This window comes from Schistocerca gregaria, chromosome 4, assembly GCF_023897955.1.
Source record: "Schistocerca gregaria isolate iqSchGreg1 chromosome 4, iqSchGreg1.2, whole genome shotgun sequence".
NCBI lineage: Eukaryota > Metazoa > Arthropoda > Insecta > Orthoptera > Acrididae > Schistocerca > Schistocerca gregaria.
The window spans coordinates 367,326,611-367,582,653 of NC_064923.1; the positions used below are offsets into that span (position 1 = coordinate 367,326,611).

General features: G+C 40.2%; 1 protein-coding gene across 2 annotated transcripts; it reads left to right on the forward strand.

The window, feature by feature from the left end:
- The first annotated feature begins 82,155 nt into the window (after positions 1–82,155).
- Positions 82,156–220,753, forward strand: LOC126267296 (glutamyl-tRNA(Gln) amidotransferase subunit B, mitochondrial). Of its 2 annotated transcripts, XM_049972373.1 has the most exons (11): positions 82,308–82,376; positions 97,854–97,995; positions 132,552–132,699; positions 132,761–132,893; positions 141,829–142,001; positions 161,016–161,164; positions 162,492–162,727; positions 175,302–175,502; positions 191,493–191,629; positions 191,790–191,913; positions 219,826–220,753. In XM_049972373.1, exons 3-11 carry the CDS (start codon positions 132,587–132,589, stop codon positions 220,045–220,047), a joined length of 1,488 nt encoding a protein of 495 aa, XP_049828330.1. In that variant the 5' UTR covers positions 82,308–82,376; positions 97,854–97,995; positions 132,552–132,586; the 3' UTR covers positions 220,048–220,753. The 2 variants fall into 2 exon arrangements, with proteins under 2 accessions (XP_049828329.1, XP_049828330.1); XM_049972372.1 differs by lacking the exon at positions 97,854–97,995 and having other exon boundaries at positions 82,156–82,376; positions 132,780–132,893.
- Positions 220,754–256,043: the final 35,290 nt, after the last annotated feature.

Sequence of the window (256,043 nt, forward strand, 5' to 3'; positions counted from 1 at the left end):
CACGCCTTCTCATACAGGAGCAAAAACCCATCTGCATGAATGTGTGTCAGGACTTGAAAACAGAGATTGCTTGTGATCCAAACTTCTTGAACAAAGTCATTACAGGGGATGAGAGTTGGTGTTACGGGTATGACCCAGAAACCAAACAAGCATCAAGCCAGTGGAGTACTCCCAACTCTCCCAGACCATAAAAAAGCAAGGCAAGTGAGGTCAAATGTGAAGACAATGATCTTTGTCTTTTTTGATGTTGGTGGCATTGTGTGTCAGGAATTCGTACCCCCTGGCCAGACTGTTAACCAGCACTTTTACTTGGATGTTTTACGGCATCTGCAAGAGGATGTGAGGAGGAAACGCCTGGAACTTTGGTGATCAGGTGACTGGTTTCTGCATCACGACAATGCTCCAGCACACACAGCCTTACGAGTGACCCACTATTTGTAATCTCAGAGGTGGTCTGTCGTTCTCCACACTCCATATTCGCCAGACCGGTGATCAGGTGACTGGTTTCTGCATCACGACAATGCTCCAGCACACACAGCCTTACGAGTGACCCACTATTTGTCATCTCAGAGGTGGTCTGTCGTTCTCCACACTCCATATTCGCCAGACCTAGCCCCATGCGACTTTTTCCTATTTCCACGAATGAAAAAAACGCTAAAAGGGGAGCGTTATGACGATGTAGAGGCAGTAAAAACAGCTTCGCAAAGGGCACTGGACAATATCAAACTTGAAGAGTTCCAAACAAGCTTCCAACAGTGGGAAAAGAGACTTGACAAGTGCATCGCATGTAATGGAGAGTATTTTGAAGGTGACTGAAGCAATTTTGTAAAAAGGTTCATCAATAAATTTTTTATGACAACAATCTGGTTTCTTTTGGGTCCCCCCTCATAGAAGCTTTAAGCAATTGATAATGGGATAACATAGTCATAAAACATGTTGTGATCAATATATAACATGTTGGAAAAATGGTGCATAACATTTTCATTACTTACTCGACCAGTTTCAGTTAGTGAGACATTAATATTTTAGCATTACTGAGAATGGAGGAACCGTGTTGACCATCATCAGCCTAGCTAGTACAATTACAAACTCTGTGAATGGTAGTGGTGCAACCATCCATAGTTTCGAAGGATGTTTTATACATATTGAAGAAAGTTCTCTGCAGCAGAGGAATAGTGACTCAAAGTGTTCTTTCCAGTTCCTCATGATGTTTTGCTGTCAGTGAGATCAGTTATTTTATCTTTGTCTCTCAGGGGCACTATGAAATTCAGATAGCTCCATGGACCTCTTCACTCCTACATAAAAATTTCACAGTTTTCTGGACTGGATAACTCATAGATGTCTGTTGTGACAATTTGATCTTGATTTCTAGCATTTCAATCTTACATTTATGTTTCAGCTATTGAAAATGTATGTACTTGACTGTATAAGATGGATCCAGGAGATAGGTAGGTTTCTCTTTTGGGATTATATGTGTTAGATTTTCTTCATTGCTTCTATATACCATTCTTGTCTTTTTCTTTTCTTTTTTGCTGATTCCACACTGATATTTAGATATGTAGTTCATTTCAGCTCTACTTTTTTTTGTTGACAAGGTTATGAGTCATTAAAACAAAGTGTCAGTAGTCTGAGATGACAGTTTCATTGTGCAGATTTAATGTGTCAAATTTCCACCTAGAGGAGTTATTCAAGACTTTCAATATGTACTGCTGTCCATAAGCTTTCATTTACCCAATACTCTGTTTTTGTACAAAGTTTGCATCAGTATTAGAGTGAGCCAACTTGTGTCCTACTGAAGTTGTTTTATGTGGAGTGTTGTTTTGCCCACCATAACCAAATAATGTTCTTATGTGTTACATGGTCCAATTTTCCTTATTATTCGATTATTTTGTTTTTGACAGTAAAGAGGCACACCCGTTGGACACAACCCCAAACAGACTTAAATGTGACTGCTGGTGTTTAGCCCATCATTATTAGAGACTTCCACATGTCAAATGGGTAGCAGTATTCCTAGATGAACCTGACCACATAGAGATGCAGGGCCAGATATTCAGTTTTCATCCTATAGACCTAAAAAATGAGATGATTCTCTTCGGTGTGGAAAAGGTCAGAAAGTATAACACAAAAAACATAAAACATTTGAATATAATACTCAGTGCCCTGATCATTTGTCAGGAGATGGTCACAATAGGTGATTACATTACAGAAAACTGGAATTATGGAACTGCCAATATCTACAGAATTGATACACTGTCAGAATGAAACACAGTTATGTACCACTTTTAATAAAGTACACGAAATAACTAATCTTGATTGTTGTGACCAAGTGCTGTCATAACTGAAATCTAACTGATATTTTTATTTAAACTGGTCTAACAGTTCCTGTTAAGATTTTCATCTATAGGGTAGAAGAAATTGCCTACCAAAAAGTCTTTCAAACTCTGTTTAAACTATACTTTATCTCAGAGTAAAGTATTTCAGAAACTATAAGTTATGATTTTAAAGGCATCCCAGTTTCACAGACAAAAATATACATACATAAAACAGTGACTCTGAATAGGGAATCAAACTATGGAGTTCCATACAGTTTGGTACTGGGCTTTTCTCCATTTTTTAACCTACAGTCATGACTATTCAGTGTCTCTGAAGGCCAGTACTGAGGGACTGTAGTGTTTGTTCACTGCACAAGCAATCTGAGATCCAAAACTCCAGTTAAGATTATAGCTGAAAAGACATATTACTGAGTCACAACTAATTAATCTCTCAAATAGTAATGCAATTTCAAAGAAGTGGAATTCATTAACTCGTTCATTCTTTTTGGCAAATCTGATGTTACTGAACACAGCCTAAAAACAAACATATAATTATGGCTCACGAAACAAAAATCTTAAACCATGCCTTTACCTTCTGAGACTGTGTTGTTAAATAAGCCATAGAAACTAGAATGGTCAACAACTTTAACAGGGGGGGGGGGGGGGGGGGTAGCTGTATCCATAGTGGGGCATGAAAAAGATTACTCAATCCTGAAGAGCTAAAGAGAAATAACAACAAAATCAACACCAGTATTAATGTACCTACACCACAGACATCAAAATAATCTCTGGTAACACAAGGAAATTCCAAGACTTCATGATGTCTCCATCATGTAACTCAGCCAACCACACATGAAAATACCACATGACCTATAAGTATGACAGTAAATTCCTGACAATAATGGCAGATGAGATCATTGAAAGCTTGAGTGTCTAAAAAAATCTATTACAGCACGAAAACTGAGAAACATATATCCAAATATGAGAAAAAGAACTGAAAAGTTCTCGGCCTTGCCCAGAGATTGCAGCACTACTCAGATGAATTTTTCCCATTTTGTTGGTACACATTTTAGTAGCCACCACATAAAACTGCAAGCCATTCCAGGCAGTTGTTGACTGTAGGCAGTAGTTTTCAACAGTTGTGGTGTGCGTGATGTTGAAAATGGAAAAAAATCAAGTATCATGCAGTAAAGAAATTCTTTGTAAAAGAATATTTAACACTGGCTGAAATTCATTTATAGCTTGTAAATGTGTGTGTCAGCTCTTCACCTTTGATTTACACCATGAAGAAATGGGCAACCAAGTTTAAATGTGGCCATAAAAGAGTCCAAGATGATCCACACAAAGAACATCCAAAAAGAGAAAGCTCACTAGAAATGATATGATTTTAGAAGATCAGCATATAAAGATGCATGAAACTGAAAATGCTCTAGGGATATCAAAGATACATGTTTGTCACATCTCACACCAGGGATTGGAAAAAAACAACCATAAGTGACTTTTTGCATCAATAGATGACAGTGGCTGAAGCATGGAATCCAAACAGTAGTTCGTGCAGTTGATAGAAGCCCGTTCTTCACCTCTAAAGAAGGCAAGGAAGGGGCCATCGGTGGGAAAGGTCGTGGCATTAGGGTTTCAGGATGCGAAAGGAATTTTGTTGATTGAGTATCTTGAAAATGGTAAATCCACAATTGTAGAACACTACTTTCAACTTCTAATGAAACTGTGTGCAAGCTTTCATGAAACAAACCCAGCTTAAAGAAAAAAAAATCTTCCATTAGGAAATTGCACAAAAGTGTCTTGGCAAGGGGGAAATCGAAGAATTTTGCACTGTGAAGTGCTGGAACATCCATTCTAGATTTTGCTCCCTTGGACTTCCACCTGTTCTCATAACTAAAGAAATTCCTCATTGGTCAGTGCTTTTTTCCCAGTCAAGAAGCCACTTTGGCTGTAGATGGATATTCTGCAGCGCTTCCAGAGGAACACTACAGAGAGGTGATAATGTGTTGATGTTAGATGAGATTATGTTGAAAAATGAAACTCTTTGAAGGCATAAACTATCATTTTCACTATCAGGCTGAGAAATTTTCAGACCATCTTCATGAATAAATAAATAAATCATCAAGCTAACTAATTTCCTGTGGACAAAAATATCATGAGCAGACAATCTGAGTGTATTGGTTTTTATGTCTCATAAAATTCTTAGTGAACATTGAGAACATAAGTAGTCTTGTTTCAGCATACCTGATGTTATTTTAAACTCTATCAATCTATATCCAGATCCTGCTCCAGCTACTGTCGGGTCTGGCTGCTGACAAGTCTTCTCCATTTGGCTCGGTCTTCACACCGCTTTTCTTTTTCCACTTGCTGCCAGGTCACACCTCTCCTTTCCACAGATATTCTCTGTTATAACCTTTAATAACCAATATTGCATGGGTATTCAAACACTCTCACTTAGGAACAATAGCTGGTTACATGATAACAACTCAGTATCTCGTATTCGACTGCCGTGCCGTGACATGCGGCTGGTGCCGTTTGTAGCTAGGTGGCGCTCCCATGCTCAGCCGAGTTGCGGAGCGCCTCTATTGCCATTGTCATGGCAGCACTGTTAAATGTGGTGCCTCTGTCACAACACTTTTCCCCCCGTGAAAAAGAATCACTTCCTTGGAGACATGAACAGTGCGGAGACATCCATGGCCTCTTGTGAGGCCCCGAGGCGTGAATGGAGGGACGAATGGAGACGTGTCGTCTTCAGCGATGAGAGTCGCTTCTGCCTTGGTGCCAATGATGGTCGTATGCGTGTTTGGCGCTGTGCAGGTGAGTGCCACAATCAGGACTGCATACGACCGAGGCACACAGGGCCAACACCCGGCATCATGGTGTGGGGAGTGATCTCCTACACTGGCCGTACACCTCTGGTGATCGTCAAGGGGACACTGAATACTGCACGGTACAACCAAACCGTCATCGAACCCATCGTTCTACCATTCCTAGACCGGCAAGGGAACTTGCTGTTCCAACAGGACAATGCACGTCTGCATGTATCCCGTGCCACCCAACGTGCTCTAGAAGGTGTAAGTCAACTACCATGGCCAGCAAGATCTCCGGATCTGTCCCCCATTGAGCATGTTTGGGACTGGATGAAGTGTCGTCTCACGCGGTCTGCACGTCCAGCATGAACGCTGGTCCAACTGAGGCGCCAGGTGGAAATGGCATGGCAATCCGTTCCACAGGACTACATCCATCATCTCTACGATCGTCTCCATAGGAGAATAGCAGCCTGCATTGCTGCGAAAGGTGGATATACACTGTACTAGTGCCGACATTGTGCATGCTCTGTTGCCTGTGTCTATGTGCCTGTGGTTCTGTCAGTGTGATCATGTGATGTATCTGACCCCAGGAATGTGTCAATAAAGTTTCCCCTTCCTGGGACAATGAATTCACGGTGTTCTTATTTCAATTTCCTGGAGTGTAGTTTATACAGCAGGGAACGGAAGTCGAGAGCTGTTCCAAAAACCGCTGAAAACTGGCCGGCGCGCAATCTACGCAAAATGGTAACCGCTGGTACTGATACAACTCACAAGTAGTGTTGATGACGAGAAATTCCTTGGAAGAAGCATACAACGGCAACTGATGGTATGCTTCCGATAAGTCAAGTTTGGAAAAGAACTGGCCCCCAGCGAGCTTGGTAAATAACTCCTCAGGACAAGGAAGAGGATAAGTGTCAATGAGGCTCTGAGCATTGACAGTGGCTTTAAAATCACCACACAATCGCAGACTCCCATTTGGTTTAGAAACCACCACGATTGGCGATGCCCATTCGCTGGAGGTAACAGGAAGGAGAATCCCTGAAGCTGTTAACCTGTCTATCTCAGCCTTGGCAGATGCACGCAACGCCACCGGAATAGGGCGTGCCCAGAAAAACTTATGGCGAGCTGTAGGTTTAAGACTAATGTGGGCTTCAAAATCCTTGGCACGACCCAGACCAGCAAAGAACACGGACGAAAATTCAGAACACAATCCATCCAGCTGTTGATACGGAATATCCTCAGATATGAGGTGCACATCATCATCAATGGAGAACCCGAACAACTGGAAAGCATCATAACCGAACAGGTTTTCAGTGCCCACATGATCCACCACATAAAACATGAGGGGCCTAACAACAGACTTGTAGGCAGTGGAAGCATCAAACTGGCCAATATAGGAACTTTCTGTTTATTATAAGTTCTCAGATTTCGCGTATCTGGGGACAAAGGAGGGGAGCCCAACTCCAAATACGTGCGAGAATTAATGAGACTTACTGCAGAGGCAGTGTCCACTTGCATGCAGATGTCTTTATCCAGAACACGAACAGTAAAAAATAACTTATTTGTTTGAGAAAGCACACAGTGAACGTCCATGTCCAATGCCTCGTCCTCATCGACAGGAACTTTAGGGGACTGACACACGGAAGCAATGTGGCCTTTTTTCCTACATGAATTACACATGGCCCAACGTTTTGGACACGCGGCCCTGTCACGCTGTACGAAACAACGTGGACAAGAAGGAAGTGCAGAACGAACCTGGTTCTGTGGTTGCTGTTTTTGCTGTGAGCATTGCGGCCCAACGCAACATTGTTTATGTGAGTAAACTGCCGCCCCATCTTTGTTCTCCTGTGAAACAGGCAAATTGTCCGTGTCGAAAGTTGACTGTACAGCGCCTACATCACACCACGCATCTATTTGCGCGCCAGCAGCACAAGACACTTCAAAGGATTGAGCGATGCTTAGAACTTTCGACAACGATGGATTTAGCAGTTGTAGGGCACATTGTCGAACTTATTTATCAGGAGCAAGCCGTAGGATAGCATCCCTAACCATTGAATCAGCATAAGACTCATATTGAGTGTCTGTGAAAAACTGACATTTCCTACTCAGACCGTGTAGTTCCGCCGCTCAAGCCCGGTAAGATTGATGGGGCTGTTTACGACACCGGTAGAACGCCTCGCGGGTGGCAATGACATGGGTGTTTTTCAGTAATAGTTAGACAATAAGTCACACATTTCTTGGAAGGACAGAGAGGCAGGTTCCCACAGAGGGGCTAACTGAGATAGCAGCTGATAGATCCGTGGGGAAATCTAAGATAGAAATAACAACTTACACATAGGAGCGTCGACAATGCTGAAAGCCAAGAAGTGTTGCCGCAAACACTTCTCATAATCCTCCCAGTCTTCAGCGGCCTCATCATAAGGAGGGAATGGAGGCAGAGAAGAGGAAGACAGATGATGAGTAAGCGACGTCGACAACGCCTGAATCGCAGCCGTCAGCTGTGTTTGTTGAGCCGTCAGCTGCGTTTGTTGTGCCTGAATAGCAGCCGTCAGCTGTGTTTGTTGTTCAATGAGCACTTGCATAAGCTGTTCCATGTCTGGCCCGTCACGAACACACAAATCCACAACGCAGTGAAAATATCCGACCTCGTCGCCAATAGTGTTATAACCTTTAATAACCAATATTGCGTGGATATTCAAACACTCTCACTTAGGAACAATAGCTGGTTACATGATAACAACTCAGTATCTTGTATTTGACTGCCTTGCCGTGACATGCAGCTGGGGCCGTTCGTAGCTAGGTGGCGCTCCCACGCTCAGCCGAGCTGCGGAGCACCTCTATCGCCGTTTGCGCGTACTGTTGTGGCGGCACTGTTAAATGTGGTGGCACTGTCACAACATTCTCACTCCCATTTTCCACTGTGTTCTTGGGTGCCCTCTAGGTCTTTTTCCATCCATCATTAGATCTTCCATAATTTGGGGGAGTCTCTGCCCACACATCCTCTTAACAAGCCCGTACCATCTTAATCTCTTTTTATCAATTTCTTCTCTCTTACTTTCTTGTTTAAGGTACTTTCTGATATCTATGTTCCTTACTTTGTCCATTCTTGTTTTTCCCTTAACTGCTCTATTGTCACCTATGGAGGAGAAACATGGACAATGACAGAAAGGGACTGGAGCACACTGCAAGCAGGGAAAATGAAATTTCTCAGAGCAGTTAAGGAAAAAACAAGAATGGACAGACTAAGGAACATAGAAATCAGAAAGGACCTTAAACAAGAAAGTATGAGAGAACAAATTATAAAAAAGATAATAAGATGGCACGTGAATGTTAAGAGCACCACACACAATCATTAACACGGCTCCAGGGAGGTAGGGTTCCATTCCCTATGCCTCCACTGTGGTAATTCCAGTCCGGCATGTCCACGTTGCTGGGGTGTGCATCCTACACTTCAGCAGACTGGAGTAATAGGATGGCTGAGTTCAGGCAGGAGCCCAATCCCGCGTAGTATAACACGGAACCCATGCCCATGGTTATGGGTGAAGACCTTAATGACAGCAACAGCAGAGAAGAAAGACTTCGAAATGGCGTAGCTGGCAGATGAGGCAACCCCCCTTTCTGGGGATTAAAAGAGATGGGAAGCACTGCCTTGTAATGGAGGAGAAACTCCAAAGGCTAAGGGAGATGACCCCAACAGAAAATTCTTTCTTGTGTTAGGCCTAGCAAGCCAGTAGGAAAGTCTTCTTGTATTGCTTTCACAAAACACAGACGATTTTTAACTCTATTGAATATTTTTGTCCAGTATAAAATACAGGGTTTCATTAGTAGAAAACCTCTTGGCCAGCCACAAATTTCTGAAGATATTTATTATGTTCTTATCTTGGTTACCCATCAAAAATGTGGTACAGTCTTGTATGTTTGAGGGAATATAAAAAAAAATTGATCTACCTGAGGAATAGTGATTGTCATATCTGGTATTTTATAAGCCCTATTTCTCCAGCAACATGCCAAGTAGCAGACACTTCAGGGGTTCTGGTCTCCACTGACTGAGTTTGAACTTGGTAAACTTGAAGTTTCCAAGCTGAGAACTGGTGAGAATCACTAGCCCTCTGTAACTGCAGGATCTGTGCAACCTTCAGTGACCACCATGTGGCACAGTGATGGAAGATCGTGTACTGCAGAGAGCAGGAATCTGGGCTTAATCACCTATATTCTGAGAATGATGCAAATCTTTATGGAAGTCATTCTACTGTAAGGGATGCTATGTGATGTTGGGGTAGCTAGTTTTGAGGCAAAAATAGCTGTTAACAGACAAACTCTGGGGCATATGCTGCATCCCATTTATACAAATGGGGGAGGTGGAGATTTGTCTGGGTAGACCCTTGTTTACCTAGCTACTTCTGGGACACAGATGAATCCTACATAAGCTACAGTATAAACAGTCCAAATGATTTGGATGATCCATTGGGCAATGTTAACATCCAAAACCAAAGTCCACCAAGAAGTTTGCGAATACTACGGAAACTACAGGCACTAATAGGCCATTTCCTTGGGTAAAGAACATTTCCGTTATTATCAACGATGTAACAGGGAAATTGTAACCTTCCTACATACATAAAGTATTGGAGGGACTTGCAGGGACACTTAAACACCTCAACAGGCTGTGGAATGTTAAGCTTGCTGGGTAAGACAGCTAAATCACACAAATAATCAAAGTGTTAAATGCCAAATTGCTTGGAGAAAATGCCATAGATAGTGAGATGCACACAACCTTAAATTACTTGAAAGACATTATAAGCTGCTGGCACAGCATGAACATCAACACACTAGAACTCTACTATCAAGAAGATGACGGTGCCAGAAAGTAAAAAAACATTGTGAAGTGAATAAATGACAAACTTGAAAAGGCAGCAACTTTTACTCTGGGAGGACAACATATCAGAGTTGCCCATGTATATTAAAAATGGCTTTATCTACTTTCAAATGAATCCTAACATACATTAACACGGTGTGCTACTTTAAGAAGCAAAGCCACAGCCACACTGCAGTTGTGCACAAAGAGCTGCCTATGTGTGAAGATGTGGTTTATTTGTTCATGAATCAAGTATTCAATGCACTGTGCCACGTTTGTGTGACAAGTGCTTCCAAAACTATCCATTTTAAAGCATAGGATGTCTGCTTTCATAGAAGAGAAGATGTTCTTGGAGGTAATGATTATGCAACATGTCACATGCTCTGAGGCAGAGAATGAATGCATTTAAGTCCATGCAACCACCAGCTTTCATAAACAGAGAACAAGCAAGCAAGATAGAGAGAGGGAGAGAGAATATTGTAATTTGTATAGTAACTGTGACTGACCTCAGAAAGTTCATTGCAATTGATTCCTGTATCCACTTTTGGAATCTGCACATTTAATTAAAGGTTTGCAAAGTTTCAAGTCCTTCTGCAGTGGTTTTATTCCATGCAAGAGGAAAACTCTTCCAACATCTTTAATAGTCATGATTTTTTATCTCATCTTTCTTCACTGTGTCATGTAGATATTGAAACGATGAACTTTTCTTCTCAGAATTGCTTAATGAGAAGGGTGAAACATAATTTTCTTTATTTTGCAGCTATATTCTTGATATACACGCAGCAGCAGTACATTACAATTCATATTCTTTTAAACATTCATGCTGAATTAACTTCTATTTATTATTCAGGAAATAGCTTTTATATAGATACTTCCATAATGTTCATGAGAAGAAGCTCAAATCATTAAATATGAAGATTATAAAACATCATATGATACAATGTCTTTTAATGTGGAATTCTGTGTCATGGAACAATTATTATTAGAATTAGATTAATCTAACTCTAATAATAATTATTCTGTGACACAGAATGTTTATGATCAAAGCACTTATAATATTTTTCAGATTTAATAAAAGTAAAGTTCAAAATATTATTATTTGTTTCTTTTCTTGAACACTTATTACTGACTGACTTTTTAGTATTCATCAAAAATAATCATATAATTTTGGATGTTAGCCTTCAGCAAGCATTGCACAACTGAATAACACACTATAGCTCACATATGCACACATCAGATTTTCATTCTTCTGAAATTTTTTATTGTTTTATCACTTCTAACCCCACTCATCTCATAAGAGATTTTAGTGCAGAACCAAAATATCATCAATGACATGTTCCACATCATTACGAAGTGTCGTATTCATGATCTATGGAACAAGTACTAATCTAATCTAATCTACCTGTTCACTTCCATCTGCTATTCAGAAGATACTGTATGTGATAAATTGTGAGTGTCAAACAGTGGAAAGTCCAGGTTGAAATATCAAAAATATTATGAAAAGGATAGTTTGCTACTCATCATAAAGATGACATGTTGAGTTACAGACTGGCTCAATGCAAAGATTGCTATACATTGAGCTATCAGTCAACACCTTCTTCAGAAAAGAAAACATGCAAACATTCACACAAGAAAGCATGCCTCACAAGCATACCTCTGGCCACTGCTGCAGCATGAAAGAATTGCAGTCATTCTTGGGTAGACCAGTTACTATCAGAAATTTGTCAAAGATTATGCTACAGTGACCAAACTCTTGACTACGCTATTGAAAAAAGGGGTACCTTTTGAATGGGCCACAGAATATAAGACAGCATTGCAATAGATTAAAAATATTTTCATGAGAACTTCCTTGCTGATTCACCTTGACTTTGAAAAGTCATTTATTTTATTTTGTTATGCTAGCAACATTGCTGTGGGAACTGCAGCACAACAGGAGAAGAGTTGTTAGTTTTGGTGTTTAGAGTGAACTACTTTAAATGATAACTGTTAACAGCAGTTACTGATCATCAAGCTTTACTGTGACTACTGAATTTAAAGAATCCAGGTAGCCAGATGGCATAATGAGCTATGAAACTAAGTGAATGTGATTACTATGCATATCATAACCAGGGAAAATACACCCAAACACTGATGCACTGAGAAAAAAAGGTTTGAATATTGCAGGCAGATGAGGTGCTTACTGCAGAACTGCAAGAGGCATAAGAAGAGGTTGCAGAGTGCCAACAACATGCTACTTTTTGAGATTTCACATCTGAAGATGGTATTTTATACTGTATAACACCCAAGAGAACCAACTGGTGATACCAAAGTTGCCGCAATGCTGTATCTTCTTTCAGTGTCACATAATAATAATAATAATAATAATAATTTTATTTTGATTCTGCCATTACAGCAACAGACAATGTCATATACATACTAAAATACAATTAATAGTTTGAAAGAAACAACAGGTTTGTTGTTAACATTATAATATTATACTATAGTTGATAAATTCTCTTATATCATAGAATGGGTGGAGGACTAGTCAGTCATGAATTGTTTGTTTGAATAATTGTTCAGGTAATTCTTGAACAGATTGAAGAAGATTATTAAGTAATTTGTATCCCATGATTTCATAGCTATTGAGTGACTTTGACAATCTGTGGTAAGGAATACAGAGGCACCTATTCCTTCTTGTATTTTGGCTATGTACGTTTTCTCTGGTTTTTGTTTCTGTTAATTTCTTCTTCGTATAAATTATAACATAGTATATGTACAGTCATGATTTTTTGTTCACAGAACAACAGTTTACAGTGTGCCTTATATGCAGAACCAGTAATTATCCTAATAGCCTTTTTTTCAGTATTAATATGTCATGTACACAGCTAGAGTTCCCCCACAAAATAATTCCATATGTTATTATACTTTGAAAGAATGAAAAATAGCATATTCTGGCATATTTTTCAGGAACACAATCCATAAGCCGCCTTAACAGGTAAATAACTCATGACAACTTATCACTAATATATTGTACATGTTGACCCCAAGATAATTTATCATCTATGTATACCCCAAAAATTTGACATAACTTGGATCATCTGACAGAAGCTTATCTCTAAAACTACAAACTATTTGCTGTGTTTTGTTTTCATTCAGCAGGAATCCATTTGCCTTGAACCAATAGGGTGCTTCGTCAATTGTCTTTGCTGCACAAGTTTTAAGGCTATTGAAATCATCACTAGCATGAAGAAATGTTGTGTCATTTGCATACAACACAGTGGTGGACTTGGAAAATGGTGGCAGATCATTTATCATAATTAGGAACAAAAAAGGGGCCCAGTACAGATCCCTGCGGAACACCTACCTTGACTTGTTCTATACTCGACATTTCTTTCCCTACACAAACAACTTGCTTACTATTCTGAAGATATTATTTTATTAATTTAAGGCTGTTATGTCTAATGCATAGAATTCCAGTTTTTCTAGGAGTGGCTTATGCTTTACACAGTCAAAAACTTTTCTCAGATCACAAAATGTGAGTTGAGCATAGCCCTTATCCTCAAACACCTGATGTAAGTATTTGACTACAAAGTCTATAGCATCCACAGTAGACAACTTTTTCCTAAAACCATATTGGGATTCACTAATTATTCCTAATTTTCCAAAATAAACAGATAGCTGTTGGTAAATTACACATTCCAGTATTTTAGAAAAAGCTGGGAGTATGGACATTGGTCTGCAACTGGAAGGTGAGTCTATATCTCCATTTTTATATATTGCAACTATGCTAGCTGCTTTGAGTTCTTCAGGAAAATATCCATCAGATATACATTTATTTATACAGAATGTTAAGGGGTACACAATATAGTCTATTACTTTCTTTAGTATATTACAGGATATGTCATATATATCTACACTGTCTGAAGATTTGAACCATTTTACAATGCTTGGGACAAGACTAGGTGAGACCTCGGAAAACATAAATGTGCCTGTGTGTGTTGGTGTTCTGCAAACATTTTTAGAAAGTAACTCTGATGAACTGATATCAGGTTTGATTATAGTATTTCCTACATCTTCAACAGATTTAATAAAGAAATCATTGAAATTTTGGGGACTTATATTAATTTTTTTGCTTCTTACATATGAAGCAACACCATTTATTAATTTCCATGCAGCTTTGCACTTATTTGTGTAATTATCAATGGTATTGAAATTATGTGCTTTTTTGGCTTCCACAATGGCTTTTTTATACTCATTCCTGCATTTTATATAGGCTAATCTGGCATGTTCTGTTTTCTGATTGCTACATATATTGTGCAACACAATAACTTGGTTTTTCATATTTGATACTTTTAGTGTACCATGGATTTTGTCTGTTTGTAGCCCTCTCTGTAAAGCCTTTATCAGTTAATTTGCATTTCGTTATGGGGATGTTGTCATTAAATTGCATTAGAAATGTTTTAAAAAATCTCTCAAATAATAGTTTCCCTGACAAATCAGCACTAAGTCTATAACATGTGTCACCACATTGGTTGAACCAGTCTCTCTCAGCAAGGGACTTACAGAGCTGAACAATTTTGTCATCTGTGACAGGTCTGGTGATTACAATTTTTGGGGCAGGCTTAGGAAAATTACTCTTATCAATACAGAATCTACTTGTATAGTTTAAAGATACAGAGTCATGATTTGAAAATGGAAACGCTGTAACATCACATGATTCTTCTGTAGTTTTAAATTTGACAAAAATATTGTCAAGACATGCTTTATCTCTTGTAGGCCCGTTATTGACTGAGTGCAAATTGCACTGTCTTGGAAGGTTTTTCAACTCAGTCACAGTACGTTTATGTGTTGTTATATCAAAATCTGCTTTCAGATCCCCACCAATTACTATGTCATAATGAAACCATCTGGTCCCTCTTAGTACATCTAAGTGCATGTCAAATTTTCTAGAAATACATTGATGATACCCTTAGGTGACCAGTAAAGGGATACTATTACCAACTTAAAACTGTCCATAACTATACCAGTGGCTTCAATGTTCTGTTCCTCACACAAATAATCTAGGTCCAACTTAACAATGGATCAGCTGAATGACTGGTTAATATATATTGCCACACCACCTCTTGTATGCAATTTCCTACAGTAACTATTTGCTACATTATAGTTATCTAGTTTGACAACTGGAAGTACACTCTCAGTAACCCAATGTTCACTCAGACAGAAAATATCAAATTTGTTATTTAGTCCAAAATTGTTTACAATAAATTCTTTATCTATTAGTCCTTGAACATTCAGATAGCAAATTTTAAGATCATAATTGTTGTTTATTTTAGATTGAACGTTTTGGTGAGGTGTTATGAAATTTGTTACACTACTTATCTCCTGGGCACAATAGCATGCGAGCCTGTCACATCTGGAAGCATGCTGCTGGTGCACAAGTTGCGATGCTTTGCTGGTGAAAGGGCTGTCAGCATGATATTGAGGACAATATTTGAGCATGCATTCCAAGTGCACAAAGTGTTGAGATATGGTTGGCAGGTCACAATGTAGTCTTGCACTTTGGTAAGTTGAAACCCTATCATGGTGAAGCAGCACCACTCCTAGCCATGATTCTGAATGACAGGCCAAGAATCAGCAGTGGTTAAACCACATAAGAGAACTGTCTCTCTGGCACTCCATCAGTATACATTATGTTCTGGGCATTCCTATGCCCCTCTGTCGAGGGATTGAGTGAACCTCTCATTGACTGAGCTTACTCCCATTTATTTGTCCATTTGGAAACAGTAGATATGAAGGAGCAGAGTCCCCCAGTCTATTTTGTAAATCAGCATGAATGTCCTTTGCTTTCATACCTTTCTTTACGAAGTACCACAGAGAATCCAGGCCGAGGAGTACTGTGGGGACCACTAACCAGCATCTAGTCCATCTCTCACACATTCCTCTATGTAATAGCAGCACACAGGCTCATGTGGTCATATGGCCCAGTCATCTGTTATAAACACGACAGAGTGAAATACATGTGCCTGTACCTCCCCACATATCTATCCTAGGTCTCCTGATAGCAGTTCTGTGTAAAGTATACAGTCCAAAAATAGTGCATAAATTTTTGTTTCTTTAAGATAGAGTTGTGAATTACACAGGCAGTTGTGTGCTTCCAACTCCACTTCCCCTACACCTCTCCCCTCTCTCCCTATTTGAGTGTGTGTGCCATGCACTAAACACATGAACTGTACAACATGTAGAGCCCCTATGGGGCTGCTATCACTACTGTTTTTCCTCCTACTTTCCCCACATGCTTCCAAATAAGCAGCCATTATGTTTCCATGATGTCATGAGACCCCTCCCTCCATTACTCAGAAGCCAGGCCCTGCCATTCTGACATAACAGCAGATCTGCACATTTATCATGGGCTACCATGCTGGTGGAATGTCATCAATATGCCTCAACATTCATCTCCAAATGCCGCACTATTATCTCATGACCTATGCACACTACACCTTAAACTCTCTGCTAACTGAAATAAAGCTTTAACACAAGCTGACACTCCCTTTTTATACCTTCCAGATTTAGCATTTGAGATGAATGGCCAAGACAATTCAACACCACTGCCTAACTTCACTGGTATCCACCTGCTACAGGCAATGGATTAGCTCGTGCCTTCTGAGACTAAGCAGATCAGTTTGGACCATGCTGTTTCACATGATGCTAAATGGCAACACCCAGAAAAAAGAGAGGGGAAAGACTAATTGAGTTCTACAATAAATCTGAGCTAGTAATAGTGAATACTGTGTTCAAGAGTCACAAGAAGAGGAAGTATCTGTGGAAAAGGCCTGAATGTACAGGAAAATTACAGCCGAATTACATCATGGTCAGGCGGAGATTCCAAAACCAGATATTGGATTGTAGGACCTGCCCAGGAGTGGATATAGACTCAGAGCACAATTTCATAATGATGAAAAGTGCAGGGAAATCAAGGCAAAATGGATGCAGTAAAAATGTGAAGAAACCAAGAAAGAAATGATCATCAGACAGACTTACACAGCATATAGAAAAGTCAAAGCAACCTTTGGTGAAGCACAACAACATTAAGAGTGCAATGGGAATTCCTTTCTTAAATGTAGAGTAGACAGTGGACGGCTGGAAAAAGTACACTGAAGCCCCTATGAAGGGGAAGACTTATCTGATGACATGACAGAAGAAAACAGAAGAAGAAATCCCATACCCACCTCTCCCACAGATGAGTAAAGCGTCATACAGGGCACCACACATTCATCAGAATTTCTGGGAGTGATTTACTGTCAATTTATTGGAAATTAAAATTTTTCTTTCATGTTCAGAACTATCGCCCACTCATAGTATCATTACCATGGCTTATGTGCAGAACTGTCCTGCATTTCAAGCCAGAAGTGGTTTACACCAATTAAGAACATCTGGCAAGTCAAGCTTTGTGAGCAGTATCTGCAGTATCCAATAGGAAGTGTAGGAATGATGTCATGTGTAGCTCTAAGGTATATGAGCAGAGTTTGAGTGGATGAGGTTACTTGCTTTTTGCTCTCAGCTGCCAGATCAACAGCTTGTGTCTCGCTTATTTTTGGGACTTTTGTTTGTGTTTGGTTGGTACTAACTACTTTTCTCAATTTACTTTTGTGTTGCACATATTCCAGGTCACTTCTACCACTATTATCCCCATCTCAGAAAAAAATGTTTTCATCCATGCACTTTAGTTTCAGATAACAGGATAACATTCACCTCCCATGACTTTGAACAATTTTGTGTCTGTAACAAGATTCAACATGTCTGTATCACACCCACTGACCTGGACCACAGCAGCCATGTGGATGTGGAATGTTTTATCTACACTTTCGAGATCCAGGTGTGGAAGTAAATGGTGTCAAACACTGCACCTTCCATTCCCTGTGGTTTTCTAGCAACTTATAACATCACCACAACAGAAAGCGGTAGCTCATTGGAGAGGCTTCATGGCCACCCCCATCACACCCTCTTTGACACACTGCCCCTACTCCTGCTTGTCACTGAAAAGGCCTGTGACATCTCTGTGGGCACTTTGGTTTGGGCCTGCAAGTTTGGATGCCACCCACACTGGACATGCAAAAAAATCTTCACCTGGCATGGGTCCATGATGTATAATGTGGATTTCTGTGGTGCCTCTGAAGTCAACTTTTTCTCTGCCATTCTGGTCAGTAAGCATCTGCTTCTCCATGTCTGGGAGGTCCTCCAGTCTTGTGGCAGCTCATGTTAACTTCCACAGAGCCTCACCCTGCTCCACAGTGGAAGCCTCACTCAATGCTGCATGCAATGTCGTTGCACACTATGACTCCACACGCTATGGCCACACCCGCACTCACCCAGACAGAGGTTAGTATAGTATTCAGTACAGTGGGTGCCCCTGAACTGGTTGTGTGTGATGTTTCGCCACCCTCAAACCTGTTCCACTTTGCTGTTAATAATGGTACACTCCACTACGTCATAATCACTCTCAGGTCCCCTGCACAGCATAAAGCACATTGTTTGGCTCCTAATTGACTTAGGATCACATGAATGAAATGTTAGATGTTCAACTAGTCCACTCACCTGACAGCCCCTTCGTGCCTCTGATTCATCTCATAACTAAAAAGGGTAGTACTTTTCAGCTGTGTGGATATTATAAGCACCTTAACTTATGGATCATTCCAGACTCTTACTCAGACCCAACCAAAACTTCACACATATCCTGGCAGGTGCCACAGTCTTTAGTGTAATAAGCTATCAGATGGCATACCTACAGACACCCATGCACCCTGAGAACATTATCAGGACTGATATAATTACACCATTTGGGATCTTTGAATTCTTACAGATGTCATTTGGTTTAAAAAACGCTGCTCAGACCTGGCAGAATTCACTGATGGCATAGTTCATGATATTGATCTGTGTTACGTTCATTTGGATGATATACTAGTATTTTTGGCTTCTCCAGACAAACATAAACTGCACCTCAAATGAGTTTTTGAGGCTTTGAAACAGATGCAAGTAAATGTTAATGAAGAGAAGTGCACTCTTTACAAGCCTACAGAGACTTTCCTCAGACATTCCCTCAGTGCCAACAGTTACAAGCCAACTGATTACCACACTGCTCTTCTCAGTTCTCTGCCATCTCCTCAAATGTCACAAGAACTATTATTTATTTACTTGCTATTTTATTTTAGTCTGTTATCTAAATAAAAATTGACATAGAATATCTAACTAACAAGAAAAATAATAATAATTGCTAAAATAAAATAAAGTCTACATATTACCATTTGGCCATCTGGTGCACAGACATCTTTTCATCCGGAATCTAGAAGAGATACACTATCGGTCTATTAAACTATATGCAGCATTGGTGATCACAAATTTTGTAATTTATAATTCTTGACTACTCTACTCTACAACACTACAGTACATTACACTACACTACACTACTGTGGTACCAGAACCAAACTGGATTTCTCATTTGTCTGAATGTCTAGCCCCCAGTGTGCTGAGTTGCAACTTGGAACTCACAGGGCTGTGCTGCTGTGCCACCCAAGTTGTAGAGATTGGAAAATGGCTGTTAGGGTCTCAGGAAATCCTTCCTAGTACTTCCTGTGATTCATTTCCTCACTGGTTCCAGAAGGTTGTTGTAGGTGGAGGTTTTTGCCATGGCACATCTTGTTATGATGTATGGCCTCTTCTTCTTTGTTTCTCAGCCATTTAGGCTTGCAATTCATAAGTCGATATTTTAGCTGTCAGCAATTTCAGCTTATGTCATAGTTTCTCATTTCTTACTATATTGTAAACTATTGCATTTCCAAATGCATTCCTGTCCTGGTCTGTGCTGCTTGTCTAATTACACATTCCCAGATGATGTGATCTGGTACGCCATTTGCTCCACATTCACAAGTATCCATACCACACTGTCATATTTTTAGTAAGTAACTGGGATGTGGACTGTGTCCTGACAGGCACTATATACTTCCCTTGGTTGGAGGGAAGTTGTGACATTCACCTGCTTTATTTCTTCCTTGACGGTCTTCGGTGTCAATGTAATGCATTGCGATACTAGCTGAAAAAATAGGGGGTGGAAGTGCAATACTGACTACTGTAAATGATGAACCTGACAGGTGCACAGTTTCATTTCACAGTTCTTTACTTTCACTGTTCACCCCCCCCCCCCCCCCCCCTTCATATTACACATTTATATGGCCAATTAACAATTGTTTAACTTTCGATAAGACTCATTAATAGGTTGCAAGCAAACATCAACATACTGCTACAGTAGTTTAATGTTGAACATCTGTGACCAGTACAAGCCTAACCACACATTTCACAATTCTTGAAGAATAAAAATGTACATATGGAACAGACACTATCTTTGTTTTAACACATGGTCTAATTGTGTTACACTTATTTCACAGTTTAGTTGATGTATTGGTTTTGATCTAAGCAATACGGGTTCCTTGTCTGAAACTCAGATGTGGACTGACTGTCTTGATACCAAAAATTGGGCCCTTATATATACTCACAATAATAGGCACTGAAACTACACATTGTTTGATGTTTAAGTTACAGAAATTACAATTAAAACTTAACTTATTAAATTAACTGAAAATATGGAAAAATCCTTTCTTTTTAACAGTTTCTTCTACTACAAGTGTTAAGCTGAATTATTTGTTTAAATGATGAAATTAACATATATAATTATGCAATCAATACTTTTGACAAAACTATTAATTTCTTCAGAATTAATTAAAGGTTGGCTTTGCTAACATGTTTTCGAATAGAACCAAATACGCTCCTGGAAATTGAAATAAGAACACCGTGAATTCATTGTCCCAGGAAGGGGAAACTTTATTGACACATTCCTGGGGTCAGATACATCACATGATCACACTGACAGAACCACAGGCACATAGACACAGGCAACAGAGCATGCACAATGTCGGCACTAGTACAGTGTATATCCACCTTTCGCAGCAATGCAGGCTGCTATTCTCCCATGGAGACGATCGTAGAGATGCTGGATGTAGTGCTGTGGAACGGCTTGCCATGCCATTTCCACCTGGCGCCTCAGTTGGACCAGCGTTCGTGCTGGACGTGCAGACCGCGTGAGACGACGCTTCATCCAGTCCCAAACATGCTCAATGGGGGACAGATCCGGAGATCTTGCTGGCCAGGGTAGTTGACTTACACCTTCTAGAGCACGTTGGGTGGCACGGGATACATGCGGACGTGCATTGTCCTGTTGGAACAGCAAGTTCCCTTGCCGGTCTAGGAATGGTAGAACGATGGGTTCGATGACGGTTTGGATGTACTGTGCACTATTCAGTGTCTTCTCGACTATCACCAGAGGTGTACGGCCAGTGTAGGAGATCGCTCCCCACACCATGATGCCGGGTGCTGGCCCTGTGTGCCTCGGTCGTATGCAGTCCTGATTGTGGCGCTCACCTGCATGGCGCCAAACACGCATACGACCATCATTGGCACCAAGGCAGAAGCAACTCTCATCGCTGAAGACGACACGTCTCCATTCGTCCCTCCATTCACGCCTGTCGCGACAGTACTGGAGGCGGGCTGCATGATGTTGGGGCGTGAGCGGAAGACGGCCTAATGGTGTGCGGGACCGTAGCCCAGCTTCATGGAGACGGTTGCGAATGGTCCTCGCCGATACCCCAGGAGCAACAGTGTCCCTAATTTGCTGGGAAGTGGCGGTGTGGTCCCCTACGGCACTGCGTAGGATCCTACGGTCTTGGCGTGCATCCATGCGTCGCTGCGGTCTGGTCCTAGGTCGACGGGCACGTGCACCTTCCGCCGACCACTGGCGACAACATCGATGTGCTGTGGAGACCTCACGCCCCACGTGTTGAGCAATTCGGCGGTACGTTCACCCGGCCTCCCGCATGCCCACTATACGCCCTCGCTCAAAGTCCATCAACTGCACATACGGTTCACGTCCACACTGTCGCGGCATGCTTCCAGTGTTAAAGACTGCGATGGAGCTCCGTATGCCACGGCAAACTGGCTGACACTGACGGCGGCAGTGCACAAATGCTGCGCATTCGACGCGCCATTCGACGGCCAACACCGCGGTTCCTGGTGTGTCCGCTGTGCCGTGCGTGTGATCATTGCTTGTACAGTCCTCTCGCAGTATCCGGAGCAAGTATGGTGGGTCTGACACACTGGTGTCAATGTGTTTTTTTTCCATTTCCAGGAGTGTAGATCCTTTAAAAATACTAGTAGTTGTTCCCCCAAAGTCAATAATTATTATGGCATTTATATTTGTTTATATGTCAACAACATAATTTAAGTTATGAAACTATAACTGATTTCATGCTATAATGAAAGTATTAACTAGGAATAGTCAAAATAAGTTACAAAATCAATTGTGTACATAAAACTAAGCACAGAATTAGATCTGGTGTTATATTCTTTAAAACTGATGGCCAAGCTTTCTCTTTTATGAAAATGCAGATTATACTCATGTATGTTAATGGTAATTAGTTAAAAGTGAAAACATGAATTTTAAGGAGGCAGATGGCAAAACAAGAGGGGAAGTAAAAATATCCCAGCTTGCTTCGTCACAAAGTATGTCGTTCTTGTTCTTTCTTTTCTGTTAGGTAGGAGCTGGTAGGTTCTCCTCCTTGTCTCTGCCCTTTCCCAGATTTCTTGCCATTGCACCCAGCATCTCCTGTACCTTAACATATTTGGACTTTTTGAGCCAGTAATGAGAACCTCTCTTTCTTACTGTTAGGTCCAGAGGTAGGAAGATTAATATCACCAGCAGCACCTCAGTTGATGCTAGCAGATACTATAACTAGCAGATCATCAGCTAGATTGCATTGTGGCACATTCTTATTGCACTCAGTGGTAGCTGAAAACTTCTTTGGTTAATCGTTGCTATTTTATTTAGGATTTTATGATTTCTACATGTCCATGAAAGTTTTGCTTTTTGTTAATGTTAATTCCAAAGTACCTTCATATTTCTTTTCTTTTCACAGGATGGTCATTTATTGAGATTGTGGGATTTCTCGTTCCTGATAATGTTCCTTTTAGTAACATATAAACTGTTTTGTGCATTGCTATCATTAGTTTGTTTCCTATGTGTCAGTTGCTTAGTCTTTCAACGACTAGCCTGCTGTTTTCCTCTAATTTAGTCCTTGTGTTAGAAGATACTATAACTAGCAGATCATCTGCAAATGTGATGCACCCTCTAGTGTTTGTTATACTGTGAAACTGGTTGAGTAATGACTCTTTGCCAACACCTCCGAACTCTGGACCCCAAACAGAGCCCTTTGGGCAGCCTTTGGCAATGTCTTCGATATTTGTTTCGCCAGGACATTCAAACTGCACCCACCTGTCTGTGAAATACCCCCATAGACTGTTATAGAGATACTTTGGGCGGTTCATATGTTTCATTCTTTTGAACAGGGCAGGCCCCCACAAATTATGAAATGCCCCAGCTGTATCAGTCATTATGTTCTATACCACACTTGTCATCTGAGTGTTCACAATATTCATTGCATGATTTATTGCATCCACTGTGTATTTCCTTTTCCTGAAATCATACTGCTGGGGACTCATGCCTACTACCTGTTTGAGCCCCCTCTGCTGGCGGCAAAGGTGCTTTTCCTGTACTTTGGCTAGAGCATGTACCAAACAAATTGGCTTGTAAGATTTCCATTCTCTTGAGTTTTTTGTCTTCCTCTCTTTTTAGTATAATGATATTCGAGATTTTCAGATTCTGGGCACCCAACCCTGCAAAAGAAATTCGTTTTAATACACTGTGATATATGGCACAATTTGGTCCACTAGCTGATACAATACTTCTCCCAGTATTCTGTCAGGTCCTGGTGCTTTCTTCTTCTTTAACTTCATTATTGCCAGTCTTGCATTCTCCTGGACAAATGGAATCACAACACTGGAATTATTCACATGCTGCCCTAGTTTTTCAGAGTGAAGGTGCTGAGTAGTTTGTGTTGTCCATCATTGTGTCATCTGGCAACAAAGTTTTGAGTAGGCACTGCACTGATGTCTCCAATCTGTCATAATTGTGTTATCAGATCATCTCAGAGTTTATGATACAGTGGATGATCGAACCTTGTTTGCTGCAAACATCTGTCACCATTTGGTCCTTAACATATGCCTCCCATGTTTCTACTCTTGTTTGGTGTAGTAACCCTTTATACTGTTGTTTGACTGTTCAATAGGAACTCAGCCTTATTTGTCATTCTATCTGCCCTAAGGATCTTTGGTAATACCATCTCGTCTGTCTTACTCTGCATCTTAAGGACCTTAGGACAGGACACCCAGGCATTTTAAACCATTTTGACTTCCTAACAAATGTTGGGATTGCCTTGCCTTGCACGACCTGTAATACTTGCACCAATTCATCCCCTTTGCATCAACATCAAATACTCTTCCGTGCAGCAGTTGTATTTTGAATTCTGCCTTTAAAAGTTTCCAATTTGCATTGCATGTATTGTATTGTCACTCAGGTTGGCTGTTAGCATTAAATAATTATCCACATTTGTAATTGTGAAGTAAACAAGGTTATGGTCACTTGTTGTAAGTCCACCACAGACCTTCAAGTTGGCAATGTGGTCACTGACTTTCGAGTTTGCGAGGGTGGTACCTATATTTGTTGCCACACCTATACAATTCTGGAAAGTAGCTGGGTTTTTAAGGCCTATTCATGACATGAAGGCTGAGTTCTTATACAGCATCCTGAAGGCATAGTCCTTTTTCACCCATTACTCTGCAATACCACAATTTTAATTTCGTGTTTGTGTCCAATACAAAAATGTGTTGACCCAGTATTGGTGTTGTTTTTAAGTTTTCTGTATGTGGTTGTATTTCTTGACTATACTGAAAATTTTGATTAATTATATAAAATTTTCCCAAGGCAGTCGTTATTTTTATTGTCACAGAGTTGATGTATTTTTGAGACATTTCAGTCTTTTATCTGAAAACATAATTGTGCCCATTGGATGAAACCTGATGTTGTAATCTGTTCTGTAACTGGCCTGTGGGGTAATGGCCCATTTCTGTAATATGGCTCCTTATACATAGCACAGTGTGTATCAAAAAGAATCACCTAATTTGGCATGTCTATACTTCTGAAACTAATAAACATATACAATGAATTTTGTTTCTTGATCAATTGGTAACTCAAAAACTTTTTTTCATACCATTTCATAGACGTTCAATATGACCTCTTGAATTGCACAGCATATATCAATGCGTTGTTTAAATTGTTCTTATACTGCAGCAAGCATGTCTTGTGTTACAGCTACCACAGCTGCTGTTATGCAATGTTTCAGTTAATTCATTGTTGTTGGAAATGGAGGCACATAAACAGAGTCTTTTATAAATCCCTGCAAGAAATAATCACATACAGTCAGGTCCAGTGACCTTGGAAGCCAATACTGTAAGGCTGAATCATTTGGTCCAGTGTGACCAATCCATCATTCAGCAATCCTTTGATTTAAAAATTTCTGCACTTCCAGCCTGTTGGTAAATAAATTCATACAAATCAGTCTCCAACTGTGGTAAAAGAAAGTTCTCAAGCACATCGAGATATGTGCTTGCTGTAATAGTATTCTTGCCAAAGAAAAATGAATGACACACCTTTTCCCATGAAACTGCACAAAACACATTAAATTTTGGAGAGTCTCTCTCATGCTGTACAACTTCATGTGGTTGTTATGCACCCCATATTATCACGTTGTGATGGTTCACCTATCCATTTAAATTGAATGTTGCTTTGTCACTAAACACTAAGCATGGAAGAAAACAAAATTACAGAACTCCATACGTTGTTAACTGTCAAGTTCACAAAAGAGCTTGCAATAGCTGAATTTTGTATGATTTCATGTGTAACTGTTGACACAACACCACCAGATGGACAGCAAGAGTATGTTGAGCTGCCGAGCTGCAAAGCAAACAGATTTCTGCAGACTCCTTGTGAAACCATGATGGATGCATTCAACATCTGTGTCACTCTCTCAGGGACAGCCCGGTGATTTGCCTTTACACAAATAACCTGTTTCTCGGAATTGCTCATGCCATCACCTAATGCCTTGTGCTGCAGGAGATCCTCATCATACCTAGTATGAAAGTCATGCTGAACAGTTATTACCAATATGCACTGCACAAAACACAGAACACAAAATGCTTTCTGTTGTCCCAAAACACACCACTGCTACTTTGTGGGAACCATGTAAAACTTGCGAGTTTGCTCTTTCCAACAGTATATTTTTCACACGTCTCAAATAAAATAATAATTATGATTTTTTAACTGGACAATTCTTTTTGGTACACTCTGTATGTGTAGGTCCAACTTCTATAACATTTTCTCAAATTCTTGCATCACCATGACAGTGTGCATCATATTAATCTGAGTGATTTTAATCATTTGTCTTGGTTCCATTGCTGTTGAGGTGTGATTTGATTCCAAGTGAACACTATGGGAATCTGGTGAGCACGTAGCTATGGGGCCAGTCTAACCTGTAATCACATGTAATTCGGCCATGTCTTCTTGAAGTACCTTTGTCACCATTGTATCTTTATATGGTAATATAGCTGCAGCCATTGGGTGATGACCTGATGTTATAATCTGTGCTATAGCTGTAATTACCTGTGCAGATGCTCCTTATCAAGTGTCTTCTGATTCCTCTTTGTGTTTGTATGCAAGTTATTGACAATGACTTAAACATGGTCAACTTCATCCATGACAGGAAAGGTACAGCCTCATGTATGAATATGCCTAACCTGTGTATTACTGCTATGTTTAACACACGCATATCCTCCAATTTAGCTAATCTTATTGCATTTTCAAACATTGTGTAAACAGGCCACAGGTCCAGCCATAAATATCCTTCATTTTTCATGTCATGTCTATCATTGTATCCTTCTCATAATTCCCATTGCCATCTGTAGGTTCTATGATTTTATAACCTTCCTCTATTAGCTGTAGTGTGTTGTCACACTCCACTACCATAATGTGTTGCATGCTGTCACACCCTACATTCATTGCACTTTCAACTTTTTCTGGATTTCAGAGTATGTCTTTCTTTGTGTCTTCCATGTCTAGAGGTAATCATGCTGCCCATTCCTTGCCCCCCATTATTCTTATTATTGGCCTTTTTATTGACTATCTTGTTATCAGGCTTGTCTATATGGCCAATCACATTTTCAGTTTGTGTCACAATGTGTCTTCTCATTACACTCTCCACAGTGGACCAAAATATTTTGGCTCTTTCTGCATCTTGCTTTCTTTTTAATGGATGTTTCTGTTTCTTGCAATGATGACAGGTAATTTTATAATCTGTTTGATCAGTGGGTTCTTTGGTTGCATGATTTCTTCTTTTCTGCACATGGAAAGCATACTGGAGCTCGCTTGGCATTTTTAGAGTTCATTTTGAGATGGTCTTTTCTCTAAGTTGGAGCATATCAGTTTGTTTCCCTTACAGTATATTGCAATATTCCCATAATCGTGGCAGTTATAACATTTGGTGGCAGTGTATATTCTTTTCTGTGTAACTAATTGTGCTCTGACTTTTGGATTTACCTCCAGAAAATAATTTATTTTCAACTGCTTCTGTGTGTCTGTTTTAAACCTGACTTTTGTTTCTTCTAAGAACTGCTTCCTATCTGTTGTTTCCTTGAAATTCTGTACATATAATGACTCAATTAATTCACTTTCTGGCATGGTGGATGGGATGTCATATACTGTCACTTCCAGCTGGTGCTTCCTAGGTGGCTCATATTTATTTAGCTCCGAATTTTGTTACATCTTCCTGATTTCCTCTCTTTCAGTTATGACCACATTGTTCACTGTCTTCATTTTCTTCATTCTTATCTTTTGTTTCTTCATGTCAGTTACTCTGTCAGACATGTCTACATTCTTTGCATCTTTCCTGTCCTTGGATTTGTTGAATAGTGTGCTACATTGCTTGGCTTTTGTGGCCTCAGTCTTTGATTTTGTGGTGACTGTTTGAATGAGCACAGCAATGGCTGCCACATTAGAAAATGAACGGAAGTCTTGTTTTTTGTTTTCTGCCCTATGCCTGGAATTTTCTTTTTCAAATTTTTCTTTATGTCCAGTCAGTTAAGCAGGTGATTTTACCCAATGAGTGAGTTTGTATTTCAACTTTAACACTTCTGTGGCAGCACTCATGTATACATACAGATGCTGCTGTTACTGACGTCCTTGCTGTCTTCTCAGTCACTAATGTCACACACCTCCTCTGTGGCCAAAGCCAATGCCCCAGTGGCTGGCAGAACGACAACTGGTGCTGGTGTTGCTGCTGATGTAATTTTCACTTCACTTGACCTGAACACTGACACTTCACAATCAGTGTGGTGCAATGCACCACAGGCCAAAGAGAATGACTGTTATGCACAAACAAATATTTGAAGAGTACTGATATGTCTTTTTTTATTACAATAAAGTCCACAAGGACTACAGTCATTCACAGCAGAATTGATACCATCACGTGCACTCACTAACTGAACACGAACATTAGTGGATTTCGTTTTTCACCACAAATACGTAATATGAACGGATTAGACACTAACCCACAATGAAAATGTTGGCCATCTAGCATATTCAGGTTCTTGAGAATGGTAAAATTCTATCACAGACACCTACTGCATGCTGCAAACATTCAGCTTCTGGTAACTCAGTCCTTCACTGCCAAAGAAAAAACTGGAAAAAAGGCAGTCCCATGGACATCCCACATGCTGCATGCTTTTGATGATTTTAAACAGTGCTTCCAACAAGCTGTCACTCTCCTGCTACCATATCATCAGGCTCACCTTGTTATTACATCCAACATAAAAGGCACTGCCATCATAGCTGTTCTCCAGCAAGCTCATGTAGACCTCCACCCCTTCCACTTCTTCTCAAAAAATCTCTCAGGTTCTCAAAAAAAAAAAGTGATCAGCATATGATCAGTAGCTCTGGATGGCCCATGAGGCCATCAAGTTCTTCCCAGAAGACCTAGAAGGATGACAACTAACCTTATTTACCAATCACCATCTGCTGACAGAGTCAATTGCCAACCTGTCCTCCAACTGCTTGATGCACAGATTCAGACAATTGGGCTTTATTTCTCAGTTCACCACCAACATCTGCCTTGTGAACTGTGCTGACAACCTTGTCACAGACTAATAAAATTTTCTCAGCCTTCCAGCCACATCAGGTGGTTAAAATCCCATGAGCTTCTGACCGAGCTCTCCTCAGTCATTGTCAAGTGGTATGAATGACTGCTGTGTTGCCATGGCCACGTCGTTACATAGCCGCACTGCTGGCTGTGATGTCATTAGTGCTCTGTTCCTCACCATATATGGTAATGTTTTCATCCAGCATCCATCGCGCCCATTTTAACCTAGCAATGGCTGGATCCCAGGCTGTGCTGAGCTGCAAACCACCATCCTTGTTGATGGTGTTTTCAGAGATTTTTATTTCAATAGCTTCTTTTATGATGCTATCGTAAAATCCCTTCATCCTCATAATGACAGATGTTTCATTGAATAGAATTCCGTGTCCATTTTCTAAGGCATGTTCTGCCATGGCTGATTTTCTGGATAGCACTCCAGGTGTTCTAAGCCCTAGATCGTCCTTTACATGCTTCATGAGCTGTTGAATTTTTGCTGGGTGCCTGAACACCAATGAAATATTATATCTCTTCAGGAGCCAGCTAATCTTTCCCAACACTCTACCACAGAAAGGCAAAAACACAAGTTTCTTGCTTTTGTCTTCCGTACTGTTCTCTTCTCTGTTGCTGTGTTTCTTGAGTGTCACACCAGATACAGCCTGTGACACCTGTCCGTCGCTATACCTGTTTTCCCAGAAGACTTTTCACAAGTGGCTCAGTTCTAGTGGCAGACTTTCAGCGTCTGAGACAACTTTAGCATGATGGACAAGGGTATTCAGAATGGCACATTTTTGTGAAAGATGGTGGTGGCTGAGAGTGTGCAGATATCGATCTGCGTGTGCCAGTTTCCTGTAGACACTGTTGCTGAGGTGCCCATTGGTTTTCCATCGAATGAGGACATCAAGGAAGGGCAATGCACCATCTGTCTTGACTTCCATTGTAAACTTGATGTGGCCATGAATGCTGTTCAAGTGTTCTAAGAATTCTCCCAGTTTCTCACAACCATGGAGCCAAATAATAAAAGTGTCTTTGACATAATGATAAAAGCAACTTGGCTTAGCTCGAGCCATGTCCAAGGCGATGTCTTCAAATTTTTCCATAAAAAGGTTGACTATAGATGGAGCTAATGGGCTTCCCATAGCCACGCCATACAACTGGTCGAAATACTGACAACCATGTAGGAAATACAACAATGTCAATGTGTGCTTAAACAGTCCCACAACTGTGCTATCAAATAACTGGGAGAGGAGATCTATACAGTCTTTGACCAGAAGATGTGTAAACAGGGAAACCACATTGAAACTAGCCATTATATCTCCTTGACTAAGACAGAGTTGTTTAATTCTGTTGATAAAGTTGTTGGTGTATTTGATGTGATACAGACAATGACCCAGATGCGATGCAAGGAGGTTGGTCAGGTGTTTTGTCAATCTGTAAGTGGATGACCCAATGGTGTTCACAATGGGACAAAGAGGAGAACCCACTTTGTGGATTTTTTGTGGTCCATAAAGTGTAGGTGGTCTTGGTGCCTGAGGGAGGAGATTCTTAATAATGCCCTCTTCCAGTGTTGACTGTTTTAGAAGCTCTGATGTCTTCCTTATTATTCTTGATGTCATGTCCCGTGGCAGTTTCCAGTATGTATCCTCTTCAAGAATCAACTGAATTTTGGCATTGTAGTCAACTTTATTCAGAATGACGGATGTGTTGCCCTTGTCAACTGACAGAACCACGATGAGGGGGTCATTGCGGAGTGTGTGGAAACTATTGCATTCAGCCCTAGTCAAGTTAGACCTCAGTCGTTTAGATTTTGAAATGATACAACACATTTTGCCATAAATTTTGCCTACACTCTCACTAGGCATCTTGAAGATTGCTTGTTCAACCCCACTTATAATGTCACAGATAGGGATGCTCCGAGGCACTGGTGCGAAGTTAAAACCTGTCTTAAGTGCCGAAATGGCACCCGCATTGATCCCTTTCTCCATCATGTTGATGACAGTTTGTTCTGTTGATTTTTGTTCTGTACTGCATTGTTGTTGAGATAGCTGTGTGAACTTCCCATTTCTGTTTCTCTGTGGTCTTCTTTTGCGGTGACACCTGTTGTGCTGTGGTGGCCACATCGATCCACTCCCAATCTACTTCCAAGAGTACTTCTGTCAATTACAGATGGATAGCCAGCAGCTCACGACTGTTTAAATCCAGCTGCCTCTTAGTGAAGTGTAACATTTCCCGCAACAGGGCAGAGCTGGCATGGTGATAGATTTTTCTGGCTGCCGAGGTGCTGATGTGATAACTTACCACGGAAAATTGTGGAATCTTGTTCTCATTTCAACAGCATAGCAAGAAGGCTAGAGAGCTTAACAGTTTAGCCTTCTTAACATGCAGGTTCCCTAGGCATTTAATGCTGTGCCACGCTTCCTCCCCATAGAGGTAAGTCATGTATGAATGCAAGGTTCCATGGTGATATGAATTAATAAAATTTTCTTGGGCTTCCAGCCATGTCAGATGGTTAAAATCCTATGAGCTTTCGACCAAGATTTCCTCAATCATTCTCAAGTGGTAAGAATGACTGCTGTGTCACCATGGCAGCATCATTACATAGCTGCACTGCTGACTGTGATGTCACTAGTGCTCTCTTTCTTGCAATATATGGTAATGTTTTCATCCCACGTACGTCGCGCCTGTTTTAACCTCGAGAGGGCCAGGTCCCAGGCTGTGCTAAGCTGCAAACCACTGTCCTTGTTGATGGTGTCTTCAGAGGTTTTTATTTCAATAGCTTCTTTTATGACGCTATCTCAAAATCCCTTCATCCTCATAACGACAGGTGTTTCGTCGAATAGAATTCGATGTCCATTTTCTAAGGCGTGAACCTGGTGTATAGGCTGCCATGCTCGATAGGCATGTTGTGAGGGAACAGTATCAGCCTGACAAATCAATTCGCTTTGCATGGTGGCCTACATTTCAGCGGTAGAAAACAGTTTTCTGGGCTCCGACATGTAGGCTGCCCTGCATGACATGCATGTTGTGTTGGAGTAGTATCTGCCTGCTTTAATGACCTGCTTTACATTGGGCCTGTACATCAGGAGAAATAAATGATCTTCAAGTCCCTGATATGTAGTATGCTTTGCATACAGACATGTTATGACGGTAGTATCCACCTGCTTTACTGAAAAGTTCTGCATGGGTGTCATGTGCCAATGAGCATGACTGTGAACAAGTTGAGATGGATGGAGGAGGGGATGAACAGAGTGAGGGGAGAAGAAGATGGACAGAAAGAAGATGGAGGGGAAGGTGCATGAGGCACATTAAAGGTTTAGAGGGATGGTGGGCAGGTGAAAAAGGAAGAAGGAGAGGTGAGGATAGAAAGAGGGTGGGGGTAGAAGGATGTGGTCAGAGGGAGGGTGGAGGAAGATACAGTCAGAGACAGAGGGTGGAGGAAATGGACAAAGAGAGGGGAATGAGTAAATGAAGAGATGAAGAGGAAGAGATAGACAAATAGAGGTGGGAGGACGTGGTGGACAAAGGGAGGAAGAGGTGGACCCAAAAGGGGGGGGGGGGGGGGCAGAAGGAGGTGTGTCCAATTTGTGTGTCAAATATATATGTTGATGAAGCCACGGAGAAAAGTCTAGTATGAAATTAAAATACAAAACGCTTGATAATACAGTTTACAGCACCTTTATATTGTTCCAGCATGTTATATCACTACTTTATTTCTTCCACTGTCCTTTTTCTCCTGTTAATTCTGTGCTATAATCTGACAAAACATGAATTGTCTCATTCCAAGATTTCAATAAAGACATCACAATTTTGAAGTTCTCCAAAAGGATGTAGTGAATAGCTCTTTTCTTTTTTGTTGAAAAAATCTCCACTGTGGAATGATTTTTATCTTCCGACATGTTTCCATTTTTGGAATGAAGTGCTTATCATTCTGGCTATGAACTGCAGTTAACATTGCTCTTATGGAAGCTGTATGTTTTTCGATAATATCTAGTCAACTAGCTATACACGTCTGTAGGCTCAATCAAAGCCCAATAGTTCAGAAGCAATTGTGTTCTTTCATTCCTCCAAGGGCACTGGATCATTAGATGTGTGATGTTTACTGATTTGCATCAGTATTACTCCTTGTTGTTCAGGCCAGAAAGATCGTCACTGACTAGGATAATGTCATCATTTTTTGAGGAAGTCACAGGTTGAGAATGAGTGGCAGTCACTTGGCATACACTGTCTGCATACTTGCATATGTTCCATTTTAAACTTGAATTGGCACATGAGCACAAATAGCTGTAGATGCAAGTTTTGCAGTTGGGACACTTCAGTTTTCAAGTGCATTCCACTTGAGTGTCTTTGACCAAAGGATCTTCCATGACTTCTGAGTCAGATGGCACTTGCCAACCAGTGTTCTCTTCTACAATGAGGTCCTTGCTTGTTTCTGCAGTTGATTTTTTGCCTGACGATGAATATCTTCCATCTTGCTGGTGAGTTTTCCTTTTGTCATCACTATTATTTGGTCCTACAATTTGTCTTTGACAAAAGACACAAGTGCAAGAAAGAGCTCTCTCCATATGCATAACATACTTCATTTCCAACCAGACGTATTTCAAAGTATGATGCATTCTTTCTATATGCTTATTTGTGTTCAGCCTGGCATACAATCTGTAGGAAGATGTGTTATGAAAGTGTGTTATGAACATAGTTCATCTGAAAGTATGCCCTACACTCTGCTCTATGTAAATCACATTCTACATTTGCTATTACAGTAGGTAGCATAAATTGAAATGCAGCAATATTCATCTGCTGTAACAATGTCCTCAGGATCTTGTACACCCCAGCATGTTCCTCTCAACCTCTTACTTTAATGGTTATGTTTCACCTCCAGGCCTTGCCTACATGCCATGTACAATAGAACCTAATTTTCCAAGCTTCCATCAAAAGCTTCCATGCATTAAAGAAAGTTTCTGCCATCTCTGGCTTTCAATTAAATGCCTCCAGCCTTAGCTTTTGAATAGTCAAAAATAGGGACATTACCTGTGGATTGTTTCTGTTTGATATGAGTAATGTTGACAGCATGAAAACATAATTATTGAGTACATTTGTCCTATCTATACTAATTCAGCCATTCCCATACCTCAATATTTCTCCCTGATCATTGTTCATTATGTTGTTGTTGTTGTTGTGGTCTTCAGTCCAGGGACTGGTTTGATGCAGCTCTCCATGTTACTCTATCCTGTGCAAGCGTCTTCATCTCCCAGTACCTACTGCAACCTACATCCTTCTGAATCTGTTTAGTGTATTCATCTCTTGGTCTTCCTCTACAATTTTTACCCTCCACACTGCCCTCCAATACTAAACTGGTGATCCCATGATGCCTCAGAGTATGCCCTACCAACCGATCCCTTCTTCTAGTCAAGTTGTGCCACAAATTTCTCTTTTCTCCAATTCTATTCAATATCTCCTCATTAGTTATGTGATCTACCCATCTAATCTTCAGCATTCTTCTGCAGCACCACATTTCGAAAGCTTCTATTCTCTTCTTGTCTAAACTATTTATCATCCACGTTTCACTTCCATACATGGCTACACTCCATACAAATACTTTCAGAAACGGCTTCCTGACACTTAAATCTGTACTCGATGTTAACAAATTCCTCTTCTTCAGAAACGCTTTCCTCATCATTGCCAATCTGCATTTTATATCCTCTCTACTTCAACCATCGTCAGCTATTTTGCTCCCCAAATAGCAAAACTCATTTACTACTTTAAGATTCTCATTTCCTAATCTAATTCCCACAGCATCACCCGATTCAATTCGACTACATTCCATTATCCTCATTTTGCTTTTGTTGATGTTCATCTTATATCATCCTTTCAAGACACTGTCCATTCAATTCAGCTGTTCTTCCAGGTCTTCTGCTGTCTCTGACAAAATTAAAATGTCATCGGTGAACCTCAAAGGTTTTATTTATTCTCCATGGATTTTAATTCCTACTCTGAACTATTCTTTTGTTTCCTTTACTGCTTGCTCAATATACAGATTGAATAACATCAGCGATAGGCTACAACCCTGTCTCATTCCCTTCCCAACCACTGTTTCCCTTTCATGCCCCTCAACTCTTATAAGTGCCATCTGGTTTCTGTACAAATTGTAGATAGCCTTTTGCTCCCTGCATGTTACCCCTGTAACCTTCAGAATTTGAAAGAGAGTATTCCAGTCGACATTGTCAAAGGCTTTCTCTAAGTTTACAAATGCTAGAAAAGTGGGTTTGCCTTTCTTTAATCTATTTTCTAAGATAAGTCGTAGGGTCAGTATTGCCTCACGTGTTCCAATATTTCTATGGAATCCAAACTGATCTTCCCCAAGGTCAGCTTCTACCTGTTTTTCCATTCAACTGTAAAGAATTCATGTTAGTATTTTCCAGCTATGCCTTATTAAACTGATAGTTCAGTAATTTTCACATCTGTCAGCACCTGCTTTCTTTGGAATTGGAATTATTATATTTTTCTTGAAGTCTGAGGGTATTTCGCCTGTATCATACATCTTGCTTACCAGATGGTAGAGTTTTGTTAGGCCTGCCTCTCCCAAGGCTGTCAGTAGTTCTAATGGAATGTTGTCTACTCCCGGGGCCTTGTCTTGACTTAGGTCTTTCACTGCTCTGTCAAACTCTTCACGCAGTATCATACCCCCTATTTCATCTTCATCTACATTCTCTTCCATTTCCATAATATTGTCTTCAAGAATATCACCCTGGTATAGACCCTCTACATACTCCTTCCACCGTTCTCCTTTCCCTTCTTTGCTTAGAACTGGCTTTCCATCTGAGCTTTTGATATTCATGCAAGTGGTTCTCTTTTCTCCAAAGGTCTCTTTAATTTTCCTGTAGGCAGTATCTATTTTACCCCTAGTGATATGCACCTCTACATTGTTACATTTTTCCTATAGCCTTCCCTTCTTAGCCATTTTTCATTTCCTATCTATCTCATTTTTGAGACGTTTATATTCCTTTTTGCCTGATTCATTTACTGCATTTTTGTATTTTCTCCTTTCATCAATTAGATTCAACATCTCTTCTGTTACCCAAGGATTTCTACTAGCCCTCATCTTTTTACCTACTTGATCCTCTGCTGCCTTCACTATTTCATCTCTCAAAGCAATCCATTCTTCTTCTACTGTATTTCTTTCCCCCATTCTTGTCAATTGTTCCCTAATGCTCTTCTTGAAATTCTGTACAACCTCTGGTTCTTTCAGTTTATCCAGGTCCCATCTCCTTAAATTCCCACCTTTTTGCAGTTTCTTCAGTTTTAATCTACAGTTCGTAACCAGTAGATTGTGGTCAGAGTCCACATCTGCCGCTGGAAATGTCCTACAGTTTAAAACCTGGTTCCTAAATCTCTGTCTTACCATTATATAATCTATCTGATACCTTTTAGTATCTCAGGGTTCTTCCATGCATACAACCTCCTTTCATGATTCTGAAACCAAGTGTTAGCTATGATTAAGTTGTGCTCTGTGCAAAATTCTATGAGGCGGCTTCCTCTTTCATTTCTTAGCCCCAATCCATATTCACCTACTACATTTCCTTCACTCGAATTCCAGTCACCCATGACTATTAAATTTTCGTCTCCCTTCACTGTCTGAATAATTTCTTTTATCTCATCATACATTTCATCAATCTCTTTGTCATCTGTGGAGCTAGTTGGCATATAAACTTGTACTACTGTGGTAGGTGAGTTCACTGTGCTATTTGTAGTAGCTTACCCACATTACTATTTTCCTGTTCATTGTTAAATCTTCTCCTGCATTACCCCTATTTGATTTTGTATTTATAACCCAGTATTCACTGTGACCAGAAGTCTTGTTCCTCCTGCTACTGAACTTCACTAATTCCCACTATATCTAACTTTAACCTATCCATTTCCCTTTTTAAACTTTCTAACCTACCTGCCCAATTAAGGGATCTGACATTCCAAGCTCCGATCCGTAGAAGGCCACTTTTCTTTCTCCTGATAACGACGTCCTCATGAGTAGTCCCCGCCCGGAGATCCGATTGGGGGACTATTTTACCTTCGGAATATTTTACCCAAGAGGACACCATCATCATTTAATCATTCAGTATAGCTGCATGCCGTTGGGAAAAATTATGGCTGTAGTTTCCCCTTGCTTTCAGCCATTCACAGTACCTTCACAGCACGGCCGTTTTGGTTAGTGTTACAAGGCCAGATCAGTCAATCATCCATACTGTAGCCCCTGCAACTACTGAAAAGGCTGCTGCCCCTCTTCAGGAACCACACATTTGTCTAGACTCTTAACAGATACCCCTCCATTGTGGTTGCACCTATGGTACGGCTATCTATATCGCTGAGGAACGCAAGCCTCCCCACCAACGGCAAGGTCCATGGTTCATGGGGGGGTGTTCATTATGACTGACACAAAATCTGTGCTTTTCAGTTTCAGCTGTAATTGTGCACCCATCCATCTATGTTGGTAGTATTATGTTGATGCCTAGCCAATGCAGAGCATTGGTTGTAGCAACACTCAACGTTATAGAAATCTTACCTTGTTAACACTCGAATTCTTTCAGGCTGTGAGTCAGAAACTGAATCTCATATTTCACCTAGTGTAGCTCAGAAAGTGGGTTCACTGACGATATCCACATCCATACTTCTCTTTTCAGTCAGTTGCAAATGACATGTCTCATGTGTGTGACCAACGTGAGTAGATAAAAATTTGACATTTAACGATATACAGTATCTATGGCATGAGTGACCTTTATTTTTGCTGGACAGTTACGAATTTTATTGCTGCCTGTAATTTGATTAGTGTAATGCCTTTACTTTGAGACAGAAAATTTCTTGATTGATGACAGTTAGTTTGTTAGCTTCAGATTCCATGGATCACTTTACACAATACATCATAATGATGTTGAATAAGTCATTTTACATTCACATCCTAAATTAAATTGTAAAATGACTACATGCTGAACATTTATGTTTTTTTTTAAGTATACAGATGTGAGTTAATTTCTACCTACCACCTTTTACAAATTAAAATAACACAAATCCTGGTTTTCAAATATTACTTTGCTGTCTGTCAGACATTTTATATCACTGGGTAAGTGGACAAAAATTTTTGTTGCACCATTGTGCACCCCTTTTTGTGCTAAAGACAAACTTAGTTTGGAGTACTGAATGTCATTTTCCTTTTGGTTATGTATAGTATTATAATTATATACATCATTGTTCCTTTTCAGTCTCAGTTGATTATTTACTACAAATTGTATGAGGGAATGCATATACTGTGAAGCATTAGTCAAAATACCTGACTGCTTACACAGATGTCTACAAGATGATTGTCAGTGAGCACCACATATTATTTTTACAGAATGGTTTTCAGCAACAAAGACTTTCTTTCTTAAAGATGAGTAACCCCAAATCATTATATCACATGCATTACTGAATGAAAAATGCAAAATATGTCAACTTAGGGATTTGTCTCTGACCAAGATTTGAAATGACTCTAAGGGCAAATGTGGCTGAACTGAACTGGTTTAGTAGTTCCAAAATGTGATTTTTCCAATATAAATTCTCACTGGTAAGAATTTTAAAGGTTCCACCCTATTTATTATTTCCTCACTATGTGACGCACTTATCACTGTGTAACAATCCAGCCTATTCCGGATCACTATATGCCAGGGTGGGTGAAATAAATTATGACAGAACAGGTAGATTCACACTGAGATGTGCAGTGAAGCAGTAATAACATAGACAGATGTTTATTCAAGGAGCCTTATACAACATTCCAGCCCATCTTAGAGTCACACTGTGTGCATGCAAGTGCAGTTGACTGTGGAATGTACTGATGCCCCAATCACGCCTTTGACAACTTTGTCCTGCGTAATGATGGCTGCTGCTGCAGTGGCAGTGGGTTGCAAGCTGCAAAGAGATTTGTGGGCTGTCAAAGCCCTCTGGAGTCTTGTCAGTTAAGCACCCCAATGCATATTCACTTTCCCTATGTCACGTGCTTATGTGCATTAGCCAGTGATAAATGTCCTGATGCTGAGCAGCGATGTCCCAGTCACCTCCTAGGGGTAGGCCAGGATGGTGTCCAAAGTCATAACTCCCACAGATGCCACACTACAGGTATGGGATGCCTTGTGCTGGAAGTCAGTGAGTCAGCGGCAGGTAGTCAACCAAATTTCATCACCAATAGTGGGTCGTGGTTTCTCTGAAACTCAAAAGCCTGTCATTCACTCCAGTTCAAGTTTGTAGAGAGAATTATGGCACAGCTGAATTCTTTCAGTTTTTAAGACAGATTATTTGTACCCTTGCAGCTACACTTCTGACAAGGTCCTACTGAAGGAGGAGTAAGTTTGCTTCATTGTACATGTCCTATCAGATTTTCCTAGCTTGCTGTGCCCCGAGCGGATGTTGCTCAACCAAGTTGAATTTTCAATGGGTGAGTTTCTTGGTAACACTCAAGTGCCAAAGTTATAAAAAATTACTTCACTCTTGGTTACACTGTGTTAGCTGTTCCATGCACTCCACTGTTTACAGCTGTCACAAACTCTTGTCTGCCCCGAGTGTTTTGTCATAATGTCAACAACTGCATCCAGTGGTTTACCCAATTAGCATGTCAGCCAGCCTGTCCTCCATTGCCTGTCCATGGCTGTAATTAAACTTCAAAAAATATACAATTCATGTGCCATACTTTTTCAGAGTGCATCAATTGGTTTAGTACCTAGATATGCAGAAATGAATATACTGTGTCTTTCTAAAATTGAGGGTGACTCCATTTGCAGAGAACTAGTCAATAATACTGTTAAGAACATTGTTCACCATTTCTTTTGTTTCTGTAGGTACACTTAGAGTGATTACAATATTAGTGTCATTTATAAATTGAATTAATTCTGCTCGTTGTATGTTAGATGACAGATTGAGGAACAATAATGGACCTAAGATTGAGCATTGTGGAACTCCATGCGTGATACCTCCCCTGTCAGAATTTATGCCCCCGGACTACATTCATTTAATTACTAAGGACATAATCTGTATCACTTCAGGCAGTGGGGTTACCTACATAGTCTTGCATGTTATTGAATTTAGCATATGTTAAAATTCAGTAGTAAGTAGGAAACACATATTTTTATAAGGTTTATAATTTATATAAAACAGCTACTAGCCACATGTATGGTTTAAAAAGGTTTATTTTCTTGAGACCATGACCAGTTTCAGATTTTTCTTTACAAATCCATCTTCAGATGGCACTTACAAGCATTCTTAGTTGGACCTAGTTTCGTTTTTGTAATTCGTTGGCTGCACTGGGAAAGAAAAGAAATATTTTTGTTGTCATATCGGTAATGGTATTTTTACAAAAGATTTACTTCTTTTTCAATATCTAATTGCTCATGAGATAGTTTTTTAACCTTGGTAAACGTGCAGGTTAGTGTACTTACATGCTATGTAGTTCTGCCTGACGAAATATTTGTGCGTTTTTGTTTTCGAAAGCAAGTTTAATACACTTTTCAATTTTGTTTCCTCCAAAACAGTTTCTGCCACGAGAACAGGCCTCCAAAGATGACACTGTGAACACCATTCTGAAGATGCGAATTTTGCGAAAATTTTTAAAATGCTATATCTGTGTCACAGTTCTAGATATTTTGTTAGAGTTTTTTTATTTGAAAGACAGTTGCTTTATGATTACAATGGTATCCTCCATTTGGACATATCTGTCAAACTTATTTTACTGTCACCTTTAGAATTTTGTTTTATAATTTACAGAAAAAAATTTATTTTCCAAAAATGCAAATCCAGAAAAGTTAAATTTTTCTGTTGATTAGTACCATGTAGTTTTATGTAAACGAGAGCTTCCACTTTTAAGCTGGACAGGTTTTATTTTAAAAAAATCATTTTTTTTTTTTTACTTTCAAGGGTAATGTATGTCTTCATTGAAGTTGTTTCTTACTAATTTCTTTCTTACAATGGTTATTTCTGTTGTCTTTGTGGTACTTAATTCTTATCACTTTCTTCGTTGCAGTTATTTCTTTTCACTTTCATTGTTTCAGATGTTTCTTACACTTTATTGTAGTTTCTTGTCAGTTTCTTTGCTGTGGTTGTTCATTGCAGGTTTCTGTGGTGTAGTTGTTCAGTGCTTATTTGTTTACTGAAAAGCCTTATAAGAAATCTGAGACCATCCAGTGAGTTCTGTGTTTTTGTGAGGAATTTTCCAGTTGACACAGTTGAAAAGGACTGTTTGAAGTGTCTTCTGACTGGGGCCACACGAGAATGGAGTGTGCTTGCTATATGCATATCCATAAAAGAGTGATATATCTAAGACAAACCAAAAAAACAGACTTTGTTCAGGTTGGGAATAAGTGTTCTCATTTGAAGACTCTGTTTCAAAGAGAAGATGTTTCCAGTGATGACTTTTTTCATTCTAAATGTTTTGACAGAATAACAACTATGGTAGTATCTGAACAAGGTGAAGCCTCCCATGGTGCAGATGATGCAGATTTTGCATCAATAGAGGAAGAATTAAATACCCTGAGTCAGTCAACTACAGAGGAAGTGTTAGTCCTGTTAAGAAACTGTGGTCAGTGAAATTGAGTCATAAGCTCTATGCATCAAGAAAGTGTAGAGAAATTACTAAAGCTATGGATGAATACACTACAGCAAAACTGACCACACTCTTCATAGTAGAAATTCCATCTTCAAAAGAAAATGAACCAAAGCACTCTTGCACCTTTCACCAGGAATTTTTCACAAATTTCAAATCAGCTGTTGAATATTGTGCATCCTACAGTGAAGACGTGCAAGAGACATTTTCAAAGAAAGCAATTTTGAAACACACTCCATCAGTATCAAAGTACATGGCAGACAAATCAAGAAATGTGAGGTCTGTAAAAGGAACCTTTGGAAGACCAGATCCCTAGTATGATCATCCTGTAGAAACAGCTCAAGTTCAGATTGTGCAGTCATTTTATCTGGAAGATAAATGGGGCTGTTCTTGCCCAAGTGCCAACAAAAAAGACACTTTAACTGTAACAGTTGAATGTCAAAAAATTGTTAAAGTGAAGAGGTACATGACTTGCAGTTTAAAGAAACTTTTGCAATTTATAAGAGTACCTATACAACTTTACTTATTGGGAGATCAAAATTTTATGTACTACAGCCTTAGTGGGTAGTCTGTTTATGTGTGTACTGCGCGAATTTTGAACTTGGTGTGGTAACTTTGAAGAACTTACTGGAGCATGTGACATATGATGCCTTGTTTGGGCATGTGAAGTCATTAGTAGTCTGTGACATAAAGTGAGAGACTTGTTTCTTTCAAGATTGTGGTGATTGTCCTGTAAAGGGAGGACTATCTTTACAAACACTTATCCTGGAAGATGTAGCAGATAACTCTGCAAAAATTACATATGTGACATGGGAGGAAAATAAACTAATTAAGAAAACTGTTTCCTTTGACAGTTTCATTGATGAACTTGGTAAATGGTCAGTCAAAGCAGTAACACACCAGCATCTGAAGAAATTGCAACAACAACACATTGCAGAAGTGAAAGAGTGTGTACAGGCTGAAGAACTATGTGTAGTTCTTCACTGTGCTTTCGCTGAGAACTGGTCTGTATCCTCCCACAATAAATACAAGGGTATCATTGGAGTAATGACCAGATTTCGCTTTTTACAGGAGTGACATATTTTCAATACAAGACCACAAGTGTTGCAGTTATAAGTGATGGCACAGGACATGAGTCAGCACATATTTTGCTAGCAATGGAAAAACTCTTCAACTGCAAACAGGGGCAGAGAAGACCGTCATTTTTTTCTGATGGTGCTCCTCATCATTTTAAAAATCATTACCAATTGATTGAAGTGAGTAAGTCGCTTGTGCCAACTGACTGGGTATACAGTGTTACTGGTCACAGGAAGGGGCCTTGTGATGGTGTGAGAGGCCTGGTAAGGCATCATGCTACAAAACATAATCTTTACAGACCAAATCAGCTGCAATTCAAAATGCTGAGGATTTTATGAGAGTTGTGAAATCTTACACATACACAGCTCTCATTCTTCTGCCCAAAGAGGAAATCAAAGAATTCCATGAGCGGGAAAAAAGAAGAATGATCCAAACAAACTACACCTGTGAAAGGAATTCAGAAGACACATCTTTTGGACTGAAAGTGATGGGAAAACTCATATTGCATGCACTTTAAAGAGCAAGAAAGAATAAATTTTGTTCTTTTAGCCAACACCTCAGAAACAGCAGGATAATATTCACTTTAAAGAGCAAGAATGAATAAATTTTGTTCTTTGAGCCAACACCTCAGAAACAGCAGGATAATATTCAGATTCACAACCTGAGAAGGGGGATATTTGTGGTGTGTGTGTGTGTGTGTGTGTGCGTGTGTGTGTGTGTGTGTGTGTGTGTGTGTGTGTATGACTGTGACTGAGATTATGGACACCAGTTATGAGCTACACGAAATTGTAGTGAACTTTATGCTACTACATGGACTCGAGATGGCGCAGTCCAGGAAAATGCCGGGATGGTTCCTTTCAAAGGGCACGGCCATCTTCCTTCCCCATCCTTCCCCAATCCGATGAGACCGATGACCTAGCTGTCTGGTCTCCTTCCCCAAACCAACCAACCTGCTACATGGACCAGCTGCTGAAAATAGGTTTCCAGCTGAAGGACAGCAACAATGCCATCAGTGTTCACGTCTTGTTCACAATGTTTTGAAGACTGTAAGTGCTCTAGATCCTATTGTTTCAACAGTAAGGCATCAGTCTATATCAAAGGAAGATAATGAAGCAGTGGAAAACATTTTTAGTTCATTGACTGGTTAATTTCAGTACAAAACAAAGTTTACAGAAGTTGCATAAATTGAAACTTTTATGTCTTTGGACATTTCACATACATTTGGAACCATTTAAAATGCTTGCATGAAGACTCTCTTAATCATCTTTCAAAACTAAAATTATGTTAAACAAGGCTACGTTTTGATTTTTATGAGCCTGTTATGTGATAATGTGGTAATAAAACAGGTTTTATGTATGGCAAAAATTTCAATTGTTTATAAAACCTGTTCACCCTAAAAATGGAAGCTCTCCTTTTCAGGGAATGTAGAAATATATAGTACTAATTCATAGAAAAAAAAAACAGAAGTTTATGGATTGGCATTTTTGAAAAAAAGGAAAAAGAAGAAAGAAATCCGTAAATTATAAAAAAGTTCAGAATGCTACAGTAAAAGCTATGTCTGTGGTGCCTCTGGCATAAAGTGCCACATCTTTTGACTCTAGCATCTCTGTACTACCTCAGGGGACACTACCTTAATGAAGAATTGTCTGTGCGGGGGAGAAGGTTTGCGTGCTCTGGATCCAGAGGGTTATGCCAGCGGTAGCTTAGCTACCAGAAGGGTCACCCAAGCCAGACTGGCTGAAGGGGAGGAGACAGACAGTGCCCCACAACGTCCTATCTATCCCCATTTTCCTATCCTCGTCCTGCCCTAGCCTTGTCTTTTTTCCTACCATTCCTTGTCATAAGTCATCAGTGTAAGAGGCAGGTAACATCGATAGGCAAATACTCACAGCTCCTGTATTGATGAGGCAAGGCATCTGTGATATGATTCAAGGGTGTATGTCAGGATACTCCTACTGGCATCTGGTCATTCACTGCATCCTCTGAATCTCGGCAGTCGTATTGGCCTTGCGATTCACTGCCAACCAAGGTTGAGGATGAGATAGTGGATCTACACCTGTACAACTGCTTGTTCACTTAAATATATCCATGTGCAGATGACTCCAGCAAAGTTTCATAGGCCAAGAGCATTTTTTTTAAAAAAAAAAAGAAAAGGTCCTGCGGCAATGGAGTACTGACAGTGAGTCAAGAGTCTGGTGTGCCTGAACCTCAGTTGGTGCTCTGCACATTAGGTGGTCAGACAGTGATGGTCATTCTGGAACTTGACAGGGACAGTCATTCTGGAACTTGACAGGGAGAGAAGGACTGGTTTGGCAGCTCATCAGACTACAAAGAAGCCCTATTTAGGATAGCTCTGCTTTCCCTAATCCAGGGAGGGGCCAAGAAAAGGTGGCCTAAACATAGCCTGTTGCAGCTCTGAGCAACTGGCAAACTGCAGTCACTTATTCACCAAAATCTGCTGTCAAAAAAATAATTATTAAGCACTTTATGACTGATACATGGAAAGTCCGAGCTTTACTGGATAATGACCATAATCAATGTACTGAGAAAAAGACAGAACTTATTCTAGAGAGTTGGCTAGATATAATATCAACATCACTGCCCTAAGTGGAACACATCTTAGTGACTCCAGAGAGCTATGTGAACAGCTCAGAGGTTACACCTACTACTGGAGTGGAGCAGTCGAGATGACAGGCATCTTATGTGCATGGCTGTAATGGATCGTGCAGCCACGTCTTGATCCCTGAGTCAACAGATGGGGATATTTGCAAGACAAATAATGGTGGAAAGTGGCGTAGGCTTTGCCATATGCAATAAACTGGCATGTTCATTGATGGAACTTCCAAAAGGCATCAACAACAGAATCATAACACTCAGACTTCAACCAATAACTAAGAAATACATTCACCTGATCAGTGACTACCCACCTACACTGCCATCTCCTGATAAAGAGAAGTAGAACTTCTAACATCTCCAATACGTACTTCAGGGCATTCCTTCTGCGGATCAAGTCCTGTTGCTCGGAGATTTCAATGCTCGGGTTGGCAGTAATTTCAATGCCTGGAATGGAGTCACTGGTCACCATGGAATGCAACTCAATGGTCTTGATCTTTTAACTTTATGTGCTGAATTTGAACTCTGTTTGACAAATACATATTTTCAGATGCCCAATAAATATAAAGCAACGTGGATGCACCCAAGGTCTAAGCACTGGCACCTTGTAAATTACACTACTGGGCATTAAAATTGCTACACCATGAAGATGACATGCTACAGATGCAAAATTTAACCGATAGGAAGAAGATGCTGTGATATGCAAATGATTAGCTTTTCAGAGCATTCACACAAGATTGGCACTGATGGCAACACCTACAACATGCTGACATGAGGAAAGTTTCCAACCGATTTCTCATACACAAACACACCATTCCCTGGTAAAATGTTGTTGTGATGCCTTGTGTAAGGAGGAGAAATGCATACCATCACGTTTCTGACTTTGATAAGGATCGGATTGTAGCCTATCGCTATTCTGGTTTAACGTATTGTGACATTGCTACTTGCGTTGGTCCAGATCCAATGACTGTTAGCAGAATATGGAATCGGTGGGTTCAGGAAGGTAATATGGAACACCGTGCTGGATCCAAATGGCCTTGTATCACTAGCAGTCGAGATGACAGGCATCTTATCTGCATGTCTGTAATGGATCGTGTAGCCACGTCTTGATCCCTGAGTCAACAGATGGGGATATTTGCAAGACAACAACCATCTTCTTGAACAGTTTGACAATGTTTGCAGCAGCGTGGTCTATCAGCTGGGAGACCATGGCTGTGGTTTACCCTTGACACTCCGTCACAGACAGGAGCACCTGCGATGGTGTACTCAATGATTAACCTGGGTGCACGAATGGCAAAATGTCATTTTTTCGGATGAATCCAGGTTCTGTTTACAGCATCATGCTGGTTGCATCCATGTTTGGGGACATCGCGGTGAACACACATTGGAAGTGTGTATTTGTCATCACCATACTGGTGCATCACCCAGCGTGATGGCATGGGGTGCCATTGGTTACATGTCTTGGTCACCTCTTGTTCACACTGACAGCACTTTGAACAGTGGACATTACATTTCAGATGTGTTATGACCTCGTGGCTCTACCCTTCATTCGATCCCTGCGAAACCCTTCATTTCAGTAGGATAATGCATGACCGCATGTTGCACGTCCTGTACAGGCCTTTCTGGATACAGAAAATGTTCAGCTGGTGCCCTGGCCAGCACATTCTCCAGATCTCTCACTAACTGAAAACATCTGATCAATGGTGGCCGACCATCTGGCTCGTCACAACATGCCAGTCACTACTCTTGATGAACTGTGGTATTGTGTTGAAGCTGCATGGGCAGCTGTACCTGTACATGCCATCCAAGCTCTGTTTGACTCAATGCCCAGGCGTATCAAGGCTGTTATTATGGCCAGAGGTGGTTGTTCTGGGCACTGATCTCTCAGGATCTACGCAACCAAATAGCGTGAAAACGGAATCACATGTCAGTTCTAGTATAATATATTTGCCCAATGAATACCCATTTATCATCTGCATTTCTTCTTGGTGCAGCAATTTTAATGGCCAGTAGTGTATGTCATCGTAAGCATAAAAGATCTCGGTGAAGTACTGATCACATATGCTATGAGAGGTGTTTAGGTTTGGACAGACCATCGACTTGTGAGGTTCAAATTAAACATAGCTTTGAATGCACCACGCTGATCATCATACAAAATACCATCAAAATTATCCTGCAGAATCTTGGTCCACGATCAGACTATGAGAGCAAAACTGGACAATGCATTCAGTTCTGATGGACTTTCAATATCTGAGTCTGCCTCTGTAAATGAGCACTGGAATGTATATGCTACCAAACTGCACAAATGTGCCACAGAAGTCTTGGGAAAACCTCAGAAAAAGAACCAAGATTAGTTTGATGATTCAGATCAAAAAGCTTGTTAATGATTTCAGAGCATCTCTTCACAGTCCTGATCTTGACAATCATAAAGTAGCACACTACAACCTGAAAGTGAAGGTATGCACCCTCAAAGACGAATGTTGGCTGAATAAAGTCAATGAAATACAATCATAGGCTGACACAAACCATACATGCAGATTCTTCAAGTGCCTGAAAACTATCTTTGGTTCAAAATCAAGGAGGATAGCACCTGTTTATGACAAAGATAAAACCTGTCAGCTGACGCAAGAGAGTGATATCCTTGCTTGGTGCGCAGAACTTTTTGATGACATTCTTAATCCCAACCATCAAATGACTGATATTCCATATACAGAATAACTTTAAGGCCTGCCAGTCGACAAACAACTTGCTGATGCCCCTTCATTCAGTGAATTCATTTCAGCATTGGATAAGCTGAAAAATAACAAATCAGCAGGATTAGACAACTAACCATCAGATCTTTATAGATATGGTGGACCAAACATTATGAACCCACTGTTTGTTCTAATTTCAAAGATATGCGAGTGTGAAATAATCCCACAAGAATTCGAAAGATCCCTGCATTTGCAAGATTTACAAAGGCAATGGTGACATTTCTGACTGCAGTTCTCACAGGGGAATCTCTCTTCTCTCAGCAGCAGGGAAAGTCCTGGCTCACATACTCAACAACCGGCTAACACACCTTGCAGAAAAAGTGCTACCAGAGACCCAGTGTGCCTTTTGCCCAAACAGAGGCACAGCGGAAGCCATATTAGTTGCCAAACAAATGCAAGAGAAAAGCTTACAGCGACATCATACTCTGTTCATGTGCTTCGTAGACCTGGAAAAAGCATTTGACCAAGTCCCAAAGGAAGCTCTCTGGATTATACTAAAGAAAACCGGCTGCCCTGACAAAATTATTAACTTGATTAGACAGTTTCTTGAAAACATGATGGCAAAAATCCGCCATAAAAACGAGCTATCAGACCTGTTTCCTGTGTCATGCTGTGTAAAACAAGGCTGTGTACTGGCTCCCACTCTTCTCACTTTATTTCGCAGCTGTTATGAGAGATGCAACCAAAGCCTGCAGTGGTCAAATGGGTCTTGACTACAAAACAGACAAAAGTGTCTTCAACATCTCTTGCCTCAGAACAAAATGTCGCGTAAATAAAATATCTCTCTTAGAAATTCTTTATGCAGATGATGTATGCATGATAGCAAATTCTTCTGAATCTCTCCAAACACACATGAACCTGCTAAATGACTCCTGCAGAAGATTTGTTTAGTCATAAGCATCACCAAGAGGCAAGTCCTTCAACAACTACTTAGGGGTTCCAATACAGACGACTGCAGTATTAAGTTGGACAACAAACATTTGGGAAACATATCACACTTGAAATATTTAGGTAGCCAAATCAGAAGCGAAAACAGCCTGGTCCACAGCTCGTGGTTGTGTGGTAGCGTTCTCGCTTCCCATGGCCGAGTTCCTGGGTTCGATTCCTGGCGGGGTCAGGGATTTTCTTTGCCTCGTGATGACTGGGTGTTGTGTGCTGTCCTTAGGTTAGTTAGTTTTAAGTAGTTCTAAGTTCTAGGGGACTGATGGCCATAGATGTTAAGTCCCATAGTGCTCAGAGCCATTTGAACCATTTGAAAACAGCCTGACAAAAGAAATTGCAGCTCATATAGCCAATGCAGCCTCAGTTTTCGGCAAACTGAATCACCGAGTATGGAAATCTCATGATCTCAGACTACAAACTAAAACTGCAGTCTACAAAGCAATAATATTACCAACTTTACTCTACACCTCGGAAACCTGGTGCTGTTATAAAGCTGACATAAGGAGCTAGACACCTTTCATCACCGCTGTCTGAGATCAATTCTCCGCATGAAATGGGAAGACCCTGTTCCAAACATGGAGATTTTGTGTCACGTGAAACTGACATCGAAGCTCTCTTAATGAAACATCAACTGAGATGGAGTGGCCATATCATACGCATGGATGACAATAGACTTCCCAAAGTGGTGCTCTACTCAGAGCTCTCATGTGGAAAGTGGCAGCAAGTTGGCCAATGCCTGTGATATAAAGACACCATCAAATGCCACCTCACAGTCTGTGTCATTTGGAGTAAATGTTGGGAAGAGCTTGCATTGCAACTGATCATAGTGGCGCTCACCTGTACACAAGAGTGTGGAACAACTGGAGCATATCCGCCTAAAGAACCTGGATGATAAACGAAAGCTCCGCAAATCTAAGCCCAAGCCTAATTACATCTATACATATAACTTGACAGAGCAACTGTATTGCACTTCATGCAACCGGATCTTCAAAGCAAAGCTCAGTTTTGTAAGCCACATATAAGCCCACCACAATACGGATTAAATGACTGATGGAGTTTCTGTCGTGTGACACATTGAGGAGGACATGACTACTTTCGTTCGGTGCTGACCCGGCGCACAACTTTAGTACTGCCATGTTGTTCCACTTACCTCAGTGCTAAATAAATGTATATTCAACATCTAAAGTGTGTTATTACCGATATTGTGTTGGCATAGGAGCATTGCCTTAAGGGTACATTGTATGTCCTACACTGCCAATGTTAAATTATCGAATTTTGTGATCCATTATCATGGAAACTTTTTAAGACACCAACTTAAAATTTTCCATAATTATTGAATGCCCCTTTCTAGGTACGCTGAACTGGAATTATTACTAAAATTGTATTGTGGGGCATGTTGTTTTTTTTAACACTCAATTTTTTGACAGAATTTTGTAAGTTAATGAACATAAAAACAAAACAACTCAGGATATTTTAATTATCCTACTTCCACATGTGTTGAATCTTACACTTGGCATGCTGTGAACATTTCATGTCTCTACCAGCAGTACTTTTTAAGTAAACAGGTCTTTTATTTTTAAAAAAATGTAGTTCAGAGATATTGAGGTTTAAAACTTTTTTTATTACAAATTCTTATACAGGCTTACATTTCTACGTCTTTTATGCAGTAGAATTGCCCTGGCCCATAGTCTATGTCTTCTTCAGTGTCACAACAGCCCAGTGCTTGCCTCCTCCTTTTCTTTCTTGCTTTTTTTGTCATTTGCTGAGCAGCTAACTCTGCTTCATGTACACGAAGTCCATCCAGTTCCCACAGTACTTTAGCTGTGTTCTGTCCAAATCTTACCCCTAACTTCTCCAGAATGTAAAGTCTTTCATAGTTTCCACCATTAAAAGTTATTACAGCATCAGACACTGCTAACTTTAGAGTCATAAGGCCAACAAATACATTTTTAGGCACACGGCACCACACAACATTATTGAAGGACTCATTCACATTCTGGGTCTTCCCATGTAAACACTTCTTTAGTAGCTCAGGATTTGGCTAATCTCTGTAAATAGGTTTGATTGCCTTTGTTACTGCCAAATGAGGAGAATGTTTATGTGTAAATTCATGAAGGGTGCCAGAAAATTCAGCTTCCCTATATTTACACCAAGTGTTTGGTGGAAATGGAAACAAAGCATGACACGGCTTTCCATCGGTTGATATTCGATGCAAGAAAGTGCTCCACACAGTTCTTTTCACCTTCTCTAAATTGTCACAGTTATCTCTAATGGTCTTCCCATAATATTCCTGTAATTCATCAATTCCTTTGTATGTTAGTCTTCCAGCACATTTTATTGTCCTCCCATCAGACAGTTTTGTGTAATCCAGCTTGGTTTTCAGGTTACGCAGACGTTTTCCCATCCTTTTCTTGACATGTACTAAACATTCAAGTTTTTATATAGGAACATCATATGGCTTACTGTTTTGCACTGCAATGAAAGCCTTTCTGTCTCCATCACCTACGTAATTCACTTATCTGACACCTCTCTCCTTCTGTGAACACTGGAAAATGTTAACCTGCTCCTTTTACCTCCATTCCTCCACCTGTGCCATCATAACTTTTTATACACTGTTGCTTATGATGTAATTTGTTCTGGTTCACTGTACAACCTTGGCAGTACTTACTGAGAACTTCAAAATCCAAAAGGTTTCCAGCATTAGTACTTATTGCACATGTAAAACCATTTTCAGAAATAAACCCACACTTTTGCTAGGATCCATCCACAGCAATGCTGATGTCTGTGTCACCCTCATTTTGTTCATCAGCTTCTGATGTAGCAGCAACCATTGAATCTTCAGCCACAGAATATACAGAGTCCCCAATTGCTGTTACATATTTCATATACCTGGAAGGTGGTTTTGGCAAATTCAACACACTGCAGAGAACATTACCAGCCCTTGCACCTTTACCAATGCATCTAAGGCCATAGAACAGTCTCACATTAATTTCATACAATTCATTACCTGAATACTTTGATCAAGTTTTTGCACTTCTGACATTTAATAATTAACTCAGACACAACATATACTCTGGCTCAAGTATCCTCATAAAGTTTAACTTCACCACCACAAAGACAGCAAGAGACAGTTTCAAAAAGACCTTGTGCAAGGATTTGCAGATCACTAATGATGTAATCCATAATATCATTATTTTTACCACTATCGCCCATTTCTTAAGTTACTTTCCTTTTCGATGCACCAGGGGGTGTGGTCACTTCAGAAACATTATCTTGGTTTCCTTCACTGCTAGCACACGTGTTCTCAAGTACTTCAGAAGAAAATGCAGGTTTCACATATCTGTTGCCCACAAATTTGCATTTCTTGAAGTTACTTTTATGCTTAGTCATTTTATTTATGTATAAAAAGCAATAGAAGTTAGCTTACTACAAAAATAGCTGATAATCACACTACTTTCAACGACTAGTATGGGGAACAAAGGGCTGATCTGTTTATTCCAAATGCTAACTTCTGAGACACAGCAGTAGGCAGAAAACAAAGCAATTCACAGCTTTCTAGACTGTGTAATTCCCAAGATATGACTGCTCAAGTGTGGCAGTATATGCATAGCTGCGAAATTTGACAGTCACACATCAAAATTCAAAATATTATTTGAAGGTATCACAATTGTCTGATTTTAATGTATTATATACCAAAATGTACAGGAAAGTCCAAATTACAGTATGGAGTAAAAACAGAACATGTCAAACTTCAACGAATTTCATGTACAATATTCCCTTAAAAGTGAAGAACTATTTACGCCTGGCCATGCCGGCAGTCACATAACCTTAACCAGCTCAACATGGCCACCATCAAGTGCAACTACGCAGTAACGGCCACTACATGGACAGTGCATGCCGCCTAGTGACATTGTGAATAATAACTCAGTCAAGGACATTGTGGTATGCCCCTCAGCTATGCAGTCTCCTTTGGTTTGGTTTGATGTGCCAACGAAGTTCGAGAACTGTAATTTTAACTTTGCAATGCATGGGGTTGCACATTCTTATGTACCTAACATCGCAACACCCCATCCACACGCTGTCTAGGCGACGCTGGTCCCCTCGACCATGCCAATTTTCGTGACCATCGCTCTGTGGTTACACCATGATTGTCTTCTGTCTGCTTTCGGGCCATGACAATTACCGGATCAGCCCCTCCATGGCTCCACCACAACTGCCTTCCACCCGCTGTCGCAACGGCACCGGCCGTTACATCCATGCTGTGTACATTGTCAGGCCTGCAGTTGGGACACATTGTGCCATCAGTTGCACCTACTCACTCCATGCTGTGCTACATGCGGGTCACCCCCCCACCCCACCCCCATTCAGACCTCAGGCAATACACCGTCCACCACTACTACATACTACACTCCTGGTGTCTGGGGCTTTCTGACCCGCATTCACAGATCTTCGCCTGCCAGTGCTGCATCAAGATGTGTTACCCGGCAGGTTTCCTAAGCTGCCTGCTTTGCAACAGAACAACCCTAAGACTTGGTTCATATTCGTGGATCACCTACTGGATATCAACAGGATTTCAGATGACGACGCACATTTCATCTGCCTGGTGAGTCACCTCCACGCTCATCCAGACCTCATCAGTGATCTGCTCCTCTCATTGCCCGCCTCACCCAAGTTCTTAATGGTGAAAACTCAGCTCATCAAGAGCCTTTCTCGCCCACTGGCAGAAGCTATCCACCACATTATTCATGACAAGCACCTCAACAACCGCACACCTTCGCAGCTTTGGTGGCACCTTCATGCATTAACTGATGATCAACCTTTACCTGACACTGTGCTTTGGACTTTGTGGATGGTCAAATTGCCGTCAGACCTACAACTCCACCTGCTACCTCATTTCGCTGGCCCTCTTGCCTGTGCATGGTCAATCGAGCCTACACTGTCATTTGTCATCTACACCGCCTGTCACAGACGACATCTCCGTCACACTCAGTTGGCATGCCTGCTCCTCCGGTTCTGCACTCCACTGGGAGAGGTCAGTGTGCTTACCTCAGCAACTCAGTGGCCTGTCAGGAGCTGCCACCTAGCAGCCTACAGGAGGTACTGCCTGCGGTCTCTCAACAGCAGCCTACCCAGCCCGAGTAACAGCCCAAGTGGCCTCAAGCAGTGACGCAGTCAGCTGCATCCCCCTCCCACTCCACATTATCTCACCTCCAAGTTTACCCACTATGCTAGTACCATGCCACTTAAGGGGATGCCCCACACAACTGTCACGCATCTTGCGCCTACCGAAATGATTCCAGTGGGCATGTTTAGGTGCCACGTCCCACCGCGATCCCCCAAGGCACTTACTATCTGATGCCAAATGGCTTGCTCCAGCAGCATGACTCCTCTACGTCATGGACTTGTCATTGGGCACTCACTTTCTCATTGACACTGGCGCCAATGTCAGCATTATCCCAGCCAAGCACACAGGTAACATGCTTTCTCCTGCTAACCTTGCATGGATCGCTGCAAATCATTCTCCTATCACAGTCCTTGGCTCCATCCCAATGTTGCTTTTCCTGTCATCAGTCGCCACCTACCCTTGGACTTCCCACATCACCAATGTTGATAAACCTGTGATCAGGTTGGACTTTCTACACCATTACAAACTATCGCCAGACCTGGAGGCCACTACGCCCTCCCACGCATATGGTTCTACTGTTCCGTGGTCAAACAAGTTCAGCACGACTTTGCTCTTCACCTCCTTGGCTATGCTTTCCAGATGTGAACCTCTGCTTGAGTGTGTTGCTGCACAGTTCTCTAATTTGTCAGACGCGCGCACACAAATCGATGAGCTCCGCACCCAGAATGAAGCGTTATGCGCCCGCATTGTCAGCACCTCCACTGAATTGTCACATGCACAGAGTAAAATTTATGGTCTGTCTGCAGAGCTGCAACAAGGTGAACCAACACTCCCATCTATGGCGTCTTCTCACTGCACTTCTCCTGTGTTGAGCTTTCTTCCACCTGCTGCCATTTCCACGTCATCACAGATAAAGCTCCAGGGCGCACCTGTTCTCACTTAGTGGGATTCCTTGCATCACGAGGCTACTGCACTACGCCTTCCTTCGTCGTCTACAGTCTATGTCCTGCCCACTCCATCCCGGCCCAACAGGCCAGTAAGCCATCATTACAACTGCCGCTCGTCTCGCCCCCCCCCCCCCTCCCCCGTCCTCTGCAGGTATCGGCCATCGGTAATGTCATAGAATCTGCACCAGGGAAGGCCCATCTATACGTTATATGGCTTGGCATCTTAATGCTTCCAAACTTCTGTGCGCGAAAGAAAACATTCAGGATTTATTGGCTTCTGGCTTGTTCCAACCATCAGACAGTAACTGGTCTTCACCTATCCATCTTGTTCCTAAGGAGGGCGGTTCCTTAAGCATGTGCAGGGACTACAGGTCCCTTAATGCTAGTGCAGTTATCGATAACTATCCCATTCATCTTATCCAGGATTTCACGCAATTATTACATGGCTACAAGCCCCTATGCATCTGCCAGATAGTCCAAAGACGGCCATCATGACACCCTTTGGCCTATTTGAATACTGTTCCATGCCTTATGGCTTGAAAAATGCTGCACAGATGTGGCAGTGGTTCATTGATTTACTTTTGCTGCCTCTGCGATTTGCTTTTGCTTATTTGGACGGCATACTGATTTTTTCCTCCTCTGTCCAGGAGCACCAGGTTCACCTGAATGGAGTCCATTCGGCCCTCTCTGCCAATGGTGAGGTGATCAACCACAATAAGTCTCAACTCTGTTCCACATAAGTTACGTTCCTAGGCCATACTGTCTTGCCCAATGGCCTACGACCGACGGATTCTGTGGCAAAAGCATTCTTGCCCTGCCTCTTCCTGGAGATTATGCTCAACTGTGTCCTTTTCTGGGTATGGTAAACGTTTACTGCCGCCATATCCCTCAAGCTGCCTCTGTCCAATCAGCCCTCACTGACGCCCTCTCTAGCAAAAATACCATGGGGAAACAGCAATTGGACTGGACTGAACCCATCCTCGACAGATTTGGTAATCTCAAAACTGCACTCGCCAAAGCCATCACACTCGTCCACCCTGCTCCTAAGGGTCGTGTTTCAATCACTACAGATGCAAGTGATTCAGCTGTAAGTGCTGTTTCACAACAGCACATCACCAACTCCACCCAGCCCAGCCACTCCACTTCTTTTCAAAGAAACTCACCAAGAGCCAGTGTAAGTGGTCGGCTCTCGACAGAAAGCTTCTCATGGTGTATGAGGCAATTAAACACTTCTAGAGTGATCTTGAGGGGTGACATTTCACGATCTACTCAGATCAGAAGCCCCTCTTTGAAAAAAGCAACCCGGCTAAGGAATTTCCGCTAAGACGTTTCAGTCATATGGACTATGTTGTTGTTATTGTGGTCTTCAGTCCTGAGACTGGTTTGATGCAGCTCTCCATGCTGCTCTATCCTGTGCAAGCTTCTTCATCTCCCGGTACCTACTGCAACCTACATCCTTCTGAATCTGCTTATTGTATTCATCTCTTGGTTTCCCTCTACGGTTTTTACCTTCCACACTGCCCTCCAGTACTAAATTTGTGATCCCTTGATACCTCAGAACATGTCCGACCAACTGATCGCTTCTTCTAGTCAAGTTGTGCCACAAACTGATCTTCTTCCCAATTCTATTCAATACCTCCTCATTTAGTTATGTGATCTACCCATCTAATCTTCAGCATTCTTCTGTAGCACCACATTTCGAAAGCTTCTATTCTCTTCTTGTCCAAACTAGTTATCGTCCATGTTTCACTTCCGTACATGGCTACACTCCAAACAAATACTTTCAGAAAAGACTTCCTGATACATAAGTCTATATTCGATGTTAACAAATTTCTCTTCTTCAGAAACGCTTTCCTTCCCATTGCCAGTCTACATTTTATATCCTCTCTACTTCGACCATCATCAGTTATTTTACTTCCTAAATAGCAAAACTCCTTTACTACTTTAAGTGTCTCATTTCCTAATCTAATTCCCTCAGCATCACCCGATTTAATTTGACTACATTCCATTATCCTCGTTTTGCTTTTGTTGATGTTCATCTTATATCCTCCTTTCAAGACACTGTCCATTCCGTTCAACTGCTGTTCCAAGTCCTTTGCCGTCTCTAACAGAATTACAATATCATCGGCGAACCTCAAAGTTTTTATTTCTTCTCCATGGATTTTAATACCTACTCCGAATTTTTCTTTTGTTTCCTTTACTGCTTGCTCAATATACAGATTGAATAGCATCGGGGAGAGGTTACAACCCTGTCTCACTCCCTTCCCAACCACTGCTTCCCTTTGATGACCCTCGACTCTTATAACTGCCATCTGCTTTCTGTACAAATTGTAAATAGCCTTTCGCTCCCTGTATTTTACCCCTGCCACCTTATCTATCAGCATCTATCTGTCAGCATTCCAAAGATGCATGCTACATCGGCAGCATGGAGAATATTGTAGCTGACTATCTATCTCGTATCTCCGTGCTTTCTGCATCCTTGAAATTAGATAACCTCGTGTGACTCCAGTCTGAGGACATCGATACTCAGCGATTAGTTTTGGACAACGAGTCTTTGCTAGCTATCCAACCTCTTGTCCTGCACGGGTCGACGACTCCGGTCCTTTGTGACACTTCTACGGGCACTCCTCATCCCTTGGTACCACCTGCTCTGTAGTGCAGATACTTCAACACCTTAACAACTTGGCCCACTCTGGAACACAGGCAACAATGAGACTAATCACTGAATGCTTTGTCTGGCCTGGTGTGCGGCACGACCTCCGTATGTTGGCCCATCCGTGTGTCCCATGCCAGTGTTGTAAAGTCGGCAGACACACCCAGCCTCCATTAGGCAAGTTCGATGTTCGAAAAGGTCGCATTTGGCATGTCCACATTGATGTTGTTGGTCCACTCCCCCCTTCCAAGGAGCACAAATACATATTATCTATGATCATAATTCATTGGGTCGAGGTGGTTCCTCTTGTTGATGTCACAGTGGAGACCATCACTCACGCTTTCATATCTGCGTGGGTCATGAGTTTTGGCTCCCCTCTTTCCCTCACTACTGATCAGGGACGACAGTTCAAATCCACGCTTTTTGCTCGACTGTGCGAGGTGTGCGGTGTAACTAAATTCCACACCACAGCCTATCACCCCAAGTGAATGGCCTGGTCGAATGGTGGCACCAAATTCTCAAAGCCACACTCAAGTGCCATGGTGGGTTATGGTCTGAGGCCGTCCCTTGGGTCTTACTCAGCATCTGCTCTGCTCATAAGGAAGACTTGAATGCATTTCTGGCAGAGATTCTATACAGAGAGCCCCTCCTCCTGCAAGCAGAGTTCATGGAGGACACTCCGTCGGCTGATGCCATTGATATTCTAGCCCTTGTGGAATGGGCACGTGTTCACGTCATTCGCCTACGCTCCTCCCGTCTCTCCCACATTCCACGCCACCAGTGATCATCCACAAGGACCTGGCACCATGTGAATTTGTGATGCTGCATGATGACTTTGTGCGAGCGGCCTTGAAACCACCTTATTCAGGCCTGCACAGTATCTTACATCATGGAGTGAACACATTTGTAATTCTTCTAAATGGATGACCTCAAACAGTTTCCGGTAATTGCTTAAAACCCACGTGGTCCCTCTCTGACATGCATTCTGATGCTCCCTATCTGCCTGCTGCTGCTGCCACCACACCTCTGTATGCCGCTGACATGACTTCGAGCAGCATTCCGCTGCCTACGCAGCAGTCCAATGCACATGACGTTTGCAGCTTGGTTTCCGATGCACTTACTTCTTGCGCTGGACACCATTTTCAACTACCTTGATGGCACAACAATTATGAGTTTGTGTGAGGAAGCTTACCTCTGCTGTGCCCCACACTGCTTCTTGGGGACTCTGAGGCACCTCTGGCATAAAGTGCCATATCTTTGGACTCTAGCATCTTTGTACTACCTTTGTTCTATGCTGACTCGGCACACAACTTTTTTAATGCCATGTTGTTCTCGCTTACTTCAGTACTAAATAAATGTATATTCAACGTCTAAAGTGTGTTATTACCCCCCTACAATATGTGATAACCACAAGTTCCAGTGGGGAATTTCTTTGTAATCACAAAGTAATTATCTTTCAAATAAAAAAAAACCAACAAAATATCTAGAACTGCTCCTGAGATACAACATTTTAAAATTTTTTCCAAAATTCACATCTTCAAAATGGTATGCACAGTGTCATCTTCGGAGGGCTGTATCTTGGGGCAGAAATTTTTTGGGAGAAAACGAAAAAATATGTGTTCCTTACTTAGTCCTTCATTTTTAACATAATGCTAAATTTAATAACATCCAAGACTAAGAAGGTTAAGATTTTTCCTAGCTTGCCTGAATTGATATGGACTATGCCTAAGTATAACTTTCTGCATTCTTTAGTTCGATATGATTTTATCTATTGGTTAGCTATGCTGTCAATCCCATAAAACTTCAATTTATCTCAGAGAATCCTGTGATTTATGCAGTCAAATGCCTTAGATAAGTCACAGAAAATACCAACCATTGCTATTTTATTATTTAATGTTTGTAAAATTTGGTGAGTGAATATGTAAGTGGCATTCTCTGTAGAGAAGCCCTCCTGAAACTCAAACTGTGATTTGTTGAGAATGTTATTGTTGTTACGATTAGATACTACTCTAGAATGCATCAACTTCTTAAAAACGTTGGAAAATAATGTCAGTAATGAAACAGGTTGGTAGCTATTGACATCTCTCTAATCAGTCTCTCTGGAATAATGCCTACAGTTACGGATGCATTACATATTTCAGATAAGACCAGGCTTTTTATATGGGAACAAATCTTTTGTTCTCTATTGACAGTACCACCAAAATCAGATGAGCCTTTGTTTTTGAGAGACTCTATAATTTTCAGAAGGAGAAGTTGATGATATATTCACATGAATGAATTTTAGAAGAATTACTTTTCTCACAACACTGCTGTGATTTTCACTTGGACTGTTTGTCCATACTTTCTATTATATTTAAAAAAGGATTATTAATTATACTTGCTACCTGTGACTATCATTTATTGCCCTTCTATTCAGCACAATAGTGATGTTATTCTGTTCTGTGGCTGGTTGTCCTGTCTCTTGTTTCGCTACAGTCCATATAGGCTTAAGTCTGTTGTCCAACTTACATATTTCTGACATTAAGTGCATGTTCTTTTATTTTTTGATAACATTTCTTATTAATTCTGAGTAATTTTTGTATAAACTTCCTTACAAATTATTAGTAGTTTTTGACATGCATAACAATATCTTTCGCTCTTGTCAGCGGCATAATGAAAGAATGTGAACAGCAATATTTTACAATCATCACTTGCATACACTTCTCAGTTTCCAGTTTGCATTTTTTTAAAAGACTGCAGTGATAAAGAGTACAGCTCTTCAGACATTACTTGTCTATCATGTGCCAATTTTAAGTGTTCAAAATAATTATGCTCTGTAAGAACTTCATAACTACATATGCTACACTTCCCTGATATTGTCTCAGTCAGTGACTCACCATGATGATCTTGCTGATGCCATTTAATATTGGACTTGCAACTCAAATTCTTGACACAGACTTGACAGCTATGTGCAAAAGATTCCTAACACTTTAGACGTGGCATGGTGTCATTAAGGCTCTGAAAAATGCTTCTCCAGATTTTTTTGTGTTTTTTCCCATTCCCATATACTGGACACTCAAACTGAAATGACATAAAGCTACCAGAACTTCTTTCTTCGCTCTGTACAAGCTAAAGCAACTGGAAATGTGTGAAGACTAAAGCTTTGAACCACTGAAATACCCTGTTCAACCTGCATTTCCAGTGGAGCTCTGGAGCAGGTAGCAAGAGCCATAGCAGACTAGAAAGGCATGTCACTTCGTAAATCACAGCAGTTTAGCTCTTCCCACTAGCTTTCAGCCTGGAACTCCAGGACAATCTCTGTCTCTAATATTAACTCACATGTTCACTATGAAGGCAGAGTTCTAAGCCTGCTGTCGCAGTGGCACCACATCAGTGGGGTCAACCAACTACTGCCAACTACCAAAGATGGCTAATCTTTTCAAATAAGTGCCAGTATGCCACAACATACATAAACACAATGGGCTGTGAGAAAATGATATGGTAAGTAAGAATGAAAAATATTAACATCAGGAAATAGCTAGGAATTTATTGACTGAAATTGCAGGATTATGGACATTACAAATAGCCAAAATCTTTATCATGAATTATAGGTGTAAATTATAACCTCAAAAAATAATTTGTTCAAGTGAGAAGGGTAACATATCTTATGCTTGAAGTTACTGCAGTGTGTCTTTTTTTGAGTTGTGGTAGGCAGGCATTAGCTGCCTACAAATTATTATTACTGCTTACTTGCATTCTTATGCCAGTGGTTTGCAAATATTGTTTATGCAGTTCCACTTTGTAGTGCTTTAGGTATTCAGAGTATCTTATTCTAAAATTTGTGTTTGTCTTTGACACATATGCTAAATGACAGTCATTGAAGGTTAATGGATGGATGTCTGTTTTGATGAATCTGTTTGAAGTAGTGCAGAGTATTTATAATATTGCTTTTCAGTGTCATCACAAATCATCTTGAGTATGTAATAGAACATTTCTCTCTTCCTGTCATAAATTTCTGAGGCTAGCAGCATGGGTAACGCCTCTGACCAGAGAACTCATTGGGCTGAGTAGAATATGTGGTCAAGAGATTAAAATCATATATGGTCCATTGTGAAGGAAGTGTCAGGTCAGCAGCACAAAGTTGACGATAGAAAGTTGGTTCATAGTAAAAAATATTTCTGTTACTGATAAATCAGATATATGTACAATATTTAACAATCATTGCTGGTGAAAAATTTAGTTTCTACAGGAAATCATATAACTTTCCTCGCAATTGCCTTTCCAAGATTGATGTCTGAAATGCTCCTCTGTGAAACAGACAAGGGGGAGACTGAATCAATAATTAAATCACTGAAAACTAAGGACTCTCATGGTTATGATGGTGTGCCTAGCACAATATTAAAGTACTGTGCAGCACATGTTAGCCCTGTATTTAGCCATCTTTGTAATTTTTCCTTTCGGAATGGTCAGTTTCCTGAACAATTAAAGTACCCAATAGTAAAGCCGCTTTATAAAAAGGGAGAAAGGGATAATGTAGACAATTTTAGACCTATTTCTATGCCATTGGTGTTTGCTAAAGTTATTGAATGTGTGTGTAATGGTAATTGATCATTTTATACCACACAATTTGTTATCAAATGTACAATTTAGCTTTAGAATTCGTTCAACAACTGAAAATGCTATATTCCCTTTTCTCTATGATATACTGAATCAGATAAACAAAAGGTTTCAAAACTAGGCACATTTTTTTAATTAACAAAGGCGTTTGATAGTGTTGGTCACAATATAATGCTCCAGATGTTGGATCATTACGGAATACGGGGAATAGCTCACAATTGGTTCACCTCGTACTTTAGCAACAGACAGCAAAAGGTCATTATACACAAGGTTGAGAATGGCTGTGTTGTGGGGTCTGAGTAGGGTACACTTAAGTGGGTGTGCCTCAGGGATCATTGTTGGGGCCAGTCTTGTTCCTTATTTATATAAATGGCATGCCCTCTAGTATTACGGGTAACTCTAAAATATTTCTGTTTGCTGATGACACTAGCTTGGTAGTTAAGTATGTTGTATGCAACACTGACTGGGTTTCAAATAGTGCAGTTTGAGACCTAAGTTCATGGCTTGTAGGAAATAAACTAACGATAAATCACAGTAAGTTTTTACAGTTTCTAACACACAATTGAACAAAACCTGACATTGTAATTTCACAGAATGGGCATATGATTAATGAAACTGAATGGTTCAAATTTCTAGGTGTTTAGATAAATAGTAAACTGTGTTGGAAAACCCACATTCAGGATCTTGTTCAAAGACTTAATGCTGCCATTTTTACTATTCGAACGGTGCCTGAAATGAGTGATCATTCAACATGAAAATTAGTCTACTTTGCTTATTTTCATTTGTTTATGTTGTACGGTATTATATTTTGGGTTGACTCTTCCAATTCTAAAAGAATATTTTTGGCTCAGAAATGGGTAGTTCGGGCAATAAGTGGTGTAAGTTCATGAACCTCTTGTCAACTCCTGTTTACGAGTCTGGGTATTTTGACATTGGCCTCTCAGTATATATATTCCTTATTGTCGTTTCTTGTTAACAATATTAGCTTATTCCCGAGAATAAACAGCTTTCACTCAGTTAATACTCGGCAAAAATCAAACCTGCATTTGGATCGGACTTCCTTAACTCTTGTGCAGAAAAGTGTGCAGTATATTGCTGCATCCATTTTCAATAAGCTACCACTCGAATTCAAAAATCTTAGCAGTAATTCACGCACTTTCAAATAAAACTAAAAAGTTTCCTCATGGGTCACTCCTTCTATTCTGTCGAGGTGTTCCTTGAAAAATTAGGCTGATTCTTGTTGTCTTGTTGACTGTGTTTACCTAAACTTATGGACTGAGTTTTTACGGGTTCATACACATTTTATTTTTTATCTGTTATTACTTTTACGTTGTAATTTCATGTACTGACACGTTTCATGACCTTGGAGATTTGCTCCTCAATTTAGTCCTACGGAACTTGACGTGTAAATAAATAAGTAAAATAAGAAGTCAGTCCAGTTTAGAGCCCTGTACTGTCATGCCATGATATTGAAGCAGTACTCAACATGTCTTTTCCATTACCAGTGGTATTGCTGCATCTGGTATGAAAATGAACCTCGTTGGTCACCTGTGACAACAGTGTAATTTGACAGGGAGAAGGTTTGTTCTGTATCAGAATAATACACAGTAAAAATGTGGCCATGTTGCATTGGTTACACCAGGTCACTAGCTCCTCAAGTGTGCACCTTAAGGATTAACGTGACTGACGGACATTATAAGTGTAATAACTGTCACGTAGTGTGCAAATACGAACTAAATACAACTATAGGTGTTGTTTCTCAAAATGATGCATCCTTTGGTATGCCACAAAAACCACTGGCAGCAAACAGTCTACTTTGTACAAGATTTGGCATCAAGTGTGTAAGTACATGATTCAGCGAAATGGGTCAGCCTAAGTATGAACAATAATCTGACTCCCATGGCAACCACATCAACTGCATCATGAAGATATTAAGAAATATCACTGCCATGTATGGCAGAATACAACAGGCCATGTACTACCAGACACTACTACCAGATTCACATCCGTGCTGCTAGTGCTCCATGATACATTGTCAGTTATACTGTTTTGCATGACAGCATCAGTGCAACCATAGTTAGGTCATACTTCAGTTCAGAGGCTTGGCACACATCCTGAGCTGCGACTGTTCTGGTCAGAACAGTTGACACTGTGGTTCATGACAGTAGAATTTGTATTTACTTAATCAAACTAATTAATGGAAAGTCTCATATAAAGATGTGAAACAATTACTAACAAAGAGGTAGAGGGGCTGGCCAGTACTTACCTCAGCTCAGTACAGCCGATAGAAACACAAAAAACAACCGAAAATTTAAGTTCCTAGCTTTTGGAAACCTAGGAACTTAAATTTTCGGTTGTTTTTTGTGTTTCTATCGGCTGTACTGAGGTGAGGCAAGTACTGGCCAGCCCCTCTATCTCTTTGTTAGTAATTATTTACTTAATCAGGGATTTTGGATGATAACTCTCAATTTATCGCATTGCTTTGCCACTTAGCAAACCATGCTGACAAAGGTGTTAACTGTTATAAACACATACATTCTAAAAGCCATATTGCTTGTGAAAAGACTGCACCCAAACACTTATTCAGATTTCCACCAGTACAATACTAGAAATAAAGAAAGATTTTACATTGGCAGCCACAGAACAGCACTTTATGAAAGGGGGCCTCAGTACGCAGGTATAAAATTAGCTAATGCACTGCCTTGTGCAATCATGGCTCTTCCTACAATTAAACTGAAACATCAGCTTAAGAAATTTTTAGTAAAACACCCTTCTACTCATTAGAAGAGTACCATACTTATATGAAGAACAACAAATGCTTTGTGAAATTATGTGAATAGAAATCAGTAAACATCTTATTGTAATTTTGTTGTAAATTAATGACATATTCAGAAGAATGTGTCTTGTGTATTGTACAAACAACTTCAATCATTACTGTTTCTTTGTACATGTGTAGTGTACCATTCGATGTTGAATAAAGCTATTATTATTATTATTATCATCAGCGATGTCACCCTTTCACTGCCTGCATGAAACAAATATAAAAAGGCAAATTCCATGTTGCTCCAACGCTTGTCACATACACTAGAACAACGACTAAAACAGGCAATCTATGATGAACGATTCACCGACAAGATGGCATCCCACATACATTATGCAACACAAACCTTGGCACTACATACTATTTGGACCTTCAAGCTTCTTACAAAGCTACAACTCATCATGATTCCTTATGACAGAGAACTGCTAGAAAAGAAACTAAGTCTGAAGGACAGACTGTTCACTGCGCTATAGCACAGACAATGCATTACTATGGACGATGACATGTCATGCAATGCTAAAACTTAGGTGAATGCCATGCATGCCAAACTGTTTCAACCTATGTTGAAAGCAGATGACTGATGTTGCTGCCCCAAACAGGACACTGACCTGCAGGCATCACATACGGCTGGGGTGGCCGAGCGGTTCTAGGGGCTACAGTCGCAGGGGCTACGGTCGCAGGTTCGAATCCTGCCTCGGGCAGGGGTATGTGTGATGTCCTTAGGTTAGCTGGGTTTAAGTAGTTCTAAGTTCTAGGGGACTGATGATCTCAGAAGTTAAGTCCCATAGTGCTCAGAGCCATGAACATTCCCTGTGCTGCTCTCTCTGGCAGCTGGAAGGCTCTATATAACTGACGAAAGCATGCATAAATACTTCCTTGTCAATACAGTGTCAGACTTCAGTATAGTGCTGGAGGATACAAACGCATCACTATCAGGCACAACATCCGTACAACTCCACACTGCAAATGACTCGCATATCACCATGCACAGAACCACTAACTGGACCTTAGAACTGATCTCAGATTTGCCGTTTACATGGACCTTCTTCATTAAAGCTGTGAGTGTTGAACTTTGTGCAAGATTTGGTATCAAGTGCGTCAGTTCACGATTCAGCAGGATGGGTCAGACTAAATATGAACAATAATGTGACTCCCATGCCAACCACACCAATTGTGTCATGAATGCTATTGGGAAATATGACTGCCACGTATGACGGAGTGCAACAGGAATGTACTACCCAGACATTACTACCAGATTCACAGCCATGCCACAAGTGTTCCATGATACATCATCGGTTATATAATTTTGCACAACAGTGCCAGTTGTACGAATCAACATCCTATGTCATATTCACCTTTCACTGAATTTCAAAATGCAGTGCTACTACATCATGAGACAAGACGACTTATCCCGAGCTCTTCACCTCAGTGCCTCCTTATCCATTGGAATGTACCTCATGCCCTTTTGAGTATCGACATGACAGTGACACACACTCTAACACACTGCAGGAGTGGTTACAACAATGGAACACCTAATGATGACACACGAGCCTTATCTGGACACCAGCAAAGCATTTGATGCACTGTGCACAGTCAACACAGCACTACATCAGTGCATAAATGACATGTCCACTGCAGTCACACACATGAAGCAACAATGCTAGAGTCTTTTATTCACGCACCATCCAGCTGATGTCAGCACTACTTCTCCCATACTTACTCTGGCCGACCATGCCTCACTATTCACAACAGTGCCAGTTGTACGAATCAACATCCTATGTCATATTCACCTTTCACTGAATTTCAAAATGCAGTGCTACTACATCATGAGACAAGACGACTTATCCCGAGCTCTTCACCTCAGTGCCTCCTTATCCATTGGAATGTACCTCATGCCCTTTTGAGTATCGACATGACAGTGACACACACTCTAACACACTGCAGGAGTGGTTACAACAATGGAACACCTAATGATGACACACGAGCCTTATCTGGACACCAGCAAAGCATTTGATGCACTGTGCACAGTCAACACAGCACTACATCAGTGCATAAATGACATGTCCACTGCAGTCACACACATGAAGCAACAATGCTAGAGTCTTTTATTCACGCACCATCCAGCTGATGTCAGCACTACTTCTCCCATACTTACTCTGGCCGACCATGCCTCACTATTCACTACAACCCACAGCTATGCAGTCAATGGCCCCAAGCACACCGAGCCGAAACAAGGTCAGTACGGTGTACTCGGCCTCATCTCTCACATGTCAAACAAGTCTACTATGTCCCACCCAACTGCTAGTAAGTGGAAATTAAACAATGTGCCATCTGTAACACAGTACAGTGCACAGAATTCTCTCAAACCTCGGTCTGCCCATCTGCAATAAGCATGCTGGCTGCCATCACCATACTTATGGGCCACAAAAGCATTAATCTATGATCTATTAGTCTGGGATAATTCACTTTTCAGGCAGCCTGTTGGCTTCCCCAATAAAATTTGTACCGAGAAAGGACAGTTCCCTGAGACTATTTGGGAATTACAGTGCTCTCAATGCTCGAATGATCCACAACAGTTGTTCAGTTCCAAATATTCAAGTCTTCACACACTACCTCGTGGGTGCCACTATTTTCAGCATCATCAACTGCTGAAAATCTTATGTCCAAATACTTATTAGCCTGGACAACATCTGTAAGATCACAATAATCACACCATTCAGACGTTTTGAATTACTATTCATGCAGTTCAAACTTGACAGCAGATCACTGATGGTGTTCTCTTCAAATCTGACTTTCGTTATGCTCATCTAGATGATATTCTAATGTTTTCTTTAACTCCATTCAGCCATGAACAGCAGATTGAGTAAGTTATTACTGGCCTCCAGTATGGAGACATAGTCATAAACACATATAAATTATGACTGCAAAAGCCAAAGTGGCCTCTCTCGGGCACATATTAAATTCCATGGGGATCAAACGCACCCTAGAATGAACCGAACTAATTAAGCAGTTTCCAACTCCACAGAATTATAATGACCTACATTGCTTTCTAGGTACTGTAAATTTTTACTGGCATTACTGCCATAGGCAGTAGCAATACAAGTTGCCCTCATTGATGTTCTCACTGGGCTGAATGTGAAAGGAAAAAAAAAAAAAAAAAAATGCATGAACCATTCACATTAGCCAAAGATTGTCACACAAAAGCGACAACTTTGGCCCACCCAACACCCAAATGCACAACTCACTGTCACATCTGACGCTAGTGATTCAGTCATAGGTCTTACAACAAACAGTGGCAAGTGGAGCACAACCTTTTCACTGTTCATCTAAAAATTCATGGCCTCACAGTCAAAATGGTCCATGTTCAATAGTGAATTACTTTCTTTCAATGGAGCAGTCTAATACTTTAGAGAAGATATTAAATGAAGGCACACTATTATTTATACAGATCACAAGCCACAGGTAAAACACCATACAGCACTCCTCAAAAGGCGTTAGTCCTCGTCTCTTCTGTCATCTTGCAACATGTGGCAGATGTCCATCATCTACATGGTACTGATAACATAGTCACAGACCACCTGTCACAAGTTAGTGTTATTTTGCTACAACTAGATTATGATAAACTAGTGGAAGAGTTTGTGGCGACAGTCGACTGCCAGTAAATGGTCTTTGGAGACTCTAGCTTCTTTGGCAGTCCCGTCTGCGACTTGACTAGTGAATTATGCATTGTTTTTCTGGTGTTTCTGTAAATATACGAACTGTAAATAAAGTGTCTTATCGTAATAAGTTGAAGTTTTTGGTGCGTGGTCCCTCATCATAGCCATAAAACCCACTTTGGTGACGCCGAGTCGCGAAAATACGTTGCAGTCGCTCACTGTGTAATACCGGGTTGGCGCCAATAGACAATGTCGCAGCCTCCAGTTTTTACGGCAGTGCACGACATTGCGACCACTGAATGGACATTCGACTGTGAAGCACAATGCTTCACCCCGTGACCCGCTAATACACCGAGAATGTTCGTATCTCCCGTGTTTGCCTCGCCTGGCCGGACGACTCTAACCTCCGCCGGCATACCACTCCAGGTGCTGTACACATCGCCGCGGATACCTTCCACGGCATTCTACGCTCGACAGAATGCCCCTTCAGCACAGGATCCCGGAAACCCCGAGTTTCTACCGCACAACACGGACCACGCGGCAGGCCAGTTTCTGGGTCCACATGCACGGCTGCCGTTTAACGTATCCCCCTTCGCGCTGGTCGAAGGAACACTCGAGCCGGACCATTTATATACCTATCCTGCTACCCTGCGCACACCTTGGGCGACGCACCTGCTGTGGTTCCGCCCCGTCACTCGGCGCTCAATCGCGATCTCGTGCCTCTGCTCGAGATTCCGGCAGTTGAGCCGCTCACGCCTGCCGTGCCGTGCTTGTCGTGTGGCCGTACAGATTCTGTGCCTACAAGGACTGGATACCACGTCTCGCCTACAGAGCTAAGGGACGTTCAACACAACACAGCCCCGCAAACACTGGCCCCCGGCCGTTTTCCGAAGCTGCCGCCATTACAACCGCACAACCCAGTGACGTGGTTTACATTGGTGGACATGTTGGCATATACAGTATTGTGGACGACAGCACCCGTTTCGTGTGTTTAGTGACCCACCTGCACGACCACCCTGACATAATCAGTGACTTATTGCTGAACCCACCTAAGAGCGACAAGTATGCCTCTGCTTGGGCCTTACTTATCGAACGCCGATACTATTCACAACATAATTTACGACGAGACTTTAAGCGACAGAACACTCTCACAGCTGTGGCGACACTTGCGTGCACAGGTGGGTACCGAGATCCTGCCAAACTTAGCGCTCTGGGCATTGTGGTTGGTGAAGCTGCCGCAGCATCACTCAAGGATAAATTACGGCTGGCGGACCAGGCATACGCCATTATTCGACACAGCCACCTTCCCCTGCGCGGCACAGTCCCTAACATCGCCAAGGTTGGTAACCCGGGCGTGTGTGTATCATGGACAGCACACGGAACTGCAGCCACCTAGTGGCCAAGACCGGGAACCGCCAGCAGGTCGGCAACAGCCGATCCCCACCCCAACCGGGCTGGAGCCTGCCCGCCCTGCCTTCCCCTCGCCTTACGCTTCGGCTGGCGGGACGAGTACAGCCGACTCACGCGTATGCTGGTTTCACACCACTTTCAGGGACGCTGCTCGCAACTGCCGCCCACCCTGCGCATTCCCAAACGCCGCACGCGGGCTGCAGTAGGCGCAACGGCCCGCGGATACAGGCAGGGGCGCCCACAGACATTGCATTCTGTCAGATCCCACACCCCACGAGGACGCCTATACGCCTGGGATGTAGGTTCGCGCCGGTATTTCCTCGTCAATACCGGAGCAGACATTAGTGTCATACCTCCCACATTTCTGTAAAGGACACGACACCAACCAAACTGTCCCTTCGAGCAGCAAATAAGTCGACACTTCGTGTCGAGGGTTTGGCCAAGTTACCTATTGAACTCATACCTGGTGAACAGTTCACTTGGTTCTTCTACGTGGCTGATGTCGAAGAACCAGTATTAGGCATCGACTTCCTTTTCCACTTCGGACTGTCTCCAGATCTTCAGTCAGTTGCATTATTACACCACGCCTCGTCCACGCACATTGCATGTTCAGTCGCTCCTTTGGCCGCCCCTCCCCTTCAGCTGCCCAACGACCTGGACACAGCTACCATCAAGTGCTCTTCATTGGCGGACAGCCTCACAATTTCCACTGCCCATCTCCAGCCTGAACGCCCTGCAGTCGACGATCTCCGTGCCCACAACGCCGAATGGAACCGTACCAGATCATCGACTACGCAAACCCTCACCGAGGCGCGACGCCTCGTACAACGCCTGCCAACGCAGCCACCATCTGACGCCGGAGATGCACCTTGTGGAACTTTGTCGCCACCAAAGCAGACAGCTCCTCTGGCACATCAGGTTAGTGACTCTTGTGTGCTACCGATCCCTGTTCACGACGGCCCACAAATGAGTCTGCCAGCCAAGCTGAACGCTATCACGAATGGCACGACACACAAAATTGTCACGACAGATGGGCCTCCAGTGCGCCATAAAGCACACCGACTGCCACCACATAAACTACACCTTGGTAAAGCTGCAGTGGAGGAACTTCTAAGGACAGGCATTGCTCGCCCGTCAGACAGTAACTGGTCCTCCCCCATACATTTAGTTCCCAAAAATTACGGCACCGTGCGCCTCTGTGGCGACTATCGCTGCCTCAACGCGCGAATGGTATTAGACAATTACCCGATACCTCACATACAAGACTTTGCGAAAGTACTTAGCAGAGCACGCATCTTCAGTGTCTTGGACTGCCGCAAGGCATATTTACGGATACCAGTGGAACAGAGTGACATCCCCAAGACAGCAGTAATCACACCTTTTGGCCTGTACGAATTTTGTTACATGCCTTATGGTCTCGAAAACGCGGCCCAAACTTGGCAGCGTTTTATAGGCTCACTTCTTTTTAACTGCACATATTGCTATGCATACCTCGATGACATACTAATTTTCTCCCCCTCTGACAAGGAACACGAACTCCACCTGGCCACGATACAGGACTTATTGACACATAACAGAATCGAGATCAATAATGACAAGTCACAACTCTGCTGCACCGCTGTCACTTTTCTGGGGTACACCGTCTCCTCGGATGGTATACGCCCCCCACAGGAGCGGGTTGACTGCATTCGTGAGCTACCCCTCCCAGTGTCATTTCGTGAATTACGGCGGTTTTTAGGAAGTGTCAATTTCTACCGTCGTAATCTGCCGATGGCAGCAGCAATTCAAGCCCCTTTAACTGATGCATTGGCCGGGAAACAAACCTCAGGCAGTCGCCGAGTACCGTGGTCTGACAACATGGTGAGAGCTTTTGAAGGCCTTAAATCAGCGTTAGCACGTGGTGTCACCCTCGCCCATCCCTTACCAGATGCCTGCATCTTGATTACAGCGGATGCAAGTGATTTTGCAATCGGTGCAGTCCTACAACAGCATGTCAATGACACAACTCAAACACTCCGGTTTTTTTCCAAAAAATTATCTACAGCTCAACGTAAATGGTCAGCATTCAACAGAGAATTGCTTGCGGTTTATGAAGCTGTAAAATATTTCTGCACAGACATTGAAGGAAGGAATATAACAATTTTCACGGACCACTGCCCCCCGCGGAGGCTATCCATAACGCCGCTGCTGACCTTCCCTCACGTAGGTTCTGGCAAATGGACTTAATTTGCCAATATACAACATACATCCGTTACATTCGAAGGTCATTGTGGTGGCTGACTACCTTTCACGTATCACTGCAATTTCACCCCCATTAATTTCGATGAATTGGCCCACGTACAGGACAGTGGCACCGAATTGCACAACCTCCGACAGGACCCAGATACTTCTCTTCAGATCGTTTCGTGCAACCTACTGGGTTCGGCCAAGCCACTGTGGTGTGATACATCCACGGGCACCGCTCGGCCTATTGTTCCCCCTGCACTGAGTCGCCAAGTGTTCACTACTTTACATAACCTGGCACACCCTGGTGCTAAGGCTACTAAGCGCGTGGTTACAGAACGCTTTGTGTGGCCAGGTGTGAAGAGTGATTGTCGTACTTGGGCTCGTGCCTGTTTACAGTGCCAGCGCAGCAAAGTCGGCAGGCACACACAACCCAGTCTACGTAAATTCGACATCCCGAAAGGCCGCTTCCGTCATGTACATGTGGATTTCGTGGGACCATTACCTGTGTCGGATGGTTTTAGGGAAAACCTGTCCGGCACTGATCGCGTTACACGTTGGGTGGAGGCAATCCCCCTGCAGGACATCACAGCAGATTCCGTAGCATGCACATTTGTATCCTCCTGGATAGCTCGATTTGGCTGTCCTACATCCATCACCACCGACCAGGGAAGACAGTTTGAATCCCTGCTGTTTAACAAACTCTGCTTCCTCTGCGGGGTGGATAGATTCTGCACTACGGCTTACCACCCCCAGAGCAATGGACTGGTCGAGCGGTGGCACAGAACGCTGCAAGCGGCACTCATGTACCACGGTGGTGAGTGGTGCGATGCCCGTTCCTGGGTTATGCTAGGAATACGCACGGCTTACAAGCTTCACTCGCACAGCTCCTGTATGGGGAGCTCCTAGTCCTCCCTGCAGAGTTCGTCAACAACAAAGCAATCGCCGACATATCCAACCTACCCATTCTAGTTGAACGGGTTCGGACACACATAGCCGCGATCCGCACGCCTCCTCCATGGCCACATACCCGCCCTCGGGTGTTCAGGCACAAGGCACTGGACTCTTGTGAGTTCGTTATGTTACGGGATGACACTGTCAAACCTGCATTACAGCCACCCTACTCTGGCCCACATCGAGTAGTGGCCCGCACAAACAATACTATGGACATTCTCGACAGTGATCGCCAGCAGACAGCGTGGACGATCGAAGAATCTGTAACACCCCCCCCCCCCTCCCCAGAGTCAAGTGTTCTTCCATCAGATGGGGATGTCCCCGATCCCACACAGACCAACCACCCTCCTGCGCACCACCATGATTGTATGTACACCGAGCCTACACCTGAGGGCAACTCAGTGGCTGCGTACGATGATATTCTACCCTCGTTCCAAACAGGCACTGCCTGTGACAATGATGTTGCGTGTGACATTACACCGTCCCAAGTGTTGGTATCCAATACCCCCACAGAGTGTTCCAGTGTTTCTCCTGAACTATGTTACTTTTCACCCCGTGAACTCCTAGTGCACCCTACATCCACTGTCGACGAAATCTGCATCGCAATCAACGCCTCTGAGTGTCAACGTGATGAGCTTTCCTTGCAGCTCCACGAGGGATCCATCTTCGTCCTCTGCATAGGAGACACTTCACGTGGGTCCACACCCACGTCACATATCACCATCCTGTGCACAGTCCCTATCCCAAATGGGTAGATACGGCTGCCATAACTGCAACGTTCAGCACCGACGGGATGCTCAAGATTCACATCCCCATCACCGCCGGTACGGCAACGACATCTCCTGTGCCCGTCCAGTTCACGCGCGCAGGTCGACCAGTCCGCCGCCCCCCCCCCCCCCCCACTGGATGGCGTACTATATGAGCACTAGTCCACCCTGCACAGACAGTATGGACACTTAGCACATGCTGCTATCAACCAGCGAGTACCCCACAACACCACTACAGTGGCGACAGTCGACTGCCAGTAATTCACCGGCGAAGCGCGGAGTAAATGGTCTTTGGAGACTCTAGCTTCTTTGGCAGTTCCGTCTGCGACTTGAAGTGTGATACACGTGTCGTGAAATTGTGCATTGTTTTTCTGGTGTTTCTGTAAATATACGAACCGTAAATAAAGTGTCTTATCGTAATAAGTTGGAGTTTTGGTGCGTGGTCCCTCATCATAGCCATAAAACCCACAAGTTGTACCATGCTGTGACCATTATGGACTTACTTAACAGTCATTCCACCAATCTTCACATGCCAGTAGCTTGTGGCTAAGGTCCAAATACTAAGTGATGTATCTCAGATCATAACTCTGCTCTATGACCCAAATCCAATAAAGTAGTAAAAGTCACCTTCGTAGTTCATGCCAATTTTGCATGACTTTCAGATTTCTCTTTGAAATAAAATGTATTCTGTTTATAATTTCAACAATAAAATTTCATTCTCCTGTCATTCCCAAAAAAATCACCGAATAGCATCTTTGGCAACCGAATGTTTGTTTCGTAATTGGATCGATACGTTTGCAAAACCTGCTAACTACATAAATAGTGTGAAAAAACTTCTAAGTCAATATTTCACCATTTTAATGTATAAGACATAATCGCTGAACTCAGCCATGAACACCGAGTAATTAACTATTTGTACTGGCTTTTTAAAAAAGAAATGAGGTCTTAGACTTTAATATTTTGGCTGGGACGAGTTTTCCGCGATTATCTCAGGTTCTCTTATCATGTGGTTAGCGGCTTTCGCATCTGGGTTACACACATATCCCGTGCATAAATACTAGACACTAATACTGTGGCATTCTTGGCCTCATACATAGTATAATGACACAATATTATTGCAAAATAAATATCAAGCTTAAGGACCAATTCATTTTGCCATAACGCCACGTTATGCCACATGAAAACATTCGCAATATATTTCAAATGGCGTCATTCACACAGCCCGTCATTGTCAAGATTTATCAGGAAGAAAGCTTTGACGGTATCATCATCAGCTAAAATTGGAAGTTGACCATTTTTCGCATCTCTCACACCTATTATAGTAGTTTATTTTGTGCTTTTTGCCCTTCTTAATCTTTACTTTATTATTTTGCCTCTTTTTCGTGTCCAACTCCAAATGTTCCATGCTGATTTGGATATTTTTTTCCTTGAGTGCCCTTTCAATACCGAAGCCAAATATTTGAAAATGACAAAAGATGTAGCTTTTACAATAACTGGGCAGAGTTGATGCCTGCACTGTGTCAATAAGAATGTAAAGTGATGAAACCATTTTTATTTAATAATATTGTAAAGAAATATTCAGCTCTAATGAAGGAAAAAAACAAGGTTGTTTGTACTGTAATCTGTTAATAAGAAAAAACGTAATGAATGAGGTAAACAGGCTCTATTTATTCCCTTATAAATATTGTTTGGTGTGTTTGTATTTGTACATTTCACTAGCATATAAATGTCGGTGTTTTAAAATGCTTTTTACTTCTCAGCAGTTCCCATAAAAAAAACTGATCAATAACGTGTGCTATGTAACCAGCAGAATAGTTCATGATGGAAGGAATCCTCCATGATACACAGTCCCTCTAAAGAAACTTCTAAAGACGCAGCGAGAGCATTGAGAGATACTGAAAGAAACGCATTTGACAGTCAAGAGAGCAAAGTGTGACGCCTTCAATGGTTGCCATATAGAATACTGTCGAAAGATCTTATACAATGCCCAGGGAAATCCTGGTCGTATGTGAAGGCTTCAGTGGCACCAAACTTAGTGTCCAGTTCCTTGCAAACGAGACAGGAACTGAAACTGAGGGCAGCAAAGTGAAGACAGACATGCTAAACTCTGCATTTAAATGCCCCAATTTAATCCTCATACCGCTGCAAACATGACTGAAATCAGTGTTTGTGTCAGGGGTATTGAGAAACAACTAAAACCATTCACAGTAAATGCGAATGGAATCCCTATCAGGGTCTATACACAATTTGTGACAGATCTAAAATAGATTCCTCGAATAAAGCTCGGAAGCTGGAAGAATACAGAAGTCACACATGTTTACTTGAAGGGTGGCAGAAATGACGCACAAAACTGCAATTCAAATCTTTGACATCTATTTGATGTAGAATCTTAGAACATATTTTGAGCTCAAACATAATGAGATTTCTCAGATGGAATGACCTCCTCCATGCCAGCCAAGATGTGTTTCAATATATCGATCATGTGAAACCCAACTCGTACTTTTCTCAGATGACACCTTAAAAGCCGTGGATTAAGGCCATTAGGTACACTAAGTATTTCTTGATTTTAGAAAAGCATTTGACTCAGTACCACGCCTACACTTATTGTCAAAAGTACGATGCTATGTGGTATCAGACAATATTCGTGTCTGGATTGAGGATTTCTTGCTAGGGAGAACGTAGCCTGGATGGAGAGTGCTCGATATATATAGAAATAACTTCGTGTGTGCCACAGGGAAGTGTACCACAGGGACATATGTTTTGTCTCACGCTATTCATATTGAATGTTAATGTTGTGGATAATATTGATAACAACCTCGGAATTTTCGCAGATGGTGCAGTTATCTAAGGTGACATACAGTCTGAATGTACCTGAACAAATGTTTAGGCAGATCTGAAGAAGATTTCAAAGTGGTGTGAAGATTGGCCACTTGCTTTAAATGCTAAGAAACGTAAATTTGTGCGATTCATAAAATAAGAAAAATTTCTATCCTATGAATATAATATCAGTAAGTCACAGCAGGAATTGGTGAACTCATGCAAATGCCCGGGTGTAGCATTTAGTAAAGACATGAACTGGATTTATGACAGATGCTGAAAGAACTGAACTGAGAGACTCTTGAAGGTAGATGAAAACTATTCTGAAAAGTCTCAGAGTCAGCGTCTATATGATGACTCTAGAAATATATTTGAATCCCTTATCTACTGCTCTCATAGGGATCATGAGGAGAAGATTAGATTAATCATAGCATACACAGAGGCATTAAACAATCATTTTTACTGCCCTCTGTGGGTGAATGGAATAGGAAAAAGTGTTAATATCTGCTACAGTTGGATGTACCCTCCACCATGCACTTCATAGTCGTAGAGTATGTACATAGATGTAGACGATTTTTCCATGGATATTAATATTCTTTATCGTACTTAGTTCCACAATTCCGACACCGTAGGCCTTCTATCACTTGAGACTCATAGCATTACTTTCTGTTGAGTATGCAGAGCTGTACCATGCAAATTCAGATCACGACATTTACGTGTATGCTTCGCAGGCAATTTGTAAACCGCAGTGTGTACAATCAAGCAGCCACAGCGCCTGTGGGCATCCGTCTCGCCACTAAGTGGCGTGAAAGTTACAGCACACAGCGCTGCAGCCATGGATACTAATTTACGTCCACACCATCACATGCCTACCCCCATAAACTATGGACCTTGCCATAGGTGGGGAGGCTTGCGTGTCTCAGTGATACAGATCACCGTGCCGTAGATGCAACCACAATGGAGGGGTATCTGTTGAGAGGCCAGACAAACGTGTGGTTCCTGAAGAGGGGCAGCAGCCTTTTCAGTAGTTGCAGGGACAACAGTATGGATGATTGACTGATCTAGCCTTGAAACACTAACCAAAACGGCCTTGCTGTGCTGATACTGCGAATGGCTGAAAGCAAGGGGAAACTACAGCCGTAATTTTTCCCGAGAGCATGCAGCTTCACTGTATGGTTAAATGATGATGGCGTCCTCTTGGGTAAAATATTCCGGAGGTAAAACAGTCCCCCATTTGGATTTCCGGGCGGGGACTACTCAAGAGGATGCCGTTATCAGGAGAAAGAAAACTGGCGTTCTACGGATCGGAGCGTGGAATGTCAGATCCCTTAATCGGGCAGGTAGGTTAGAAAATTTAAAAAGGGAAATGGATCGGTTAAAGTCAGATATAGTGGGAATTAATGAAGTTCGGTGGCAGGAGGAACAAGACTTCTGTCAGGTGACTACAGGGTTATAAACACAAAATCAAATAGGGGTAATGCAGGAGTAGGTTTAATAATGAATAAACAAATAGGAGTATGGGTAAGCTACTAGAAACAGCATAGTGAACGCATTATTGTGGCCAAGATAGGCACGAAGCCCATGCCTACTACAGTAGTACAAGTTTATATCCCGACTAGCTCTGCAGATGATGAAGAAATTGATGAAATGTATGATGAGATAAAAGTAATTATTCAGGTAGTGAAGGGAGACAAAAATTAAATAGTCGTGGGTGACTGCAATTCGAGAGTAGCAAAAGGGAGAGAAGGAAACCTAGTGGGTGAATATGGATTGGGGGAGAGAAATGAAAGAGGAAGCCTTCTGGTAGAATTTTGCACAGAGAATAACTTAATCAAAGCTAACAGTTGGTTCAAGAATCATGAAAGAAGGTTGTATACATGGGAGAATCCTGGAGATACTAGAAGGTATCAGATAGATTATATAATGGTAAGACAGAGATTTAGGAAAAAGGTTTAAAATTATAAGACATTTCGAGGGGCAGATGTGGACTCTGACCACAATCTATTGGTTATGAACTGTAGATTACAACTGATGAAACTGCAAAAAGGTGGGAATTTAAGGAGATGGGACCTGGATAAACTGACTAAACCTGAGGCTGTAAGAGTTTCAGGGAGAGCATAAGGGAACACTTGACAGGAATGGGGGAAAGAAATACAGTAGAAGAAGAATGGGTAGCTCTGAGGGATGAAGTAGTGAAGGCAGCAGAGGATCAAGTAGGTAAAAAGACGAGGGCTAGTAGATATCCTTGGGTAACAGAAGAAATATTGAATTTAATTGATGAAAGGAGAAAATATAAAAATGCAGTAAATGAAGCAGGCAAAAAGGAATACAAACGTCTCAAAAATGACATCGACAGGAAGTGCAAAATGGCTAAGCAGGGATGGCTAGAAGACAAATGTAAGGATGTAGAGGCTTATCTCACTAGGGGTAAGATAGATACTGCCAACAGGAAAATTAAAGAGACCTTTGGAGAAAAGAGGACCACTTCTATGAATATTAAGAGCTCAGATGGAAACCCAGTTCTATCTAAAGAAGGGAAAGCAGAATAGTGGAAGGAGTATATAGAGGGTCTATACAAGGGCGATGTACTTGAGGACAATATTATGGAAATGGAAGAGGATGTAGATGAAGATGAAATGGGAGATACGATACTGTGTGAAGAGTCTGACAGAGCACTGAAACACCTGAGTTTAATAAGTCACAGATGCAAAATACTAACACTTATTCTTTACAGACAAATGGAAAAACTGGTAGAAGCCGACCTTGGGGAAGGTCACTTTGGATTCCATAGAAATGATGCAATACTGACCCTACGACTTATCTTAAGAAATAGATTAAGGAAAGGCAAACCTACGTTTCTAGCATTTGTAGACTTAGAGAAAGCTTTCGACAATGTTTACTGGAATACTCTCTTTCAAATCCTAAAGGTGGCAGGGGTAAAATACAGTGAGCGAAAGGCTATATACAATTTGTACAGAAAACAGATGGCGGTTATAAGAGTCGAGGGACATGAAAAGGAAGCAGCAGTTGGGAAGGGAGTGAGACAGGCTTGTAGCCTCTCCCCGATGCTATTCAATCTGTATATTGAGCAAGCAGTAAAGGAAACAAAAGAAAAATTCAGAGTAGGTATTAAAATCCATGGAGAAGAAATAAAAACTTTGAGATTCGCCGATGACATTGTAATTCTGTCAGAGACAGCAATGGACTGGGAAGAGCAGTTGAACCGTATGGACAGTGTCTTGAGAGGAGGATATAAGATGAACATCAACAAAAGCAAAACGAGGATAATGGAATGTAGTCGAATTAAGTCGAGTGATGCTGAGGGAATTAGATTAGAAAATGAGACACTTAAGGTAGTAAATGAGTTTTGCTATTTGGGGAGCAAAATAACTGATGATGTTCGAAGTAGAGAGGATATCAAATGTAGACTGGCAATGGCAAGGAGAGCGTTTCTGAAGAAGAGAAATTTGTTAACATCGAGTATAGATTTAAGTGTCAGGAAGTCGTTTCTGGAAGTATTTGTATGGAGTGTAGCCATGTATGGAAGTGAAAAGTGGATGATAAATTCTTTAGACAAGAAGAGAATAGAAGCTTTCGAAATGTGGTGCTCCAGAAGAATGCTGAAGATTAGATGGGTAGATCACATAACTAATGGGGAGGTATTGAATAGAATTGGGGAGAAGAAGAAGGGACCGGTTGGTAGGAGATGTTCTGAGGCATCAAGCGATCACAAATTTAGCATTGGACGGTGAAAATCGTAGAGGAAGGCCAAGAGATGAATACAATAACCAGATTCAGAAGGACGTAGGTAGCAGTAGGTACTGGGAGATGGATAATCTTGTACAAGATAGAGTAGCATGGAGAGCTGCATCAAACCAGTCTCAGGACTGAAGACAACAACAACAACAACAATCGTCACATGCTCAAGTTATACTACGCATATATCCTTCTGCAGGCGTGTACTTAAGCCGGCGCTCAGCCCAAGGAGAGGCAGTTACGTTCCGAGCTCCGAGCAACAAACAGCTGCGCCAAATCTCTGCTCCAGACACTGCCTGCTGTTGTCACTTTACTGCCCACCAGGATGCCATCTCACCCTCATCCTGAGCCTCGTCAAATCTCCGCTTCCATCAGCCACTCCTAGGGCATTGCTCCATAGTGTTTGTTATGACATGCTCATCGCATTGTACCGAGCGAGGTGGCGCAGTAGTAGCACACTGGACTCGCATTCGGGAGGATGACGGTTCAATCCCGTCTCCAGCCATCCTGATTTAGGTTTTCCGTGATTTTCCTAAATCGTTTCAGGCAAATGCCGGGATGGTTCCTTTGATAGGGCACGTCCGATTTCCTTCCCAATCCTTCCCGAACCCGAGCTTGCACTCCATCTCTAATGACCTCGTTGTCGACGGGACGTTAAACACTAACCTAATCTAACCTCATCGCATTGTGAAATTGTGACATTTCCAGTAGACTGCATAGGAGCTCATAACATCATAAAAGCGTGTCGGCAAAGCACCTACAGACTGCCTATGTGTTACAGGCCTCATGGGACTGAGTTGTTGTTAATCTTCCCTCGTCTTCAAATCGCGGCTACCTCAAGTTTCGCAGACATTATTCTCAGAAGTTGTATTAAGCTTAGTTCTTGTAATAAACAGTTGTTATTGCAACGTGTATGTCTCACTTCATCGTGTCTCGCTTCTCTAGGAGAGGATGGAACATCTCAGAGTTCGGTCCTAGACTTCAGCGTACTGAAGTGACGTAGCGTTACGTCAAGTGTGAATACACCCTGATGGGACGTGACATGACAGTCCGTTGACGCCTAGTGTGGATCGACCTCAATCCAAGAGCTGGTGTCTGTAATTAATTAAATTCTAATTTCAACTGGAACAATTGATGCCGGCATTAACCCTTTATCATTTTTGTATCAGTTACTATAACATGTTTTTATATGCAAGGTAACTGGCGTTAACAAACAAGTGCCAGTTTCAAGTGCACATGAGACCCTATGAAAGTTTCATCTTTGGGTTGGATGTCTCGACAATTTAATCTATGACTTCAACTGTGTAGATGTTTGTCAACAATTATATGTTTTTCTGTGCTTGTGTAGTTTGGATGTGTGTGGTGGTACAGTGTTGTTAGATTTAAGCATCTGATGTAAGGTCATTGAAGTAATGGCTGTATTTTTGGAGCGTCAAGCTTTCTCCAATGCATGGCACAAATTTTATACGAAAAAATGCCGTGTGATTTTGAAAAAGAAACTTTGTACAACGGCGACCCCTCTGTCCATGTAAGAAATGATATTTTCCCAGCATGAATAATTTGCTTATCATTGATATAACAACGTGAAAAGTTTAATGAAACCGTTGTAGTTGTGGCATCGTAATTACATGGTTCTGAAATTTTGGTGCTATAGTTAATAATCCTAATCCACAGCTAGTGATAAAACTATTGCGCATGCTTAGAGCCGTTATGGAAACAACATTTATGACATAAAAGTGCAAGACTTTCAATTGTATATAAAGTATCACAGGTCCCAATGAAAATCTGTTTTTAGATTTTATCGCTTTTTGACCATTAATTCGTAAGATAGTTTGTCCAGAGGTATAACTAATGTAATTGATAACATCGGTTCTCAACCTCCGTGATATGCTAATAGTCGCGTAATGTAGTCTCCCTATGAATAAGTAATCGGTATGAGTTTTGTTTTCTTTTTTTAGTCTCTTGTAAAATTATTTTAATGCCGTTTAATTTTCTGCTTATGTGGGTTCGCCGATGTGTTTGTTTGGGTTTTGGATACTTTTGATGTAGAACGGTAAGGAGGTCATATGGTTAGGACAGATGATGCGAGTTTGTTGCCAGCACATTTTCACTGTTGACAGTCTGTTGGGGACAAGAGGAACACTTGATACTAGTGACAAGTGACGTAATGTTAATAGGTGTCACGACGTCAGATATTGGTGCGTATGTTCACAGCTTTGTTTGGAGCTAAAGAAGTCGGCAAATGTGAAAGCAAAACAAAAGAAATACTCCTGGTTCTACTGACTTACTGATCTATAATGTAGCCCTAGGTCTGGTTTAGGATGGTAGGTGACAGTCTGGTTGTGAGTTACATAATCGTATGGTGACAGAGTGATCTGTAGCTTACCGTGTTTGAAAAAATCGCCACTGATGTTATGTTTCAGTTACCAGGTTGTTCATACCTGTTATGTCACAGATCATATTAAATATTTCACTTAATCCATTGGTTGCTACTTCTGCCTGCCTTAACAAAAGAACTTTTAGCAGTATATAACATTTCACTTGTACAGAATATAAGAAATTTCTTCATTACTTTTTAGAAAGATGAAACTTCAAACTGGCAGAAACTGGACTATCCTATTTACTATTTGATAGGATATCACAATGATAAGCATTGCAGTACAATTGCACAGTGTAGGTAAGAGTAATGCCATCTGCATTGTGTATACAGGGTGGAGAAAAATTGTGTCACAAAATTTTAACCCTGGATAGCTGATGCAACATTTTAAACTACAGAAATTTGCCGCCACACACACTGATTGGCCATGGGATTGCTCTGTGACCTATTCGACATATGTGCTTTTCACATTGGGGTAGTGAAGCGGCGAGGGACGTTTGTATGTGTGAACCATCCGCCATAGTGGTGCCCATCAACCGACGAACGACCACAGGTCAATCCCATGGCCAGTCGGAGTGCGTTGCCCCAAGTTTCTGTAGTTTAAAAATGATATGTTGTCAACGTACACAACATTAGTAATTTTGGTCCCTACTGGCATCAGCTATCCAGGGTTAAAATTTTGTGACACAATTTTTCCTCACCCTGTATAAGAACAATTATGCAGTGGGTTTCTCATTTAGAAATCTCATTTGAATGTTGTTTTGTTTGTGAGAAGATCTTATTACAACATCCGTAAGAAAGAAAAACTTCTACGAGCATACGTTGGACTTCTGCTGCAGCAGGCTTGAGACCTGTCAAGGGTGCGGTTTGTTGTTCCATGATACTGTAGGTCCCATTGAGCAGCTTCTTGCAACCACCATAAGAATATAGAATTCATGGGTTCAGAAGGGTTGTGTTCAACACCAACAAGATATTAATGGCTCCGAGCAACTAGTGCCCGAAAAGACAGGTACATTGTTGCTCAGCTGTGAAGGAGAGTACAGCTATGTCACGTACTTTGATTCAGGAAATGGACATATTTGTAGCTAGACAAGTATTCTTAGAAACAATGTGATAGCATCTGGGCCACTACGGTCTGTCAGCACTGTGACCATTGTATCAGGTTCCCTTCACATAGCAGCAGAGAGATACCTACAAACAGTAGTGCTCCCAGTAACGACATTGGGACACAGGAGTGGCACCGCATCATCATCTGAAATGAGTCCCAGTTCCTTGTACTGTATAATAATATCTGTATCTATGCATGAAGGCTCAGTGGGGATTGGACGTTAAGTCCCATAGTGCTCAGAGCCACCGGAGATTGGACGTTCCTAGATTGCATTCGCCATCAATGTGTGGCCCCAGCACATAGTGTCTTTGGACTCACAACACAATCACTTGTGGTTCACATAGCCGGTAATTTGGACAGTGACTGCTAAATTTCTGACTTGATAGGTCTGGTGGATGTGACCTAGGTTTGAGGTCTGTGACATTACGTTCAACAACATAACTGCACTTTCACCTGTTGGCTGTGCTTTCCTGAACAAACTTGTTACAGGGGGTGTTTAAATGTAGCATTAGCCAACCCTTTTTCCAGATCTCTAACCCACTGAAAACATTTCATCATTGGTTGTCTGCCACCACTTTCCAGCCACCAAGAGTGATGAACTCAGGTGGCATGAAATGATGTAACTGTAGCTGGCGCCCCAGCTCAGTTTGTCAGATGTTGTAGCATTTTGTGTTTTGTATTGCACCCTGTATGCCCACAAATCATCTAAAATTTTAATTGTATTCTTCCCACTATACTGTAATAATAAAATAAGTAAAATTTTTGAACAATGGAAAATCCACTATGGATTGTAACAATACCAGAGAAGGAAAGTTGCTACTCACCATATAGTGATGATACTGCGTGTGGTTTGAGTTCTCTGAGGCTGCAGACATTTGATGTATGGGCCAAAATTTTTGTGTCATTGTAATTCATGGAATGGTCTGTGGAAGTACAATGTTCGGCGATTGCGGACTTGGTGGGTTGGAGAAGGTGAGTATGCCGTTGGTGTTCAACAATGCATTCCTGCAGAGTTCGTGTTGTTTGCCCTATATATGATTTGCCGCATTCACACGGAATTTTGTAAACACCTGGTTTACGCAGGCCCAGATCGTCTTTAACGGATCCCACCAGTGATGAAATTTTGGAAGGAGGGCAAAAGATGACTCTCACGTGATACTTTCTCAATATTCTGCCTATTTGTGAAGAAATTTTCCCAATAAATGGTAGATTAACAGTTGACCTGAAAGCCTCTTCCTTGTTCCGCCATTTGTAGGTCTTCATCTCTCTGTTCACTTGCTTAGGTGAAAAGCCATTCTTCAAAAATACTTTTTGCAGGTGTTCCAGTTCCGCTTGGAGACTGTCAAAACCTTGGTCCACTGTGCCCATACTATCTCTGACGCCGACAGTCTTCAAGCGGAATTGGAACACCTGCAAAAAGTATTTTTGAAGAATGGCTTTTCACCTAAGCAAGTGAACAGAGAGATGAAGACCTACAAACGACGGAACAAGGAAGAGGCTTTCAGGTCGACTGTTTATCTACCATTTATTGGGAACATTTCTTCACAGATAGGCAGAAAATTGAGAAAGTATCAAGTAAGAGTCATCTTTTGCCCTCCTTCCAAAATTTCATCACTGGTGGGATCCGTTAAAGACAATCTGGGCCTGCGTAAACCAGGTGTTTACAAAATTCCGTGTGAATGCGGCATATCCTATATAGGGCAAACAACACGAACTGTGCAGGAATGCATTGTGGAACACCAATGGCATACTCGCCTTCTCCAACCCACCAAGTCCGCAGTCGCCGAACATTGTATTTCCACAGACCATTCCATGAATTACAATGACACAAAAATTTTGGCCCATACATCAAACTTTTGGAGCTCGATTATCAATGAATCCGTGGAAATAAGATTGTCTGACAATGAGACTCTCATCAGTCGAGATAGCAGTTATCAGCTGAACTCTGCTTGGAATCGTGTTATAGAGAAACTTCGTAGTCGACATAGTTATCTGCATAAAGATGAACTCTGCTTGGAATCCTGTTATAGAGAAACTTCGTAGTCGACGTAGTTATCTGCATAAAGATGAACATCGACCTGACACCGATAAGCCAGGCTTTCACAGTGGAGGGCGCGAGGCGCAGCGCACGGAGCCGTTATGAACGCGCACGCTGAGCAGCGCATGCGCAAGCGCAATGTCACCTCATAAGGCTATAAATAGTGTAGCTCAGCGCGTACTCGCCAGTACTACTACAGTGGCACTCACCTGAAGATGGCCAGAAGACTCTCCGCCGAAATATCGTGGCAGGAAGTTACTGATATCCGGCAGTTCTCTCGTGTTTTTATGGAACATAGTGCTTTCTTGTTTACTCATTAGGTACAGCATATAAAACAGAGAGAGTGATTTAAGTACTCATAGTGTTTTTGTGCGGTGGCACTGTTTCACTGTTTGTACTGAGAGATCATCGCCCTTCCACTGGTCGAGCGCATGTTTGTTTCGCGATTCAGCAGTGTCGATTCTTGTGTGTCAGCACAGCATGCCACACTATGTGCTATGGCCCCTCACCAACCCCACTGGAATTGGATGAGTCAGCAGCCATCAGTTGCTCCACACCCTACAATTTACAGCAGCAGCGGCCACCATCTGTGTTCCCTGCTGTTGATATACAACTGCCTCCTATGCTCGACCCCAGATTCCAGCAGATGAAGCAACACCACCACCACACCAGAGGCCAGCAGGAGGAGGAGGGCAGCATGGGGTAAGACGCTAGCTCAAGCCATCAACATCATACCCAGAATGGAACACATGATGGAAGAACTAGTGCTCATGTCCCCCAATCGAAAGATCACAGCCATAAGCAAAATACTGAGTGAAATAGGAGTGGTCTAAAAGCTAAGCATGCTTTATCTGTTTTGCTAACCATCATTAAAGGCAGAGTGTTTCCTTTGGCTTTCCAAATAAATACCCTTGAAACAATACTGGCCTGCCAAAAAGATGAAAACAGGCAGTTAAGATTTGAACTACAGAGAGCATCTAGTCCATTTAAACACATACAAATATAGACTCAGCAAGAGAAGGCTAAAAAATTAGAGGCTGAAAATTCAGTGTAGTGGACCAAGACTTGCAAAAACAAATTAGGGAATTAACTAATAAAGTCACAGAACAAATCCAAACACAAGCACATAAACTTCTGCCTTAACAATTGTGCCCAGAACAAAAGAGCTGCGAAGAATAAATGAGGGTAAAACAAAACAAGCCACAGTATTACATGTCAAATTGACAGAAAATCAAAACTGTATATAAATCCCAGGGAAGAGATTCTACATGTCAAATCAATCAGAACCACTCAGACTCCTGTCATAGTAGTAACGACAGCACAAGAGGTTTTTCAAAAAACAATAGAAAAAACAAAAGACCTGCACATCATTGCCTGTGAAGGGTTGACGAAAATGCAAGCCACTCGTGACAGTGTATCACATGGAGGAGGAGGAGGAGATTAGTGTTTAACATCCTGTCGACTACTAGGTCATTGGAGATGGAGCATGATCTCTGACTAGGGAAGGATGGGGAAGGAAATCAGCTGTGCCCTTTCAAAGGAACCGTCCCAGCATTTGTCTGAAGCAATTTAGGGAAGTCATGGAAAACCTAGATTAGGATGTCTGGACGTGGGTTTGAACCGCCATCGTCCCGTATACATGTCCAGTGTGCTAACCACTGTGCCACCTCGTCCGGCAGCATATCAACAGAATTTGAGTGGTGACATGTCGAAAGATGTGTCTACATAGGGCCTAAGGCAAAGAGTTTCAACCATCAGGTACTGGAGTTCAGCTCTAACTTGTACATACTCCTAACACAAAGGCAGAGAGTCTACATGGACTTCGAATCATTGTCTGTGAAAGACTAAACTGTAGTAAATCAGTGTTTTAAGTGTTGTGACATTTGACATACAGAAACCTACAGAAAGGCTGACATTGTGTGTGCTAAGTGTGGTAATCAAGGACACAACCACATTGAGTGCATGTCCATTGAGACTTGTGTTTGCACCCCTGCAAATGGAGTCCGCGTCTGCAACAAAACAAAAGGGTATACTTGTCAAACCTGTAAACAGTTTCATGAGCAGCTCTATGACAGCATAGACTATGGCAGCTAAGATCCACACACATGCAAAATGCATGAATATCTAAAGTCAGTCACCCAAAACACATAAATACAAGTTACCATCAACAATACAGAGAAGCTATAAAGATTTCCTGAAGAGAGATTTCCAAGAGAAGACAAATGAGTCGTCTTCGAGAGAACTATGACAGAAATGAACTCATCCCACCCCTAATATAGGCAATTATGTTACAGGATAGCTATATTAGTGTGATAGAATATGTAGATGACATTACAGTCAGTGGTTGTATCCAATAAAAGGTGGCAAAGTAAATCAAAAGATAAATACATCACTGGATGAACTTCCAGATAACATTAACACAGAGGATAAATGAGTTGCAAGATGAGCTTACATGTATTGAACACAAGAAAATGCGCACACACATACACAATTTAACCCAACTGAAGTACATCACATCACACATATGCAGGACACATACGAACCGAATCACTATCACATGGAAAGCCCTATGACATGTGTAAATGAGAATGCTACATTTAACCAGTCAAATTTGCCTCGGGAGACATTCTCAACCCCAGACAAAAGAAAGAAGGAATGGACAGTTACATAGTGCCTGAATCAATAGACGTTGAAACAATTAGAACACAAACCAATACAAAACCGAGACTAACCGAATCCAGGCTTATAATAGTAGATAAATTAGATGACAGTGAATCTGATCAATATCAGCATGTTTCTAGATACAAAAACCACCACCAATATCAACAAAGACGCCACAACACATGCAATCAGTCCAGCACAAATCGCCACCATTGCAAATACCACATCAGCAAGCACCACCAACGCCAGTGAAAGACTTGTGAAGACAAAAGGCATTGAAGAAGCATGTGAAGAAATGCAGCATAGTCGTGTGACATCTCAAAAAGATATTTTAATATCTCCCAATCAGTGGCCAGTGCCAAACTACAATCCATCTTGTACCACTGCAAAAACTGCAACAGAAACCAGCACCAGCAAGAAGCCAGCTACACCTAATTATAATGATTAAGAATTTCACTTAATTTTAAGTAGACTAAAGAAAAAAGATATATTGCAGGCAGTGCAGTGGATGCCATTTAAATTGCATCATCCAAAGGGTGATTTTGTCTGTTTTCTAGTAACTGAGCAGAGAGACAGAATCAACCTAAGGTCAGAAAATATTCCTACATCATGCAGAGCCACTGCCTGACCTTACACTCCAGGTCTGTCTGTGCGTGTCAAAATCATTTGACTTGGACAAAATGAATACAGATCCTGCAAGAGCACGTGGACAAACGTATTTCGATTACACACTGACAGGTAGTAAATACTTTGTACATGTAAAACACCCATAACACATGGACGCAAACATTATTACAGTTATTGTAGAAATCCTGAAAATAGCACAAGACCTGCAGGCAGACATCGTGCTTACAAGAGCCTTATAACAGAAATGCGCGACTGACATGTCTGCCAACGCATGCTATGCTAATAACAGGAAGCAATGACTGTAACAGTGCTAGAGTAATTTGAAATAGAGCTTATATTGTAAGTAAGGTAACACAGTTATACAGTTGACACTTGGTTACAATAAAGGTTACCATTGGGAATGTTACATGGTTGATTGCGTCCATGTACTCCCTATACAGCAGTCAAATAGTCCACCTCCGTAGTGTAGTGGTAGCATTACCGCCTACCACGCAGGGGGCCAGGGTTTGAATCCCGACAGGGGACTGGGTGTTGTGTGTCCTTCATCATCATTGACTCGCAAGTCGCCGATGTGGCGTCACCTAAAAAGGACTTGCAATACGGCGGCCGAACTCCCCCAAATGGGGCCTCCCAGCCAACAATGCCATACGATCATTTCATTTTTCAGCAGTCAAATAGCAGACCTCATCAGAGACCCAGGAATGTATGCCAAAGGCAAAAAAACTACTGATGAGTGCTGACATTAATTCAAGATCCAACCTCCAGAACTTAGACACAAGAGATGAGAGAGGGCGCATAATTGCTGACTTAATACAAGAAACACAATTACATGTAATGAACACAGAGGGACCTCTACTAACATATTCAGGGTTCAATGGTATGAGCATTAATATCAACTTTGCGCTAGCAAGTAATGCAGCAACAGCATTCGTAACAAACTGGACCGTACAGTACAGTATAACCACTAGTGACTCCAGTGTCCTAACATACACAGGTAACACACACTCAGAACACAACTGCCAAAACACATACCAGACAGTTATTGATCCACAGAGCAGACTGGAACAAACAACGGAAATTATCCAACAACACAACCTGGAAAAAGTCAATAGAGGAGTTGATTACAGAGCACACAGACTATTGCAGGTGATACAACATGCACAAAACACATCACTACTGATAGTAAAGAACACAAAAAGCTCACCAAAACTGTGGTCCAACAAACTCATGAGACTCAAATAGGATGCCAAATGCAAAAGAAAATTGCACTATAGAGCCGATACTAGATACAGACAGATGCATAAGACTTTAGGCATATAGACATGCACAAGATTTATACAGACAGTCCCTGCATAACAAGCATAAACAGCACTGAGAACAATTTGTAGCAACACAAACAGAGCAGAATATGTGAGGTGAACCATACAAAATACTGACAGAGAGTATAAAAACCTCACTAGTTATGGGAACAACCTAATCCATCTTGTCACATTATATGGCCTTCCGTGAACCATTCTGCACACACCTGTTGCACTGCCAAAAATCTTCGTCACATATGAGCAACAATTACTCAGATGGATGCAGCAGTTCTCTCATGACAATAATGCCAACCCTTTAAAACTCATTGATTCATGATGGTTCGTGCATATGTCTCCGAGGCACCCTGCACATCTGACACTGATCCATTACATTTGATTTGTGGTGAAATGAGAGCCGCGGGCACATTTAACTGGTAGGCACTGCTATGCTGTGATATCAATGTTGACTGTGAACCCACGGCAGACATGGTTCAAATGCTAATGATTTCTGCAGAACACATTTATGTACTGTGAATATGAATGTTCTATCTCTAGTTGTTTGAGGTGGTATGTTTTTTTTTTTTTTCTGAACATGAGTGTACGTATTAGTCAAATAATAGTTAAGGTCAGCAAATACTAGAGTAAAAGTAGTGTAAGGTGCTGACAGTGTAGCCTAGAAAGCACATAATGTTGTGCATGTATGAGTACCTGACGGAATGCATAGGATTATCAATATGATTTCTCTGCTACAAACCGAAAACTGCTTGTGACTGGTGGTCAACATCTCAGAGAAAACATTCCAATATACTAGTGCCATCAGTGATAGCACTAACAAATCTTTCCTCTATCTAATCATGTTTTTACATTCTTCTTAAAACCAAAAACAGTTATTTGAATTTCAACTTCAGATTATTGTTATTTGAAAAAGTATTATTCTTTGTCAAATGTTGCTGATGAAAACAAAACAAAAAAAGTGACAAACGAAAACTGTAATATGTATGACCTATTTTAAAAATCACATAACAGGTCTTTAAACTTGCAATAAATAAATATGGCACATCACCAGAAAAACTTACCTGTCATCCAGGTTTAGATGTCTTGTGGTTTCCGTAAACTATTTCAGGCAAATACTGGGATGATTCGTACTGTAAGGCCATAGCTAACTATTGTCCCATCCTTGTCATTCTACACCTAATAAGTTTGTAAATTCTGTATATATGAATTATTTTAGTTTTGTTATTCGTAAATTTTAATACTGAGACATGTACAATATCCCTGTAAAAGAGATCTAAGCATAAATAAAACTACTACTACTACTACTACTACTACTACTACTACTACTACTACTACTACATATGGCGTATTTCTTGCTCTTATACATGACCGAGGCATTCGGTTGGTAAGGGCTTTGCAGTTTGTTGTTATTTCTTTTGTTCTGCTGTTACTGCCATAAATGTACAATCACGAAGGAGTATGTTAACATTTTAGGTGTCCAGGTGTATGCATTTGTGTAGATGCTACGAAATGAAATGAAAATCGAGGACAAATATATTAAAAATAAAGATTCCAAGACTTACCAAGCGGGAAAGCGCCGGCAGACAGGCACATGAACAAAACACACAAACACACACACAGAATTACAAGCTTTCGCAGCTGGCAGTTGCTTCGTCAGGAAGGAAGGAAGGAGAGGGAAAAATGAAAGGGTGTGGGTTTTAAGGGAGAGGGTAAGGAGTCATTCCAATCCCGGGAGCGGAAAGACTTCCCTTAGGGGAAAAAAAAGGACAGGTGTACACTCGCACACACACACACACATATCCATCCGCACATGTGTATGTGCGGATGGATATGTGTGTGTGTGTGTGTGCGAGTGTACACCTGTCCTTTTTTTTCCCCTAAGGGAAGTCTTTCCGCTCCCGGGATTGGAATGACTCCTTACCCTCTCCCTTAAAACCCACACCCTTTCATTTTTCCCTCTCCTTCCTTCCTTCCTGACGAAGCAACTGCCAGCTGCGAAAGCTTGTAATTCTGTGTGTGTGTTTGTGTGTTTTGTTCATGTGCCTGTCTGCCGGCGCTTTCCCGCTTGGTAAGTCTTGGAATCTTTATTTTTAATATATTTTTCCCATGTGGAAGTTTCTTTCTGTTTTATTTACATCGAAAATCGAGGACAGTTACACTAGGCAGTTCACTGTAATTATTATTATTATTTTTTTTTTTTTCCTTTGAAGACGCACCATTTGAGACAAACTGAGTGCAGTGACAAAGTGATTAGCATACTTGAATTGCATTTAGGAAAAAAGCAGTTTAAATCCCCATCCTGCTAGTCAGGTTTTGGTTTCCTGGTGTTCTTCCTAAATCAATTAACATGACTGCCAGGTTCCAAGCAACAAGCTTCAAAATTTTGGCCATGTTCTAAACAACAAACTTCAAAATGTTGTGCTGTCTTCATATCAATAGGTAGATAACAACTTCAAAATAATATTTAAACATATATGGTTTGCCAAAAGAATAATGAAAATATGTTGTTGGATTCAAAAGAGATCAACTACTGAATAGTTGGCAAGGTTGGAGGATGGGCATAACACAGGTGATAATAACTGCAATCTACAAAAGTTCTATAGTTTTCATCACAATAGGAACAAGTTTCTCTTTTCTGTGCAATCTAAAGTTTCTCTTTCCTTATTCAGTGTGGTGGAGAAATAGTAAGACAATGAGGAAATTAAATTTTAGTGTGTCACTTAGAAGGTGTTGATACTCAGTAGTTTGTGCTGTATATCAGTGGTTTAGAGTTTTGAAACAGTTTTGTAACTATATGTCTGATGAAATGGCCAAAGGCATACAGCAAAAAGAAAATAAATGGAGAAAGTGATGATATTGCTCTAATAAATGCATCATCTTTGAGTGAGGGTATCATATTTTTCAAATTCAGATCTTCAAATTTGAACTGATTACATTTAACATCATAGAAAGATTGTTTAATGTGAGGCAGTGAGTCATCTTCCAATTTATTATTGTTGTTGTTGTTGGGGGGGGGGGGGGGGCAGAGGTGTATTGACATAATGCCTAAGCAAGATGAGGAAAAGAAGTAATTACAAGACCTAATGGCAGAATGTGATAAAAAAGCTCTCCTCCCCAACATCATTCACCAAGCCGTCATAATCGAGAGGAAGTTAAGTGTCACTAGTGAATAATTCTCACTCTTACAGCCTGCAACACAAATCTTACTCCATCTGTTAGTTCTCTAAAATATGTACACAGGAAAATCAGTATAATAATTTATATTTTGTGTGTGTAATACAAATAATGTGCTATGTAAAGACAACTATACTCTGATAGAAAACACTTATAAAGACACTTAACATGGGATGCTACAGCATTGCCAACTTGGCTGTCACATGATGTTCAGTTATAGACATCACCTTAAAAGTGTCGTTACATGTTTCCTAGAGCAATGATGGCAGCACCCACCACAAGGTGTAATGGACATGCAAATTGCTGCTTTGGCAGCATATTGTAAGTAACTAGCAAGAGAGCTGCAAGCAGTTGATATGTACTGAAGCTATTAGTTTAAGCTAACATCTTGTACCTCAACCTGTGCAATTCCTTCTCTGACTTTCTTTGTTATTACCTTTGGATCCCAAAATCTAAGCTTCAGATTGCAACACATATAATAATCACGCCAACAGAGCTACAGAAATAATGAAAATGGTTGTAAAAGACAAAAATGGCCCTTTATTGTGGTGTAGTGATAATGGTGGGGATTTATAGTATGGTGTTGGGAGTTCTGATATGAGGAAATCAGTTATTCTATGCCCAATACTTCCTCTACATGATAAGTGATTGCATTTGTTCATTACATTAGTAATATTCTGGAAGAGGTACATTTGAAAGCAACTAGAGGAAAACTAGAAGACATAATAATATACTCAAGAAAACATGCAAGATTAAACAGATAAATTCACACAGCTCTTTGAATCAGCTCAATTATATAATTATTGCAGGAGATTTTTAGTGCATGTATAGGTGAACGACTGGCGCCAGGCTCTGTAGGTTGCCGAGGGAACAAACATTACATGAAAACAGCAAAGCCTAGAAATTTTGTAGCATTAACACATTAAAAAATCATAATTATTTTCTTCACGGAGAAATACATAAATGCATGTGGACATCAAGATGATATAGAAGTGTAATAGACTATATCACTATCAGTAACAAGCTCTGTAACTGCGGACACGCACATGCACAGAGATGATATTGGATCAAATCATAATGTGATTACAAGCAAGACAACAGTCAATTTTCCTTGGGTAGAAGTGAGCAAAAACTTAAACATGAGCAGTATCAAGAATCTTTATGAGGAGAGGCATCTAGAAGAGTACAAAGAGAGCAACAGTGTTAATACTGAATGGAACAACTAAGCAGACTTGGTCCAGAGAGCAGTTTACAGTGGTCTTGGCAACAGGAAAAAAAGAAAGAATTACAGGATGAAGTAACTGAAACAACTTTAAAAGAGAAGCAGCAGGCATATAACACCAAGCTGAGAAACAAGTCAGTGCAAAATGAAGGCATGCCAGAGCAAAAAGAAACCAAGATAAAAACTTAACCAGAAAACCATACAGAGGAAGTGGAAAGTGTATGTTGCTGCTATTAAAATTATGCACATGGAAAGCAAGAATAAGTGCAGTGCAGCAAACACGAGAAAGAAAGGACTCATATCAATGTGATGGACAATAGTGAGTGAGTAATATGCTACAAAAACTTGTAGTATGATCACTGCGAGAAAGAAGTGTTCAAAGATATAACCAAAACTGAAGACAACAGCATTACATGGAAGAGTGTGACGATGTCCTAGCCCAACTGAAAAATATGAAGGCCATTGTCACAAACATTATTGATTTAGATATTGCTAAATGTGACAGTGAGCTCTTAAAAATCTAGACACCTGCATTTAACAAACATGTGCTAGAAACAGAAGGCAGTCCCCTTATTTAAGAAAGGAGAATAGTTCATTATGGTCAACTGCAGAAGTATTAGCGTATTGAATGCTGAGTGTAAAATATATTCAGAGACTATAACAACAAGAGTTCAACAGATTGCTGAACACCTTTTCGAAAAAGAAAGAAATGTTTTCCTTATAGGCCACACATGTGTAAATGCAGTCTTTATAAAAGATACAAACGTTTTTAATTCACATTGCATTCACTGACTAAACAGAGGCATTTGAGAGGGTGAAATGGAGTAGACTGTGGAAAATATATGCTATCCAAAACAATTGGACAATTTGTTAAAAAGCCTGTACAATTGCTCCATTTTTTTTTAGGTAGTTCCAAGGATGAGACCTTAAGGTCTCTGATAAGCAATCATGGTTTCAGATAAGGTTGCTTCCTGATCCCAGTATTACTCATCTTCCATTTAAATGACATAGTGAAGCAGTGGAAAGTAATACCTCCAGCAGACATTCAAATCGGACAACATAAAGCCATTAATACCCCACTGTTTGCTGATGACCAGACTTATCATCATGACTTCTGAAGATGACTTACTGACTGCCATCCATCTGCTGCATAGCATAGCTGAAATATGCAAATATCAACTCTCAAAAAGTGAAGTTGTAGCCCTTAAGGGAAAAAATTATAAAAATACACTTAAATAGCACCTGTCTTGAATAAGTATCAAACTTAATTACCTAGGCTGCAATATTACATGTGAACGTTACCAAACGGATGAGGTTAGCTAGCTTCTCACGGCTGAGCGGCATAATCAGGAGAAAAACTGCCACACAGAGACCCAGATGAAATTCATTAAGACAATGTCAGTCCCAACTCTTTTGTATTTCAGTGAAATATGGATCTTGAAGATCGAGAACAGGAGTGAAGTAAAGCCACAGAAATTTAAGTTTATGTGAGGAATGAAAAGTTAGAATTGATGGGACATTTACAAAGAGGACACTGGAAGAGAACTGAAGACCTCATTGCCAGAAAAATTAAAGAATACAGATGAAAATGGCTCACCCATGGGAGTTATCAAAAGCAAACCACTGAATAACAACTGACTAGAGAAAGATGTTTTAGAAGACCAAAGAAGAAGTGGATTGGAAAGCACCTGCTGTCCTAACCTGTGCAGTAGATGGTGATAGTGATAGGCAACTGGAAGTATTAACTGTGAAAGTGTAAGGTAGTTATATGCAGGTAGACTGCCAATGATGGAGCTGTAGATAAATGAAATATGTGAATAAAATCACCCATGAGAAAGGCAAAGTGTAGAAAGCAAACCCAGCAGATTTTTCAAGAACACTTGACAGTGACTAACATTAGAAGCCAGTGGAATTTTGTGTTGGGGGAAAAAACGTGAAACAAATATTTGTAAGAAGCTGATGCTAATTCTGGGTTTTAAATGTTCTTTGAAGAATGAAAAACTGTGTCTTTCAAGCCACTAATATGCAAATGGGGATGAAATTAGGCAACTTTTCTGAACAAGACACAAGAGTTGCTGAAACAGTACATTACTTGAAGAGTATAGGTGGCTCTCATAGCAAACTTAAAAAGTACTAGTAACAAGTGGGCACCCAAAATGTTACATTTTTTCTGTTTGGAGAATCAAACTATTAATGATCGACCAGAGTTGTTCAACATATGGAATAAACATTTGCTGTCAGTAGTTGACAAAACCACAGTAGTTGGCAAAATCAAAGTTTTATTTATTGTTACAGACATCTATGCAGAATTTTGAAAGCTTGTATTCTAAGGCAGGTATGTTACTTGCAGCTATAGGAAAAACACAATGAGAAATTAAATCACTGAACAGTTACGACACATATGAGTACAATGAAATATGAAATTCCTAGTGAAGAACAGTACACTTTATGTACAATTGGTCTTCTAACATAATGTATCTTTCAGGTGCTGTTGGTCCCATGTAGATTAAAATAGTTACTGGCAGAAACTCTTTGTAAAAAGAGGGAAAGAGATAATGAAGACAATTAGGGGACAATTTTGTTTCTACAATTGTTTTTGAAAATTTTTCGGGAATCATTGGATAAAAGTGAGTATTATCAGTACATACATGCCATAGTAAACATAATTGTTGCCAAAGTTCAGAGTTTTGAAACTGGAAGGGAATGTCTATAAAATATGCAAGTTATTTATGTACCAGGAACTTATAGAGGTAAATGATAAGTGAATACATTGGGATCATCTTTGATTTAACAAAAGAATTTGATTTTGTGGGCTGTGCTAGAGTTCTGCATAAGTCACAGCCTTATAGAATAAAGATAAACTTACTTATGGTAAATCAAATCTAGTTAACAGGAGTAGAAGGTTGTCTTCCACAGTAAACCGAGTATACATTTGAATCTGGCTAAGGGGGTGTAAAGTGGGGATACCACCATTTTCTGTCCTAGGCACACTGCTTTTCTTGATACATACAGCCTGACAAAAAAGTGAAGCATTTAGACAGGAAGAAGGAAACAAAATGAGATTTTGTGGGTTTAAAGGCTATGTGATGTTACTGCACTGATTACGAAGTTGAGTCAGATTTACAGAAACTTGGCAATATGGGTCCACCTTTCAGTGTGATGTAGTGTGCCCTCTGGCCAGGATCCATACACTGATTCAGTTTGAAAAAGGTGTGATAAATCTAGTGTATCCTCTCCTGAAGCAGTCTGGCCCACAACTGTTGTAACTGGTCCTTGATATCCGGGATACTCGCACTGGGCCAGAGTTAATGCCTGAAATGGCCCATACATGTTCTGTCAGAGACAGATCTAGGGATCTTAATGACCGTGGGAGTACCTCAACATCACACAGACAGTTCATAGGGACATGTGCCATGCATAGATGAACCTTGTCCTGTTGAAAAGTGGTGCCACAATATTGTTGCATGGAAGGTTACACATAAGGACGCAGGATGCCCGTGATGTACTGTTGTACAGTTCCCTCTGTCATGGCCTGAAGTCAAATTTGATGCCATGAGTAACACCGCTGTGTCCCCCCGAAAAATCAGAAGAATGGGTTCTCTTCCCAGACTGCCACCAGACTTGTGGACAAATGGTCTTCCATAGCAGTGCAGAACCCAACTTCATTGCTGAACACATTGCGAAGTCATTCACCAGAAGTCCATGGTTCCTGTCGAAGCATCATTCCAGACACTACCGTTTTTGTTCTGGTGTTTGGAGTGCGGGAAGAATTGCTGTTTAAAAGCCTCTATGTGTGCTGTAATAAGTCTACTCTTGCCATCATGGTCTGTGTTAGAATGATATGTAGATGGCTGTAACGTTTGAAAGAGACATCAGGATTTACTTAGTGAACACTCAACAGAAAAATAATTTGTAATTGGATAATGCAAAATAATTCGTGCTTTAATAAACATCTTTTAAGTGTTACACAAAAATGTTTATACTATTCTGTAGATTGCACCTGCAGTACTCTTACCAATAATTTAAAAAAAATAGAGATAAATTCCACATTGTTGTTGTTGTTGTTATTGTTGTTGTGGTCTTCAGTCCTGAGACTGGTTTGATGCAGCTCTCCACACTACACTATTCTGTGCAAGCTTTTTCATCTTCCAGTACTTACTGCAACCTACATCCTCCTGAATCTGCGTAGTGTATTCATCTCTTGGTCTCCCTCTATGATTTTTACCCTCCACATGGTGAGTAGCAACTATACTTTTCATAATATTGATATATTTCTATTTAATTTTTCTTAGGTTCTATGGAACTACATGAGCAAATGTTACTGATGCAGAATAAGTAATAACATGATTTATGGAACACTGATAGGATTTTTTTAAGAAACAGTAGTACATGCAAATGAATAACGTATTACAATGAAAGGCCCTAAACTATGTAAGGAACTCCTAGACAGAATAAAAGGCGTGTGCCACTAGGAAGTCTTCAAATTTAGATTCAGTAATGTGGAATTCCTCCCCATGAACCATGGACCTTGCCGTTGGTGGGGAGGCTTGCGTGCCTCAGCGATACAGATGGGCCTACCGTAGGTGCAACCACAACGGAGGGGTATCTGTTGAGAGGCCAGACAAATGTGTGTTTCCTGAAGAGAGACAGCAGCCTTTTCAGTAGTTTCAGGGGCAACAGTATGGATGGTTGACTGATCTGGCCTTGTAGCACTAACCAAAACGGTCTTGCTGTGCTGGTACTGCGAACGGCTGAAAGCAAGGGGAAACTACAGCTGTAATTTTTCCCAAGGGCATGCAGCTTTACTGTATGGTTAAATGATGATGGCGTCCTCTTGGGTAAAATATTCCAGAGGGAAAATATTCCCCTTTTCGGATCTCCGGGCAGGGACTACTCAAGAGGACATCGTCTTCAGGAGAAAGAAAACTGGCGTTCTACGGATCGGAGCGTGGAATTTCAGATCTCTTAATCAGGCAGGTAGGTTGTTGTTGTTGTCGTCTTCAGTCCTGAGACTGGTTTGATGCAGCTCTCCATGCTACCCTATCCTGTGCAAGCTGCTTCATCTCCCAGTACCTACTGCAACCTACATCCTTCTGAATCTGCTTAGTGTATTCATCTCTTGGTCTCCCTCTACGATTTTTACCCTCCACGCTGCCCTCCAGTACTAAATTGGTGATCCCTTGATGCCTCAGAACATGTCCTACCAACCGATCCCTTCTTCTGGTCAAGTTGTGCCACAAACTTCTCTTCTCCCCAATCCTATTCAATATTTCCTCATTAGTTATGTGATCTATCCATCTAATTTTCAGCATTCCTCTGTAGCACCACATTTTGAAAGCTTCTATTCTCTTCTTTTCCATACTATTTATCGTCCATGATTCACTTCCTGACACGTAAATCTATACTCGATTTTAACAAATTTCTCTTCTTCAGAAACGCTTTCCTAGCCATTGCCAGTCTACATTTTATATCCTCTCTACTTCGACCATTATCAGTTATTTTGCTCCCCAAATAGCAAAACTCCTTTACTACCTTAAGTGTCTCATTTCCTAATCTAATTCCCTCAGCATTAAACAACTTAATTCAACTACATTCCATTCTCCTCGTTTTGTTTTTGTTATATCCTCCTTTCAAGACACTGTCCATTCCGTTCAACTGCTCTTCTAAGTCCTTTGCTGTCTCTGACAGAATTACAATGTCATCGGCGAACCTCAAAGTTTTTATTTCTTCTCCATGGATTTTAATACCTACTCCGAACTTTTCTTTTGTTTCCTTTACTGCTTGCTCAATATACAGATTGAATAACATCAGGGAGAGGCTGCAACCCTGTCTATTCCCTTCCCAATCACTGCTTCCCTTTCATGTCCCTCGACTCTAGTAACTGCCATCTGGTTTCTGTACAAATTGTAAATAGCCTTTCGCTCCCTGTATTTTACCCCTGCCACCTTTAGAATTTGAAAGAGAGTATTCCAGTCAACATTGTCGAAAGCTTGCTCTAAGTCTACAAATGCTAGAAACGTAGGTTTGCCTTTCCTTAATCTTTCTTCTAAGATAAGTCGTAAGGTCAGTATTGCCTCACGTGTTCCAGTATTTCTACGGAATCCAAACTGATCTTCCTCGAGGTCGGCTTCGACTAGTTTTTCCATTCGTCTGTAAAGAATTCGTGTTACTATTTTGCAGCTGTGACTTATTAAACTGATAGTTTGGTAATTTTCACATCTGTCAACACCTGCTTTCTTTGGGGTTGGAATTATTATATTCTTCTTGAAGTCTGAGGGTATTTCGCCTGTTTCATACATCTTGCTCACCAGATGGTACAGTTTTGTCAGGACTGGCTCTCCCAAGGCCGTCAGTAGTTCCAATGGAATGTTGTCTACTCCAGGGGCCTTTCAGTGCTCTGTCATACTCTTCACGCAGTATCGTATCTCCCATTTCATCTTCATCTACATCCTCTTCCATTTCCATAATATTGTCCTCAAGTACATTGCCCTTGTGTAGACCCTCTATATATTCCTTCCACCTTTCTGCTTTCCCTTCTTTGCTTAGAACTGGCTTTCCATCTGAGCTCCTAATATCCCTACAAGTTGTTCTCTTTTCTCCAAAGGTCTCTTTAATTTTCCTGTAGGCAGTATCTATCTTACCCCTAGTGAGATAAACCTCTACATCCTTACATTTGTCCTCTAGCCATCCCTGCTTAGCCTTTTTGTACTTCCTGTCGATCTCATTTTTGAGACGTTTGTATTCCTTTTTCCCTGCTTCATTTACTGCATTTTTATATTTTCTCCTTTCATCAATTAAATTCAATATTTCTTCTGGTACCCAAGGATTTCTACTAGCCCTCATCTTTTTACCTACTTGATCCTCTGCTGCCTTCACTACTTCATCCCTCAAAGCTACCCATTCTTCTTCTACTGTATTTCTTTCCCCCATTTCTGTCAATTGTTCCCTTATGCTCTCCCTGAAACTCTGTACAACCTCTGGTTCTTTCAGTTTATCCAGCTCCCATCTCCTTAAATTCCCACCTTTTTGCAGTTTCTTCAGTTTTAATCTACAGGTCATAACCAACAGATTGTGGCCAGAGTCCACATCTGCCCCTGGAAATGTCTTACAATTTAAAACCTGGTTCCTAAATCTCTGTCGTACCATTATATAATCTATCTGAAACCTGTCAGTATCTCCAGGCTTCTGCCATGTATACAGCCTTCTTTTATGATTTTTGAACCAAGTGTTAGCTATGATTAAGTTGTGCTCTGTGCAAAATTCTACGAGGCAGCTTCCTCTTTCATTTCTTAGCCCCAATCCATATTCACCTACTACATTTCCTTCACTCGAATTCCAGTCACCCATGACTATTAAATTTTCATCTCCCTTCACTATCTGAATAATTTCTTTTATTTCATCATACATTTCTTCAATTTCTTTGTCATCTGCAGAGCTAGTTGGCATATAAACTTGTACTACTGTAGTAGGTGTGGGCTTCGTATCTATCTTGGCCACAATGCTGTTTGTAGTAGCTTACCCACATTCATATTTTCCTATTCATTATTAAACCTACTCCTGCATTACCCCTATTTGATTTTGTGTTTATAACCCTGTAGTCACCTGACCAGAAGTCTTGTTCCTCCTGCCACCGAACTTCATTAATTCCCACTATATCTGACTTTAACCGATCCATTTCCCTTTTTAAATTTTCTAACCTACCTGCCCGATTAAGGGATCTGACATTCCACGCTCCGATCCGTAGAACACCAGGTTTCTTTCTCCTGATAACGGCATCCTCTTGAATAGTCCCCGCCCGGAGATCCGAATGGGGCACTATTTTACCTCCGGAATATTTTACCCAAGAGGACGCCTTCATCATTTAATCATACAGTAAAGCTGCGTGCCTCGGGATAAATTACGGCCATAATATCCCCTTGCTTTCAGCCATTCGCAGTACCAGCACAGCAAGGCCGTTTTGGTTATTTTTACAAGGCCAGATCAGTCAATCAGCCAGTCTGTTGCCCTTGCAACTACTGAAAAGGCTGCTGCCCCTCTTCAGGAACCACACGTTTGTCTGGCCTCTCAACAGATACCCCTCTGTTGTGGTTGTACCTACGGTACGGCTATCTGTATCGCTGAGGCATGAAAGCCTCCCCACCAACGATAAGGTCCATGGTTCATGGGAGGGGGGGGGGGGGGGGGGGGCATGTAGGTTAGAAAATTTAAAAAGGGAAATGGATAGGTTAAAGTTAGATATTGTGGGAATTTGTGAAGTTTGGCGGCAGGAGGAACAAAACTTTTGGTCAGGCGAATACAGGTTTATAAACACAAAATCGAATAGGGGTAATGCAGGAGTAGGTTTAATAATGAATAAAAAAATAGGAGTGCAGGTAAGCTACTACAAACAGAATTGTGAAGATAGGCAAGAAGCCCACACCTACTACAGTAGTACAAGTTTAAATGCCAACTAGCTCTGCAGATGATGAAGAAATTGATGAAAGGTATGATGAGATAAAAGAAATTATTCGAGTAGTGAAGGGAGACAAAAATTTAATAGTCATGGGTGACTGGAATTCGAGAGTAGGAAAAGGAAGAGAAGGAAACCTAGTAGGTAAATATGGATTGGGGCTAAGAAATGAAAGAGGAAGCCACCTCGTGGAATTTTGCACAGAGCGTAACTTAATCATAGCTAACACTTGGTTCAAGAATCATGAAAGAAGGTTGTATACATGGAAGAATCCTGGAGATACTAGAAAGTATCAGATAGATTATATAATGGTAAGAAAGAGATTTAGGATCCAGGTTTTAAATTGTAAGGCATTTCTAGGGGCAGATGTTGACTCTGACCACAATCTATTGGTTATGAACTGTAGATTAAAACTGAAGAAACTGCAAAAAGGTGATAATTTAAGGAGATGGGACCTGGATAAACTGACTAAACCAGAGGTTGTAAGAGTTTCAGGGAGAGCATAAGGGAACGCTTGACAGGAATGAGGGAAAGAAATACAGTAGAAGAAGGGGTAGCTCTGCGGGAGGAAGTAGGTAGAAAGAAGAGGGCTAGTAGAAATCTTTGGGTAACAGAAGAAATATCGAATTTAATTGATGAAGGGAGAAAATATAAAAATGCAGTAAATGAAGCAGGGAAAAAGGAATACAAACGTCTCAAAAATGAGATCGACAGGAAGTGCAAAATGGCTAAGCAGGGATGGCTAGAGGACAAATGTAAGGATGTAGAGGCTTATCTCACTGGTGGTAAGATAGATGCTGGCTACAGGAAAATTAAAGAGACCTTTGGAGAAAAGAGAGCCATTTGTATGAATATCAAGAGCTCAGATGGGAAGCCAGTTCTAACCAAAGAAGGGAAAGCAGAACGGTGGAAGGAGTATATAGAGGGTCTAGACCAGGGTGATATTCTTGAAGACAATATTATGGAAATGGCAGAGAGTGTAGATGAAGATGAAATAGGAGGTATTATACTGCGTGAAGAGTTTGACAGACCACTGAAACACCTGAGTCAAAACAAGGGCCCGGGAGTAGACAACATTCCCTTAGAACTACTGATGGCTTTGGGAGAGCCACTCCTGACAAAACTCTACCATCTGGTGAGCAAGATGTATGAGACAGGCGAAATACCTTCAGACTGCAAGAAGAATATAATAATTCCAATCCCAAAGAAAGCAGGTGTTGACAGATGTGAAAATTACTGAACTATCAGTTTAATAAGTCACAGCTGCAAAATACTAACACTTATTCTTTACAGACAAATGGAAAAACTGGTAGAAGCCGACCTTGGGGAAGGTCAGTTTGGTTTCTTTAGAGGCCCTCATCAGAATCTCTCTCTCTCTCTCTCTCTCTCTCTCTCTCTCTCTCTCCTCTCTCTCTCACACACACACACGCACACACACACACACACACACACACACACACACACACACACACACACGGCCATGGCCTCTAGCTGCCAAGGCCAGAGTGTGGCAGCCAGAGATTGTGGTCAAGTGTGTGTGAGTTGTGTTTGCATGTGTTTGTGTATGTTGTGTAATTCTGATGAAGACATGTATGGCTGCAAGCTTTATTTGACAGTCCTTTTGTTGTGCCTCTCAGCACATTATCTTGACCAATGTGCGAGTGGGGAAGATGAGTTGGGTGTGAGGTGCAGCAAAGGCTGGATTGTGGCCTTGGATGCTGTTGGTGGTAGAGAAAAACTCGAAGTCCCGGGCTGGAGAGTCAGATGGTGATCATGGTTTGTACTTGTAGCTTGCTGCTGCTTCCAGAGAAGGCTTTGAGTCCTACATCAGACCTAATATGGACTATGGGCGGGGGGGGGGGGGGGGGGGGGGGGTTCTGTTTATTGCTATGGTTTGGATCCATAAGGCTGCCCCACTATGATGAATCCAGGGGGTAAAGCTTTCCCTGGATGGCACAAATGATACTGCTTGTGGTGCCAGTGAAGGATCACCTTGCGGCCTTTCTGGGTGATGATGCAGCCACTCATATAGCCAGGGGTGTGTCCAAACATGAATGCTCAGACAGCTGTGGCCACTTTAAAAAATGTGGCTGTTTCATCTTCTTGTAGATCTGAAAGCTGCATCAGATCTAACGAGGAAAGATGACGGTGTACATACGAATGTCCGCTGGGTTTCAGTCAGGGATTGTCAGCTTCCAGTAAGAGGACAAAAAAGAAAACAACACAGAATAGACAGGCTTCAACGTGTGCTCGAAACATTTGGCCATGCTATTAGATAGAATGAAATGGAGGTACAGTAGTATGCAAGACTCAAGCTGCAATTCATTATCAGTGGCAGCAGTTCATGGGGCTCCTTCAATAGGAGAAACAGAGACCAGAGCCTTAGAGCCCTGTGACAGTGTGGAATGCACTCACGAAGTTCACTTGCACCCAGTTCCATGGTGGCATAGACCACAGCTGGTAGGCCTTAGGCAGTGCAAGTTGCTGTGTCTGAGAAGCTTGGTATTGTTGAGCCATCACAGTATCCTCAATGCCCTGCAACCAAATACGCATTGCTGCCCGGATTCTCTTTTCTGTAAAAGCCCAAGTAGAACAGATGTAAGAATTGTGATATATGGAAGAACAGTACCTCCAGAATCAACACTTGACTCTGACGATCATCATGAGTCAATAATCGGACTCCTTTCAAAAGATGGAGTGTGTGGTGTCATGAAAAGAAACAATTAATTTCTGGGGAAGCTTCCAAAGAAGAAACTATGACAACATGTCTGCATTCACATGCTGGGCCAGTGTATGGTAATGTATGCAATATTGGTAATTTGATAAAAAGAGAGTCCAGTATTGTAATCTCTGAGATGTCTGTTCAGGTAACTTTGACTTAGGGCCAAATATGAACACAATGGAATATGATCTCCGAGCAGAACAAATTTGTTGCCATACAGAAAAATGCAGAACCTCGTGATACTAAAGATTATTGCCAGTGCCTTCTTATCTATCTGGAGCTCTGAATCTTTGGGTACTTAGTGATAGAACAGCCTGATGCCATAGGGCAACACATCAGTGGCCAGCACTGACATAAATTAGACTAATACAATGCCATGAAAGGAGCAATTTTGAGACATTTCTTCAGCTTAAGAAATGTTTGGTGACTATCTGCATACCGCTGGAAAGGGATCCCTTTGTATGCAATCAATTGAAAGGTTGGGCTGTTGCAATTTTGGGAATAATAGATAATCTGCATCATAAAAACCTGCAGGACCTTTACAGTCTTTGGTAATAGATTTGGGATGTGGATCTCACTTTCTCTGAAATAAGTTGAACAAGTTTCTGGCTAAGATGTATCCTTTATACACAATAGCAGACTGAAAGAATGAGCATTTTGACAACTTACACAATAACCCGGCTTTCAGGACGACTGAAAATCTTGCAGACATTCTATATATGTTCTTCTGACTTCTCCCTGTCACTGCTATATCATCCAGTTAATTGACACATTGTAGTATAAATATTAGAATGGCTTTGGAAAGTTTATGTGTAGGAAGTTGAAATTAAAATTCCAAACAGTTTATCTCAGAGAAATACTGCCCCTGTCACTTTTGAAAATAGTTTACCAGGGCATGGAAGGGGGTAAGAGTCTACAATTGGCTGAGTGTTTACTGTTTTTCTTAAGTCTGGGCATAACAAACCACCTGGTTAGTGAACAGTCACTAAAGGTGATGTCCAAACAATGGAAAGACCAGGTTGGTATATCAACAATATTTGGAAAAGGATAGATTGCCAGTGACCATAAAGATGACACATTGAGTTGCAGACAGACATAATGAAATTACTGTTACACATTTAGCTTTAAGCCACAGCCTTCATCAGAAAAGAAAACACACACACACATTCACTCAAGCAAGCACACCTCACACGCTACTGCAATCTGCGGCAGCACGGACCACACTGCAGCTGTCACATTGAACAAAAGCAGCAAACTGGAGTGGGGCAGGGAAGGGGAGAGAGAAGAGCACTCTCTGGTGGTGCATGCAGGAACCAGGCGCAACCTTGGGAGGCTGTGGTGCAGAGAAGAGGTAAAAGTAGATGGTGTGTTGGCAGAGAGTGACACACAGTAGAGTGGTGGACGTATTAAAAGGGAGGAGATGATAGGACGTAGGAGCAGAAACTGTTGGATGGAGGGTGTGGGGACAGGTAGGACATAGGGACAGAAACTGGTGGATGGGGACAGGTTGAGCTGGGGAGAATTTCAGACACAGGGAATGTGTTGTAAGGATAACTCACCTCACAGTTCAGAAAAACTGGAGGTGGAGGGGAAGATCCAGATTGTCTGGGTTATGAAGCAGCCATTGATATCAAGCATGTTATTTTCAGCTGCAGATTGTGCCATAAGATGGTCTACTTTGCTCTTAGCTGCAGTGTAATGGATCTTTACAGTAAGTACCAGTGTATCCTCCTCCTAACAGTGTCCTCCTAATATTGTTAAAGGCAATGTCCATCAGCTATAAGGTATCAGGGACAGCATTTTCACCTCCTCCAAATGATCCAGTTTTACTTTAACTTCACACTACAAGGCTAAAGGTATTGCACAGGATTTGAAATATGTCAGTGCTTCTAACTCATTTAATGCATTGTGGGTGTAAAAATTAGAAGTGATTGCCAGGCCTGAAAGTTGGAGCATGTTGAAGACACAAAGAATCCACTTCTGCACAGGGAACTGTATTCTAAGTTGCATGGTCTGGGTGCTGGATAGAAAACTCAGTAGCTTCATACACATCCAGCCCAATGATATTTTCCACTGAGGGCTCTGCTACCACAAGGAAAGGGAGGTTTCTGGTTACTTTCTTACACATTAATTCCAGAATTAATGGCCTAGTATTGGATCTCCAGGTTGAACATCAAGTCCACAGCTCTTAGCTGCTACTGATTTTAAGGTGACATGTAGGCTAATTAACAATCGATACCTAGGCTCCTGTATCAAAAAACAATAAAATGAGAATATGATGATTCATTACTGACAGTATGAGATGGCATGGTGCCACTTTATTGTTCATTTGCATTGGTGTACTTGACTGCTGATGGCACAGCCAGCTCTAATAATCACCGCTGTGTGACCATGTTGAAAACATTGCTGACAAACTTTATTATAATTTGGGCGACTGTGTCTACATGTGGAAAAAAAAGTATCAGGACAACTTGACAGTCTGCGAAAATTTTGGTGAGACTGTGTGAAAAAATCTGTTATGGTGCTGGATTTGTTTCCTGATCACTCAAATGGGAGCTTCTCCACTGCCACCTGGACTGCATGACATTTTGTAGTTTCACCATCATACAGACATGGTAGCCCCAAAGTTGCCAACCAAGATGACAGTTCTGATATCTCACAGTGTGTGGAAATGGTAGCCGGAGCTGCTTGAGAAATCTCAAAAGTTGTAATAGTATGCAAAACTTCAGCTAAAGAAATATATGACTGCCATGACCTTGAGCACACGCTTCATCATTTGATGCTACTGTCCTACATTAGTAAGTAATAATGCTGCCATATGATATTGAAGGACTTGTAAATGAGTGGCCACCACTTGCATTATTGTACCAAACGTTTGCATAAGAGTGACTGAATAGTGATGAGGGGCAGCACTGATGGCTCAGATAATGAGGCCAACTTTTCCAGAAGATAATACAGCCATGGGTTTGTTGATAATAGAAAGCCTCTGGGTACTTAATATCACTTGCCTGGAAAAAAGAAAAAAGAAACACTGTGCGAACAGGCCTTGAATGCCCAATGGCACTGACTGGCCGGCATGTCATTCTCAGTCATTAGGGGTCACCGGATGCAGATACAGAGGGGCATGTGGTCAGCCGGACAGTGACCCATCCGAGTGCTAGCCAAGTCCGACAGCACTTAACTGCGGTGATTTGATGGAAACCAGTGTTACCATGTGGCAAGGCTGTTGACCACTTGCCTGGAAATGAAGTGCTAAATATTTGTGATATGCTACCCAGTTCTCGTGAGCTTCATTGAATGACTGGAAACCAGCATTGCTAGAAATTATTTTAGATGTGCTAGATCTGTGAGCTTCTGTATAAGCAGGTGCTGCTGTTAGAGCTGTCATTTCCAGAACTCAAGAAACTGCTGGTCCATCATGGATGAAATACTCACCAAAACAGTGTCCAAGTCCCATTCCGGCATGGGGAGGGTTGCAGTTATAAAAAGTCTTCCTTGTCATTGTTATAGGTCTGCTTCTCCAACAAACAGTAATTTTATTAGAACAACTTATTCACAATTAGGTTATAGAAAGTAGTAGTTCCTAACTCTTCTGGAGACACACAAAACAAATGACTTCTGGAGGTGGATATCTTTATGATCAATACAATACTCTGAATGTTGATTGAATTACTCTTGCATCAGTCATGGAGAACACTGTTTGGAGGTTCAACCAGGGAACACACAGATTGAATGGTGAGTAAAGATGGTCTCATATTAGGTGTACAGGCAAATCCGTGTGCTAACAAGATGCCATCAGTAGATAAAAACCAAGTCCAAATCACAGTCCAGGTGAAAACCACATAGCACAGTGTTGTCGTCAGTAGATAAACTTGAGAGTTTGCTGAAAATGTTGGTTGGTTGACAAATGAGAGGATGGCAGTCTGCAGCAACCCTTAAATGTACCGCAGGTGTTTTGCAACATAAGCTGGCACTCACAGATGTACCTTTCCATGCTGCACCTAGAGACCCCACTAGCCCTATGCATAATAATATTGAGTAATCCATTGAAATGTCCATTGGGAATACAAGAGTAGGGTTGTTGTTGTTGTTGTTGTTGTTGTGGTCTTCAGTTCGGAGACTGGTTTGATGCAGCTGTCCATGCTACTCTATCCTGTGCAAGCTTCTTCATCTCCCAGTACCTACTGCAACCCACATCCCTCTGCATCTGTTTAGTGTATTCATCTCTTGGTCCCCCTCTACGATTTTTATCCTCCATGCTGCCCTCCAATACTAAATTGGTGATCCCTTGATGCCTCAGAAGATGCCCTACCAACCGATCCCTTCTTCTAGTCAAGTTGTGCCACAAATTTCTCTTCTCTTCAATTCTATTCAGTACCTCCTCATTAGTTATGTGATCTACCCAACTACTGTATAGGGTATACTTTTATATTGCCAAGAAAACATAGGCAAACATGACAGTTTTTGTGTATGTAACAACTCAAAGAAGTGTAATGTTGAGCATCCAAGTGACATAGTTTTGTAAACAACACTAAAATTAATTCCCTTATTAACCTCAATTCAAGTAGTTGAAATAAATGTAGCATCATAAATCTGTAAATGGATATGGCTAGCATTGATTAAGGGTTTCAATAAAAAATTGTAGGCCTCACCAGAGCCATCTGGGAATTTGTGTTATAAGACTGCTGATTTCCTGTGCAGAGTCATCACTTGCTTAAGCTATAGGCAGATATGGTGGATATGTTGCTAGACAGGGTGCTGATTTTAGCATGTTTTTAGTTGCTAAAACACCTGTTGACAGACCTGGAACCAATGAAGTTTTGTGCCATTGCATCATCAGAAGTTCAAAAGTTGAGAGATTTCAGCCACTCCGTGTAGGAATTGAACATAATAATTTATTTTGACCTGAAACAGTTGCCAGTCTTTAAGCTTAGTGAGAAGGCAATTTCTTTTTGCTTCAAAATAATTTTTGGTTAGTTTTTTATGACATTAATCAGCATTTGTTTTACTTATGACAATAATACTGTATTGGTAATTTACAATTTGTGTAATGGCTTGTGTAAGTTGTTCTAGGTGTCTTTGGAAATATTGCAGAGGCACTGGCAATCCCAAATTGTAATTGTTCTATTGATACAGTCCAGAAGGGTTTTTGATGAGAGGACTTTGCTGGTATTCTTGGCCTAATGGGAGCTAAAAATAAGTGTAAGAGAAATCTATATTTGAAAAACTTTTGTCCTCCAGAAAGCAGTTCAAACAATTGATTGGCTTTAGTTAAAGAATATGAGAGTACTTCTGCTTTTATGTTTACTCATCATACAGGTACAACTTACGTCTTGGTTGTGTTGACTATCAATGGTATATATTATTGGCTATAGGCATGAAAGTGTGAAGCATATAGTAATAGATCAGTGATCCACATCACACAGGAGGCAGATAAAAGGTAGCAGAGGTTGTGTGGAGTGGCTGGGTGGTTTTTTTAGATTAGTGTGTCAAAAAAATTCAGAATAGAACTAGAAAACATTGATGTTATGGTCTAGGTCATCTAGTTATTTTTTGAGATCAGCATGATGGACCAGTTGTATTGGTTGCCAGAGGTGCCGATTAGGATAACTATTGAAAACCTTTGAAGCATTTTCAGTACTAGTAAAATTCAGTCATTTATTCACTGTGTTTAAAATTCGTTACTATCCTGCACCAGTCTCGGCTGATGCTTCATTGAGCTGCATTTTGAATTCTAGCTGATTTAGTTTAGTCAGCTCAACTTCTGTGCCCCCAGGTGATGTTGTGAACGATCTCTGCATCATGACAGATTGTTAGTTGGCAGGCAGTGGCCATGCCCAGTGCAGATGTTTGGCCGCACACTGGCTGTTACAATGTTCACAGTACCACTGAGAATTCTACTGTGACTGTTGATGACCCATCAGCGATGTACCTGGTGTCGGTAGTTGCGTGGTTGCTTGATCTCCTACCTAATGGCCTGGTAATTTTTAGTGCCCAGAGGTTCCTGGATGTTGAACAGGAACAGTGACCCCAAGAGGCCATATGGCTGACTTCCACACAGAAATTAAGTGATAGCAGCACTCTACAATATGACATTGTCGGAAGACAGTCAGTTCCTCCATCAGTAGACGCTAGGCAGCAAGCAGTGTGCATAACGTGAAGAATCTCGAGAACATCTTTGGCTAGTTCGTAGACTGTGCTGGAGCTCTAGGACATAGATTCACTATCGTGAGCATAAAATCAAGTGCTGTATCGATCCCATGTGATCAACTGATGAGAGCTGGAAAACTGTCATATTTAAAGAGAGCTTGCACAAGACTGTTATGTGAAGCCTGATCGTTGTGATAGTTTCTGTCCTTATTGTGCCATATTCACTTAATAAGTTGTTAACTGCTGTATCAGGTCCTCACTACATGTTCTTGTGTAGAGATAGAGTGTCTTGCATTGTCTTGTGAGCTAATGAATATGCTTGTCTCACCTCCCTTGGTGTCCTGTCACAGCCTTTTTTTCTGCGGAATGCATATTCTCATTTGGTGGATGCAGTCATTATGTGCTGAAGGCCTGATCGACTTGTGACTAACTGACATGCTTTGTGCTTCAGCCTCTTTCTCTGGGTTAACTGATATTGCCTGTGGCAATGCAAATGAGTAATCTTTAAGTGTAATGTGAGCCCGAAAATCTGTTATATTTTCTAGGCCCTTTTCAAACTGTACATCATATTTCCTGTGCTGTACAAAATTTTTAAGGCTTTTGTGGCTGCTTGTTGACAAACTGTCTGTTGGCCTCTGTTTCATCATATTCGACCGACATTTGTTTGATGATTTTTCTGATGTTTCATCAACACGAGTGGCTGGCAGGAGAGTGAAGCTTTGACAGTGCCAGCCACTAGTGCTGGTAAAATGCCAGAAAAATCATCAAACAAACATTGGCCAAAGAACCCAAGACCGAAGCCAAGAGGCAGTTTGTTTGCATGCTGTGTCTGTTTCAGCACAAGGAATAAGTATCTGGATGATATGAACAGATTCTTGAATGGTAAATCCAAACACGGTATATGCATCAATGCCAAAAATTTTTGCAGCAGTATGATTTTCCATCACTAAGAATGTGATAGCACGGGTCACCTTCATTCATATCGGAGATACAATACTCACTCATGGAGCAGAGTTGGCCTTATCTCCAATGTTTTGATTTTAAAGGGTTAAATTATGTTGCTAAAGTATGTAGTCTGGTTTACAAGGGTCACTGTGTTAAAAATAACTAATGTCTCTTCAGAAGTAGTTAACAATATAAATTTATTTGGGGAGAGAATGTCACTATGGCTAAAAAGATGAATATTGTTTATTTGGGCTCTCACATAGGATGTCCATTCAGCAGGACCATGAGGTTGGCTATCACAAACTTCTGTATATGTCCTGTTGTGAAGCAAGTATGGCAGATAGCTTCAGAGTGGGGGTATTATACTGTGAATGCTTCACTGAACAGTTGAGCTACTTGGCAAAAGTCTACAGTTGTGGAGCGTGCAGCTTTGAAAGAAACAATCTTGATCAAGCAAACACAGTTCTGTCTCACTATTCTGGTGAATGTATTAATGAGCAGCATGTTTGAGTTTTGGTTATCAATCTGTATATTGAGCAAGCAGTAAAGGAAACAAAAGAATAATTCGCAGTAGGTATTAAAATTCATGGAGAAGAAATAAAAACTTTGAGGTTCGCCGATGACATTATAATTCTGTCAGAGACAGCAAAGGACTTGGAAGAGCAGTTGAATGGAATGGACAGTATCTTGAAAGGAGGATATAAGATAAACATCAACAAAAGCAAAACGAGGATAATGGAATATAGTCGAATTAAGTCGAGTGATGCTGAGGGAATTAGATTAGGAAATGGGACACTGAAAGTAGTAAAGGAGTTTTGCTATTTGGGGAGCAAAATAACTGATGATGGTCGAAGTAGAGAGGATATAAAATGTAGACTGGCAGTGGCAAGAAAAGCGTTTCTGAAGAAGAAAAATTTGTTAACATTGAATATAGATTTAAATGTCAGGAAGTCGTTCCTGAAAGTATTTGTATGGAGTGTAGCCATGTATGGAAGTGAAACATGGACGATAAGTAGTTTGGAGAAGAAGAGAATTGAAGCTTTTGAAATGTAGTGCTACAGAAGAATGCTGAAGATTAGATGGGTAGATCACATAACTAATGAAGAAGTATTGAATAGAATTGGGGAGAAGAGAAGTTTGTGGCACAACTTGACAAAAAGAAGGGACCAGTTGTTCAGACATGTTCTGAGGCATCAAGGGATCACAAATTTAGCATTGGAGGGCAGTGTGGAGGGTAAAAATCATAGAGGGAGACCAAGAGATGAATACACTAAGCAGATTCAGAAGGATGTAGGTTGCAGTAAGTACTGGGAGATGAAGAAGCTTGCAGAGGATAGAGTAGCGTGGAGAGCTGCATCAAACCAGTCTCAGGACTGAAGACCACAACAACAACAGTTAGTTAGTTAGTTTCATGTTCAGTGGATCATTTGCATGTTAAATCGTAATGCTGTGGAATGAAGCATTTTTTGTTCACAACTCAACTGATTTCTGAATATGGCTACATGCAGAATTTTTAAAAGATTTGCAATGATTTTAAATGCAAATGTGGCTGAACTACGTTGTTACAACTAAGGTTCCAAGCTGTACTTTTTTCAGTTTGAATCCTCATCAATATGGACACCTAATAATCTCAAAGTTTCCACCCTATTTATTATTTCCTCACTGTGTGTCGCACGTATCACTGATGTAGTTGCTCTAGATGTGCAGAACTGAATAAGTTTTGTCTTTTTAAAATTGAGAGTGAGACCATTCATAGAAAACTAGTCAGTAATAATTTTAAGAACATTGTTTACGTCTACATCTATACTATACTCTGCAAACCACCATGAGGTGCTTGGTAGAGGGTGCATTCCATTGTACCAGTTATTAGGGTATCTTCCTATTCCATTCATGTATGGAGTGCAGGAAGAATGATTGTGTGAGTGCCTCTGATTGTGTGGTAATTATTCTAATCTTATTCTCATGGCCACTATGAGAGTGATACATATGGGATTTTAGTATATTTATAGAGTCACCATTTAATGGCATTTCTTGAAACTTTGTTATTAGGCTTTTTGGGGATAGTTTATGTCTATGTTCAAGAGTCTTCAACTTCAGTTCTTTCACTATCTCTCTGACACTCTCCCATGGATTAAACAAACCTGTGACCATTTGTGCTTCCCTTCTCTGTATATGTTCAATATCCTCTGTTAGTCCTATTTGCAATGAGCAATGTTCTACAGTGGGTCGATTAGTGACTTGGAAGCAATTTCCTTTGAAGATTGATTGCACTTCCCCAGTACCAACAAACCAAAGTCTACCACCTGCTTTATCCACGACTGAACCTATGTGATCATTCCATTTCATATCACTACAGTGTGTTACATCCAGGTATTTGTAGGAGTTAGATGATTGCAACAGTGACTCATTGAAATTATAATCTTGGGGTACCACATGTTTTTCCCTTTTTGTGAGGTCCACAGTTTTAAATTTCTAAACATTTAAAGCAAGTTGCTAATATTTGCACTACTTAGAAATATTATCAAGATCTGACTGAATATTAATGCAGCTTCCTTCAGGTAGTACTTCATTATAGACAGTTACATCATCTGTAAAAAGTCTGACATTAATATTAATATTGGTGCAAGATCATTAATATACAACATGAACAGCAAGGGTCCTAGCACACTTCCCTGGGGTACATGTGAAATTACTTCTACATCTAACAATGCCTCTCCATCCAAGATAACATATTCTGTTCTCCCTACCAAAAAGTCCTGAGTTCAGTCACAAATTTCACTTGATACCCCATATGATTGAACTTTTGACAAGTATAGCTGTGGTACTGAGTCAAATGCTTTTCAGAAATCAAGAAATAGTGCATCTACCTGATTGTGTTGAGCCAAAGCTGTCAGTATATTATCTAAGAAAAGTGTAAATTGAGTTTGACAGGATCCATGCTGGTTGGATATGAGGAGGTCATGCTGTTCATGATACCTCATTATGTTAGAGCTCAGAATATGTTTTAAGATTCTACAAGTCGATGTCAGTGATATTGGATGGTAGTCTTGTGGATCACTTCTACTACCCTTCTTGTAGATATGTGTGACCTGAGATTTTTTCAAGACCTGATCCCAGGTTTCAGTTCAAGGAATCTTTGACTGATTATAATTAGAAGAGGGGCTAACTCAGCTGCAAATTTAGTATAGAATATGACAGGGATTCTTACAGGCCCTGGAGCTTTGTTCATTTTTAATGATTTCTGCTGTTTCTTGACACCAGTGACACTAATACTTACTTCATTCATCTTTTCAGTGGTATGAGTATTAAACTGGAGCAATTCTCCTGGGTTTTCCTCTGTAAAGGAACATTTGAAAATGGAGTTAAGCATTTCAACTTTTGCTTTGCTACTCTCAGTTTCAGTTCCTGTCCCATTCATTAGGGATTGGACACTAACTTTGGTACCACTAACAGCCTTTACAAACAACCAGAATTTCTTAGGGGCCTGTGAAAGATCATTTCACAATATTCTGTTATAGTAGTCATTGAAAACATCACACATAGCTCTTTTAACAGCCAAATGCACAGCATCTCCTTATCTATTGCCCTCCACTTTATTTTATGCTTATTATGCAGTAGTCTCTGTTTCTTTTAGAAGTTTATTTACAGTGACTGTATACCACAGAGGTTCCCTCCCATTAGGGACTGTTCTACTGGATACGTATCTATCTGGTGTGTGGTCAACTTTTCTTTTAAACTTGATACATAGTTCCTCTACATGATCCTGCTCTGTGCTGAAAGTTTGATGTTCCTCATTGAGATGTGACACTACCAATTTTTTATCTAGTTTACTGAAAATAGATATCTTTCTGTGTGGTTTAGCTGACCTTTGCACTTTCGTAATCATTGTTGCCACAACCGTGTCATGGTCACTGATACCAGTTTCTATGTGGACATCCTCAGAGACGTCAGATCTGTTTGTTGCTATTAGAACCAATATGCATGCTTCTATCATGAGTGGGGTTCTTAACTATCTGTTCTAGGTAGTTTTCAGAGAAGGCATTTAGTACTGTTTCATAGGATGTCTTATCATGCCCATCACGAACAAAACTGTAATTTTCCCAATTAACTGTTGGATGATTAAAGTCTCCATGATGGTTTTCTCCAAAGTTCTAGTTACATCAGGAGATAATTGTGGTGGGTGATAGAAGGATCCAATTATCAGTTTATGCCTACCCATGATACTAGGTCTTGCCCAGACAATCTCACATGTAGCTTCGATTTCTATCTGGGTGAATTTGAGTTTCTTGTTTACTGTGACATATACACAAACTCCATTTCCCATTTGCCTATCCTTTTGATATACATTTAAATTTCCCCCAAAAATCTTGCTGCTATCATTTTCAGGTTTGAAACAGCTTTCTGTACCAAGTATTATGTGATTTTCATGAGCGTTTCAAACTCTGGCACTGTTTTGTAAATGCCTCAGCAGTTTACCATTAGGATTTTAATACTTTCACATGTATGAGGCATTTCTTGCAGTCTTTTATTGATACTTCTGGGTTTCCTACAGTTATTGTTATCTGAATTGGATGGAGAGTTGCCTAATCTAAAAAAACCTTGTGTACACCCCCACACACAATCAACTACCTTGGTGCAAGGCCAGGGAATCACAGCCTAGCTTGTCACAGAACCTTCAGAATCTCTGGTTCAGTCCTTCCCCTTGACTTAGAACCAAAAGGCCACAATCAATTATGGGAACAATGTTGCAAATTGTGAGCTTCATTGAAACTCCTTGTGCAAGGCTGGTTTTCTCAACTGTCTCTGACGGTCACTGGAATGATTCAAGTATGACCTGGGAGTCCAGACAACAGGCATCATTTGTTCCAACATGTGCCACAATCCACAGTTGGTTGCAAACTGTTCCCTTGGTGGCTGCTGGAATACCGGTAGCCTTCTCAATGTGTTGAATGAGGCACCAGGCATACACACTGAGTGCACCTGGTGACCTTTGCTGTCCCTTGCTGCCATTTCCCAAAGGGATACAATCATGTGCCATATGTTTGAACTGCCTACTATTAATATCCTTTTGCGTTTGCCTCCTTTTGACACCAGACAAAACAGGCTTCTCCAGAGCAGGTGAAGTGAGTCCCACTGGCTCAGGACTTTTCCAACACACTGATTTGCAGCAACTGACAATCATTTGACAGTAGTCAGGGAAATTTCCAGCTGCTTACGAATGTCAACTAATTCATCCCCTGTTCAAGAACAGCATTCACAGTGGGCTGTGTTTTGGCTGATGCAATCCATTACAAGGCATGAAAAAATAACTTTAAATTAAGCAAACTGATTATCTTTTAATCTGTTGAGATAAGAAGTTACTAATTCTCTACAAAAATTGAAGCAAAACACAAGACAAGATGTCTGTTAAGTCATAACAAAATTCTATGGTAAAAATTACTAATTTCTTAAAACATTTTTAGGTTAATTATAGTTGTCAACAAATTCAAAAATTAATTTGAGATAATTGCAGATGATGTATAGGGCTATTCCTCTTTAAGGGAAAACTAGACGTATCACAATATGTTAGAATATCTGCTACAATAACTTAATCACAAACACTGATTTACTATGAATTGCTGATTGATTATGCAAAGAACAATGGTGGCTCTCGAAAATTCACAAAAATCCATGTTTTTTTGCTTTGATACACAATGGAATTCAGGGTTATGTATTCCTGGCGGAACTGTGAACCACAATCAATGATGTGCTACAAAATAAATTACGTATCCAAAACACTCGTATTGATAACTTACGAAAATATAGTTTTGTAAGTGTCTAAGAATTTTCAAAAATAACCATTTCTCATGTAACTGTACAATGAAATTAGAGAGTGATTGTTTTGAGAGGACAGGCCTACCATTCTCAAAAATTTTAAAAGAGTGTAGTTAAGTTTAAGCCTATAATTGACAATAACAGTATGAGTTTATTGTGGCACACTCAGATGTTCTAAATTTCACAGGATATCACAGTACAAACGGCTACTGCTTATGCAGGAGCAATGCGATCAGTAAAATAAGTGAATCTAGAGCTTCAAATCGGCACGTGGTTCTTGTACATGTGGTCTCTCACAAAGGAAAATTCTGAAGTCAGCTTTTGTATCTAAATAATTGTGTGTATGGCACAGATTTTTTACTTAAATGATTCTGAACGCACGTATGCACTGACATGCCAAGGAAGAACACTGCAATGTTAGTTTATCAGTATTTTTTTCCACATAAAACTTGGCACAAGCACATGAAATAAATCACGAGCAGATGTAGGCATAGTCTGAGTAGCAAGCAAAACACAGTTTATCAGATAAGGCTCACAGACATCAATGTAAAATGATAGCATGGGAAAACACTGAAGTGTTTAGAGCAGGTTGTAACCAACCTTTTATTGCCCAAGGCAACAGACTAATGATATGCTACCACAAACCTAATTCTAGGTGGCTCACACCATTCCAAATCCCCACCAGACGTCATTACATTTGCACAGGTTGCTGTAGTTTTTTCCATATTTGTGTCTGGTGGGGCTACTAAAGTTGTTATGTAATTTTCAACTGTTACACTGTCATATGTCCATGTGATTTTGTATCTCTCGTATTTTTAATATCCAAACCTGAATATGATTAAAGTCACATTTGAGAAGCTACTAGCATTCAAAATTAAACTTCCAGACTGATAAAGTGATTTTATGTCACCAGCGATTCAGTCAATATCCTCAAAGAGAAATAATGGGAAGAAGAGTGAAAAGAAGTTTGCAAAATACATAGCGTATTTGCAACTTTTTATTTTTTGCGTAACATTTTTCTATATCATTTTTAATACCATTTCTCCTAAAACAGAGGAGCGTAAAGTTAAATACAAATAGAATGAAAGTATAGAAAACACTTGTCATTAAACTGCCTCTAATTGTATATGCACTCCTTCCAATCTTTTGAAAAATTTTTGGAAGTAGCTGCCAGTAAAATATTGAGCCTTTTTTAAAGAACAGAATCTATTAATTGTTTTGTCTCCACTTGTAAATGAGGTGGATAATTACTGTAGAACACACCAAAAAGTACAGAAAGATTAAAATATAAATGTATTTATTTACAGTATATTGGATATAAAGCTACACAGTTTTTATCCTGGGGTCTCTCTCTCTCTCTCTCTCTCTCTCTCTCTCTCTCTCTCTCTCTCTCTCTGTTCACTGGTTCTGGTTATCAGTGTTCACTAGTAAAGGGACTTAGTGCTGCATTCATAAAACCTTACTGCACTGTCATCAGTACACTCGGTGTGATTGGAGAGGTGTCTGATGATAATCTGAAGATAGTCTGAGGACAATATGAGATCAAGCTCTGAGTGAGGTGACTTAAAGGATATGTGGACCAATCACAATCGCAGGCAGTGGGGTGATGCAGATTTGATGTTCTCTGGTGGCGTATGTAGTGGCACCTGGCAGCATCTGGCGAGCCCACTCTAGTGGTGGCTTGCACCAGCTGATTTAAACGTTTCTTCTGCAGAAATTTAAAGCAACACATGACATGCTGAGTGCGGTCATTGAAGGCATTGTCAATACTGCATTCCTCCACCCAATTGGTGCACCTTCATCACATAGTATCAGTATGGGTAACAACATGGGGGAGCTCTCTGCTGTAGTGCTGCTGAAGGAATTGGCTGTGGCACGATGGCAGATGGTTAATCAACTACCGTCCTGACATTCACCTTGCTAACCACTGGGAACATCTGACAAAAAACTGTAGGTAGGATGTCCATCCAATGGAGTAGGTGTGTGCAGTGTTGATGCTGTGGATGCTGAAGGCTGTATGGCTGACACAGGCTCAATCTCCATGATTGATGTTGAAGTGAATGCTGACAGATGCTACAGCAGCTGCTGTTTAGGTGGACAGAGGTCAACTTCCATGGCAGAATCATCTGACAACTCAAGTGCCAGAATATCAGGCACTGGCAAGGCACCTCAGGGGTCAGCAGTCTGGGATCACAACAATAACAAAAACATAGTTGATTTACATGACAAAGGTGAGCGCCTGATTTGCTGCAAACATTATTATGAACTCAGCCCATCATCTGAGTTGTGAGGTGTGCTAAACAGACAATAGAAAACTTTGTCTTCAGGCAGAACTTTCGTGTGAAGTTGGCATCTGAAGCAGGCTGTCAAGAGTGAAACAGTTGCAGTAGAGTATGGTGATGATGACCACGTAACATTTCTGCTGATGAAGGATTGTGACAAGGCAGAGTGCAAGAGGTGCTGAGAAACGACAACAAAGTATTTTCTCTCAAGTGCTAAGCATGAAGTCTGGACATTTACCCCTGTAACTGTGAACAAAACATTCATCTTCAGCCTCTCACTGAAGACAGAACTGTGCTGTTCGGATATCATGAATCCCATTTTGTTGGTAAAATTGTTAAAATTCCAATGAAGAAAACTGCAGACCATTGTCCAAAGTGTTGTGGCAATCCTTCTAAACAAAAGACCAAAGCAAGTAGTGTGATAGTGGTAGCAACAGTTGCCAAATTCAGTGCAATGACCAGTGGAAATCTACTGTACACATTGACGATAATCAGCCACCATGTGGTTCAGAAAAAAAACCAGCAGAATCAATGTGGGTGTGTTGCCAAGGACTGTCAGGTCAAAGCCAATTGAAAAAATTCCTGGCATGGCACTGGTTGGTTATCTACACATGTGTGTCGCTGGGCAGTCACCTGTTCAATTTTTTGCTTGTCAAGACCAAGCTAACCAAGCTATGTACAATGCTGGCATGCTAGCTACTTAATTCTAATGATTCCCGAAGTCTTCTAGGTAACAAATTCAAAACATGTTGGTATAATGATGGAATCATGACTCACAAATATACATTATTAACATACAATGAAACCACAGCATTCTGAAGAGAAAAGCTGTTGCATTGTGCATAGTACTTGCAAACTACTGTGTTTGAAATTGATTTTGGGTTACAAGGCCAAGCCATCTGAATGTAATAACTGAGAAATCATAGTGATTGAGCCCGTTCAGTAGTCATTGAAACTGGGTGACAATCAGTGGGAATTCCTCACAATTCTTGCAAATCAGATTGACCAATTTGAAGACAAGAAGCTTCAGATCCATCAAACTCTGGATCATTTTCCATGTGTGAGGGAAAGAGAGTATCTGCATTTGCATGCTGTTCCATAGAACGATAAAGAAGTTTGTACCAATAATTTGAAAGAAGTAGTGACCAACAATGCAGCTTCTGTGCTGTACAATCAAGCACATCTTTCATTGGGAGAAAAAGAACAGACAATGGCTTACTGATGACATTTCCTGATGTCATAGATTATGGCTAAGTCTTCCTCTTCCAGCTGACTGTAGTTGACCTGGGTCTTGTTCAACAACTGAGACACGAATGCTACGGTGGGGCATTCAGTGTTGCTAACCTTGTGAGTTTAAACTGTCCCTTTCCAAGTGGCAGTGCATCAACTGCAAGTGCTACTGGTTTTTGTAGATTGAAATGAATAAGGCAGCTAAGCAACACATCTTTCAACTTTTGAAATGATTGTTTGCATTCTCTAGGCCAGTGGAAAGATACATTTTCACACCAGACACTATGTAAAGGAGCAGCAGTTAGTACTGCATTCAGAATAAATTTGATATGGTAAGTCAATTTGTCCAGAATTGTCTGTAGTTCACATAGATTTTGATAATAAAGAAATCTCCAGATAGCCTCTAAATGATTAATTAAGGAACAAGTACTGTGGGTGTCAATGAGATGTCCCCGGCATTTAATTTCAGTATTGGAAAAAAATGTACACTACTGTAAATTACACTTAAGCCCTGCATTGGTTGTTACACATTAAAAAAGAGACTCCAGATTTTTAAGATGGTTTTCCAGTGTCTCTCTGGACTCAGTGATGTCATCCAAATAATTTGAACATGACAGAACTTTCAATCTCACTTGGTCAAGAGATCATTGGAATAATGTAGAAGCAGATGTGCTTTCGAAGGGACACATGTGTTGACCACTATAACTGGTTTTGTTTGCTCATCCTGGGGAAGTTGAAGGTTAGCATCGGCTAAATAAATTTTAGAAATAATCGTCCAGCAGCTAGGTGACATTAAATTCCTCAATATGTGGAAACGGGAAAGTGTCAATAACCATTTGAGTGTTAGTTTGCTTCTTTAAAGTTGGTGCAGAGCCTGATTTTCCCATTCTATTTTCTAACAATGGACCAGTGGAGATGCCCTTTGACTAGCAGAAATAGGTTTCAAGATACCAGTTTGTTCTAATCTGTTGAGTTCAAATGCAACTTCATTTGCAAATGATACGAGGCACCACATGTGCACAGTAATGCTTTAATTAAGCATTGTCTTTGGGCATAATATGCACTTGAAAATTCTTTGTGTGACCCAATGTGCCACTGAACAAATGTCTGTATTGTTCACTCAAATGATGAATGCTGCCATGGGAAACTTGTGCATAAATAGTACGCACATTGCCCTGAATATCTAATTCAAACAAATCAGATGCATTGATGCTTAAAATATTGAGATTTGAGTGTGAATGAACTACTGTGAATGGAACTGAAGCAATGGTATTTCCATATTTTACTTGCAAAGTGCACATCCCAAGAACAAAGATACTTTCACTGTTGTAGGCTGTGAGATGCAGACATAATTTTTGGTGCTAAGGGTGTCCCAGTTGGGGCTGTGAGATGCAGACATAATTTTTGGAGCTGAGGGTGTCCCAGTTACTCATAAGTAGTTTGATTAATCAGTGTTGCTAAGGAACCATTATTTAGCTGAAATGGTGTGAAGTGATTACAAATCTGTAAAGATATGAATAGTTTGAGGTTTGTTCTCTGAATATGGCTGTCATTTCTAATTTTTGGAAGACTGCTTTTGCTGTTTGCCCGTGTGAGGGGAACTGATTTGAGTTAGCCAAGTTTACTAATGCATGCTTTGCTTTACAATCCATACACAGTCCTTGTGAGTGTTGCTAAGAGGACTGAAGGGGAACAGAGTTTGCTTTGTGCTTCTTTTGCAGGCATGCATGTTGTGTTTGTCTGACATTTGTCAGTGCTGGCATTCCTCTTGGTGGAGGAAACACTGTTGTGGTCACACGTGACATAACACTTGTCACGAAACTTCAGAGTTTGACTGTGGCTTGCAGCTGTTGTCAACATGAGCTATGTTGGACAGAGCCCATTTTGATCTATGCCTGGTGAATGTTGCAACAATAGGCACTTTAAAGTCAATATCTGCAGAGTCTTGTAGTTTCAACTTTTAGTTGGTTCAGTATGCAAAGATGTTAGAGCTATTTCCCTGAAGCCAAGTAGTCACAAATCACAAACTTGTAGCCTGAAATGTCTGTTATATCAATTGATGCATGAACACTCTAGAACACTTACAACACTATACAAGGGTTAAAATATAAATGTATTTATTTACAATATATTCAATATAAAGCATACATAACTCTGTATCCCAGAGTGTCTCTGCAGTATTTTACTGCACTGTCATCCCTGGGCTCGGTGTGCTCAGAGAGCGGTCTGATGATCTGTTCTGCTACTCCAGTTGTCAGTATTCACTGGTAGTCATAGTAGCACTGGTGCCAAGGTAGGTTCATATGTTACACACTAACTTTGTGCTAAGTTCATAAGATCTCACTGCACCGTCATCCCTGGGCTCAGTCTGATGATAATTTGTGGTGGTGTTCACTTTACAGACAGTAAGGTGATGTGAATTCAGCATCCTCTGGTGGCATGTGTAGCACCATGTGGCAGTGTCTGGCAAGCTCTACCTAGAAGTGCCTTGTTGTGGCCAATTTAATTTTTCTTCTGTGGAGACCCAAGTGCGCCGAGTGCAGTTAATGAAGACACTATCAACAATACAGACAGTATCTCAATTTGGCTCCTCTGAAGGGCTCGTGACAGAGAATACCAAATGAAGTTTGGGCAGAACTGGACTTTGGTATATTTTTTAATATTGCCAAGGCCATTGATGTGTGAGAGTGCAGTTCTATCTGCGAAACCACAATGCTATCGCATTAACAGCATCTTTCTTGCATGGATGGAATCACACTTTGCAAACTGCTCCTCTGCAGTAAAACTAAACTCACAGAGGCTTTACTCTTGCTATGAACATACATAAACAACATTCAAAAGATTTTGAAGAATTATTCCAAATCTGTAATTTTTGTTGACAGTATAATAATATTAATGAAAAGCCTTACCACAGCCTACAACATATATCCCAGATGACAGTTGAACAGGTCATAATTAGTTTGCAGAAAATAGGTAGTTCCTTAAACTGATCAAAAAATGGAAAACATTTGCATGTTTCCAAATATGCTCTACTCTTTCTTATTTTCATAACTAAGTGAGAAATATAATCAAGGCAATATATTTGCTACACAGTTTGTCTTGAGAACTTATTCTTTAAGACAAGAAAGATAACACAGTGGTCAGCACACTGGCATCACATTCAGGAGAAGTGGGATTCCATTGCCCTTCTCACTATTTAAATTAAGATTTTTGATGGTTTCTCTAAACAACAAAGTTCCATTGAGGATCACAGTCAGATTCTGTCCCCAATGTCACCTTGCGGTGTGTCGTCTTTCTTCCAAGGGCCATACTTTAAATTCACTGTGCATTTATGTTACACTTTCAAAGGGGTAATACTACGATCCTAGTTGTGTGTCTTAATTCTTTGGGCAAACTCATTGCAGGTTATTCTGAATACATACTCCTTCACATATTATGGTTGTTATGGTTTCCACTGTGTAACAAAAGTGGAAAAGATGAGGAACAAAACGGTTAAGATGGTAACACATGAGGTACCCCTACAGGACAAGATTGAGGAAAAAGATTAATATGGTGTGGACATGTGAATAAAATTGATGAAAAGAGGGTGCCTAGGAAGATGTACAAGGTGAAAATGCTGGCCACAAGACCAAGAAAAAGATCAAGGGAAAAGTGGCTAAAAGATGTGGAAGAAAATGTTCAGAAGAGAGGTGAAGACTGGGGGCTACAAGACCAAGGAAAAGGCCAAAGGAAAAATGCTAAAATATGTGGAAGAACGTGCTCAGAAGAGAGGTAAAGACTGGGTCAGAAATGAAACAGAGAGGTTTTGAGAAGACCATGGAAGCTGGAGAGGTTTGTATTCAGATCCTGTCAGTGGCAGTATACTGTACAGGATTATTATTATTATTTCTTTCCTTTCTCAGACGTAATGTCTGGTTAAAAATGGAAAGTGACACGGACCTTGATCAAGCGTGACTTCCTTTTAACTGTACGGTATATGTTACATTGCATTTAAGAACTTTCAGGTAATTGAACATGTATCAATAATTACAGATTTCTGTAGTTGTATATATATGTTTCGATGTAGCTGTATTGCTTTGATGTACTGGTGGTTATTGTGTGGTATGGCTCCTGTAGTTGATAGTATAATTGGTATAATGTCAACTTTATCCTGATGCCACATGTCCTTGACTTCCTCAGCCAGTTGGATGTATTTTTCAATTTTTTCTCCTGTTTTCCTCTGTATATTTGTTGTATTGGGTATGGATATTTTGATTATTTGTGTTAATTTCTTATTTTTATTGGTGAGTATGAGGAAAAAGATTAAAATGGTGTGGACATAGAAACAGGCATCTCTTGCTTTGAGAAGCAACTGAAAGAGTAGAAAACATGTCTCACCATTATTATTATTATTATTATTATTATTATTATTATTATTATTATTGATTGACAGTCACTTTTGATTGGCCTTTTCACATATTTATGCAAAATACATTTCATTTATTTATGTTAGGATCTCCACATAAAGCATTAATCCTCTACAGATCTTCCTGCATTTTGCAATAGTTTTATGGTGTAAAGACTTTTATATGTACAAGGACATCATCTGCAAACAGCCTTATGAAGCTTCCAATATTATCCAACAGAAAATTATTATTTTATCATGAATGGCAATGGCCCTATAACACTTCATCAGTGTATATCTAAAGTTAGTTTTACATCATATTGTTTTGTCTCATTAAGAATGAAAATGTTTTAGATGTTGTAGCTTACAAACAGACCTGACCTTATTGACACTGTCACTATAAGTGATCATGAAGTTATCATAGCAACGAAGGCTACTAAAGTTAATAAATCCATTGTGAAGGCTAGGAGAGTTTTGTGCTCAAAAGATCATATAAGTAGTTATTAGCATTCTGCTTGGGCAGTGAATGGGATCATTTAATTCCAGTATGATGGATGTAGAGGAATTATGAGCAAAGTTTGAACTGATTGTAAATCATACTCTGGGGAGCTATGTGCCGAGTAAGTGGTCTGCGTACAGAAGAGACCTATTGTGGTTTAACAACAAACAGGTATGTTGTTAAGAACATGGAAATGTTGACAGGCGAAAGTTAGTAGAAACTCATGCATGTATAAAAAGATGGTTTTACGAGTCATACAACAGCTTCCACCATCACACTATTAAGTCACTCATTGAACAGTCTGCTGTGCCAATAGAAGACAGCAAATGATAAACTGAAGTTTCAAATTTCGCATTTAAAAATCATTCATGCAGGAGAATTGTATAGACATACCACCATTTGGTCATCATCCAAGCTCCTGTATGCAGGACATAGAAACAGGCATCTCTTGCTTTGAGAAGCAGCTGAAAGTGTAGAAAACATGTGTCACCAAGTCCAGATGGAATCCAAATCCAGTTTTACTGAGAATACTCTGGAGCATTGGCCCCTTACTTAGCTTGCATTTGTTGTGAATTTCTTGCCCAGTGCCTTTAAGAAAGCACAGATGACTCTTGTATACAAGAAGGATAAAAGAATGAAGCCTGCAAACTTACAGACCAATATAATTTAACATCAGTTTTTCGCAGAATTCTTGAACATATTCTAAGTTCGAGTGTAATAAATTTCGTTGAGTAGAAAAGCTTCTGTCCACAGATCAACATGGATTTAGAAAGCATTACTTGTGTGAAACTCATCTTGCCCTTTTCTCACGTATACTATCCTTGAACCATGGATGAAGGGCAACAGGCAGATTCCATATTCCTAGACTTCTGGAAAGTGTTTTATACAGTACTCACTGCAGACTGTTAACGGAGGTCAAAATATATGGAATAGATTCTCAGATAGGTGATCGGCTGGAAGACTTCTGAAGTAATAGAAACCAATTCTTTGTCTGGACAACAAATGTTTGTCAGAGACAGGGGTAATGTTAGGAATGCCCCAGGGATGTGTGATAGCACTGCTCATGTTCTCCGCATAAATAAACTATCTGACTGATGGAATGAGCTGCAGTCTGCAGCTTTTTTCTGATGACAACATAGAGTATGGGAAATTTTCATCATTTAGTGACTTAGGATGATACAGGATTACTTTAGACAGAATTTCTATTCGGTGTGATGGATGGCAACATGCTTGAAATGTAGTAAATGTAAGTTAATGAAGATGAGTAGGAAAAACAATCCTTTCTCATGTTTTAATACAATAATCGTGGTGTGCTGTTTGAGTCAGTCACATCAATTAAATAACTAGGCATATTGATGCAAACCAATGTGAAATGCATGGTCCGGGTTGGCAGTTGGGAGCTCAGTGTTAGATATGTGACGGAGCCCCTTGCTAGCTGCAAGAAGGGGAAGAAATCCAGTTGTGCTCCATGTGCACTCTGAGTGTGGAATGGATCCTTTTGGTCCTTGTAGAACTTCAGTGCAGAGCTCAGCAGAAAGTCTGAGTCAGAGGCTCAGATGGTTCTTTGACTGTATAAACTGGATATTTCTTGACTTGCATCATTAGGGTACAGAGGGGGTGGGATCCGCATAATAAATCAGGTATCTACTACACATGGAATGTGGATATGTAAGTAACAGGGGCTGTTGGGTTAGAGGGTCTCAGAATGTTCAAACAGGGGTACAGTCACAGCAGAAGATGAGGGTAGACTTAGAAAACATCGATATTATGACCTAAAAACATTGGTACTATAATTATAAATTGCTGTAGATGTGCTGGGGAGGAACCATAGCTCAAGGTGCTTATAGAAAGCACTGAAGCAAAAATCATTGTATGTAATGAAAGCTGGCTGAAGTTGAAAATAAGTTCAGCTTAAGTTTTTGCTATAGGTCTAATGGTGTTCAGAATGGATAGACTAAATTCAAATGTTGGGATAGTGTTTGTCACTGTTATAAGTAGTTTATCTTGAAGTGAAATTGAAATAGATGGTTGCTGTGAGTTAGAACAGTTGGAAGTTATGCTCTGCAGCTGAAATAAATTAATGATTTATTTCTTTTATCAGGTGATGCAGTTGAGGAAAGATTCGAGGAAAATTGAGTTGCATTTCAGACAGGTATCCGACTCATACAATTATAGTTAATGCCGGCTTCAACCTACCCTTAATATTTTGGATAAAGACATGTTTAAAATTGGTGGTAGGCATAATACATTGTCCAAAGTTGTACTAAATGCTTTCTCCACAAATTATTTTGAGCAATTAGTTCATGAAGTTAAATGGTTATGATAGCAAACTAGACCTTTTAGTGACAAACAGCCAAGAGCAAGTAAGAGAGTGATGATGGATACATGAATTAATGACTTTGAGGCCATTGCATCATGACTGAATACTGTAACATCCAAACCCACCAAAAATAAATGCAAATATATCTATTTAAAGAAATTGAGCAAATTAATAAGAAACAGAACAGATCCCATCTAGCACAGAAAACATGTGAAGACACTGTTAAGGAGGTCATTTCAAGAAGGAATGCAAAATTTCCAAGAATGACAATGGTGTTCAGTTGCGTGATACTTAGTATGGACATCAGTCTGAGATGCTTCTAATAGTTTCCACAATGAAACCCCATCTTGTAATGTGTCAAAAAATCCAAAGACATTATGGTCTCATGTAAAGCGTACCTGCAGCGAAAAATTGTCAATACCTGCACTTTGTAACAGTGTGTCTATGTTACTAATGATATTGCCACTGAAATTATTTGGTGTTGACTGCTCAGACAATCTGTAGTTTATTTCTTGGCATGGTGCATAATCACAAATATTTTTCTACTTTTCTTAACATTCCTCTCATGAGCTGTAGTAACTGATGTTATAACAGCCTTACAGTCACAGATCCCATCTTCTATGTTATCTAAATCGACAAGTTTGGGTTTGTTAACTACTAGATCTAAAATGTTGCTCCCATGAGTCAGTTCTCTTACGTACTACTCAAGGCAAATTTCAGTAAAAATGTTTAGTACAATATCACTCAAATAGCTGTCCAGTCCATAGCAGGTAAGCTGAAATTACTGTAACATGATCGGGACATTTATGTGCAGTATTCCACAGGTTTTCTCTGAAGCCATCTTTCATCACAGCTTCTGAAGCGAATGCTGTATAAAAGCACCTGATTACTAAGTTTGACCTGCCTTCCATGCTTACCTACAATCAGAGTATTTAGCATTTGGAATAGCTTATAATCTCAATATGGACTATAAAAATCTTTACATACCTAAGGTGTTCAGTCTATCCTTGGAATATATATTCCAATAATAATTTCTCATTTCATCCAGTTTTTTGTGTTATTATGAGACATATTCTGGGTATTTGTCATGGACTGCATTTAACTAGTATTACATTAACAGTCTTAGTTTTTAATCTACAAGGATTGATGTTCCCTGCTACAATTATTTGTCTGTCATACTCCTGTCTCTGAGGACTGCACATAATTAATCATTGAGTGACACATACTATTCTACATTAGGAGCTGCTTCCTGTGTTTAGTATATGCCTGACTTCAGAGAAGGCCACTGAAATTATCCACCCAATAGCAGAGGTCAAGAAATACATAAATTTCTGCCCTTCACGTGGCCCAAAACCACAACTGTTACAGTCTTTGGGTATGGTGCTGCAAATCATAAGCGGCACTTCCAACCCACATGCAAGGCTGGCTGCTTGCACCAGTTCATCCAGCCATCTAAAGGAAATGAATGTTGCAATCATCTTTTATCCCAACATGAACTACGATTATATTTGAATGAAAAATTGTTGAAGTGTAGGACTCCGAGGAACACTACAAATAAAATAAAATTTATGGTTAAACTGTAAGTCATTACTTTAAGAAGGATCTGGATGGACTGTTCAGACTACTGATACAGAATGTTTTTGCTCCTTTGCTCATGTAAACACCTTCACTTCACCAATTTTGAATGCTATGGAAAGTTTAATGTCATGTTTGGGTTGTTAACAATGATGAGAAAGGAATGGTGGAGGCTGAAATCTGGTGCTGGCACAGAGCTTGCTCTTTCCAATTAATGCATTGGAAGCTACTCAGTGTAATCTCTACAATTGATTTGCATATAATCTTACTCCATGAAACAGTGCAGAAAAGTTTATTAGGATTAAACTTAGGATGTTGGTCTAAGCTTGAACAAACATGTCCACATGTTATACTGTGAATTGAAATAATTACACACACAATACTAGGAATGTCAATTATGAACGCCAGTATCAGTTACATAAATAGAGACTAAAATATACAGCTTTTAGAACTGTGATTTTAAAATATCCTACTTCAGTAGAAATATAATTTAAGCGTTTGTGGGAATGTGAGCATCGCTAACCAGAAAAAATAACTTGCATTCTAATCTCTGATGGTTGATGGTAGCAGGGCAGTTCGCTTTGTGACTCGGGTTTGTTATGTCGTGTATCATTGTATATATTGAGTTACTATAAAATGAAATGTCTTGTGAACTCGTACCATTGTGGCGTCTTATCATTCATTATCAATGTGTACCAGAGTTCTATACATTCTTTTCTTGTTTATTGTTATGCTCCAGGATATTTGGTATACATTCTAATGCTACAGAACATACTTTGCAGTAGTTATGAACTAGTGTTATCTCTCTTTTAGGTCTAAATGGACATCTGTTGTTGGACTGGAAATTCATGCTCAAATTTTATCAAATTCAAAGCTGTTCTCTGGAGCAGGAACTGAATTTGGGCTGCCAGTTAATACAAGTGTTTCACTGTTTGATGCAGCTATTCCAGGAACCCTTCCAGTAAGAAATACTTTTCATTTTTTATATACTCCTATGAGAATATTTTCATTGTCAGTAATAGTCCAATTGTAATTTTGCAGGTTCTGAATCGCAGATGTGTTGAAGCAGGTGTACTGACAGCTTTATCCTTATCATGCAGGATAAATGCGATGTCACTGTTTGATCGTAAACATTACTTTTACTCTGATCTTCCAGTAAGATATATCAATTTATTAATTATTTTGACATTAATGCATGTTAGCATTTTTAAGTGTCAAGATGGTGTACTGAGTAACGAAACAAAGCAGTAGGCTCTGCCAGAAATATCGTCTCTTAGACAGTGTGTTTAATAGTGTATTTTAATATGGCAGATTGCCATCTTAGGCAATTTATAACACTTAAAACACTTGATAATGGCTCTTTGAAGCTGAAATCATGATTGTGTAAGTGTAATGTAATGCTGTAAATAAACAACAGTCTAATGGCAGAAATGACTTTAAAGAAATTGGATAATTTATTCAAGAGAAAGATCATCATAAACTGAGCAAGTTAATAATGTGTTGGTCTACCTATGGCTCTTACACAAATGTTATTTGGCTTGGCACTGATTGATAGAGTTGTTGGATGTCCTCCTGAGGGATTGGGTGAAAAATTCTGTCCATTTGACACATTAGATCATCAAAATCCTAAGGCAGTTGGAGGGCGACAAATATAAACAAATGCACTACACCTGACCATGCAGACTGCCTCTGCAGATTTGACACTCGCTTCAGCTGTGACGCACTTACGTTGCATTGAGACTTGCTCGTGCGCAAACTGATCTCATGGCTTGGTACCGGTGCATCAGGTTGCTTATCCTCTTCAAGTTGCCACAGATTACCATTTCGTGATAGTGCCTGCACGTCTCATCTACGCCCGGATGGCTCTTGCCTCTTTGTTTATGATGTGCAACTAAAATCATACCTTCTAGCCAACAATGGAGCCAATGTCAGCATGATTCCACTGTCTTTTGCTCCTGCTATATTTTCACAGTTCCACACATCCAGTGACTCCTTGATACTGGTGACTGGCACTGCATCGATCGCCCTTGATCGTTGCAACCACACACCTATGCCGCGGATCTTCTTGGTGGCTGAAACAGTGGAACCTGCCATATAGTCTGTTGGTAAACTCAAGAACAAGCAAACGAGTGCCCTCTCTGCCTACCCAGGTACATCAAAAGGTGATTGTACAGATTGTTTCGTAACATAGTACTGCCACTGCCATGCCGAGTGCTTTAAATCTGTGGCAACACCGTGTACAGATACATTCTGACAATGTTTATTTTTAGATAAATGGATTAAGAACATAAGGAAAAAAAGACAATAGATTATTCTGAAATACAACATTATAGAGTTGTTGTTATTGTTGTGGTCTTCAGTCCTGAAACTGGTTTGATGCAGCTCTCCATGCTACCCTATCCTGTGCAAGCTGCTTCATCTTCCAGTACCTACTGCAACCTACATCCTTCTGAATCTGCTTAGTGTATTCATCTCTTGGTCTCCCTCTACGATTTTTACCCTCCACGCTGCCCTCCAATACTAAATTGGTGATCCCTTGCTGCCTCAGAACATGTCCTACCAACCGATCCCTTCTTCTGGTCAAGTTGTGCCACAAACTTCTCTTCTCCCCAATCCGATTCAATACTTCCTCATTAGGTATGAGATCTACCCATCTAATCTTCAGCATTCTTCTGTAGCACCACATTTCGAAAGCTTCTATTCTCTTCTTGTCCAAACTATTTATCGTCCATGATTCACTTCCATACATGGCTACACTCCATACAAATACTTTCAGAAATGACTTCCTGACACTTAAATCTATACTCGATGTTAACAAACTTCTCTTCTTCAGAAACGCTTTCCTAGCCATTGCCAGTTTACATTTTATATCCTCTCTACTTCGACCATCATCAGGTATTTTGCTCCCCAAATAGCAAAACTCCTTTACTACTTTAAGTGTCTCACTTCCTAATCTAATTCCCTCAGCATCACCCGACTTAATTCGACTACATTCCATTATCCTCGGTTTGCTTTTATTGATGGTCATCTTATATCCTCCTTTCAAGACACTATCCATTCCGATCAACTGCTCTTCCAAGTCCTTTGCTGTCTCTGACAGAATTACGATGTCATCGGCGAACCTCAAAGTTTTTATTTCTTCTCCATGGACTCTAATACCTACTCCGAACTTTTCTTTTGTTTCCTTTACTGCTTGCTCAATATACAGATTGAATAATATCGGGGATAGACTACAGCCCTGTCTCACTCCCTTCCCAACCACTGCTTCCCTTTCATGTCCCTCGACTCTTATAACTGCCATCTGGTTTCTGTACAAATTGTAAATAGCCTTTTGCTCCCTGTATTTTACCCCTGCCACCTTCAGAATTTGAAAGAGAGTATTCCAGTGAACATTGTCAAAAGCTTTCTCTAAGTCTATAAATGCTAGAAATGTAGGTTTGCCCTTCCTTAATCTAGCTTCTAAGATAAGTCGTAGGGTCAGTATTGCCTCATGTGTTCCAACATTTCTACGGAATCCAAACTGATCTTCCCCGAGGTCGGCTTCTACTAGTTTTTCCATTCGTCTGTAAAGAACTCGCGTTAGTATTTTGCAGCTGTGACTTATTAAACTGATAGATCGGTAATTTTCACATCTGTCAACACCTGCTTTCTTTGGGATTAGGATTATTATATTCTTCTTGAAGTCTAAGGGTATTTCGCCTGTCTCATACATCTTGCTCACCAGATGGTACAGTTTTGTCAGGACTGGCTCTCCCAAGGCCGTCAGTAGTTCCAATGGAATGTTGTCTACTCCAGGGGGATTGTTTTGACTCAGGTCTTTCAGTGCTCTGTCAAAGTCTTCACGCAGTATCGTATCTCCCCTTTCATCTTCATCTACATCCTCTTCCATTTCCATAATATTGTCCTCAAGTACATCGCCCTTGTATAGACCCTCTATATACTCCTTCCACTATTCTGCTTTCCCTTCTTTGGATAGAAATGGGTTTCCATCTGAGCTCTTAATATTCATAGAAGTTTTCCTCTTTTCTCCAAAGGTCTCTTTAATTTTCCTGTTGGCAGTATCTATCTTACCCCTAGTGAGATAAGCCTCTACATCCTTACATTTGTCTTCTAGCCATCCCTGCTTAGCCATTTTGCACTTCCTGTCGATGTCATTTTTGAGACGTTTGTATTCCTTTTTGCCTGCTTCATTTACTGCATTTTTATATTTTCTCCTTTCATCAATTAAATTCAATATTTCTTCTGTTACCCAAGGATTTCTACTAGCCCTCGTCTTTTTACCTACTTGATCCTCTTCTGCCTTCACTACTTCATCCCTCAAAGCTACCCATTCTTCTTCTATTGTATTTATTTTCCCCATTCCTGTCAATTGCTCCCTTATGCTCTCCTTGAAACTCCGTACAACCTCTGGTTCTTTTAGTTTATCCAGGTCCCATCTCATTAAATTCCCACCTTTTTGCAGTTTCTTCAGTTTTAATCTACAGGTCATAACCAACAGATTGTGGCCAGAGTCCACATCTGCCCCTGGAAATGTCTTACAATTTAAAACCTGGTTCCTAAATCTCTGTCGTACCATTATATAATCTATCTGAAACCTGTCAGTATCTCCAGGCTTCTTCCATGTATACAGCCTTCTTTTATGATTTTTGAACCAAGTGTTAGCTATGATTAAGTTGTGCTCTGTGCAAAATTCTACGAGGCAGCTTCCTCTTTCATTTCTTAGCCCCAATCCATATTCACCTACTACATTTCCTTCACTCGAATTCCAGTCACCCATGACTATTAAATTTTCATCTCCCTTCACTATCTGAATAATTTCTTTTATTTCATCATACATTTCTTCAATTTCTTCGTCATCTGCAGAGCTAGTTGGCATATAAACTTGTACTACTGTAGTAGGTGTGGGCTTCGTATCTATCTTGGCCACAATGCTGTTTGTAATAGCTTACCCACATTCCTATTTTCCTATTCATTATTAAACCTACTCCTGCATTACCCCTATTTGATTTTGTGTTTATAACCCTGTAGTCACCTGACCAGAAGTCTTGTTCCTCCTGCCACCGAACTTCATTAATTCCCACTATATCTGACTTTAACCAATCCATTTCCCTTTTTAAATTTTCTAACCTACCTGCCCGATTAAGGGATCTGACATTCCACACTCCGTCCCGTAGAACGCCAGTTTTCTTTCTCCTGATAATGACATCCTCCTGAGTAGTCCCCGCCCGGAGATCCGAATGGGGGACTATTTTACCTCTGGAATATTTTACCCAAGAGGATGCCATCATCATTTAATCATACAGTAAAGCTGCATGTCCTCGGGAAAAATTACGGCTGTAGTTTCCCCTTGCTTTCAGCCGTTCGCAGTACCAGCACAGCAAGGCTGTTTTGGTTATTGTTACAAGGCCAGATAAGTCAATCATCCAGACTGTTGCCCCTCTTCAGGAACCACACGATTGTCTGGCCTCTCAACAGATACCCCTCCGTTGTGGTTGCACCTACGGTACGGCTATCTGTATCACTGAGGCACGCAAGCCTCCCACGAGCGGCAAGGTCCATGGTTCATGGGGGGGGGGGGGGGGGGGGGGGGGCATTATAGAGCAAAAAATATTAATGAAGGAATAGAAGTCGGGATTCTATTAAGACATAGAACCGAATGCCTGTCCATTTGAATTTACTTTCCTCTACTGCTACTTGTAAAATGAACCCCATATAGTGCAATCAATCTGTAGAATTTAAGGCTTGCTCTTAGTCTGTGTTTCTACTAAAAAGTAGAAGTTTTCTTTGAAGTGCAAGAAATTTATAATTTCACGTGTTGCATTAGTCCAATTCGCACTACTTTTTTTGTCACTGTCTTCATGGAAATGTCTTTAAAGTAGCTGTAAAGTGTTATGCATATTGGGTATTTAGTCTATTGTCAGCTGCCTAAAAGGTTACATATGTCTTGTTAGTATCAACAATTATTTGTTTCGCATATAAATAGATTAGAGTATCTTTATTAAACATTTTTATAAGAATGGGATAAAGTATCAAATTTTTAGGAATGTTAAATATTGCTTTTGGCAAGTCTGCTATGAGTAAAACAAGGCCATACAAGAAGTACAAACATTTCAAAGCAGGCCTTAAAAAGCAGTGGTTTTACAAGAATGGATGAGATTAAAAATGGATAGTTGAGAGAGCTATAAACTATCCCGAAGAAACAGTTCCAAGTGTTTTGGGAATTGGAAAAAGTGCTAGCATAAGTGCATAGTATGTAATGAGGAATATTTAAAAGAGGATAACATTGCTTTAGATTAAAAAATAAAGTTCTTACCAAAAAATACAAATTAATCTGTGAATGTACCTCGTACATCAAGATTTTTATAGAAGCCCAGAATTGGTGTACATGTTTCAAAGGAAATTTCAGCAGTGTTTAGGACAGCTATTGCATATATGTTTTAAGAGTATGTCTTAGAATTAGGTGAGTAAATTAGGTGAGTAGAAACTGAGATAGAGATTTAGTGACAGAATACATTCAAATTCTGCTGTTCCATGGGATCATATTCTATTATCAAAAAATTAATTAATTTTCCTGTGAAGTTCTTACATTATTGTTGATTTTGTACAACTAGTGATAAAGGTATTTATTGCTTTAGAACATATTTGACTGCATTTATCTTGGAAACCAGTTTAGCACTTTTGCTACCTTTTTTGCGAGTACGTAGTTGAAGGTTTGTTATGCTCCTTGTTGTGATGTGAAGTGTTGTCCATAACAACAACACAGTTTGGCAGATTCAGAGTTACTTTAGTGAATATCCAATTTGAATAATTTTCGTAGTTCATTTGCCCATGATAGGCCCCAGTTGCGCACCCCACTTTATCCACTTAATAAATTAACTGTGCATTGGTTAGAAACCCATCTTTTGATCCAGTATTGACTACAATGATCCTATTGCTTCCACTAACATTGTCCATAATGCCATCAACACCAGGACCCTGCCAACATTTTGTTGTTGTCCGCACAAGTTTCATCAACATAAAAAAAGTGTCTTCGTAGTTCCCTTAATTTCCTCACTTGCATCAAGTACTTATATCACCAGTCAATTATATCCATCCTCTGTACCAAAGTCTTTCATTTATGTACAGATCTTTTACAGATAAATCCCATTTCACACAGTGTCTTGTGTGAAACATTTTTTTGCGAACGAAAATGGATCTTTTGTTTTATGGCAGTAAGTAATTTCCTTAATGTTGGCAGTATTTTTTGATTTATGCAAAAGTCCTCCATCATTTGTCGAATTTCCTCCCAAAATTGTTAGTTTTCCTTCATGGCGATTCCAGTAACTGTGGTTTATTTTCACAGTCCTTCCCCACGAATCCTATTGTGACAAGACTGACATTTGCATAAATTGCATCTCTTTGATTGGGACTGGTAATATTAGCCAAGAGCTCTTGTTGTGTCGCCTCTTTAACATTCACTGTAATATGATTAGGGACAATCAAACACTTATTACTCCACAAATACCTCTTTTTCCTATTCTGCACATTTTCTTGTAATACAGGATGATTATCCATATCTTCTGGATACCAAAGTATATCAGGAAGTATACAAAGTTAACTGATTAATGCTGGCAATTAAGTTCCCATGAACAGAAGCAACTTATATCACTGCACACTGATCTACACTGCTAGTCCGGTTATGGGCAAATAATTTTGGGTGGCCCTGTTGGCCAGTGGCATGATCCTTGCAGGAAAGGCCACTCGTCCCACCAAAAACGCTGCTCACTCTCTTGAGTTTACAGACAGACTACAGGAGCCTACTTCCTCAGGCACTACTATTTACTGCAAGGCCTGACCTATGTTTTGCTCCTGCACCGCATTGGCTGACGACTAATCAGTGGCAAGATCAGTGACTCCCTACCTGCTAAAGATACACAGCTGTCTCCTACTTTGCAGTCAGAGATGTCAAATGCTTCTGGATGAGCTCTGCATGACATGTGCCATGCTTTCCAAACTCCTGCATTCCAACTTGTATATGCTAGTGACCAACGACCTTCTCTGCTCATGCATCGCCAAGACATCTAGTGAGCTTCATGCGGCTTAACAGATACTCACAATTCTGCAATGTCTACACCCATTGCCCGATGATGAAGACATTACGTTGGCCTCAAAACAGGTCAGTCAAGTCCCGTTACCTAATTGTGATCGCCTGACCACACTCAGTGTTATTGATAGTGCCTCTGTGACTGAGTCATCCATTGACAATGGTGTTACAATAACACTATTGCTATGCCCTCAGCTCACACTTCACGCCAGCCCTTCCGGCCACAAACTATTGGTACCATCCATGAAGGGGCAATTCATTGCATCAACACCACTCCTGGCCCACTAGTCCTCTGTCACCCCCACCACCTACCTCTGCACAAACTCAAAGTGACAAAAGCCAATGTGGATGAACTCTTGTGTGTTAGTATTGGTATTGTATGACAGTCTGACAGTGCCTGGGCTTCTGTTATCAAACTCGTCCTCAAAAGGGATAATACTAAGTGATTCTGTGGCAATTATCGGTATCTCAAGAGCCGGACTATAACAGACAGCTACCCTATACCAAACTTACAAGACTTCACACACGAAGTTTCTGGTGCCACTGTATTCAGTGTTGTTGACTGTAAAAGGTGCTATTTACAGACTTCTGCGGCTGACGAGCCTATACTAAACCTGCAATAACCACACCATTTGGTCTGTTTGATTTTTTATTTATGCTGTGTTAGTTAAAAAAATTGGACGAGGCCTGGCAGAGGTTTATTGATGGCTTTCTATTTAACATGTCCTTCTGCTATGCTTATCTAGATGACGTGATAATTTTCTCGCAGACTCGCAGTGAACATAAGATTCATTTATGCACCATGTTGGACAAGTTAGCAGCACCTGGTTTCATGATTAATAACGATAAATTCCAATTACGCTAACCCTGTGTCACCCTCGTTGGACATTTATTTGACACTTTGGAGATATGCCCGATGCCGGAAAAAAGGGAACAGATTCACCTCCTTCCTTCCTCTCTCCTCGGACTATCAAGAACTACAACATTTCCTCAGAGACATCAGTTTTTACAGGCACTATCTCACACATGCTGCTGAAACACTCTTGCCTCTTACTGAGCCACCACATGGCAAGAACACCACCAACAAATGATGATGCCTGACATGGATGCCTGAAATGCAAATGGCCCTCGACAAAATTAAATCCGACCTCACACAGGCTGTCACCCTCGCCCTTCCATCACTGGATGCACACCTCATGATCATCGCAGACACCAGCGACCATGCGATGGGCACAGTACTGCAACAAGAGATCACTGCTGTAAATTAGTTGCTGCATTTCTTCTCTCGGAACTGAGCGGTATTCAGAAGAAGTGGTCAACTCTTGGTACAGAGCTCTTGGCCATAAATGAGGTGGTCTGCTGTTTCCAGGATGACATTCAAGGACGCCCTCTAACCATTTACACTGACCAAAAGCCTCTTGCAGATGTGATCAAAAACCCTTCTGTTAATGCCACACCAGGTGCTTTCACCATCTCGACCCGATCTTTCAATTTACCACCAACCTTGGACACACTTGAGATGTGGAAAATGTAGTCACGGACTACCTGTTTTGCTTGGCAGCCACATGTACTCAGCTGGACTTCGATCTACAAGGGGTACATTCTTCAGAAGTAACACATAACATACATTATGTTAAAGTTATAAGCATCATGCTCAAGGCAAATAACAGATATCATAGATCCATGAAGGACTTACTCTATGATTTCTGTTCTTTGACCCGAGCTTCTTAGCTCGTAATGAATGCTTATATTTTTAATGTAAGTTATGTGACGTTATTCCTTCTGTAGAAGATAGCCCTAGTGGTATTTAAACCTGGTCAGTATTTATTACTATAAACTTTATGGAACCAATTAGTTGTTTACATCATTTATTGAAAAAAATTGTAGGAGTCACATCTATTTCAGCTGTAGTTGAGTGTAAAAAGAACAAAGAGTATATAACAAAAAAAGGCTCCCTCATCTGTCCTTTCCATTTGTCTGCCTTATTTGCGTCATCTCTATTTTCAGGCTGGCTACCAAATTACGCAACAACGCCTTCCACTAGCTCAAGGTGGGCAAATAGATTTCCATGTTTTTACCCAAGGTGTGCATAAGAAGCCTTATAAGAAAACAGCAAGGATACATCAGCTGCAGCTTGAACAAGATAGTGGAAAATCTCTTCATGATGAAATTTTGAACAGGTATCATGAAAGCCATTAATCTGTTTTCATCCTCCTCCTCCCCCCTCCCCCCTCCCCCTCCCCAGCTCCACCCTCCCCCCCCCCCCCCCCCCCCCCCCCACATGTCTCTCACTCATATCTTCAGAGTAACCCAAACGCAAAAGCCGCTAAATGCATTTTTTGTTGATTTTGAGATGGGCTTACTGTCACATAGTTTTTATTTAGCACCTACATGAGGGAATAGGTTTCAGGGTGCAAAGCCCACTATAGGCCATTGAAAACTGCCGTAGAAAATTGTTTTCAGTTGCAAAAGCTGTTAACTGCACATTGTCTTCAGATGCAAAGCCCACTAAATGTCCAAAGCTTACATAACCCGCCAAGTTCAACAGGCATGGTGGTCACCATGCCATGTCCAGATGAAAAGCACACCAACTGACATCAGATTTACCAATCTAGACATTAAAAGCTACATTTCAGTTTGTTATGATTAGAAGAAATATTTTTCACATTCAGAGTTAGGTTGGCTGCACTGTAGCTAACACATATGCAACAATGAAGCTCACGCAGCCAGTGCACTTTTGCAATATATATGCCTGGCGAGTACAGACTTCTGCATACTTTTCAAGACCCTTGACATGGCCGCCACCTTGGGTTCAACTCCAAAGTTTCAAATGGGAATGTAGTCATGTGACATATCAAACAGATAGAGAATTTCACTAGAAAAACAATTCCGTTGTTATTTTAAACATAGCTTTATTCATTCTCGCGTTATAGCCAATTACGTGCGGCAGCAGTGGGACACTCAGCAGCTTGAGTATTACGTACTGAGAAGTCATAAAATGGAGTCTGAAATGGTGCAAAGTGACTATCCCATGCCTGATTTGTTACATGTGTTTAACTGTTAGGTATCATTTACTCATGTTAACGTTTTAATCATTGTTTCCTTATTTACAGGTTACAAAATGTCCTTAACACATGAAGAACACATTGAAATCATCTTGATACCAGGAGATAGAACCACATAGGCCATTGCTGAGGATTTAAACAGTCGTCACCCAACCAGACAGCCCATCACTCACAGCGCAGTTGCCAAGCTTTTGGCCAAATTCCGAGCAACAGGTTCTGTCACAGATAAACCTAAGCCTTGAAGACCAAAATCTTCCACTGCTGAAGCAATAACAGTGAGTGTGTTGGCATCATTTAGCAAGAGTCCGCAACAAAGTACTCGTCGCCTGTCACATGAATGTGGGGTTAGCCGTACCTCCATACTGTGAATTTCATCGCAGCACAAATGACACCCATACAAAATTCAGCTGCTCCAACACCTCAACAAAGATGACCCAGACCATCGGCTACAGTTCGTAGAACGGGTGCCACAGCAGCTGCAAATAAACCCACGTTTCCCCTATCAGGTGCTGTTCAGTGATGAAGCCAATTTCTTTATCAATGGTGAAGTGAACAAGCAGAGTCACAGATACTGGTCCAATACAATACCGCACTGGATTGATGCTTCCAAAACTGTCGACTCACAAAAAGTGATGGTCTGGTGAGGTGTGTGGGGTACCAAAGTCGTTGGACCTTTTTTTATTGATGGTACATTAACAGCCGACGGCTATCTGAGGTTATTGGATGAAGAAGTGTTTCCCTCATTGTTAACGGAGGTTGGGACATTTCCGGAATTCTTCCAGCATGATGGAGCCCCACACATTATGAGCGCAATGTGCGAGCATACCTGGATGTGCAGTTCCCTCAAAAGTGGATTGGTTGTAGGGGTGCTGTGGAGTGGCCACCACGTTCGCCAGATTTGATTCCTTTGGACTTTTATCTTTGGAGTCATGTCAAAGCACTGGTTTATTCTGTGAAAATACGGGATTTGCATCATCTGAAGCAGCACATTGTTGATGTGTGTGGTCAAATTCAGCCAGATGTGTTGGTCAAAGTTCATCAGGACTGGGTTCGGAGGATAGCATTAACAATCCAACATAATGACAACATATTGAGCCATTCCTATGACTGTGTAACATCAGAGTAATGTCTCTTCAGCACATAACATACATGCTGCTGAGCGTCCCACAACTGCCACATGTAACTGGCTAAAATCCGAGAATGAATAAAGCTATGTTCAAAATAACAACAGCGTTGTTTTTCTGGTGAAATTCTCTATGTGTTTGATATGTCACATGACCACATTCCCATTCGAAATTTTGGAGTTGAATCCAAGATGGCGGCTTTCAAGATGGCCGCCATGTTGCTGACAGATTAGATTAGGTTAGATTAGATTAGATTAGATTAGCCTATAAAGTTTCCCCCCTCCTATTCCTCTTGTGTAGGGACTCTGTTTCCTTGTTTGCTACTCCATTTGAATTTTATGAGGGTGTTTCCGGACTTTTGGACCACCCTGTACTTTCCTTACCAGGTCGCTTCACTTGCTCGGAGTGCCACCAGGTGACATTAAATCTTGTTGTGGGCAGTCTCTATCACAATATCACACAGTAATGTTTATTAATAAGTATTGTCTGGCACAAAGTCATTAAAGAGTACCATATCTTGCTGGTAAAAGTAACTGTTTGAAGAGATTTATGGTTAATATTCAGTTATCAAGTCTCCAAAGAATGCTTGGGGCATATCTCTATAAAACACTTATGTCATCAGTTTGAGCAGAATTATTTCAAGCAGTTATTTATAAGAGAGCAAAAAGTGATTGTCATTGGCAAAACTGAAAACTCTCCTTAGTGCAGAGGGCACAGAAACCCCATTTTAACCTACTGTCTTTATTTAGAATTATCGCAAATTTCTGACTGATTACCTCAGTCTCTGAGGCTGAGTCTAATGAAGTGAAAAAGCCTTAATCACTTTATTGTGTTTCACTGAAATATGTTTTGAGTTGCACTTAAGCTACAGAAATTTTTTGTTGCTTGTTTAATAAAAATACTTCTCCACCATAAAAATACAATTTTCTAAGATATCATTCATTTGTTTGTGTGTAAACCAATGAGACATGATATGAAGGATAATAGGTGAAGGGACTGCCTTAATAGTATTCAGTTTGGATACTTTCTTGCTCTCAGTCTGAGTGTCTGTGTATGGCAGTGTCACAAATCACATCCTCTCTTTCGTCCTTAGTGTCATATCAGTGGAGTCAGATGCAAGGGACTTGATTGACACTGCTAAATGTGTGATTTGTTATCATTGTTTAATATTACCAATCACATTTCCTTGTAGAATTTCTTGAACTAATGACAAAATAATTATTTTTATTTTATTTGTGAGATAAATATTCACTTATGAATGTTCTGCACTTGATACATGCTTTCCTAGTACAGCTGTTACATAAAAGTTTTAGCTCTCAGCAAGTCTGAAGAATAAGACAGTCTGAAGAATAAGACAGATCTGTCAGTAGATGTTGTCTGCCTGTAGTTGAGGTGTAACACTAGACACAACCAATTATTTGGCCTCTAAGAACAAAAGTTTATTGATCCATATTCAAGTAAGCAACAAATGTAGAAGCAGTGCAATAAGCTATAGTATAATCTGAGAAGCTGCACTATCTTTATATAGAGGAGGGCTCCAGTAGGTAGTACTATGGATGTCTTGCCATGTGCACTAGCCGTGCAACCCACTGCAGGTGTCCTTCAGTGGCCAGACTGCTTCAAGTGTAGTACACCTGCCATGGAGTGTACCCAAGTGTTGTGTAAAGGGTTGTACATCCCTCTCCTCTTGGGGAAAGAGTGCTCCTCTGATGCAGGCATTGTGGTGATAAATGACACATCCATGTGCCCCCCCCCCCCTCAAAGACCACAATGGATGACCAGCAATAAGGGTGCTGCCAGCATCTTGATGTTTGGCACTTGATGTGTGATGAGGGTGATGGCCACAGGGTGCTCAGATGGGGACACTAGGGTTGCCAATGCTGAAGAACCCAATGGTTAAGGCCCAGCTGGTGGAGGAAGTGCAGTAAAGCATCAACGGGAAGGGCGAGCAGCGTGCGTCAGGGTGCTGGACCCAGGAGAGGAAAGAGATGATGACTTCCACAAGGAGGAGTGGGTCTGACTCAGGGAGGCCAGGACACGTGATGAGGGTGCCGGAACAGGTGTCGAGGGTAGAGGTGAAGGCAGCGACAGCAGACCTATGGCCCTCACTGTGGCACAAGGATGATTCTGAACGAGATTTTCACTGTGCAGCAAAGTGTGTGCTGATATGAAACTTCCTGGCAGATTGAAACTGTGTGCCAGACCGAGACTCGAACTTGGGACCTTTGCCTTTACTGGGCAAGTTCTCTACCAACTGAGCTGCCCAAGCAAGAGATGTGGCTCAAATTCAAAGATATATTAGCAACAGCAATTGAGAGATTCATACCTCATAAATTGGTAAGAGATGGAACTGATCCCCCATGGTACACAAAACAGGTCTGAACGCTGTTGCAGAGGCAACGGAAAAAGCATGCAAAGTTCAGAAGAACGTGAAATCCCAAAGATTGGCTAAAATTTACAGACGCGCGAAATTTGGCACGGACTTCAATGCGAGATGCCTTTAATATGTTCCACAACGAAACATTGTCTCGAAATTTGGTAGAAAATCCGAAGAAATTCTGGTCGTATGTAAAGTACACAAGCGGCAAGACACAGTCAGTACCTTCGCTGTGCACTGCCGATGGTACTGTTACAGACGACTGTGCCACTAAAGCAGAGTTATTGAATGCAGTATTCCAAAATTCCTTCACCAGCAAAGACAAATGGAATATTTCAGAATTTGAAACACGAACAGCTGCTAGCATGAGTTTCTTAGAAGTAGATACCTTAGGAGTTGCGAAACAACTCAAATCCCTTGATACGGGCAAGTCTGCAGGTCCAGATTGTATACCAATTAGGTTCCTTTTGAATTACGCTGATACAATAGCTCACTACTTAGCAATCATATAAAAACCGCTCGCTCACCGATAGATCTGTACCTCCTGATTGGAAAATTGCGCAGGTAGCACCAGTGTTTAAATACTGTAGTAGGAGTAATCCATCGAATTACAGACCTATATCATTGACATCGGTTTGCAGTAGGGTTTTGGAGCATATACTTTATTCAAACATTATGAATCACCTCGAAGGGGACAATCTATTGATACGTATTCAGCATGGTTTCAGAAAACATCATTCTTGTGCAATGCAGCTAGCTCTTTATTCACACGAAGTAATGGCTGCTATCGACAGGTAATCTCAAGTTGATTCCGTATCTCTAGATTTCCAGAAAGCTTTTGACACTGTTCCTCACAAGCGACTTCTAATCAAGCTGTGGGCCTATGGGGTATCATCTCAGTTGTGCGACTGGATTTGTGATTTCCTGTCAGGAAAGTCGCAGTTCGTAGTAATATACGGCAAATCATTGAGTAAAACTGAAGTGATACCAGGTGTTCCCAGGGAAGCATCCTGGGACCGCTACTGTTCCTGATCTATATAAATGACCTGGGTGACAATCTGAGCAGTTCTCTTAGGTTGTTCGCAGATGATACTGTAATTTACCGTCTAGTAAGGTCATCCGAAGACCAGTAACAGTGGCAAAGCGATTTAGAAAAAATTGCTGTACGGTGTGGCAGGTGGCAGTTGACGCTAAATAATGAAAAGTGTGAGGTGATCCACACGAGTTCCAAAAGAAATCCGTTGGAATTTGATTACTCGATAAATAGTACAATTCTCAAGGCTGTCAATTCAACTAAGTACCGTGGTGTTAAAATTACGAACAACTCCAGTTGGAAAGACCACATAGATAATATTGTGGGGAAGGCGAGCCAAAGGTTGTGATTCATTGGCAGGACACTTAGAAGATGCAACAAGTCCACTAAAGAGACAGCTTACACTACACTTGTTTATCCTCTGTTAGAATATTGCCGTGCGGTGCGGGATCCTTACTAGGTGGGATTGATGGAGGACATCGAAAGGGTGCAAAAAAAGGGCAGCTCATTTTGTATTATCACGTAATAGGGGATAGAGTGTGGCAGATATGATACGCGAGTTGAGATGGAAGTCTTTAAAGCAAAGATGTTTTTCATCATGGCAAGATCTATTTACTAAATTTCAGTCACCAACTTTCTCTTTCGAATGCAAAAATATTTTGTTGAGCCCAACCTACATAGGTAGGAATGATCATCAAAATAAAATAAGAGAAATCAGAGCTCGAACAGAAAGGTTTAGGTGTTTATTTTTCCCGCGCACTGTTCGGGAGAGGAATGGTAGAGAGATAGTATGATTGTGGTTCGATGAACCCTCTGCCAAGCACTTAAATGTGAATTGCAGAGTAATCATGTAGATGTAGATGTAGATAATCTTTATTCAGTTTCTTAGTAAAAAGTTAGATGCAGAATAGCTCAGAGATATTCCCAAGGGAACTTGGTTGGATTCTCTTATTGTGGGTCGACTTGAGAGAACATGTCTGAAATTGGTAGATACTCAACTGCTTACATAGTTCCAATGTGTTGATAGTATTTACACTGAATGATTCTTTCATTCTGTTGTAAAGTGTTTACTGTTATGAAAGTTCCTGACAAATTAAAACTGTATACTGGACCAAATCTTGTACACAGACCCATACACTTTTCATAGGTTACACTCTCACAGGCACTTCTCATTCACTGCCTCATAGGCTCCGTCTTTCAATACCTCATTCCTACTTTCCAAAAGTATACAGAACCTCCATGCCTTGCAAACCTAGCATTTCAAGAAGTAACAGAATGCTAGAGAATGCCTAAGGCAAGATTCCAGTGTGACACAAGGCATAAGATCAGAGCTGTATGTCCCAAGTCACCTGCTCTGTTTTCAATGCCACAATTGCCAGTTAGTACACTCTCCAAATGTGTTCATTGATATTGTCATGCTTTTTCAAAACATGGCAAGCTTTCCAAAAACATGTCAATTCCATGTTTCTGAACAGTTTCCATAGATAGAACTGAAGACAAAAATATGGCACTTCCCTTGAATTTTTCTTGAATGATTCCAGTAACACATTTGCTGGTATTTTTCCTTGCTCTCTTCACTTGTATGTTTCCAGGGAGAGCACTCTTTGCCTTACTGTCTAGCAGTATTGCACTTCAGTAGATGTTAAACCTATAGAACAGTACTTACAATCACACAATTGTCAATTTTTCCACTTGAAACATTCCCCCCTCTACTTTCAGAAGACACACTCATTTTAAAATAATTAATGCCTCCAATTCTTGTAATCAACACTGAGCATGATGACTCAGTGGTTAAACCACTGGACTCACATTAAGGAGGAATGCGATTCAAATTCTCATCCTTCCAGAAGTATCACCGTTTTTTTGGCTGAGGGATGGGCTGGGGCTGTGGTTGTGTTGTCACCAGTCTCTGACTGATATTATGTCAGACACTTCCTCTGACTCGTAGAGACCCTGAATGTATTCTTTCCACCTATTGTCTGTCTCATCTGTGTTTAACAGCTTTGCACTCTGGTTGCTGATAGCTTTGCATTTTGTCTCATAAAATGTATTTTAACTCTTCTAGATGCTGAATCTGTCTTTCAAATTACCTTTTGCTTTTAGTTTTTTTTCACATTTTTGCAGGCAATTTGATTTAGCTCCCCTGTATTTCCCATTGATTTTGTTTCTAAGTGGCTTCCATGGCCATATTCCTTTCTTTTCATGAACATTTCATGGATTTCCTTCTTTCATCAATTATCTTTTGCTGCCAAGATCACTTGGTATTTTTATTTTATTTCATAATAACTAGATTCAACACAATCTTTCTGTCATTGGATCTTCAGAAAATCTTATTAACATGCCTACATACCACCAATACAATAAGCATACTTTCTTGCTGCAATATATGGTTGTTATTAAAAATTTTCTGCAGATGTGATGATGACAACAAGATTCTTTCTAAGCTAATGATTGTGATATAAAATAAAAATACCAGCGGTCTTAGCTGTAAAGGCTTTCTCCATTTACCAATGACAGTTTGCTCCCTGCAAACTTGTGCCACTTATATTCCATTGATAAGTTGAAATATTTTTCCTGTCACCCAAGGTTTCTTTGCAATTACCTTCTTTGTGCTTTCAGTGTCAGTCCAACTTCTGTGATTGCTCTATTAGTGGATGTCATTCCTCTAAAACAGAACTGCTGGGATTGTGGTATTCATTCTCACAGAATTTACAGCATCAGAGGATTTCAAATACACGTCATTAGTCCTCAATATCTCAGTACCCCACCTCTTCACATTATGATTTTTCCTGACAGTTCTCGTAAACTTCAGACTACTCTTAATCATTAGGTAACTGTGATCTAAGTGTATATCTGCTCCTAGGTATACCTTAGACTCCAATATCTGATTTCAGAATCTCTTACCGTGATGAGTCTTCCCAAGTCTCCTGGCCTTTTCCAAGTGTAGCCTGCCTAAAACTGTATGGTTTTTGAATGGTGATTCTTGAACAGCAATTTACTGTTACCCTGAAACTTATTGCAGCACTCAAAGAGTTTTTCTTCTCTCTCATTCCCTCAACTAAGTCCATATTCTCTTGTATCTTGGTCTTCTACCCCTTCCTCTACTACAGCATTGCAGTCTCCCATGATTATTAGATTAGATTTACTTTCATTCCAGTTGATCCATAGTGAGGACATCCTCCAGGATGTAGAATATGTCAGAAAAACATTATGGAATGAAAGTAAGCATAGTATGCCAGCTTTTTCATTTTTATATCCCTTATGTCTGACACAGTCACATTGCAAATAGAGATTTGTTAAGACACTTCAGCAGTTCTGTGGTGTGCTCCACCCAGTTGAATTTATCATCAAGCTGTAATCCCAAGAATTTAATACTGTCCACTTCTTCTATCTGCTTGTCACCCTATGTTAGACATATAGTTGTGGGACACTCCTTACAAGTTCTGAACTGCATGTAGTGTGTTTTTTCAACCTTTAGTGATAAAGAATTGGCTAGGAATCAGTGATTAATGTCCACAAATATTTTATTAGATGATCTTTCTAAGACTACACTTGATTTGCTATTTATTGCAATGTTTGTGTCATTGGCAAACAAAACGAATTTGGCATCTAGTAATGTTACTGATGAAAGGTCGTTGATATACACAAGAAAAAGTAAGGGCCCTAAATGGAACCTTGTGGGACCCCACATGTAATTAGTTCCCAGTTGGATGATGCCTGATATCTTAATACATGTCTCTTTCCTAATAACACCCTTTGTTTCCTGTCAGAGATATAAAATTTGAACCATTTTGCAGCTTTTCCTGTTCCACCATAATATTCTAATTTACTTAAAAAGATATTGTGATTTACACAGTCACATGCCTTTAACAGATCACAAAATATACCAGTTGCCTGCAATTTTTTGTCTGATGAATTAAGCACATTTTCACTGTAAGTGTAGATAGCCTTCTCAATAGAACCCTTTAGATTTCCAAACTGTGACTTTGACAGTATGTTATTTGAGATAAGATGGTTATAAAGCCGAATGTACATTACTTTTTCTAAATTTTTTGAGAATTCTGGCACAAGTGAAATTGAATGGAAGTTTGATGTCCCTTCTTAAACAATGGCTTAACTTCAGCATATTTCAACCATTCAGGAAATATTCCACTGATAAATGAGTGGTTACACAGATAGCTTAATATGTTACTTAACTCAGAATCACATTCTTTAATTAACTTTGTTGATATTTCATCATCCCCTAGATGTTTTTGATTTTAAAGATTTTTATGATGGAAATTATTTCTGCTGGGGTAGTGAGGGTCAGGTTCATATTATGGAAGTTACTTGAAATGTCTGGTCTGAGGTATTCCATAGCAGCATCTACAGAACCTGACAACCCCATCTTTTCAGTAATAGTTATAAAATTTTGTTAAAATGTTCTGCAACACTATACACATCTGTCACCAATGTATCATTTACTCGTAATGCTATTTGTCCCTCTTCATGTCTGGTTCTACCAGTCTCCTCCTTCACTGTATCCCATATAGACTTTATTTTGTTACCTGATATGACTACCTTTTCCTTGTAATATATTTGCTTTGATATCCGTATTACAGTCTTTAATATTTTGCCTTATTTCATGTAATGTGCTATAGCATCAACATCAGAACTGTTATAGATTGACAGATACAGTTTTCTTTATGTTTTACAATATTCCTTGAGTAATCCATGGCTTCTTTGTAGACTTTGCTCTAACCTTGGATAGTTTTGGGACAAAAGCAGTGTTCAAATAAGGTAAGCACTTTATTAGCAAAAGTGTTATATTTTCATTCATGCCATGAGCACTGTAAACATCATTCCAGTGAATATATCTGAGGAGTGTCCTAAAATAATCAATTTTTGGCTTACTGATTAAGCTCTTGAGCTCAGATTTAAAAGACTTTATATCCTGTTCAGTATTAACATTTAACAGAAGGAACTGCATGTCATGGTCTGAGAGACCATTGACTATTGGTTTTGTAATATAATTTTGTTCATTGGACTTTTCTATAAAGATATTATCAATGGCTGTTTGTGAGCAATTGGCTACCGTAGTGGGGAACTTTACAATGGGAATTAAGTTGAATGATAGTGTTACTAATTCAGATAAGTTCTTATTGGGAAAGTCTTTAAGGAAATCTACATTGAAATCACCAGCAACCACTATTTCTTTGTTTTTGGTTGTTAAATGGTCCATTACAGCTTCAAAGTGGTTTATGAACAGATTGAAGTTTCCTGCAGGTGTTCGATATATACTTAATATTATGAAGGACTTTTTGTGAAATTCTACTTGTTTTGCATATGCTTCCATATGCTGTTCTAGGCAAAATTTATGAATGTCTATGTTCTTAAATTTATGACAGTTCCTGATGAATGTGGCAACTCCTTCTTTCTCCATTTCTGCTCTACAAAAGTAAGATGCTAACCTAAACCCTGTAAGACATAAAAGTTCTGCACCAGTGGTCACATGATGTTCAGAGAGGGAGATTATGTCAGCTGGGTTTGAAGACTCTAATTCATCTATGCAGATAATTAATTCATTAATTTTATTTCTCAGTCCTCGAAATTTTGGTGCAATAAAGATAGCTGACATTTCACATTGACTGAGTTAAAATTGGGTGGAGTTGAAATATCTGCTGACTGTTGAAAATTCTTAACCAATAGCTGTTTATGCTGATGTAATAAGCTAGAATGACGTTTTTTGGTTTCTTTCTCAAACTGAAGGTTTGTCTCAGTCCTAACCTCTCTTAAAATTTGTTTTTTTTTTTTTTCTCTCCTCCCTACCCTAAAAACGGATCTTTTCTGAACCCTATAACCACTGGTATTTTATCACTCACGACAGTGCCTCCCCCCCCCCCCCCTCCCCCTTTAACTTTCCTGCTATTTTCCCAGTCAGTTTACCCTTCCCTTTCCTTTTGAGGTGAAGGCCATGCCTAGTATAATCCCACCTATTAAGAGAATCAACAGAAACCACACCAATGTGTGACCTTGCACCCGACATAAGCAGTTGTTCCAACTCCAAATTAACTCTCTTGACAGAAGAGTTCAAATGAGGTCGGTCATGGCGCCCAAGAACAGATACAAACTTAACACTAGTATGCTTTGATGCTAATGTAATCTTCTCAGATCACACTCTATACTGTATCCAGGATCTCTGTCAATACTATTACCTGCCCCACCCACTATAACAACGTTGTCTTCCTTAGTAAATCTTTGCAGAGTGAACCTAAATCCTCTGTTACCTGCTCCAAACCAGCACTAGGCTTAAAAAAATTGGTGACCTGGTATTCTGATCCTAGTTCATGCTGCAAAAGTTGGCTAACACCTCTTCCATGGGAACTACCTAACAACAACAATTTCTTTCTCTTTACTGATTTTCCTACATTCTTACTTTTCAATTTGCTGCTGAAAGTTTGTTGTGCCCTGTCTACACCTGCAACTGCTTGAGGCTCACCAGCTTCTAACTGAAGCAACAGGTCAAATCATTTTCTACATTCACCATGAAGCTGTCAGACAAAGTTCTAGGCCTGTTTCTCCTGTTGCCTGTTGCCACTTCCCACCTCTCTTTACCCTTCTCCCTCCTTATCCTGTCATGATCTCCCCTGGCCTTGTCTAACTCAGCGTGAAGGGCATAAATTTTCCCCTCCTGTTCTAGTATCTTCCTATCACTACTATATATACTACAAAACCACTGATGAGTCTCATTTACTTCCTCTATTCCCACACCACTACAGTTACCCACATGGAGAAAACTACAGCACCCGTCACACCAAAGCCCCAACCTAACAATTCTACGGCAAGTCAAGCACTTTTCACTCATGATAAATGTAATAGTTTATTAAGAATAAGTCAGTTAAATTACAGATAAACACGAAAATATGGTTCCACAAATTTGGCCTACACGCGACTGTGTGTAAACAAAGACAACAGTGCAAAGTTTCTGAAACAACAACTTAAACTTCACGCTACTTTCCGGAAATGTGAGTTAAATACTGAAGAGGCACACTACAGTTAAATTGAACGAAATTCTATAGATTTGCTGTGGCAAAGTGTAAACAGAAAATACGACTCTATGATCTTTTCGCGTTTTCTGCTATATTACTTAAAGAAAAATGAAACCTTTAATGGTAGACTTAAAATGCACACTAATACACCTATTTATCACATAATTAGTACTAAACTATTTGTTTTTATAATTTAAAATTACTTATCCTTACGGGAACACCAAAACTTGTGCTAGTCGACTGGCTGCAGGGCTGCCAATTTAGGTTGGTGCATAAGTTTTTAGGTTTTTGTTTTGCACGTTGGTTTTCTGTTTGTTATAGGTTTATTTATTGATTGTAATTTTTTTATTTGTAGTTCACTGCTGCTGTTTGAGTTTACATGTTGTCATTTTATCATTTGGACATAGTGAATTGAGCAGTGGATGCTAGAAAATGGAGTGATAAGTGGACAAATCAGAACATTTCTGACATATTCTTCTGTTTGATTTCCGTAGAGGGATGATAACAGTGGAGGCAGCCACAAGCATTTGCTTTGTGCATGGGGATAATGCTGTTGGACAGAGCACAACAAGAATTTTTTTTTCTCATATTAAGGAGGATTGTTTAGTGACTCCACATTTGAGAAGACTTTTGGGATTTGATGAAGATTGTTTAAATGCATTAATCCACAATGCTTCATGTTGTTAATCTCAAGAACTGGCAAATGCGATGAACTGTAATCATTCCACCACCATGCATCCTTTGCATGCAGTGGGGAAGATTCAAAAATTATGTGTATGGATACAGCGTGCTCTAAGCCAAAATCACAGAAGTCAGCAAGTGGCCAAATGTGCATCTCTGCTTGTTCGTCATCAGTTTGCTCATGAGAAACACCAGCCATTCCTATCCTGTATCATTACTGGTGGTGGGAAAGGGCATCTTAATGCTAACATAAAGAAAGGAAAGGAATGATTGAGACCAAAAAAATCAGCGACTCCTCATACAAAGATCTGCACACATCCACAAAAGATAATGTTAGGCATCTGGTGGAGCTACAATGGTGTGGTGTACTACAGATTGCTTCCCTAAGGTGTAATCTTCACTGGTGACATTTAACATCACCAAATGAGACATCTTGCAGATGGAGCTACAATGGTGTGGTGTACTACAGATTGCTTCCCTAAGGTGTAATCTTCACTGGTGACATTTAACATCACCAAATGAGACATCTTGCAGATGCAATCCAAGAACAACACCTAGGAAGACTGCATGAAGTGTTCCTCCAAGATAATGCCCACCCGCATTCTGCTAAACTGACAAAAAACACTATACAGGAGTTCGGTTGGAAAGCCATTCTGCACCCACCTTTTTCACTTGATCTTGAGCCTGCAGATTTTCACCTTTCCACTTTCTATTGAATAACTTTCTTTCTAGATGAAAATGTGCTCTAAACATGGCTCGACGAGTTCCTCATCTCAAAATCGTGTCATTTCTACAATTGTGGAATCAAGAATTGACCCCAGTGTTGGTAGACTGCTGTAATTAATGAAAGATAATATATTATTGATGACGGAAGTCTCTGTTGTGTGTATCTTTTGTGTTTATTAAACTTATGAAAAAATGCTACAAACCTATGCACCAACCGAATATTTTTATCTTTGTTTATGTACTGAGTCAGCTGTTCAGTGCCCTCGTATGGTCTCCTCTATTTCTTAATTTTCTGCTTGTGATGTATTCGTGTATACCTAAACTATCATTGCTAGCATTTGTTTGCCGTCTATTCTGATGACAAAAATGCTGTGTCTGAACTGTTTATGGCAACTCACTCTTTGCCCTATCTTCCTATTCCTAACCCATCATACTTCTTTTATACCATTATCTGATGCTGTTGATATTAACCCTATATTTATCTGACCAAAGCTACTTATGTTCTTTCCATTTCATGTAAATGACTCCTGATATTGCTAGATTGAGCCTATGTGTTCCCTTTTCAGATTTTATAGCTTCCCTACCATATTCAAACTTCTGATGTTTCTCATTCTGACTGGTAGAATGTTATCCATTTGTTGATTTTTTTCCTACATTTTTCTCATGGTCACTGCCCTCTTGTCAGTACTTCTTCAGAGAGCAGAATGGAAGACTAATCTGGGACCTTATGCCAGTAAGGAAATCATCATGAAACTTTTCTCAATTACAGACCATGTCCGTGAATAAACATTAGGTGCCTTTAATGCAGTAGTTTACATTACCTTCTGCATTCTCCTGCCCTGTTGACTGTTAGTAATTCTTCTGTCTTTAGGAGCAGTTTCTCACCCAAACCAAAAATGGTGTACTGAATCTCTGTTTGCACCTCTGCCTTCTTTGACAAGACCATTGCTAGAATGATGAAGACTCCTTATACTAGAAGTCCATTGCCATTATTCTTGATGATTTTTATTTAAAATGTAAGTAGTGGTAAGTTTTGTACTTACAGCCCAGGGACTTTTGATTGGTAGTCAAAGATACTGCTCCTAGTTAGGCTTACCATATTTTTTGGGTCCAACCCAGGACATATTATCATTTTTTAAATTCATCACAGGACATACTTCAATGTTTCTTTGACTTCAACTGAGAACATATTTTTGAAATTACTGAAGGTCTTAACATTTTACTGAAACTTTAGTTATTCAGTTATATTTTTCATGAGGCAGGGCTTTTTTCAGAAGAAATAATAAAATTCTCAATGAGGAAGTTATTTTACGATATATTTTTAAGGGTATTTGAAAATTGTTTTCGCAAGAAATTAGTTAAACATTATTCCAAGAAAACATGTAAAAAACCTTGCCTAACTAAAGGTATAAGAATAATTTGCAACTGTAAAAGAGAACTGTATCTAACTGCAAGAGGGAGTACTGACCCCAAAATTGTTTAATATTATAAAAACTATTGTGCGATACTAAGAAAAGTTATTAAAAAGTCCAGAAGCATGTGTATCATGTCTGAGATCAGCAACTCTGATAATAAAATTAAAGCAATTTGGAATATTATTGAAAGGGAAACAGGGCAACCAAGAGCACAGGAAGACTTTAGTGCCATAAAACTGAATGACAAGTGTACTAACAAACAATCATAAATTGAAAATATTTTCAATAATCATTTTTTAAATGTTGTGGAGAAAATAGGATCTAGATCTTCACTAGACGAGGCAAGGCTTCTAATAGGAGAGGCCATACCTGTGCAGTTTGAAACAACTGTATTTCCACCAACCACTCCCTCTGAAATCAGTAAAATAATAAACTCACTGAAAAGTAAAAGCTCTTACGGAATTGATGGCATTTCCAGCAAGATACTTAAAGCTTGTTCCCCACAGATAAGTAGGATTCTCAGCCACGTATGTAATAGCTCTTTGGAGCAGGGTGTTTTCCCCGAAAGACTGAAATATGCCATTGTAAAACCATTGCATAAAAATGGGGATGCGACGGATGTCAACAACTATCGCCCAATCTCTCTTCTGACAGCTCTATCAAAAATTTTTGAGAAAGTAATGTATTCAAGAGTAGCCTCCCATATTTGTAAAAATAAAGTACTAACAAAATGTCAGTTTGGTTTTCAGAAAGGCTTTTCAACAGAAAATGCTATATACGCTTTCACTGATCAAATATTAAATGCTCTGAATAACCGGACATCACCCATTGGTATTTTTTGTGATCTCTCAAAGGCCTTTGATTGTGTAAATCATGGAATTCTTTTAGATAAGCTAAATCATTATGGTTTGAGGGGGGCAGTGCACAAATGGTTTAATTCATACTTAACTGGAAGAGTGCAGAAAGTTGAAATAAGTGATTCATGTAATTTTAAAACAACAGCTGATTCCTCAAACTGGGGGGGCTATCAAGTATGGGGTCCCACAGGGTTTGGTCTTAGGTCCTTTACTGTTCTTGATATATATATATATATATATATATATATATATATATATATATATTAATGACTTCCCATTCCACATTGATGAAGATGCAAGTTCTCTTTTTTTTTTTTTTTTTTTTTTTTTTTTTTTTTTTTTTTTTTTATGATACAAGTATAGTAATAACATCCAAAAACCAAGAACTACGTGATGTAATTGTAAATGATGTCTTTCACAAAATTATTAAGTGGTTCTCAGCAAACAGACTCTCTTTAAATTTTGATAAAACACAGTATATACAGTTCCGTACAGTAAATAGCACAACTCCAGTAATAAATATGGACTGTGAACAGAAGTCTGTAGCTAAGGTAGAATTTTCAAAATTTTTAGGTGTGGCCATTGATGAGAGGTTAAACTGGAAGCAACACATTGGTGGCCTGCTGAAACGCCTGAGTTCAGCTATGTATGCTATTAGGGTTATTGCAAATTTTGGTGACAAGAATCTCAGTAAATTAGCTTACTATGCCTACTTTCATTCACTGCTTTCGTATGGCATCATATTCTGGGGTAATTCATCGTTGAGTAGAAAAGTATTCATTGCTCAAAAACATGTAATCAGAATAATTGCTGGAGCCCACCCACGGTCATCCTGCAGACATCTATTTAAGGATCTAGAGATCCTCACAGTAACCTCACAGTATATATATTCACTTATGAAATTTGTTGTTAATAATCCTACCCAGTTCAAAAGTAATAGCAGTGTGCATAGCTATAACACCGGGAGAAAGGATGATCTTCACTATGCAGGGTTAAATCTGACTTTGGCACAGAAAGGGGTAAATTATGCTACCACAAAAGTCTTTTGTCACCTACCAAACAGCATCAAAAGCCTGACAGATAGTCAACCAACATTTAAAAATAAATTAAAAGAATTTCTAGATGACAACTCCTTCTACTCACTGGCAGAATTTTTAGATATAAATTAAGGAAAAAAAAATAAAAATAAAAACTACCTTAAACATTAGTGTCATGCAATATCTTGTGTAATGCAGTATCTTGTACAGACATCTTTTATTAACCTGACACGTTCCACATCATTACAAAGTGTCGTATTCATGATCTATGGAACAAGTATTAATCAAATCTAATCTATTCCTGTTGCAGGTTACATTAAACACACTCATACACACTTTCTTTTGTCCTGCTAAATGATGACACAAAAAATAATAGAGATAACATGATAAAAACCATGTAGGTGAGTTACTTCATACATGAAACAATATAAATATCTTGCCCCTGCCATATTGCCAAATAATTAAGTGAAAAGTTGTGGCAGAACCAGTGGCCATGGCTCTTTCTTTGATATCAGTGCTTGCTCCAAGGTCATCTAAGATAGACATGGCTGTGAGAGAATGTTTAAAACTGCAATTTTGAACATATAGTTCTAAAATAAATAAACACCCATCAGTCATAAAACCCTCAAACTATATACAGTTTTGCAACCTGGGCGTTACACTGGATGCCAACAAAAAACCAGGACTGTCCAGTATAATCCTGGATGTACAATAAGTCTACCCCCTAGATCCTTATTATTATAACAACTCTCTTGGTTTGTTCCACAAATCTAGTTCACAGACAGATACTCTATACTATATCTGGTTTCTTTTTCTCCCCCCCCCCCCCCTCATAAGTACTTTCAAACCTTACATGCTATGACCATGACTCAGCTCCCTTCAAGTATTAGCACTCTGAAACTAAATTGTGAAGGTGTGAAGGTAGTTTGATGAACCTTCTGCCAGGCACTTAAATGTGATTTGCAGAGTATCCATGTAGATGTAGATCTGGATGCAGACAATAAATAGTAACTAAATTACATTCACATATCACCCCAGTCTATGAGCCAAACAAGAAATTGCATATCACACCATCTTTAATTCAATGTGCACTTCACAAGTATCTAAGAAAGGAAGTCTTACGACTGAAAAACTGAAGCAAAATACTCATTCATTCATCATATTATGTAGACCCAGAATGTAAAGAACTATTTGTGACTATGTAGTTAATCTAGACTATCATTCATTCACACATATCATTCTTTCGCACGTCATGTTCCATAAATGTCATCATGCTAGTGCTTAACTGACGAAAACTGGTGTTGTTACTGTGGCAAGGCTGTTGGCATGGGACTTACTTGTAGATTTTGGAATGTTAATGTGCATTAGAACAAAAACAGCTGCTCTGATAAAAAGCCAGTCTCCTCTTCTGTTTCTGAGCTGCTGGTTTTATTTCCTACTTTGTACTAAGCAGTTATGTAATACTACTGCTTTCAGAAATCATAGTCAGCTGTCTGGATACGGAAAGAAAATGTGTTCCATATGATCTTAAGTGTTGACTAGGTTTTACATCCTTTAGTCCAAATATTCTGATAGATTGTAGTAGTGACAAATAATGTGCTATTTTGCTTTGGGTTTGAACATTTGGGTATTACCATTTTCATGCCTCATTCCCATCTTCAGCATGCAATAAACTTTTATGCCAGAATACAAAACTTCACTCTAAATGCTAAACAAGGGCACAGAATGTGTATGGAAACTATTTTTACATCTACTATTGTGGTTGTGAATTTCACAGTTCATTTTAAATGCTTTGTATTTTTCTTTTCTCATTCGCTAGTTATGTACAATGTGCAAAATGTGCTGTTTCAGGAGTTTAGTGGACCTAAATCGAGCAGGGTTACCATTAATGGAAATAGTATTTGAACCAGACCTTAATGATGGTGAAGAGGCAGCTGCACTAGTCCAGGAACTAGTACTAATACTGCAGCGGCTAGGAACTTGCTCCTGCAAGATGGAAGGTACAAAGTGTAAAGATTTTACAGACGTATTCTGAAGTGCAAAACTAATATCTAAGGGAATTACCAAGTTAATAATAAAAATAAGAACACTGTTAGTCTGTTATTCGCTATCTTTTACATATTTTATTTTTCTTCCAAAGCTTTTGTGATAATTGCCACAAGAAAATAAAACAGTATGTTTAATCAATCAATTATTCTCTGTTGTAAATATGAAATATGCCATACTCTCTCTCTCTCTCAATGTGTGTGTGTGTGTGTGTGTGTGTGTGTGTGTGTGTGTGTGTGTGTGTTTAAGGGGGGGGGGGCATATGCATGCATGTCTCCATTGCAATGATCCTTCTTTTCCCTCATCCTGTCAACAGGTATGTCCATCTCAATCTGAGGTCTGAGGGACATGTTGCTCCTGTCTAACCCTCTCCAATCTATCCCTCTTTCATACCTGAGGAAGAAACTAACAGTCCAAAAGCTTAGATAATTTTTTTCAACTTTTATGTGTGTTCTTGAAGGTAAGTACTTGCTTACTATATGGCGTCTTTGTAATTTTACAGTTTTTTTTCCAAGGGGAATGATACTTTTTTAGTAAATTTAATCACATCAAATACACAATAGCTTGAGATATCACACTGAATGAGTCTGAATGAATCGTGCACTGAAGATTTCGCTGTCAAATGTTCACACCAACACATTATCATCCTCATCATCACCATCACCACCACTCAAGAATGCATTTTGTTGACATTAAAGACACTACTCATATTGGACAAATCATTTACTTAACTTTCTTATGCATACAGTTATACACGCTAGGTATTTGTATTTTTATCTGAGACATAATGTGACCCAGAAAAAAATTCAAAATAGCTCCAGTCCCCCAGCTCTGATAAAATTTGAGGTGGTTTCCCTTGGTTCTAAGGCAAATGCTTCGACTAATAATACCCCTCAAAAATTTCTAATTGCCACAAGTTTTATGGTGGAAACATAAACAAGTACACATGTGCAGGATCTACAAACACACATTAAATTTCACTCATCTGCAACTAGCAGCTACTTTCAGAATCTCAAATTAAGACACTTTCCAGAGAGGAATTTGAAGTAACTGTGGAATTTGAATCTTTGGTGTTAATGTCCATTGTAAGTTTTTATTGTTAATATGATCCTTGTGTGTTTGATTTGACCTTGCTTTGTACTTTTACACATCTTTTCTGAGCCTTCATTTGTTTGCTCATGTTCTAACCATCCATAAGCAAATGATCCTCTTGCATTTCTGATGTAAATATTTGCATATGATTGAAATAACTGTGTAATAAAAAGCTTCATTCTCTAACAGAGGGTGCCTTACGAGTTGATGCAAATGTGTCTCTGCATCAAAGTGGTGAACCATTGGGTGTTCGTACTGAAATTAAAAACATTGGAAGTGTGAGAGCTGTGGCCAATGCAATTAAATATGAAATAGATCGTCAGAGAAGAGAATTGGAAAATGGGCACACAATTGTGAATGAAACACGTGCATGGGATGCAGAAAGTAAACAGACTGTGTCAGTGAGGGACAAGGAGCAAGTACAGGTACCTCTTCATTTCATAAGGATCTTATCATATCTGGCATTGAAAAACGCTGATATAACCAGAGTCAGGGTTTTTCCTACCAAATTATATACATTTAAAATGGTTTGTAACTGTTAATATTCTTAATTTTTATGTCAGTTGCTTGCAGACCTGCACAAGTAGCTGTGTTTGTTAGCACATCATTGCCAGGACTTGGACAGGTGTGCCGGCCATTCTGGATATGGTTTTTAGATGGTTTCCCCCATCCAACTAGGTGAATATTGGCTGGTACCCCAGTTCCACCTCACATAATTCATAAACATTTAGAAAACATTCACACTCTTTCACATGGATAACACTGTATGCAGATAGTTGTGCTGCACATATTCCCTTCTGGGGTAATGCAGTAGCAACAGGAAGGACATCTGGCCACCCTTAAAATTAATCATACCAAATCCATTTCACAGCCTTGCTGACCTTGCATAGAAGTGGAACAAAGGCTCAGAAAAAAGAAGCAAGAGAAAGAATATGTAATTTGCTTGCAAATTCTCTTTTATTACATCATTTTCCATAGAAGGAAAAGTTGTACCATAATTAGTGAGAAATATTTTGTTTTAGTTACTGATGAGGGTAGCATTATGAAAGAAGAGGATTTGTAATATTTTTAAATTTTTTTTATCTGGATGAATAAATGTGTTATTGTAATAATATGGTGACACATTTTTCTTGCTATCTGCTGATTATTATAAGGGGTTCGCAAATGAAAATGAGACATGTGGAAAAAAGTAAGTAAACTGTTTATTATTTCAAAAGTAATCACCACTACTGTGAATACATTTCTCCCATTGTGACACAAAATAATCAATGCTTTCTTGGGAAAATATTTGCAGTTGTCTACAGAACCAGGATAATACACAGTCATGCACCTCTTCGTCTGAAGCAAACTGATGGCCTCTGAAAATATGGAAATCACATGGGGAGAGATCGGGACTGTATGGAGAGTGTATAAGGGCTTCCCAGCAAATCTTCTGCATTGAACATGAAACACTGTTGGCAGTTTGTGGGCAGGCCTTTTGTTGGCAGATTGTTTTGACTACGTTGCAGAAGTTTTGCTGTGAGGGCCTGCACATCCTCCACACAGTCTCAATCTCTCCCCATGTGATTTCCATATTTTTGGGGCCCTGAGGAAAGATGTTTGCGGGTGTTGATTTGCTTCAGGTGAAGTTGTTTGCTTGGGTACAATGTTGGTTCTGCAGGCAATCAGAAACATTTTTTCATGAGGTATTGACCATTTTGTCTCACAGCAGGCTAAATGTAACAGTTATAGCAATTACTTTCTAAATAATAAACAGTTTACTTACTTTTTTCTGACAGTCTTATTTTCATTTGACTCCCCGTATAATATCAATCAGCCATTGTTTTCCTACTGTTAACAAAGTTCATTTTCCTCTCACGAGTATTTGAAAGAAATTAAAGAAAGCAAAAGGAATCATTGGAGGATGTAATCATATTACATCTTTGTTATGTATTCTTATTGATCATAATATTTAATAGTAGTGTGTATATATTTCACACTACTTCATCAGTTGTGCTATCACTTACTGGCTGTAAAGTCAGGCCATTATAAGACTTTTAATAGAAAGCTGGTTTAGGAAATGACAAAGGTGTGAAAATCTTTTTTGTATGCCTTGAATTTTGTAGCTGTCGCTGGAGATACCCGTAGCTGGCAATGGACTTGTATGTAGTTGTATTCATTCTGGAAGCATTGCTATTATTTTGTTTCCAGTCCAGCAAACGGCCAATTCATAACTTGTGTTTTCTTCTGCTGTCAACTTTGTCACATGGAATCGAGTCTGGCTCCTCATTCTGATTCACAAAATGAATAGTAATATTTTCATTTCTCTTTTCAGCAGATTTGATGTTTTTGTTTTGTTTCAAACACGCATGACTTGTTTCTGTTTCATCTTTAAACCCTTTAAGGCATACGTTGTCATAAAATTTGAGTCCTTTAAGTGTTTGTAGAATTTCTAGGGAGAATGAATAAATTTATTGCGGAACAGGGTACTTGATCATAAAAACAGATAAGGGACAATATTTCTAGAATTATTGAGCCAAAACATAGATGCTTGTGGCACAACAAAAATGTGAAACAACTTGATAACAAGAATGCTGCATAAATCCATATAGTCATCATGTTCCGTAGATAACATCAAGAGGAAGGACCTCCAGAGATGTGGAACACATCAGTGTGTACAGGGTGATTATAATTAAACTTTTGCTACTTGAGGCAGTGTAGGCAGAAAACTATGTACTGTACCCAACTTTTTAGGAATGATGTTCAATCTGTGAGCTGCAGACTGTGTGATGTTAGGAGTTAAATTGTCATGACTTCCTTTTAGGGCTCGGTACTGGCATGGCGATGTAAGGTTGAAACGTAAGCATCAGTGTGCATTACACTTGTAGACAGTCAACATAGGTCTGGACAAGGTGAGCAGAGCTTTACTTGTGAAGCTGTTTTGTCAAAACAAAAGCAGCAATGCTGTTGCTTTTCATGAGTATCAACACATTAAAGAAATATGAAGAGGCCCTCTTTCTGCACCTGGATAGAAGAACATCATTTGGAAGTTCAAATAAACGGGTGATTTGGGAATTGCTCCTGAGAGAGGCCGGAGGGTATTTGTGTCACAAATTGTTAAAGAAGTTATTGTTATCATAGCTGAAAATGGTGAACACAATGTGTGATCTTCAAACACTACATGAGCTGTGTAATGACAGCTGAACAATCTATGGTTCACCATTTGAAAAATGCTGTGTACAGTTGTGAAACGGTATCCAGGCTGTTGCAGATGAGATAGTCATTGCATTCAGCTACATTTGTAATCTGTAACATAAACATGGTATGCAGTTAACAAATGTTACACTCTCATGTGGAAATAATAATGTGTTTCTTTCAATTGGTTGTTTTTTATTTCTCTCCTGCTTGTCCTTACAAATATTTCCATGAATTTTCATTGTCCTAAGGTCACACATTTTTCATGATGGTCTCTATCAAGCAGCAAAAGTTTAAATATAACTACCGTATACATTAACATAAGACAAAGAAATCATAGAAACCTGATCTGTAAACCTTACCAATAATAAATTATCATTATAATGCAATGCTATTTAAATTTAGATTTAGAAAAAAATCTAAATTTAATCAAGTAAGTTAGTAAGGAAGGTGCTGCTTTGTAAAGTGAGTCTACCACTTCAGTTTTACTACATAGCTGCTGTTTATCTCCTGTTAAGTGCTTAATTTTTACATGATAACAACATTATTTTTTGAAGAAAATATTTGCACACATTGTTAAATAGTGAGATAGTGAGTCTTGTTGACAGTACATCACTACTTATCACATAGCTTTACAACACAAACACTGCTACTTGTCATGTACATAACAGAATTTTTCAAGCCATGAATCAAGATATTCAGATAATGTGTTGAAAGAGTGCTCATGAGATATGGTTTTATTTCTTTTTTATTCTTTTTTCAACTGGTAGAAATTCCAGATGTATTGCTTTGTGTTAGACAGCAGCTTTACACCAGAGTACATAACTCTACTCTGAAAGCTAGATGAGAAGTGATGTCTACATAAAAATTATTTTTGTATCTTGTATTGCAACTGCATAGATCACAGTTCACCTTAAACTGATTTATATTATCAGCAACAACAAACATTAAGGAGTATATTTATTGGGAAGTGGGCATAAGTACTCTTAAGATCCTTAAAAAGCTTCCTGCAAGATGTACAGAATAATCTTACTGCTCACATCTTCTGAATAAACACCTCATTTACTTTAAGTAAGAGTAAGTATGTGCAGAATAATCAAAACTTGTCTTTAGGTCAACACAATAAGAAATTATAAATTATAAGACCAAAACATCCTGAAGTGAGTTACTTAATTAGTTTTTCTATGTGTTGATTCAATTTAACTTATTGTGCAACTGGGCCCCAAAGAATTTTACACAGGGTTAACTTCTATATCTGATGATGGTATTCTGATAAGTTTATTTGCTGTGCCACTTTTTCTACTCTCTAAAAACAAATACCTATAACAGTAAATGTGCTGATTATGTTTAAGTCAAACACATAAACCATTCAGCGATGCAAATCTTATTTAAATTTGTTGCAGTGTATTGTAGACCATAATCTATCCAGTGTAAATATTAACTTGTCTTGCCTGACATCTGGGTAGCACACACTGTAATATCAGATCACACGGAAAAATTAAATAAGTAAATAATAAATAGAGGTCATTTTTGCTTGTTTGAAATCACATAAACATGAGTCCTTGTGAGCTGGTAGAGATGAGTTGGGACCTTGATCAGTATACTTGTGTCATCAACAAACATTTAGAATCACCAGCAAAAGTCACTGAAAGCTTATTTATTCGGGTTAATGATTTTGTGGGTCTCCATATGCTACATTCACCCATTTAATGTTACTTTTATGTTTGTGAATCAAACAATGGGAAATCCAGGATGCAACATAACAATACCAAAGAAGGGAAGTTGCTACTCTCCATATAGCGGAGATGCTGAGTCACAATAGGCACAACAAAAAGATTCACACAATTGTACCTTTTGGCCATAAAGGCCTTTGTCAGCAGTACACACACACACACACACACACACACACACACACACACACACGCGCAAACACAAACGCAAACGCAACTTGCACACACGTCTGCAGTCTCAGAGAACTGAAACCACATTGTGAGCAGCAGCACCAAAGCATGGTGGGAGTAGCGACTGGGTGGGGGTAAGGAGGAGGGTGGGGTGGGGAGGGGGAGGGATAGTATGGTGGGAGTGGTGGACAGTTAAGTGTTGCAGTTTAGATGGAGGGCACGAGAGAAGGTGCAGAGGGGGGAGGGGGTAAGTAGCGGAAAGGAGAGAAATAAAAAGACTGGGTGTGGCAGTGAAATGACGGCTGTGTAGTGCTGGAATGATTACATGGAGGGGGCTGGATGGGTGAGGACAGTGACTAACGAAGGTTGAAGCCAGGAGGGTTCCGAAACCTATGAAAGTTCCCACCTGTGCAATTCAGAAAAGCTGGTGTTGGTGGGAAGCATCCATATGGCACAGGCTGTGAAGCAGTCATTGAGATAAGGGATATCATGTTTGGCAGCGTGTTCAGCAACAGGGTGGTCCACTTGTTTTTTTGGCCACAGTTTCTCGGTGGCCATTCATACAGACAGACAGCTTGTTGTTATCATGCCTACATAAAATGCAGCAGTGGATAGCACACTGGACTCACCTTTAGGTAAATGATGGCTCAAATCCCTGTCCAGCCACTCAAATTCAGGTTTTCTGTGATTTCCCTGAATTGCTCCAAGTAAATGTTGTGTTGGTTCCCTTGTAAAGGGCACAGCCAATTCTGTTCTCTACCCTTCTCTACCCCGATCTTCACAATATGTCTCTAAATGACCTTATGGGTCATAGGTAATGGGATGTTAAACCCTAAATATTCCTTCTTTGCTTCAGTCTGTCAATAAAATCCTTTGCTTTGTCTGACACTTTAGCAATGCTTTGTTCTTGTCTATTTGCCTGTCAGTGACTCAATGGTTCAGTATATTGTGAGTTGTTACGTTCACTCCTTCCACTATTAATACTTATATTGTGATATTCCAAACAAATAAAATGACTTGCTGGTACTAGGAGTAAAGATCAATTGGCACACTCTGAATGAAACTTTGTGTGTGAAATTCTTAAGCTTCCAGATGGTAACAAATTGATATGGTACCAGTGCACTGGTAAGCGGACTGAAATGCTCAGGTGCATTTGCTTTGTCCTTAGAAGACATTCTCCTTGTGTTGACCTACAGACAGGGCACCTAGCTTGCTATGAGCTTCGCATGCCATCACTCAGTATCAGCCTAAGGCATAATCTTCTGGAGCAAAGTAGCTATGGGCAAAATTTGTTTGCTGTACACAGGTTTGCATTGGGGATATTATGATAAAGAAGATCTAGCAATTTGTTTATTGTACACAAGTACGCAATAAAAATATTATGATAACAAAGTATCTAGCAGAAGCCTCTTAAGAGATCTTGGGACTCTACACTCACCGTCCTGGGAGACATCGCCTTACTGTAGGCACCATTAGAGCTGGCAGGACATTTTGCTTCCTCAGTGATACTGAGGGTTATGCCGGCAGCAACATAGCTACTGGCTGGGTCACCCAAGCTGGACAGACCTCAGAAGAGGGACATGACAAAGAATGTCCCACAACTTAGGGCAGAGAAGGGTGTGTTTTTTCATAGAGAGCTCTACTGGCAATGGTTGGGTGCAGGTACAGCAACCCTGGATTTCTTGAGCTCGGGCTGGTCATTGCCACCAGACCTCTTCGACCATGAACTCTTGGTGTACTTCGGAGACCATTGTTATGTGTAGCACTGAAACACTGTGTGTGTTTCAGGGAATGGGGGCACTGACGTCACTATGTGGACTGCGAAGGAAGTCCTCTATAAAAACCTCTCAACCTCAATGTGTGCTAAGTGCTGATGAGGTGAATGGCTGTTGAGGTAAATCAGTCTCTAGTGAGCAACCTGAGTGACACCTGCTGCCTCCAGTTGTATAAGGCTTGTTCAGGCATGCGGGGCTCTATCTGACTTGACATTTGTTTCTCTAACAGGGCGTGGGATCCCTACGGACTGACCTCAATTCACATCTACTTGTGAGGGGATGGGTGTACCATCAGGTAGTACCTACACCCATCCAGCAAATAAAATATAAAACATCCTCCAGGCTGTGGCTAAGCCATGTTCCGCTGTATCCTTTCTTTCAGGAGTGCTAGTTCTGCAAGGTTCGCAGGAGAGCTTCCGTAAAGTTTGGAAGGTAGGAGACAAGATACTGGCAGAAGTGAAGCTGTGAGTACCGAGCGTGAGTCGTGCTTCAGTAGCTCAGATAGTAGAGCACTTGCCCATGAAAGGCAAAGGTCCCGAGTTCGAGTCTCGGTTGGGCACACAGTTTTAATCTGCCAGGAAGTTTCATATCAGTGCACACTCTGCTGCAGAGTGAAAATCTCATTCTGGAAATAAAATATAGTCAGTCTGCCTGAGAAAATGTTTCAGAATTATAACAGGGCACTAGTATGCCATAACACTTTCATTGTAATCAAGGTAGCAGAAGGAACTGTTGAGAAGGTTGCCCTTTCTACACTGATCAGCCAGAATATTATGACCATCTACCTAATAGCCAGTATTTCCACATTTAGCATGGATAAGAGCAGTGATGCATCATAACATGGGAGCAATGAGGCCTTAATAGGTCACTGGGGGGAGCTGATACCACATCTGCACACACAAGTCACCTAATTCCTGTAAATCAAGGGGTGGGGGGACTATTAACTCTGATACCACATTCATCCACATTCCATATGTAATTGATTGGGTTCAGATGTGGTGAGTTGTGTGGCTAGCATATCAATTGTAACACACCACTGTGTACCTTGAACAACTCCATCAGACTCCTGGCCTTGTAATATGGTGCATTATCTTGTTGAAAAATGCCACTGCCATCGAGAAACATGATTGACATGAAGGGGTGTACATGGTCTGCAACCACTGTACGATACTCCTTGGGCATCAAGGTGCCTTGCATGAGCTGCACTGGACTCATGGGTGCCGAATGTGAATGTTCCCCAGAGCATAATGAAACTGCCGCTAACTTGTCTCTGTCCTGTATTACAGGTGTCAAGGAGCTGTTCCCTTGGAAGATGACAGATTTGTGCCCTTCCATTGCTGTGATGAAGAAAGTATCTGGATTCATTAGAGCATGCCATGCTTTGCCACTGCACCAATATCTGGTGTCATTGGTCATGTCGCGAGTTCAGTCATAATTGCAGATGTCTTGGTGTTAACATTAGCACAAGCATGGGTCATTGGCTGCAGAGGCCCACCATGTTTGGTGCACTGAGTGTTCACAGTCACTTGCACTCTGCCCAGCATTAAAGTCTGATATTAGTTCCACCATAGTTCACCACCAGGCCTGTGTTATCAGTCTCCCAGCGTACAATATCTGATATCTGTAATGACAGGTGGCCGCCCAACCCCAAGATGTTTGGATAGGTTCCACCTTGGTTTTACTATGTGCTGAAACCACTCACCACAGCATTCCTCAAGGAACTGAAAAGTCTTGAAGTTTCCAAAATGCCCATGCTGAGCTTCCAGGCCATCACAATATGCCCTCGGTCAAACTTGGATAGAGTGTGTGCCTTCCCCATTCTACACATGGACAGCACACTCACTAAATGCACTGTGCATGTGTCTGACTAGCAGTCATTCCTTGCCAGGTGACACTGCTGTTGTCTGGGTGGATTTATATTGGTAGTAGGTTGGTGTTCATGAAGTTCTGGCTGATTAGTGTATATTTACAAGGTTTTGGAGGGCTTTTCTGGGTTCTTAAAAAGTGTTAAATAACTTCATAATGGAACACTTCTAATTGCACCTGTCACATTGTACCAAGTATCTAAGCTTCTGGGATGATATGCCTTAGGTGACTACTCTGTTGTGGATGGATTACTTAAGACCCTTAACTTCTGTAAAGATGTGGTTATCAGCTTTGATATAATGGAGATGGACCATGAGGAGCTATGAAACAAATGGAAAAGTATAGATGTCATGCAAGTGCAGAGCTATATGGAGAGAGTCAATGGCACATTGGAAAAGACTGAAAAGATTGCAACATTTATTCTAACATTCAGTACATCTACATCCACGTAGATAATCTACAAGCCACCATATGGTGCATTGTGGTGGGTACCCTGTGTACTTTCTTTTCCACCTGAAAATGGAGCAAGAGAAAAATGACTGTCTGTATGCTTCTGCATGTGCCCTAATTTCTCTTTTCTTATCTTTGTGGTCCTTACGCGCAATGTGTTTTGGTGTTAGTAGAATTGTTCGGCAGTCAGCTTCAACTGCCAGTTCTCTAAATTTTCTCAATAGTGTTTCTTGAAAAGAACATCAGTTTCCCTTCAGGGATTCCCATTTGAGTTCCCAAAGCATCTCCATAATACTTAGTGCTGTTTTGAACCTACTGGCAACTAATCTAGGAGCCCACTTCTGAATTGCTTTGATGTCTTCCTTCTATCCAACCTGTTATGGATACCAAAACTCGAGCAATACTTAAGAATAAGTCACATCTTTCCAAAAAATCTCCCAGTAAATCAAAGTCGACCATTCACCTTCCCTGCCACAGGTCTCACATGTCTCCAAACAATACAGATTTGATCTTTCTACTCATCTGCACTAACTTATATTTTTTCACATTTAGGGCCAGCTGCTATTCATGACACCAACTGGAAGTTTTGTCTAAGTCATCTTGTATCTTCCTAAAGCCACTCAACTTTGACACTTTACCATACACCACAGCATCATCAGCCAACAACTGAAGATTGCTGCCCAGCCTTTCAGCTAAATCATTCATGTACATAGAGAATGACAGTAGTCCTATCACACTTCCCTGGAGCACTCCTGATGATACCCTTGTCTCTGATGAACACTTGCTGTCGAGACTGGTTTCTATTATTAAAGAAGTCTTTGAGCCATTCACATATCTGTTTACTTATTCCATTTGCTTGTACCTTTGTTAAGAGCCTGCAATGGGACACCGTGCCATTGCTTTCCGGAAACCTAGAAGGAATCTACCTGTTGACCGTCATTCATAGTTCTCATTACATCAAGTGAGAAAAGAGCAAGCTGAGTTTCGCATGAGTGATGTTTCCTGAAACCATGCTCATTCATGCACATAAGTTTCTCATTCTCAAGAAAGTATATTGTATTTGAACTGAGAGTATGTTCAAGGATTCTGCAGCAAACAGAAGTTAAGGATTTTGGTCTGTAATTTAGCTAGTCTGTTCTTTTATCTTTCGTATGTACTAGAGTCACTTGTGCTTTTTTTTCCAGTTGCTTAGGACTTAGCGCTGTTTGAGAGATTCACGATAGACAAGGTACGTAAGGGGCCAATGCTGTAGAGTACTCTTTGTAAAATTGAACTGGGATTCCATCCGGATCTGGGATTTACTTGCTTACAAATCTTTCAGTTGTTTCTTTATGCCTGGTATGCTTACTACAATGTCTTCCATACAGGAGTCTGCCTGGTGGTCAAATGACGGTATGTTGGTACGATTCTCTTGTGTGTGATTTCTTGAACGTGAAATTTAAAACTTCAGCTTTTGTTTTGCTATCTTCAACTGCTACACCAGACTGGTCAACAAGGGACTGAATGGAAGCTTTAGGCCTGCTTAATAATTTTATGAACAATAAGAATTTTATCAGATTCTTTGCCAAATCCTTTGCTAAGATCTGATGGTCTATGCTTTGCGCATGGATGTTTTCACAGATGCATCTCAACTAACCTTTGCTCATCGTCATTTATGAATTCCCTTTTGAATCTAGACCACAACAGCCTCTGTTCCCTCATTATCTGCCAGATTTCATTATTAAATCAAGGTGGGTCTTTTCCATCCTTTATACACTTACTAGGCACATTACTCTCCAGAGCATGATTTACAGTTTGCTTACTTTGCCCATAATTCCTGTACATTCATCTTACTGGAACTAAGTGATGTCAATTCACTGTCTTAGTGAGTTGCTAATAACTACTTACCTGCTATATCTAGCAGACTTGGTCTGGATTTATGGAACATCATAATAAGTAAACCTCATTTCCCAATTTTACTAATTGTCAATTCATAATATAATTTACATTGTGCTTATCATGTTAACCACTTAATAGCTGATATTATCATATGTGGAAGCAATGTAGTACATCAACCTACATTATACATTTTGATTAGCCAACAATATAGTCAAAATCACTACTGTTTTGTAAATTAATTACGTTTACCATTGTCCTATATCACATGTACAAACAATGTACTAAAATGATTCTTGAACAAATAAACAAACATACGTAAGTCGCTAACTCACAAAGTGGACAAAAGTATGTGTTTGAGTGATCATGGCAGACAGTCATTGAAGAGGATTGTGACAAAAATATGAGGATGTCAGCTGCAAAATTCACTGCAGAACTGAATTTCACTCTCATAAACCCAGGGTATTTGGTAGATATTTGGTGATGATTCGGGTAACCTTATCATGGTATTCCATGGGTCCCATGGTTACTATGCATGTTCACATTGTTGCCAGAGATTATGTGAGCAGTTTTGGTTGATTAGGTCAACCATATGATACAATATTTGTTTCCCAGTGGTGATGCTGTGTTCCAAGACAATAGGGCTCCTGTTCACTCCACATTTATCACTCAGGACTGGGTTTATGAGCACAAGGATGAATTGTTACATCTCCCCTAGCCACCACAGTGACAAGATCTCAACTATAGTGGCCTCTATTAATTACTAGTATGCTAATAATTTTTACTATTTTGTTTCATAAAAAAATTATGCAATGATGAGAAATGTGGTGGCTGTAAATCTTACAAATGTTATTGTACTGCATGTCATGCCATTGATGACATCATAAGCCTCTATAAACACATGGAGACAATTACATACTTTATTATTTGTCATTTTTTATTTTATCATAAATTTGAAATGTACTTCAAACTGCACTGCATGTGGTGCTATTTTTTCAAGGAGTTTGCTATTTTGTAATGTTCATTTATCATATTACATACTTTGAATATCCGTTTTGCCTGTTGGTGATTTATGGTGAACATGGGTATATACTCGCAAAATATGCAGCATATGGTGCTATATCTTATGCAGTCTGTTATTATTTTGATTGAGCTTGGATTGGTTGCCTTGTCGGTGGTTTCAATATATTCCAATTATCACATAATTTGTAATGATATTATTACAGTATTAGGTCTTTTAGTAGATAATAAACACTTTCTCCCTTGCGCACATTGCCACTAGTGGCATATGGCACTATTACTTTATAGCTGCTAGTGATCTTCAGCACTAGTTATCTTCCCATTGCTCATTACATCTTGTCTGCTGTATACTGAAGTATCTGCATTACAATTTGGACTGTTTGCTGTGGTTATTCCACGCATTCATACAGTACTTTATTCCATTGTTTAAAATGATGGTGTGTAACCTTGTTTGTATAATTTTGCAACTTGAACTGTTGTCACACTTCTGCTGTACTGTTTTTACTATCATACCATCCACTGTAATTCTGTTCGAATAGGATAGTTTGAGAATGGATGCAAATCAAAAACTAGTCAGTATCAATAAGTAAATGGGATTTTCTAATGCAACGTATGTTAGGATTCCAACCATTTACTTCATTAAAGATAAAGTTACAGTCATACTTGACATCAAGTGCACTGTAGATCATAAATTAGAGGAATTCATGATCTTTTAATAGGGTGCAGAAAGTTGCCTAACGTATTCACTATCTGAATGTAATGCACAGTACAAATGTAGATTCAAATTTTAATGGCCACCATTTCAATTCTACCTAATGTTAATTAAACATTGTTTGTTACTTTTCTACCAGGAGGTTTAAATTCTTATAACTCATTGGAATTGTTGTTGCTGCCCTTGTGCACAGGTATTATTTAATTTTTCTCTTTTTTGTATGCAGGATTATCGTTATATGCCTGAACCCAATTTGCCACCTCTCTGGCTGTTGATAGATGATAAGCCTCTGCCAGAGAATGTTGACAGTCGTGAACTGGTAAATGTGGAAGCACTAAGGAAGGAACTTCCGGAGATGCCTGAAGAAACACGAAATAAATTAATTCAGAATTATGCATTATCACTGGAGACAGTTTTTATACTAGTGGTAAGTGATGTATCACAATATGCAATGATGCTATATAGTATCCATGCGACTGCAAATATAGGCATACAAAATAAGGACTGTACACTTACTCATGCTTCACAGGGAGAATTGAATAATAATTATGTGTTATTTAATGCTTGTTTGTTTGTTTGTTTGTGTGTGTGTGTGTGTGTGTGTGTGTGTGTGTGTGTGTGTGTGTCATTTCAACTGCAGAGTTCACACTGTGACTTGCTTCATTTCTGTACATGTCTTTCACTCTTTGTCTGAGGTTTCACTTAAAGAGCCTACTCTTTCTTGTAGCTGCATAACTGTATTAACAAGTTTCTAACTTCTAATACCAATCTACGCTGGGCAGAGCTCACATTCTTGTTGATAATTTATAAACTTGTTAATACAGTTATGCAGTTACAAGAAAGAGAAGGCTCTTTCATATAAACCTCAGACATGGAGTGAAAAGCATGGATGGAAATGAAGACAAAGTCACAGGATGAACTCTGCATAGCACAATCAAAGAAAATGCAAGGCGCTTGGGAGAGACACTTAAGCACAAAGTGGGACTCTTAAGTGAAAAGTGAGAAACATGTGGAAAGACAAGTGCAAATAGTGACAGAAACTTGTTAACTGTCGGTATGCAACAGAAGCAAGTAACAGGTAATGCCAGATAGAAGCTAAAAAAAGTTCAAAAAGATTGTTTCAACAATAACAATAGGACCCCAGGAGGAATGGGTGTGTCAAATAAATGAAACAGGAGATCACCAAGAGCATGTATTTACTTGAAATATTACTAAAATTAGAATCAGGAGAAAGCCTGACAAATGTGCTGAACACTACAGAGAAAGTGTGTCAGTAGACTGCAAATAGGTGGTAGCAGAAGCAGTTGTGGAGTGTAGAGTGGACATGGTTGTGGTAATTGTTCAGTGTGAAGCATGTCAGTAAAAATAAGCCACAGATGAAATCAAGAATAAGTGTACTGAAGGAGAGCATCTGCACAAGTCATTTGAATGCTGAAGAGAAGGCAGCAATCATAGAACTATGCACAATATACTGTGATGTTTTCCACCTGCGTGGAGAGATATTATCACAACAACAATAGTATCAGGCATGAGATTAAATTGCTACATGAAGCAGAAGGTACGGTGATATGCCCGAGACCCTACAGAATATTGCAAGCAATAAAAGTGCTCCAGCAGGAAATAGAAAAGATATTAGAGGATGACATTATAGTACCAAGTAAAAGTAGTAGGAATTTTTCCTTGATCTTAATTCCTAAAAAGATGGATGCCAGTGGAAAGCAAAACTGGCAAATAGTCACAGACTGTAGGAGACTTAATGAGATCTGTCTAAATTCATTGTATCCATTGCCAAGATAGACAAAGTTCTTGATGGTCTACGAAAACCAAAGTACTTCTCAACCCTTGACTTAGTGAAGAGCTATTATCAAGTCTTATTAGATGAACAGAATTTCAGTACACCATATGGACATTATGAGTACAAACGAATACCCATGGATCTTAAAACAGCTCCTAGTACATTTCACAAGTTAATGAGCTCCGCTTTGACGGGGCAACAAGGTGACAAATTGTCGATCTATTTGTGTGACATGGTAATGATTGGCTCCTTCTTAAAGGAACATAATGTACAGCTGAATGAGGTATTTGAAAGGCTTAGACTCCACAGTTTAAAGCAACAAGTCGACAGGTGTGAGCTTTTGTGAAAGTAAGTGTGCTGTATGGATCATACTTTATTGGCGTGCGGCTTGAGACCAGATCCACAGAAGGTCAAGGTGATAAAGGAGTATACACTGTGCGGGACATTGCCAACATTCTATAAGCAACTTCAGAAAAATTGCAAAGCCGCTGCATGAATTATTAGGGAAAGAAATGCCTTACACCTGGGGTGTGGAGCAAGAAAACACTTTTCAGCATTTGAGAGAGAAGCTGATCAGTATGCCTATGCTACAGTACCCAGACTTTGAAAAGGACTTCGAAATTGCCACAGATGCTTGCCAGTGAAGTATTTGAGCAGTCTTAAGTCAGGGAAAAATAGGAAGCAACTTACATGTCACATACATGTCAAGGATGCTGAACAAGGCAGAAAGAGGGTACAGCATGATCGAGAGGAAGATGTTGGCCATTTGTTGGGCAGTGAAATATTTTAGACTGTGTTTATGTGGGAGAAAGTTCCTAATCTTCATTGACTGTAAGTGTCTAACTTGGGTAGGTCGTATAACCAATCTGTTATCAGGATTGATGAAATTTAGGTTAAAGCTGGAGGATATGACTGTCAGATCCTGTACAAGGGTGGCAAAGAAAATCAAATTACCGATGCACTCTCATGAGTGAGAGAGATCGGGGCAGCTGTTGTGTGATGGGAAGATGACAGTAGCCTATGTCAAGAAACTGTGGAAACGAAAGCTGTGGCATGGGTTGGGGACCCAAGACAGGTGACAACAGTGGGGCTGTTTGCACACATGAACTAGTGGCAAGGACACGCAACACAAAAACAGCTGATCCTAGAACAGTAAAATATATTGTTCAGGAAAGTGAAAACTGCATAATAGAAAAGTATATCTGGAAAAAAGAGACAGCTGAGTCAGGAAAAACAGAAGAAATAAGTGTGACTGAAAAAACTGCAATATGAAAACAGTTCCATGTTTCTCCCACTGGATGACACCAAGGAGTAGGAAGAACCTATGGGGGAATAAAGAAGTACTGAGTACAGAACAGTGTGCAGAAAGATATAGAAGAATATGTCCAGCAATGTGAATGTCGTCAAAAAGAATAAGCTCACTTGGAAACACTTAGAGAGGCCTCTATAGATTGCAAAGAAACCTGAGCATGTTTTCGAAAGGTGTGACTTTGACGTAGTAAGTCCATTAAACCAGACGGATAAGGGAACAAGTATATCCTACATTACAGGAAGCGTTGATGAAGTTAATAGTAGCAGGATCCATTGAAAGGCAAGATGCTAGTACAGTAGTGAGGGTGCTAGTTGAGGACATTATACTGAGGTATGGAATACTGTCAGTGTTGTTAAGTGATAAGGGAAATAATTTCATGAATGGGACTAAGAAAAGAGTATGTAAACTGCTGCGTATCGAGAAGATACAGACAACAAGTTACCACCCTCAAGCTAATGGAGCATTAGAGAGGTTGCATAAAACATTAACAGAGATATTGCGACACTATGTAAATAGAGCACAGACAAACTGGGACAGTTTGATTCCATTTGCTGTTTTTTTTTTATATAATACAACACCAAATAGTGCAACAGGTTTTACAGGATGCTCCATTGATCGTGACCAGGCCAAATATCTCACGAAATAAGCATCAAACGAAAAAACTACAAAGAGCAAAACTTGTCTAGTTTGAAGGGGGAAACCAGATGGCGCTATGGTTGGCTCGCTGGATGGTGGTTCCATAGGTCAAACGGATATCAACTGCGTTTTTTTAAAGTAGGAACCCCCATTTTTTATTACATATTTGTGTAGTACGTAAAGAAATATGAATGTTTTGTTGGACCACTTTTTTTGCTTTGTAATAGGTGGCGCTGTAAAAGTCACAAACATATGGCTAACAATTTTAGATGAACAGTTGGTAACAGGTAGGTTTTTTAAATTGAAATACAGAACATAGGTATGTTTGAACATTTTATTTCTGTTGTTCCAATGTGATACATGTACCTTTGCGAACTTATCCTTTCTGAGAATGAATGCTGTTACAGCTTGATTACCTGTAAATACTACATTAATGCAATAAATGCTCAAAATGATGTCTGTCAACTTCAATGAATTTGGCAATACGTGTAATGACATTCCTTTCAACAGCGAGTAGTTCGCCTTCCATAATGTTTGCACACGCATTGACATTGTGCTGACGCATCTTGCCAGGCATTGTTGGTGGATCACGATAGCAAATATCCTTCAACTTTCCCCACAGAAAGAAATCCGGGGACATCAGATCCAGTGAACATGCAGGCCATGGTATGATGCTTTGATGACCAATCCACCTGTCATGAAATATGCTATTCAATACCGCTTCAACCACATGCAAGCTATGTGCCGGTCATCCATCTTGTTGGAAGTAAATCGCCATTCTGTCATGCAGTGAAACGTCTTGTAGTAACATCGGTAGAACATTACGTAGGGAATCAGCATACATTGCACCATTTAGATTGCCATCGATAAAATGGGGGCCAATTATCCTTCCTCCCATAATGCCGCACCGTACATTAACTTGGCAAGGTCGCTGATCTTCCACTTGTTGCAGCCATCGTGCATTTTCCGTTGCCTATGCCGGTTTACATTACCACTGTTGGTGAATGACACTTTGTCACTAAATAGAACGAGTGCAAAAAATCTGTCATCGTCCCATAATTTCTCTTGTGACCAGTGGCAGAACTGTACATGACATTCAAAGTCGACACCATGCAATTCCTGGTGCATAGAAATATGGCACAGGTGCAGTCAATGTTGATGTAGCATTCTCAACACTGACATTTTTGAGATCCCCAATTCTCGCGCAATTTGTCTACTACTGATGTGCAGATTAGCCACGACAGCAGCAGACGAGATACTGGCAGAAGTAAAGCTGTGAGTACCGAGCGTGAGTCGTGCTTCGGTAGCTCAGATGGTACAGCACTTGCCCGCGAAAGGCAAAGGTCCTGAGTTCGAGTCTCGGTCGGGCACACAGTTTTAATCTGCCTGTGGCTAAGCCATGTCCCCGCAATATAATTTCTTTCAGGAGTGCTAGTTCTGCAAGTTTCGCAGGAGAGCTTCTGTAAAATTTGGAAGGTAGGAGACGAGATACTGGCAGAAATAAAGCTGTGAGTACCGGGCGTGAGTTGTGCTTCGGTAGCTGAGATGGTAGAGCACTTGCCCGCGAAAGGCAAAGGTCCCAAGTTTGAGTCTCGGTTGGGCACACAGTTTTAATCTGCCGGAAAGTTTCATATCAGCGCACACTCCGCTGCAGAGTGAAAATCTCATTCCTGAACGCTTCCTGTTTCCTTAAATAATGTAACTATCCAGCGAATGGTCTGGACACTTGGATGATGTCATCCAAGATACCGAGCAGCATACATAGCACATGCCCATTGGGAATTTTGATCACAATAGCCATACATCAACATGATATCGACCTTTCCTGCAATTGGTAAATGGTCCATTTTAATACAGGTAATGTATCAGAAGAAAATTCCGTCCGCACTGGAGGAATGTTGCGCGATACCACGCACTAATATGTTTGTGACTATTACAGTGCCATCTATCACAAAGCGAAAAAAGTGGTCCAACTAAAACATTCATTTTTTTTACGTACCACATGAATGTGTAATAAAAAAGGGGGGGGGGTCCTTTAAAAAAAAGTTAATATCCATGTGAACTATGGCAGTGCCATCTAGCGGGCCAACCATAGCGCCATCTGGTTTCCCCCTTCATGTTAGACGAGTTTCGTTCTTTTTAGTTTTCTCATTTGATGCTTATTTCGTGAGATATTTGGCCTGGTCACTATCAATGGACCACCCTGTATACCACATGAATTGTTGTTTGGAAGAACATGCAACATTCCAGGAATACAGTGAAACCCCACTTCTACACTTATCAAGGGACCTCAAAAAAATGGTGTAAAATGCAGGAAAATGTAAAATATGGGAAATAATGTTTTAAGCTGTAAAAGTTATGTATAGGATACCCACTTGTATTTTAGCACTTTATGTGTGATGCATGTACATAACAGGCATCAAAAGACTTGTCAGGGACTTGTTTATTATCTATTAAACGTTTATTGTCTAATACAAACTGCTGATGCAACTGGAACTGATAACTGTCTGGGAAAAAGGAATGTTTAACTCAATTTCATACGTCATAATCGATGTTTCTCAAAATCTGCAGCTGTCATTCATTGTTTAAATACTGAAATACTGCACTAGTTACACCTTTTTTTTTTTTTTTTTTTTTTTTTTTTTTTTTTTTTTTTTTTGTACGGCACGTTTCGAGAATTTTTTCTCGTTTTCAAGGGCAAATATGTAAATATGTATTTTGTGTTGCATTTACATGTGTTGTTTTGTGCCTCTCCTGTAGTCTTCTTTTTGAGTTTATCAGGTACTGTGCCTCCTCAGTTATGTAGAAAACCACACACTCACCACTCACAAACTATCACTTACATTGCATAACCAGGACTGTGTTTATACTAAAAAGTAAAAACATTTGAGCAATCCAAAAGTGAATGATGGTGTCAACTAGTGCTACAAGTGGCCAAATGCTGAAACTTGCTAAATATGATTCGACAAAGGTGACACGATGATCACAAAAATCGTGAAAATGCATTTGTGCAGTAGAGACAGTTTGGAAATGACTGTTGTGATTGGTCATAATATATTTATTCAAATGAACCTAGTTACTTCCATCAGCCACGATGCCAAGTAGAGCTTGGTAGCGGCTGGAGATACGGCATGAATTGTTGCAACTGTTCACCAGTTCAAATCCACTGAGTATAATTCTCTGGTGTAAAGAAACTTAACCATGTAGTATTTATAAACACTACTGGATGGCCAGCCTCATTTTTTTTGTCCACAAACACTTTATGTAATGTGTAAATCGTGGGAAAATTATAAATATGTTGACACAAAAGGAGGCACAAATTAACAATGTGAACATAGGAAATTTGACAGGAATGATAAAACATGTCATAAACGGCAGGAAAATGTTAATTCTGGGAATGTAAAAGTGGGTCTTAACTGTACTACATAAAGATCCGGCTGGAGTGAGGTATAAATGTGATGATTATGTGGCAGAGCTACAGGAGGGCATGCAAGAAATGCACCAATATGCAAGAACACAGAATGCACGTGTAAGATAAAAAATAAGGAATACTGTGATAGGGCTCAGCATCCAAAATAATTTTACTGTGGAGATAAGGTTCAATTTGATGGGAGCGTACAACGAGGTGGATCATGGGTTGGGTTGATTTAGGGGAGGAGACCAAACTGCGAGGTCATCAGTCTCATCCGATTAGGGAAGGAAGTCGGCCGGGCCCTTTAAAAGGAACCATCCCTGCATTTGCCTGAAACACTTTAGGGAAATCACAGAAATCCTAAATCAGGATGGGTGGACGTGGGATTGAACTGTCATCCTCCCAAATGCGAGTTCAGTGTGCTAACCACTGCTCCACCTTGCTTGGTCGGCGGATCATGCAAGTTAGATACAAAACAGTGAGGTCCATATATTGTGGTCCAAACAAAGGGGCCTAATGTTGTAATCTGTCTGAAATGAAAAAAAATATCTCACAGTTCATGCCTGCAGGCTGAAGGAGTTTTTCTAGTTGGAATCAAGTACTAAGAGTGCAGCAGAACACAGAAGTGCAGAACATATGTATCACTTTAAAGCAGGAAAAACTGAAAAGGCACAGGGGCTAAAAGGACAGTTGGCAAGGCATTCATTCCGCATAAACGAATGAGGAATCTTAAACTTTGTGGGTGAGGTCAGTAAGATTTTGTTAGGAACACTAGATGAAAATGATGCCATGTACTTTAAGACAAAGCTAGGTATTCCTCTTCTAAGGAACAGAAACAACTGCTCCAACTTACTAAAGAGCAAGTGACAATAGTTGAAGTGTCCTTGACCAGTTTTAATCAAATGGTAAGCTCCATAGCAAAAAATGATGAAATTACCATGCATGGAATGAAGCAATTAAGCCGCCACAAACTAGAATTTGAGAACAGTACTGACCAATGGTTACAAGTTACGTGTTAAAGGTCCCACTAATAGAGAATTATGTGTATAACCTCTACAAAATACTACCATTGCCATCAGAAGGGGACAGAATGTGACATTTATTTAATGTATATTGCCCCAGAGAAAGAGGTACTGATAAATAATGACGTGAAACATCAATATGCAGAGTTAAACAATGAGCAGTTATAGTGTAAGACAGTAGACCAGAGCCTTAAAATACAAAAGCAGAGATTTATATTTTTGTTCACTTGTGATCATGAGAAGTTTGAGGTTAAGATGGTGCAAACAGTGTGAGAAGTTCTGAAGAATTGTGTGCAGAATCTAATTGTGTTAAATGAAAGTCTATGGGCACCATTAAGTAAAAGTGAGTGGCTGTTTCCCCTCAGTAGACAAAGGCATTACTAGCTTCTGTCATCACAGAAGTCCCACAGAAAACATGCTCTGAGGCAAAGGTAAGATAAAAATTTTAAGTAAACATCATCGGTATACAACTAAGATTGTGATACAGTCTGAACATTTAAAATGAACAAATATTCCCAGTAGTGATACTATGCCCAACTTGGAAGAAAATAAGTGAACATAAGATGGAGCTACGAATACAACTTGCAATTAGGCAGTTAGATGATATAACAGCTGCAGGACATAAGTTGGCTGAGGAAAAAAGTGAGGATTGAATACCGTGAGCCTTCAGCAACTTCTAGTTATTTCTCTTTCTAGAGTTTCAAGGGCTCTTGAGTAGTAATTATAGTGATGTTGTGTTGTATTTACAGATATTGTAAATGTTTCTGAGACTGTTTTAAATTTGTTTGCAAAACACTTGGTAATGATTGTTGTATAAAAATTGTGTTAATGTGTTAAAAACACTATCTTAAATCAGTGCAGTGTCCAGAGAGAGATATAGTCAGGTACTCTCCTGTGAGAAGCACTTCCAGAGACAGTGAAGAGACAATTTTTGACATATCTGTAGAACCTGCTAGACATGTTAGAAGTGAAGTTAGAAGTGGTTTTTATCAAAGTTGTTGTTGTTGTTGTTGTTGTATTTAGTCCTGAGACTGGTTTGATGCAGCTCTCCATGCTACTCTATCCTGTGCAAGCTGCTTCATCTCCCAGTACCTACTGCAACCTACATCCTTCTGAATCTGCTTAGTGTACTCATCTCTCGGTCTCCCTCTACGATTTTTACCCCCCACGCTGCCCTCCAACGCTAAATTTGTGATCCCTTGATGCCTCAGAACATGTCTGAACAACTGGTCCCTTCTTTTTGTCAAGTTGTGCCACAAACTTCTCTTCTCCCCAATTCTATTCAATACTTCTTCATTAGTTATGTGATCTACCCATCTAATCTTCAGCATTCTTCTGTAGCACCACATTTCAAAAGCTTCAATTCTCTTCTTCTCCAAACTACTTATCGTCCATGTTTCACTTCCATACATGGCTACACTCCAAACAAATACTTTCAGAAACGACTTCCTGATACATAAATCTATATTCGATGTTAACAAATTTCTCTTCTTCAGAAACGCTTTCCTTCCCATTGCCAGTCTACATTTTATATCCTCTCTACTTCGACCATCATCAGTTATTTTACTTCCTAAATAGCAAAACTCCTTTACTACTTGAAGTGTCTCATTTCCTAATCTAATTCCCTCAGCATCACCCGATTTAATTTGACTACATTCCATTATCCTCGTTTTGCTTTTGTTGATGTTCATCTTATATCCTCCTTTCAAAACACTGTCCATTCCGTTCAACTGCTCTTCCAAGTCCTTTGCCGTCTCTGACAGAATTACAATGTCATCGGCGAACCTCAAAGTTTTTACTTCGTCTCCATGAATTTTAATACCTACTCCAAATTTTTCTTTTGTTTCCTTTACTGCTTGCTCAATATACAGATAGAATAACATCGGGGAGAGGCTACAACCCTGTCTCACTCCTTTCCCAACCACTGCTTCCCTTTCATGTCCCTCGACTCTTATAACTGCCATCTGGTTTCTGTACAAATTGTAAATAGCCTTTCGCTCCCTGTATTTTACCCCTGCCACCTTTAGAATTTGAAAAAGAGTATTCCAGTCAACATTGTCAAAAGCTTTCTCTAAGTCTACAAATGCTAGAAATGTAGGTTTGCTTTTCCTTAATCTATTTTCTAAGATAAGTCATAAGGTCAGTATTGCCTCACGTGTTCCAATATTTCTACAGAATCCAAACTGATCTTCCCCGAGGTCAGCCTCTACCAGTTTTTTCATTCGTCTGTAAAGAATTTGCGTTAGTATTTTGCAGCTGTGACTTATTAATCTGATAGTTCGGTAATTTTCACATCTGTCAGCACCTGCTTTCTTTGGGATTGGCATTATTATATTCTTCTTGAAGTCTGGGGGTATTTCGTCTGTCTCATACATCTTGCTCACCTGCTGGTAGAGTTTTGTCATGACTGGCTCTCCCAAGGCCGGCAGTAGTTCTAATGGAATGTTGTCTACTCCGGGGGCCTTGTTTCGATTCAGGTCTTTCAGTGCTCTGTCAAACTCTTCACGCAGTATCGTATCTCCCATTTCGTCTTCATCTACATCCTCTTCCATTTCCATAATATTGTCCTCAAGTACATCACCCTTGTATAAACCTTCTATATACTCCTTCCACCTTTCTGCCTTCCCTTCTTTGCTTAGAACTGGGTTGCCATCTGAGCTCTTGATATTCATACACGTGGTTATCTTCTCTCCAAAGGTCTCTTTAATTTTCCTGTAGGCAGTATCTATCTTACCCCTAGTGAGATAAGCTTCTACATCCTTACATTTGTCCTCTAGCCATCCCTGTTTAGCCATTTTGCACTTCCTGTCGATCTCATTTTTGAGACGTTTGTATTCCTTTTTGCCTGCTTCATTTACTGCATTTTTATATTTTCTCCTTTCATCAATTAAATTCAATATTTCTTCTGTTACCCAAGGATTTCTAGCAGCCCTCGTCTTTTTACCTACTTGATCCTCTGCTGCCTTCACTACTTCATCCCTCAGAGCTACCCATTCTTCTTCTACTGTATTTCTTTCCCCTATTCCTGTCAATTGCCCCCTTATGCTCTCCCTGAAACTCTGTACAACCTCTGGTTCGTTCAGTTTATCCAGGTCCCATCTCCTTAATTTCCCATATTTTTGCAGTTTCTTCAGTTTTAATCTACAGGTCATAACCAATAGATTGTGGTCCGAGTCCACATCTGCCCCTGGAAATATCTTACAACTTAAAACCTGGTTCCTAAATCTCTGTCTTACCATTATATAATCTATTTGATACCTTTTAGTATCTCCAGGGTTCTTCCACGTGTACAACCTTCTTTCATGATTCTTAAACCAAGTGTTAGCTATGATTAAGTTGTGCTCTGTGCAAAATTCTACTAGGCGGCTTCCTCTTTCATTTCTTAGCCCCAATCCATATTCACCTACTATGTTTCCTTCTCTCCCTTTTCCTACACTCGAATTCCAGTCACCCATTACTATTAAATTTTCGTCTCCCTTCACTATCTGAACAATTTCTTTTATTTCATCGTACATTTCTTCAATTTCTTCATCATCTGCATAGCTAGTTGGCATATAAACTTGTACTACTGTAGTAGGTGTGGGCTTCGTATCTATCTTGGCCACAATAATGTGTTCACTATGCTGTTTGTATTAGCTTACCCCGCATTCCTATTTTCCTATTCATTATTAAACCTATTCCTGCATTACCCCTATTTGATTTTGTGTTTATAATCCTGTAGTCACCTGACCAGAAGTCTTGTTCCTCCTGCCATCGAACTTCATTAATTCCCACTATATCTGACTTTAACCGATCCATTTCCCTTTTTAAATTTTCTAACCTACCTGCCCGATGAAGGGATCTGACATTCCACGCTCCGATCCGTAGAACGCCAGTTTTCTTTCTCCTGATAATGACATCCTCCTGAGTAGTCCCCGCCCGGAGATCCGAATGGGGGACTATTTTACCTCCGGAATATTTTACCCAAGAGGATGCCATCATCATTTAATCATACAGTAAAGCTGCATGTCCTCGGGAAAAATTACGGCTGTAGTTTCCCCTTGCTTTCAGCCGTTCGCAGTACCAGCACAGCAAGGCCGTTTTGGTTAATGTTGCAAGGCCAGATCAGTCAATCATCCAGACTGTTGCCCCTGCAACTACTGAAAAGACTGCTGCCCCTCTTCAGGAACCACACGTTTGTCTGGCCTCTCAACAGATACCCCTCCGTTGTGGTTGCACCTACGGTACGGCCATCTGTATCGCTGAGGCACACAAGCCTCCCCACCAACGGCAAGGTCCATGGTTCATGTTAGAAGAAAGATTAAGAAAAGGCAAACCTACGTTTCTAGCATTTGTAGACTTAGAGAAAGCTTTTGACAATGTTGACTGGAATACTCTTTTTCAAATTCTAAAGGTGGCAGGGGTAAAATACAGGGAGCGAAAGGCTATTTATAATTTGTACAGAAACCAGATGGCAGTAATAAGAGTCGAGGGGCATGAAAGGGAAGCAGTGGTTGGGAAAGGAGTGAGACAGGGTTGTAGCCTCTCCCCGATGTTATTCAATCTGTATATTGAGCAAGCAGTAAAGGAAACAAAAGAAAAATTTGGAGTAGGTATTAAAATTCATGGAGACGAAGTAAAAACTTTGAGGTTCGCCGATGACATTGTAATTCTGTCAGAGACGGCAAAGGACTTGGAAGAGCAGTTGAACGGAATGGACAGTGTCTTGAAAGGAGGATATAAGATGAACATTAACAAAAGCAAAACGAGGATAATGGAATGTAGTCAACTTAAATCGGGTGATGCTGAGGGAATTAGATTAGGAAATGAGACACTCAAAGTAGTAAAGGAGTTTTGCTATTTAGGAAGTAAAATAACTGATGATGGTCGAAGTAGAGAGGATATAAAATGTAGACTTGCAATGGCAAGGAAAGCGTTTCTGAAGAAGAGAAATTTGTTAACATCGAATATAGATTTATGTATCAGGAAGTCGTTTCTGAAAGTATTTGTTTGGAGTGTAGCCATGTATGGAAGTGAAACATGGACGATAACTAGTTTGGACAAGAAGAGAATAGAAGCTTTCGAAATGTGGTGCTACAGAAGAATACTGAAGATAAGGTGGATAGATCACGTAACTAATGAGGAGGTATTGAATAGGATTGGGGAGAAGAGAAGTTTGTGGCACAACTTGACTAGAAGAAGGGATCGGTTGGTAGGACATGTTTTGAGGCATCAAGGGATCACAAATTTAGCATTGGAGGGCAGCGTGGAGGGTAAAAATCGTAGAGGGAGACCGAGAGATGAGTACACTAAGCAGATTCAGAAGGATGTAGGTTGCAGTAGGTACTGGGAGATGAAGCAGCTTGCACAGGATAGAGTAGCATGGAGAGCTGCATCAAACCAGTCTCAGGACTGAAGACAACAACAACAACAACAACAACAAGACAAAAATGGACAAATGCTGAAGAACGGTAATACTGGTAGAAAGTGTGGAAAACTAGTGTAAATTGTTTTCTGTTTCAAGTCTAAAATTGTTATTATGTTATGAAGTGTACATCAGTGTATCAAGTGTATCAAGTGAGGCATCATGTGAGCTCACATGGAGAAATGGTGAGATGCAGCAGGGTGTTGTTGGGGACCATATATTGTCATATACAAGACTCCTAAGGACAGTGGGCGAAAGTACCAATGTGGAAGGGGTGACGCAGCCTGCTGCACAGAAAAAAGGCAGGTGCATTGTCACACACAAGACAGTTTAGTACAGACATTGGTCTAGGAGGGATGTCTGTGTAGGTCACGCTTGGAACCAGGACTTACAGTATTCTCTCTGGCTCTGCTCATGCTCAGCCCATACCTCCCTCCATCGAATTTTGCAGTCAGGAGTAGTGTACTTTTCTTCAAGTCATTATCCAGATAAACAATTAAATTTTGTAGTTATTCAAGTCTTGTCTTTGCTAATTTTCGGACCAAGTTCCATAGCTCTTACAACCTTCCAGACAGCTATCTCCATATTAGCTGACTGGATAGACTTTCTCCAGTCTCCAGTGTCTCTGAGCATCTAGACTGCTCACTGAATGTGACAACACATTCACACAAGTAGGCACAGCTCATGCGCACCTGAAAGCTATCTCTGGCAGCTCCAAATGTAGTACAGCAGTCATGTCAAACAAAAACAGCAGACTGGAGTGGGGCAGGGAAGGGGAGGGACAGCAGGGTATGAGTGTGGGTTGAGAAGAGCCCTGTTTGACAGAGCATGCAGGGCTAGATGCCAGCATGACAAGACAGTCAGATGCAGCTTGAGGAGATTGTGGGGCAGTGAGGTGGTGGGGGCAACTAGACCCTGCACATTCTGCCTGACAGCGCTCCTCTTTGCTCCCACCTATACTCTGCTATCCCTCTCCCTTCTCTGCCCCACTCCAGATTGCTGCTTTCATTCAACGTGACATTTTCATTCTGGTCAGAGCTGCATAGTGGTTCTCTGTGTGTGTGTGTGGGGGGGGGGGGGGGGGGGGGGGGGGTTCTGAAGAAGGCTTTAGCCAAAAGGTAAATTTGTAACACTCTTTCCATTGTGCCTGTCTGCAGCTCATCGTGTCATCTTTACAGTGAGTAATCAGCTAGTCTTTGCATAGTATTGTTGATATTCCGACCAGGATTCTCAATTGTTTGAAATCTACAGATTGTTAATTCAGCTAAACACTTAGGGATTACAATTATGAACAACTTAAATTGGAATGGTCATGTAGATAATGTTATGGGGAAGGTGAACCAAACACTGTGTTTTATTGGCAGAACACTTAGAAGATTCAACACGTTTGCTAAAGAGACTGGGTGTCTGTCCTCTTCTGGACTGTGTGTATTTTCTTTTCTGAAGAAGGCTTTGACCAATGGTATGAGATACAAAAATGTTCAACAAGGGTAGCTCATTTTGTATTTTTTGCAAAATAGGGGATAGAATATCATGAGTATGATACACAAATTGGGGTTGCAGTCATTAGAAGAAACATTCTTTTTTTTTTCAGTCAGATCATGTGACAAAATTTCTGTCACAAACTTTTTCCTCTGAATGCGAAACAAAAATTAATATACATATAAATAAATAAATAAAATAAAAAATAAAAAAATGATGGTAGCCTGTAAATGAAGAAATGACCATAGCAATAAAACAAGAGAACTTGCACAGGGAGATTTAAGTGTTTAGTTTTCCAGTGTGCTGTTTGAGAGTGAAATGGTAGAGAGATAGTCTGAAGGTGGTTCAATGAACCCTTTGCCAGCCACTTAATTGTGAATATAGTGGTCATATAGATGTCTTTGTGAAAAACTGACAATTGGAGAGGAATGGAGGACCCAGTGCTCGAAGACCAACATACCACACTTGAGGTGATAGTGAAAAAAGTGAAAATCAGTCATGGATCAGCATTCAACATCTTGTATGACATTTTGACAAACATTGCTGGCTACTGGGTTTCCGTTTCTGCTCATATCCATTCATAAAGCCCACTGAACAGAGACAGCAGTGAAAAAATGTGTTGGAGCCAAATCAGATGACTTCTTTAGCTGCCTAATCACTCTTGACCTGCCATTGGGTGTATAATTGTGACCCCAAGGCAAAAAAGTAATAATAAAATAAAATAAAAAATATAAATAAATTAATTAATTAAAAGAAAAGCAATGGAACCACTGCCTGGAAAGATGAAGACCCAACCATCATTGGGTAGAGTGATGCTGAGTATGTTTGAGGACTGCCATCATGTAGTGCTAACAGGATATGCTTGTAAAGAGCAAACTGACAGGGGAGCACACTTTCGAAATTTCCTGATGAAGCATTTCTGGGGGTGTTTCTGCTCCATGAGTATGCCGGCAAAGGACCCAGTAACAAATGCTTGGCCCCTCACTTCCTCTTTCCTAATTTAAAGAAACAACATTATTGCAAGCAGTTTTAGAATGACAGGTGGTTTTCAAGGTGGACTATTTCCTGAACAGCTGAAATGCAGATGTCTGCATCCAGTCCAGGTCATCCATCACAGGGAAAAAATTTTTGCGTTGAAGGGTGAATATGTAGGGAAAGACTCAACATCACCAAGTTCCATGGTTGCAGCTTTATATTTTTCAGGTGATGATGAAAGCTTCATGGCTACCCCTCATATTTCCATTTTATGATGCTATATTTGCATGCTTTTGCTTTTTATCGCAGGATTTTGTTGTTTTCTCAGAATGGTCTCAATATTGATTGTTAATAATGCAAATAAATGTTTAATTTACAGAGAGAAAGCAAATTATTGCAATATTTTGAAGACATCATGAAAGAAAATCCTAGCAGAAACCCACAGAGAGTTGCAAAGATTCTTATAATGGATTTTCTTACTGCTTTAAACAAAAAGAATGTGGATCTGGATAATTGGTAAGGAAATTTTTTATACTTTACTGAACTTTTAACTATAAGCTCCTTTAGTTACAAAGAAGTCACATAAAGCAGCCTCATTTTGTAAATAGTTTTAATCTGCTAATTTTGTTGATAATGTTTTGTTCATGTCATAGAGAACCATTTCTTTTGTTTACAGTCAAGTACCAGCAAGTTTCCTAGGAGAACTAATAGATATGCTTCAGAATGATGTTATTAACTTACAAGTGGCAAAGAAAGTTCTAGAAGAACTTCTTACTGGTCCAGCAAACAGTCCAAGTGAGGTAAAGATATTGCTAATACACTTCTCTCATTGATCATACATCTTAGCAACCTCACCCTTAGGTGAGCCATTGAAGACTAGTGAAGATGTTCTCCACTCCACCTTATACAGCACAATGAAGGTATTAGCACACATGTGTCAGAGTCATGGTGACAGAGAGACGACACCACCCAGTGGCAGCACCCTTGCTGGTGGAACTACAAGGATCGGCTATCTTTGCCATTGCCAGGATTCCACACATTATCCAGCTGGTAGCCCCTGTCGTGGTTCATTAGATTTTCTACAATGCATATTTCAGCGGATTCTCTTATAATGGAATCCTAAAAAGACATTTCTGTGGCCAAAATTAATGATTTGCCATATTCCATTGAATGTCCATTGCAGATTTGCTGGGTCACAGAAAGCGAGTGCAACATTCTTCAACTGTGCGTGTTGTTTGTCCTATATAGGCCATACCAAACTGATAAGGTATTTTCTAAATTCCTGCTTTCCACAATAACAAATTATCCTTCACTGATCCCAGCAGGTCCGAAATCTTAGATAGTGGCGGGAAAGCACTTTCACCTGAAAATTACTAAGGATTCTTGCTATTTTAAAGGAAATATTTCCAGCGAAGGGAAGAAAAGCTAGGGACTTTGCTGGTGCATTATCCCCTTTATCAACATTCTGGTTCTTGGTTTTAACTTAGTGAATGCCCTGATAATTTACCAGGTTGAGTATCCATTGTCTCTGAGCGCCGTCTGGAAATGTGCAAACTATCTGCACATATCTGTATAGTTTTAGGTAAACTATCTGCATCCAACACTGTATGGGCCCTATGTACAAGGGTTTTAAGCACACTCATGGTTTGGGATGGGTGATGGTAACTTGAAGAATGCAAGTACAAATTAGTGTGAGTGGGATTATGGTAAACAGAATGTCCCAGAGAGCCATCAGTCTTCCATCTAACCAAACATCCAGGAATGGGAGACAACCATCTTTCTCTAATTCCATGGTAAATTGAATGTTCTCATGAATGGAGTTAAGATGATGTAAAAACTCCATTAACTTGTCTTCTCCTTGGTTCCACACTATGAAAGTATCATCCACATACCTCCAAAAAACATTGTGTCTTGAATGGACATTCAATGAAGTATGACAAAACATTAATTTTGGCCACAGCAAGATCTTTTTGGGATTCCATTATAAAAGAACCCATTAAAATATGCATCGCAGAAAATCTAATGAACTGTGATAGCAGCTATCAGCTGGATAATCTACATCTACATCTGCATGATTACTCTGCTATTTACAATAAAGTGCCTGGCAGAGGCCTTAATGAATCATCCGTCAGTCCCACCTGATGCGGATCCCACACCACACAGCAATACTCCAGGATAGCGCGGCCAAGTGTGGTGTAAGCAGTCCCTTTAGTAGACCTGTTGTACCTTTTAAGTGTTCTGCCAATGAATCATAGTCTTTGGCTTGCTCTTCCCACAACACTATCTATGGAATCGGTCCAATAAAGTTATTTGTAATTGTAATCCCTAAGTATTTATTTGAATTTACAGCCTTCAGATTTGTGTGACTTATCGCGTAATCAAAATGTAGTGGATTTCTTTTGGTACTCATGTGAATAACTTCACACTTTTCTTTATTCAGGGTCAATTGTCATTTTTCACACTATACAGATATCTTATCTAAATCATTTTGCAATTAATTTTGGTCATCTGATGACTTTACAAGGAGGTAAATGACAGCATCATCTGTAAACAATCTAAGAGAGTACTCAAATTGTCTCCTATGTTGTTAATATAGATCAGGAAGAATAGAGTGCCTCTAACACTTCTTTGGGGAACGCCGGATATTACTTCTGTTTTACTCGATGACTTTTCATCTATTACTATAAACTGTGACCTTTCTGACAGGAAATCACGAATCCAGTCACACAACTGAGGCAATATTGCATAGGCATGCAGTTTGGTTAGAAGATGGTTGTGAGGAATGGTGTTGAAAGCCTTCTGGAAATCGAAAAATATGGAATCAATTTGACATCCTCTGTCGATAGCACTCATTACTTCATGAGTATAAAGAGCTAGTTATGTTTCACAAGAATGATATTTTCTGAATTCGTGCTGACTATGTGTCAATAAATCATTTTCTTCTAGGTAATTCATAATGTTTGAACACAGGATATGTTCCAAAACCCTACTGCAAATTTACATCACTGTTATGGGCCTGTAAGTCAGTGGATTACTGGTCTTTCCCTTTCTGCGTATTGGTGTGACTTGAGCAATTTTCCAGTCTTTAGGTACAAATCTTTCTACGAGCAAGTGGTTCTATACAATTGTTAAACATGGAGCTATTGTGTCAGTGTGCTCTGAAAGGGACCTGACTGGTACGCAATCTGGACCAGATCATTTATTAAATGATTTAAGCTGCATTGCTACACTGAGGATATCTACTTCTATGTTTCTCATCTTGGCAGTTGTTTTTGATTGGAATTCAAGAATATTTACTTCATCTTCTTGGGTTAAGGAGTTTCAGAAAACTGTGTTTAATAACTCTGCTTTAGTGGCACTGTCATCAGTGACCTCAACACTGTTAGTGAACAATGAAGGTATTGATTGCGTCTTGCCACTGGTGTGTTTTACGTAAGACCAGAATTGAAGCATGCATTATACATCGAACTTCTGCAAAACTTTGACAATCTCGGGGATTTTGCATTCTTTTAAATTTGGTATGCTCTTTTTTTTCTTTTTTTCTTTTTTTTTTAAATTCTGTAACAGCAATCTGACCCGTCTTGTGTACCATGGAAGGATCAGTACCATCACTTATTTATTTATGTGGTATGTATCTCTCAGTGCCGTCAATACTATCTCTTTGAAATCATTCACACCTTTTCTATGCTTACATGATCAGATCAGGATTGGAGACTGTTTCTTAAAAAGGCATTAAGAGCATTTTTAGGAGCAGACTTTTTTTTTTTAAATAAATGTTCTTTGCGTTTCTTTGTGATAGTCCCTGTTTGTCCAGGATTATGTCTTACTAAGAGATCAAGTGTGCTTTCACAACCATTTACGCTTCGAGTGGGCTCATGAGCTTATTGTCCAACATAATTTTCTGAGAAAGCATTTAGTGCAATTTTGGATGACATTTTATGCCTGCCACTGGCTTTAAACAAATAATTTTTCCAGCATATCGAGGGTATATTGAAGTCACAACTGACTGTAATTGTATGAGTGGGGTACCTATTTGAAATGAGACTCAAGTTTTCTCTGAACTGTTCAGCATCTATACCCTCTGAGCTGGGGGTTGCTGAAATGATCAATTACTTGTTTAGTCCCTTTGTCAAATATAATCTCTACCCATACTATTTCACAGGAATATTCTACTTCAATTTCACTACAAGGTAAACTGCTTCTGACAGCAACAAATACTCCTCTACCAACTGTATTTAATCTATCCTTTCTGAACACTGGTAGGTCATTTGAAAAAATTTCTGCAGAACTTATTTCCGGCTTTAGCCAGATTTCCGTACCTGTAACTATTTGAGCTTCAGTGCTTTCTATTAGGGCTTGGAGCCTTCCATACAGCCCCCTCTACCTGTGTAGCTGCTTCCTGTGTGCGGTGAACTCCTGACCTATTAAGCAGAACCCCGAAACCCACCACCCAGTGCCACAAGTCAAGGGATCTGCAGCCTACACAGTCACAGAACCACCTGGGCCTCTGAATCAGACCCCTCCCCCCCCCCCCCTGCCCCCTCCTCCCAACACTCACCTCTGCACCAAAGGACCACAGTCAGTTCTATCGACAATGCTGCAGTTGTTGAGCTCCATCTTAATATGACAGAAGCCAATGCTGCCTGGAGCTGTGACCGAAGGGTCACCAACTCAACTCGCATCTGTACATAGCAATCACGGTTCATATCCATCACTGAACTTGTTCCTGTTTGAAGCTCGTAAAAATATGTAACAAACGAACATAGTATAATGGATGGAATCCCGTCATCTCTGAGATTTGCTCCAGACGAAGGAGCCAGAACACCCGGATGACTGCAGCAACTGGCAATGCCAAAGACAACTGATCTTTGCAATTCCAGGCAGTTTGGGCCTTCTGTCACCGTGACTCTGATGTATGTGTGGCTATACTATCAGCGTGCTACATAAGATAGAGTGGAGAATGTCTTTGTCAGTCTCCAACGGCTCACCTGAAGATGACTGGCTGGTGTCCAGTTGAAATATTGTGGAGTCAAGTTTACAACAATGGGCTACAGTCCCAAAATATCCTCAAACATTTAATTCACTGGGAAAATTTTAAATTTCACAGTAAGAGATTGGCATCCTTTTTGAATGTAGATAAACAGAGGGGGAAATCTGCATAAACCTGACAGGATCAAAATGTGAAATATGATAAAATGAAACCTACACAAGACACGTCCACATTTTTAGTAACATATTCACTAGTGAAATTGAGATCATCAATTAACTTATTTCAATTCTTTTTATTTTATTTATTTCTATCTGCCTTGTAATATTAACTTCTTTTATTCTGTTTATTCAAACATTCTTAAAATTCTTTGTGATATGGAAAGAGGGAACTATAAAATGATAGCCCACCTCAAAGATATTTATAATAAATCAGATTATTCAGAAAATTTATAGAATTCTGTGAGTAACCATTTTGAGAAAAAACATATAAGTAAATGGAGATGAGAGAATGGATAGAAGGAATTAATTTATTGAGAGCGTCTATGAGGAGAAGCAACTGTCTGCAGTCATTATAGCAGAAGAAATGGTGTAAATTTGTAGAACATAGCAGATACAATATTGGACACAGAATTTGACAGAGCTTTCGAAGTCTTTTGATCAAACAAGATGGAAGGTTTAGATAACATTTCTTTGAAATTTTTGATATAGCTGGGGAGGGGGAGTGGTAAATTATGATTCACATTTATGTGCACAGTCTACCATTGGTCTTTTGCAAAAAAGTTTGTTGGATATTGATTCCAACCCTGCCCCCCTTCCCCCATCCCCCCCCCCCCCCCCCCCCTTCCATGAACCATGGACCTTGCTGTTGGTGGGGAGGCTTGCATGCCTAAGCGAAACACATAGTCATACCATAGGTGCAACCACAATGGAAGGGTATCTGTTGGAAGACCAAACAAACGTGTGGTTCTTGAAGAGGGACAGCAGCCTTTTCAGTAGTTGCAGGGGCAACAGTCTGGATGATTGACTGATTTGGCCTTATAACATTAACCAAAACTGCCTTGGTGTGCTGGTGCTGCAAACAGCTGAAACTATAGCCATTTTTTTTTTTTTTTTTTTTTTTTTCGAGGGCATGGAGCTTTACTGTATGGTTAAATGATGATGGCGTCCTCCTGGGTAAAATATTCCAGAGGTAAAATAGCCCCCATTCTGATCTCCAGGTGGGGACTATTCAGGACAACGTCATTATCAGGAAAAGCAAAACTGGCGTTCTATGGATCGGAGTGTGGAATGTCAGATTCCTTAATCGGGTAGGTAGGTTAGAAAATTTAAAAAGGGAAATGGATAGGTTAAAGTTAGAGAGGGAATTAGCGATGTTTAGTGACAGGAGGTACAAGACTTCTTGTCAGCTGAATACAGGGTTATATATACAATATCAAATATGGGTAATGCTGGAATAGGTTTAATAATGAATAAAAATATAGGAGCGTGGGTAAGCTATTTGAATAGCAGTGTGAATGCATTATTGTAGCCAAGATATACATGAAGACGATGACCATGGCAGTAGTACAAATTTATATGCCAACTAGCTCTGCAGATGATGAAGAGATTGAAGAAAAGTATGAAGAGATAAAAGAAATTATTCAGATAGTCAAGGTAGACGAAAATTTGATCGTCGTGGGGACTGGAATTCGATAGTAGTAAAAGGAAGGGAAGGAAAAGCAGTAGGTGAATATGGAATGGGGGTAAGGAATGAAGGAGGAAGCTACCTGGTAGAATTTTGCACAGAGACTAACTTAATCATAGCTAACACTTGGTTTAAGAATAATGAAAGAAGGTTATATATGTGAAAGAGGCCTGGAGACTATGGAAGGTTTCAGATACATTATATACTGGTAAGACAGAGATTTAGGAACCGGGTTTTAAATTGTGAGACATTTACAGGGGCAGATGTGGACTCTGACTACAATTTATTGGTTATAAACTGAAGATTGAAACTGAAGAAACTGCAAAAAGGTGGGAATTTAAGTAGTTGGGACCTGAACAAACTAAAAGAACGACAGGTTGTAAAGAGTAGAACAAACTAAAAGAACCAGAGGTTGTAGAGAGTATCAGAGAGAGCATTAGGGAACGATTGACAAGAACAGGGGAAAGAAATGCAGTAGAAGAAGAATGAGAGATGAAATAGTGAAAGCAGCAGAGGATCAAGTAGATAAAAAGAAGATGACTAGTAGAAATCCTTGGGTAACAGAAGAGATATTCAATTTAATTGATGAAAGGAGAAAATATAAAAATGCAGTAAATGAAGCAGGCAAAAAGGAATACAAATGTCTCAAAAATGAGATCAACAGGAAGTGCAAAATAGCTAAGCAGTAATGGTTAGAGGACAAATGTAAAGATGTAGAGACATATATCACTAGGGATTAGATAGATACTGCCTACAAGAAAATTAAAGAGACCTTTGGAGAAAAGGGAACGACTTGAATGAATATCAAGAGCTCAAGTGGAAAACCGGTTCTAAGCAAAGAAGGGAAAGCAGAAAGATGCAAGGAGTATATAGAGGGTCTATACAAGGGTGATGTAATTGAGGCCAATATTATGGAAAAAGAAGAGGACGTAGATGAAAATGAAATGGGAGATGTGATACTGTGTGAAGAATTTGACAGAGCACTGAAAGACCTAAGTTGAAACAAGGCCCTCAGAGTAGACAACATTCTATTAGAACTACTGATAGCCTTGGGAGAGTCAGCCCTGACAAAATTCTAACATCTGGTGTGCAAGATGTATGAGACAAGTCAAATACTCTCAGACTTCAAGAAGAATATAATAATTCCAGTTGTAAAGAAAGCATGTGTTGACAGGTGTGAAAATTACCGATCTGTCAGGTTGATAAGTCATGGCTACAAAATACTGACACAAATTCTTTACAGATGAATGGAAAAACTGGTAGGAGGAAACCTCAGGGAAGGTCAGTTTGAATTCTGTAGAAATGTTGGAACACTTGGGGCAATACTGATCGTATGAATTATCTTAGAAGATAGAATAAGGAAAGGCAAACCTATGTTTCTAGCATTTGTAGACTTAGAGAAAGCTTTTGACATTGTTGACTGGAATACTCTTTTTCAAATTCTGTAGGTGGCACAGGTAAAATACAGGGCATGAATGTCTATTTACAATTTGTACAGAAACCAGATGGCAGTTATAAGATTTGAGGGGCATGAAAGGGAAGCAGTGGTTGTGAAGGGAGTGGGATAGGGTTGTAGCCTATCCCTGTTGTTATTCAATCTGTATATTGAGCAAGCAGTAAAGGAAACAAAAGGAAAATCCTGTTGGAGACAGCAAAGGATCCGAAAGAGCAGTTGAACGGAATGGACAGTGTCTTGAAAGGAAGATATAAGATGTAAGATGAATATCAACAAATGCAAAATGAGTATAATTGAATGTAATTAAATTAAATCAGGTGATGCTGAGGGAATTAGATTTGGAAATGAGACACTTAAAGTAGTAGAAGAGTTTTGCTATTTGGGGACCAAAATAACAAATGATGGTCGAAGTAAAGATGAATTAAATGTAGACCGGCAATGGTAAGGAAAGCGTTTCTGAAGAAGAGAATTTTGTTAACAGTGAGTATAGATTTAAGTGTCAGGAAGTCATTTCTGAAAGTATTTGTATGGAGTGTAGCCATGAATGGAAGTGAAATGTGGATGATAATTAGTTTAAACAAGAAGAGAATAGAAGCTTTCGAAATGTGCTGCTACTGAAGAATGTTGAAGATTAGGTAAGTAGATCACGTAACTAATGAGGAGGTACTGAACAGAATTGAGGAGAAGCAAAATTTGTGGCACAACTTGACTAGAAGAAGGGATCGGTTGGTAGGACATGTTTTGAGGCCTCAAGGGATCATCCACCAATTTAGTGTTGTAGGGCCGCGTGGAGGGTAAAAATTGTAGAGGGAGACCAAGAGATGAATACACTAAGCAGATTCAGGATGATGTAGGTTGCAGTAGTTACTTGGAGGTGAAGAAGCTTGCACAGGATAGAGTAGCATGGAGAGCTGCATCAAACCAGTCTCTGGACTGCAGACCACAACAACAACAACAACAACAATAACACTGACTCCAATCAGCCCTTTCAAGAGAATGCAAAGTAGGCTTAACAGTGAATTAAATTCACACGCACCATATTGTCTGGAACACAGATTAATTATGAAACTATTTATTCTACAATATTAATAAAAGAAACTAAAGTTAAAAACAAGAAACTAACACAAAGTGTCAGCATGAAAATGCAGTTGTCCCCAACCCTCCCTCAAATCTCTGAAACTTGCACAGCTTGGCTGTAATGCTGATGCTTAATTTTGGTAATGTCTTTGTCAAATTAAATCAGCTTACTAATCCATGCAACAAGTGCACTGAACATTACAAAAGCCCCAAATTTTGTGAATTTCTAGTATGTTGCTTATAGTTGGGCTGTAGTGTGGAATCCAAGTTTTTGGGCTGAAAACCCCTGTGCTAAACTGTGGGGAGGAACTCAGGAAACTGCAAAATTTTGTCAATTTGTTTTTCAGTTTTTTCTCTACATTTTTGCCCTTGTGTTGTGCAACAAAAAGCATTGAGACCTTTCTTGTAGAGAGTAACATTTTCAACCATTTGCAGTGGTCAGATGAACTTCTACACCACTTAATCAGTAAGATACAGGGTTTCATAGGAATGAAATAATTTTCAAATTCACAAAAAATGCAAGAAGGCCAAGTTTTAACTGTATCACATTAACTGTAAAACTTTTTTTAAAAGGATGATAATAGTTACTCTAATGCTCAATGCTAATATCAAGAACCGTCCTCCCCTACCCCCAATATTAATTAGAGAAATTATAAACAAAGAATTAATGAAACACAAAAAAGAGAGTATTTTTGAATAAATAATAGAGAAAAGTTCTTAGTTGTGAGATACTCCTGTACAAAATGGAAGTGTGCATCAAGGAAACCTATGAACTTGGATTTGAATACCTGGGGTTTATAATTAATTTTTTTTACTTTTGCTGGAAGCTTAGTCACTGAATGAATGTTGCTGTCTTCTGAATGAGTCAGTATTGTGCACAACAAATTCTACAATGGAATATATGTAAAGGGATGACAAATTTTGAATTTGGAGACACTTGAACAACAGTTTGGCCTATATGAAGTTCACAAGCTGATACCGCAAATCAGTCTGACCACCTGTTTCTGGGCTAAGAATATTCTTGGTCAGTGCATTGAGTTACTTCACAATATAACACCATACAAGATGAGAGAGTAAAAATGAGTTAAGTAGACAAGTCTTTGCATATCAATGTCAAAGACAGTGGAGATCATTTTTATAATGAAGATAGCAGCATGGAGATCATTTTTATAGTGAAAATAGCAACATAGAGATTCTTTTTGCAATGAAGATAGGAGCATTCAGTTGAAGCACAAGATCTTGAATGATATACTTTCATATAGTCTTCCATTTACCCCAGTCCTGATAATTTAAAATGGTTGAGTTCCCTGACTGATCATCATCGGACAATAAAATTTCACTTTTATAAGCTTTCCTAGTCCGATACTGTACTGCTGCTGTTACTGACTATCCAATTACCGTACATCCTTTATATTATGTACCACATGTTTCATGATAATACGTGTGTCATATGCAAAAAGAACAAATCTTTGAGACAGCTGTCATCTTTGGTGACAGATCATTGGTATGTATCAAGAAAAGCAGTAGGCCCAGAACAGAAGCATGTGCCCCCCCCCCCCCGCCCCCTCCACTGTCCAGTTTACATGATTCCAGTCAGATTCAAACCTCCCCCCTGTTCATTGACACTGGAGGATGACCTTTTGCTTCCTATTTTCCAGGTATGAAATAAACCATTGTTGAGCTTTTTCCCTAATCTCATAATGTTCCAACTTAACCAAAAATACTGTGTGGTCCACCAAAGCAAGTGCTTTTGTTAAATCAAAGAAAACACCTACTGTGCTCAACCTACCATGTGGCCCTGCTAGTACCTTGGAAAAAAAGAGAATGAATAGCATTTTCTGTGGACAACCCCTTCCTAAAGACAAACTGAGAATCCAACAGAAAATTGTATATACTGAGATGTGTCACTTCTCTCCTATACATTATTTTTGCAAAATCTTTTGAAAATCTTCTTAGCAAAGAAATCAACCAGTAATTGTTTGTGTTATCTCTTTCACTCTTTGTATAAAGTTGTTTCACTATCGAGAGTTTCAGTCTGTCCGTGGAAGCACACCTGAAAGGTAGGTTACTTAAATCCAACACAAATTAAAAGTATGTTGAAAATAGAACTATGACAGACTGATATCTTGGGGAAATGCATTGATTTTGCTGATATGATATGTAACAACATAATATCATACCTGATGTTTGTTAGTGGTACCAAAGTTAGTGTTCACACACTCATGGTAGAATGGATAAGTTGTGTTTTGTCAATGTGTTCCATTCCACACTTGATGTGTCACCTGGCTGATATATCTGTCAACTTTTACCTTAAAAATATCTTGTGGTCAGCATTCTTGGTGTAATACACTGTAGTGGACCTCCTACACAGTGCAACTAGGCCATGACATATCCTCTTGGCCGTGGACTACTTCATCTTTCACAGGGGTGGGTGCTGAAAGAGAGCTCTGATTTATTCAAGCTATTAACATGACATAGTCACTTTTATGATTGGTAACTCTTCTTATTTTATGCAAAATGTTTCCACTGTACAACTTCATTTACAATTGTGGATGAAACATACATCTCTTAACTTGTAGCTCACAATAGATTGCAACATGTATTGATTTACTGATTTGACATTACAGTCTGACAGTTCCCACGTAACTTCTTCAATTTTTATGACACTGAAATTATCACCTGTGCCTTTTGGTCTGTGACTTCCCAGGCACCAAAGCATAAGTGGCCCTCCCCAGCAGATGGAGACACTCCCTTACTATTGTGTCTTGTCAATGTTCTGAGCCAATGTCTTTTACACCCATGTGGACATACAACAAACCAGAGAACACACAGTAGGATGTTCCACATTTAACAACTGCCTAAATAATGTTTCCAGTTGCCACAAACATTTTGCATCAATCTCTGTAGTTAGAAGTGGAACATGTTATTCTGCAGAATCAAAAAATTACAAAAATGGTTCAAATGGCTCTGAGCACTATGGGACTTAATGTCTGAGGTCATCAGTCCCATAGAACTTAGAACTACTGAAACCTGACTAACCTAAGGACATCACACACATCTATGCCCGAGGCAGGATTCGAACCTGCGACTGTAGCGGTCATCCGGTTCCAGACTGTAGCGCCTAGAACCGCTCGACCACTCGGGACAGCAAAAAAAAAAAAAATTACACCACAGTGGACAAGACAGGAATAAAATTGAGAATAGCAAAGCAAAAGCAAAAATGCTGAACTCCATTTTCAAATGTTTCTTTACAAAGAAAAATCAAAGAGTATTATCCCAGTTTAACTCTCACACCACTGTGAAAATGAGTGATATGGATATTCATGTCAGTGATGTTGAGAATCAGCTGAAATCGCTAAAACTGAACAAATTTCTAGGGATATTCTATGCTGAATTTATGGTTCTTGTAATCATAATGTACTGTAGATCCAATGAACAAAAAACTGCTCAGTAGTTGGAAGAAAGCAGAGGTCATGGCCCTCTACAGAAAGAACAGCAAATGAAATACGCAAAACTGCCATCCAGCAACCTTGGCATCCATTAGTTGGAGAATCTTAGAACATTTTCTGAGCTCGAACATAATGACGTATCTCAAATGACGGTCGTGTGAAACCCAGGTCCCGCTATTCGTCCACGAGACTCAGAGGACCATAGACATGGGTTCACAGGTAGATGCCGTGTTTCTTGACTTCTGCAAGGCGTTTGACACAGTTCCCCACAGTTGTTTAATGTACAAAGTAAGAGCATACGGACTATCAGACCAATTGTGTGATTGGATTGAGGAGTTCCTAGATAACAGAACACAGCATGTCATTCTCAATGGAGAGAAGTCTTCCGAAATAAGAGTGATTTCAGGTGTGCCGCAGGGGAGTGTCATAGGACCGTTGGTATTCACAATATACATAAATGACCCGGTGGATGACATCGGAAGTTCACTGAGGCTTTTTGCAGATGATGCTGTGGTGTATCGAGAGGTTGCAACAATGAAAAATTGTACTGAAATGCAGAAGGATCTGCAGCGAGTTGACGCATGGTGCAGGGAATGGCAATTGAATCTCAATGTAGACGAGTGTAATTTGCTGCAAATACATAGAAAGATAGATCCCTTATCATTTAGCTACAAAATAGCATGTCAGTAACTGGAACAGTTAATCCCATAAATTATCTGGGAGTACGCATTAGAAGTGATTTAAAATGGGATGATCATATAAAGTTGATCGTCGGTAAAGCAGATGCCAGACTGAGATTCATTTGAAGAATCCTAAGGAAATGCAATCCGAAAACAAAGGAAGTAGGTCACAGTACGCTTGTTCGCCCACTGCTTGAATACTGCTCAACAGTGTGGGATCCATACCAGATAGGGTTGATAGAAGAGATAGAGAAGATCCAATGGAGAGCAGTGCGCTTCGTTACAGGATCATTTAGTAATCCCGAAAGCGTTACAGAAATGATAGATAAACTCCAGTGGAAGACTCTGCAGGAGAGACGCTCAGTAGCTCGGTACGGGCTTTTGTTAAAGTTTCGAGGACATACCTTCACCGAAGAGTCAAGCAGTATATTGCTCCCTCCTATGTATATCTCACGAAGTGACCATGAGGATAAAATCAGAGAGATTGGAGCCCACACAGAAGCATACCGACGATCCTTCTTTCCATGAACAATACGAGACTGGAATAGAAGGGAGAACTGATAGAGGTACTCAGGGTACCTTCCGCCACACACCGTCAGGTGCCTTGCGGAGTATGGATGTAGATGTAGATGTAGAAACAGAAAGACTTTCTCTGTGCAAACCAGCATGGATTCAAAAACATCAATCATTTGAAACCCAGCTCACACTTCACAAGGCAGTCTGGATATAGATACAGTATTGCTCAATTTCAGAAAAGAATTTGACTCAATGTCACATTTACACTTATTATCGGAAATACAGTTGTATGGAGTATTAAGTAAAAGTTGTGAGTGGGTTGAGGATTTTGTAATAGGAAGGATGCAGCTTATTATCTTGGATTTGGAGGAGGGAGGGGGAGGGTTAATACAGATGAAGAAGTAACTTCACATGGGTTCCCTGGATGTGTGTTGGGATGTTTGCTGTTCATGTTTTGTGTTAATGACCTTGCAGACGATATTAGTCGTAACCTCGGACTTTATGCAAATGATTCAGCCATTTATAATGAAGTTTTGTTTGAAAAAGGTTGTAGAAGTATTGAGTCTGTTCTTGATAGGTTGTCATTGTTGTACAAAGACTAGCAATTTGCTTTAAATGTTCAGAAATGTAAAATCGTGCACTCAAAAAAAAAATTTTTTTTTAATCATAATAGCCTATTATTACAGTACCATGAATCACATAGGCTTAGTTGTGGGTTAAGCAGGTGGCAGTCCATGGTTTTTTGACAGGATACTGGGGAAACACACTCAGATATTAAATTGATACAAACTATGGACCCCCCCCCAGTGAGTGACTGATTGGCGGGTGCAAATGCGAGCACATCTGTTTAATGAAATCTGGCGAGGAGGGAAGATTCTCGCTAACCTGAGTAAGAATAAATTCCCCCGGTTGGACCGGATTCTCCCCTGTAGGTCAAGTTTATAGGTCAAGCATGGACCAAGTAGCACCCACAGGAGAGCTTCTGACCAGAGACAATCATGGCATCAAAGGGCCATCTTGAGAGTGCAGTGCCATATCTCCACCAACCCATTGCTTAGTGGGTGATTGGCGGTAGTGTGTATTTTTTAATACCGCAGAAATTGCAGAGGATGATGAAAAAGGAGGATTCAAACTGTCGATCCTGATCGGTGGTGATAGTGGTCGGGCACCTGAAACGAGCAATCCATGAGCCAATCAAAGCCTTGGCTACTGTCTCAGCAGTAATGGAGGGGGACAGCCTCGACCCAGCGAGACAAATGGTCGATAGTTGATAAGATGTATCTATGGCCCTCCAAAGGAGGAAGAGGCCCTGATCAGATCAATATGTACGTGATGGAATCGTCCTGCGGGAATGTCAAACTTGCCCAGAGGCGGGGAGGTGCCACGGCTGATCTTGCTGTGCTGGCAAGCGACAGAGCTGTGTGCCCAGGTTTGACAGTCCCGTTTGATATTCTTCCAAATAAAATGTTCTGATACGAGATGTGCAGTGGCTGGAACGTCCAGGTGGTCTAGAATATGCAGGGCGTCGAAAACCTGTCAGCGCAGTCCGGTCAGGAGCAAAGGACATAGGGTGCCGGTCGAAGAATCACACCACATCTCGTCGGAAATGCCAAGAAATTTAGCCTTTATGGAAACAAGTGATGTTTGTGGATCTTGTAGGAGAGCCTGAGAATCTTCGTCAGGAGCTTGGAGGGAGAACAGATCGGAAAGATCAACGATGCAGGAAATGGCACTGATCTGTGAGAAGAAATTTACTGAGCCTGAGATAGGTAATGTTGACGTGTTGACAGCTCGTAGAAGTGACTTCGTCTATGAAGAAGCGGGTTGAGCCATCAATGTAGGTATGATCAACACGTTAGAGGTGACCACTCGGCTGGGCAGATGAATGAACGGAGTGTAATGTAAGAGGACGCCTGTTAGGTTCCTCGCAGGACTCGGTGTCTCTTAGTTCCTGCAGTCGGCATTTGGGTGTTGGCATGGCAACCTGCACTTCTTGGCGTCATTGCTGAACACTTTGTGGTACCAGGAGAAAGGGTGAGGAGGAGGTGGAGACTGCGACAGTGGGGGCGGCTTGTCCTCATTGATTTGTTCCAGAAAATAGACCAGTACATAAGGTGCGTGGGTGACCCTGGAGTGCTCGGACAGCATAGATAGTGAGCCGATGCCGCCAGGAGACGGAGACGAGGTGATGACGGAGCAAGCCCTGCCACTGCCAGCCCAAGGTCGGTATGTAGGGGCGGCTGTGCTGACAAACGGTGTGGAATGAACCAGCCGATGTTGCCACAGCAGCGAATACAACTGGTCAGCGATGCGTAGGCAGGAGCCGATGGACTCGAACGAGTGTAGTAACAGATGGATCCGTAGACCGGTAGATAGTTTGGCAGACCACACAGCCCATAGTGTGGCGTCAGGCATGGTACGCTTGCTCACGCGCAATCGAAGGCAGCACCAGAGTTGGGAGGGAGTGTGTTCCCCCAGGTGCTCTCCATAGAGAATCTTGATTATTAACTCCTGTGGTGAGCAGGCAAGTCGTTCCATTATTGTCTTCTTTGCAAACTCATATCTTGGTGCAGGTGGCGGTGAAAGGAGTGCGTTACAAATCAAATCCAAGTGGTAGTGGAGAGGTGTGACAAGGCAGAGAAACTTTGAGTCGTCGTCAGACACATGATGTAACTCGAACAGATGCTCAACGTGCGCGAACCACAATGCCAGGTTGTCCTCGTATAAGAGCAGTAGCTCCGGTGGGCAGCCAGGAGGGGGTGACAACGGCGACTTCGATGTGTCCTGGGGTAGCGGCTGAACTGATGTTAAGTCAGTGGTTGGTACTGTAGGCCTGGATTTAAACCAGGTGAGCGAATCTGTAGTAGTGGCAGCTGGCATAGTTGACTGTGTGTCACAAGAACACACCACGGCAAGCACGAATGGTACCGTGGAAACAGGCAGATGGACGACACACGAGGGGGCCTAGAAACTGGATCATGAGTGACGAGTGCTGGATGGAAACGATCCACTTCTGGAACAGGGCGTGAAACCAGTGCGGCAGTCTCAGGCAGTGCTGCGGGAGCGGCAGGTGGTTGAGCGACCAGAAACAGGGACCCCATAGTGCATGTGGCAGGCTACTGAGGCGAGGTAAGGGGTCCATGTTACGCGAAACACTGAATTGTGCATGTAAATTGGACACAACTGGAACACTACATGTGCAGAATGGGTCCGGCGCAGTTTGTAGGAATGGCGGCATTGCACTGGCCCGACAGCAACTGATGTAGCATGAAGGTGGGTGGCTAAACATGTGTTCGAATGGAGATTACTTTGTTCTTGTAACACTCGATTTGCAGAGACACAATTCAAAATATTGTTCAGTTCACATTTCACTGTCAGATGGGCATAATCCGGTGATGTGAAGCCTGAGTCCATTGTTCGCTCTCTAATAGCGTAATTGTCGACCATTGAAAACTAATGAGGTTAGCACACGGCATTGGTTGAGGATGCGAATTACTGTGTGTAAATTATGAATACGCCATTGGCGGAGAAATGACGAAACTCGGTGAGCAGAGTTGTGCTTCCACATCTTCGAACAAGGCATTGTTTGGCATTTTCATTGTGTAGTGCATATAGTCTGTTGCATAAACACTGGCGCGGAAGACACGAGACATGAACAAACTGCGAGGTCACCACTATGGGAATGGGATCGGTAGTTGGGATATAGAAAACTTAATTCCCATGTATGTCATGGCTCATATATATTTACACTCGACACTGCATCTGTACAGAATGAAGTAAAGTAAAGTTAAGATGGAGGCTCGACAGAGCACTTAGATTTCACAGATATTAAGTTTCGTGATTGACACGAACTATCGACGCTACAGGTATGTTGGCAATTACACTATGCCGTGCACTTCACAATAGTTTGCAGATGGCTCTGAGCACTATGGAACTTAACATCTGTGGTCATCAGTCCCCTAGAACTTAGAACTACTTAAACCTAACTAACCTAAGGACATCACACAACACCCAGCCATCACAAGGCAGAGAAAATCCCTGACCCTGCGGGGAATCGAACCCGGGAACCCAGGCGTGGGAAGCGAGAACGCTACCGCACGACCACGAGATGCGGGCTAGTTTGCAGAGAATGGTTGTAGACACAAATGTACGAATACCAATATTTCTGATTTATTGATGTATTGTTGGCGTCTCAATTGACACACCACATATATATAAATAAGGTGAGGACAGCTGATGATCCCTTGAGTGCAGATGCACAGCAGGCTCGAACTCTTAGGGTAAGCAGCTAAATACTGTGAGTAATGAGGATAATACATTAGTAGAGTGTGTATAAGTTGAGAATTTTGGTCTGATGGTAGGCATGTTAGAGTAATACATGCATTTGTTGATGATCATTGTGTGCAGATGGCACAGTGGTCAGCGCATCTGCCTAGCACGCAGGAGACCAGGATTTGAATCCCAGTCCAGCACAAATTCAGCTTTCCCCATTGATTTAAATAAATGCCCACTTGCAGCCAATCCCTTAAATTGCTTTGTGTCTTGATACACAATGTTTCCTCAGCAGTGATATCATAGTTTGTAGAGGGGTTGGCATAGTGAGATGTACTTATCACCCATGTCTCTTTGGTTGCTCTATCTGCCACATCATTTTCTGTCAGTCCCCTGTGGCCTGGAATCCAGCAGAATGGCATCACATAGCCCAGTGGCTGCAAGAGGAAGAATATGTCCTAGATGCTTTGGAGTGATTTTTCTGCTCAGTACAGCTACTAGAGTGCCTGCAAAACACTTATGCAATCAGAGCACACTGATGTGTGATATTCACGGCATTTCTCTATTTGCCACTTTTCTTTGAGAAGTTGTTTTGAATACTGCTAATAAAAAAGCAGTGGTAAGTGATAAACAAGAGAACATCCAGACATGATGACTATTATAAAATATTTAAAGTACCTGCTGATCTAGTCCCAACAATAAACTGAAGTAGGAGCAGTAGGTGTCCTTTTCCATTAGTTGCCAAGTATGGAAGAACCATTTCTTTGTTGTGTGTTTGATACTATCTTATAGATTTAGTTAAGGGTTTGTTTGTCACTGCAATTTCAAGCCTGTAAGTTGGTAATGTTCCCTTTCCACAAAGAAAACTAATTGTGTGTCTGGGACAAAAAGTTTGCTATCAACTCTATTGAAGGATTCCTCTACTGATCTAGATGCTCGATTGGGTATTCATTTTATATTGAACCATTATAGAAATGGTTTAACTGGTAAATGTAGACATGTATAGCAAAGCTGTATGGTGTTCATGTTCACCACAGCAGGCTGTGATTTTGCAAATCGTGTGAGCTCAGAAAAACATGGCACAAAGCCAAGACAAACAGTTCAGTACTGTGGTATATAATATGTAGGTGTCATTTTTTCTTCTTATTCATTATTTGCTGGTTATCAAATTGCACTGGATATGTTGACGCGGAGTACATTGAAATTATTTTAAAAGGAAAAATAAGAAGAACATGATGAGGTAGTACTGTGACTATTATCACTGCATATGTGTGAAGTTACTTAAATGGGAAGTTTTAGTCATGTAATCATTCTGTCTGCAATATTTCTAGTCTGTGTCTAAATTTCAGCTTAGGAGCAACACATGTGTTACAGGCTGGGTCACAGAAACATCAGTGTTCATAAAAAGATTGGCAAAACTGATAGCGATAGCAACAGTTCTCTCAGACTGTATAGTGTAGTCTGCATGTCAGCTGATACTGATGTTTGTAGATTTCACATTCCAATCTGATGAATTATTGACCCTCAGTTCCCTGTGCTCATCCCAACAATAAACTGAAGTATGAGCGGTAAGTGTCCTTTTCCATCAGTCACCAAACATGAAAGAACCATTTCTTTGTTGTGGGTTTGGTACTATCTTATAGATTTAGTCAAGGGGTTGTTTGTCACTGTGCAATTTCAAGCCTGTAAGTTGGCAATGTTTCCATTCCATAAAGAAAATGAATTGCATGTTTGGGACAAAAAGTTTGCTATCAACTCTTGTGAAGGATCCCTCTACTAATGCAGATGCTGGATTGGGTATTCATTTTATATCAAACCATTATAGAAATGGTTTGACTGGTAAATGCGGACATGTATGGCAAAGCTGTATGATGTCCATGTTCACCACAGCAGTCTGTGATTTTACAAATCATGTGAGCTCAGAGAAACATGGCACAAAGCCAAGACAAACAGTTACCTGCCAGGTTAGCTGAGAGCGCTAATGCATTGCTTCCTGGACTTGGGTAGGCACACCGGCCCCAGATTGAATCCGTCCGGTGGATTACCGATGTCGTTTGGTGTGCTGGCCAGCCTGGATGTGGTTTTTAGGCGGTTTTCCACATCCCACTATGTGAATAGTGGGCTGGTCCCCACATTCCGCCTTAGTTACACGACTCGCATACATCTGAATATGTTCGCACTATTCCATGACTTACACTACCTGCAGACAGCAGGGATACACTAATTCCGTCCCGGAGGGGTATAGGGTGGCGGCAGGAAGGGCATCCAGCCACCCCTTTCCACTAACCTTGCCAAATCCGTTCCTAACAATGCCGACCCTGCATCATTGCGGGATATGGCACCAGTGAAAGAAAGAAAGCCAAGAAAAACAGTTCAGTATTGTGGTATATAATATTTAGGTGTCATTTTTTCTTCTTATTCATTATTAGCTGGGTATCAAATTGCACTGGTTATAGTGACGCAGAGTACATTTAAATTAATGATGATGTAAATAAAATAGAAAGAAACTTCCACATGGGAAAAATATAGTAAAAACAAAGATTCCAAGACTTACCAAGCGGGAAAGCGCCGATAGATAGGCACAATAAATAAAACGCACAAACACACACACAGCATTTCGAGCTTTCGCAACCGGCGGCTGCTTCGTCAGGAAAGAGGGAAGGAAAAGGAAAGATGAAAGGATGTGGGTTTTAAGGGAGAGGGTAAGGAGTCATTCCAATCCCGGGAGCGGAAAGACTTACCTTAGGGGGAAAAAAGGATAGGTATATACTCGCACACACACACACACACACACACACACACACACACACACACACACACACACACACATATCCATCCATACATACACAGACAAAAGCAGACATATTTAAAGGCAAAGAGTATGGGCAGAGATGTAAGTCGAGGCAGAAGTGTGGAGGCAAAGATGATGTTGAATGACAGGTGAGGTATGAGTGGCGGCAACTTGAAATTAGCGGAGATTGAGGCCTGGTGGAGAACAAGAAGAGAGGACATATTGAAGGGCGAGTTCCCATCTCCGGAGTTTCTGATAAGTTGGTGTTGGTGGGAAGTATCCAGATAACCTGGACGGTGTAACACTGTGCCAAGATGTGCTGGCCATGCACCAAGGCATGTTTAGCCACAGGGTGATCCTCATTACCAACAAACACTGTCTGCCTGTGTCCATTCATGCGAATGGACAGTTTGTTGCTGGTCATTCCCACATAGAAAGCATCACAGTGTAGGCAGGTCAGTTGGTAAATCACGTGGGTGCTTTCACACGTGGCTCTGCCTTTGATCGTGTACACCTTCCAGGTTACAGGACTGGAGTAGGTGGTGGTGGGAGGGTGCATAGGACATGTTTTACACCGGGGGTGGTTGCAAGGGTAAGAGCCAGAGGGTAGGGAAGGTGGTTTTGGGATTTCATAGGGATGAACCAAGAGGTTACGAAGGTTAGGTGGACGACGGAAAGACACTCTTGGTGGAGCGGGGAGGATTTCATGAAGGATGGATCTCATTTTGGGGCAGGATTTTAGGAAGTCGTATCCCTGCTGGAGAGCCACATTCAGAATCTGATCCAGTCCCGGGAAGTATCCTGTCACAAGTGGGGCACTTTTGGGGTTCTTCTGTGAGAGGTTCTGGGTTTTAGGGGATGAGGAAGTGGCTCTGGTTATCTGCTTCTGTACCAGGTCGGGAGGGTAGTTGCAGGATGCGAAAGCTGTTTTCAGGTTGTTGGTGTAATGGTCCAGGGATTCAGGACTGGAGCAGATTCGTTTGCCACGAAGGCGTAGGCTGTAGGGAAGGGACAGTTTGATATGGAATGGGTGGCAGCTGTCATAATGGAGGTACTGTTGCTTGTTGGTGGGTTTGATGTGGACGGATGTGTGAAGCTGGCCATTGGACAGATGGAGGTCAGCGTCAAGGAAAGTGGCATGGGATTTGGAGTAGGACCAGGTGAATCTGATGGAACCAAAGGAGTCGAGGTTGGAGAGGAAATTCTGGAGTTCTTCTTCAATGTGAGTCCAGATCATGAAGATGTCATCAATAAATCTGTACCAAACTTTGCGTTGGCAGGCTTGGGTAACCAAGAAGGCTTCCTCTAAGCGACCCATAAATAGGTTGGCATACGAGGGGGCCATCCGGGTACCCATGGCTGTTCCCTTTAATTGTTGTTATGTCTGGCCTTCAAAAGTGAAGAAGTTGTGGGTCAGGATGAAGCTGGCTAAGGTGATGAGGAAAGACGTTTTAGGTAGGGTGGCAGGTGATTGGCGTGAAAGGAAGTGCTCCATTGCAGCGAGGCCCTGGACGTGCGGGGTATTTGTGTATAGGGAAGTGGCATCAATGGTTACAAGGATGGTTTCCGGGGGTAACAGACTGGGTACGGATTCCAGGTGTTCGAGAAAGTGGTTGGTGTCTTTGATGAAGGATGGGAGACTGCATGTAATGGGTTGAAGGTGTTGATCTACGTAGGCAGAGATACGTTCTGTAGGGGCTTGGTAACCAGCTACAATGGGGCGGCCAGGATGTTTGGGTTTGTGAATTTTAGGAAGTAGGTAGAAGGTAGGAGTGCGAGGTGTCAGTGGGGTCAGGAGTTTGATGGAGTCAGGTGAAAGGGTTCCACGACCGTGGTACTTGATCGTCGGGAGTATGTGGCTGAGGGACTGCGTCAGCTTTCAGACAACTCTACATACAAAGTTTGCCAAGGTAATCCCATTCCTGATGTCCAGGCGGAGCTTCAAGGAATCCTCAGAACCTTAGGCCCCCTACTAAACCATGGACCTTGCTGTTGGTGGGGTGTGGCTTGCTTGTCTTTGTGATACAGATAACCGTACCGTAGGTGCAACCACAACGGAGGGGTATCTGGTGAGAGGCCAGACAAATGTGTGGTTCCTGAAGAGGGGCAGCAGCCTTTTCAGTAGTTGCAAGGGCAATAGTCTGGATGATTGACTGATCTGGCCTTGTAACAATAACCAAAACGGCCTTGCTGTGCTGGTACTGCGAACGGCTGAAAGCAAGGGGAAACTACGGCCGTAATTTTTCCCGAGGGCATGCAGCTTTACTGTATGATTAAATGATGATGGTGTCCTCTTGGGTAAAATATTCCGGAGGTAAAATAGTCCCCCATTCGGATTTCCAGGAGGGCACTACTCAAGAGGATAAGGAGAAAGAAAACTGGTGTTCTACGGATTGGAGCGTGGAATGTCAGATCCCTTAATCGGGCAGCTAGGTTAGAAAATTTAAAAAGGGAAATGGATAGGTTAAAGTTAGATATAGTGGGAATTAGTGAAGTTCAGTGGCAGGAGGAACAAGACTTTTGGGCAGGTGACTACAGGGTTATAAACACAAAATCAAATAGGGGTAATGCAGGAGTAGGTTTAATAATGAATAGGAAAATAGGAATGCGGGTAAGCTACTATGAACAGCATAGTGAACGCATTATTGTGGCCAAGACAGATACGAAGCCCACACCTACTACAGTAGTACAAGTTTATATGCAACTAGCTCTGCAGATGACGAAGAAATTGAAGAAATCTATGATGAAATAAAAGAAATTATTCAGGTAGTGAAGGGAGCTGAAAATTTAATAGTCATGGGTGACTGCAATTCGAGTGAAGGAAATGTAGTAGGTGGATATGGATTGGGGCTAAGAAATCAAAGAGGAAGCCGCTTGGTAGAATTTTGCACAGAGCACAACTTAATCATAGCTAACACTTGGTTCAAGAATCATAAAAGAAGGTTGTACACATGGAAGAACCCAGGAGATACTAAAAGGTATCAGATAGATTATATAATGGTAAGACAGAGATTTAGGAACCAGGTTTTAAATTGTAAGACATTTCCAGGGGCGGATGTGGACTCTGAGCACAATCTATTGGTTATGACCTGTAGATTAAAACTGAAGAAACTGCAAAAAGGTGGGAATTTAAGGAGATGGGACCTGGATAAACTGAAAGAACCAGAGGTTGTACAGAGTTTCAGGGAGAGCATAAGGGAACAATAGACAGGAATGGGGGAAAGAAATACAGTAGAAGAAGAATGGGTAGCTTTGAGGGATGAAGTAGTGAAGGCAGCACAGGATCAAGTAGGTAAAAAGGTGGGGGCTAGTAGAAATCCTTGGGCAATAAATGAAGCAGGCAAAAAGGAATACAAACGTCTCAAAAATGAGATCAATAGGTAGTGCAAAATGGCTAAGCAGGGATGGCTAGAGGACAAATGTAAGGATGTAGAGGCTTAACTCACTAGGTGTAAGATAGATACTGCCTACAGGAAAATTAAAGAGACCTTTGGAGATAAGAGAACCACTTGTATGAACATCAAGAGCTCAGATGGAAACCCAGTTCTAAGCAAAGAAGGGAAAGCAGAAAGGTGGAATGAGTATATGGAGGTTCAATACAAGGGCGATGTACTTGAGGACAATATTATGGAAATGGAAGAGGATGTAGATGAAGATGAAATGGGAGATACGATACTGCGTGAAGAGTATGACAGCAGGTGTTGACAGATGTGAAAATTACTGAACTATCAGTTTAATAAGCCACAGCTGCAAAATACTAACACAAATTCTTTACAGACGAATGGAAAAACTAGTAGAAGCCGACCTCAGGGAAGATCAGTTTGGATTCCGTAGAAATGTTGGAACACGTGAGGCAATACTGACCTTACGCCTTATCTTAGAAGAAAGATTAAGGAAAGGCAAACCTACGTTTCTAGCATTTGTAAACTTAGAGAAAGCTTTTGACAATGTCGACTGGAACACTCTCTTTCAAATTCTATAGGTGGCAGGGGTAAAATACAGGGAGCGAAAGGCTATTTACAATTTGTACAGAAACCAGATGGCAGTTATAAGAGTCGAGGGACATGAAAGGGAAGCAGTGGTTGGGAAGGGAGTGAGACAGGGTTGTAACCTCTCACCAATGTTATTCAATCTGTATATTGAGCAAGCATTAAAGGAAACAAAAGAAAAATTTGGAGTAGGTATTAAAATTCATGGAGAAGAAATAAAAACTTTGAGGTTCGCCGATGACATTGTAATTCTGTCAGAGACGGCAACGGACTTGGAAGAGCAGCTGAATGGAATGGACAGTGTCTTGAGAGGACTATATGAGATGAACATCAACAAAAGCATAACAAGGATAATGGAATGTAGTCAAATTAAATCGGGTGATGCTGAGGGAATTAGATTAGGAAATGAGACACTTACGGTAGTAAAGCAGTTTTGCTATTTGGGGAGCAAAATAACTGATGATGGTCGAAGTAGAGAGGATATAAAATGTAGACTGGCTATGGCAAGGAAAGCGTTTCTGAAGAAGAGAAATTTGTTAACATCGAGTATAGATTTAAGTGTCAGGAAGTCTTTTCTGAAAGTATTTGTATGGAGTGTAGCCATGTATGGAAGTGAAACATGGACAATAAATAGTTTGGACAAGAAGAGAATAGAAGCTTTCGAAATGTGGTGCTACAGAAGAATGCTGAAGATTAGATGGGTAGATCGCATAAGTAATGAGGAAGTATTGAATAGGATTGGGAAGAATAGAAGTTTGTGGCACAACTTGACCAGAAGAAGGGATCGGTTGGTAGGACATGTTCTGAGGCATCAAGGGATCACCAATTTAGTATTGGAGGGCAGCGTGGAGGGTAAAAATCGTAGAGGGAGGCCAAGAGATGAATACACCAAGCAGATTCAGAAGGATGTAGGTTGCAGTAGGTACTGGGAGATGAAGAAACTTGCACAGTATAGTGTAGCATGGAGAGCTGCATCAAACCAGTCTCAGGACTGAAGACCACAACAACAACAACAACAACAATCATTCTGTCTGCAATTTTTCTAGTCTGTGTCAAAGTTTCAGCTTAGGAGTAACACTTTTAATTACTGTGTCACAGGCTTGGTCACAGAACCATCAGTGTTCATAAAAAGATTGGCTAAACTAATAGCGATGGCAAAAGTTCTCTTTATAGTGTAGTCTGTATGTCAGCTGATACTGAAGTTTGTAGATTTCACTTTCCAATGTGATGAGTTATTGACCCTCAGTTCCCTGTGCTCATCAATCCACAGGTAGCTCTCCACAGCCCATCTGGTCATGCATCATCACTTTCATATGCATCAGAACGTAGATCCTTCTGCTTTAGTCTCTCACTCAGCTCAAGCATTTTTAGGTGTTTGGAGTGGTTGTAATTACGTTCTTGTTGTATGCATTCTGCAAAACCGCTACTTATAAGTAATTAGAACAAGTACATGAACATTCGTTTATTGCAACACTCACATAACATACATCCAATTCAGATAAAACACCTGTGAATCTGTCCAGGGTGCAGAACTAAATTCCATAAATGAACAGTCACTTCCAGAAATAGACAACCATCCAGAGACAAGTTACTGTGTCACTGCCCAGGTTTTAGTGAGCCCTATCTTTGCTGGTGGTGTACTTGTGGGTGGTAAGTTCTGGCCCAGTGGCAGCTCTCTTCTGACTTTTGCTAATGTGAGCTCTGGTCTATGTAGTTGATCCCCTCTGACTGAGAACTGGTGAAGACAGGCTCCTGGCTTCCAATGATAAACTGCTGGTTATTGAGGAATCCTGAACACTTGGCTCCACTGATGATGAGCTCTGCTGGATTGCTGGCGAACTGAGCCATGAGGTATAAAACAAAATTGATCACTACAGTAAATCTGTACTCTTGGCTGATGCTGCAGGAAATGATGAATGCTCCACGCATTGAATCTGTAAGCAGGGTGATGTCATTGTTGTATGTGATTAGCACTTGTGATTAGATGTGGCAAAATAATGTGGTCACCACTGGTGACATCTAGAGAACCACTGAAGTTCTCGTCACTCTTGGCCTCGCCTTGATATAGGGACATTGACATACCTCTATGACAGAGTGGTGGACAACCTGGCAGGGGTAGTGATGAGGTATACAACAATTCTGATCACTTTTGTTTTTACTTTGTTTCAGATGTGCCGTAAAGTCATCCCTTTATAACCTCTCTAATGTTCTGTCTTCGATAAGCATTGCTGTGAACTTCTACGAGGTTTGATTGAAACACCTTCTGTAAGACTTCCCTTGAATTTGGCTGGTTTTGCTGTCAGCTCATGTGATTACAACAAATCGATTCTAGAATAGCAGCTCTGGACAGAGTGGTTTTCACTAGTACATCAATGGTCATTTATCTACCTGCCTGGCCAACTATCTTCTGTTTCTTTCACAGCCTACTTTAACTGTTAATGGCTGTATGATCTTGTCCAAATTGAACTCATTCCTATAGCAATCATTTGTGCCTCAAAAGGGTTCACTGTTGTTGTAGATAGTACATCTACCTACTGACGTCATTCAGCTAAAATATGTGCACTATCATGTCACAACAACAGTTTATGTTTTGAAAATTGAGGAACTGGGCACTGGTGTTTTCAACAGAATGAAGAGTATACTTTACACTATTAAATTTTATACAGGTTTGTGAAAATATTGTTTAATTCTTATACATACGCCGTATCTGTGTCACCTTTCCCCTATACTGCTATTCAGCAAGTTCTTCACAAAAAAAACTTATTTAATTATTATGATCAACTGTAATTACCAATGATGATACTACAACATATATGAAACATAAGACGATATGTATTTATAACATCAAAATGAATCAAAAAGAAATACAGCATTTCACACATCAGCAACTTACAGTCCTAAATAAATCACCGTTGTGCTATCAGATAATTATATCATCAATGCTTACTAACCCAAAATTATGCATTCAAAGAATATAAAATGAAAAACTTTTATGTAAAATAATTGTGCTTCAAACAATTTGTGGAGGCACATAACTAAAATGATGAATGTTACAAAATGCACAGTCTCAGCCAGGAAAGACATACAAGAATATAACTTTGGATACACAAGACTTCTTAGCATCATGATCAGTTTCACTGCTCCACTGATTAATACTGAGTGAGCACTTATATGTAAGCATTCTACATATTATTTGGCAAGAAGGTAGTGCAACACTTATGAGGAACTTCATTCTTTAAAGAACAAAATGCAGACCTATTAGGCAGCTTTCTCAGTTGCAGGTTAATGGGGACATGCATTTCACGCATGGTATTAGAGAATTCAATCCAGTATCATTTGTGTAAAGATGCTCCCAAAAGTGAGAACATTTTATTGAGTAAATAGATGTTTAAGAAGGACATAACTTTTCCACATTACATAACCTTCAAGGGCAGGTAACCTGAAGAAAACATCTTTGCCTCCCTTTGTGATCCAAATTGAATTCATCTTGGCCTAACCTGTCCCATCTTCAACCATTTCCTCTTTCCTCTGCTGTTAAAGAACCAGTTGTTCCAAAATATAAGACTATAGGTATTTATTTTTATGTCGTCGTATCAGCAGTAGTTGTACATTGTTAGCCTGTCTTTATCTCTGAGAATTTGACAAGGCAGTGTTTACTACATTGACAGAGGGGAAAAAACTAAACTTTGTACTTATCTTAGTTTTAATTTTCCTGTATCTTATGGTTTATTAATTCGTAATATATGTATATACTGGTGTGTTTCCAGCTCTTTAGGGTATTTTTTTTAAAACAGTATTTTTTCTTTCAGATTGTCAACTTAAATCAATGGAGTCAGATAATACATCCAGATGAAATCAACAAGATTTGCAGAGATGTGATATTAAAAAATCCTAAATTAGTAAAACAGTACAAAAATGGAAAGAAGAAAGTACTGAAAGCTTTATTAGGAGAAGCTGCAAGGTCAACAAATGAAAGAGTTAAAATGTCCCTAGTAGAACAACAGCTTAAGGCAATGCTAGACAAGGAGTAGGGTTTCTTCAGCACAGAGTGTGTGTGTGTGTGTGTGTGTGTGTGTGTGTGTGTGTGTGTGTGTGTGTCAGGTGTATGTTTGTAAGACCTGACATCATTGGGTGATGGAGACACAGCAATCTGTGTTATTTCAAACAAATTTTAATAGTCTCGATCACAGTAAAATGTAATTACAACTTGGTGATTACCAGCTTCAGTTGACTAGCAACCATCCTCAGATCTATTGAAATAAACAGAAATATTGTCTTTCTGTTAATGTGGAAACATAACAATATTTTTTAAAAAATGTACATTTTATAGAAGTAATAAAACATGTTTAAAAAAATCATATCATGATTACACTCAGATTGCCACCACAGTACAGCATTAACCACAAAATATCATTCTAGTGTAAGTGTGGTATGTTTTTTCCTATTTTTTGTTTTAATGTCTTTATAAAAATATATGTATTTAAGTATTGTTGGGTTTCCATGTTATCTGAAAGGGAATTTTTCTGATTATTTCTATAGCTTTGAGGATGGTTGTGTCAACTGAAACCGGTAATTATCAAGTTGTAATTATATTTTATTGTGAGCAAGAGTATTAGAATTAAATAATATTTGTGTGTGTGTGTACTTTCAGATTTGTACAGTATATGATGAATGCTGTAAACTTATCTGTAATGTTATTTTTTCTAAAGATTTCAATTAAAAGTCTGATGACAATTATCAGTGTGTCATATTTTCTCAACATACCTCATTAATAAAAATACATGTATGTATCTGTACAAGTTGAGTACTGAATGTCTGTCATACCTTAGAGAAGAAACAAATAGATTAGATAATGAATCCTGTGTGAGCTGTTTTTGTAGCTATAACAGAAATTGTAGCAGCTGCAGGAAAAGTAGTACCACTTTTTTTCTTTACAACACAACAGGCCTCAAAGTACCCCACCTGGAAGAGATGGAGGAGTCAGTCCAAGTGGATTGATGGTAGATGAACTGTTCATGTCTGTGTTAAACCATAGTGTGAAACATGAGCAGCCAACAAAGGAAAAACTGAAATAAATAATTCTGTACAATCATGAATCACACTTTCAGATTGCTTCCTTGAACTTTGCTAAAGATAATGCCACTGTTTTCTTAACCTCTCCTTTTCACTGTGGGCACAAAATCAAGGCCTTAGATTTCTACATCTGCATCCATTCTATACAAACGATCATAAAGTGCATGGCAGAGGATACTTCCTGCTGTACCAGTCATTACAATTCTTCCCAGTCTGTTTACATGTGATGTGTAGAAAGAATGATTATTTAAATGCCTCTTTGTGCACCTTAATTAGTCTAATCTTAGTCTTGTGATCACTATGGGAGCAATACGTATGGCTTTGTAGTGCATTCCTTGATTCACCATTTAAAACTGGTTTTTAAAAATTTGTAAATAGGATTTCTCTTGATAGTTAGAATCTGTCTTCAAGCACTTGCCAGTTCAGGTCCCTGTGATGATCTCCCATTAGTCAAACATACCCTGAAGTAGGTAACTATTCATGTAGCCCTTGCCTGTATGCTTTTAATATCCCCCATTAGTTTTATTTGACATGAGTCCCACACAATTGAGCTGTATTCTAGGATGACCTATATTTGGACCTGCAAAGGCTAAATATAACATTACTTGCACTGATCTCATTAGCAGTTTGAAAGGAATAACAGCTAATGCACCAACAATTACTGTATACAACAGTGCAAGCCTTGTATGTGTAGCATATCCTTTGCATTTATAGTCTGTAAAATCTTGAAAGTCTTTAGTGTCACCTTTCAGCTCAAACATATTAACATAGATTTTTTGTCATCTTATGTAAGGGGAAGACTTCTAGCTGTTCAGCAGCAAACAGCAGATTACTCACTTGGGGCCCCAACATACCTTCTCACCAAGCACCTCAAACAACTGCTTAGCCCTTACGTTGGGAGATGTACACACCATATCCGTAACTTCATGAATTTCCTTGGATGCACCAACAACTTTGCGCTTAAGGAATCTGACATACTGGTGAGCTTCGACATGGTATCTCTATTCACTAAAGTTCCATTACAAGAATCGTTGGAACTCATCAGCCAGAAATTTGACAAACAGACCACCAACCTTTTCAGACATGTTCTGACATCAACTTACTTCTTATTTGACAGTGAATACTATGAGCAGACATAAGGAGTAGCCATGGGGAGTCCTCTCTCACCACTTGTCGCAAATATGTACATGGAACATTTCGAGGAGGAAGCTCTTGAATCAGCACATCTAAAACCCACCTGTTTCTTTAGATATGTGGATGATACCTTCATTATCTGGCCACGTGGAAGAGATAATCTGGCAGACTTCCTGACACATTTCAACTCCAGACATGAGAATATTAAGTTCACCATGGAGATCGAAACGGATGGGATGCTCCCTTTCCTAGATGTTTTGATTAGAAGACGAGCTGACGGCACTTAGGCCACAGCACATATAGGAAGAAGACGCACACCAATTTGTACCTACATGCAGAAAGCTGCCACCACCCGGCACAAAAGAATGGCATGCTCAAAACTCTTGTACACAGAGCTCACACCATCTCCGACAGGAAAAGTCTCCTACAAGAATTGGACCATCTGAAGACCGCATTTTGGAGAAACGGTTACACCTGCAGCACCAGCGGAAACTGAGGATGAACCTCAGGAGGAGGTGGCCTTGGCTATTATTCCATTTTGTGGGGCCTTATCCAGAAAAGGTCTACGTAAATCAGGGATTTATAAGATACCTTGCCAATGCGGTAGTGTATACATAGGGCAGACCATTAGTACCATTGAGGACTGATGCCGAGAACATCAACAGCACACTAGACTGCAACCGCCCAGTAAGTCGGCAATCGCTGAGCATTTTCTGTCGGAACTCCACAGTATGGATTATGACCAAACGAAAGTCCTAACACAGACTGCCAAATACTGGGACTGTGTCATCAAAGAAGCCATAGAGATCAGTTTAAGGGAGCCACAACTAAATCGTAACAGCTGTTACATCCTTAGCAAGGTGTGGGAACCCACAATCACTCAGATTAAGAAGAAAAAGGATGTTTCCCAGAGTGTATCGACTTCGGGGGAGGAGGGAAGAATAACGAGAATGGTGCCGGCAGACACTCCTGAACGAGAAGACCTCGGATGCAGCGCCCAGACGGTGGGAGAACGGATGCTGCACCGACTCATAGGAAACGTCTGATGGAGGAGCGGGAGGGGGATTGTCCTATATATACGTGGCGCTGGCCCACCATCGGTCAGTACATCAGTGCACCTGATGATGGCAACGTGGTCAATTGCCGAAATATTGTGTCCTATGCACACTCATACCAGGCCGTTCACTCGAGATTTATTTCGTCAGAACTGAAGTCATTGGACATTGTCGGCAAAGTGGAGATTTTGGACACAAAGCATATGAAATGGATACAGGTTTTCCACATGTAATGTTTCCCGTACAAGTGTCTGTGGGACATTCATATTCAGGGACATCCTTTGTATGCTCATACCGGGACTACGCTCAACACTTGGGGTAATTTCTTCCTGTTCTTGCAAAGTTTGTTGACGCGCATGCTTGGACGAAACATGTCTACTTGGAAGAGAGCCTGTTGCATGACAAAATGAAAAAAAGAAAATAAAAAAGAAACCAGCAGTCATGTAATCCTCAAGTCGGAAAGTGCCTATGGTATTCTTCTCTTGTAGCGGTAGCACTACCATCACAGAAGCCATAAACATACACCATATCTGCGTATTCCTCATTACTTTAGATGTGTGGCATTGTTGGCAATGCTTGTACGAACACAGTTAATACCAAACACTACACAGTTAACCGATCCGTCGCCGGTACACTACACAATGCGGCTTACATGGCACAATTGCATAAACAATGGGTGATTATCCTACGTATGTCACATGATCATAATACAGGGTGTATATGACCTGGGACAACTGGGAGATCCGTTAAAAACCTGGTAATTTTTTTCATCCGGGAGAAAGCAGGGAAAAACACGGGAATTTTTTAGAATTCTGGGAATTTTTCATTGTTCTAGTTTTCAGTTAAATTTTTGTGATTTTGGCTGGTAAGAACCAATACTCTAACAAATGATATTACTGTATCCCACTTCTGCAGAATAATGCTGCAGCAACAAAACATGAAAGACAGAAAATAAACGAAAAAGGAAATACACCATATTCAACAATAAAACACATTGCTCATACAAGTGTCTGCCAACAGCAAAGTGTGTCAAAGGCTTTAGGAAGAATATGCAATGCTTCCTAACAACAAATTGTCTCCGATGAGCGTGACGTGTGAGCTGTTTATATTAGATTCGCTTGAGCAGTTGTGGGGAGGCTCTTGTGCATGCGCAGTTGAGTCGTGTATAAGGAGTACCTTCTCCCGCTTCAGGCTACAGATATGCGGTCACTTTATTAACACGGAAAAACAGTATTTTCACCCGGGAGAAAGTGTATTTTCAACCGGGAAATATTTTTCCTTGACCTTGTATACACCCTGTAATATGTGGTAGGTTGCATAGTGCAAACATGGCATGTACTCGTGCATTGTATGCGAGAAAATGACATTACGGTCCAGTTGTGTTGTATATACATTCACAGTATGCACATCAGTTTTGCAGAATTAAGGTTCCTTTCAACACCCATATCTCCCTAACAAAGCATGTTCATATAACATTTTTTGTTCAGCCAATGGAAAATCCAGGATGTGGATTGTCAGTGTGGTTTCAGTTGCCTGAGACTGCAGTTGTGTGTGTGAGTTACGTTCGAATGAGTGTGTATGAGTCCGTATGTATGTGTGTCTATCGTTGACAAGGGCCACTGGCTGAGAGCTTTAAGTGTGAAAATCTTTTTGTTGTGCCTATCTGCAACTCAGCATCTCCGCTATATGGTGAGTAGCAACTTTCCTTCTCAGAATATTTTTAATTCTGGATTACTTATAGTATCACTGTTGTGATTCACAAAGATATGCAAGTAATTTAATATGTTTATTCTACAGGCAAAACTAAAGAAAAAAATTCATATAAACATAGGGCCACAAATGTTTAGTTACGAAGTTATGGCTAGTAAAAGATCTTGCCTGAAATTTAGCAACTTTGGTAATATGAAGCTATCGCAAAACTGTACTAGGTTAAAGTAAAGAACGATTTCCATTTATTTTGTTTTTATTGGTCTGGTGAATCTAATTAAACATGTCACAGGCGTGTATCTGCAGTAGTTTGCCAGAACATCCAGAGAAGCAAAGATTTTAAGAACAACCCTGTGCAACTGAACAAGCCACAAAATCTGTTCATACACATGCAGCAAAATGCATTCAACTTGATGGAGACATTTTTGACAGTTATAGTGAATGTATTGTGAAATTTTATGTACACTGTACAACTTACTTAACACACAGCTTTGTTTTTTTTTTTTCGGTTTAACATGAATTCACATGTGCTATGGTATTAATAAAAGCAGATTATCTGACACATTCATAGAGTTTCAGTTAATGTTATTACCATCATTTTTCCAAAATTAAATTCTCAACGACTTCTGCTGAAACTTTGTGCAATTGTCTGGAATTTAAAGAACATATTGGGCCAAGTAGTTAATAAATTAAATTTTTTACGAAATTACTTCTTTGCTTCTTTGGATGTTCTCGAAAACTACTGCAGATACACATCTGGGACATGTTTTATGAGATTTACCAGATCAATAACAACAAAATAAATGGAAATCATGCTTTACTTCAACCTCATACTGTCTTTCGATGGCTTCATATTACCAAAATTGCTAATACCAGGCAAAATCTTTTATTAGCCATAACTAAACAATTGCGGGCCTATGTTTATATGAACTTTTTTCTTTAGTTTTACTTGTAGAATACTATATTAAAATATTTGCATATTTTTGTGAATCACCCTAAATATTTGTATCCAGATTTTAGAAGAGAAATTTTACAACAATAACAAAAAAATCTAAGTAAATATTGTTTTTATTGTTGTTGTTGTTGTCTTCAGTCCAGAGACTGGTTGGTGCAGCTTGCCATGCTACCTTAAACGGAAGAAAAAGTAATGTCCAGTTAAACCCTACCTTCTACAGTATTGGACAGTAGATCAATAGAGGTCAGATTATGGCCCTCAGTGGTGCTGACAGTTTGTAGAAAACATATATTTCAGCAGCATATTTGATTGGTTTTACTGCTGTCTTGCCTTATATGCATTCTTATACAGTTTTCACCTGCAGATAATTTTTTCTCCTGCATGGCATGCTTCTCGTGGGGAAGGGGGGACACAACCAAAAGTGAAATTACACTTTCTGAAAACCTGAACAAAATGCAGTCAGGAATAAGTAAATAACTGTAATAGACAATGTGAAAACTAGCACTAATTCGATAAATTTGGATGATGATGGTGTAACTTCTCCAAAAGATATGGTAAGAAATGGAAACAGAGTAAACAACAGAAGTCATAAATGATTGTTCCCTCTATATATGTATGTATGTTGCCTGTTTTACCTTTTATTACCTTTTTGCTTCAATATGCACCTTGTAATTCATTTAGAATTTCGTATCCCATCTTCTAACTGTCAGTTGTTTGTAAATTATTATTGGAAATAATGATGGTGATGATACACATATTGTATTCATAATACAGTTATTGTATTATGTGAGTGGAACTATGTCATTGTTCTTTCCTTCTCTTTTTTCATCTAACATCCTGTCACACTTCCACAAAAACATTTTTGTGCTTTTTAGTAGGATCTTCAACGTACTGTACACCTCAAAAGAAATCTGTTGTCAGCTACAGGATAAGCCTTCTGTGGTCGTCACAGACCCTCCATTAAATGACCAACACATTTCAGTTGTAACACCACATGAAAAAATTTCTCCACATTTAAAACAATTTTTACTGCACATGACATCATAACTGGTGCCTACAGAAAGCAAAGTATCAGATACCTCCTCTGAACATTATCCGAACTGTATAATGATATTATTGACAGCCACACTGCCTGTAACTTCATCTGGTCACAGATAAATAGAAAAGAATGACACTTTATACAGTATGTGCTTTGTAACAGGAAGTGCATCCAAGTCAGCGGTTAAAAGTGGTATGTGAACACAAGGGTAAAAAATAAATTTCTCAGCTCAACAGTGAAAGAATGTATATAATAAGTAAAAAAAAAAAAAGAAAAGAAAAAGTAGTTAGTTTCTGATGTGTTCATACTTAACACATTTTGTTCAGTGTTCTCCCAGTGAGTAGATTCCATCCCTGAAGTATGAAGGCCATACAGAAAATGAAGACTAGTTAGTTATACAAAATGGAAAACACAATATTCATTGGAAAGAATAATTCTGTTACATACATGAAGCTCCTTTTGAACCTGAGCTTCAGACTTTCCTTTTAGTACTCTTCTGCCACCAGTTCATAAAATCAGGTGGTCACTGCATTCTGCAACTTTTTATCACTTCCAAAACATTTACATCCAATGAATTTTTTCAGCTTAGTCTAATGGTGGAAATCGCTAGGAGTAACATCCAGACCAAAGGGTGGATGATCAAAAATTTCCCACCCAAATAAATACCATAATTCATGAGTTGCAGCAGAGGATGGATGATCAAAAATTTCCCACCCAAATAAATACCATGATTCTTGAGTTGCAGCACCAGTGTGAGGATGGGTTGTTGTTGTTGTTGTTGTTGTTGTTGTCTTCAGTCCTGAGACTGGTTTGATGCAGCTGTCCATGCTACTCTATCCTGTGCAAGCTTCTTCATCTCCCAGTACCTACTGCAACCTACATCCTTCTGAATCTGCTTAGTGTATTCATCTCTTGGTCACTCTCTACGATTTTTCCCCTCCACGCTGCCCTCCAATGCTAAATTTGTGATCCCTTGATGCCTCAAAACATGTCCTACCAACCAATCCCTTCTTCTAGTCAAGTTGTGCCACAAACTTCTCTTCTCCCCAATCCTATTCAATACCTCCTCATTAGTTATGTGATCTATCCACCTTATCTTCAGCATTCTTCTGTAGCACCACATTTCGAAAGCTTCTATTCTCTTCTTGTCCAAACTAGTTATCGTCCATGTTTCACTTCCGTACATGGCTACACTCCAAACAAATACTTTCAGAAAAGACTTCCTGATACATAAGTCTATATTCGATGTTAACAAATTTCTCTTCTTCAGAAACGCTTTCCTTCCCATTGCCAGTCTACATTTTATATCCTCTCTACTTCGACCATCATCAGTTATTTTACTTCCTAAATAGCAAAACTCCTTTACTACTTGAAGTGTCTCATTTCCTAATCTAATTCCCTCAGCATCACCCGATTTAATTTGACTACATTCCATTATCCTCGTTTTGCTTTTGTTGATGTTCATCTTATATCCTCCTTTCAAGACACTGTCCATTCCGTTCAACTGCTGTTCCAAGTCCTTTGCCGTCTCTAACAGAATTACAATATCATCGGCGAACCTCAAAGTTTTTATTTCTTCTCCATGGATTTTAATACCTACTCCGAATTTTTCTTTTGTTTCCTTTACTGCTTGCTCAATATACAGATTGAATAACATCGGGGAGAGGCTACAACCCTGTCTCACTCCTTTCCCAACCACTGCTTCCCTTTCATGCCCCTCGACTCTTATGACTGCCATCTGGTTTGTGTACAAATTGTAAATAACCTTTTGCTCCCTGTATTTTACCCCTGCCAACTTCAGAATTTGAAAGAGAGTATTCCAGTCAACATTGTCAAAGGCTTTCTCTAAGTCTACAAGTGCTAAAAATGTAGGTTTGCCTTTTCTTAATCTTTCTTCTAAGATAAGTCGTAAGGTCAGTATTGCCTCACGTGTTCCAACATTTCTACGGAATCCAAACTGATCCTCCCCGAGGTACGCATCTACCAGTTTTTCCATTTGTCTGTAAAGAATTCGCGTTAGTATTTTGCAGCTGTGACTTATTGAACTGATAGTTCAGTAATTTTCACATGTGTCAGCGCCTGTTTTCTTTGGGATTGGAATTATTATATTCTTCTTGAAGTCTGAGGGTATTTCGCCTGTCTCGTACATCTTGCTCACCAGTAGGTAGAGTTTTGTCAAGACTGGCTCTCCCAAGGCCATTAGTAGTTCTAATGTAATGTTGTCTACTCCCGGGGCCTTGTTTCGACTCAGGTCTTTCAGTGCTCTGTCAAACTCTTCACGCAGTATTGTATCTCCAATTTCATCTTCATCTACATCCTCTTCCATTTCCATAATATTGTCCTCAAGTGCATCGCCCTGGTGTAGACCCTCTATATACTCCTTCCACCTCCTCTTTGCTTAGAACTGGGTTTCCATTTCAACTCTTGATATTCATACAAGTGGTTCTCTTTTCTCCAAAGGTCTCTTTAATTTTCCTGTAGGCAATATCTATCTTACCCCTAGTGAGATTAGCCTCTACATCCTGACATTTGTCCTCTAGCCATCCCTGCTTAGCCATTTTGCACTTCCTGTCGATCTCATTTTTGAGACGTTTGTATTCCTTTTTGCCTGCTTCATTTACTGCATTTTTATATTTTCTCCTTTCATCAATTAAAGTCAATATTTCTTCTGTTACCCAAGGATTTCTACTAGCCCTCGTCTTTTTACCTACTTGATCCTCTGCTGCCTTCACTACTTCATCCCTCAGAGCTACCCATTCTTCTTCTACTGTATTTCTTTCCCCCATTACTGTCAATTGTTCCCTTATGTTGTCCCTGAAACTCTGTACAACCTCTAGTTCTTTCAGCTTATCCAGATCTCATGTCCTTAAATTCCCACCTTGTTGCAGTTTCTTCAGTTTTAACCTACAGTTCATAACCAATAGGTTGTGGTCAGAGCCAACATCTGCCCCTGGAAATGTCCTACAATTTAAAACCTGATTCCTAAATCTCTGTCTTACCATTATATAATCTATCTGATACCTTTTAGTATCTCCAAAATTCTTCCATGTATACAATCTTCTTCTATGATTCTTGAACCAAGTATTAGCTATGATTAAGTTATGCTCTGTGCAAAATTCTACCAGACGGCTTCCTCTTTCATTTCTTAGCCCCAATCCATAATCACCTACTATGTTTCCTTCTCTCCCTTTTCCTACTGACGAATTCCATTCACCCATGACTATTAAATTTTCACCTCCCTTCACTACTTGAATAATTTCTTTTATCTCATCATACATTTCATCAATTTCTTCATCATCTGCAGAGCTAGTTGGCATATAAACTTGTACTACTGTAGTAGGCATGGGCTTTGTGTCTATCTTGGCCACAATAATGCGTTCACTATGCTGTTTGTAGTAGCTTACCCACACTCTTATTTTTTATTCATTATTAAACCTACTCCTGCATTACCCCTATTTGATTTTGTATCTATAACCCTGTATTCACCTGACCAAAAGTCTTGTTCCTCCTGCCAGCGAACTTCACTAATTCCCACTATATCTAACTTTAACCTACCTGTTTCCCTTTTTAAATTTTCTAACCTAGCTGCCCGATTAAGGGATCTGACGTTCCACGCTCCGATCCGTAGAACGCCAGTTTTCTTTCTCCTGATAACGACATCCTCCTGAGTAGTCCCCACCCGTAGATCCGAATGGGGGACTATTTTACCTCCGGAATATTTTACCCAAGAGGACGCCATCATCATTTAATCATACAGTAAAGCTGCATGCCCTCGGGCAAAATTAGACTGTAGTTTCTTCTTGCTTTCAGCCGTTCGCAGTACCAGCACAGCAAGGCCGTTTTGGTTAATGTTGCAGGGCCAGATCAGTCAGTTATCCAGACTGTTGCCCCTGCAACTACTGAAAAGGCTCCTGCCCCTCTTCAGGAACATACGTTTGTCTGGCCTCTCAACAGAAACCCCTCTGTTGTGGTTGCATCTACGGTACGGCCATCTGTATCGCTGAGGCACGCAAGCTTCCCCACCAACGGCAAGGTCCACGGTTCATGGGGGGGGTGGGGGGGGGGGGGTATTTTCGTGAAGAAGCACAATTCCTCCAGGAAGAATTTCTTGTCTCCTGTTTTCGATGGCTCACCATAGTTTCCTTTGAGTCTCACAATGCTGATTTGCTTTGATTATACCGTCTTAATGCACAGCGCAGCTTTCTGATGCTGCACTTAGCAGCCCATCATCCTGTCCCTGCGAACTCACATAGGCAGAACTAAGCAGCCTTTCCCTCCTTGCTCCATGCTTTTTCTCTCCTCACCTTCCCTTGCCAAGATTGCTGCTCACTGCAGTCACAGTCAGGCTTTAGCATCTGGAGATGACAGTGCTGATGTATGTGTGATTTTTTGCTTGAATCTTTCATTTACATCTGACAAAGGGCTTCGGCTGACAGCTGATAATATGAAGCAACTTTCTTTCAGTGTGTCTTTGTCCCACTCAGTGCTTCCTCTATGTGGGTATGTGTGTGTGTGGGGGGGGGGGGGGGGGGGAGCAATCTATCCCATTTGATATTATTGTATTCCACCCCTGATACGTCATCATTTGACTTTGTAGGTAGCAAGTTATAGTGTACCAATTGCTTCAGCTTTCCAAGGTTACTTTTATATGCCACCATTTTCCCACTACCACAAATTAGGGGTACTATGGGTATCAGTCATGTGGCAATTGCCTCCTGGTAATAAGTCATATGTGTACCAAGTTTGGTTAAAAGTTCTGCCAACATTCCATAACTATGCTGGCAGATTTTTTTTTTTTTTTTTTTTGTCTATGTGAGATGTCAAATGTCACACCAGGTGGACACACAGTGGAAATTGAGTATGTAGAAGACATAGGTAGCATATAAATTAGTTCATGCAGGGTTGCGTTCTTTTACATGAATGACCAATGCTCCTAAATTACTATACACATGGAATATGTAAACATGGTTGATGGAATATGTAAACATAGTTGACACAAGGATGGTGTCCTCTTAAAAGGAATGAGGCATTTATGCACTTTGTATTGCGCTATCACTTACGAATCTCAATTATGGTGAACAAATGCATTTAATAAAAGTCCAGATGAAAAAGTGTTGCCCTTTCTAAAATATTGTATTCCTGTGGACACAAGTAAACAGCACATAAAACTTCTTTACAGATATCAAATTTAACACCTGTGAACTGTTCTTGGCTCTTAAAAGGGTAAAGGTTGGTAAAGCAACTCTATATGAGACAGAAAGTAGAAAAAGATGAAACTGAAGAGATGGTTACTGGAAGAGGTGCTGTATGTTACATAACTTTTCAATATATATATGCTGAAAAGCTAATCAATAAGGCCGTGAAAAATGAAAAGGACTAGTAGTGGGAGGAAAAAGAATAAAAACCATCAAGTACACTGATGATATGACTGTGCTAGCAGAAACAGAGGAGGAGCTCCAGATAATGATGGAGAGTATTGTGAGTGTGGGTAAAGAGTTTGGAATGAAAGTAAACATTGGCAAAACCAAAGTGATGAGAATGAGAAAAAAATATGACACAATTAATTTATCACTTGATGGAGTGGTATTAGAACAGGTTCAGTCATTCCAGCATTTGGGAAGCTTGATAACATCCAAAAAAGCTGTACAGAGGAAGTGGGAACCAGAATCTCCTTGAGAAAGAGAGCTTTCGGGAGGGTGAAAGGTTTGCTGACAGCCAGAAGCTTCCCCATCGCACTTGGGAAGAGGTTTGTCATTTTTTTGTTTTTTTATTTTATTTATTTATTTATTGCATGGAGTGTGGTGTCTTATAGTTTTGAAAGGTGGAAAGTCAAATAGAAAGATCACAAATATTTAGCCAGTTTTGAAATGTGGTTATGGAGAGCAATGAAGAAAGTGAAACATATTGATAAAATGAGAAATGAGGAGGCGCTGAGCACAGCAGGACAGGAGTCATAAAGATGACACAGAGGAGGAACACATATAGAGTGGGTCACACATTATTTAGGAATTGTCTGCTACAGAGAATCATGGAGAAAAAAAAAGGGGAGAGGAAGAGAAGCTTTGTAATGCTAAGATATGTGAAAGGAGGAAGAAGTTACAAGTAAATGAACAGGTATGCTCAGGACAGAGAGGTACAGAGGACATCCAGTTGATGCCTGTCTGAGGACAGATTTACTAAAAGAAGAAGACGAGATTACCTTCCACTAATGCTCAAGTAAGTTTAAGCCACACTCATTACTTCCTTATAAGGTAATGAAACACTGACCCTTTCATGAGACCTGTTAAAATTAGAATTTCCTATGTTATCACTCAAATTGCGCATAGCAGCAAAACTGTTGCACATTGTACCAGTGACGAATTGAGGATGATGCTGACTGACCGGATGAAAATTAGGGAATGCTTATGAAGCTATTTTCAGATCTCATCCAAGAGGTCTCCATATCTGCCCTACTATTGAAGTACCCTCAACAAAATTTATATTTCCAAATTCAAGACAGCTCTAAAGTCCATATGATCTTATGGAAGAATTATGGAACTCTCAACATCGACTTGCTGCCGGGTGGTAAATCTGAGGGAGAAGTTTGGGTTGGTTACACCAAACAACACCCATTTAGCAGTAGTTCATTTATTCTCCTAAACACATGCAAGGCTCACAAAGAACTGAACATGGCGGAACAGCCCAAAGACAATGCTCAGAGTCCAAAGATGTATGCATATCGATGCTGGTGTCGACCTCATTGGTGCCACAAATCCAACACATTGCTCAACTCATCAAAGACAGACAAATGACATTTGAAACCAGGTATCATTGTGCCATTCCTCCAAAAGACAGAAAGCTCTGCAGAATTTTTCAGTTACCATCCAATCTAGCTCATGAGACACACAACTGAGGTCTTTGAATGCATTATTGGTTGTCATTTAAATTACTTTCCTCAGCTCAGTACAGCCGATAGAAACACAAAAAACAACCGAAAATTTAAGTTCCTAGCTTTCGGAATAAATGTTCCTTCATCAGGGAGGAGAGAGGGGAAAGAAAGGGAAGAAGGGAAATTGGATTTAGCTACTCACAACCCAGGTTATGAAGCAACAGGGAAAGGAAAACAGGGAGGGTAGCAAGGATGGAGGCATGGTTGTCAGAGGGAAGCCAAAGATATTCTACTATAGGTAATGTGCCAGCTTCAAACCAAAGAGGATGCATACAGAAGTAAAGAGGTGTATAGTATAAAGATGTAGGATGAAAAGATGCATTAATGACCAAAGATGAAAGGGAAAGAGGAGAAGACTGAAAAGTAAATGGGAGTGAGGTTGTTTAACGTAGGTTCAGTCCAGGGGGATGGCGGGATGAAAGGATGTGCTGGAGTGCAAGTTCCCATTTCCGCAGTTCAGAGGGACTGGTGTTGGGTGGGAGAAGCCAAATGGCACATACGGTGTAGCAGGTTCCTAGGTCCCTAGAATTATGCTGGAGGGCATGCTCCGCTACTGGGTATTGGACATCTAGGCGGACAGTTTGTCTGTGTCCGTTCATGCGCTGAGCCAGTTTAGTTGTTGTCATACCAATGTAAAAGGCTGTGCAGTGCAGGCATGTCTACTGATAAATGACATGTGTAGTTTCACACGTGGCCCTGCCCTGAATTGTGTATGTTTCACCAGTAGCGGGGCTGGAGTAGGTGGTTGTGGGGGGATGCATGGGGCAAGTTTTGCAGTGGGGTCGGTTACAGGGGTAGGAACCGCTGGGTAGAGAAGGTAGTCTGGGAAGATTGTAGGGTTTAACAAGGATGTTACGGAGGTTAGGGGAACGACGAAAGGCAACTCTGGGTGGTGTGGGGAGAACTTTGTCAAGGGATGATCTCATTTCAGGGGTTGACTTGAGAAAGTCATATCCCTGGCAGAGTAATTTATTGATGTATTTGAGGCCAGGATAATATTGGGTGACAAGGGGGATGCTTCGGTGTGGTCTGAGGGTAGGACTATTGTTGTTGGACGGGGAGGAATGTATTGCTCGGGAGATCTGTTTGTGGACAAGGTCTGCAGGATAGTTGCAGGAGAGGAAAGCACTGGTCAGGTTATTGGTGTAATTGTTGAGGGATTCGTCACTGGAGCAGATACATTTGCCACGAATACCTAGGCTGTAGGGAAGGGAGCGTTTGATGTGGAATGGATGGCAGCTATCAAAGTGAAGGTACTGTTGTTTGTTGGTGGGTTTGATATGGACAGAGGTGTGGATTTGAGCTTCAACAAGATGAAGGTCAACATCCAGGAAGGTGGCTTGGGTTTTGGAGAAAGACCAGGTGAAATTCAGATTCGAAAAGGAGTTGAGGTTATGGAGGAAATTAAGGAGTGTTTCTTCACCATGAGTCCAGACCACAAAGATGTCACCTATAAACCTATACCAGGCCAGGGGAGGCAGCTGTTGGATCTTCAGGAAAGCCTCCTCCATGAGGCCCATGAAGAGGTTGGCATAGGTCGGAGCCATCCTGGTTCCCATGGCAGTTCCCCTGATTTGTTTGTAGGTCTGGCCTTCAAAAGTGAAGTAATTATGGGTGAGGATGAAGTTGGTAAGTGTGATAAGGAATGAGGTTTTTGGAAGATCTTCGGGTGGGTGTTGGGAGAGGTAGTGCTCAAGGGCAGAGTGACCATGGGTGTGTGGGGTGTTTGTTTAAAGGGATGTAGCATCTATGGTGACAAGAAAGGTTTCAGGTGGGAGAGGAGTGGGAATGGATTTGAGGTGTTCTAGGAAGTGGTTTGTGTCCTTGATGTAGGATGGGAGTCTGCGGGTGATAGGTTGGAGGTGTTGGTCTACCAGAGCTGAGATACGTTCTGTTGAGGCTTTGAAGCCTGCTACAATGGGACGGCCAGGATGGTTCTCTTTGTGGATTTTGTGTAATAGGTAGAAGGTAGGGGTACGTGGCTCAGGTGGAGTGAGTAAGTCTATGGAAGCCGTTGTGAGGCCTTGTGAGGGACCTTGGATTTATAGGATTTTCTGCAGCTCAGTCTGGATGGAGGGAAGGGTTTCCTGGGTAACATCACCCCAGCTGCATCCCGTGCCATTAAGCAACTGAAAACAGACCGCTCTATTGTAATCCTTCCGGCGGATAAAGGCTCCACAACTTGGTACTTGACCGTGTCGAGTATGTGGCAGAAGGACTGCGTCAACTCTCCGACACCTCAACCTACAAAGCTGTTACCCAGGATCCCATTCCCTCCATCTAGACTGAGCTGCAGAAAATCCTAAAAATCCAAGGTCCCTCACAATGCCTCACAACGGCTTCCATAGACTTACTCACTCCACCTGAGCCACGTACCCCTACCTTCTACCTATTACCCAAAATCCACATAGAGAACCATCCTGGCCATCTCATTGTAGCAGACTTCAAAGCCCCAACAGAACGTATTACAGCTCTGGTAGACCAACACCTCCAACCTATCATCCGCAGGCTCCCATCCTACATCAAGGACACAAACCACTTCCTAGAACGCCTCAAATCCATTCCCACTCCTCTCCCACCTGAAACCTTTCTTGTCACCATAGATGCTATATCCCTTTACACAAACACCCCACACACCCATGGTCTCTCTGCCCTTGAGCACTACCTCTCCCAACGCCCACCCGAAGATCTTCCAAAAACCTCGTTCCTTATCACACTTACCAACTTCATCCTCACCCATAATTACTTCACTTTTGAAGGCCAGACCTACAAACAAATCAGGGGAACTGCCATGGGAACCAGGATGGCTCCGTCCTATGCCAACCTCTTCATGGGTTCACATGGAGGAGTCTTTCCTGAAGACCCAACAGCTGCTTCCCCTGGCCTGGTATATGTTTATAGGTGACATCTTTGTGGTCTGGACTCATGGTGAAGAAACACTCCTTAATTTCCTCCATAACCTCAACTCCTTTTCGAATCTGAATTTCACCTGGTCCTTCTCCAAAACCCAAGCCACCTTCATGGATGTTGACCTTCATCTTGTTGAAGCTCACATCCACACCTCTGTCCATATCAAACCCACCAACAAACAACAGTACCTTCACTTTGATAGCTGCCATCCATTCTACATCAAACGCTCCCTTCCCTACAGCCTAGGTATTCGTGGCAAATGTATCTGCTCCAGTGATGAATCCCTCAACAATTACACCAATAACCTGACCAGTGCTTTCCTCTCCCACAACTATCCTGCAGACCTTGTCCACAAACAGATCTCCCGAGCAATACATTCCTCCCCGTCCAACAACAATATTCCTACCCTCAGACCACACCGAAGCATCCCCCTTGTCACCCAATATTATCCTGGCCTCAAATACATCAATAAATTACTCTGCCAGGGATATGACTTTCTCAAGTCAACCTCTGAAATGAGATCATCCCTTGACAAAATTCTCCCCACACCACCCAGAGTTGCCTTTCGTCGTTCCCCTAACCTCCGTAACATCCTTGTTAAACCCTACAATCTTCCCAGACTACCTTCTCTACCCAGCGGTTCCTACCCCTGTAACCGACCCCGCTGCAAAACCTGCCCCATGCATCCCCCCACAACCTGCCCCATGCATCCCCCCACAACCACCTACTCCAGCCCCGCTACTGGTAAAACATACACAATTCAGGGCAGGGCCATGTGTGAAACTACACATGTCATTTATCAGCTGACTTGCCTGCACTGCACAGCCTTTTACATTGGTATGACAACAACTAAACTGGCTGAGCGCATGAACGGACACAGATGAACTGTCTGCCTAGGAGATGTCCAATACCCAGCATAATTCTAGGGACCTAGGAACCTGCTACACTGTATGTGCCATTTGGCTTCTCCCACCCAACACCAGTCCCTCTGAACTGCGGAGATGGGAACTTGCACTCCAGCACATCCTTTCATCCCGCCATCCCCCTTGACTGAACCTACGTTAAACAACCTCACTCCCATTTACTTTTCAGTCTTCTCCTCTTTCCCTTTCCTCTTTAGCCATTCATGCATCTTTTCATCCTACATCTTTATACTATACACCTCTTTACTTCTGTATGCATCGTCTTTGGTTTGAAGCTGGCACAGTACCTACAGTAGAATATCTTTGGCTTCCCTCTGACAACCATGCCTCCATCCTTGCTACCCTCCCTGTTTTCCTTTCCCTGTTGCTTCATAACCTGGGTTGTGAGTAGCTAAATCCACTTTCCCTTCTTCCCCTTCTTTCCCCTCTCTCCTCCCTGATGAAGGAACATTTATTCCGAAAGGTAGGAACTTAAATTTTCGGTTGTTTTTTGTGTTTCTATCGGCTGTACTGAGCTGAGGTAAGTACTGGCCAGCCCCCTCTATCTCTTTGTTAGTAATTGTTTCACATCTTTATATGAGATTTTCCATTAATTATTTAAATTACTTTGTCAAGCTCATTAGTCAAAAGCTGGATTTCTGAAAAATTGTTGAATGGCTTCTTGTTGAGAAGCACCAAGAAAGTAACATCTTGCTTTATATTCCTTTCCTGGACCTCAAGAAGGTCATTGATCATTAGTTAGTTCATTCATTCATACATCGTGTTCTGCAATCCCTTTAAGAAGAACCAACTTCAGGAAGTGGAATGAGTCAAAGTATACATTAACATAAGACAAAAACATCATACCAACCTAATCTGTAAACTGTATTAACAATAAACCATCACTATAATGCTTAGTACTAATAACATTTATGCCATCTAAATTTAATTGAGAAAATTAATAAGAAAGCTGCTGATGTGAAAAATCTGTGATCTCCTCAGTACTATTGTGTAGCTGATATTTAACTGCTACTAGTAGCTTAGCATGTACTTGATTACAATGGTATTTTTCAAATAAAATATTTTTACATCTGTAAATACTGAGTCCTATTTATAGTATGCTATGACTTGTCACCCAGCTTTATAACAAACTCTGCTATTTGTCATGTAGCTACCAGTCCTTCTGAAATTTTTAGAAAGAGTAGCTTATATGAAGTATGTTTTTATTTTATTTTTATTTATTTCTTGTATTAGTAGGGAACCTAAATTTCTTGATTTGTGTTACATGGGGGTTTGTTGTGAACCTTGACACCAGATTACATCACTCTGATACTAATGCTATACAAGGAAGCAAATTCCACATGAAAATTAATGTTGTGTCTTGTATTGTGATTGTATAGATCATGATCCACCTGAAACTGATTTGTATTATCAGTAACAAAAATAATTTTTTGGGGAATAAATTGTTTGGAAATGAATGTAAGAATTTCATGATCCTTAAGAAGACTTTTGCAAGATGCACAGCTACCTGCTGTGCACAATATTCTTACTGCTGTCTTCCACTGAAAAACTATTTTATTTGGTTTAGGAGCATGACCCCACAAAAGGGAGTGAAAATAAGCAGACATTCTTTTTTTGGGCCAAAACAGTGAGAGATGCTTCTGAAAACATAACATGCTGAACTGAGCTTCTTCGTTAGTTTATCTGTGTGTTGAATCTATTGTAACTTGTTACCCAAATGACCCAAAGAATTTTACAAAGGGTGTTTCATTCAGTGTATGACTATTAATGTCCATTTATGGTTCTAGAAGTTCATTATTGCTTGTTTGAAATTGCATAATCTTAGCCTTTGTGAGATTAAGAGAATAAATAAACAAATAAAAATATATAAAAACTTGAAATGTTGGCTGTAAACTACTGTTCAGATATAATTTAAGGTGCCTGTGCAGCAGTTGAGGTTGGAGTGTTGATTAATATTCTTCTGTTATCAGCAAATATTACAGTTTTTGATTTGCCCTTTGAAATCATCAGGAGATCATATATATTGGTTGCAACAAGACTGGGCCCAGTACTGGTCAATCTGGCACTCTACTTCTTACACTATGTGATTAAAAAGTATCCGGCCACCCCCAAAACATCGTTTTTCATATTAGGTGGATTGTGCCGCCACTTACTGCCAGGTACTCCACATCAGCGACCTCAGTAGTCATTAGACACATTAGACATCGTGAGAGAGCAGAATGGGGTTCTCCACCGAACTCACGGACTTCGAATGTGGTCAGGTGATTGGATGTCACTTGTGTCATATGTCTGTACATGAAATTTCCACCCTCCTAAACATCCCTAGGTCCACTGTTACTGATGTGATAGTGAAGTGAAAACGTGAAGAGACACTTACAGCACAAAAGCGTACAGGCCAACTTCGTCTGTTGACTGACAGAGATCGCCGATAGTTGAAGAGGATCGTAATGTGCAATAGGCAGACATCTATCCAGACCATCAGACAGGATTCCAAACTGCATCAGGATCCACTGCAAGTACTATAACAGTTAGGCAGGAGGTGAGAAAACTTGGTTTTCATAGTCGAGCGGCTGCTCATAAGCCACACATAATGCCGGTAAATGCCAAACGACGCCTTGCTTGGTGTAAGGACCTTAAACATTGAAAAATTGAACATTGGAAAAACATTGTGTAGAGTGATAAATCACGGTACACAATGTGTCGATCCGATGGCAGTGCATGAGTATGCCTGATGAACGTCATCTGCCAGCGTGTGTTGTGCCAACAGTAAAATTTGGAGGCGGTGGTGTTATGGTGTGGTCATGTTCTTCATGGAGGAGGCTTGCATCCCATGTTGTTATGTGTGGCACTATCACAGCACAGGCCTACATTAATGTTTTAAGCACCTTCTTGCTTCCCACCGTTGAAGAGCAATTTGGGGATGATGATTGCATCTTTCAACACGATCAAGCTCTTGTTCATAATGCACGGCCTGTGTGGAGTAGTTACATGACAATAACATCACTGTAATGGACTGACCTGCTCAGAGTCCTGACCTGAATCCTATAAAACACATTTGGGATGTTTTGGAACACTGACTTCGTGCCAGGTCTCACTGACTGACATCAGTACCTCTCCTCAGTGCAGCATTTCATAAAGACTGGGCTGCCGTTCCCCAAAAAAGTTTCAGCACATGATTGAACGTATGCCTACGAGAGTGGAAGCTGTCATCAAGGCTAACACCATACTGAATTCTAACATCACCAATCGAGGGCATCATGAATTTTTAAGTCATTTTCAGTGAGGTGTCCGGATACTTTTGATCACATAGTGTATGTTCACCCATCCTGATTTTCGTGCCTGAGATACAGTCTGTTAATAAGACCCCTCTGTTTCCTGTTATAGAAGTAAAATTTCATGCAAGGGGAATGACATTAATGGTATGTCACTTTAGTTTGTTAAGTAGAATTTTGTGATCCAACAATCAAAGGCTTTGGCAAGATCACAGAGTACACCAACATAATAATTTTTCTTGTTTGATCTTGATAACACTTTATTTGTGGGGGTCTTGTATTGCTTTCTGTGTGGAGAATTTGTTGTGAAAGTCAGACTAAGAGATGGTTAAAAAGTTCTGCTCAGTTCAGTGAGTCAGTATTGAACCAAAGGACACTTTCTCAAATACTTTTGAAAATACTGCAAGAAATGATACAGGTGTGTAATTAGAGATGGTTTGCTTACCTCCATAGTTGCAGACGGGTGTTACTACAGCATATTTATGTTTGTCTGGAAATATGTTCCAAGTCATTGATTGAATGCAAAGATAGCTTAACAGTAATCTTATAAAGACAGCACAAGATTTTAATATTCTTGTAGAAACACCATCATAGCCCACAGAATTATTGATCGGATGAATTCTGTAATCTCCTTAGGGTTTGTATTCTGAAACTAATGTCTGTTGGTGCTACATGCTGTGTCTACACAAGTAAATGAGACATATCTATATTTCAGTACTAAATTTTTACTCTGCAGTAGAGTGTGAGCTGATATGTAACTTCCTGATGGATTAAAACTTTATGATGAACCGAGACTCAGATTCAGGACCAGAATTTGAGTCTCAGTCCAGCATATAGTTGTAATCTGATAGGAAGTTTCCCATCTGTATTTGATTATTTATTACTAGGAGCACCCTCTCTAAGAAAGTAATAATAGATATTCATGGCCAATGATTTTAAAGTGCCGCCATTCTTGCCAGGGCTATTTTTGGGAGGCTCAATTTCATGTGGGCACTTCTTTTTTTTTCTTTCTTGTTTGATGATATTCCAAATAGTTTTTGTGTTATTCTCGGAAGATTTTAATTTGGGAGAATGGTACATGAGGGGTGTTTTTTTGATGATAGCAGAGGATTCAACTGGTGTAATGGAGTTTCAAATATTGTGTATGACTTGTTCTCTGAATTACTCAGAGCATTCTCTTCCTAGCATAAGATACTTCAGTCCAGGGAGTTATCTGCCTCTTAGAATTGCTGCTGTTCAATTGTACCCAAGTTTGTTTCAAGGGAAAATGAAGCTCATAGTTCTTTAGCAATGTATTTATGAAATAATTGCATTTTCCATCATTATCTGCTTTGTAAATTTATCCCCAGTGTCTTCCCATAATTTCTCTGTAAGCACTGTTATCAAATCATTGTGTATGATTCTGGAATAAAATACTTTTCTTCTGTGATCTGTACCTAACTAGCGTAAATGTAACATTTGACTATTAAGGTCAAGAAAACACTGACTATTGGTTTGGCAATTAAATCACTGTACGTGGTTGGGTATGAAAACAAATTGTCAACTCATTTCTGACAGTCTTTTAGTTGTGCCTATCTGCGACTCAGCATCTATGTTATAAGGTGTGTAGCAACTGTCCTTTTCATAATGCTGTTACATTCCATCCTGGATTTTCCATTGTTGACTTTAACCCATTTCATGTACAAAGCTATCATCCACCATTATATCCTTTTGTTGCAATTTTCAGTTAATTAAGTCATACACAAGGTGTACAACTTTGCATCTGCCATTTTCCCCCCAACATTTGAGGCTTCAATACAACAAATTGGTTACACATATATCATTCAAAGTATTTTCCATCACTGGCCACTATTTCCTCCCATCTGTCGGGCAGTGTATGAATCCCGCGTCGAAAAAATTGTTCATCTTTTGAAGCGATCCACGAATCAATCCAATTTGTGACTTGTTCATGAGATTGGAAGTGTTGGTCAGCCAGGCCATGTGCCATTGATCTAAACAGGTGATAGTTGGAGGGAGCAGTGCCTGGAGAATATGGTGGGTGGGGTACAACTTCCCATTTTAACATTTCCACGTACGTTTTGACCTCTTTTGCAACGTGGGGTCTAGCGTTGTCATGCTGCAAAATCACTTTATCGTGCCTCTCACTGTATTGTGGCTGTTTGTCTTTTAATGCTCTGCTCAAACACATTAATTGCATTTGATAACGAGCACCTGTGATAGTTTCACTTGGTTTTAACACCTCATAGTACACGATGCCGAGCTGGTCCCACCAAATGCAAAGCATGATCTTGGAGCTGTGAATATGTGGTTTGGCCATCAATGTGGAAGCATGGCCGGGATAGGGTTATCATAATGAACCCATTTTTCATCTCCGGTCGCAACACGCTGGAGAAATCCCTTCCGTTTCTGCCTCTGAAGCAACTGTTCACAAACGCCATTCAACGTTTCTTGGTTTCGGTTCACACGGTACCCAAGTTCTTCCTTTCTGAATCGTGCCCAAAGCCTTGAGACGTTTTGAAATGGCTTGCTGTGTCACTCCCACTAATCATGTCAATTCTTCTTGAGTTTGACGTGAGTCTTCACTCAGCAATGTCTCCAATTCTGCATCTTCGAAAACATTCTCTCTTCCACCATTATGCTAGTATATGAAGTTAAAAATCACCATTCTTGAAGTGTTGAAACCACTCACAACACATTCTTTCACTAATAGCATCCTTACCATATGTACTTGAGAGCGTTCAATGAGACTCAGCTGCTGTTTTCTTCATATTGAAACAAAACAGTAACACCTCCCACAAATGATAAGAATTAGGCTTGTAAACTGACATTTTCAATCAAGAACAACTTGATGATGCAGACACAAATTGACTAATGTTTGAATCAGGTTATGTGGACCAAAGTTGATCTGTTTCTTTCAATCGCTACATACCGTTGTTGCCACCTATTGGCAAACAGTGGAAGCAAAGTTGTATACCTCGTAATTTAAAAGCATCTCTGTTCTGTTGGATCTAATATAAAACTCTGACTGTAAAATGTCTGCCGCAGCTGCTTGTTATCCTTTCAGATACTAGGTCATTAAGTGAGCCCAAAAATCAGAAAAACAAACATGTAATCCTATTACAATTAAACTGTCCATATCACACCCTCCCTCCCCCCCCCCCCCCCCCTCTTTGGTAGGAAAAAGTGGACACTATATAAGCCTTTAGAAAAATGTGTCTAGTACCAATACATTATTTTTTTCATTTAGAAGTAATTGGTGTAATACTTTATAACAGTAGATTCAAAATGTGTAAGTGGTAAGCTTCTGTCAACAACCACAGTTTGCTGAAAACTGAATACCTCTTTGAATGACCATTTTCCCCACCCCTACCCCTACTCCCTTCCTCTCCTATGCAGCCCAAGGCGCTGCCCTATAATGCCAAAGGAAAATTTTTTTTCCACCACTGGCCTACAACATTATGGAGCTACCACCACCAGCTTGCACAGTGCCTTGTTAACAACTTGGGTCCATGACTTCATGGGATCTATGCCACACTCAAACCCTGCCACTGGCTTTTACCAAATGAAATTAGGACTCATTTGACAAAGCTACAGTTTTCCAGTCATCTAGGAACCAACTCATATGGTTAGCAAAGGCACACACGTTGATCATCTGCTGCCATAGCCCATCAATGCCAAATTTCGCCCCACTATCCTAACAGATATGTTCACCAAAAGTCCCACATTGATTTCTGCGGTTATTTCATGCATTGTTGTTTATCTATTAGCTCTGACAACTCTTCACAAACACCACTGCTCCTGGTTGTTAAGTGAAGCTTGTCAGCCACTACATTGTCTGTAGTGAGAGGCAATGCCTGAAATTTACAATTCTTGGCACCCTCTTGACACTGTGGATTGCAGAATATTGAATTCCCTAATGATTTATGAAATAGGATGTCCCATACATCTAGCCTCAACTACCATTCTGCATTCAAAGTCTGTTAATTTCTATCATGCTGTTGTAATCACGTCAGACCTTTTCACATGACTCACATGAGCACAAATGACACACTACTATGGCACTGCACTTTTATACTTTGTGTACATGATACTACCATCATATATAAACAGCATATCACTTTACGATGACTTTTGTCAGCTCAGATTATGATGCAGTTGAGTAAGGGCCAATGCATCAATTATACCCAAGTGAATGTTTCTCTCAACAAAGTGGAGCTATCCATTAACATGCTCCACAGAACACTTCCTCCACAGTTTACCATATTGCTCAAAGAGACTAGAGTGAAGAGCAGCACATCAGAAACTACAGAACTTGGTCTGGAGTAGCACTTCAAGATCATGACATTCGAGCATATCTTGTCAGATGGGTACAGTTGAAATGTGTGAGAATGAGAAGCTATGTCCAAGCTACTGCAGCAGTGTCTAATGAATTCCATATCCCATTTTGTGTCTCAAGGTCTTGATCCACAATCACCACTGACAGCTAACTTACTGATGCTAATGCAGTCTGAATCAAATGACATATGACAATCAGTATGTCCAATGATGATCACATAAAACAGAACAAAGTCAAAATGTTACCATCATCATCTATTGTATTACACTTTTGGGGAGCAAAGTTGCTTGCTATGTTACAAAAGAGATAGTGCTTCGGCCATGTATTATGTCACTGGACTACATCACATTACACAATGCAACATTGGGAAATGTTTTGGTATTGCACTGACTCAAGATAAAATGTGAGAAAAACTTTACATGTTGGTTTTTGATGTTGATCAAAAGTGACCCATGGGTCAGTCAAGACAATGCAGGGTACACACATCTACATCTACATCTATACCCTACACACCACCATGAGGTGCATGGCGAAGGGTACATTCCATTGTATGTTATTAGGGTTTCTTCCTGATCCATTCACCCCTGCAGGAAGAATGATTGTCTGGTTCCCTCTGTGTGTGCAGTAATTATTCTAATCTTAGCCTCATGATCCCTATATAACCAATATGTAGGGGGTTGTAGTATACTTCTAGAGTCATCATTTAAAGCAGAACTTTGTTAATGGACTTTCTCAGGATAGTTTATATCTGTCTTTAAGGGTCTGAAGTTCAGTTCCTTCAGTATCTCTGTGACACTCCCCCATGGATTCAACAAACCTGTGACCATTCATGCTGCCCTTCTCTGTTTATGGTCAGTATCCCCAGTTAGTCCTATCTGACATGGGTCACACATGCTTGAGCAATATTCTAGAACTGCTCACATGAGTGATATGTAAGCAATCTCATTTGCAAACTGATTGCACTTACCCAGTATTCCACCAGTAAATCAAAGTCTACCACTTGCATTACCCATGGCTGAGCCTATGTGATCATTCCGTTTCATATCCCTACAAAGTTATTTGTATGAGTTGCCCAATTCCAACAGTGACTCATTGATATTATAGTCATAGGATACTTATTTTTTCGTTTTGTGATGTGCAAAATTTTACATTTAGAGCAAGCTGCCAATCTCTGTACCACATTGAAATCTTATCCAGATCTGACTGACTATTTATGCAACTTATTTCAGATTGGATTTTATTATGGGTAACTGCATCACCTGCAAAAAGGCCAATTTTACTATTAATATTGTCTGCAAGGTCACTAACATACAACATGAACAGCAAGGGTCCCAACACACTTCCCTGGGGCACACTCAAAATTCCTTCTACATCTGATGGTGGCTCTGCGTCCAAGATAACATGCTGTGTTCTCCCAACCAAAAAGTCCTCAGTCCAGTCACAAATTTCACTTGATATCCCATATGAAAGCATTTCTGTCAATAAGCATAGGAGCAGTACTGAGTCAAATGCTTTTTAGAAAGCAAGAAATATTGCATCTACCTGGTTGCCTTGATCCAAAGCATTCAGTATGTCATGTGAGAAAAGTGCAAGTTGCACTTCAAATGATAGATGTTTTCGAAACCCATGCTGGTTGGGATTGAGGAGATCATTCTGTTCAAGATACCTCATTATGTTTAAGATCAGAATATGTTTTATGATTCAAAAACAAATCATTATCAAGGATATTGGACAGTAATTTTGTGGATCACTTCTACTACCTTCTTGTAGACCGGTGTGACCTGTGCCTTTTTCCAAGAACTGAGCACGGTTTATTGTTCGAGCAATCTACATTAGATTACAGTTAGAAGAGGGGCTAACCCAGCTGCAAATTCAGTATAGAATCCTTTGGACCATGGAACTTCGTTCAATTTTAATGATTTCAGCTGTTGCTCAACACCACTGACACTAATACTTATTTCATTCATCTTTTCAGTGGTATGAGTATTAAATTGGGGCTATTCCCTTGGGTTTGCCTTATTAAAGGAACATTTGAAAACAGAGTTAAGCACTTCAGCTGTTGCTTTTATACCTTCAGTTTCACTTCCTGTGTCGTTCCTTGGGACTGGACACTAACTGTGGTGCCACTAACAGCCTTTATACAGGGTGTTACAAAAAGGCACGGCCAAACTTTCAGGAAACATTCCTCACACACAAAGAAAAAAAATATGTTATGTGGACATGTGTCCAGAAACACTTCCTTTCAATGTTACAGCTCATTTTATTACTTTGATTTGATTTGATTTGATTTCTTTATTAATCCATGTAACAATTTACATTGTGTGGATTTCGTCAGCAAAATCATATACAATACAATATACCTACAAATTATGCACATAAAATTAATATCTACACAAATTTTTAAAGTATGTTACATTAGTTTTATATCCTTATGTAATTTTCTTATAGTGCTGTAAAATTTTGGATTTCATATTTTAATTATTTCCTCATGTATTACAATGCAGGCTACTTTAATTTCACTACATGTTTTAATTCAGATAGTCCGTTACCGCATAATAACTTTTATTTAATACAATTTTTTTTTAGTTTTGTTTTGAACTGTCCAATTGTGTCAATATCTTTTATATTTTGGGGTAATTTATTATACAATTTAACAGCATTGTACAACAAGCTCTGCTGCATTTTAACTTTATTTTTTCTCTCTAGATGCAGATTGTATTGGTTTCTGGTTCCATAGCTGTGTACTAAAGAATTTTTAACATAGCAGTCAATATTTTTCTTTACATACATAATACTTTGAAAAATGTATTCACTGGGGACAGTTAGGATTTCCAGCTTTTGGAAATGTTCAAGGCAGTGAGCCCTACTGCCATTCTTGGTTATTATACGAATTGCTCTTTTCTGTAATTTGAGAACTATTTGAATATTTTTACTGTTGACTCCCCAAAATATTATTCCATAGGTAATAACAGAGTGGATATAAGAAAAATATACAGATCTGACACATGTAGTATCACACACTGCAGTCAGAATTCTGAGAGCATAGCATGCTGTAGCGATTCTGTTACTAAGTATTTTAATATGTTCCTCCCACTTTAACTGATTATCAACATGCATACCAAGAAATTTTGTGTAGTCTACACATTCTATAGTTTCATCGTTTAACTTAAAGTTGTTATAGTGTGGTTTTTTGCAGACATAGAAGTTTACAGCATTTGTTTTTTTTAAAATTTAGTGTTAGTTTATTATTGGATGCCCACTCACGTACACTGTTTAGTGTTTGTTCGGCTTTTTCTTTCAGTGCATCTGGTGATTTGTCATTGATTAGCACATTTGAGTCATCTGCAAACAATATTGTTTGTCCATGCTTGATGCTCTGTGGGAAGTCATTTATGTAAATGAGGAATAGTATTGGGCCAAGGACACTACCCTGTGGGATACCTATATTTACATAATTTGGGTCTGAAGTATACTTTACAATATAGTTTGAGCGACTTGAAATATGTGAGATTTCAGTTATCTGTCTTCTATTTTTTAGATATGACTGGAACCACTTTTTCACAAGTCCCCTTATTCCCAGTTCATCTAACTTATTTAACTATATGTTGTGGTCTACTGTATCAAACGCTTTAGTTAGATCAAGAAATATACCTGTTGTGTAGTTCCCTTTATCTAATGCTTCAAATCACATTAATCATGGAATGGAAACACACAGCAACAGAATGTACCAGCGTGACTTCAAACACTTTGTTACGGGAAATGTTCAAAATGTTCTCCGTTAGTGAGGATACATGCATCTACCCTCCGTTCCATGGAATCCCTCATGCCGTCCACAATACGAGCATGAAGTCTCTACATTTGGTACCGAGGTTGCGTAGACAAGAGCTTTCAAATGCCCCCATAAATGAAAGTCAAGAGGGTTGAGGTCAGGAGAGCGTGGAGGCCATGGAATTGGTTCGCCTCTACCGATCCATCGGTCACCGAATCTGTTGTTGAGAAGCGTACGAACACTTCGACTGAAATGTGCAGGAGCTCCATCGTCCATGAACCACATGTTGTGTCATACTTGTAAAGGCACATGTTCTAGCAGCACAGGTAAAGTATCCCATATGAAATCATGATAACGTGCTCCATTGAGCATAGGTGGAAGAACATGGGGACCAAACTAAAATAAGTTCTAACATGGAAATTAAGTGTTACTGACACATGTCCACATAACATCTTTTCTTTATTTGTGTGTGAGGAATGTTTCCTGAAAGTTTGGAAATACCTTTTTGTAACACCCTGTATAGAATCAGAATGTCATTGAATTTTAGGCAGTGACCTAACTACAGTGAAACCTCACCCCAACATGGCACAATAAAGTGGAATATGGAGGTAATGGATCAATTATCAGACACGGTGGAAGGGGTGTTACAGAACAAGACTACTCTTCTATGGTTCACTGTCATCTTTTTCAAGTTCAGATATACCATCTTCTTAGACCAGTATCAAATGCACAATGTGCTTGCAGCTACCTCCCACTTACTATAAAGTGGTATGTAGATCAACAGCTAAAATTTTCTTCCCAAGCATTTTTGCTTTTAAGAGCATTTGTACTCATTAAGATTAACCAGGAATGTACCGTGTAGCAGCCACATTATTACCCTGCAAAGTATTATGATAATTTTTGACAGTTATAAGTGGAGGATTGGAGATTGGGCACAATGATGGGACAAAGATTATTCCAATTCGGTAAAGTTGTTCTTTGGGGAGAATGATTAATCCAGATGGCATGTGAGTAGTTCACAATACTGTGCTTAACAGCATGCACTTGGCCACAGCTTGACAGTGACTTCATACAGGGGATGGTTGGTTTGGTGGTATACCTTATAAAATGATGTGCAATGACTGTAGAGAATTTGATATGATATTACTGCTCTTATAGGTGGGCCTGCTTCTGGTGATATATGGTGTAACAGTGAAAAAACTGGAACAGGTGTTACAAATCTGTCTTTCATGTGGTACAACTAATTCAGTAAGATGATAGAAGGAAGAGCAATATATGATGGATCATCATTTATCATCAGTGTGCAAGCTGATGGAACATCGCTCTGAAGGAAGGAGAGAAAGTTTTTGTTTAGGATGTACTCATACACTTTCCACAGCATGAAAAAAAGTTGTGAAAGAGCTGGGAGAGTCCAGAGTGGTGCTGCATAACAAACCAAGTGATGCTTTGTCACTAGGACATTTTTTTTTCCTTTTCTGTTGTTTCTAACTGACTTGATGCAACTCACCATTTCTTCTCCTGTAGCAATTTTTTCATTTAGTAATTCCTATAAGAGGGAGAGGGACTGATTGCTTGTCACAACAGATGCCTGCTTCACAGGTGGTAAGAATGCTAATGACAATTTTAAGGAGTAAATGCTGTGGCCCTATCAAAGATGATAAGCTTCATATGGAGCAATGTCCTTAATTTCTATTTGCTGTGAAATCCTTGAACATATTCTCAGTTGTCAGTTCAAATATAGTAAACTTTCTTGACACTGAGAAACTTATATCCACGAATCAGCATGGTTTTAGAAAACATAACTCGTGCAAATCTTAGGTTGCTCTTTTCTCACATCATGAACTGAGAACTATGAATGACGGGCAACAGGCAGTTTCCATATTTCTAGAGTTTTGGAAAGCATTTGACACAGACCCATTTACAGGCTGTTAACAAAGGTACAAGGATATGGAATAAGTTCACAGGTATTTCAGGAACTCAAAGACTTCTTAAATAATAGAACCCAGTATGTTTCCCTCAATTGCGAGTGTTCATCAGAGATTAGATTAGATTAATACTTGTTTCATAGATCATGAATACGACACTTCGTAATGATGTGGAACTTGTCAGGTTAAAGAAAAATGTCTGTACAAGATATTACATTACACAAAATATTGCATGACACTAATGCTTAAGTTAGTTTTTTTTTTCCCTCCCTTAATTTATATCTAAAAATTCAGCCAATGAGTAGAAGGAGTTGTCATCTAGAAATTCTTTTAATTTATTTTTAAATGTTGGTTGACTATCTGTCAGGCTTTTGATGCTGTTTAGTAGGTGACCAAAGACTTTTGTGGCAGCATAATTTACCCCCTTCTGTGCCAAAGTCAGATTTAACCCTGCATAGTGAAGATCATCCTTTCTCCTGGTGTTATAGCTATGCACACTGCTATTACTCTTGAACTGGGCTGGATTATTAACAACAAATTTCATAAGTGAATATATATACTGTGAGGATCCCTAGATCCTTAAATAGATGTCTGCAGGATGACCGTGGGTGGACTCCAGCAATTATTCTGATTACACGTTTTTGAGCAATGAATACTTTTCTACTCAACAATGAATTACCCCAGAATATGATACCATACGAAATCAGTGAATGAAAGTAGGCATAGTAAGCTAATTTACTGACATTCGTATCACCAAAATTTGCAATAACCCTAATAGCATACGTAGCCGAACTCAGACGTTTCAGCAGGCCACCAATGTGTTGCTTCCAGTTTAACCTCTCATCAATGGACACACCTAAAAATTTTGAAAATTCTACCTTAGCTACAGACTTCTGTTCAAAGTCTATATTTATTACTGGAGTTGTGCCATTTACTGTACGGAACTGTATATACTGTGTTTTATCAAAATTTAAAGAGTGTCCGTTTGCTGAGAACCACTTAATAATTTTGTGAAAAACATCATTTACAATTACATCACTTAGTTCTTGGATGTTATTACTATACTTGTATCATCAGCAAAAAGAACAAACTTTGCATCTTCATCAATATGAAATGGTAAGTCATTAATGTATATCAAGAACAGTAAAGGACCTAAGACCGAACCCTGTGGGACTCCGTACTTGATAGCCTCCCAGTTTGAGGAATCAGCTGTTGTATTAACATTACATGAACTACTTATTTCAACTTTCTGCATTCTTCCCGTTAAGTATGAATTAAGCCATTTGTGCACTGCCCCCCTCAAGCCATAATGATTTAGCTCATCTAAAAGAATTCCATGATTTACACAGTCAAAGGCCTTTGAGAGATCACAAAAAAATAGCAATGGGTGATGTCCGGTTATTCAGAGCATTTAATATTTGATCAGTGAAAGTGTATATAGCATTTTCTGTTGAAAAGCCTTTCTGAAAACCAAACTGACATTTTGTTAGTACTTTATTTTTACAAATATGGGAGGCTACTCTTGAATACATTACTTTCTCAAAAATTTTTGATAGAGCTGTCAGAAGAGAGATTGGGCGATAGTTGTTGACATCCGTCGCATCCCCCTTTTTATGCAATAGTTTTACAATGGCATATTTCAGTCTTTTGGGGAAAACACCCTGCTCCAAAGAGCTATTACATACGTGGCTGAGAATCCTACTTATCTGTGGGGAACAAGCTTTAAGTATCTTGCTGGAAATGCCATCAATTCCGTAAGAGCTTTTACTTTCCAGTGAGTTTATTATTTTACTGATTTCAGAGGGAGAGGTTGGTGGAAATACAGTTGTTTCAAACTGCACAGGTATGGCCTCTTCTATTAGAAGCCTTGCCTCTTCTAGTGAAGACCTAGATCCTATTTTCTCCACAACATTTAAAAAATGATTATTGAAAATATTTCCAATTTCAGATTGTTTGTTAGTACACTTGTCATTCAGTTTTATGGCACTAAAGTCTTCTGTGCTCTTGGTTGCCCTGTTTCCCTTTCAATAATATTCCAAATTGCTTTAATTTTATTATCAGAGTTACTGATCTCAGACATGATACACATGCTTCTGGACTTTTTAATAACTTTTCTTAGTACCGCACAATAGTTTTTATAATATTGAACAATTTCGGGGTCAGTACTCCCTCTTGCTGTTAGATATAGTTCTCTTTTATGGTTGCAAGATATTCTTATTCCTTTAGTTAGCCAAGGTTTTTTATATGTTTTCTTGGAATTATGTTTCACTATTTTCTTGGGAAAACAATTTTCAAATACCCTTAAAAATGTATCGTGAAGTAAGTTATATTTCAAGTTTGCATCGGGTTCCATATACACTTCATCCCAGTCTAGCTCCTTTAGGCTTTCCCTAAAGTTTGCAGTAGTTATATTGTTAATTGAACGCACTGCTTTGAAATTCTGATTTGATATACTGCATGGAGCTATGTCATGTACTGTAACTAGCTGTGCACCATGATCTGAAAGAGCATTCTCAACAGGATAAGCATTTATGTCCTTAAACTTATCTTGGTCTATAAAAAAGTTATCTATCAATGTCCTGCTGTTCTTTGTTATCCGAGTAGGAAAAGTAATGACGGAGCTCAAATTGAAAGAACTGAGTAATACTACAAGGTCATTCTTCCTATTACACCCTTTCAGGGAATCAACATTGAAATCCCCACAAATGATAATTTGCTTCCCCCTGTCTGACAGATAGCACAACAAAGCATCCAAGATTTCTAGAAATAGCTGGAAATTTCCTGAGGGGGACCTATACACTGTTACAATTATGAAAGTGCTATCATTTAGTCTTAGTTCAGTGGCACATGCTTCCATATGTTGCTCTACGCCAAAATTTTTAGTTTCTAAATGTTTTGCGCTGTGGAAGCTTTTGACATATATGGCAACTCCTCCTCTCATCATATTATCTCTACTTACATGTGCAGCTAATTTGTACCCATTGATGCTAACCTTTTGCATATCAGTGACAATGTGATGCTCAGACAGGCATAGTACATCTATTACATTCTCAGTTTCTATATCTTCTAAACAAAGCAGAAGTTCATCAATTTTATTCTTCAAACCCCCAATATTTTGATGAACTATACTAACATTTTTTATTTTACTTTTGTATCTTGAACTTTTTTAACATCTTTAGTACTTGCCTGGCTGAGTTTCCCACTGGACACTGATCTTACACTAAAAAAAGAGTTACTACCATGAGTTGTAATTCCTCCGCCCTTTAAATTTCCAGCTATCAGCTCAGCCAGTTTACCCTTCCCCTTCTTGTTGAGGTGTAGGCCATGTCTAGTATAGTCCCACCTACAGAGTGAATCAACAGGAACCACACCAATGTGTGACCCTGCATCAGATCCAAGTAGCCGTTCCAACTCCAAATTAACTCTCCTGACAGAAGAGCTCAAATGAGGCCGGTCGTGGTGCTCCAGAACTGACACAAACCCAACACTGGTATGACTTGATGCCGATGCAATATTTGCCAGGTCACACTCTGTGCTGTACCCCGGATCTCTGTCAATACTGTTGCCCAGCCCACCCACAATAACCACGGTATCTTCCTTAGTAAAGCCTCTACATAGTGAACCTAAATCCTCTGTAACTTGCCCCAGTCCAGCACTAGGTTTGAAAAAACTTGTGACCTGGTATTCTGACCCTAATTCATCCTGCAGAGGTTGGCCCAAGAGACAAGAGTATTGCAGGATTTCCCCAGGGAAGTGTGACAGGACTGCTGCTGTTCTCTAGATACATAAATGATTTGGCTGACATAGTGGGCAGTGATCTGCGGTTGTTTGCTGATGATACCACGGTGAACTGTAAGGCGCCGAAATTGAGTGACTGTAGGAAGTTACACGGTGACTTAGACAAAATTTCCAGTTGGTGTGATGAATTGAAGCTGGCCCTAAATGTGGAAAAATGTAAGTTGATGTGGATGAGTAGGAAGACGAAACCTGTAATGTATGGATACAGTGTTGCTAGTGTCCTGCTTGACGCAGTCATGCCATTTAAATATCTGGCCATAATGTTGAAAGGCAATATGAGATGGAACGAACATGTGAGACCTGTGGTAGTGAAGGCGAATGATTTGATTTTGGTTTATTAGGAGAATTTTAGGAAACAGTGGTTCACCTGTAAAGGAGAATGCATATAGGGCACTGGTGTCACCTGTTCTTGGGTATTGCTCGAGTGTTTGGGATCTGTACCAGATTGGATTGAAGGAAGACATTGAAGCAATTCGGGGGCAGACTACTAGATTTGTTACTGATAGGGTCGAACAACACGTAAGTGTTATGAGATTCTTCAGGAACTCAAATGGGAATCCCGGAAACACTAAAGAGAAAATTTAGAAAACTGGTATTTGGAACTGACTGCCAAACAATTCTTACATTGTGCGTAAAGACCGCAAAGATAAGATGAGAAATTAGGACTCATATGAAGGCATACATATAGTTGTTTTTCCCTTGCTCTATTTGCAAGTGGAAAAAAAAAGGTTGTGGTACAAGGTACACTTTGCCATGCACCGTACAGTGGCTTGCAGAGTATCTATGTAGATGTAGAATCAGACAGGTTGAAGGAGAATATTTATATCATTCCTCACACCAAAAGAAGGAATGCTTGATTCATACATCCTATTTTTTTATGCTTTAGTGTGTGGACTATTGTTTTTGACTTTTCTTGTTTCAGATTCACTGAATGTTAGTGCTAGCTTTCTTCAAAACACTTTAACATCAAAGAAATTTCTAAAAAGTTACAGAAAAGAATACTGGTGTATACTATATCAACAGAATTCTTTGTGCATATTTACTTCCAATAGCATTTAATCTTCTGGTATTTATTTTGATTGTGGAGTGTAGTTACTGCTCGAGTAGGTGCACCATTTTTCATAACACAGACAGCCATGCAGTGCACTTTGTTTGCTTATAAAGAATAGCTGCCTTTATATTACCAAGGTAAACACATATGAG

Bases quoted from the DNA above. Each gene is read 5' to 3' on its own strand.
- LOC126267296 (XM_049972372.1), top strand. From the start codon at position 82,261: ATGGCTGTATTTTTGGAGCGTCAAGCTTTCTCCAATGCATGGCACAAA. The intron at 132,700-132,779 runs GTAAGAAATACT...GTAATTTTGCAG, and splicing joins CTATTCCAGGAACCCTTCCA to GTTCTGAATCGCAGATGTGT. The intron at 142,002-161,015 runs GTATCATGAAAG...GTGCTGTTTCAG, and splicing joins CATGATGAAATTTTGAACAG to GAGTTTAGTGGACCTAAATC.